A 238955-nucleotide genomic window follows, 5' to 3' on the forward strand; every position below is an offset into this window, starting at 1 on the left:
TTGGGCCTGCAGAACCCTTTCGGTGAGCTGTTGGGGCCTCCAGGTCCACCCTGTTGTGTCCCTGGGTTGTGGTGTGAGGCTCCTCCAGTGGTCAGCCTGGGCAGGCAGCTCTGTCTGTGCCTTGGGCCTGTGTTGAACCCTGGGCCATGAGGGTCACCCAAAGGAAATGTCAGAGAGGCCCAGCTGGAACTGGGTCTACCAGCCTCAGAGTGCTCACTGACCCTGCATCCCCGCCAGTCCTACCACTTGACCAACAGCAGACTTTTCGGCTCAGCGTTTGATTTCTTTAATTAAGAGAAAAACCATCACTCAAGAAAGGAAAGTCAGCCAAGAGAAACCCAGCTCACGCAGGCAGGGGGCAGCACTTCAAGTACAAACTCCCGGCTGAACTGCAGGCTCTGGAAGGGTGGGCTCTGCAGGGGCGGGGAGGGCAGCGGTCGCCTGTGGGGAGAGGGGCACGGAGGGCGGCCCTCACTGCTCGGCTAGGCTTGTGGGCACCCACCGGGGCAGAGGAAGCTCTGGGAAGCGATCAAAACCCACAGGCAGGGCAGGGGCCAGGGGCTGCCTGGGCAGGAGGAGGAGCCATGTGGAGCATGTGGGGCGGGGGCAGAGGCGGCCACCACGCTGGATTAGTAGAAAGGGTCTGGCCCACTTCTGCAGAACAAAGGTGGGTGCTCTCAGCTGCCCTCACAAGATTATATTTGTGGGAGGGGAGGACAATGCTTTTTGCTCATTCATTTTTTTGAAAGCCCTGACCCATGTCAAGATTCTTTATTAATTTCATTAGAGGTCTAGTCCTCAGCTGGAAGGTCTGGGGAGGGCTTGGGGCAGCTTCCTCTGGAGCCAGGGCCTGAAGAAGAGTGGTGCCTCCGCAAGGTAGGGCAGAGCCCGACCCCCACCGGCACTCCACCCCACGGGCGGGGACCAGAGGGGCAGGACCTGGCGAACAGCAGGCTTGGGGAGGCGAGGATGGGCACTGGGGTGTCCCTAGCCCAGTAAGCAGGAGATGGGCTCCTGGAATCCGAGGCCTGAGGGGTAGACACGGGACCCCCCGGGCTCCCCAGAGAGACTGGAAAATCCTTGCCAGAGGAGGGAGGGACAGATCAGACGCGCAGGCCCAGGAGAGGAGCTGCGGGGAGGCCGCGGGGCCTTCACGCCCCTATAAGCTTCTTGACCATGTAGCCGGGGAGGCTGTAGAGGAAGAGGGCCAGCATGAGCAGCCCCAGCAGTGCCAGCACGATCTTGATGATGAGCCACTTGTACCGCGTGCAGATGAGGTACTTGATGGACTTGAGGGGGTTGAGGAACCAGACGAAGGCGGTGTCGGGCCGGCTGGGGGAGGGGAGTTGCGGTCAGGCAGCGAGCATCTCCCAGGGCACCTCATCCCCTCGCCCCTCCTAGACCCCAAGAGACCCCGCCATGGGCCCAATCCCCAAAGTAGTGAGTGCTGGAGCCAGGGTGTGAGCCCGTTACTAAGCGCCAGGTTTGCTGCTTTCGTTCCCTGTCCTGTTTGCAGGACCCCAGCATCTCGATCTCCTCCCGAGGCCTAGATGGCGGTCCTGGCCGCTGGGCAGCCATCGGCCTCTACCTGAGCCCTGGCGGCCACGGCGGCTCGCTCCTTGAAGAGGAAGCTGCCACAGCGCAAGCGATTCTGATTGTTAGGGGGCTCTGGTTAGCCGTTCACTGCACGTGCTCCAGTCGCTGCTCCCTGGCACTGAGATCAGTCTCTCGACCTCTCCCTTTCTGATGAACATAAACGGACGAGGGTCTGAGGAGCCTGCCAGCCCGCATGGCCTGCCCACCGTCGGGGTGCGACGGCTGCTCTACCTTCCTCGTGGCTCTGTAAGCAAGGAGCGCTTGTCGAGCTTTACATTCTGTAAAGTATTGAATATGCTTTTCCGAACTCCTGCCCTGCTGTGCCGACTCCTGGAGGACAGAGACCTCAGCCCCCCACCCCCGCCCCCGAGCCGTGCTCAGTGTCAGTGGGGTGCCTGGTTTCCACGCCCAGCTGGGCCAGGCACATAGCACCTGTTTGAGCCTCAGTTTCCTCACGTTTATAATGGGTTAATGGTGGACCCTACCTCCGGGTTAGCGAAGGGGTAAAGTGAGGCAGTGAGGGGTGAAGCTCTCAGCACAGGGCCTGGCACCGAGCAGGTGCTTAGCAAATGTCGGCTATTAAGATGTTGGAACTGGATGAAGCTACTTATTGTCCTTCAGGGTGGGAAAACAGCTGTGGGTTAGGAGGTGGAGGCTGCGGGCGGTAAGTATTCAGGACTCGCTGGCCGGGCCTAGCCAGACCCCTTCCCCTTTCCCCTGTCCGTGTCTCAGCTCCTTCCTGCCGATGACATTGGGTCAGTCTGTCAGGAAGTCGCTGCGAGAGGAGGTGGTGGTGTGTGAGGAACGCTGGATTGGCACCTTGGAGACCTAGGCCGAGGTCTAGCTCTCCCCTAACCTGCTAGGGACGCCGAGGTAGGTTACTTCACCGGGCAGGCCCCATATGTAATCATGTAAAGTAGTCATTTCCAGTTTCGAGAGTCTGTGATGCTGTTTGAAAGCTTGAAAGTCGCTCTGTGGGAGCTGCGTGCACCGTGCGTGCACTGTGTGTGCACCGTGTGTGCCTGTGTGCGTGTTCCACATGCTGCCAAGCTCACGAGCCCCAGGTCCAGAGGAAGAAGGGAGGAGTACCAGACCCAGGAGGATGCCGGGCTCAGGCCCCAAGGATCTTCTTGGCTAGGTAGCCAGGCACAGAGTAGAGGAAAAGGGCAGGGAGGAGGAGCAGCAGCACCAGCAGCAGCAGTTTGAGGAGCAGCCGGCGATATGTGTGCCACAAGAGGTAGCGGGCAGACTTGAGAGGGTTCAAGAGCCAGAGGAAGCTCGTGTCGGGCCGGCTGGAGCAGCAGGTGGAGCCGAGGGAGCGCAGAGAAAGGACACAGAGGGTGAAGGCTCAGGGTGTGGCAAGAGGGCCTGGCCAAGAGGGGGCCGAGCCCAGGCTAAGTAGTTCCCAGGAAGAGGGAGAGGGAGCAGAAGTGCCCACAGAATGGGGACAAGAAGACCGGAAGGTTCTGGCCCCTCCCTCCTGTCCCAGAGTCCCTGGGACCCGCATGGCTGGGGCCCGGGCAGCCAGGGCACTCACTTGGGTTTCTCCAGGGGGTCAGGTTCGTTGCGGGCCAGGCCCACGGGATTCTTCTCCGCCTCCTCTGCTGTCAGTAGATGCAACTCTGCCTCCACCTTGCCCTGCAGAGAGGCAGAGAACTGTCCCTGTGGCTGGGCCGGCTGCCAGCCCCTCGGCGCCTCAGCCTGACCCAGCCCGGCCCAGCACCTGGGCGCCAGGGGTGGTGCCCACCGTGAGCTCAAACTCGTCATTCTCATTGCGGGCCAGGAGGGGCCACCAGCCTTTGACGCGCTTCTGCTTGAAGATAGAAACCAGAGGCACGTCCACCTCCCCCGTGGCCATCTCCATGGTGCACTGCTTGGCCGTCTTGGCGCCCCGCGGGAACCGGTTCAGGTCCAGCTCGATGGCCCCTGTGGCAACTTTGGAGTCAGTTCTGACAGACCAGTGGGCTCACCCTGTCCCTGCCTCTCCCCACGCACCCTCTGCATGCTGGGTCCCAGTCCCCCGCCCCAGCCCAGCTCTGCACCCAGGAAGTCATCGGCGGAGAAGTGGTCGGCGTCCCAGATCTGCAAAGTGAGCCGCGCTGGGATCTTGTATTCTGTCTCGTCCCAGGAGAACATGGACTCCTTCTTGGAGATGACGATCTTCTCCTCGGCAGCCAGGTAGTCGAAGGGGAAGAGGTAGCGCCAGTTGAAGTTGCCCTCGCCAGTCAGGGAGTGGTAGTGGACATCCGTGTCCTGCTTGTCCTCCTGCTGGCCCTTCAGCCACCTGCGGGGCACCACCCCCTCCACACCTGCAGCCACACAGGTGGGGCCTCTCCCCACCCCACAGCTCTCCTTGTCCTCTCTCCTCTCCTGCACCCCAGGAAGGTGGGCTCACCTAGCTCAGCCCCCTCCCAACCAAGGGACCCCTCACCCACCCCCGCACAAAAATGTCACTGGACTTCTCCCCAGTGAAGAAGTCATCGTCCTCCAGGACCACCTCATCCGTGTTCCACACGATGACCCGTAGCTCATACCTGGGCGGGGGGGAAAGGCTGATCAGCGGTCTGGGAGGTGGGAGTTATCCTAGGGCCTTGGGCAGGGGGCTGGAGATGAGCTGACCAAGAGAAGTCCTGAGGACTTGGGGTGAGGATGGCCTGGGCAGGTCAGGGCTGAGAGAGCAGAGGGGATGGAGAGATGTTGGGGCCCTTGGGGGTGTGACTGAGGGTCTGCCTGGCAGTGTGGCTGTTGTGAGGGGAGCCGCAGGGGAAGCCAGTATGGCTGGAACTCCGGGTCCCCGAGCATACGGCTGGACAGGGAGGCTGGCTCGGGGCAGGTAGGGGCAGGGCCCAGCTGCTGAGGGCGGCTGAGGCGAGGCCCAGGGAGTCGGGAGCGAGGTCTCCATCTTCAGAGGCCAGAGGCCCCATGCCGGTTCTGATAGAAATTTACGTTTCAGCCCAGCAGCTGCCAGTGAACACCTATGGAATCTAGTTTCCTTTATGTCCTTGCTGCCGATGAGGATTTTCCCCTTGATGTGTGACTGTCATTATAAATGAGGCAGTTACGTTCCAATCATTGGGAGTGCATTCGAGTTATCCACTAAACACTGAAGTGTGGCTCTATGTGGAGTTACGCACTGGACTACAAGACCCCGTTACACAGTGGGTTGGGGTGTCCCTGGAACAGCACATTTGTGGCCTCAGACCTGGGGTTGTTCCAGGCAGAATTGTCTGCGTAATGTGCCCGCCCAGGGCAAGATGGAAATGTGGGGCTCCAGGTTAAAAAAAAATCATTAAGAACTTGAAGATGCCATCTTGAAATAAGCATGGGCTCCTCTGAGCTCGAGTCCCTGTGCGGATTCCCATGCCTGTGAAAGCGGTTCCGGTGCCAGGCACCGAGGGCGTCAGAGTTGACAGTGACTCGATGAGCCTGTCACTTTACAGACGGGAAAACCGAGGACCAGGGAGGAAAAGTGACCTGGCCGGGGTCCATGAGAGGCAGCTGGCTTGGCTCCCGGTCCAGGGCTCTTTCCAGCGCTCTCCCCAGCCTCACTCCTGCTCATCTCCATGCCAGGTGGTTTAAATAGAACTGGGCAGAGCTTAATGACAGGCTGGCACGGGGGCTGTCGGAGAGCAGAGCTGGCTCTCAGGGGTTCTCTGTCTTGCGCGTGTGTACGTGATGAAAGTCCATGGTGGGTGTTCTCATGGCCCTCACCAACTGCACAGTGGGATTGTGGCTCCCTCCTCAGAAAAGGGGACCCGCCAAGGGCAAGCCCCACAACTCTCTTGATGAGTTGGTCTGTTACCATGGCAAGGTCACACGGAGGGTGCTGACTAAGAGGATCTGGACTGGGGGTGCGGGGGGTCGGGGGGTGGGCATGGAGGGGGTGGTGCTGGGTCCAAGCAGCTCACTTCTTGGGCTTCCTCGGGGAGATGTCCAGAGGTGTCCCGGGGGCTGGCATGTCCATGGGAAACATGTCCACCCACAGCTCCAGGCGGCCCTGAGAAAGGGGGGGGCATGGCAGGTCTCCCCGCAGACTTCTCCACTGCCCAGGGAGGCCAGCTCTCCTCTCCCTCCCAACCTTTGTCCTGTCAGGACCCATTTCATCAGTTTTCATCCTTGGGTGCCAGGAATTCCTATGACATCATCACTAGCCAATCACAGCTTCTGAGAGGAACATCCCAGGTCTCCACCCCCAGTTGATATGGTTCTAGGTCAAGGCAAAGACATGCACCACTGGAGTTACTATAGAGGGACGTGGTGGGAGGTGCCACGGGCTTTGGGGAATGCAGCCAAGAGCACGAGGCTCCATTCTCTGGACCCAGGCCTGGACTCCCTGATCTCAAATACCAAAGGGCCTCAGGCGAGTCACCTGCTCGATGCCGGGCTTGTCGGGGTTGAGCAGCGGCCGCGTCTCCACGTGTTCCGGCACCAGACGGCAGCCCACTCGGGGGATGTCCTCCCAGTGCCACAGGGCACACAGCGCCACGTGCTCCTCTGTGGGCCTCCTCTGACCTGCGGGTGGCAGAGTGTCAGCTGCCCAGCAGAACGGGACCTGTGCTGGCCTGAAACTCAGGAGCAGAGGGGCCCCTGAGCCACCACTGGTCTGTCCGTCTCTGTTTTATGGCTGGGGAAATTGAGGCTCAGGGGGACAAGTGTCTTGTCCAAGCTCTCGGCTGTCCCATAGGGCCCAGAGAGGTCTGTGTCCTTGCGTTTCCTTCGCCTGTGGGGCTGTGAGGTCAAGGAAGGCAGGAATCTGCTCCCTGTCCCAGCGCCCTGAAGGAAGCCAGCACAGGTCCTCCCGGTTCTCTGGGAAGGGTCGGACATGTGAAGGAGTTGGGGGAGTGCAGAGCTTGGGGCCACGTGGCCTTGGGCAAGTCGCTAAACTCTCTGGGTCTCCGTTTCCTCAGCTACAGAATGAGGAGACCCTCCCTCGTCCATAGAGATGCCGAGAGGGCCAGAGAAGGCAACGAGTGGGCGAGCGCGGTGTAGCCGGGGGAGGGCGGCAGGGGCTGGGCAGGCAGGAGTGGGCTCTGGGCTGTCGAGCAGAGGGCACTCAGCCCCGGCAGAGGAGTCGCCCAGTCTCGGCCTTGCGGTCCCCCTCAGGGAAGCACGGGCCCCTCCCTGGCCTCTGCCGCCCCCGGGGCTGCATCTGGCGCTCCATTACCATTCTCGTCTTCGATCTCGGAGGGCCCCGTGAAGACCCGGTTGGACACCTTCACTCTCCCAGGGGGCCCAAAGTGGGGGCCGTCCACTTTGCCGTCCTTGCAGAGGCGGGTCAGGATCTGGCTGGGCTTCATGGGGTCCCGCCAGATATTGTAGCCATGTCTGTGGGAGGCGCATACGGGCTTGGTGGGGCTCAGGTGGAGCTGGGCCATCCCCAGTCAGGAACTGGGCCCTGCCCTGGGCTCCAGGCTCAGCTGAGATGCTCTGGCTGCTGGAGCCTGGTCCCTCCTGCCCTGGGCTCTAGCCCCGTGTGCCCAGTGTCCCAAGGATGAGCATCCAGTCTCCTCCCGTGCAGCCCACTCCATTCCCCCACGGTGTCCCCTTCTCTGGAACCTCAAGGACTCCCACGAGGAAGCTGACGACCAGAGAGGTTAAGGGACACGCAGCCTGTCAGTGGCAGAGGCCAGCCAGATCCCCCAGGTGGACTCTTCCTATAGCACAGTGCCTCCCCTTCCAGCCCGCCTTTCTCTCCTGTCCCGCCTCCCCTGCCCTGGGACGCCCTGGCTCGCTCCTTGTCTTGGAATCTGCAGTCCTGGCCCCTGAAGGCTGTGCCCAGAGCCTGTAGCAGTGGAGGCTTGGCTTGGGACGGAAACTATAACATGTCTGTCTACTTTCCCAAACAACACACTCTGAATCTGGTTTTGGAGTCGAGGTGCGGTAGGCTCACCCCGCCCCCGACCCCCCAGCCCTGTCCGGCCCCACGCACGTGGAGTAGGTCTGGGTGATGCCGCAGGTGGCGCGGTGCTTGCTGTAGAATCGGTTCTCCAGGTCAATCTTGGTTTCCCCAATGAGGTCGTCAGTGCCCACCAGATCCCAGTCGTACACGGCCACCGTCAGCATGGACTCCATGGGGAAGGAGGCCTCGATGTCAAAGGATCTGTCAGGGTGGGGGTGGGGAGAGGGGTTGAGGGCGGGGTAGGGCGGGAGGTGGTCTGGGCTGGGAAAGTAGGGGCAGGGGTGGGAGGGCCACTAGGAGGACTCACTTCCCAAATACAGGGTTGAGCTGCTTGGAGATGTAGTTCTCCTTGTCACGGATGTCAGTCTTGCCCAGCCGGATGACGATGTAGGGGTCAGCTTTGCCATTGATGTCTGCGGGGTGCAGGTCCGTGGCCTGGGATTGGCGAGGGTGCTCCTGAGCAGGCTTCCTATACCCTCGTCTTCCAGCACCCCTGCCTTACTCTCTGAGGGTCCCAAGATGGTGAAGGGCGGGAGCACTGGACCCGAGGCAGGAGCCTTGCTGTGTGACCCTGGGCAAGTTACTGTCCTTCTCTCAGTCTTGGCTTCCTTCTCTACAAAAGATGGGAACTACACCTGATAGCCTTCCACGTGCCTCCCAGCAGGGGGCTTTCAGCCTGCAATTGCTTCGACCCCTCCTGGAGGGCTGGGAAACTCAGGGGAGGGGATGTGGGGGGACTCTCACCCGGACCACATAGACGCGGACTAGCACGTTGATGGGGTCATTGCTGGGGATGCCCTGGAACATGCCGTAGGTGGGGTCGTAGCCAGCTTCCCGGGACATGTCCTCTGGGTGCGGCACTTTGTACACGCAGAGGGAGCCCTGCAGCAAGGCAAGCGTGGGCTCCGGCTGACATGGGGGGCTCAGGGGCTGGGGCTCAGGGGCCGGGCCTCCCTCCTCGCCTGACCTTGAACCGGCCCACGATGCGCTCCTCCTCGGTAGAGCCGTCCTCATCATCTCCCGTCTTGCCTCGCAGCAGGTTGAAGGTATGCAGCCAGTCTTCGAAGTTGTCAAACTCTGACTCTAGCTCCTTGGGGTATACCTGAGCCAGGCCAGGCCGTCAGCGCAATGAGGCCTGTCCACTGCTCTATCTTGTCTCATCTTCCACTTACTTCATGGCCCTGAGTGAGGTCTGTTCCAGACTCTTACCTTAAGTTCATCGATCTTGGGTTTTTTCTTTTCAGAGGCCTCAGACCCCTGGCCAGGGCCTGGGCTCTGGGTTTTCTTCTTCTTCTCCTCCTTTGTGGCCTTTGCCTTCTCCTTGCCCTTCACCGGCCCCTTCAGGCCTGGCCAGAAACAGAAAAGGAGACCTTCTAGTCAGTTTGGGGCAGAAACGATGGAGCAGGAAAGCTTGGGCTGGACACCCAGTTCTGCCAGTGATTTACTTTGCTAATTTCACTTGGCAGGTCTCCGTGTACTCATCTGAAAAATGTACATGCCTGCCTCACATGGGTGCGGGACCCCAGTAAGATCATGGGAGGGTGTACAAAGACTGTTGTCGTGCTCCTTGACAGAGAGTGGCATGGAAGTTGCTCACTTTCTTCTCTGGACTCAGCCTACTTGTCTCATATAGTTCTATATCAACATTTTCTAAACTGCATTTAGTGAACACCAGATGTAGGTGTTCTTGAAATTCTTTAGAAGAAAGGGTATTGTGGTCAAATAACGGAGGGAAATATTTCATATTGTATCCTCCTTCTAGGGATTTATAACATTTGCAAATTAAAGGCACTGAAAAGTCCTGCACCAAAAGACCCCTTTCACCCATTGGACCACAGAACCCCCCCTTTCCCTCTCGAATATCCATTAGTATTATCCCACTAAAAAGTTCTGGAAAATGCTGGATGAGATGAGCTCCGAGGTCCCTTCCAGCACTGATGTTCTGTGGCTTGAAATGTCCATCAGTCACTGTGGTTGGTGAACCGGTCAGAGTAAAAGCCACTCTGGATAAGGGCCCAGGCTTGTCCGCTGGTGCCCAGGGATCCCTCACGGTATCTGCCCTTGGCCGCTGCACTTGTGCGGGCCCATGGGTGGGGGAAAGAGAAGCAGCGGGCGTGGCAGGCAGGGGAGCCTGCGTCTCGGGGCGAGGAGGGGGAGGCGGAGGTTCAGGGTGCGAGGGGCTCACCCTCAGTGTTGTCTGTCTCCTCCTTGTCCTCCAAGTCCATTCCTGAGGCCTCTTGCTGTCGAAGTTGCTGCCAAGAGATGTGAGGAGGAAAGGTGGGCTTCCTCAGGAGGACTCTGTTGGCCCCTGTGGTCTCAGACCAGTTTTCAATACACTAGGAACAGAAACTCTTTCCTACTGAGCTTAAAACCCATTACTCGTTCTGCTTAAGTGGATTTAAAAAAGTTTATGGTGTGTACAAATGACTGACTGTACTTAGGAGTTTATGATTCTTTAAATTGCGCATCGTTAAAAAATATAGTTCCCTTTAATGTTGCTTGTTAGTGGTATTATTACTTGTTAATGTCAAAAAAAGTATAACTTAGTAAGAAAATGTGCTTTATTTTCTTCACACTCTGTATCTCACTGCAAACTAAATCACCAGGTTTCAGCTGAAGTGCCACCGCCACCTAGTGGCAGCCTGTGCAAATTACAGGAGTAGAGATGAGACAATAGGCAGCCTCCGGGAGCTCTAGCTTGGCCAACTTCAATCCAGGAGGTGATGGTGGGAGAAGATACCACCGGGTGTTCCCCAATGGTCTGCTCGCCTATTCTTGAGAAGTGTTCTTTGGCACACAGTCACCTAGCTAAATATGATCTTTCTCCACCTCCCCCGCAGCGAAGTGTGGCTGTGGGACTAGATTCTGGCCAACGGGATGGAATGATATGTGCGACTTCTGGATTAGGCCCTTAAAGGAAGGGAGTATGCCCACTCTTCTCCTCTTTCCCCCTGTGCGCTGGTGTCAGGATGTGACGGCAAGCCATCTCTAACCATACAGAGAGCCGTCAGTCACAAGGTGGCAGGATCTTGGTCCCTGACACCATCAAACCACCATACAAGCCTTCTCCTCGTTCGCGCCAATCTAACTTGCTAGAGTGGCTTAGCCTGTGCTCTAACGCGGATGGCAGACACCGCACACGGCTTAGGTCACGGAAAGGGCCTGCCTGGGGAGAGAGCGTGGCTGGATGGGCTCAGATGAGAAAACACGACTGCAGGCACATGTCCCTCCTGGTCGGCCCGGAGCTGGGCAGGCAGTGTGGGGGAGGGACAAACGAAGAGGAGAATTGCACTTTCTGGAACTGGTCGTCTGGCTCAGCAGACAGAACCCGCGTGCACGCAACAGAAGAACGTTTCACAGCCACAGACTGAGATGTATAAAAGAAAACAGTATGAAGATGGGCAAATACCACTGGGAAGTCGTCGTTTGCTTTTGGCCTCTGAGCACATGTTTCTCCTCTTCCTCAAATGGCACCTCCTCTGTGAAGCCTTCCCTGACTCCCCCAGGCATTGATTTGCTTTTGCCTTCACACCGCACTGTATCTGTTTACATGCCCATTTTGCCCGGTACACAGAGGGCTCCTCGGGGCAGATATAGCATCTTCTCTTTTGGCTCCCATAGCACCTGGGATGGTGTCTGACTCATCATATATATTTAAGAGATGTTTGTGGAATAAATGAACGAGGACAAGAGAAAAGCAAGCCAGGGAAGGTAGACTGGACCTCCAGACTAGGAGAGGTGAGTCCTAAGCTTGAACTTCAAGGCCGTGAGACAAGGCTGTTCTTAACTCCTGGAGTGGAGGAGCCAGCTCTGGTGGGGAGCAGGACAGCAGTTGGACAGGAGGGCCTGATGTGGAGTTGGGGTTGCCTTCCCTAACCCGATTCCTCTTCAGCCCCCAGCCCGGGTCCAAGGACTCACCTCCTTCATGGTGTCAATGGAGGCAAAGTATTTGGACCACCAGTCCAGCATGCTCTCATCCGGCTCCTCCTCTTCTGGCTCTTCTGAGCTGCCTTTTTTCTTCTTTTTCTTCTTCTCCTTCTCCTCTTCAGCCTGGGAGGTTGGCCTAGGTCTGGAGACCTGCATACATCTCTGCACCCTGGCCATTCCCAGGGCTCTGGACAGTCCAGGGGTCCCCCATTCATTCTGACCATCTGCTTCCGGGGAGCCCTGGGCTCCAGGAGGCTCTGTGGGGCCACCACCGTCAAAGGGGAAGGGCCCTGTTTTGTGGAGGAGGATGCCATGGCCAGAGAGGGTTATAACCTGCCAATGTGAGCCAATGGCCAAGGCAGGATTGACATTCAGAGGCCCTGCTGCCCAAGCAGCTCTCTCCCTCTCCCTCTTTGCAGGGTGTGCTGGCCAGAGCATCCAGGGGCTGGGAGTAGCTCATGCCTTATGCTGAACCCCCTGGACTGACACTCTATGCCAGTGTAGGGTCCTCTCTCCCCAGAGTCCCCTGGATTGTCCCCACACTCACCACATCCACCTTGATGACTGCATCAGAAGTCTGCAGAGGGGTATCAAAGGGACAGGGACGGAATTAGCCCCCCAGGGCCTGGAGCGGAGGCAGAGGCCCAGTCAGGGTGCATGGAGGAGAGGGAGCTCATGCAGGGATGCCTGCTGTGAGCTGAGTCCCTGTGCACAGGGCCAACTCTGCGCTAATAGGAGCACACTGCTGGTGAGCCTGCCGAAGGCCTGCTCTGCAGATGTCTCCTCAGACCTTCTAGGACAGTGATTCTCAAGCCTGAGACAGTTGTGAACTCTCTAGGTGATATCACCGGGCGTCAGGGTTGGGAGGGGAGGCTGGCCACACACAGTAGGAATGCAGCAATGTTGGCTAGATGGAGTCAACTTCAACTCCACTTTTCCTCCCTTACCAGGGCAAGCGCCTTACACACATACACACACACACACACACACACACACACACACACACACACACACACTTGCATAGCTGAAGAGAACCCTGCTGAAAACACTCCAACAGAGCCCAGGGCCTGCGGGACGATGGGCAAGCTTAGGTACCGTCTTCTGACTTGTTTGCTGATGGCCTGAAACTAGGGGGCTGTTGGCCAGGCACTGGATCTCGTCTGCTCCACGTTCCCGAGAGCCATGTGCACATAACTCAGCTGGCTGGCCGGGACCCTCCAGAGTCAAGGATTATGGGCTAAGAGAAGGTGTTTCGGATTAAACTGAGACCTCAGAAGCTAGGACACACCCCCAGTTGTATGAAGTGGGCGAGGCTGGAAATGCGATCTGGAGAAAGTGGTAGGGAGGAAGCCCACTTCCAGCCCCTGTGTGCTGTCTGGACTCAGTCTCTTCCAGGCTGGCCTCATTCCTACCCTCTGTTGCAAAGGTCATCTCCAAATCCAGCCCCTGGGTCTCCCGCCGGCAGATAAACAGCCTTAGTCCCAAAGCCAGGAGGAACAGGAAACTTCCAGCTGGAAATCTTTCCTTAGCCCAGGTCTGGGGAGAGTTGTTTGTGAATGGCTAGGATGGGAGATCAGGAACCCTCTAGAACACTGGTGTACCCAACAAGGAATCCATTGCCTATGGTGTCATTTGTTGAAGTAAAAATAATTGCAGGCTATTACCTCACATGGTTACTGCTCTTTCTGTCTCTCGTGCTTGCACGCCGCACACTCGTGCACTTGCACGCACGCATACACAAACACAGGCAACACTGACAGTCTTGCATTCCAGGACAGTCTAGGATGTAGCCGTTCGCACGTGCGGTCAGGACGCTGAAGGAGGCAGCCAGGCTCGCAGGGAGTGTCACATGCAGTGCGTGCCCTTTGCCTGCGTGGGACTGACCCCACGCGCCTTACCGCGTCCAGCTTCACCATGGTCTCCAGCTTCTTGATGGGCACCTCTGGCTCCATGTTCACCACGACCTCCCCTGTAGGGTGAGAGGAGGGGCCCCCATTGCACAGTACATGGCAGCCCTGGAGGAGCCTGACTGGATAGAGGGATGGGCAGACAGGCAGACAGACAGGAAGGGCAGGGGTAACAGTGAGAATCAGGGATGGCAAGAAGGACCAGAAGCCTAAAGCTGATTCTGGAGCTTTCCTGAGGGGAGAGGGAGGGATGAAAAGTTAGGCATAAGGAAAGGGAGAAACTGAGCCAGAGAGAAGGGAGAGCTGCAGTGGAGGAAAATAGTGGAAGCCTGGCTGGGAAGAAGGCCGGGAGGGAGGCCGGGAGGGAGGCCGGGAGGGAGGCCGGGAGGGAGGCCGGGAGGGAGGCCAGGAGGGAGGCCGGAAGGAGGCCTGGCTCTTCTCCATAAACCAGCAGAGGAAGCCATCTGCCCTCAGACCCTCTCATGACATCTCCAGCTCTGGCTCTTTCTGGCTCGGGAGTGAAGAGCAGCCCTGGGCAGCCTTGGCCCCCAGGACGGGACCTCCCACCGGCTTCCCATGCTCCCATCCGGGGTATCCTGGAGGAGCCAAGTGGCGGCTGCATGGGCTGGACTATGAGCTGAAGCCCCTCCAGTGGACCGAGTGGAGCCAGGCCTGGGCTTCCAGGTGTGGCTGTACCTGTGGTGTTCCAGTTGGGGGCCGAGCGGTCTGGGGGCCGGTAGATGAAGCGCCGAAGGGAGCTGACGGCGTGGGAGCCCACCAGGGTGTAGCGGCCAAAGGCCCGGCAGTCCACCACGCGGATGTTCAAGGGCGGGTGCAGCAGTTCGTTCTCAGGGAGGTCCTGGGGTGTTGGCCAATGGAGCTGAGCTCAGAGAAGGGGGCAGAGGCACGGGGCCGTGTCCAGCCACACCAGCCGCACCCAGCTCTGCCCGGCCATTCCTGGGCCTGCACCCACCACTTCGAACCACTTGACGAGGGTGTTGAAGTTGGGGTTCTTTTTGTAATTGTGAATCAAGGATGACTGCACCCCCTTCCCCGCGCACTCGATGTCCACCCGCGGCCGGTCCACCTGGGCCAGGTTCACCCGCTTCAGGTCCCGCAGGCCCCAGAACAACACCTGGGTTGGGGGAGAAGAGAGCCCCTCAGACAAGGGAGCCAGCTGTGGGGGGGCTGGTCCCCCTGAGAAGGAACCGGAGGGTCGAGGCCAGAAGAGCTGTCGCGGGGTGGGACGTCCTCAGGGGGCTGTGGGGTGAGGGTGGGCGTGTGGCTGCAGATGGGAAGGCTGGGAAAGGTCCCAGCATGCAGCAGGCGACTCGGCGCAGACTGAGGTGGGCAGGGGCCTGTGTCTCCTGCTGCCTCCAGGTGTGACCTTGGACGAGTCGCTCCCCACCCCTTGTCCCCTCAATTTCCTTGTTTGAAAAATGGAGAGCAGCCTGAGGTTGTTGAAGCTGCCTGGAGTTTGATGCCAACAGTGTGGTATGTGCTCGGATCCTGGATTGGGTGAGAGAGTGGGGGGCAGGGGGCAGGGCCCGTCCAGGGCAGGCCCACGAGGGCGGGGCGGGGCTGGGGGAGCCCTCACGTACCTCGACTCGGTATTTGCTGAGCACGGGCCGGATGCCCACGGGCACCGGCATGATGGGACCTCGATCCACGTCCACCGGGCCATTGATGGGTGGCAGGTCGGCCTTCCCTGCCGGCCCGATCTGGGGAATGAGGACCACGGTGTCACAGTCTGGAGAGCCTGGAGAACAGGCCCCCCCTCCCCAGGAGGTATTTGCCATGTGATCTGGGGACACAGGGAAAGCCCAATGCCCTGGGCCTCCAAGGACCCCCCCAGCTCCAATCAGATTGGCCTCATAGTAGGATGGGGAGGGGCAGGGCCCACCTGCAGCAGCTCGAAGGCGGCCAGTAGGTCTCCGGCCGTGGCGTTGCCGCGGTAGATCTGATAGTACTCGAGCTGGGGTGGGAAGCGGGGTGGGCAGTACGCTTCATCAGCCATCTTCACCAGGGGCTTGGCGAAGGTCCGGCCCATGAAGTCAGTTTTGCCCTGATGGGACCAAACAACCAAGGGGGGCACTCGGTGCTTGAGTTAACTGAGCATCGGCACACCCAGGGTCTCACTCTGTCCTTGCCACAGCCCAGAGAGGTAAGGGGATAGGTGTGACCACCCTATTTCACTGATGGGGAAACCAAGTCTCACCACACACCCTTGAGGCTATGCCAGCAGTGAATGGCAGAGGCAGGGCGCAGGACTAGAAATAAGGCCCTCCTACCTCCAGTCCAAGACTCTCTCAGGTACCCTCGTAGTTGAGGCGGCTGGTGGTAAGTGGCTTTCCAGCTCTGGAGGGGTCACCTCAATCCTTTCATAGCCCCACCCTCCCCACCCCCACTCCAGAGGTTTCATGGAGAGCTGGGAGGCTGTTACTGACTGGTAGGTGTGGGCAGGGGTCAGGGGGCCACCAGGATGCGGGGAGGCTGGGGACAGCAAGACTCGCTGACACATCTCCTAAAGACTCCTGAATTCTTTCTATCTGTGCTGGGAGGTGGGGACGCCCTGGACCATCTCCTCCCTGTGATCCTGGAGACTCACATTACTGGAAAGGGGTCAGGCTACAGTGACTGAGCAGGAGCCACCTGGGGTCTCCTGCAGGGGCTGGTCAGCAGCGCAGACGCCCCGATTCCATTCAAGCACCCCAGCTGAGGGGCATTGGGGAGGTGCCTGTCAGTGCAGGTAGAGTACAGTGAGGAAGGAGTAGGTCCCTGGTGCCAGAGCCCACCCGTACCATGGTGTCCTGGTCATAGATTTCAATGACAATGATGGGGGGATCGTCTCGCAACTCATGAGCTTCGCCGTACAGCTCCAGGTTGTCAAAGACCAGCATCTGGTCCCAGGTGGGGCACAGGGTCTCATTCAGCACCTGCAGTATGGGGCAGGGTGAGGGGAGACAGGTACTAAGTGCTGGTGAGTAGGCAGATACCCAAGCGGGAGCCCCTCCAGTCACTGCAGCTCCCAGGGGACTCAGGGGCAGGAATGGCATGTTCCTCGACTCTTCTGGGAATCTTAAAATGAAGGCTAACGTGAGGTCTGCTCCTGCCTCTGTCCTCCCTGTCCCGTGTTGAATATAACCACAACTGAAGTCTTCACCAGTGTGGCCGGGGCCTGTGGTTATCCGCAAGGCTTCCCTCTAAGGATCCGGGGGTACTGGCTGACCTGTTTCTCCAGGTCTCACGAGATCCTAAGTCCCCATCCAAACACTCTCAAAGCCGGAGCCACTCCCTCCTCCCCAGACCCTTACCTCTGTGCACTGACTCTGGTTGATGAAGAAGACACGGGCGAAGGGGTCCGAGAGGCCGCTGCTGTCAGCGGCAAAGAGGCTGCGAGCCTGGTACATGTGGGCGCGGAGCTGGAACACCTGCTTCTCTGTGGGAAAGGGCGGGCTGCGGCTGGGGGGCAGGTGCTTCCCCGGCGCCCTCCCCGTCCCCCGGGGTGAGGGCTGGGAGCCAGGGGCCGCCCAGGCCCAGGAGTCCCCACTCACTCGTGTAGACCAGGCTGATGGGTGGGAAGGAGTGCAGGCCCAGGCCCTGGGCCGCCTTGACCTCCTCGAAGCCGCAGGGCAGGCCACACAGGAAGTCCTTGCGTTGCTTGCTGAGGCCCAGCCACAGGTAGAGCTCCAGCTTGGCCTGCACTGTCCAGCCCGCTGAGCCGAAGCCCCGTTTCCCTGGCAGCTGGGGGTGGGCTCCGGGTCAGCTGCTGGGGCCCATGGGGTGAGGAAGGGGCAGGGAGCTGGCAGAGGCCTTGGTCAGAGCTGCCCCTGCGCCTCCACAGCCAACCCGCGGGTCTGCCGGGTGAAGGTGGTCAACACAGCACTGAAGGGGGAGGGCAGGGGAGGGCTACGCTGCCCCCCCCCCCCCCCCCCCCCCCCCCCCCCCCCGCTTCTTATTGTCCTTCCAGCTCTTTCCTCTCTGAGCACCTGCTGACCTGCTGCTTGAGGCCTCAAACTCATTGGCTCAGGCTAGCCAGACTCAGGATAAGGGGCTGCTCCCTCCAAAGGGAGACCGACCCCTTGAAAGAAGCCAGACGTAGACCCCGGGCCCCAGCCTGCCCGCCCCGCCGCGCCACCGCCCGCAGTCGGGCTCCCCTTCCGGCACCTTGAGGAAGAGCGTCTTGACCTTGGCGCAGTCCTTGCCCCGCTCCTCCTCCACGATGGAGAAGAGCAGGTCTTTGGAGGGCACCCTGGCGTAGGCGATGCGCTTGTGGTTGCTCATCATCCAGACGAAGACGTCGGGGATGCTGTGCTGCGGCTGCGGCGGGTGGGGGGGGCGAGGGGGAGGGACCGTGTGATTGAACAGGGCCCGCCTCTCGGCGGGGCCCCCTGAGCCTCACTGGCTGCCAGGGCCTCTGCCTCAGGGCCCGGAGGGCCAGGCCTGGGCCCGGAGAGGGAAGGACCGCAGATGCTGGGTCTTTCTTCTCCCACCAGACGGAGCAGGAAGAACTCTCGACGGGATGAAGAGCTTGTTCTTTCCTGTGCCCCAACGACTATCAGAGCGGGATGGGGCTCCTAGGTGGTCCGGCCCAACCCCTTCCTGTGCGGCCCCCACTCTGGTCACTGACTGGGGCAGGGCACCCCCGGCGCCTGCCAGCAGGGGCGCACCTCATCTGCCAGGAAGCGCAGCTTCTGCAGGAAGTTCTGGCACAGCCTCAGCTTGTCCCGCACCGTGTGCCTCTTCACTTGTGCCCGCACGGTCTTCGCCTGCTGCCCCATGCTCTCCTGCAGGGGTGGGGGGGGCGTACGTGGGGTTCAGGCCGTGACGCATGGTGGAGGGGGCTGTCCCTGGCTTCTGGGACCTCAGAGACAGATACACTCCGTCCTCAGTTTCCCCTTTTCACCTCCGGACCTTCCCTCTATCCCCTGTGTCTTCCAGCTTTGGGGACCAGGGTGTCCTCACCAGCTCCCGCATGCACGATTTGAGACGCTCTCGGTCAAGCCTGGTCCGTGAAGAGTGGCCCTGGTCCTTGTCGGCGAGGGAGAGGAAGCGGCTGGGGGGCAAGGGGAGCAGGGCTTAGTGGAGCCCACCCGCAGCAGGAGGCCTGCAGGCACCTCCTTCTCTGCCCAGACGCCCCACTTCCAGCCCCCCACCCCACCACCCCTCCCTCTCACTGGCAGCCACAGCTGAGTTCCTCCAGGACGCCCCGCAGCCGACGCTCGGGGTAGGACTTCTCTGTTTTGATCATCTCCTGTACGTCGTTCAGGCCTTCTTCCTGTGAACCAGGAGTGGGGATGCATGCTGAGTCATAGCCGCTCCCCCCAGTCTCCTCAAATGTCTCCCCAATTCATCGGGGAGAATGAGGGGCTAGTGACCTCTCACTAGAGTCACCCCGCAGTGTCCACCATCACGAGGAAACCACCAACTTCCCAGGTTCTGTTTTCAGAGCCTGGGGACCTTCAGCTCCTGAAGGAAGAAGAAGCCACCTCTGCGCTCTGAGTCTGTGATCCTGGGCGATTCACAGGAGTGAGCAGGACTCGGGACTAGTTGGGCGGGGGAGGGGGATAGGTGTAGACCAGAGACAGAGGGGTTGCCCAGCCGCCTTCAGGGAGCCCCAGGACCGATGGGCCAGGAGTTCCAGACTCCCCTCTGGGTCGCCCTCAAGCCCTCGGCCCACTCCTGGGACGTGGGGGCGGGGTCACTCTGGGGGTGGAGCCACTCTGGGGGCGGAACCACTCTGGGGGCGGAGCCACTCCTGCGCTCTCCCGCCCCTCCACCAGCCCAGCACAGTAAGCTGCTGGGCGGACAGGCCTCCCGCGCTGCAGGGGAGGCTTTCCAGCTGGGCGAGCCCTTCGATGTCCCGCACCCGCCCCATCCTCTCCCGCCACGCCTGGCACTGACCAGCTTGTCTGCGATGTGGTCCATGATACTGGCGTTGTAGAGGCGGCGGCGCTGGTCCGGCCACCAGCTCTTGATGTAGATACAGGGTTTGCGCTCCAGGTAGGGCAGATGGAAGTAGTTCCTGGGGTGGGAAGGGGTGGGAGGTTGGTGACCGGGGGCCCAGGGAGGTGGGAGGGCCAGGCCTCCAGAGGGGGCCAGGCAGCGGGCAGGCCCTTCAGAACCCTCGGTGCCACCTGGCTCACCTGTCGGTGATCTGGGGCCGCATGGGTGGGGTGGACGAGACTGAGGCCAGGTCTCCACCCTCCTCGGTCTCATCATCACTCGAATTCTGGATCAGATCTACTTCCTCCTCGTCCCCGGGCTCCTTCCGAGGCCGAGGCCGCTGGGGTCGTGACAGGCCATCAACCTCATTCCCATAGTTGCCTGGAGGCAGGAGGGGGTGTCTGAGGGCCTGGAGTCGGGCCTGGCCCGACCCTGCTCTGTAATCCAGGAACTGCCTTAGGATTGTGGGAGAGTCAGGGAATGGGGAAGGGGGTACGGGTCGGTGCCCGCCTGGATGTGATAGAACACTCACCAGAGAACAGTCCCCTTGTCCCCCTTGTCTGCAAAGATCTTGCAAGGAGCTCTGATGACCAGAGAGCTCACCGGCCAGCCCAGGACGTGGCCATATTCCCACTCTCTCCTCCCCAGCCCCGTGAGGGCCTCACCCCCTCTGCAGGGATGGCTCCCGCATGCAGGCCGCTGTGGGGGCGGAGCGGCTCCCGCGGTCTCCCGCCCCCCACCAGCCCTGCACAACGAGCTGCTGTTGTGTCCCACACACAGCCTGGTGCTGTAGGCGGAACTCAGGTCCACACCCGGGGCGTGCGTGCACCACGGACGTGCACTGTGTGCCGTGTGTGTGCTTGAGCACACGCGGAGGAAAGTGGTCAAAGTTCCCCTCCCCCCAGGGCGGTGGTGCAGGGCTTAGCAGAGACCACCCAGCAGCTCTGAGGCCTGGAGACCCCTCTATGAGCCCAGCGCTCACCTATGGTGACCTCAAAGGTGATTGGCTTGTCTCCGTTTTTCCGGTCAATCATCGAGGCCTCCAGGAAGGCTCCAAATAGAAAGAACTCTTCCATTTTCCCCGTGCAGCTCTGTGGGGAAGGTGGTCTAAGTCATCCGTAAACCTTAGCAGGGAAGCTAGGCCTGGGGCCGGCCCTCCTCCTACCATCTCACAGACGGGCCTTTGGGCTGATGGTGGAGAGATCCCACTCGGGTGTGGAGCTGGGCAGCCCAGACCGTGAAGGACCGAGGGCCGAGTGCCTTTTGCCCTCCAGCCTGAGTGTCCCTGAAGCAGGGGCTGGCTCCAAACACCACAGGGACAGGCCTGGCTGGGAACGGGGGAAGTGATGAGGCTCCAACACTTCCGGGCAGAACACGGGCACAGGCAGGGCAAGGGGCCAGAGGTGCCGTCGGGGGCAGATGGGGGGACTCCTGCTTCCTGGGGAGGCAGGCCTCGCTCTGGGGTCTGGACCCTGAGGCAGACTGAGCAGCCACAGGCAGAGCCAGGCCCCGGCCACCATGGCGGGCAGAGGGCTGAGCCTGTGAGGGCCCTAGAGGACAGCGACCCCCTGGGGCCTCACCTCTGAGACAGGGGTGGCCTGCTCCACCTGCACCTCCGTGGAGCTGGTGAGCTCAGGGTTGGAGGTGTCCAGGATCTCCACAGCCAGGCCCAGCATGAGGCGGGCGCGGAAGGACACGCCCTCACCCAGGCCCTCGTTCAGGTCCTGGTGCTCGTCCAGTAGGGTGTAGTTGCGTGTGGAGCCGTACATGTTCACCCAGGCTGGGCCCAGAGTGGGCAGGAAGCCTGAAGGCCAGGGAGAAAGAGGAGAGACCTATGTCACACCCCAGGGCCCATGAGGGGCAGAGGGACCTCTTTGGGGGGCTCCCAGCCTGCACTTGCTAATTGCTGAGCTGAGGACCCCTTGCCTTGCCTGGTGAGATGTCTGAGGCAGGAGAAGGCCTGTGGGGCAGCGTGAGGCTCACAAGAGGTTGCAGGGAGAGCTCGTGGCCGCTGCGCATGGCAGGTGTGGGCCCCTTTCTTGGGTCATGCTCCCCGCCTCCTGGTACTGGAGCAGGGGCTGCCTGCAGTCTCTTTGATAGACAGATGCCAGCTCCTCCCACTCCTCCGCGTGGCCTTCCAGCCCTCTGCCTTCTGTGCAGGCCCCTCCCCTCTTCTCCAGCTGTCCTCCCTGTTCGACACGCTTCCTCCACGAAGCCTTCCCAGTTCCCAGTCCCAGCTAACTTCTCGCATCTTTGGGATTTGTCGTGTCTCACGTGTAGCAGATCTAATTCTGCCTAGAATTTGTTTGTTTTGTTTTTATTCTGCCTAGGTAAAAAATCTTATTGCATTTTTAAAATGAAGATACACTTCACATAACATGAAATTCACCATATTAAAGCATGCCTTTCAGTGGTTTTTAGTATATTCATTATGTTATACAATCACCACCTAATTCCAGAATATTTCCATTCCCCTAAAAAAAAATGGTACCTATTAGCAGTTAGTCCCAATCCTGCCTCCCCCACTCCCTGGCAACCACTAATCTACTTTCTGTCTCTATGGGTTGACCTATTCTGGACATTTTATATAAATGGAATCATACGATATGTGGCCTTTTGCCTTAGGTTTTGGGCATTTGGTAGCACATCCGTCTCCTAATCCCCAGCGAGTGCCGTGAGGACAGGCATGGATTTTTCTCTTGCCCTGGATCCCCGGTACCCAGCATCGTGCTAGGGTCCTGGGAGGGCTCTGTCACCATAACGAGTCTGTGGATAGGTGCTCCGTCAACCGTATACACATGCATGTAATACGCATGTATGCACACATACCTAATTACTATTTTCATTTTACAGATGAAAAGACATATACAAAGGTCACACAGGTACCAGTTGTCAGAGCTGGGGTTCAAGTCCGTACAGCGTGGCTCGGGCAAGCCCAGTTAGCCCTGTGCAGACCAGAGGCATGACTTTCCCCCTGTTCCTCGAGGCGGGAGCTGCTGACGAAGCCCTCACTGTGCCCAGGGCCTTTCAGCTAAGGTGAGGGATGGCCGGGGTGGTGTGAGGGGGGTCTCATCTACACTTCCCTTTCAGGCCCCCCACCCAGTCCTACTGCTGACCTTTGTCTCCGTCATTGGAAATCTTGCGCAGGTCAATGAAGTGGGTGCCGATGGCCACATCGTTGACCTTGTCCGAGTCCCGGATTTGCACCTTCATGCGCTTGCAGAGTGGCGGGAACAGGTCAGTAAAGACGACCTGCTCATTCCAGAGTGGCTCGTAGCTGCTTTTCTGCACTGAAGTCTTGCCCTGGCGGGAGAAAGTGAACGGCAGGGTTCGTGTACGTGCACGTGTGTGAGCATGTGTGTGTTCACTCAGGTGTATGTGCGTGTGGTGTGTGTATGTGAGTGTGCATGTTTGCATTGAGTGTGTGTGAGCATGTGTGCATGTGTCGATTCCTGTGTGTGTGTGGTGCGTGTGCATGTGTGCACACCTGTGTGGTTTGCGTGTATGTGTGTATCTCCTCCACTCTTTCCTACCTGAGCCTCTCAGACTCTCCTCCCATTTGGCGGTCCCCCCTCAGCTCTTGGTCTCTAGGACCCAGAGGCAGGGAGGACACCCCAAGCAAGGCCTGTCCACACTGAGACACGCCCAGCCTGGCCTCACCCTCAGCCCTTCTCAGCCAGAGCTCCCTCATCGCTCACTCTCCTCCCTTTACCAATGCACCAAGGTGATCTCAGGCCAGTCTCCTGCCTTCCAATTTTGCCTCATGTCTGCTTCCAGGCCCCTACGTGCATCTGGTGCTTGTCACCCCAGCCCCAGCCTCTGCAGCCTGTACCCCAGTACCTTCTGGCCAGCAAAGAAGACTTGCACATAGGGGTCGACCAGGTCCCTGTTCTCCCCGATGAAAGCCTTCTTCACGTTGGCCATGAGGCTCGTGTTCATCCGCGGCAGCCCCTCTGCTCGGTAGATTTTCACGTAGAACCGAGCCCACTGGCGCTCGGGGGGCACCCCCTCAGGAAGCAGCAAGTTCCTGCTGGCACAGACAGCTAGGGCACCAGGCCTGGGCACCCTGACTCCTGCCTGAGCACCTACATGCTTCCGGGGCCTAAGACAATGTCCGCAAACCCCTGCTCTGCCTCAGTCCTTGTCTCTCCTGTGAGGAGGAGAGCCGGTGGACACCGAGGACAGCCTTGGTCCTTCTAGAAAGAGCTGAGCTGTCCAGGGGTGGGTGAGAACAAGGATATGGGAGATGGAAGGTACCATCTCTGGGCCAAGTTTACCCAGGGGCTCCCTTCGGGGGAAAGGAAGGGTTGGGTCAGGTCAAGAAAGGTTAAGGAGATGGGGACCTCACCCTTCAATGTCATCCTCGTCTGTCTCGTTGGCCTTGTGGGGTGTCTTGATGTTGTCCCCCTTGCCTACCACGGCGACATCGCACTTCACATAGCCCTTCAGCCCAGCGGAGATGTCATCGGGGTCGGACAGGATGGCCCACTTGTGGTGAAACTGGTGCTCTGTGGTGGCGAGGATCAGGGACTGCACCTGCTGCCCCCACTCCAGGCGGCACTCTGCCCTCAGGGCAGGCCGAGAAGCTGCAAAGCTGGGAGCCTTCTTAGCCCCTGGAGCTCAGGCCATGAGCTCTCCTGGACCTAGGGGCCACAGCTCTGCCTGTGTCTGGGCCAGAGGGACAGAGGTCCCTGACTGGGGACTGCTGGGGCAAGGCCCTACATCCAGGTGTGTGGTGTGACTTCGAAGTGAGGAGCCTCCTAACTGGTTTCTCTGCCTGCAGCCCCCCACTGGACCCCTGCACTCACCTGCACACAGCTGCCAGAAGAGCCTTCCGAGAGGCCCCCTCCCTCTCACTCTGGGCTCCCCAGTGCTTGGGATAAAGACCACCGACTATAGCACCGTCCGTGGGGCCTCCTGAGACAAATCTCCCAGCTCACTCTGCTCACTCCACCTGGCCCCCGTGCTCCTGCCAGGCAAACCTGCTTACCCCCTTTGAATCATTCACATCTCTATTCCTTATCTCCATGCCTGTGTGGCTGCTGGTCTCTGAGCTTGGAATGCCCTCATCCCTGATCTTCCTCTGCCCCCACCCTCTTCCTCCCTGGTCAACTTGTCCTCCTTTTGCTCAAGTGTTTCCTCTTCCATGTAGTCTTCCCTGACTTCCTCGGAAGTGCTGATCCTGGCTCCTTGGGTGTTCTTGGTATTCCATTGGCACACCTTCTATCATCTACTTATTGTCTCCAATTTCAGACTGAAAACCTCCTAAAAATAGAGATTGGTAGTGTCACCCCAGGATTCTCAAGACCTAGGATGGTGTGGAGGAAACGGAAAGTGTCCGGGGAGGAGGCCGCTCCAGGAAGGGCCTGCCCTTCGGGTTTACTTCGAAGCTGTTTGCAGGCAGAGGGAAGCCTTGGCTTTGATGCATGAGGGGCACATGTTCTTATTCTGGGTTTGTTTGGGCACTTACACCTCCAGGGACTCAGAACGTCCTTACTCTCCTCCCTCACCTACACCATTCGCCATAGCTCAGACCTGTCCCCAACAAGGCTCTGTCCCCAGTGGGCTCCGTGGGCACAGAAATCAGCCTGTCTGGGATTCGGCCAGCCCAACTGTGTTGTTACAGGAGAGATAATGACATAGTAGAGTCTAAAGAGAGGGACCAGGATGGGGAGAGGGAAGGAACTGGGTGGTGAAAAGTTGCTGGAGGCCGTCAGCGGAACTGGCGCATCTCAGGAGGAGGGGGCCACGTCCTAGGCAGCCCCAGAGCTTTGAGGTCTTTCCAGAGCACATGTTTGTGGGCTGGATACTGAGCCGATAGCTAGATGGCTGGATGGGGAGATGCACGGAGGATGCATCTATGCACAGAGGATGGGCTGCCTAGCTGGCGTAAAGGTAGGTGAAGGGATGGATGGATGAGTAGACAGTGGATGGATAAATAGAAGGATGGGTTAATGTACGGATGGGTGGATGGATACATGGGTGGGTGCGTGGATTCGTGGCCGGGTGGTTGGATGAATGGATAGAGGGGTAGATGGATAGCCGTGTGCATTGGGGAAATTTAGCAAGGAAAGAGAATAAGAGTCAGGAGGGACATGAAAATTGCCCTCAAATTTAAAGGCTCTTTGAAGAGGAAATGGATTTAGTCTTTCTGGCTGTGAAAGGCGGACCTGTGAACATGGGTGAAGGTCACAGGGTGACAGAGTTTGATGTGACGTAAACAAACGGAGATATCTAAAATAGGAGATAGTGCTCATTTCTGGGAGGTCTAAGCAGAGGCTAGGTGACCAATTAGGGATACTTTCTGAAGGACCCTATGCTGGGTGAACACTGGGCTGATAACCTCTGAGACCATTCCGGTCCTAAGGCTGTCAGATCCCGCCGCCCTGGTACTGTCACTGTCAAAGGGCCAGAGCTGCAGGACATCATGAGCCCCTGGGCCATACAATTACCAGCCTGAAACGTCATTTCCCTGCCTCAGGCCTGCCTCCGCCTCCTGCCGGTTGGGCGGGGGAGGTTGCTAGCATCTACGGTAGGATGGGTGGAGCCTTGTCGGACCCCTCCTCGTCTCCAGCAGATAATAGCAATGAGTGAACAGTTTCCTACTGTTCACTCATTGGATGAATGGATAGAGGGGTAGATGAATAGACGTGTGCATTTCCTACTGTTGCCTCTGACAGGTGTGGTCCTGCTAGGCTGAGAACAGACTGTGGCCTCCCAGGAATCCCTTCCAGCTCCATGAGATGTTGACACAGCTACTCACCGGGCTGGGAGTACACGGTCCCCACGTCCATTTTGAAGGACCCCACCAGGGTGCCGCTGCGCAGCAGGTTCTTGGAGTGAATCACCTTCCGGGCAGAACCACCAGCCCTAGTCAGGCTGGGCAGGGCCAAAGCTTTCCAGGGGTAGGGGTGGGGCCGGCCGATGGTGGCTCCACCTTAGTCTTTCTGGGGACCCAAACTTCTTGGCGAAGTGGGAGGGCATTTGGTGGGGCGGGGGGGCAGCTTGCTGAGAGCATCGGCCCCTCCCGCCCTGGCCTGATTTTGCTGGCTGCCAGGTATGGGTGAGAAGGTTGTACACTATACAGAGGCGCCCAGCTAAAGAGGAGAGAAGGGCTCAAACGCAGCCTGTGCCCTTGCCCGCCCATGTGTCTGGGCGCAGGACTGCCTTGTTCTGGTTGGTCCACCGAGAAGGGGCACCCTTTTCAAGTTTGCACAAAGGTGCAGTGTGAGCTAATGTCCCTGCATGCCAGAGGCTGCTCCCCACTCACCGAGATCTTGATGATCTTGTCAAACATGACATCCGGAGAGACGTGGAAATCGAAGACGAAGTACTGGAGGGGGGAAGGACCCAGACCTGCTGTCACCGGTGGGCGCTGGGCGGCGGCTAACGGCCCCGGGACAGTGCCAGGCCCCGCCCCCCGGCAGTGCCTGTCTGCACCTCGCCATTTCCCCTGAGCCCGGAGGAGGTTCGGATGACAAGCAGTGGCAACCATAGGTCCTCCCTGACCCTGGGGGCAGGTGGGAGGTTGGATCTCAACAGGAGGGCAAGGCCTCAACCCCTGGGCAGGGCCAGTACCAGCAACTATGGGCAGGGGAAGGAAATGGGAACAGTCGATGGAATGGTCCATGCTGATTTTCTGTGCTTCGAAGGGTCCTGGGCTGGGGAGCTGGGAAACTAAGGTTCTAGTCCTGATTTTACCCCTTTCTAGCTGTGTGGCCCTGGGCGACACATTTTCTGAACCTCAGTTTTCTGAGTTGTAAAATGAGCGTAATGACACCCAACTCGGAGTCCTGTTCTGAGGCTTGATGAGACACTACGACATATCCCACGGAATCCAAGATGCCACTGACTGTAAGCTACACTGCGACTACACGAACCACGTAGACACCGCCACTGAACTTCAGTGTTCCATGTCTAGAAGTGTGGCCCAATTTCAGGAAGGACACAACGTAAGATAAGGCGAACTTTAGAGCTAATGGACTGTGGTGCACGGAGGCGCTTCGTCGGCCGGAAGTATAAAACGCGGCAGGTGTGAACTGCCCTCTCAAGCCGGGAGCTGCCGCTGCCCGTTGTAACACCACCCCTTTCTCCGGCCTTGGTGTGCAGGGCACTGAGCAGAGGCGCTCCTGCTTTGGTGACCTCGTGGGCAGGGAGAAGGACGAAACGTTCTTGGGATAAGTGTCTGAGGAGAATCTCTCCGCTGCTGGAGTTTCACACAGACCACTCTGGGTAAAAGTGCTGGCTTTAGAGCCAGACGGACTGAGTTTTTACTGTTGGACCGCTCGCTTCCTTTCCTGAGCTTCGGTTTACCCCTCTCTGATGTGGAGAGAATGATTCGGGGCCTCCATGGTGAACCGCTCCAGGGGGAAGGAGCTGGGAGGCATGGCTGTACACTCTGAATGAGATGACCTCCGTCAAGCATGCAATCAGGTGTGCATGTGGTCAGTGCACAACAAACACCAGCTGCTACATGTCGTAGCGATATGTCCAGGTGGTGCTGGCCGCGGGGGAGCAGAAGCACTGGAAAGACAGGTGGACATCCAGACACGCACATGGCAACTGATGCCTTGGGACTGGGGAGATGCCCAAGGAGCACGTAGGAGGGGAGCAGGTCCAGGGCTGGACTCCAAGAAGAGCATTTCAGCAGTAAGCAGAGCAAGTGAGGCCAAAAAAGGCAGTGAGGGGAGAAGCTAGAGAGAAGGGGAAAGCAGGAGAGGGCCCCAAAGGTCCCCAGGGAAGGAGCCAGCAAGGGGGCGGAAGGAGCCAGGCAGTCAAGGGTGGACGTCGCACTTAGGGACAGCAAGGCCCTTGGTGCATTGAAGGATGGCCAGTTCTAGCGAAGCCACGGGGCAGAAACAACTCTGTGTAGAGACTGAGGCACGACTGAGAGGTGAGGAAGTGGGGACAACTGATGTGGTCGGACTGAATGGGAGGAGCGAGGTGGCCACTAGGAGGTGTGCGGGATCGAAGCAAGGCGGAGCCAGATGGATGGATGGATAGTTGCATGGGCGGATAGATGACAGGTAGATGATAGACAGTTGATAGACAGGTAGATGATAGACAGACAGATGGACAGACAGATAGATAGATGATAGAGGATAGATAGACGAACTTCTAGAGCGTATGTGGTTGTCCATAGTTGTACTTAGAAGAGAACACGTGAGAGTAGAACACCTTAGAGATGAAGGAGGAGCCAAAAAAAATAAAGAAAAGAAAGCAGAGTTGGCGACCTCGGGTGGTTGAGGTAACGCCAGATTTGTTGGGACGTAGAAAGAGGAGAATGCAGGGCGAAGGAGAGGGGTGGTTTAGACAGGAGGAAGATGCCAGTGGCCGGGACCAGATGCACCCATAGGCAAGGGGTCTTGGCCTGGTCAGGTTATTCTGGGAGGGTGATGGTTGTGAGCCTCCCTTCACACAAGAGAGGTCCAGAGCCAGGCGGGAGAACCAAGGCTGGGCCAGGTGCCTCAGAGATGTGTTAACCCCGGGAGAGCGAGCTAGCAAAGCTACAGCTAGAATTTTGCGCTCCTCGAGCTGCCCATGGTCATATTCCTCGTATCTCCTGAGCATAGTCCCTTTCGTCATCACTTAGGAACCTGCTAAGTCATGTTGAGCATTCTCACTTCCCTCTACTGTGATTACTGGGGCCAAAGGAAGGTTCCCACTAACTCAGAATTAGCCAGAGCAGTAAACCCCTGGGTGGAGATTTGTCAGTGAATAGGGATGCGGCATAGGAAGAGAAGAAAGGGGAAAAAAAGTCCAGCTTTTCAGCTGGGAAGAGGCATGGGAAGATAGTATAGAGTAGTGGTTCTCAGAGTGTGTGTGTGTGTGTGTGTGTGTGTGTGTGTGAGAGAGAGAGAGAGAGAGAGGGAGAGAGGGAGAGAGGGAGAGAGGGAGAGAGAGAGAATGTTAACCCCTGGGGGCATTAGGCAATGGAAACATTTTTGGTTGCTACAGTTGGATGGCCGATTGCTATTGGCATCTAGTGGGTAGAAACCTGTGATGCTGCTCAACAAACAATGCGTGCGACAGTCCCCTACACCGAAAATTATCCAGTCGAAAATAGCTATAGTGCTGAGTTTGAGAAGTCCTGGTTGGTTTAGAGGAAATAAAAATTGAACATATCGGAGCTACTTGGGTTTGTGGAAAAGAACAAAAATGTGATCAAGAACAACTTTAAGATTCCTTTGACTGGAATGAATAGTCTTAGTGGATATAAATATGGAGTTTAGAAAATGGTTTCTAGGCTGGAACCAGGAGATAGCCTTCTAGGGCAGAAAGTGTCGGCTCTGCAGCCCCTGAGTTGGCAGGCACGGGCCTGGCCCACAACAGAGGCTCAGCGAAGGTTTGTTTCTTCCTTCGGGTGAGCCTCCGTCCAGCAGAGATCTCCTGAACCTCTCCAGGTACGTGCCATGCTCTGGGCTGGGCTGCAGCGATGCAGGAGACCGGGAGCCTCTAGGCTGCCGAGGAGACAGAGACGTGAAGGGCCAACCACAATTCAGAGACGCCAGTGTCACAAAGAGAGAAGTGCCCTGACCTCTGACCCAGAGAGTGCAGGGAAGGCTGCTCAGTGACAAGGACATTTGAGCTGGGCCCTGCAGGCAAGTAGGAGTTTGCTGGGCAACCTCAGAGTGGGGAGAGAAGCTATTTCCTTGGGAAGGAGAGAGTAATTGAATGAAACATGAGGTTCGTGGGCCTGGTGCAAGGTGAGCCCTCGCCTCAGTCCAGTGGGGCTTTGCTGCCATCAGATAACCACGGACGGCCTTGGGCTCCTGTCTCCATGTCTCTTAGGAAAAAGTAGACCCTTATCTAAGCTGGAGGCTTTTCCAGTCAGGGACGTGTCCTGCTGTAAGGTCAGAGATGTCGAGCCTGAGTTTCCTGACTCCTGGGAAGGTTGCCACGTGGGGCTAGTGGGAATGTCCTGAGCACTGAGGCTCCAGCCCTGTGGGCCAGTGGGAAACCAGCTGTGAGAACGGGGGCCATTTGTGGTCACACAGACGATTTCAGCCAGGCCCCAGCCCTGGCCTGGGCCCCTGCGACGGGCAGAAGTGTGCCCAGGTTTTTTAACTGAAGATGCATTGGCGGGGGGTGGGGGTGGGGCGGCACTCCCATAGCTTCCCAAGAGATGCCCTCCCCTAGTTACAGGTGGCACCCTCAACCCTTGAGACTCCTCGGGACGGATGCCAAGACACGGATACTTTACTTGGGTCAGCATGGCACCCTCATTGCCTGGAGCCACTGGGATAAGCAGTCTGGATGTCCCCTCCAGGAAAAAGAGGTCCAGGGACCCCAGGCCAGTGGCTTCTGGGTCAGTCTGATGTGTGCTCAGGCATCTGCGGGGGGCCTGGGCATCCCTCACCAAAGCTGATTAAATTGGGCTTCCCTCTGGAGCCTAGAGTCAAGATGATGTGTCTGGGTGGCCATCTAAGGTGGCAGACAGAGCATTGGGCTGAGGCATGACAGTCTGAGCCTTTCTCTGTCAACAGTACTTTGGGATCTTGGCCCCTTCCCATATTGAGGCCTCAGTCTCCTCTTCTGTAAGTTGGGGAGATTGAACTAGAAGGTCTGTGAGTTCCTTTGACCACAATGTCACCTCAAACAGCTGCAAAGACTAGGAATGGGTACTCGGCTTTTTTTTTTCCTCACACCCCAAGAGTCGAGTCCTCTGGAAGGAGCCCCACAGAGGTTCAGACACCCACAAAGGCAGCCCAGCAGAGAGGGCGAGCACGCAGGGCCGACTCCGGCATTTAGCACCTGGGCAAGGTCTTTCTCCAGGAACTTCAATATCCCCTGGTGTACAATGGGATTGATGGTTGACGACCTCTGATGGTGGTTGTGGGTGTCAGAAGGGATGATGCACCTGAAGCATTTAGCAGCGTGCCTGGCACAGGGCACGTGCTCATCAACGTGCGGCGCCACCATGGCGGGGGCTGGAACGAGGCGGCACTGCCCAGGGCCCTGGCCTGGGAAACGGCTGGGCCCAGGCCTTTGGGGGCCTGAGGTTCATGGAGACACTACTGAGAGCCGAACGGGAGTGACTGGGCAGTGTTCCTTTCAAAGGGTGACCTCTGGCCAGGCTGGGATCTCGATTGGGGACTCAGAGGATGTGGCACTGCATGGCAGTGTGCTGGGGGCCGTCACAGGCTGGGCCACTCCTGTTGGGTCTGGGTGGGGGTAAGGCCCAGCCTCCTGCCACATTTCGGGAGGCTTTCCCCACCTGGACACTGACCTCATTGTAATAGGGACAGTTAGTGGACTCCTTCATGGATGTGTACTTCTTGTCATCGCCCACCTCCACGCACACCACGGGGTCCATGTTCAAGCCCACCAGCTGCCGAGCCTCGATCACTGTGATGCTGACCTGCAGGCAAGAGAGACGGGGGCCAGAGGGGAAGCTGTGTGAGCCCTGGAGCTGGCCTTGGCAGAATCGGGGCCCTTGCAGGAGGCTGGACGGTGCAGGGAGCAGTGCTGAACTTGGGGTCCAATCCGAGCACCCTCTCTAATCCGTGGGTGATGCTATGTTATTTCCCTGCTAAGCCTGTCCTCATTCATAAAGGAGGGTCATGAGCTGGACAACCTCTAGGTCAGTGTGCACTAGAATTCCTGGGGGAAGGGCGGTGGTTAAAAACCCTGATTCCTAGGCCACGTTCCAGACCAACCTCAATTCAGTCTGGGCAGGGAAGGTAGAAGTGGGGTAGGGGGACGGTATCAATATTTTTAAATATCCCAGGTGATTCCAAGTGCTGTAGTTCTGCCTCACTGAGGGCTGCAAACCCCCTTCTCAGGTTTCAGGCACTCAAGAATTAAAGATTTCTATGTCTCTGTTCACATGTGCTGAATTTCCTGCTCTAGCATTTCTCATTTTAAGCCTGCAGGCCTTGCTACCTCTTTATCTTTCTGTAATTAGTCCCCCTTTCCACATTTCTGGTTTAATTTCTTTGTTCGAATACCCAGAGAGGCTCTGGTACCCACCTGAGCCACCTTTTCTGCCTTGGTGGTTGTATGCTGTGAGCACTCTGTCTTTTCAGTGGTGCCCAGCTCCCCAGAATCTGACTTCTATACTAGGAAGCACTTTTCAGTTGTTTATTCATTCAACAAATATTTACTGGACACCTACCAGGGGCCAGGAACAATCAATTGAAACAAACTCCTTTCCCTTGTGGAGCTTACTGTAAATGATTACTGGTTCATAGATTTTAAGCTGAGAAAAAGAAATTGTGTGTGTGTGTGTGTGTGTGTGTGTGTGTGTGAGCGCGCACACACGCACACACACACACACAAAGAGAGAGAGAAAGAGATGTTTGTGTGTGTGCTTCCCCTGGACCCTCATTGTGAGCCATCGGCTCTGGCTTGGGGTTTGGAGGTATTAGTCCCCATTAGGGTGGCCATGATAGCATAGAAAGAAGCACAGATTTGGGGCTGCTGGATTGGCACTGAGCCCCAGACCTGACGCATTACCAGGTGTGACAGGAGGTGGCCATGGAGGCTCAGTGAGCCTCAGTTTTCTCAGCCAGAAGTGGAGACATCACCGATCCATAAGGTTGTGTGGGAGTTAAATGAGACAATGTGTGTCAAAGTGCTTCATAAACAGTAGAAAGCTCTAGAAAATGTGAAATATTGTTACAAATGGCTTCTCCAAGAGCATCTACCTTCAGTTAGGTGGTTGGTCTCTCAAGTAGGTAGAGTCATGTATGATGCTTACAAGTGCTTCAGTCGACTCTCTTAAACTTGCATTTTAACAAAATAGCTTCTGCTAAGCTAGAATTAGCATTTACTTCAGCACATTTTTTCTAATGAAACTGTATGGGTTGCTTTTCTTGCTTCTCATTTTGGAGATTTGGTATTTTAATTGCCGTGCTTTGATGCAACTTCTAAATATGATTTTACTCAAGAGGATTGTTCTCCCTTTCCATAAAAAAAAAAAAAACCATGAAAATTATCATCCACTGTGTCCATCAAAGTCTTATAAATATTCTAAAGGCCAAGAAAAATCCACACATCAAAACTAAAGATGATAAGAAAAATAGAAAATGTTGCCAGGAAAGTACATAGAAATGGAAACTGAACATTTACTAACTGAAGTAACACTTGAACTAAGAAAGCGAGCATTTCTATCTGGAATTTGGAGTGGCAAAAGAAATGGAGTTTACAATCTGGAGCTTTGAAGAAGTTCATTTCCTCAGGGAACTAAAACAGAAATAGAGCTAAGTAACTTAGCTCTGAGAGTTTACTGTAAAGAGAGCAAATAGACACTAGAAGTCCTTCCAGAATAGTCTTTACATAGTTGTTTATAGAGCTTTAACCTCTATTAAACTTTTTACACCAAATCTCCTCCTCCTCCTCCTCCTCTTCTTCTTCTCATTATTTATGCCTACAGCACTTGGTTTTCCTTGGGTCACCCATCTGAGTACTAACAAGGCCCGACCTTGCTTAGCTTCCGAGATCAGACATCGGGCTTGTTCAGGGTGGCGTGGCCACAGACCATGAACTATGGCTGCACTGGGGTGTGGACCCAGAACCTTCTGCGTGTAACGCAGACAATGCTAACTGCTACACTATGGAACCACATCGAGATTAACCTTCTTAATGTGAGCAGTTGCTTGGTTTTTACGTTTTTCAAAAAGAGGCCCAGCCACGATGACAGCCTTTTGCCCTCTACTCCTTTTCGGGACCCAAAGTTTCTACTTCCTCCTTCGAGCAGGGTCAACAATGGCAGACAAACTCTGGTTGGAAGCTCTGACATAAGAGGTTGGAGGTGGAGAAGGGAGGAGGGCAGAAAGTTTAATGGAGCAAAGTAGGGGAGGGGCGGAGAAAGGCTCCAGAGGGTGCTCTCTGCTGGCTCAGCTGAGGCCTGGAGGGAGATCCTGAGGGTGTGAGACCGAGGTCACTGGGTGGTGTTGGTGGGGGAGGGGAATGCCCTTCTTGCCGGCCTTCTCCCCACCTGGGGCTTTGGGGAGGGGAAATGTATCACTTGCACTTGGAATTCAAAAAGAAAAAAATTCTAAAGGAGGGGCTGGCCATCCTTCCTTCCCATTCTCTATCATCCACAGAGGCTTGATTTTTCCAGGATGGAAGATGAGGAGCTAAATAGAGCCATAAAGAGACCAACTGACCAGCTGACAAGGGAGACTCTTTTGGTAATTGACTATTCCACTCTCTCCCTCCAGGATAAAGGACATAATCCCCAGGTGACTTCATGAAAGCCATTGTGAAGAACAATGCCGAATGTAAATCTATATTTGTATACTCTGTCCTGGGAGAACCCAAGAGTCATGGTGCTTCCTGACCTGTTTCTGAGCTATCTGATCGTGCTGCAAGAACTTCAGCTGGGAGCTGGAGATGAGAGGTGGTGGGTCCTTTAGTATTGCTCTTCTGAAACATCCTTTGCCTTTCTTCGTCTCCCAGTGGCAGGGATGTGACATGACTAGCTCTGCATTTTGAGAAGATCATAGAGGATGAAGGGGAGGAGGCAATCTGAGCGCAGGGAGACCAGACAGGAAGTGAGGGTAATATTGCAGTTGAGGCTTGGGGTCTAGGGTCAGTGGCAAGGAAGGTGACATGGAGACAAAAACTAGAGAGATGTTTGGAGGTGAAAATGTATTAGGTCTTGGTGCCAGGAAGCGAGAGCAGAGAACACATTCAAGACTCCATGACCCACAGAAAACATCTCTGCCAAGTGCTGAGCTTTGCTCCCTCTGATGGGGAAATTGCACATTCACGAGGAGGAGACTGTGGCTTCTCGCTTTTGAGATGCCAATAATCAAGAAGGGGTTTGCGCATTACATGCATTCTAAACAGAAGAAACAAGGAGTATGGGTACGCCATGGTTTTTTCCGCCATTCTGAGCCCTCAGGATACCTCCTGGGTCTGAGTTCAGCTAAGTCTCTCCCCGTTTACCATCCGGGTGCCCTTTCTGAGGTCTAACTCAGCAAAGCCAAGTTCTCCAAGAGAGTAAAGGCCCTTCTGCTAGGTTTTCTTGCTTTATATGTTGTATTTATCGGAAGTAAGAATAATACCACATTTGCATCCTCATAGCTCTCTCAATATGTATTAATACTTGCAGTTGAGATGTGAGTGAAGCAGCTGGGAAATACTGTGTTACCAAGTTAAATACAACTGTTTTGTATAAATCAGAATGTTTATGAAGTCTTTGGAGGGAGAATGTCTGGTATACTTAATAAAAGTCTCTGGCAGGAAGCAGTTTGAAAGAGCTTTGGAAAACAAACAGTGGATACTATGCCGAAGGTGAGCAGAGACCAGAGAGAGCGACTGTCTAAAAGGCTTAATTAGAGAGAAATTAGTCCCTCTGACCAACACGCTTGGGTTTGAATCCTGGCTCTAGCTGTGACCTAGGCAAGCTCCTTACCCTCCTAGGGCCTCAGTTTCTCACCTACAAAATATAATGATAGCTATATTTGGAGGATTGTAAGAACAACATTAACTTAAATGGAAAACACATACACAGCCTCTAGTGTAGTGTCTAGCACATAGTAAACCTTCAAAAAAAAGAACAGTTTCATCAATAGCAACAGTGAAAACTCCATTTTCTATGTGCCAGGCTGACTATGGGGTCTTTGTTCTTTGGAATTTTCCTGTTCTCAGCACACAGAGGAGTAAAGCTCTGAGCCCAGACCCCTGGAAAAGCCTGCTCCGGAGCCTTAGGACACTCTGTGCTTGGGTTTTGGCAGACAGGTGAGGGGACGACATTCTCAAACCTTCAAGGAGCCCAGTGGCTTGAGGTTGTCTAAAACCACAGGGACAGGGCCACTTGACACTGCCTGGGGCTATTTTTTAAGCACTTGGGAAGATGGTCACAGACTGGATGAGAACAAACTGAAGCAAAGATTAAGGGACACAGGTGTGTCCAGAGAAAACGAGACCCGATGTACCCAATACAAAGAAAGGTGGCATCTAGTCCATTATATCATACCTGAGTGAGGTGAGGTGTGGCTGTCTTTAAAGGAGGGGTAGTATCCATGGGGTCTGAGAAATGCGCATAAAAGATAAGCTCTATTCTGGGAGAGGCGCTCACACTGATTCTGGGGCCTGGCACTGGTATAGAGGGCAGGAAGTGTAGTGGTAGCCAGGTGGGGTCTCCTGTAGGCTCTGTCCACCCTGACCAGCCAGCATACTTAACTAATGCTAGGAATACCCCCCACAGTCTTCTGACCTATTGCTGGGTCTCATTAGTCCCCAAGGGAGGATCTAGAGCAATGGATGGTCCCTGGGCCCTTTCTGTTTCCGGTTTTTAAATGGGTACTAGGTACTTCTAGCTTGTACATTAGTCTATTGTGAGTTGTGTTCATGTAACTCAGTCTCTCAGGCTCCGATCAACTCTGGGAGAGGAGACAAAATTAAAGGTGTGGCCCTGCAAAGCTGAGGATCAGGTCGCAGGCTGAGAGGGCTGCATTGGGGTCCAGTGGCTTTGTACGGCCCTGTCCCAGCAGAGACCATTTATGCCCATGACCCATCCTGCTTGCATGTGGCCACGTTAACAATCCTACAGCTGCAAATCTCTCCATATCTCAGCCATTTTGCCTCCAGTTTTAGAAACATACAAACAAAAATGAAATTGTCAATTTCAGAAAAATACAGAGAAGCAAAAAGAAGAAAAAAGAACCACCCACATTCTCACCATCTATAGATAACCAGGATTGACATTACTTCAGCATTAAAATAATACAAAACAACAATTTAAAAAATACTCCAAAATACCTTTCTTCAGAGGCTCTTATTTTAACTGTTGGGACTTTTGGGTGAGGGTTGCTCCTTGGTCTCTTTATAATTTTTCCAGGTCCCTCTTACTTTATGAAGTCCAGTGCTGGACACAAAATCCTGGTAGGGCTTTGACCAGCATCAACAGAGTTCTTAAGCTCTATTTTGGGTTTGTACATCTCTCCTTATGATACTTCTATGCGTGACTCCAGGAATAACCTTATTTTTTTAAAACTTATATTCAGCTTATGGTACTCTATGACCCCCAGATCCATGCCTCCACAGAGTCTATGATGCACATAGGCCAGAGCACCCCCACCCCGGCCCCCAGCCCACCACTAGAGCAGTCTGAAAGGCATGAGGCCTCTAGTTGCCCCACCTACCTGGTAATCCATGGGCCGCCCAGCACTTGGCTCCATCTTAATATCTGGCTTGGACCTGAGTAGAAGAATGTACTGTCAGGCCTGGTGTAAGGGAGATTGTTTGTAGGAGAGGAGGAGGGCACCGGCAATAGTTAGACTTTGGAGAAGACAGAAGGACAGCATCGTGGTCTTCAAACACTCTAGAACTGCCAGACAGAATGGGGATTTATTGTTCTCAGGGGCCCCAACAGAAAAGTAACAGGGAAATAGATATTAGGTCAACAGGTTCCAATATGGGTTGGGCAGCTCTGTGATTTCCCTGGGCCTGGCGGTGTTCAGTGATTTGGGAACAACAGGTCGGCAACTGCTGCACTCTGCATTTGCAGGGAGAGAGGAGAGAGAGTCATCCAGGAAAAGAAGAAAGGGACAGGGTTAGGATGAAGCTGTTTACGGGTGCAGGCAGTTGGGGATGTGGAGCTTCTACCCACTCACCGCTTGTTGGAGACATTGGTGGTGAGAGCTGTGACAGAGGCTAGAGACACGGAGTCGGGATCCAGCCCATCCCCCAGTCTAATGGCCAGGCGGTCCAGGTCCTCCATCTCCAGCACTGCTGGTTCATCTGGGGAAGAAGAAAGGCTGATTAGGTGGGCTGGACCGTAGGATAGTGACGATCTTTCCCTTTTTTCTTTGGCATCCTGGAAGCCAAATGTTTACCTGGTAGCATCTGCTAAGAATGTTTTGGCCTGTATATGTACAGTGTTTCCTACCTAATCTTGATCTTTGATTTTAATTATATCTGGTCTTGCTTTTTAAATTTTAATTGGATATAACTCTTCTATTGTACATTACATTAGCACTGAATATCATTTGTGGAAATAGGTAGGGGATAAAAAAATGCATACTTATGTACTTCTTGTAACAATAGCTACCGTTTATTAAATGGCTACTACATGTCAAACACAATACCAGGTTCTTTGTACACATATCTCTAGTCCTCATAGACACGCCCTGCCAATATAGGCACTATTTTTATGTCACAGATGGGAAAACTGAGGCTTAGGAAGAAACTTATCCATGTAAAATAGCTGATGGAATTCAGAACCTAATGCTGTATAAAAATAGGCACTATTTTTATGTCACAGATGGGAAAACTGAGGCTTAGGAAGAAACTTATCCATGTAAAATAGCTGATGGAATTCAGAACCTAATGCTGTATTAATCCAATGAGATGAAAAAAGAACAGTTCTGAGAAGCTACCCAAAGTTGGTGGGTTTGGGCCTCAGCCAGCTGCTGGATCCTCCCCAATCTAAGGTGGAGAAGGGTACAGCTGGAATTGGCATGGGGGCGAGAGGGAGGGAGAGAGATTCCAAGGCCAGCGGGCTACACGGTGGATACTGGGGAGGGCACCCAAGAGCCCTGAGGGTAGGCACGGTGATCAGTGCGACCTGGGTCAGAAAGCTACACGCATCTCCCTTATCCGTTCCATTTTCTCCTGTCTTCCTCGTCCTCCCTGACCTCTTGTTAACAACTGTCTTGTCCCCTCCCCAGCCCGCTGCTCCAAAGGGACCAGTGACACAGGCCACTCCAGCCTCCCACGGTCCACCCTGCCTTTCCTCCCCCTCCCCCCACCTTCCCTGCAGCGGGCGAGACGGCTTAGGGAAAAGCATTGTCGAGCCTCAGATTTTCCCCCAGAAATAAGGAATTGGCCAAACAAGTTTCCATCTTTGTTACTCCCTTGTCTAATTAAAATTCTCTAGGCTTCTCTATGGAGAAAAAAAAGAATGGGAGCAAAGAGGGCAGGAGGAGCCTGTTATAAACAGGCCTGCTGGGCTGGAGGCTCAGCTCTAGGCAGCTTCCACCTGCAATCCTCCCAGCGCCTCCTCCCCAAGGGCCTCTCAGGGCCAGGCTCCGCCGCCAGCCAATGGGAGGCCGCGCTCCGCCAAGGCGGCTCCATCAGCCAATCGCAGGAGAGCCTGTTGGGGCGCCGCGGGCGGAGGGGAGGGCTTTGGTCCCTGTCAGGTGCGGAGAGGTAGCCCAGGAGCCCCCGAGGAGGGGTCGCGCCGGACCGTGAGCAGGGGCGCACGTTCGTACCTTGTCTTTGGGGTTCCTCCTTGTGCGGCCGGTGCTTGCCGAGCTTCATCGCGGAAAACACACTCCTCCCGGCTCTGTGAGAGGGGCCGCCAGAATAAGCAGGTGGAGGGCGATGGATCCAAGGAGGAAAACACACACACAAAAGACCAAAACCCGAGAGGGAAAGGGAGATCCAAACCCCAGCCCTTCATCTACTGGCCTCAAGATAGATTGGGGGCCAAACTTCCCACACCCGGAGCCACGAGGCGGGATTAGGGTAGCGTAAATCCCACATTTTGTCCTTCCCCATGCCTTCACACCACTGAGGAGCAGGTCAGGACCCCGGCCACCAGGAAAGTGGTGGCCTTCCGCTGGAAAGAACCATTTGAACCGGAGCCCCTGGGGTGGCGGGGGGAGGTCTGGGCTGATCTCAGCTCTGCTCCAGTCCAGTCTTAGAGCTCCAAACTTTGCCAATGCTCCCCGCCCCCCACCACCACCCCAAGCTCTTCCTCCCTGTTTCTGACCCTGCTTCAGCTGAGTGGAAGGAAAGCCAGCTACCGGAGACAAAGCATCAGAACGGAATGTCGGGGAACAGGACACAGAGGGGCAGAGGCCAAGGAGGGGCTGGGGAATGTCGTTGAAACTAGCTGCTCAGTTCTCAGGTGGCCCTGGTGCTCAAAGCCTGTCCTGTCGTTCCCAACCTCTCTGTGCCCTGGGGTTCTCCTTGGTCTCCAGTGAAAAGGAGGAAATAGGCTTTTTCTCTTCTATCTTGGGTCTTAGTTTTGAAAAAGCCCCTTCTGCGGGTTCCCTCTCACTGCAGAATCCCCCCTTCACCAACCCCCAGGAACGTATGGTGGACTCCATAGTTCCTACCTCTTCTTCTGGTTTGGTGTGGCTTTGTGCCCTCAAGTGAAGGGCCCTTCAGTCAGGGGAGTTGAGAGAAAGGGGCAGGGCTCCTCACTGTCCCTTCAGTGATGTCCCCGCAGCTGAGCCTGTAATCCCTTGTTCCAGGACGGACCAGGAGTAGGATCGGCAGGGGGTAAAGTGCAGTATTCCATTACCCCGTTAATATTGCATGTGCTGGATACCTGACTCCCTCTACTTCCTGTTATCCCTCCTCCTGGGTGTGGCCCTGTCATCCTGTAGGCATAAGTGGGACGAGGTGCAGGCTCCGACCTTGAGCTCACGACAGCAGAGCGTACCCATCTTTGGGTCATGCATATCCCTGTGGAGGCTTGACTATGGTGCCCAAGACCCTTGTCCTTTATGCTGGGTAATGTGAGATTAGAAGAAACCTTTCTGTCCTTGTAGAGATAGCCTAGAAAGCTTAAGCCCCTCTACTCGGGGTCGGGGAGCCATCTCATCCCCCCAAACCTGTCCCTATCCTACCTAGCACTGGGCCTTTTCTTTGCTCTTCATATGCTGGGCAAGACATGGAGGGCTGTGTGTCCATATCCCAATGAAAGAGCAACCAAGAACCATCTCTCTCATGTGACACCAGCTCAGTTTAAGAAGCACTGGCACGTTCATGATTTTCTAAGAAGGCATGAGGTGGGTGAAAAAAGGCTCAGATGATACTGATCTGTCTGCACTATCCAGCTTCATGGTGTCTGAGATGTAATCATGGGAAGAGGGAAAAGAAAGATGCTCTAAAAAATGAAAATGGATGCCTTTGGAATTATTTTTAAGTTTCTCCCTTCTAATAAGGGGATATATCGTATAAAAAACAGCAAAAAAAAAAAAAAAAAAAAAAAGAGAGAGACAGAGAGAGATTATATAATCTTTCTTGAGCAACTATTGTGGGCCAAAGACTTTTCCAGATGTTTGCTCATTTCCTCTTCATAGCAATCCTGGAAGGGACATATGTTTCTCATTCAGTCTATAAAAACCTGAGGCTCAGAGAGCTGGGATTGAAGCACAAAGTGCCCGTCTCCAAGGCCAACAGTGCTTCCCTGGCGGCCTCGATGCTGTGACATTGCACTTCTCTTGAGTGTGAATCCCATTGACCATTTGGAATTTTGGCAAAAAGTCCCCTGGGCCTGCACTGGTACATATAGGTGTGTGTGCCATCTGTTAGCACAATTTGTGTGCAGAAATGTCATCTGCAAAGAGTCCCACAGACTGTGCTCCTGTTTACAAAAAAGGGGCTCATTCAAAAATAATCTAAGCATCTACACATATTTTGGAACAGACTACTATAAATATTAAATTATTGATGACATAACATTGAACAGATCAATGAACTCATTAGAAACAATTGTGTGATGGTGAGAAGGGACCATCCTGCCTGGATTACACTGAACCATCCAGTGGGATTTCTCCCTGCCTAGTGACCTTAAAAGTAGAGGTGCCACTAGTGTGACACTCTTCTTCCTGTCTCAGTGTTGAGATTCCTTTCCTCCCTGCCTTGCTGCTCTCCTGGATTACTCAGGAGTTTCCTGGAGGGTCCTGTGCTTGACTTTGTACAGTCACTTCTCAGCCATTCCTGAGCCGTGCCATCCTTAGAGTCCCCAGCCCCACTCCATGTGTGACCTACACGACACCATCACATGCAGCTTGCCCCAGCCACACAGCTCCTCATCCCCTGCCTGCTCTTTCTCTCATGCCCCACTGGAAGGTGCTCTGAGACAAGTCGGGTCAGAACCAGGCCCTGCTTGGAGAAACAAGCTGCTCAACATCCTGTGATGGGATCTGGCCATGCAGCTGGATGTCCAGAGGTGCGGGGAACAGAGAATCGTGGCTCTCTGACAATGGAAAAGGGCCTGGGCTTACCTTGGGTATCTATGGCCCTCGAATTTAAAAGTCACTTTATTCCTTAAAATGAACATATTTGGAAGTAAAGATTGATAAATAAACTATACTTATGTAACCAGTCTAACCAGTCTCTACTATACCCTGAAGCAATTCAAAGATGAAACCGATCTCCCCAGATCCTGCATAATTTTAACCACCTCAAGTGGGCAGGTTCACTGGAGGTATTCCTGGCTCCTGGGAACATCTCGAAACGATGATTTGTCCCTTTATGACAAATGCAGCATGTGTAGGGCGAATGTCATTTCCAGAATTCTTACTATAGGCTCCGTGCCTGTTTGTTTCTCCTAAACTTGCTCTTCGATTCGTCTGAGCTGTGGGCAATAGAGCACGATGCCATCCCCTGTCGCTGCCCTCTGTCATTTTCTGATCGATGACACATCAGGAGTTCACTATAGAAGAAGCCTCTTTGGCCTGCCGCAGCGCCAGTTCCCAGAAAAGCAGCATGCTTGCTTCTTTTGACAAAGGACAAAGGTTATTTATTTTTTTTGACATAAATGTTAACTTAATCAGGAAAATTTGGAGATTATCCACTTGTATCGAAGACTTAGATTTTAAAAATGTAAATTGTGGATTAGGTTACTGGTAACCTGAGGGTTTTTTTTTTTCTTTTTTTTTAAATAAAATTCTGCATTTGGTTTAGTTGGGTTCTCCAGTTACTAAAGGTATAATATATAGTGAGAAACAGACAAAGAAAACAAGACAATAATTAGCTCGTTAAAAAACGACTTTGCAACCAAGTGGCTCCTCATTCATGGCTGCAAGAAAGCAGGAGAAGCAGGGGCCTCTAGGACCCTCTGAGCATTTATGGTCACATTTGGGCTTCCCCATTCCCGGATTCATCAAAGTCAGAATTCTACGTACCTAGAGTTCAGACAGCAATTTCTCACTAAAGAAAAGATTTTAAACTCAGTTCACTCATTGTAAACTCTTTTTGCATTTGTATCTTTGCTTTTTCCATGGCTCAGATTTAGAAGGATGTCACGGTGTTTGGGCAATGCACTTGGGGTCTTAGGGGAGAGCTTGGTATTCTCAATGACTGGGGACATTGGCCAGACTAAATGTCATGAGCCGGGTCTCTCTAGTTTGGTCTCTGTATTAGTCTGACTATCGTGACTTAGAAGGGCGTGACTTAAAGTGAATAGCCGGCCATGGCTGCCCAGGGCTTCTGCCCTTGACTGCCTTCAGTGGGACTGTCTAGGCTCATTAGCTCGGACCTCAGGTGATCAGGAGAAACAGACTTCTGCCTAACAGAAATAGGACCTGGCGCTCTTCTCTGCATTGTTTAAATGGCCAAATGTTCAAAGCTTGGGGAAAATATTCCCCAAGTGCCCCTTAATGGGCTTATTTCTCTTATTTTTCCGTGCCTCAAGTACAAGTAATTGAATAATTATAGTCTTTACAATAGTCTTTCAAAGTGTGCTAATTTCAGTTAGTTTCTAATACTTCCCACACCTGGGCAGGGCAGGTTGACCCTTCACACAAGAACCTATCTTCAAACTGGCCTGTTTGCACATGCACCTTGCAGTACCAGCACTCTGGGGGGCCCTGTGTACTGATCCCCACATTTGCCAGGGGAGCTGGATCCTCAGCTCTCCCTAGTGGTCCAACCCCTTGCAAATCTCAAGCAAACAACATCATGGAAACAGATTTCGCATCTCCCGAACCAGCCTATCCCAGAATCTCATGCACTCACAGGGGGCAAGAGTCCCTGCATGGCTCCATTCTTAAGTTTTCTCTGCTGCAACTTATATCTATTTCCACTTATTTCTCCTTAGTGGAGATAGAAACTAACCAGTTCTGCTACACAATAACCTTGCAGAGATTTAAAACCAGTTTCTACACCATTCCTACTCTAGGCTAAACAGTTTCAATTTGTTGAATCTCCTCTTAAAAATCCCATTTCGATTGTCGCAATGCTCTACACATTAGATTAGAATAATAAATGCCAGTCTACTTTATCTCGTATGTTAATTGGAGATGGCAAGAGATTAGGATGCAGTGCTCGGGAACCAGCATTTACTGTGGTTCTACTGCACGCTTCACTGTGGGGCGCTTCTTAGTCCCACTGGGGCCAGTCAAGGGATGAAGCCAGTATGAATCCCAAGGGGCCCAGGACACTGGAGAGCTGGAAATGAAGAAGGGCCTTAAAGAGCATCACATCTCTCAGACAGGGAGCCTGGGGGATGGACAAGTCATTTGAGTCTCGTGGGTCTTTTATGTCTAAGCGTCCATACAGAAACCCAACTCCCTAAACCCTCTCTCTAAAAAGGGAACCTCGGCTCAATGTCTGCCATTGTCTCCCACATCTGGAGTCCCCTCCTGCTCTCCTCTCCCAGACAGTGCCTGATCTTTCCCTCACCCAGGAAGACTTCCAGGGAACGAAGATGGTGAGGACCACCAGAGAGTGGTCATCCCTCCTGAGCTTCCTGGGACTTTTGTTCCAGCCGCTCGGCGTCCTCTTTGGGCCTCCAGGGATGCATGTCTATCTGTTCGGACCTGCCTTGAATCTCTGGGGATGGGGGAGATGGTGGTCGTTGGCTTCCTCGGCCTCCCCAACTCCTTTGACTTCAGTCACACCCTCCCTCACAGGGACCCCTGAGGGCCTGACCCACAAGAGTGGGGAGCGAAACAGGGAAGTGGAGGAAGAGTCGAGACACTGAAAGGAGGGAGGAGGGAGTGGAAATCGTAAGGCTCAGCCACCTGCTCACGCCCCTAACACCTCCCTGTCCCTCACCCCCCACATGGAGAGACCTCCACTGCCCTGCAATCCCATGGTGCTGGCTTCACCAGGACAGCCCGCCCCTGAGCCCTCTGACACGGGCCATCCCAACATCTGCACCCTGTGGTGAGGACTCTTCGAGCCCATGGGCTCCGCCCTGGCCTGGGACACCTACTTGTGCTCGCCATCTCTGCCTCCCTTGGTCTTCTCTCTGCCTTTGCTGAGTAGGAGGAAGAAACGAGGAGACAAGGGGATGTATGTGAGAGGGTGTGGACGAGAGATGCTTGCAGACTTAGCCCCTGGCCCTGCAGACCCCCCACGCTCCCAGGGGCCTCCTTGTCCCAAGGATTCCTCACCCCACAGCTTCTCACTTCAGCATGCCTAAGCCAGCAGGAGGGGACCCATAGACCTGGGCAAGGGGGGTGGGGCTATGGTCCGTCTCTTGGGGAGGGGCTCAGGCGTGGGCTGGATGACCACTATCTCAGCCCCAAGCCCAGGAGAACCCAGAGCTCTGCTGAGGGAGGAGGCCTCAGGGTATCAGTCACTCTCCACACCCAGGCCGGGGTCTGCTAATTCCCAAATGTGGGTCACAAGTACCTTGGGAAGGACTCAAGGTTAGATGAACCTGGCCATCCTCCAGGCAGGGACTACCCTACGCTTCCCCACCTCCCCCCTCAATCCTCTCCAATGGAGGAGGGGCGGGGGGCCTCCCAGGCTTTGAGGGATTCTGAGAACAAAGGTGGGCCAGGGAGGTTCCGAGCATGCAAAAGTCAGTGGGCTACTGCTCCAGGGCTTAGCAAAGAGCCAGAACAGTACTCTTTTCCCTCTTTAGGGAGGTGTTCAGAAAACCCTTCTGGAATATTCTCTCAATGCTTCCCTGATGCTGTGGCCATGAGGATGAAGAGAAGAAAATGGATAACAATCCGCAATTTTTTTCCTCCTCACACTCTGTCCTGGCACAGAACTTGCCCGGGTAGACATGACTCCATGTCCCAACAATTCAGCACCCAAAGTCCTAGAGAGGTGACAGCTGAAGTCCAGCTATGGTCAGTCATCCTGGTCACTCTGTAATTCTTTGCCAACAAGTTAACATTAGCCAGGTCTCTGACTGCCGAAATTGGCTGAAACCACCAACTAGAGAATAGAGAAGGGGAGAGACTGTCTCAGTAGCTTTGCTCTGGCCCCGGACCCAGCTGGTCCTGGTGCTGGTCGGTGTGGTCTCCCACTGGGACCCCGAGAGCTGTGTGGGACTTACTTCAGTGGAGCTGGGGCTCCAATGAGCTTTTGAGAATGGGGCCAAATAGGAGATTTACTGGCTGTAGCCTCATGTTAATCCAGGCAGGGCTGACTCTCTGGATTATCGATCCAGGTTTTGAAGGAAGTTTGTTTATTTGTTCATTGTTTGTAAAGAATGCTGTGACCCTAAAGAGTTTGAGAATGTTTGCAGTAGAGGAATCAGAAGGCGGAGTGTTATCACCTGGCAGTGGGCAAGGGTGGGGTGGGAAGGTGGGCTTTGTGAAGCTGAAGGATAAAATGTGACCGTTTTTCTCTTTCCCTTTGGGTTTTGCTTTGAAATCACAGAGAGGTGTCAGGCTGGCCCAGTGGGGTGCTTCTCAGGCACACAGCGGGCCAGGGCCCAGAGTGTACCCACAATCTGGACACACGGCACACGCCGCCTCCAATACATCTGCCTGTCCTCTTCTCAAACAATCTAGCCTTCTGGGCTGACAAAGGGGCCCTACCCAGGTGCAGGCCCTGAGTGTGGAAATGGAAAAGGGAAGAGGACTCTCTGTGAAAAAATAATATTCTCATGATCTCACTACCACCACTATTGTGATTACAACTAACATTAGCAATAATGACTGCAGGGCCCTGTGCCGAGCACTCCGACATGCTTTGACATATCGAATCCATCCATCTCATGAGCTCGAAATTATTATTACCCTATTTTCCAAACGAGGGAGCCGAGGCTCAGCCTGCCCGCAGTCACTCAGCCGCAAGCACTGGGGGTGGGATTTGACCTCATGGCAGTCCTTGTTGCTAGGGGGCCTCTCCATGAGGCCCTGCGCGGGCCTGGCTTTCCTCCTAGAGTCCACACTGTGTTTTTAGTGTCTCGGTCTGGCCAGGTAAGTTCTGTCCCTCAGGCAGTGTTCCCTCCCTGTGAGCCCCAGTGTCTTGGCCTCGGTTTCACGCCCCCCCTCCCTCATGCTCCCATCCCCGCAGCTCCGTGTGCACCGTTGGGGGCAGCCACCGGATCGGTATGGCGGCTTCTGGGGAACTCTAGGGTTTGCCGGGAGGATGCAAGTGCTTCACAGTGCCAAGCCTCCTTGAGCACTCAGTCCTAGGTGGGGGGTAGGGGTGGGTAGGGGGACTGCAACCTCAGGTGAAGTGGCTGGGTTTGGGGGAGTCTCCTGAGCACCGCTTCACACCGAGTCACAGCATGACTTTGACCTTGGCTCCTCTGGGCTGCTGGGGAGCCATGACCGTCTGGAGCTCAGTCTGGTGAAGGGTGCAGGGGGGCATGAGGGGGACATGGGAACTGGTAAAGCATCACTCTAGGGGTGAGGCTGGATGTGCTGAGCCCATATACCCATGTCTACGTTCACCCCAGGGCACATACTCCATGATCGTCGGTCAGAGCCCCCAGCCATGCACACCTGCCCGGCTGTGCCCCGGCCCCCACAAAGGAGGGAGGTACCTGGCTTCCACGGGTCTCCACTGGAGTGGAAGAATGATCCTTAAGCAGAATAAGAAAAGTGTCTCCCCACTCATCCCCCAAGATGAGGCCTAGCAGAGAGGAGCCCAGCGGGAGCCCCCACACACCCAGGGACACCAGGAGGGTTGGGCGGAAGGAGGTGGGCCATGGAGGGCGGGAGGGCCAGGCAGGTGGAGAGAATGTGAAGGAGAGTCTGAGGATACAGGGAGTTCGCAGGGGAGCCCCGAGTCTCTGGAGTGCAGCTGCAAGAGGAAAGTGGGGCTCTTTTCTTTGTCCTTTCTAAGGTGTGGCTCCTAGAGTCACATCAGCAGCAGAACCCAGAACCCAGCCTCACATTCACACAGAGGGATCATAGATGCGTATGTGAGTGTGTGCAGACACATGAGCACTTGTGCGTGTATGTGCACGTGTGTTCTGAGTCTCTCTTTGGAGACTAAGGCAGATGTATACTGACATGCAAGGGCCCAGAGCCCCGATTTTGTGCTTCTGAGAGCAAAGCACCCATGGGTTGGCGACTCCTTCCTTCTCTGCAACACTGGCAGCGGGGGGTGGGGGCGGGTATGGGGAACCCTGAGAGTAAGTGGCACCCACCCTGGCCCCGGGATGCCATGAAGCTCCAGCTTCGTGTGGGTGAGTGGCCAGAGCTGAGAAGGAGCTTCATCCACATCCTGGCCCACTCTTGTGGGCCTGGGAGAGGAACTGGCTCAGCACTACCTGAGCCACGGCTGCCCTCTTGGCTACCCAGAGCTCCCAGAGAGTTGTTTCCCATGGGTGCTACCCACAGGATCCAGATGACCCCTGGCTCCCTCGGGATGTCAGAGCTGGAGGGGAGCCAGGACGGTCAACCCATTCCTGGTACTGACCCTGAGGGGTTCGTGACTTGCCCAAAGTCACTCATCTAGTTTAGTTAGTGGTAGTCAGGATGAGACTCAATGGAACTTAGCTCTCCTGGTCAGAGCCAGCGCTGCTTTTCCTGCAATTGGTGGCCCACATGTGGCTTCCAACCTTGTCCCCAGAAAGCTCTTTCTCGGAGTCCCCCTGCAGTCTCAGACAGCCCCTGCCAAGCTCTTTTCCACAAGGGACAGAGGACAGGGACGGTTCCTTTCATGTAGCATCCTGGGCTCCCCACCTGGTCCCTGCTCCTCACCTCACCATTTCCAGCCAGATCCTTTTGCATCATCCAGTTGCCGAGACCCGTTTGCCAACAGCCCTTATATACGGTAGCACTCGGCACCCCCGTTACAACCTGTGCCTCCATTATCACTTTGGCTCTCGCAGCAACAGGTTCTCATTGTTCTGGGCCCCATTTGACAGGTTAGGGGAGACGGTAAAGAGGGTTTGAGACTGACTGCACAAGGGTCACGGGCTGGTAAGAGGCAGAGCTGGGACTCAGACCTGGGTCTCCTGAGGCCAAATTGCATGTCCTTTCCACCCCACCTAGTCTGGAGTCTGAGGAGGACAGACTCAAAGCTGGCCTGGGCGATGCTGCTCTACCTCACAGCCTAAAGTCAAAGGTCCGGCCATATTTGCCAAGGGCGTGGTACCTTTGACCTTATTACTCAGACTCCCCAGCAGGCTTCCCAGGTCCCTTAAGCTTGTATCTGCGTGTGTGTCTGTGATGTGCGTGTGTGTGTTTGGGGGGGGGGGGGGAGGTGGTTCAAGAGCAAAGAAAGAAAACATATTTGTTCAATAAAAGTATCAAATTCAGTTTCACTAATTTAGAATCTGTGTTTCTAGGGAACAAGAACTGAATAAATTTTTCTTGGAAAGGAAAAGGCGGAAGCAGGTCGGAGGGAGATGGTTGCAATGGGAGGGGAACATCTCCTTCTCTCCAACCGCACCACGTTCTTAGACGCATCGTCAACTTACCTGCGTTTTACACGTTATCCCCACTGACCTAGGAACCTACAGACAGCATTTCACTAGCCCAGATTCTGTCTCTCTGGACTCTAAGAGGAATACCATTGTGTTTCCTTTTTTTGTAAAAATGGCATATTTGGAAAGCACAGGTCTGGACACAGCTTCCTGTGACCCGTGTGGCAAGACATTTGCAGGTGTGAATCCTGGACACTGAGGACGCCAGGATGCGTTTTTCTCAACAGAAGAGATGCTGGGTCCTAACCAGGACCGCTGGCTTCTCTCTGGCAGGAAGAGGCTGTCCTCACTTGGGCCTTCAATTGGGCCAGGGCAGAGGCCAGGCTACCTGGGGCTAGTCTGGGTCTTGGACCAGAGAGATCAGGGCCTCTGCCTGTCTGCTTCTCCTATTCTCTGAGGAAGCAGGAGGCCTAGCCTCTTCTCACGTTAGAGGTCAGCCTCCTGGAACTTGCCTCTCTCAGGTTAGGGAGCAGTCTGGATCCTCAGGCAAATCCCAGCTTCCCTGCTGCCTCCTCAGTGAGTTTTGGAGTGGGGGTGGCTGCAGAAACACCTTCTTGCCTCTCATATGTCTCTCCAGTATCTCAGCCCCCTACTCTGAACCCAGTCAGGCCTAGAGGGGCCTTCCAGAGGGACCGGACATTGGCCCTATGTCTTGGGGGGGGGGGCAGTGGGCACCCAGAGAATCCAGCTTGTTACCTCCGGAAGCTCTTCTCCCCCGGTGGCCGGGAGCTGGGGCGGGAGGTGGGGAGCAGCCCATCTGTCTCCTGGCTTTCCTTCTCTTCCTCTTGAAGGGACTCATCCCCCAGGAAGTCCCCATCGTCCCAGGAGCCCACGGTGCCATCTGTGGCCTGATACCGGACCTCCACACACAGGCTGGTCTGGAGGGAGAGAGACAGGTTGGTGAGCAGCTGGGACTGCAGTAGCAATCATAATCCCACACAGTCCTCTGCTTTGTGATGTCTGCAAAGTGCTTTGCCACCCTTGACTCATTGGAGGAAGGCAAGCTGGGTATTATGCTCCCTCAACTCTCTTATTTTGCAGATGAGAAAACAGGCTCAGACAGATGGACGTACACAGACTCAGTCAACTTAACGGCTCTTATTTTGGGTTCTGTTCCTCCAAGGTGGGGACCTGCCTTGGACAGCTGAGCCTGGACTAGGGGCGGACTCTCTGAGTCCTCTGTATACATAATCGAGAGTATCATTCAGTGTCCACAGTGGGTATGTCATGCCCTCTCCCTCAGAGCCAGGGTTGCCTGCAGAGATGAGGGATGGAATGCTCCTGAAATCGGCTGACCCCCTCACTCCTGATGTTTGTTGGAGAGGTGATGACCTGAGCTGAGGGTGCCCTTCAAGAGAGGAGCCCAGGCCCTGGGCGCCTTCCAAAGACGTGGGGTCAGCACTTCTTCCTGCTCATCCAACACCCACCCTTCTACCCTGGAAATGAAGGGACCTGGGGGCACCCTGGGATTTTTCCTCATGGAAAGTGAAGCCCCAAGCCTGGGCCCAGGCTGGGCACTTAAGAATACTGACAGGGCTCCTCACTCTATGTCCTTGGGCCACTTACCTCCTTTTGGCTCTCATCTCTCCCCAGTGTGCAGGGAAAACTCATTCTAGTCACTTCCTCAATTCACACAGGTACTGAGAGTGCCCCCCCCCACACTCACACTTGCCCTTCCTTCCAGGTCTGGGGGGTGACTTGCTTTTGAGACCCACACGGCCCACCTTCGCTAAGTGGGTGGACCTCTGAAGGCCCAGGCTCAGATTTCCCAAGGGAAGGAAAAGGTGCACGCATGTCTGAACATTGTGCTAACATTCATCTGATCTCGACACTTTAACAGAGAGGTTAAATTACTCGCTCAAAGTCACACAGCCAGGAAGTGCTGGAGCTGGGATTCGAGCTTAGCCTGCCTGCCTTCAAGGCTCACATCCTTCCCACTGAACCAATGTGGCCCCTTTGCTGTGACCAAGTATGTTGTGGTGGGAAAATGGCGGCCTAGAGTTGGAAGCCTGGGGTCCTGGTGCTCGCTCTGCTGTTGGCCAGCTATCTGACCTTGACCAAACCCATTCTCCATCCAGGATGCCAGGGTTCCATCCGTACGATGGATAGCGAGTGGGCGGTAGGTGGGCTAGATGACCTGTAAGTCCTTTTTCCTCAGCTGAATCCCTAGTTTGATTCTAGAAATACAGAGCATGGGTTGGCAGGCTATTCTTTGCCCACTTCCCAAGTTCTCTCTCACCTCACTTCCCACACTCTTCCTCCGGGCATCTAGTTCTCTTCCAAGTCCTCTGTTCACACTGGTGTGTAGCTTGCTCTGCATCGCCTCTCCCCTCACTGGGGTGACTGAGACCCCAGCGCCCTGACTTCAAGAAGCTCCCCCACCCCCTGCCTGTACCTACTTACCCATGGAAAGAACTACCTGGCTGGGGCTAAGCTGAGAAGCCTCAAATGCTCTCCTTGTTCTCAGTGAGGAAATGTCTTGAGACATCAAGGCATCATGGGAATTTCTGTCCTGCCCTTGACACTCCTCAGAGAGGATTCCTTCCATTCTGGCTCCCTGTGGCCTCAATCTTGCCTTCTGAGGCTATTCTGCTGGCTACTATATAAGGCCAGATGCAGAACTCTGGTGGGGGAACCATGGTATAGTTCCATGTTACACTGGGTAAAACCGAGGTCGGGGAACAGTAGCTCACTATTATTTTACATATTTATCGAGCACTTACTATGGCCTTAACTATTCTAAGCACTTCCCGTGCATTCTTTTAATCCCGCGAAGTAAATACTATAATTTTGCTGACTTTGCAGATGACATGTAACCTGCCCAAGTCACATAATTAGTAAGTAGCCTAATTAAGGTTCGCACCCAGGAGCCATGCTTCTCACCACTGTGCCAAACCGCCCATGAAGGGACACGAATGAGCCCCAGGGGACAGATGCGTCAGAGCAGAGCTGGAGTCTGGGCGCCCAGATTGGTTTATTTCCTCTCTCTGCTAGAACGTGTTTTAAATGCCCACAGACTGTGCATTCTTAGAGCATGTGCGCTCTTATTCAAAGTGCTGGGATGCCGTGTGATGAACGGAATAGAAAGTGAGGTCCCTGCCCTCACAGAACGGCTAGTCTTCAAGAGGAGCCGAGACAGGTGTGCAGAGTGAAGGCCATGCCTGGAGCGGGCAGCAGGGCTCAGCCTGCCCTTGGGATGACTGGAGAACTCTTCAGTGAGTCCATATGGGGTCTTCGGTGGAGAAGGGAGGGCATCTCCCGTTGCCCTTCTCGAGCCCTCTCACTGCAAGAAGGACTGCGATGTCCACCTTGGGACAGCGGACCCTGCCGTGCCCGAAGGGCTCTGGCTGCAGCGACCAGGCAGAGGGCCTCTGGCAGAGTCTGACTTGAGTCGCCTCCTCCAGCCTCATCTCTCCATTTCTGATGAGCATCCCCCAGATCACACGGTGGGTAGGGGAAGGGAGGTGAAGCAGACCCCCAAGTGACCCCACAATAGGCAAGTCCAGGGACTCTCTGGGGCACACCCACCTTGATGATAGCATTATTGTCATCAATCAGTGTGTCAGTCACCTCCACATGGTTCTCCTCCACCACCTTCTGCAGCACCATGCGGAAGGTCCCAATGAGCCTGTGAATGGCAGGGGGACATCGTGGAGTCAGACAAAGAGGCCAGAGTGAGGAGTCCAGGAGTCTGTGAGTGGCTGGGAAGGAGGTGAATGAGCTGAAGAGAGGGAGGATTTGCTCAGGCTCCAGGCTGGGGTGGGAGTAGGTGGCCCCGAAGCCAGGTGGCATGTCCAAGAGCGTACATGACCCCTAACAACTAGGAGTTTGACTTGAGGGCAGTGAGCACCAATTGGGGGAAATGTTCAGACTGGGGAACAGGACGATAGTGGAGCCTTTTGCTTCTCAGGTATGTGGATTGGGGTTCAGCTGAGCCCCTAAAGAGCAGAATAGAGGCTGTTGGGCAGGACCAGAGGTTCCTGGACACACCAGTAGCTCCTCCCGCTCCCACATCCCTAACCATGATCAAGGTCTCTACCCCACACTGACTCATTCTTCCATTCTGTTTTCTGTTTGAGGGCGCAGAACTATCTGATCGCAGGATCCTCATAGTCCCAGCTGCATGGCAAGGGAGAGGCAGTGCAGTGCTGTGGAGAGCGGTCTTAAAGTTACACTCAGACTTGAACCCAGCCCTGACACTTACCAGCAAGTCACCTGCTTCTCAGGTGATTTGCTTATGCTCTCTGAGTTCCAGATATCCCCCAAGAGGAGCTAAGAACCCCTACTTGACAGTCGTTGTTTATGGGACTAACAGATCCTCTGTGCCAAGTTCTTATCAGAATGCCTAGCAAATAGTCAGTACCCTAACAGCAGTCCGGATGTTATTGAGGGGGTGCCCAATACCGTGAGCCTCTTTAGGGCAGGGACTGTTTCTTCTTTGATATTTTGTTTGATGTTTCTGGCACACAAAAGATCTCGATACCTGCTGGCTGAATTAATGAACAACGGTGGGTGCCCCATGAATGCTGACCGAGTTGACTTGAACCCCATTCCACCCTGTGGTTTGAAGGTCGTTGCTCCAGAGAGAACAGGGATTCAGAGAGATGTTCTCACAGGGTGACACCACATGGGGTAAATTAAAACACACACACCATTTCTGACTAACGGGGCAGAAGCTGAGGGGGACAGCCACAGTGCGTGAGCACTGGAGGGACTCGGGGCCCTCTCACGCTGTCCTTCATTTATGGAGAAGGAAGACGAGGCCGAGAAAACAGGCTGAGACACAGCTAATTAATGGCAAATTCAGGTGAGATGAGGTGTCAGGTGAATTATGACGTTAACAGACATGTTTGATCTCAGACCATCCTGAGTGCCATAAAGGATAAACATTGTTTTGTTTTGTTTTGTTTTGTTTTTTTAAAAAGCCTCACATCTGTGTGTGTGTGGGGGGGGGGGTGGCGGGGTGGAGTGGCAGGAGCAGGCATATTGGATGAATAGGAAAGGCTTCCTGCAGGAGCCTCACCTGCCAGCCCACCCTCCCTACCTGAGGGCAGAACCGCTCACAGCATTCCTCTACTCCACAGCCTGAGTAGGCTTCTAGGAGCTTCTCAGACCTGGCCCTTCTTCAGCCTCACCTCTTTTGGTTCTAAATCAGTGGTTCTCAAACATCAGCACAAACAGAATCATCTGGAAGGCCCGTTAAAACACAAATGATGGGGACCCACCCACCCCAGTTGCACTGGCAAATGTTTAATGACTGGCTAGGGGAGGGGAAGGGCAGACCTGACCGGAAGCTTCTGTGACTTCCACGTGGTCCTCCTACCTCCATGGCCAATTTCAGGATACCCGTGTTAAGTCATTGAACTCAGAACTGGGAGTGACTTGTAGCATCTTCCCTCTGAAGCTGGTAGGATCCAGCTCCAGCCCACCACTGGCCCAGCTCCGGGGAGTCTGATCCAGGGTGGGGCCTGAGGAAGTGTTTCTGACACGTTTCCTGGTGATGCTGGTGATGCTGGCCCGGGAGCACACTCAGAATCCTCTGTTCTGCCACTGCCCTTTGCCAGCTGGAACTCTGGCCTGCTTTAGTTTCTACTCGGAGCCACTGAGCACCTGCTGGGTGCTGGGTGCTTGGGAACATGGGGACATCTTTCTCTAGATGTCCTAAGAGGCCTAGGAAGGAAGGCCTGAGCAGATAAGCAGAGATGCTGCAATGCGACAAGACACCCCCAGGGGGCAGGATGGGGCTATTTCCCCCACTTACCTCCTCACCCCTGCAAGTGCTCAGAGAAACCTCCAGCGCCTTCCAGGCTTAAAAGTCAGAGTAAAGATCTCTGGACTTGAGAGGGGCCTGAGAGGGGAGCTCGTCCAGCATTCCATGAAAAAGGGGTCCCTTACACATCCTGCCTAATGCCTTGTGATGGGATCCCGCTACCCCATTGCTCCTCTTACTGCTCGTCCATTTTGCCACTGCTTAAGCCACACAGTAAGCTGTCTGCCTCTGAAAAATCCCCGACTCCTCACACCCTGACCCATGTCCCATCCACATAAGGACTGAACGCCATCCCTAAGAGGAGGCAGTGTAGACAGTGGAAAGAGCCTGGGCTCTGGAGTCAGACAGAGGTAGGTTCACCTGGCAGGGTCTAAGGGGGATTCTGTTACCTGGCGGCTGTGTGACTTTGGCTAGTTCTCCAACCTCTCTGAACTTGGTTTTTTACCCCCATCTCCCCAAAGGAGGTGATGCCACCGGATTCAGTGTGCGGTGGCGAGAACACTGGACTGAAACACCAAGGTATTCAGGTGTCGGCTGTGTGGAGGGCCGAGGCAAGGCTGTCTCCTTTACAGGATGGGCTCCAGGTGCAGATGCTTAGCTTCACAGAGCTGAGGCCCAGCTGAGGCCCAGAGGGTGGGGCTGGAACCTTGGGAGCGGCTTGGCCAGAGGAATCAGCTTGTCACTCCCCTGTGTGATGGCTTGGGGGCTTTCACATCTAATGGTTCCCCCCAACCTCCCAAATAGAAATGAAAAATAGTATTCTTTGAAGTAGACAATTGATATACCTTAGTCTTGTGTAAAATAGGAAGATTTTTATTTTGTTATAAAATTTGTATAAAACTTTGCTTTCTCTACAGGTCTATAATGTACTATCTAAGCAAAAACAGTGCTTGCTATGAAAATAAGCTTCAGAACAAGTGCTATAATGCTGCTTCCAACATTATGCTGCCCCTCAGCCACCTCTGTGGACAGGAAGGAAGCCCTGGCTCTGGAGTGCGTGATGACTCCCCAACCAACCCCTCCCACCCCTGCCGCTCTCTGCAAACTCAGTGGGGTCTGCCTACTGCTCCTGCGTCTCTGGGTGGGTCAGCATGGAGCGGCCGTCCAGGGCCACTGAGGAGGGATGGCTCACATGCCCCTTGGACAGCGGGGTCCTTCCCTGGAAATGGAGGTACTAGGCCCTTCGTTCTGGGGAAGGAGGTTTGGCCCTGCCCTGAGGCTACTGTGTGACCCTGGGTATGGGCTTCTTTGGGAGTCAGTTTCCCCCAGGCAATTAGGTGAAGATGTTGGAACCTAATCCACTGTCTTCTGACAATCTTCCTCATGCGGCCCATTCAGATTACTCATTGAAAAGAGACAGTACTCCCCATGGGGCCCACAGCCACCCAGGAGGCTGTGCTGGCCCCCAAGGAAGATTCCCAGGTGATTAGCTACCAGGGAGGGGGCCTCGGGCACAGACCAGCCACAGAATGACCACAATAGAGCTGCAGCCAGGCACCAGGACCTGTCAATAATTCATTGCTTTCCCCTGGGAGCCGGTGTCAAGTGCCCAAAGGGGCTAGGCCCCCACTGCTCTCCTGGCTCCTGAATTATTCAGGAGCCCCAGGAGACCGGCACCTGAGTCAGGCCCTCCCCCATCAAGGGTCCTGGTCAGGCAGAAGGAGACTCATAAGATCCTCTGGGCCCAACACCTCGTCCTCAAAGGGAAGTGCTGAAGGAGGGCCTGGTTCAGAGCAGACCTGAGGATCTCCTAGTCTCTGATGAGGACGCTTTCTTCCCCCACATCAAATTTCCTCCTCCTCCCAGCGATCCCCGGAACCATGGGGTCAGGGGCCAGTTTCCAAGAAGCTCTCCACGCCCAGGACAAGTCCCTTTCTCTGAGACGGGTAGTGACGAGATTAGGCCCATAGGTCCCATTTCTCACACCAGCCTCCTTTACCTCAGTTTCCCCAAAAGCATCATCAGTCATGTGATTGGCTCTGTGCGTTCCTCTGGTTCCTCTGACGGCTACTCCTTCCCCCACCCCAGCTCTGACATTCTTCAGGCATCCTAGGAAGTGGCAGGGCCCCCTTTCACCAGGCGCAGCCACCCCCCACCCCTTGTGGGGTATCCCGCCTTCTCTTGGGTGGAGGCAGGGAGGGCAGGGAGAGGGAAAGAAGAGAATTAGAATAAGACACCCCTCTGTCTGTCTCCCTCTTGTTGGCATTTTAGAACAAGTAATTATAGCCTTAAACGTCGGCATATCCATTGTTACGATAGTCAGTTTCCCAAACAATTTACCAAATACTTCTGATTTGTTTATAGCAGGAGTTTTGATGTTTTCAAAGGTTTCTAGCATTTCCATGGTTGGCCCAGCAGTTTATATCGTAAACGATTTCCCAGTCCTTCCCATTCTTGGCTTCCACCATAACTGCTCACATACCCTGGTTTCTTGGAGTTTGAGGATTAAGAAGGGGCTCTATTATCGACTCGTGTGGCCTCAGTATCCTCTCTGAGGCTCAGTTTCCCCATCTGCATAGCGAGGATTGCACCGGCTGAGCTCTGAGGCTCCTGGATGTTCTGCCGCCTACCCATGGGTCCCCACTGGGGTGCCCGGATGCCCTTCCTGTCCCTCAGCTTTTGATTCTGCTTTTTCCTCCGCGTCTACATTGTTGTGTACATGGGCCCTTCTCCTGTTCCTATTTCTCCTGTCCTCACAGGTCACCTGACCTCTCACCTCAGGCAAGAAGGCCATGCTTCATTTTGGGGGCCCCAGTGAGTGTCTCATGAACCTTTCTTGTGGGTTCCAGAGACAGCTAGCTGCCTGAATGGTGTGACATCCTGAGAGGCCAAGTAGGAAGGCCCCTTTGCCTTAATCACCTTCACAGTGTCCCTGCCAGCAGGCCTGAAATGCCCACACCCCATACTCAACTCAGATCTGCAGGTTCCCAAGGAAAACCACAGAATCCGGGCAGCGCCCCCTGGTTCAGCCCTTTCTGATTCAGAAACCCCTCGAAAACGTCGTGGCCCGCTCTCTGCCAACCCTCCCCCATCACAGCTGTCTTCCCACAATGCAGCCTGGTCCTGGTCCTGCTTCCAGAAACACATCTCTTTCCTCTTCCTCATGGCAGAAAACCTTCTTAGGGGACAGGCACGGTGCCTTAAACCAGGTTCTTAGTTCCTCCGGTGTCTAGCACAGAGTCTGCCTGGTACAGAGTATTTGCTTAGTAAATGTTTGACGAGTGACTGAAAGACTGGCAGGATAGATGGATGGATGGATGGATGGATGGATGGATAACATGTCCTCTGTGACTTTCTCCTCCAGGCTCTCATTCCCTTGTTATAAAATAAGATTTAGTCCCTTCCCCCCGGCGTCCACAAGCCGGTGCCTACTGGTATTGTCTCTAACTGGCATGAGAACAGTGGAAGCTTGGCTCCTGCTCTGATCCTTCTGCTTCTGTGAATACCACCTAGCATCAAGCCAGCTTTCCTCTTGCTCGTAGTCTCTCCTAGGGCTGCATTGTACCGAGCTCTCAGGGAATAAGACCCCTGCGCCTTTTCGGACATGCTGCTGTGCAGGCGCGATGCCCTCCAGCTTGTATGAGCGCAACTGGGTTTTGAACCCAAGGTAGAAATTGACATGTATGATATTTCGTCACCATTCCAGGCTGTTCGAATCATTCTGAATTCTGCTTGTCGCCCACAGAGAGGGCTGGGAACTACCTCTAGCGGTGACAGTGCTCACGTGGGAGCTGCCCTTCGTCGCAGAGTCTAAGCTCCGTGAGTATAGATGGCTCACAGTCAGCGCCTGGTTCTGTGCCTGACGCATATTAGGCGCTTAGTAAACACACGGGGAATGAGTTAATGAACAGACATCTGTCTCACTTAATTCTCACAGCTTACCCTTGAGGTAAACACTTATCCTTTTTCCAGGTAAGTATACTGAATTCGAAGAGGTTATGTAACTTGTCCAGGGTCACACGGTAGATGGCTGGGCTGGGACCTGAGATCAAGCTTGCCTGACTCCCGAATTCATCATGCCAAACTTCCCCAGAGCTCTTGTCAGCCGCAGGTGTGACAGGGTTGCCCTCAAGGCTATAGATGGAGGATGTCATCAGCCATTATGTTAGCTTCTCTAATGGGTAACTGTTGTCCAGCCTGCTGTAAAGGGAAGGCTTAAAAAAGGGGACAGGAAGCTGCGATGGGACTGGGGAGAGAAGGAGGAGAGTGGGGTATGCTTGGCCGACAATGCTTGAGAGGGCTGGGGGACTTCGAGGATGACAGGAGGAAGCAGGTGGGAGGGTCTTTGAAGGTCTACCCCAGGGCAAGTTACAGGTGCGGGTCTCCTTTTGAACCCAAAGGAGAGGGCAGCTCGAGGAGCAAGGCTGGCCCCCAGGCCCTCCGCCCCGCCTCTCTGCCCCTACCCCGTGCTTACTTGTTGCTGAAGACTTTGCTATAGTTGAAGATCTGAATCTCAAGCATCTCGTTGTTGTCGATGCTGCTGGCCACTGGCCACCGGAAGGTCTGGGGAGAGAGGGACAGCTGTGGTCTTGGGTGGAAATGACAGGAAGGGGTGTGGGGACTGGGAGGGGATCCCTGGTAAGATGCCCCCTCACGTCACCCCAGGGCTGCCCAGTGACAAAGTTCAGACCGGGAGCCTCATTGAATTCTGACTACCACCTGGTGGCAAGGGTGGTGTGGCTCATTCTTCTTTCAAAGATGGCGCTGGGAGGGTTTTGGTGACCTGCCCAAGGTCATATGGCAAGTATGAGAACCTAACACTGACCGGGACTTCGGACTCTCAGCCCAGTGCCCTTTCCACTGCCTCCCAACTGCTGGGCTGAACTCGAGAGTAGGTAGTGCAACCCGGAGCCAATCCCGGGCAACAGCAAGCGCCGTGTGCTGTGCGCTTGGTTTTGGCTGTGTCGTTCTGAATCAGAATCATTCTGACCTGTCCAAGCTCTGCCTGGAGCGTGAGGTGTGTGCTTTCAGGTCAAACCACCCTTCACACTAGCAATGTGAACCTTGGGGACAGATTTTAGCTGTTTACCTGTATTAGGGTCAGGACCTCAGAGGAGGGATAGCCTGTCTCTAACTCGCTGTTTCTAGATTAACCCTCACCACTTCTATCCTGGCTTCATTACTAAATCAATAACAATGATGAACAGGAAGTTGAGTGGAATTTTTCCCGATGCCCTAGAAGTGGCAGTGAAGGCCCAAAACAGAGGCCAAAATGTCCTACGGACCCATCCTCTAAAGAGAGCTTTAAAAAAGCAGAGCCAGGCACCTCCCTCAGGGCTTCCTTAAAGGCCTGCCACCCCCAGCCATCGCCCAGCCCTCCTCCTCCCTAGGACGTGAAAGAAGACAGGAAGGGAAAGGTAGAAAGAGTAGCCTCCTGCACGGGGTGTTTTGGTGGCTCAGAGAGGTTGAAGCACCCGCAGGAAGAGGAACCTGGCATGCAAGTTCCCAGCGACATCTGCCCAGGCAGTGGACTGACTGGTCTGTCCCCTGAGCCTCTCGGGAGACCCACAGAGCACCGCAGGGCCAGGGAGGCAGCCAGGAAGGAGCCTGGTGTGCCACCGTTGGGTGCCAATAGGTGGTTTACATTCTGTGGGCCAAGTGGATGCTGTGAAGGGGGGTCTCTGATGCTCCACCCCAGGCTGCCTGCCAGGAGAGAGGTCCTCAGCTTGGATGAGGCTGCGACGTTACCCCTCTGGTGGCAGGAGCTGCGGTGGGGTGGAGCCAGGTCTCCTAGGTGGGGAATCAGTCCTGTGTGGCAGGTCACTCAGGTCTCCCACAGAGGCCACCCACACCATGTCCTATAAGACAGCCTGAGTTTGTAGGCCTGCCACGTTGACAGCTTCCAGAGCTAGCTGGAGCTCATCAGAGAGGTGGTCACACCACAAAGAAGGGTCACGTCCATGGCAGAGAGCAAGAATCAGACCATGCACCCCCACTCCCGGCTGGAGCGGGAGGAGATGTGGAGGGCCTGGGCCGGCATCCCTATCCCGCCCTGCGTCTTGAGCCACAAGCCTGAGAAAAGGGAGAAGACCAGGTATAAAGAGGATAACAGGTAGACTAGTCAGCCCTTCTGAACTCAACTTTAAATAACTGACAATGATCAGAAAGCCCTGAGGTCTGCTCAGACTGCCACTAAGGGATGGTGTTAAGGGGGATTTTGACCGCAGGTAGAAGGCAGTGACTTTCACATTTTGTTTCATTTTTATACCCCACCAAATTCAGATTGCTCAATAGGCTAGAAATAAATAATAATGATAGTAATGGTAACAATAGTTGCCATTTATAGAGAACTTTTCATCATGCAGGGGTCTGAATGCTTTAGATGCATTAATTCATTTAGTCTTTACTACAACCCAAGAGACGGATAAAGTGTTCTGTTTTATAGGCAGAGAAACCCACGCTCAGAGAAGTAACGTGATTCAGAGAACCTGGTTCTTAGTAGTTGAACAGGCCCTGGGGAGGCTTCTAAGAGCCAACCTTGCAACTGTGCCATATCAAAGCTGTGCTCCCTTCTCCCAGAATGGGGACTGGGGGATGGCGGCGGGCGGGGCACGAGGCCAGCCTGGAAGGTCACTCCTAGTGTGGGCAGGGCCTGTCTCAGGAAAATGGGCTTAATGTTCCCTTTCTTCAGGACTGGCCAAGTCCCAGGGAGGCCCCTGACACCACTGATGTTTCAGCTGGAGCAGGCAGGAGAGGGCGGAAGCAGCAGGGAAGGGAGAGGACCCAGGGGGGGCAGGGAGGGGGCTCTGGGCAGGGCCTTGGAGCAGGAGCAGCCTGGCCTGGCCCGCAGGCCTCGTTAAGCAGCTTCTGCTCCCGCCGTCTGGATGCTTCCGGCTCAGCCGAGTATGCAGTTTTCTTAATGAAGTTGCTTTACTGGGCTATAGGGAAATAAACCAGCTCACGAAAACCCGACCCATGTGCCATAGTGCTGAGCGGGAGAGGGCTAGGGGAGCCACCAAGATTTCGGTTTTCTTGGAATAAAGGGGGCAGGACTGTTTGATTCATCTGAAGGTCTGTGGGCGGGATTTTGGCTTTAGAAGGAGAGAGAGATTAAGAGAAAAAGGAAAAGACTGTGAAAATGGCACTAACAGGATGCAGGGAACAGTGACGTTACCTCGGTCCTCACAGGAACAGCTGAAGTCATTTCGAAGGAAAGGGACCCAGAGAAGGAAAGTGCTTGTGACTTTTGTTCGCTCATCACCAAGCACTGACTGACTTGCCTCGTGATGGGGGTGCAGTGTGTTGGGTCAAAGGGCCCGTAGGAATGAAATGTTGGTGGTCGTGGGCCAGTTTGCTGAGTGGAGAGGAGGAGGCCAGGGAGGGTTGGGGACGGGTGCCCCAGGGAGCCTTGCCTGGGATCCAACTCCAGAGGAAGCAGACCTGGGAATGGGGCTGAGCGAGGCCTTTCGGGGAATTTTTGCAGGAAGGAGTCTCAGGAGGAGAGCACAGGAGGAAGTAAATGCTGGAGCAGGGCTGAGCCCTTCCCAGAGAAAGGCAAGGCCCGAGTGAGTCTCGTGAGCTTCTTTTTTTAAAAAAATAATTTTGCTTTGGATAAAGTGTTTTTTTCCAGTTACAGTTGACATTCAAGTCCCATAAGCTTCGTTCCTCTCTGAAGGAGTATTCTTCCCTTTCCTCACGTTTCTGTCTCCTCATTTTCCACCCACACCACGCTTTTCCTTCGTTTCTCCATTTCCCTTCTCTCCTGTTTGCTCCTCACGTCCATTTTAATCTTATATTAGTTTCTCTCTCTGTCTCTCTCTCTCTGTTTTTTCTCTCTATCTCTATCTCTGTCTCTAACTCTCTGTCTCTCTATCTCTATCTCTCTTTCTCTTAGTGGTTCTCAAGCCTGTCCGCACATTAGAATCATTTCTAGAAGCTTTAGAAAATCTCCAGGCCTGACCTGCATTTGATTAGTGTGGACTGATTAAACCAGCATCCCTGTGCAGAGTCCAGGTGTGGTAAGAGCTCCCAGGTGATTCCCCGTGGGGCCAAGTTTGAGGACCACTGCTCAGGGGAAAGACCTTCCCGATGAAATCAAAGATCAGCTCCCTCCCATCCCCTACTTCTCCACCCTCTCCCACTGCAGGTTGGAACAGGTGGGGCTTTGCAACCTGTAACCAGCCTCCCAGCTCAAGGGAAGTGATTTAAAGATGGGACTCTGAACCCGGGGGTCTCTTTGCCACTCCCGTTTGGCCTCCTTAGAAGCAGAGGCATGGGCTTCGGTTTGGTTTGAATTTTCCTTGGCTGTTTCCTCTGTTTTCCCCTCTCCTTTGTCTAAGGGGTCTCGGGGCCCCTGGGAGTGTGGAGCTGTGACCCAGTTTGTCAGCTCTAGGCTTGGCTGCAACCTGGCTGGTGCTGGCCAGGGCGGAAGAGTCCTTCGTCCTATCAACCTCAATGATCTAGGCCTCCTGGAGAGGTTTCCCTGATGCAGAGTAGAGAATGACCTGGATTATCCTGGCCTTGTAAACCAGGTCTGGAACCAATCTAAATCAGCAATACAATATCCTTAAAGGGACAGTCCTCTAGGTTTTTTGGGGGTGGGGTAGAGGGAGACATCTTAGGGTGTGTTGCAAAGCTTTAGGGTACAATGGAAAACCCAAGACTCAAATTGGGTTCATTCTTTTGTTCATTCTTTCACTTGGCAATATTCCCTGAGCCCTGTGCTGGGTGCCAAGCCAATGATGAGCCAGCAGGTACATTCCTGGCCCCACAGAGCTCACAGCCCAGGTAACAGCAAAGTGAGCAGATGAGATCAGGTCTCCTTGATCCTCTAATCACCAGGCTGGTGACTTCCTTCTTTGGGCTCTAAAGGCCCATTGTCCATCTTTGTTCTGGGTCCATCTCCCCGCCCCCCTGGACTGAGCCCCTTGAGTGCAAGACTAAGCCTTGTCCTCTTTGCCAAGTGGCCATAGGCTCTGGAGTCAGATGGGCTTGGGTTCAAATACTGGCACGCCTACTTTCCACCCGAGATGATACCAGCCCACTGAGTTGCCATAAGTTATAGTGCTGTGTAGAACTCTCAGCCCATCCTGCCACACGCTAAATGCTCAGCAAATAGCAGCTGGTCTTCTTACTAGTCCCATAGGTAGTATTGTTATTCTGGCCTCTCCTCTGGGGTGTGGGCCACATGGGGCCTGGCCGAGAGCCAAACCAATATGACTTGAGGTGGGTCTGGTGTGGCCATTCCACTTCCCCCAGGGCAGGAGTTTTTGCTGGCTGCTGGCCTGGCACCAAGCCTCTCTCTCTCTCTCTCTCTCTCTCTCTCATTCTCGCTCTCGTTCTCTCGCTCTCTCTCTCTTCTCTGGAGTTGTGGGTTAAATGCAGGATCTCAGGTTCCAGCCTCTGGGAAAGGAGACACCTCGTCCAGGCCTGTTTCCACTCGCTGTCCAGAGCATTGTCTTTCTTCCATTGCCTCCTCGTCCCCGCTCGGGTTCCTCAGCCCAGCCTGCAGCAGCCCCTCTTATCCTTCCTTGTCTGAGCAGAGGAGGGAGAGCCATTTGTTTTCTTGTCTTTTATTTCATTTTTTCCCAGCTGCGAAACAGTCCTGCAAGGCAGGCAGAGCAAGGAGTATATCCCCCATTTTACCAAAAGGGAATCTGAGGCTCGGAGAGACTGGGTGGCCAGCCCAAAGGCACAGAAGACTCTAGCCCAGGTCTCATGACCCCCAGGCTAGTGTGTTTTGTACCTCACTGAGCTGGTTTCCAAAAGGCCCTAGATACAGTAAGGCTGAGAAAAGAGACTTTCTGGAAAGAGGCCTTCGAAGGTTTTGCAAGGGCAGCTGAGGTTACTTTTTCAAGCTTGCTCTGGACCAACTGACAGGAAGTTTCCTTCAAGGGCCAGCAAGGGAAGTTTGGGACTTGTCCGCCCCCAGATTCTGTGGAGACAGGTGTAAGCATGGGTGTAATTCCAGGCTTTCTTTGGCAAGACCCAGGCAGGGGGCGTGGAGAGACCCCAGCAAGGTCCTGCGGGGGCGGTGAGGGTCAGGCCCGGGAGCAGCTTTCTACTGCTGAACCCGGAGAGCGCTTAGAATTCAATCTAAGCCCAAACTTAGAAACCTGGCTTTGCTATACTTACAGCTCTGTCACCTTGGGAAGGAAACATGTTCCGAGCCCAGGTTCCATCCCCTATAGGCTGCTGTGGAGATTGGATGGAAGGGGACTTGCTCAGGAAGCAGCACAGTGTCATGATCTTCCGATGGGGCTGCTGGGGGGAGGGGGTGGGTAGGACCCGCAGGTCTCGCTAGTGTGGGAGGGCCTGAGCACCACAAATCATTTAGCAGCCTTGCCCCCATTCCACTAAGTGCCAGTGGGTTCCCCATTGTGACAACCAAAACTTCCTGTCCACTCATGGGCTGGTAGAATTTTCCCCAGGTGAGAACCCTCCTCCCTCTCTCAGGGCTGCTGTCTGACATGGCTGTGTGCTTTTGCTTATAACTCCCTGGCTTCTCGCCTCCTCCATCTCTCCGCACTGACCTGGGGCTCCCCCATGCCCAAGTGCCTGCTCACATCCTCCTGTGCTGTTGAGCCTGCTTTTTCCTCTGGGGTATCTTTAGCCCAAGGCGTGGCACACATCAGGTGCTCAGAATGTGGTCCCGTGCTTGGGGGCAGCAGGAACTGATTCCACCTGCCCTGGGCTGGGTAGTGTTGGGAAGAGGAAAGACACGGTGATTAACTTTGAATGTCATGTATACCTGTGGCTCAGGTGTCCCAGGGTGCAGTTAATGGAAAGGAGTGGAGGTACTTTTGAAATGAGCATCAGGTTGCTTGAGGCCTGGACATGTCCCCTAGGAGTCTTGGTGAGAAGGAGGGAGTCAGATGTTTTGCCTGGGCAAGTTGGAGCAGAGGCCCAGGGAGGCAGGACTGTGAGAGACTGGGCCGGGCTGTCCACATCTTCATCTAACCAGCCCCTGCCTCTCGGGGCCCTGACTGAGGAAATAAGCAGAGGAAGGGAATGGGCAGATTCTGTACTGAGGTAAGACTGAGGCCAAGACAGCTGGCTTAGAATCCAGCGATGGTTCACTGTCACGATAATCCCTCATTTTGTTCCTCATTTTACAATGGGACTTTATACCCATCGGCAGCTCCATTTGACAAAAGTGGTAAGTAAGGCTCAGAAACCGAGATAGAAATTCACACAGCCAGGAGAGGGACACGTCCAAAAAATAAGTCTCCTTGGAGAGGGCATAGCCTAGGGGACGTGAGGACCAATGGTCGCTCCTCTGTGTCTGCAGCTCTGGGCCTATGGACCACAACTGCACCAGTCGGGATGAGCCCAGGGTGAGGAGGAAATGGAGGTTCTGAGTGGCCCCCCAGTCTGATGGCTGCTCAGATAAATGCCAGCCTCTACGGGAACAGTCTGCCATGGAGCCCTTCCCAGCCCAAACAGAGCCAGATATAAGAGGCAAAATCTAGGAAAGAAGAAGTAAGCTATTCTGGGGGGGTCACAGCAGAGCTTCTTCTTTGTGCCAAGATGGTAACTTTAGACTATTGATTCTCATCCCCAAGTCAACCCTGGAGAAGCTACAGAAGCAAGAGGGAAATATGAATTCCAGGAAGTAAAAAACGAATGGACAAACAGACATGAGAAACCCAGGGAGACCAAAGGCTGTTTGGGCTGATACGTGTGTATGGAAGATGGAGGCCGCCCAGTTGGGCCGGGGTGAGCGGAGAGCTGGTCAGAGGAAGTCCTTATATGTTCTGCTCTTTCCTCTGCCTGGTATTACTTGGGGGCAATTGGTGCCTGTTCTTTAACTAAGGAAAACTGTGACGACAGCCCTGGTGGGATGAGGATTGATGGAAATAAGTGTCGATAGACGACCTGTTCCTACTTTCTCAGTGAACTCCCAAAGCTAGTTTCTTATAAATTCAGAACTGCCTTCTGTCAACCTTGTTTCTCTTTAAAGGCTCAGAGATGAGATCCTGACTCTGTTTCTCTGGTGATTAGGGCCCTCCCCGGTACTCATGCCCACCATATGACCCCTAGGGACCAACATAGCCAGCCTTCCATGCTTCCCCAATACTTGTTACAAGACAGAATAGCTCATACCAGCGGTACTTGAACAGGGTAATGTAAAGAGACACTTGGAGAGGACCCTCCTATAAAAGAAAGACAGCACACTAAACAGTATGTACCAACTGGAGCAGGATCATGAGAACAAATGGACCATAAAGAAATATATTAGCAATAAAAAAAGAACAGATTAGTAAATTTGGAAGATCAATTTGAAGAAGTCCCTCGGAAGACATCAGAAAAAGATTTATAGATAGTAAGTAAGTAAGTAAGTAAGTAAGTAAGTAAGTAAGTAAATAAATAAATAAATAAATAAAAATAAAAGCTAAGAAACGGCAGCTAGAAGTAGAAATACTGATATCTGATAATTGGAGTTGCAGAGGAGAGACCACTATAAAAACCGAATGGAAAGACTATTTTTAAAAAGTAATAGAGATAGAATTTTCTATAATAAATGAAAGATGAAAGGCTTTTGGTTTGAAAGGGCTCAGAAAATAGTGCATACCGGGAGAGATAAGGAAACCTACAATATATGCATTATACTAATTTAAGAGTATCAAAGATCAAAGAAATACACTTTTTTCCCCTCAGAGGGAAAGAAAAGGTCATCTATAGAGTTACAAGAATGATATTTTTGCAGTTGCGAAGGAGTTTTATATCTAGTGCAACTCTTATTCGAATGAGAAGAAATAAGAAAAATACTCTTAGATTTACGAAGCTTGTTACACAAAAGCGCAAATTAAAACGCTTTTGGAGGAAGGACTCACATGGGAAGAAAAACAATTCCAAGAGATGCTTTGAGAGCTATGAGAAGTAAAGGTGGTCAAATATCTTGGTAAAGACTATTGTTATCGTAAAAAAAAGAAAGAAAGAAAGAAAGAAAGAAAGAAAGAAAGAAAGAAAGAAAGAAAGAAAGAAAGAAAGAAAGAAAGAAAGCTAGAACCAATAAAAGAAAATGAGAACACACATCCATAAGGACCTTGAATTAAAATTCTAATCTAGATAATATCAGCCTGAGGGTGTGGGCTGAGGTAGGGAAGTCAAAAAGGTATGAGAGAATATTAAAGTACTTGTCATGTTAAGGGAAATTATAATTATTGTTTTGTTTAAGCTATTGATAGAGATACATAAACACGATAAGGGTAACTACCTTGAAAACAAAAATAGAATGTATCACTTTTCAACTAACAGAAAACCTGATCCATCCAATGGAGAGCTAGTAATGAGAAAAAAGCAAGTAAACAAAAAGTACAATAAGTGGAAATATAAATTAAGGTGGTGGAGGAAACAAGCCTTATAAATATAATTAAGATGGTGGTAGCAAAGATAATGCATATAAATAGTGAAACTACTTAATTAAAACACAAAGGCTCACATATAAGGTAAGGAAATAAAACCTAATAATGCATGCCCTAAGAAGGCACACTTAAATTTAAAAACACAGAAATATTAAAAATAAAAAGATAGAAAAAATACCAAGAAAATAAAAGGTTGAAAAAGATACATCGGGCGAATGAATCAAAATAAGCTGAGATAGCAATCTTAATATCTGACAAAATAGAAACTAATGAAAAAAAAATCATCATAAGAGACAAAAAAAGATATTAATTACTGGTAAAAGGAAAATAGACAAGAAAGTACAGTCATCCTGAGTATATAGGTAACTCTTAATTCAGTTTCAAAATACATCAAGCAATAACTGACAGAGCTGTAGGGAGATATAAATCAACAATTGTAGTAGTAGATTTTATTACAGTCATTTTTTTTGAAACTGATAAGCAGAGAAAAAGAAGCAGAAGATTGAATAATATAACTAATAAGCTTATGGAAAATAATATAAGCTTGAGCGTATATTGCACTATATATAGAAACCTACATGGAATATATTCCTTTTAAATAGAGGAAACATTTGTGACTGTGAATTAGGCCATAATAGAAGTCTCAACGAATTCCATAGGATCAATATCTTATTACTATGTTCTTTGATTGTAATGCAATAAAAATAGAAGTGAATAAAATAAGGAGCTGTAATGTCATATATATTTGGAAAATAAATAACATATTATTATATAACTCTTGGGTTTAAGAGGAAATCAGAAAGGAATGTTAGAAATATTTTAATAATAATGAAAACACTACATGTAAAATTTTATAAGATACAGGTAAAATTATAGCTTAAAATAAATTTATTAAGAAACAAGAAAAGTTAAAAATAACAGGTTTACTATTCAAAAAGTTGGGAAAAGAGTCACAGAACAAAAGAAAATAGAAGGGAAATAATTAAGGAAAGGGCAAAAATCAATGAAATGGAAAATAACAACAGGAAAGATGAATGAATCCAAAGCTGGTTCTTTATAAAGATAAACAGATCTTTAGCAGGACTGATGAAGAAAATCAGAGAGATTATATAAGAATGAAACATGGAAAAAAGAGAAGGAAATACCTATAGGCACAAAAAAAATTTTAAACATTTTTAAAACATTATATCAAATATATGCTAATAAATTTGAAAACCTAATGACATATAAAAATCCAAAATTGGTGCAAGAAAACATGGAGAAATTGAAAAGGAAGACAAAGGGCTTCCTTCCCCAAACTGTTCAGACTTAGATGTTTTTACATTTGATTTTTCTAAAATGTCAAGGAAAAGCAGATTCCTATCTTATGTGTGTTGTTCCCGAAAATTCTAAGCATTAATGAATTATAAAAGTTTTATGGACATAGCCGGAAGAATCCTAAATAAAAATATTAGCCAACTGAATTTACTATGTATTAAAAATAATATATTATGAATATACTAGAAGAGCAAATTATGATTGTCTCAAGTAATGCAGAAAAAGCTTTTGATACAGTTCAACAACATGTGAACTTTTTATAATAATGTTTTTATAATAAACACTCTTAAACTAGGAAGACAAGATCCTGTTACAATAATTATACTTAATGACAAAACTTAAATTCTTTTATTTCCTTTAATATGAAAAACACAGAAAGACTATCTACCATCTCCATTACTGTTTAACATAGAACTAGAGATCATAGCCAATACTCTATGGAAAGATAAAGAAGTTAAAAGGTCAGAATGGAAAGGAAGAGACAAAACACTTCTTTTTGTTGATAATATTATCACATACACAAGAAAAACAGAGTCCATAGACAACCTATTAAAACAAATAAGAAAGTTCAGCAAATTGCCAGATAAAAGAGAAACTTATAAAGTAAGGAAAGCATTTCTCTATGCCAGCAATAATAAACTAAATAATGCCATTAAAGGTACCATTCATGATCACAACCAAACTATAAAGCATCTATCAAATAATTAAAAATGCATAAGACTTCTATGTAGAAAAATTTAAAATCCTGGTAAAGGATGGTAGGTAATTTAATAGATGATTTAATATTATAAAAAATTGATGTCTTCCTAACTTAATTTTTAAATTCAGTGAAATTTAATCAAAATTCCAGCTGATTTTTGGAAGGATTTGATAAACTTCCTTTAAGATTTATCTGGAATGATAAAGTTCCACAAATAGGTCAACTTTAAAAAAGAGTAAAGATATTGAGACATACAAAAAAGCCATATTAATTAATGCAATGTGGTAAAGTTCAAGAATAGACAAATAGGGATAGAATAGAAGGCTCAGAGATAGACCTTAACATAAAATAAACGGAGGCAAGATAATTGCTTAGTAAGCTAATGTTAGGAAAAATGACTCTTTGTATGGAAGAAAAACTGGACCCCCACCGAAAACCACATCCAAGGTAAAATATACAATCATAAAATCAGAAAATATAGAAAATGTATTTAACCTAGAGGCGTGTAAAGACTTCTTCAGCAAAACTTGAAAACATACCAAGATTAAAGATTTCCAGTCAATAAGGGGCACCAGGGACAGAGTTAATAGCTTAGATGGCAATCGTGGAAGGATATTTTCAATATCTAAACCAATAAGGGGTTACTATCTAAAACGTACAAAGAGCTCTTGTAAATCAATAAGAAAAAGATAGCTATACCGATAGGGGGAAAAAAAAGGGCCGAGAATATGAACAGGCAATTTACAAGCAAAAACTTTAAAGGTATCATTAAGACCAAAATGAGGTATCAGTTAGACTGGTGAACATCAGAAAGCTGGGTAACACCAGGTGTAGATAAGGATGTAAGAAACAGGAATCCACGTGCACCGGTGGTGGGAGTGTAGACCATGGCATGGCGGTGCTGGGTCAGATTAAGTGTATCTATCGCGCAGGTCCGAAGGGGGCATGCATAAGAATAGTCATCGCATTTCTGGTCGTGGGGAGCGGGAGGCAAGCTGGGGGTTCCTCACTGGGGGCGTGAGTAGGTCAGATGTGTACGGTGACCATCCCACCCCAGTTTGACCAGGACTTTTCCGCTTTGCGTCTGTGTCTCAGGAGGCCCCTCAGTCTTAGGTAAACCAAGATGGTTGGTCACCCCAATATATGTTGGATGTGTTCCACGGAGCATCACACAGCAGGTAAGAAGCAACAGGTTAGAATAGCAAGAGTGATGGAACTTACGAGTCATGGTCAGTACAACAAAATGATATATATAACACGATTTCACTTAAGTAAACATAAATTATATGCTCTCAAGACAATAAAAATTTTGCAAGAACACACGGGACCAAAAGATACACGTTAAACACATTAGAATGGTCGTATGTGGAGGGAAAGAATATGAGAATAAAAGGCAATACACACATACACAAATACAAACATACATAAAAACGAGAGCGGGCCTTTTAGGGATTCATGAGATAATGTGTCATACACTGAGGCAAAACTCAGCCCTGTGAGCCTGAGATTCAAAAGCGGGCAGTAGGGGGTGGGGGGAGGCTTCTGGGGAGACATAGTAGGGGGCACCTCACTAGCTTTTAGAGAGAAAGAGGTGAGGCCCCTGTGAGACTGGCTTTGCTGGACTCCAGGTGGGCTTAGACTGGGCCCTCTTCCTGCCCAGGGAAACACCGGAAAGGAGCCCCTCCCCAAAGCCTGCTGGGCCCTCAGCTGGGGGCCCTTTCTCCAGAGAGAATGAAAAGCCCTGGGCAGCCGGCCATTGGTGGGGCCTGGACTGCCACCGCGTTAGCTGCTCTCCTATGCAGAGGCCCCTGACAGGAGTCTGGGTGGGTGGGGAGAGGGAGGCTCCCTCCCAGGAAGCAAACCAGAGGCGAGGAGCCCTGAGCAAGCCAGCTTCCCAGGATTTGGGCCCACTGTGCCCCCAGGAGGCAGGGGAGTGCTTGTTTTCCTCTGGGCCCAGGGCTTGCGCTGTCCGGAAGGGCATCCTACCTACCTCATCGAAGTCAGCCACGTCTTCGCAGTTCTCTAGGACCCGGGAGTGGAAGGATTGCCCTGGGTGGGGAAAGAGGAAATTTCAGAGTCAGGTCTCCCTGGACCATGAGCTTGGGGTCACACCTCTTGATCTGATAGCTGTCGTGTATAGCATTCGAGTTCACTTGCTATCATCACGGGACCCCGTGCCTTGTGCGGCGCTCTCTAGGATGAGGCGAGTTCCCACAGTGTCTTATCTGACCCTCTGAGCAGCCCCATGAGACAGGCAGATCGAAGGCCATTAGTTCCATTTTACAAATGGGGATACTGGAGGGGGCACCAGGCTGGCGAGAGACCGACGTGGGAATGGCACCTCGGCCTCTTTTGTCCGCCTCGCTGCCTTCCCAGCGGCTTTCTCGGCCGCCTTTCGTGGTCCCCTCAGCTCTGCTGGCTTTCCCTGGCCTGCAGCTGCCCTGAGCAGAAGCCTGGCCCTGAGGACAGTGGGCACACCGCTAAGTGACAGCTCCCTTCCATGAGCGTGTCCATGGCCAGGCCGGGGAGCTCCAGCCCAAGCCGGGCCCCGGGACAGCCAGGCACACCCAGACCTTCTTCCCCCCACAGCCAAGGGCCTTCAGCTTCCTCCACTCTCTCAAACTAACAGATGGGAAAGCCTCAGTGGCTTCTCCCATACCCTGTCCCTTTTTCCCCACTGGCACAGCTAATAGGGAGGGTGATAGGGACACACATTTCCCCAGACCCTACCATCACCCTACATCCTCACGTCACCCGTCGGGGCGGGAGCAGAGCCGCTCTCTTTGCCAGCCCACCCAGTCAGGACTGGCCCAGTATGGTTGCATGAAGAACCATAATCAGGAGAGGGTAAGGGCAGGTTTGGGGAGAGGGCGGGCAATGTGCGGGAGACACAGGCCAGTTCGGGTCACTCTGAGAAATAATCGGTGGTGTTCGCCATGCAACAGGCCGTGTTCGTCCCTGGGTAGAGGGACGGAGAAGGTATGCAGCCTCCCTGCTCTCAGGCGGCTGACGGTCTAGCAGGAGAGAGCAGGGAACCGGAACAGGTGGCCAGCTCGACACCGCACGGTACACAGCCCGCGGCACAATTTTACTCGAGACGGAGGAGTGGTACAGAGAGAAAAGGATCAATGTTGTTTTGGGGGGACAGGGGTTGGGGAGGAAAGAGAACGAACACATGAGCAGGGCTTGTAATTTCTGTGATGAGTGAGAAGGGGAGTGAGAACGTATCGAGAGCAACACATTTTGACTTTTTACTGTGTACGTTTGAGTTCGATATTTTCTCAGTGACCGTGCTTTACTTTTGTAATTAAAAGAAAAAAAAAAAAATGAATCCCTGCCAACCTAAACCAGCAGACCGTTTCGCTGAAGGGCTAGCTCCAGGTTGAACTCAGTCCCGTCCTGAGGGTTAGTTTGGGTTGTCACTGATGGGAAAGCTGAGGACCCAGGAGAGGACTCGCAGGACACGCAGTGCTCTCTTCCAACAGAAAACCCAGGGGACCAGGCATGACGTGCACCAGGCCAGGGGAGGGTGGAGGTGAGCCCCTCTGACCCTCTGCTGGGTGGGGCTGGGGATAGAGGAATCAGCTTCTCTCCTCTGGCCTCAGCTGCCCCACCTGTCTCGTAGCGGGGCTGGTACAGAGACCTCTAAGGCCTGCCTGGTTTCTATGACTCAATGAGTCCTAGCTCCATATAGGCTAGCTACCCCTTGACAGGGAGGACAGTGGGTGGATGTCAGAGGCAGGTGGATGGTCTGAAGAAGGGTGTGTGTGTGTGTGTGTGTGTGTGGGCATGTGGGGAGTGGCTGCATCTGAGATAACGAAGGAAAAAGCTATAAAGCAGAAGCTATATACACAGAAAATAGATGTAAGTAGACAGATGGGAAAAGAAGATTCTTTAGCACTAGCTGGGGACAAAACAAAACAAAACAAAACACCGAAAAGCAAAACCCCGGCGACAAACCGCAGGACAGTGGGAGAGTGGAGGGGGATGTGAGGGCTGGAGCCTGAGCTGCTTTTCATTTTTCTCGCAGGTAACACACGATATGAACTGAGAATCAGGAGAGCAGTCTGCGCATTGGGGCTTCCCCAGGGACCTGCACTCCGAATAATCAAAGGCCTTTTCATTCTAGAAGATCATAACGAGCCTTGGATATGGCTGTGCTCAAGGGTGTCCTGGAGGGAAAATTAAGCAACTCAGTGGGTGGGGGCGGGGGACTGTCATGGACGGTGTCAGGGTTCCAGCAGGCATGAAGCCGCCCAGCTGCCGAATTTCCTACAGCCTTGTTACGGAGATGCAGTGAAATTAGCCATTGCAGAACTTCCACTGTTAGGGCTGTTTTTGAAATGCGGTAAAACCTCATTGCCTGAGGCCCTGGGGATTTAAATGTGAATATTGTCAAACCAGATGAGTTCAATTTTACCTCTAGATACTCGGAAAAAAAAAAAAAAGGAGAGGGGATTGCGGAAACAAATCAAACGGTACAGAAACAGTGGAAAGGGAAATTTATTAAGAAAACAGCATATCCTTAAGCATTTCTGAAAAGACGCTGTTTAGGAGGGTTTGCACAAATAGTGGCAGGGATCATGCCCGTGATCCTTTTCTGTTCATTAGGACAGATGTGGGGGACCTCTGCTGTCCCCTCCAAGTTAGCAGCGGGGATTGCTAACCCCCTCTCTCTTTTCAAGTTCGTCTCTGCTCAATACCAGTCCTGTTGAAATTTTGGCTCCATTTTAAATGACTTCCAGACAGAATCATTTAAAATCCCAATATCCAATCACCTTTCTTGCCACAGAGAAGAATGAGAACAAGGCTTGAGAGAAAGAAAATAGCCCTCCTCTGCAGTGGAGAGGCTTTCGTGGTTAGAGTGAGGAGATTAGATGGGGAAAGCGAACAGGATCCTTCTTCCTGCGTGTTCATGAGCTGTTTGGTTTGAAATAAACTCCTCTTCGAGTCAATAAATGACTCTGAGTAGTCGACTCTGGCCTTGCAACTGTGATAAATGCCATGACATCGGATATGCCCAAGTGGAGGGGCTCAGGAGTCCAAAGCTTAATAGAAGTGACTTGTATGTCATTTGCCATTTTAAAATATCTGGACTGCAGCCACCCTCTGGAATGAAGGTGAACGCAGCTCTTGTTTCCTATGCAGGGTGGAATGCTAGCCTTTCATGGGATGTGACTTAAGGGTACAAAACATCTCGTCTCCATCAAACGGCTCTGTCTTTCGTACAGTTTACCTTGCTAGAGCTGGACCCTGAACAAAGGCAGGCACATAAGGACTGAGCTATTAGCCCGTGAGCATCCATTCATTCCCACATGCGAGAGGGTCCTAGGCTCAGCACGGCCACTGGGCTCTGGAGGGGGTGGGGGCTGTACCAAGACAATTCAAATCGGGATGCTGCCTGAAGAAGGGGGATAGGTTAGACATTTATGAGGCAAAATTTGGTCCTTGGCACACAGAAAGTGTAAATAAAGTGAGAACACAGGAAGAGGAGAAAGGTCCTCGACTTAGCAGATCAAGGAAACTGTTGAAGAGGCATCGGCATGCACACTGGAAGGTTGAAGGGTCTAGCTTTGCGGAGAGCTTGGGAAGGAGGGCGGGAGAAAGGACATCAGGGCAGTGGAGTGCGACACAGGACAGGTGAGTTCTGATGCCGAAAGGAAAAATGAAAGCAGTCTCCCCTCAGGGAGACCTTGGGGGTGGTCCTGGTGTCCTGCCGGAGCATGGGGTGGGGAGCATCTAAAGGGGAAGGAGATGGTTCTGAAGACAAGCTCAGGGACATCAGGGTTTCGCCCAGAACCTAGCCCTGTGGCCGACATCAGTCCCATCGCTCCTGGCGTGAGCTAGAAATAGAGTGAAACACTCTGCTTGCGACTCGGACCTGTCAGTCACTATTATTCCCTTTTGTTATTTAAAATCATCAAAACCTCGCCGCCCTACACTGTATGAAGGGGTGGCTCAGGCCAGCACCCCATTCCTAGATGCGATGCCGTGGCATCCCCAAATCTGCTTGTCTTCCGTTCTTCCCCAGCAGCCCAGGGGTGGTGGCCCTGCTGCGTTTTCATTCCCCCCAGTTCAGATCAGCCTGTCCCTTCTGGAAAGCCAGCTGCTCCCACCAGGGCCAGCAAGTGGGACCCAGGCATCCCTGTGTACAGAAAAAGAGCCAGGCCTAGACAGGTGTGGCGCCCGGTGCTGCAGCTCGGGGCTGGGAGGCCTGGAGCTGGCTGTTGGATCCGTCAGGGTTTCAGAGTCATCTGTAAGCAGGGACAACTATCCTGAATCAGACTGCATCCTAGAACCACAGTGAGGGTCAGCAAGAGACTATTTCTGTGAAAGTCTGAGTGAAGCATCAAGCCCCTCACAAGCACAAGGGACCATCAGGTAGTGGTAAGACCCACGGGCCAGACCACCTGAGTTCAAACCCCGGCTCTACCACTTGCCGGCCATGAGCCCTCGAAGAAGTTAACTTCTTTTTTGCCTTAATTTCCTCACCCATAAAATGGAGGAAACGCTAGCGTTTATACATCTGGTGCATCGTTCATCACCCAATAAGAAATGGCTGTGATTCTACTGAGTCCTTTAGATAGTTACGTCTGAAACATAAAAATGATCTCCTCTACTATGAATCACATTTTGCAGCACATTTTTAGTAGTATATAAAAAGAAACGATTTTCTTCCCCATCTTATATAAGAAGTTTTAAGTATTTTAGAAGTGATAAGCTCTTTTTTTTTTTAAACTAGGTAAAATTTATATACATCAATCTTAAGTGCACATCTCAATGAGTTTTGATAAATGTGTCAAAACTGTCATCACTACACAATCAAGGTGTTGTTTCCAATCCAATCAAGTAGTGTGATTCTTCTAACTTTCTTCTCCATTTTCAAAGTTGCTTTGACTTTTCTAGCTCCTTTGCATGTCCATATAAATTTTAAAACAATTTTTAATTTCTATAAAATAGTCTGTTGTGTCTTTTATTAGGATTGTGTTCAGTCCATAGATAGACTTGTGGAGAACTGGTATTTTAGCAATTATGAGACTTCCAATCCATCAACATAATATATTTTCTATATATTTGGGTTTCTTCGATTTTTCTCAGCATTTTTTTCTTTTAGGGCAGTCTTTCGTGTCTTTAGTCAAATTTATTTCTAAATATTTTATGATTTTATGCTACTGTAAAAGTAATCGCTTTTTTCCAATTGGTTTTATTTCTATAGAAATAGGTGTTTTTTTGTATATTAAGCTTATATCTTGAAACCTTGTTAAATTCACTCAATAATTGTGGGAGCTTTTGTATCAATTCCCTAGAACTTTCTATATAACCAATTAGGGGTTTTTTGGTGTGTGTAGAAAAAGGTAAGTTCTTTCTTTCTAGCCCTTGGCAACTCATTCATCTTTGTGTCTTTATGGATTTGTCTGTTCTGGACATTTCATATGAAATCATACAATATACGGTCTGTTGTGTCTGGCTGACTTCACTTAGCATAATGTTTTCAAGAATTGGGTTTCATTCGCTCTTCTTTTAGTAGCTTCTTAAGGCAGAAATCTAGATAATTAATTTCAGACTTTTTTCTTTTCTGTTGTATTTAAAACTATAAATGTTACATTGTGTTTTCATTATCATTCAGCTAGAAATATTTCATAATTTCCTTTTGTTTTCTTCTTTGACCGCAAATTATTTAGAAGGGTATTGTTTAATTTTCAAATATTTGGAGCTTTTTTAAATTGCTTATTTTTATTAATTTCTAGTTGAGTTTCAGTGTGGTCAGAGAACATAGTTTGTAAGATGTTAGTCTCTTGACATGTATTGAGATTTGTTTAATTACGTCAGCATATGGTCTATCTTGATGAGTGTTCCATGTGCATTTGAGAAGAATATGAGTTTTTCGGCTTTGGGGTATAGTGTTACAGAAACACCAGTTCGGTCAAGGTGTTTGATGGTGTTGTCAGACCTTCTCTGTCCCTAATAATTTTCTCATCTAGTTGTTTGTAATTGTCTCCTGTCATAACAGTCTCTTCTGCCCTGAGGAACACATACTCAATTTTATAATGACAGTTGACGGCATAGTAGAATGGAGAAATTTAATTCAAAAAGAGTCGTCTAGGAAAGCAGCTATTTCTGAAGTTCCTTAAACAGTGTGTCCTCTGAACATCACCAGCATTTGCAGCGCTTTCCCCGTTTCTCAGCTAGAAGGAGGCCCCATCTACCTCTAACTCTTTGTTTCCCAATAATCTTATTCAAATCCCATTCTACCTCCACTTACGTATTTCCCCTCCCACACCCTGTCATAGGCAGGTACACACAACAGAGACTTAGGCTTGGGTCAGGGGTTCGTCTGAGAGGCAGGGACAGGGCAGGGATTATAAACCTTACTTCTCTGGCTCAGCTCAAACCTGTTCTTATTTCCAGATGCTCGTTCAAGCTCTATAATGAACTGAGAGCTCCGGTTCCCATTTTTTAGACCCAGGCACTAAGGGGGAGAGAGACAGAGAGAGAGAGAGAGAAAGAGAGAGAGAGAGAGAGAGGAGACAGAGAAATAGAGAGAGAGAGAGAGAGTAGTATTTCCTTTTGAGCCTAAGGCCGTACTAGCTACACACGCAGCAACTCCCCGGTCCTAGGTTTGTTCTCCCATTACTGTGGAGGAGCTTGTGGTCCCAGTGACCCACAGTCTGGGCAGGGTACCTGCTCTGTGCCAGGCACTGGGAATATAATGAGGCATGATGAGAAAAAGACTCTTTCTGAATCCTAAATGGGGTAAAAACATTGTTAAAACTGCAGTCCTGATTTTATCGTAAATTTCGGCTTAAAAAAAAAGCTAGTGAGTGAAAACTGACCCCTGACTAAGTCAACGAGCCCTTCTGCTTTGAAAAAATAGAATAGAATAGAAACAAAGGCTGTTGGGCCAGCGCGTGGGGGTGGATCAGTCCGAGCAGGAAGCAGACAAAGGGCCGAAGGTAAAAATGATCACGTGATATGTTCTGCCTCAAAAAACCTTTCTGGAACTGTCAGCGTGAGACGCAGATCGCTGCCTGATGCTGCCTGGATCGGGGGCTGCAGAGAAGCCCCTGTTACTGACTGTGCAGCTGCTCCTGCCGCACCTGCAGGTCGCGCTCCTTCCTGGCACTTCTGTTTCAGGTGTGCTCTGTGCCAGGCATTGCCCTGACCCTGAGGTGGCTGCCCTGGAAGAGTCCCCCCTGGACGATGAGGGCTCTAGGTGTTTTCACCCATCATCGCCATGTCTGGCAGAATTCGGGGTGTTAGCAACTGGCAGGAGTCCAGAGGAGGATCAACTAAGGTCTCCCACTCCCGGCACCTGCAAATCCCTGGATGCATAGGGTCTCCAGGGTCACAATCTCCTCTATTCCTGTCTCTCTAAAAGGTCGAAGCATGAGGAGTCCGGGGGTAATTAGCATAATCCTTACATCGACACAGCACTTTATAGTTTGCAGATCCTTTAGTGTATATCACCTTTCTCATTTGATCCCAAAGCAGCCCTGTAAGAACTTGAACTCAGGTATATCTCATCCTCTCCTAGACCTTCAGTTACCACCTGGACTCCCAATTATTGGGCTCCGACCATTTTCCTGGGCACTCACTGGACAGAGCCAGATTTCTGATCCTAGGGTTTTCACTGGAAGGACCCACAGGCAAGACCATCCTCCCTGCGCTCCACCCAAACCTGCTCTTCCTTGCATGCTGCCCAGATCTGCCGGTGGCCTCACTGTTCACCCAAGTACCCAAATATGAAATCCAGAGGCACCCTCATCCTGCCCTCTCACTCCCAATCTCAGAGCTGCTGTCCCTCTCGGAACCCATGTCGCCCCTTCTCTCCAAACTCACAGCCCCACCCCCACCCCTGTCTCAGCCGCGATGAAGCTCAGCCCTCTGCCTGCACCAAGGCCCCGGCTTCTGCCTGGTCTCCAGTCCTGACCTCCAGAGTGTTGTTTCTAAAACCGGATCTTCCCATCCCATTCTCTGGCTGACAGCTTCGGAGACTCCCGTCCACTAGCAAAGCAAAGTTCAAACTCCAGTGAGACACCGAAGACCGTCTGTGTTTGGGCCCCAGCCTCTCTTCCATCCCATTTCCACCCCAACCCCAGCAAGCACTCCCCAAACCCTTGACGTTTCCGTACGCCTCTGCACTTGAACTATTAGCCCCTCTGCCTGGAATGGGGCCTCTTGGGGGTTTTGTCCCTGCCAAAATGCTATCCTCTCTCAAGGGCCAGTTTCAATGTCAGCCCATCCCCTTGCTCAGTAAAATGTCCCTGGGCATCGTGAACTTTTCCAGCTTCATCTGCTTGGCTCCAGGGTGGCTGACTTTGAAGGGCGCCAGGGCTGGTGGCCTGCTCCCACCTCCCTCCGCATGCGCTCTTCTGCCATAGCTTCCTAAAGAACCCCAACTCGCCTCCTCAGGCAGCTTCCGAACCTCCTGGTCCATGGGCTTCCCTTGCCTCCTGCTGTCTTACATCTGTCCTACCCCTTCCAGAAAACTCATCACATTCACGGTGACTCGTGCAATGACTATCTTTCCCTTGAGGACAGGGACCTCGTCTGTCTCATTTATTGCTGTCATCCTGGTGCCTAGAATAGCACCTGGCACATAGCTAGCCCTCAATGAATATTGTTGCCTGGATGAATGAAAGGATGGGTGAATGAACGATTTAATACTTGACTTATAAAACACATTAAAACCTAGCTTTTAATGAATGGGAAAACATTTTTTGACATGGTCGAGATAGTTAGAATTTTGATCACTGACTGCATATCTGATAGTATTAAGGAATTACTAATTTTTTTAGGACTTATAAAGTATGTGGGATTTTCTTTTGAGGCATTATCTTTTATAGCTATGTACTGAATATTTATAGATGAAATGGTATGGTGTTCGCTATTTGCTTCCAGATAATTTGGGGTGTGGGAGTAGGAAAGGTGGGTAAGATAACCAGGGCTTTGCAATTCAGGGAAATGATTTGCAAGTCTGTTCTTGAGCACATTTCCAGCTGCACAGAAGATGGTTTTCTGGTCATTTCCATATCACGAAAACACATTCATCTCATCAAAGCAGGAGAAGCCTGGGGAATTTTCAGCAGCTCTGCCTGCTCTCCCAGCTCGAGCCGGAGTGGGAGGGGGACATTCATCACCTGGGGCTTCAGGCAGAGAGGATGCCCTGGGTGGTGAGGGGCCTGTGTGAGCTGCAAAGAGGAGGAAGCAGGGCGCAGCCCTCGGCTGGACAGCAAAAGCATGGAGCTGTGTCCACAGGCAGCTGGGGGCTGCAGAGGCTGGCTATCCTAACGGTCCCCTCTACCTGCCGCCTTCAGCGTGGCCAACACTCACCCTCCATCCTCACAGAGAGGAGGCGCCGGGCTGGGCCAAGTACACACACAGCCCCAGGCATCCCAGGAGCATCTCAGGGCTGGGGGCACTGGGATACTCTGCCTCCTTCACCAGGGATGGCAGAGACATCTTCAGATAGAAGTTATATTGTCATCGAGAGGGAGAGCTCCTCCATTCTAATGGAGAAAATAAACCCAATTTCAAGTCTGGGGTGGTCCTCACAGCCAGCAGTAGTGGGAATCTTGCCTCAGTGCCCAGGCTGGGGCCCAACCCCTTCCCAGCACACAGTCTTCCCCAACCCCACCCCATGCTCCTTTCCTAGCTCATCTCCCTCCCTACCCACTTCCTGAATGAAGCCTCTGCTCCAGCCAAACCTAGTAGCTTCCTTGTCATTGTGCTTAACTGGGATCGCCTTCCCCTGGCCTCCGGCCTTGTCAGTCCCTCGCCCAGATGACCTCATCCCTCCTTCTGCATCTCCACGTGTGCAGCAGTTATTCAAGGCCCAGCTTACGTTCATCTTCCTCCCCTCCTCTTCCTCTTCCCCTGCCCCTTTACTGAAGCCTTTGCTGATCTCTGTCGCAGAAGTAAGTGGCCATTCACTGAACACGTGTGTCCTACCCCTAAGCACACCTTGGCCCTCCCGGTTCCAAAAATGTTTCTCCATTAGGTCTGCACATGTTTTTTTTTTTTTTTTTTTTTTTTTTTTCCCCTATCAGTTTCTGAGTCCCTGGTTTGCATTTTAAGCTCCATCCTGTACCCTGTGTTGTACTTAGCAATGCTCAGAAAGCGCCCATTCAGTGACGGTGTGGGGCCACGGGCAGCCCCTCTTGCTTCTGGCCTGTGCTAGAGGATGAGGTCAGCCTCCCTCTGTGGTCCTGGAAGATCCCCTGGTCTGGGAGGTCAATGGAAGAAGTAAAGGCCAGAGTTCTGATTCTTAGCTCTCGAGGCCTCTTCTGATCCCTGATGCCCCTTGGGTAGAAATGGGGTGGGTGGGGTTTACAGTTGGGAAACTGAGCCAAATAGTGGCAGTGCCACAGCAGCAGAAAAATTTAAACTCACTAATGAGTGTCTGTCTCCAAGACAGAAACCGTTTGGTATTCATTTTGATGATCAGGTCCCGTGCTCAGCAGGGGCCCCGTTAGGATGGCTGAAATGGAACCGGTCTTGAGGGCGCTTGCATGGTAGTGCAGCATGCAGAACGGGGGCAGTTTCTAAAGCACAAAGCGCCCTAGCTGAGCTGTGGGAGGAGCATGTACACAGCCCTGCAAGGGAGGGGCCTTGAAGGATGGACAGAATTGATAGGAGTAGTTCTCAGGGTGGAGGGTGGAGGGATGTCTCAAGGCCCGGAGCTCTACAGGGCTTGGCGGTCTTTGGGAGAACGGCGGGAAGTTCGATCATGTCGTGAGAACACAGTGGGGTGTGGTGGGGTGGGAAGAAGAGGATGGAGGAAAAGTCCGCCAGGCTGAGGGGGAAACCTTGATGAAGGGGATCGTTGTGCCAATTCCCAGTTCTGGAGAATTAAGTGGAGACCAGATCCAGCCTCTGGGCATCACCCATCTCACACAGCAAATCCCTAGACCCAGTATTTTGGTGAGAAGGCTCAGGGATGGAGAGTAAGGGGAGATCACAGAGCTGGCCCAGACGGTCTGTCATGGGCTCCCCTGACAGCCCTGTGCACCCCTCAGGTTTAGATAGGGCCGAACACTGCACATGAATTGGACTAGAGGAACTAGAGACCCTCCCCGCCCTGCAGTCTGTGGCTCTGATTGATATTGAGAAGTGTTTTAGGAGTTAAAAAGGACAAATCCTAAGCTAATACCACCTCCCTTTGAATAGTAATCTGTAGTTAAAATGGCTCCTTCTCAGATAGGTCTCTCCTGATTCTGGCTACAGGTCTCTGCATTAAACAGGAACCATTGTCTCATCTTGTTCATGGGAAGCAGAGACCCTGAGGTTCTGTGACCTGCGTGTGTGAGAGGGACTGCGGACCAGGCTTTCTGGTGTCTCTTGTCTGACCCTCCAGGGCAGAAGCTGTGTTCACTTCATTCCCAGGGTCTTAGGCCTTCTAAAAGTATTAGCACATTCGATGAATGAATGAATGACTGAATGAGGGCAGGACCAGGTTAAGAGTGGCCGTTTGGAGACGGAGCTGGGTAGTATGCGCTGAGCAGCCTGAGAATGGTGCAGCCGACTGACCTGGGGCAGCAGGAGAAGAGGGGTGGCCATGGGACAATGCTGGTGCATGCCCAGCCCCCATGAGGACGGGGGTCTCGGGCGGTCTGCCCCAAGGAGAACTGGTGCCGCCACCCCACAAACACGCCAGTTATTTCAGTGTTCTTTCCTCCATATCTATTGTTCCACTAGAGCAAACTGGTGAGGTGGGAATTATCATCATGTCCATGTTACAGATGAGGAAACTGAGGGTCAGAGAGGCAAAGTGGGTTGCAGAACCCAAGTAGGGCCCAGTGCTTCTGGTCCCATACCTAGAGCCTAGAGCTTTTTCTATCACAGCCCCATAGGGCTCCTTCCTAAGTGTCCTGGGTGGTACAACACAGAGTCGAGCTGCATTTCAACCAACTCGTCCAGTCTACCTGGGCCACTGCCCACAGGCCCAGCTCACCCAGGGCTCCCTCCCCCAATCTGGAATGAGTTTCCCTCATGAGATTAGGGGAACCCCTGACCATTCATCATATTCTCGTTTCTCCCTGCAGCATATTTGCTTGGGCCCCAGTGGTTGTGTGTGCCAGAGGACTTGGAACCTTCTAGAAGGGTTGGTTCCTTCTAAATTATTGTGAGGGTTGGTCTATTGCTGTCCGTGGCTGCCTGCAGCAGGTGAGTGGCTGAGGCATCTCTGGTTGTTATAAAGGAGTCTTTCTGGAAACTTTCTTGCCACCTGCCCAGCGCCCTTCCCTTGGCTCTGCCCATGGCCACCTGTGCAGACACAGAGCTTAGAAGTGGGTTTCTCCACTCAGTCCAGAGGACACAGATTGCAAAGAGACTGACTAATCCTCATGTGGTCATTTGAGGCTGGAGGGCAAGCCCCACTGCTCAAAGGAAACGTGGGCGTCAGGTAGGTGGGGCGCTCGCCCCAGCTGACCAGGAGGAGATAAAGGGTCTTGCGGGGACTGAGCCGCCAGGGCGAGGTCCTCTGAGCTCAGCGCCTCCACTAATGCCATGTAGATCTCTTTATGACTGACCTTGGTTTCTCTGCCTGCGAAATGGGCTGGTTTGTGCTGTCTGGGACTGTCTTATTACAGGTGCAGCAACATAGCTAGCTACCTGTTGCTAACCAACCAAATACTACGCTGTCTGTCCAACACAGGGACACATTTCACAGAAGAAAGTGCACACTTGCTTTTTCTAAAGCCAGCTGAGCCGACAGGTGGCATGCGGAGGATCCAGGGTGCTTCAGAGAAAGCAGCCATCAGGCTGGTGTGGAAAACAGCAGGCAGCCTTCCTCCCCTCCTGTCCCCACTGCCAGCAGGGACACAGCAACCCCCCACCACGGCTGTCCCTATGCACAACAGGCCAGGGTGTAGACCACCCAGGGCCTCCTGCTCAGAGCTGGCAGCTGAGGGGGTGACGTGGTGCCCAGAGGTGCTGCTGGAAGTTCCCGGGAAGGCTGCACCATGGCCTCACCTCTCCTTCCTGACACAGATGGGGATGTGTGTCTGGCCAGGGCCCCCTCTCAGCTCCTCCCCCAGCCCCCCCACCCCCACCCCACCCTCAGACCCATCTGTGGGGTGAAAAGGCCGTGTCTAAAGGGTACGCTAGCCTTTGGTCAAAGGTTGCCCGAGATGCCCCCTTGCCCAGAGGGCTGGGCTGTGGTGAGGAAGAGGCAGAGGTGAGTAAAAAGCAGAGGTCAACCTGGCCTGGCCCACCACCTGGGGGTAAAGGCAGCCGTGCCTCCTTGGCTCTGCCTGTCTCTCCCACCTCAGTTTCTGCACCCACTCTGGGCTCCTGCCTCACGGAACTTCTGTGCGTTCCCACATTTCAGCTCCTTTTCCAGACGCGGGCATCCTGTTCCTCCTGCCTGTTCTGTCTTCACCTCCTCACCTTGCTCCCTCCTGCTGGTTTCTCGGGTTTCAGCTGAGGTATCGCCTCTTCCTGGAAGCCTTCCCTGACCACTAGCCTGGGTCAGGATGCTGCTTCCGTAGTGTGCATGCTGCACTTGTCCCCATGCTTTTCGTATCACGCACCTGTCGTATTGGTCTGCCTACTGGTCCTCCTGTCCCAGTGGATATGGGCTCCTTGAGGGCAGGGCCTGAGTCATGCTCGGCGCCCAGCCTTGGAACACAGATCATAGTAAATGGTCGCTGGACGCATAAGTGGGAAGGAGGGCAGGCAGAGACCCGACAGAAGGGAGACTAGTGGGTTTGGGATCCCTGCCCACGGATAGATCCACGGGAAGCCAGTATCTCCATCATGATGGGGCCTAGAGAGCTACTGGCTGCCTGGCTTCTAAGAGCCACCCTGGGACTTCCAGGCTGCAGATCCCATCCCTGCCCCATGCCCAAGGAAACCAAACTTTGGAAGGGAGAGGGAAAGGGAGTAGGGGCCCAGGGAGGTTCCAAAGGTGGGCCCCTTAGCCCTGGGAACCCCTGAGCCCAGGGGGCAGTCCTCACTTCTGCCTCCCCAGGACCCCTTGCAGGCACAGGGCTCTGCACTGCACCTGGGCACTGGCACATTGGCAAATGCAGGACGAGACGGCGATGTGGACATGGAACACAGGGGTCCCTGATCTTCAAGAAATCACAGTGGCAAGTCAGGCCAGGGGCAGATGGCTGCCCATGAAAAGCCCCTTTGCTCCAACCCAGCTAGAACTTTTCCCATCCAACCTCCTTGCCTTGCCCTAACCCCAGAGCTGGGGTCCCCCTAAAAGAGGGGCTTCCCTACCTCGGAAAGTCACTTTGGCGATCCGGTCACCCCTGCCCCGCAGCTCCGAGACTGTCTTGAGGTGGACGAGCAGGGCCATGCTGATGTGCAGAGCCCGGGCACTGCCAGGCAGGAGCAGCTGGGAAGGAGCGAGCCCAGCAATGTGGCTCGCACGCCTCCCTCCTCTCTGCTGCTGCCTCCTCCTTCTGAGCCCCCTCCGGTGCTGCCCACAGAGACCAAGGCAACCGAGTGGAGCTGCTTCTTCCAGCGACTCACGGAGACTCACAGCCCTGCCAGCTCCCACCCCTCCGAGTTATCAGCCCAGCGTGTATCCCTGCGTGTGTGTGTGTGTGTGTGTGTGTGTGTGTGTTGTGCACCCAGTGTGCAGCCTGGGAGTGCAGACATAGAGTCGGAATTCATTATTCAGCAGCCGCCTGCTCCCGGATAAAGCCCTGCCCAGCTTCAGGTGTCTTCTAGTTTCAGGAACACAGCCGCCTGCCCACCTCATAGCAGGGGCCCCCCGCCCCCTGTTAGGGAAGCTCTTCTGCTACAGGAGTGGGCAGGTAGGGGTGGGCATGAGTGTGGAAAGGGGTGGGCCCGTGGCTGGGAGCATCCCCTCCCATGGGAAAGAAGGAACTTCAATGATCTGTGTGCACAGGATACTGAACTGTTACACTAGTGTTTCTGGGTGATGCATGCCACCCCTCCCCCACAGTCAAGTTGGCCACCCAGGGCTGCTGGTGCCCACAAGACTTGAGTGGGTCAGGCATGGCTGCTCTGGATGGGTCACACTATGCCATGTAGAAATCCTAACCCAGGGCCTCCCAGCCGGAAAATCAGCAGCTACCAGATAACATCCGAGTCGTGCCTGGAGCCAGTCCCTCAGAAATGAGAGCCCTAAGAGAAGGGAATGTACTACCCACAAGAAGCCGAGTCCTGCCCCCTTGCCTTGGGATCGCTGGATCCGGGAAGGTGGAGGCGCTGCAGGGGAGGGGCTCAGAAGCCAGGCCGAGCATGACTGGAGCTGCATGACTGTGAATGCTTCAGAAGCTTATGCTCTGCTAAGGACGACGCTTGAGGTCCAAGGCGCTGACCTAGCCATCCTAGGACCCAGGGATGAAGAAGGCTGGGGATGGCAAGACAGGCCAGAGCGGCTGCTACGGGATGCCGGTGGCAGAATTTCCAAGGAGCCCAGGAGAGCTGCCCCCTTCTTTCCTCCAGCAACACTTCCCAGGAGGGCTCATAGGGCGAGGGACCCCGGGGGCTGTGACTCTCTGATGTGGAGGCTTTGCAGAGCCAGCCGCGCCCTGGCTCTTACTGTTTGCTCTGCACGAAATGCCCCTGTCCCACCCTGCCATCTTGGACCTCAAGCAGGAGAGGTGGGGGGACTAAAACACAGACCAGTAGACACGGTGTGATGGGTCAGAGGCAGAAGCAGCTCAGAAGCCAGGAATGGGGGGACAGAGTGGGCACTCAACCTTATCTGGGAGCGGGGGAGGTCATTAGAAATGCCTTCCCGGAGTAGGGCACGCCTGAACTGAGGGCTGTTCTTTTACAGCTTTTGCAAAGGTTCCTATTCTTGTAGCCCATTCTCTGCACACAGAGTTTAGAAACATGCAGCTACGACTGCATTTCGAAGGACAGGCGAGGGTTCTTCCCGCCTCGTCTGCAATCACGCGCTCCCCTTCAGTTCCTTTTTCTCCCCAGGCCTCGGTTTCGCTGCTTCTTGAGCCTCGTGGAAGCCCGTGGCTCCTCGCCATTCCATCATTATCTGTCGGAGAAAGCCTTTTGAGAATTCTGGTTGCAACGCCAGCCCGTGAGCTCATTAGTGTCTGTTGTCTTCCCCGGCTGCCATTTAGAGTCAAACTGTGAAGAACGATACTTCTCATCTGACAGAGAAACGAGACTGTGCAAGGACGAGGGTAAACTGCAGGCTCTTTCGCGGGGGAACCAGGACTCTTCTGGGGTGGCTGAGAAGGCAGGTCTGGATCCGAGTCACAAACAGCACGGTGCTCTGGAGGCTGTCACCACACCCTCACCCCCCCCAGTTAAAGGCCTAAGGCCCTGCCCTCACCCACACATAGTCCAGAGCTTGTGTGAGGGTCACCAGAGAAACCTGAATGTAGGGTACCAAGCAGTTACAGGATGGAGGCGTTATTACAAAGGAACCCTCACCCGGACCTTCCCAAGGTTTGCGCTTTGGGCAAACACACCAACTCTGTAGATTTAGGTGGGACTGAACTGCGGAATTGGGGACAAATATAAATCACACACCCTGACATTTTCACTATCTGCATTTTGCCCCTTACTTATAAACCACTCTCGAAGAGTAGTGTTGGGGCAAGACAAGGTGGGAAGTCCCAGGGAGAGAAGGGAGATTAGTGAAAAGCTATCCCCTTGCGGAACTGGGGTGCAGCGGGCAGCCTTGGGGAGCGATGACTCCTGGGCCCCGTTCAGGCTATGGCAGCCGAGCCTTGATGAAGCTGCTGCTTTCTGCCTCGGGAGGGCGTTTCAAGCCGGGGCCGCCTGGAGTCCTGCAGCTGACAGAAGGCCGAGGCGCATCCCGCCTGGCCTCCTCCTTGTCTAGTATCCACTCCATCCCGCATCTGAGCGACAGGACACCCAGCAGCAGAGCCTAGAGATCAGCCTATTCCTAAAAGTGAACGCTGAGCTTGGGTGGAGGTGTTGGTTTGCGGAGAGGGGGGGGAGTGGTCCTCCAGGAGAGCACGTGAAGAAGGGAACATCTTCAGAGCACCCCAGCAGGCCGCTCCAGGAACCGGACTGCGAGGGGGGCACAGGGCCCCCGGAACGCGGCGGCTGGGCGGCTCCATTGCCGTCTCCAGGCGCGCCGTTGCCTGGCGACCCGGGCTGTTGACCGTCTGGCCGGGAGCGCCAGAACGCAGGGCTCGCTGCGCGCTCGCCGCACCCACCATGGCCTCCCGCAGCGCGGGCACCCTACTGACCGAGTTCAATGCCGCCTACGTGCCCCCTGCCCTCATGCCCGGGTAAGACTGCTGACTGCCGCGCGCCCAGGCTGAACCTTCCTGTCGGAGCCCTCGGGGTGCCACTCCCTTCCCCCTCTTCCAGAACCCTCCTGGGTCCTCGAAATTCCGCCCCTGCGCCTTTGGGATTTGAAGGAACCTGAAGTGCCAGTTTTTCACCTAGCTTAGTGGTCTTCCTGGAATTTGCGCCCTCAGAGCAGGCAGTGGCTGGGTGCTGGAGGGGGGCTCTCCAGATCCCCTTTGGTAAAAAGTTGGTCCCTAGTGAGCGAAGAATACACCCAGCCAGGGATAAGGGCACCTCCAGTGGATGGGGGCTGGGTAAGGGGGAGGAGGCAGACACCCTGCGGAGCTGGAGTTTGGAGACACCCAGGCAGGAGCAAGACGGTGTGGAGTCACCAAGAAGGGAGTAAGTTCTTCGGTCCCCAGCACAGCGTAGGGCACCCAGGATTCGCGCAACATTAGTATATGTCTGTTCGAAGAAGTGAAGGAAACTGGGTGGGCGCCTGGGGACGAGGCTCGAAGAATCTGGCAAGACAGGACGGGCAGCAGTGTTCAGTAGCGTGCACTACCCCGGGGCTTGCCTTCGGTTCTCCCACAGAACGCTGGCTTTGAAAGCTTCCCAAGCTGCTTTGCCTCTAGCATTTTCAGAGGCAGAGTCAAACCGACCATTTTTTTCCCCTCCTCTGAATGTTTTCCAACTCCAACATCCAAGACGCATGTCTGATTGTTTCTTTCCTGCCCTTTCTCCGAAAGTGTCTTGAGATTTCCACTCCCAACCTCCTCTTCTGGGATGTAAGATCTTATCTCTCCTTCCCGAACGCGAGCATGGAGGGCAGGGGCTGGATCCTGAGAAGCAACCCGCACGGTATAAGCACATCTGTTTAAAAAAAAAATGAATCAATGAATGCATGAGCGAAAAAATGAAATTAATGTCTTGAGAGTTCTGTAGGCAAGTCTTCCGGGGGGGGGGGTAAAAAAAAAAACAGAAAAACCCCACATGCTCTTCTTTGCGAACTAAACAGACTGTAAAATGAAGACAAGACCTCACAGTATATGTTGTATTGAGTTTGAATTGTTTCGAAGCAGGATAAGCAAGACATTGAGGAGCTGTGGTATTAACATCATTTCTGCCCACAGGAGTAGTGCGCAGTAACCTAGAGGCTAGTGCTGCATTTTTGATTCAGCCCACTTGTAGGCAGGACCTTGGAGAGCTCAAAAGTTACTTAGGTTCCCATCAGCCAAAGCTGACTTACCAAGTCACAGTTTCCTATAATTCTTTCATGTATTTAGGCATTCATTTGATAAAAACATGTTGAGCACTTGGGATGTGCCAGGTGTTGTGTTAAGACAAAAGCGGAGGTGAGGGGGGCTGCCTTTGAAGGGTTCCCAATCTGATTTAGTTCAAATCTGTCTTCCTGGCCTTGGATAGTGTTTACACAGGTCACATTCTGGGGGGGTGTCATGAGATTTGATTTTATACCTTGATACGTTTTTTCCTTAAGCCCCCCACAGCCTTCAGTTAGGACTTAACCCACCCCAGTGGGTTCCCCTACTCTGTTTAAATATGTGGGTGAGCGGGGGGATTTTTTCAGAAGCATCTCAGACGCTTCTGTATCCATGCCACTTGTCTGCAGTTCCCTTGAGCAACGTGTCCTGTGACTGATCTAGAAATTGTGATAACAAGTGAATCAAAAACAAGGCGGAGCCTGGATTTGCTGCTTTCTCGGCTGGAACTTTCTGGAAAGGCGTTTGCTCTCCCTAAAGATCCCCATCAATGAGGGATGAATTGAATTGTCTTATGTTTCTAAATGCTACCTCATCGGCAATTTCGTTAACTGAATGAAAGAATCCAAGCGTCCCTGCCACACTTGGATAATTATTATTTTTATGTGTCTTTTCAAACATTAATCACAGGATTTTCAGCATAGCCTGTCTCTCCCGACACTTATATCATCTCCCTTCCCAGTTTTATTCGTTGAGGCAGAGAATATTCATTGTAGGAAGGACCTAGGGGATTAAGTAACCCAGCCCGTCCCATCACAGACGCAGTCTCTGAGGTCTGGAGAGGACCTGCTAGAGCCGCTTGCTAGCTTGCGATAGAAGAGCTATGCTGGAACCAGGTTCCTGATGTTCCATGGTAGTACTGTGAGCCCTGCCCCCCACCATGAGCACCTACTATGTGCCGGGTGCTGTTCTGGACTTTTACCAACTTAAAAATAAGCCTGTACCATACTCCGGATGAGAAATGAGCCGCTGGGCCGAGGTCATTCGGCAAGTTGCCCTGTCGGGTCTTTGTGATTTCAACACCCTGCTCTCCCCTGTCTCCAATTGTTAGTTCTTCTCCTTAGTTAGATCTCTGCAGCATTCAAGGCCTGACCGTAGGTACAAGGGAAACAGGAAGCTGGTCTGAAGACCAGCTGGCCAGGGTGCTCCCTCTGGTCCCTTGCTGCTGTCGTTGGCACCTTGCCACTCTCTGGCCTGTGTACCATCCCTGCAGTGAGCAGAGACCTCTTAGGTCAGAATCACTGAGACAGTAAAGCCTTTTTAAGGGATGAGACTGGTCTTAGTGAGACTCTGTGCCTCCTGCTTGTAGGTTGGATCTGGGTGGTATCCAACCCCTTGCTCCCTGTCTCCCTCACCTCCCTGGGCTCCCAGCGCAAGCACTTGACCTGCTGTTGTGCACTTATGCCCAGATCGCTACTGCCCCTGAGGCTCACGGGTCCTGCCTGGCGGCTCTCACCAGGAGGCAGGGCAGGGGAACTTGCATCCAGCCCCTCCCTCCACCTGTCTGGAGTGGCAGCTTTGCCTGCATCAGCCGCTGAGCTGAGCTTGGACCTCGGGGCTTCAGGGACCTAAAATTGGTGCATTCCACACATGCCATTGTTAAGAGGGTGGACCCACCCTCTGTGTCCCCTTCAACAGCCATGCGGCACCCAGTGGTGTGCTGGTAAACGTTTAACAACCCACTCTCTGGAGCCTTAATTCGTAGCTTTCACTCATATCTGTGCTATAAATAAATACTCCCACCACAGCCGATTCCAAGGTATCCACATGACTTCACTGAATGGAGATTTGGGAAGAGATACAGAGCAGCGCGGCACCATACAATAATTCCGCCATGCAGATACGATAGAAGAAAATTACCTCAAGAACACAGACAATAGTGAAATGCATAAATAATTAGGAAGTGATGAGTTTGGAGTATTTATTATCTTTGTTCTTAATAACATCTCTTTAATCGTAACTTTATTTAATTTTTAATACCGGCTTGTTTAACAACAGGCTTACAAAAATCCTGAAAATTTAGCAATCTGCTCTCTTGAGACTGTATGGGCTGATATCAACTGCCCCTAGCACACCTCCGCCTGCTCCTGCCAACTTCTTCGTGCCTGAGACCTCTCCTCTCGTGGTGAGAGAGGTGCAGGTGAGGGGAAGGGAGGGTTTGGCAGCTGCATCTCTGAAGCCCCTTCCATTTCAGCCCAGACTCTGGCACTAGAGGTGCAGCCCCGAAGACAGGTCAGTGCATCCTGGGGTCTGAAGCAAAGACCATCTTCCCAGGAGGAGGGAGGAGACTCTGTGTGCCCAGATAGGTAACCCATGCCTCTCACACAACCCCGAGGGCCTTCCTAAAAACAGGGGGTCAGCGCTCCTGGAGATCTGCGTTTTGTAACAGGGACCGTCCTTCTCTCTAGAAGAATCATCAGCCCTTAAAAATGTGCTCCATGTGTCAGTTCAATTTGACGCATATTTACAGAGCATCTACTGAGTGTCAGGAATTCCGGGAATAAAGATATGGGTAGAACACAGCTCTGTGTTGCCAGAGAGATTATAATTCAGAGAGAAAGAATATACTAGGGGCCCAAGTAGTTACAACACAGCAGAATGTGACCTGAGATGTAGCAGAGGCACAGAGAGCAAAGACAGGTCAGTGGAGGGGACAGGCATGGTCAGGGAGGCTCCCCAGAGAGAGGGTATTTGCAGTATTCCTTGAAGAATGGATAAGGTCGCAGCGAGGACAGAGGAGAGCAGCGTCTCCTGGACGGAGGGACGGCCTGAGGACAGCTTGGGGTGGAGGCACCGGCAAGACGTATTTCCACAGCATAAATGGCCTGTTTGCCTTGAGTGGAAAAGCTGTGCTCGAAAGTGGAGAAGACCGGGAAGACGTCCCGCACAGAGAGGCCTGTGTCAAGCAGGGCCTTGAGGGCAGGGCTGGTTCGTTCTTAATATCATAGTCAGCGGGAGCCCTGGAGGGTGTCTGCCCAGGGGAAGAATCTGATCAGAGATGTGCTGCTCAGCACCAAGTGTTGCGAGAAGATGCATGTGGAATGAGTTGTGAAATAGTCGCAACTTAATCAGTTAATAGAGCTGCTCGTGGGACCCCCGAAAGCTCGGGGTGATTTATTTTCATGTTGGCTGTGGGCCCCACCAGTGCTGTGAAGAGGCAGGGAGAGACTGTTCCCTCCACACACGGTAACCGCGACAGGCTTCAGGGCGTCCTTGTGATCACTGCCCAGGGCCTGGCTGAGCGCCATCTCCTTGCTTGTGTGGCGTGCAGGTGGGTTAAGGGCGCAGAGCATCGGAAGGGCCACGGAGGAGGTGAGGTGGTGGCGCAGGGACTGCTCGATGCCCCCTCACGGGACCTGCCATTCCCCTCTGTCCCTCTCCACCTTCGCCGGTCACACAACCAACAAGACGGGCCTTCGGGAGGCTCTACCCTGGGACGGCGTGTGGTCGTGCTCAAGGCCCACAAAGGCACGTGCACACAAAAAACACAGACCTTGCTCGCCAAGGCATGCCCGCTGAGTGCTAAATAAGCGTGAACGTTTGCACGTGCACGCTCGCACGCACGCCCTTCTCTGAGCAGCAAGTTCTGAACGAATCTGGGATCTAGGCAGAACCTTAGAGGACTGCGGAGGAGACGGCTTCTCGTCTATTGGAATGCAAATACCTTGGCATTCAGAGCAGGTGGAAAGGCGGGGAGCAGAGGAGGAGTATGGCAGAGAGCATGGGGGTGGCGAAGAGAATCACAAGGACACGTCACATTTCTATAGCTACTTTCTTCGGAGATGCGCAACCGCCCCTGTGGGTGGGATGCTTTGAGACAATGCCAAGTCCCTTTGAAGACGGCGTTCCAGGACCTGGTGCCCCCGGGTTTCTGGACCCCTGCCTCCTCCAGTGAACACTTATGGAGCCCTTGTCATGTGTCAGGTGTTGTGTAGGTGCCGGGGAGAAAGGAGAACACAGGTTAGCAGAGGAAATGAACTAACGCGCATCTGTGCGGATGACGGGTGCGGATGACGGGTGATAATATCACTGTGAAGTGGAGATTCTGGTAGAGGGCATAGGGCCAGGGCAGGCAGCAGGGAGCTCTGGCGTTGTGAGTGATTGGGAAGTGCCCTGAGGGGCAGGCAGAGGTGTGGCATTCCAGGCGAGGAAATGCGTGTGAAGGCTTCGAGGCACCAGAGCTTGTGGGGCCCCAGGGCATAGAGCACCTGCGGGGGAATGAGAAGAGGTGACCTAAGGTGTGTTTGGGAAAGATTGCTCTGGCACCGGTGTGGACGGCAGGCTGGAAGCAACAAAACTTGGTCTAGGACACAAGCTTGGTCTAGGACACAAGCTTGGTCTAGGACACAAGCTTGGTCTAGGTCAGTAGCTTGGTCTAGGTCAGTAGCTTGGTCTAGGACACAAACTTGGTCTAGGATGCAAACTTGGTCGAGACTGTCCAGGTGAGCGGAGAGGGAGGCTTGCAGCAGTGGGACAGTGAAGAACAGTGCACAAGTCACTAATGAGGGAGGGAGAGGCTGGATGTGGAGGACAGCAGGGCGAGCCCTGGTGTTCCGGTGGATTCTGGTGGAATCTGCTAGATGGGGGTGGCGTTAACCAGGGCAGGGCTATCCGGAAGCAGGAGCGGGCCAGTTTCATTTATGCTCGGGGACGCATCTGGCCGAGTGCTGTGTGGCGGGCTGGGTGTGCAGATTGGGAGCCAGGAGAAGGATCGGGGCCAAAGACAGAGCGCGGTGTCCTCGGTGTTGGAAGTCTAACATGGACGAGCTCCCCCAGAGGAAGGGCTGTCCCTGAGAAGAGAAGAGGAAACACCAGACCTGGAAGATGAGCAGGGGAAGGGAGCCAGACCCCAGTCAGCCCCCCTCCGCGGTGAGGTCCCCCTCAAAGCCTCCCCGACTGGAAACCTCTTTATGGAGCTGCACCAACAGCACCACGCCTTAGGGGAATGAGCCTGTGCCTCTTCCCCTAAATAGCATTAGAGGCGTGGCCACCTGCACGGCCCCTGCACACGCACCCCCGTGACTGGACATCTACCGCATTAAGTCACTGGGAAGTGCAGGTCTTTGCAATTCCTGACACCTAGTATTGTCCCAGCACATAGTAGGTTCCCAATAAAATAACTTTTAATGCCATCTGACGCTGTTTTTTTTTTTTAAAAAAAGATCCATGTATAAAGAGAAAGTGAGATACCACCCCAATCCAAACACCTAGAATTAAGTGGGGTTAGCATTTCATGAACTTTATCCCAGGTTTCTCTTTATGCGTATATTCAGATAAAAGATGAGGTGGATGAGTGATGGATGGAGAGAAAGAGAGACAAAGCAATTTTACAGAAATAGGATCATACCGTATTTGTTATTTTAACATAAAATGAAAAGCATGGAATTTAATCTTCAGTTAAGTAAGAGAGAGAGAGTAAAGTAAAATGGAAAAATAGCTAGACTTTAGATAAATGCTAATTCATCACAGGGCATATTAGTTCGTAAAAGATCCCTTTAAAGGAGAGAGAGAGAGAGAGAATATAAAAACCATTAAGGAGTTAGAGTCATTATTTTTTTTTAATGGCATGTTTCGATTTTAGATGCCACAGACTGACCCTGCTTTAGAAATTCTTAGTAAGTGCACACCATCTCCCCTCCACCACGCCCCAATTTTTGTTGTTTAAACTATTTTGCACTCTGACAGGTTGTGTAACATTTACATTCTGTCCTGCAACCAGCCTTCACCTAGTTCTGTGCTTAAACGGATTTGACCTCCTGCCAGAGGTCCTGCATTACCGTCGTTTGAATCGTTTCTAAGTCGGCAGGATTTCGTCACACTGCTTTCAAGAGGCGAGGGGTGCTGTATTTCCTGAGTTCTCTCATGCCGAGAAAGGGCTGGCAGCTGCCCTGAGCCCGAACGACCCGTGGCCAGCAGGCGCCTCGCCATACGGAACACTACCGATAGCCTTTCTTTGGTTTTCATTCCGTCGCTGTATTATCTTTTTATTGGGGTTTGGCAGCACCTGACGACCGGCACCTCTTTCATTCCTTATGTTCTGAACCGCTTGAGAAATAAGATAAAGGAGTGAGAGCTGGTATCCGGAATGAGGCTGACACTGACTGAACTTCAGAACGAGGGCAAGGCTGCCCTGCGGCCGAGCGAGTCCGCCCAAAACGTGGCGTGGAGGAGCCCTGTGTGCTTCCTTGCTTCTGAGGAAGAGGGCGAGGCGGGGAGGCTTCCACGAGCCTCGTGTTTTTCCCCTTCGACCCACCAGTCGGATGTTCCTCCATCTCCCGTGTGGGGGATGGAGGCGCTTCTGCGCGGAGCCCTCCTCATGGATGGACTGGTCAGCAGAACGGAGGGGGAGCCCCCGTACCCACTGCTTGCTTTGATTCCTGGATTGACCGAACTCATATTTTTGTTAAGTCACAAACACAGCACATGGAACTCTCAGGAACTCTGCTGTTGCTTCTCAGGTTATCTCTCTCTCAAACGCGTTTCTTCATCAGTGCAAATGCTACAGAGACCGCGTGAGCAATTGGATGACCTTATGTGGCTTGAGTGAAAAAGTGCGGGTTTCTCATTTTGGTGGTGAGTTGGAAGTCAGACTGAGGGACGTCACGGAAAGAGTGGGAGTGGAAGAAATAAAGGAGAAGGTACAGAGGATTCCTTAGAGAAATGCAGGAATGGAGGAAGAGAAGGGTGGTAATGAGAAAGAAGCAAGGCTTACTACAGAATTTTGCAGTCTGGGAAAAAATACACACACAAAAAAAGTCCATGTGTATAGGTTGAAGGGGAGAAGCCGAGAGAAAGGGAGAGATTACAGATGGCCCGGAGGAAGGATGGAGGCCGAGAGAAACAGTGAGGGATGAACTGGGGCAGAGAAGCTGTTGGTGAGGTGGGGGTGGCGGAAGGTGGGTCTTGCCAGACCCAGGACAGGGCAAGCCATGACAAAGAGGAGGACTCTGTCCCGGAAGTGGCCAAGGCGACCCCACAGGCTCACAGGCACTCACCAGCCCCACCGTCTTTCCAGGGCGGGAGACAAAATACCACCAGCAGGGAACTCGAGAGGAGCCCGCAGAAGGGTAGAAGCAGGTGCGAGAGGCCTAGGGCCAGGGTCAGTATCAGGAGCAGAGACGCCAGGGGACAGGAGGGTGAGGCTGCAGGAGGGCCTGAGTCTGGCGGAGGGGCTCTCCCCTCCACCGCCTGCTGGCTTAGGCTACCCCAAGGGCTGTAGGATTCTAGAAAGGCACAGTTGCTGAGGGCAGGTGGGACCAGGCAGCAGGGAGGGACTCGGCATGTTTCGCCTGCAGCAGAGAGCATTCGGAAGGTTCATGCGTAATCACTGTGCTTAGGTTTCTGGCAGTGCACCTGAAGATGAAAAGAAGGAAATCATGCACCACTATGACTTCTAGGCCAACACTCACTCTCTTGGTGAGGAGACTGAGACCTCACAGGAAGCAGTGACTTCGAACACCTCCGTGTTCTCTAGCCCAGGATGGTGCGGTGGCCGGAAGCTCCCCGCACTTCCTGGCGCTTTCCTGGGAGCGTCTTGAATGTGGTGCGGAAACTCAGCTGAGAGAAGAAAGTAAGATTGTCAAGCATCACAGCAGGGCGATCTTAAGAGGTGTACTGGAGGTCGCTGGAGCATGGCGCCTGGTCTCGGCTGTCTGTGTGTGTAGGTCCAACCGTAAACATCACTGGTACCGTGGGCCCGTCAGCCATTCACTCTTTTCTTTGTTTAATAAACATAACCCACCCACATACCACGTGCCAGACCCGGTACTGAGAACAGGGGATCCAAGGATGAGTGAGACGTGATCAAACTCTGCCCTCAAGGAACTTCCGGTCCAGCAGAGGAGACAGAGCTGTGAGGAGATGAAGCAGCACCTAGGGAGGTGTGGCCGGAGGTGTGGCCAGAGGAGACCCGCCTGGACCTCGAAGAGCTGGCAAGGAAAGGCTTCTTCAAAGAAGTGATATGTGGGCAGGTCTTAAAGGACCATTTAGTGCTGGGAGGCAAGGAGCAGGGCCTTGGGGGTGTGGACAGGTTTTGCTTTCCCAATGGCAGAAGGCAGGAACCCACCGGGTGGACAGAGAGAATGGGGGAGGAAGGAGAGAGGGACAAGGCGGTTACACACAGAGGACCACAAATGGCTCCTTCCCACCGGGACGGAGGGTAGCCGATGACGCCGGAGAGGGAGGCAAGGGTTGGATCACAGATGGCCTTGACCTCCATGCTAAGGACTTGACTTTGGAAAGTTCAGTCCAGTTGAAATCTGGAAATGGACGGGAGGTTTGAGCACAGTTTGGAAGCTGTTGCCAAGGTCCAGGTGCGAGGCCACGTGGCCTGAGCTCAGGTGGGGCAGGTGGAGCTGATCGGATGTGGGGGACGCAGCTGAGGGAGGTGGGTGCCCAAGTTTCTGGCTCGCACACCTGGGAGGTGGTCTTCAACAAGATGGACTAGACTGTTGCGGAAAGTAGGGGTGGGGGTTGGTGCCCAGGGAGCACCCGAGGGAGATGTCTCGTGTCTACAGGAGTCTGAAGCTTGGAGGGACCTGCTGGACTGGAGATGTAGATCAGGGGTCATCTGCACACAGGCGAAGGTTAAGGCCCCAGCACGGATGCCCCATCTCGGGGAGACTAAGGGGTCCAGCAGACATGGGCGGAGGAGGCGCATCATGAGGAGGAGACTAAGAAGGAACACTGAGAGATATAGGTGGAAACCAACAGAAAAAATGAGGTAACAGTTCGATAAATACCAAGAGGGAAGTTTCGAGGAGAGAGAGGTTGGTCGACCAAGTCCAGTGCTGTCGGAAGGCCACTGTCAAGAGCCATTTCGATGGTATCATGAGGGGCACAGCCAGCTTTCAGGGGGTGGGGAGCAAAGGGAAGCCCTTGGGCTGCGCTGACGGGAAAAGCTTTGATCTCTGTCGGATGCTCGTGCTCGCCAAAGTCGAGACTTTTCCCTTGCTTTGCCTCGACAAGTCTGTGGCGCAATGTGTGGTCCCACTGAACCGGGGGCCTTGAGAATACTGTGTCTGCTTGTGCGCTCTGTGTCTCCAAGAGTCCCCGCTTGCCAGTCTCCTGCCCCTCTTACTGGCCGCCTTGGTTACAGAGGGCACTGGCGCTCCAGACCCTGGTCAAGCCCTGCAGGCCGTCTGGGTGGTGCCTCGGACACTCGCCTCGTGCCACTGCTGAGCGTCCGCCGCCCTCTCGGACTCTCTCTGCCTTTTCATGAAATAACTGCAGAAGCTCGGAGCTGCAGGAGGCCTCTGCGCCTTCAGGCCAACCCCTGAGTAAATGGGGGGCCATCGAGGGAGAGTGATTTGCTTACAGCCTTGCTGAGGGGGTCAGGCCCGAACCCTGGTGTTCTGGCCCCTGCGAAAGCCTCTGGTCTGGAGACGTGACCATCTGAGAGGCCAGGGGAGGAAGACGCCCAGAATCTCCTTCATTCGTCTTTTACCAGAGACCAGAGCTGGGCGGTGCGCCTTAGGAGGCCTCTCAAGGCCCAGAGGTGACCCGCGGGGCCCACTGACCGCGCCCCCAGGTTCTAAGGGCCTCCAGTGGGACTGACCGGGAGCCCTCCCCTCCCCCACTGCCGTCGCAGGTACCGAGGCCATGTTCCTGGTGTGGCTTTCTCCTTCGGCTCCTCGTATGGCACCGCCACCCTCAAGTACTTCCAGGACCACCGCAACGCAGTCCTGGAGAGGAGCCGCACTCCCCTCAGCAGGGGCGGCCACTTCCCGACCATCTTCTCCCCGAACCCCAACCTCGTGCTCAGCGACCGCACCAGGGACCGCTGGCTACACGCCCCCAGCTACACCCGCTTCAACCTGGACAATGGCCGCTCTACCGACTTCTCCCGCTTATACCAGGTGGGCTCCCCTCCTCCGACCATGGGGAGGGCTGGCGGCTGGGGCCAGGGGAGACCTCTTACCCTCCAGAGCGCCTCCATTTGCTCATGCGGAGCCCCTGAGCCAGCAGGGCACCCGGTGAGTTTGGCTAGAGGCGGTGCGGGGAGGGCTCAGGATTCTGCTTCCCTAATCTCCCCTCAGCAAGGGCTCCGGTGACTCGTCCCTGCTCCCCGCACTGCGGGGAGAGCTGGAGCCTTTTTGGGGAGTGTTCTCACCCTGGCCTCTGCCCTACGGCCTCTTGGCCCTGTGGACCTTTGCTTCCCCTCTGCCCGAGTAAAAGGCCGAAGCTTCAGGCCCACGATCAACCGCACATGCGCAAAAGGCCCGCTAGGCTCCCACCTGGCTCCCACCCCAAGTCTGCTCTCAACTGTACTCATTCACCTGGAGCCAGGTGGGCCACCTGACACTTCCTGCTCCATAGGCCTCTGAGAATGGGCCCCAAGTCGACCTCAGCTTCAGACAGGACCCTAACAGCCCTTGAGAGCAGAGGCAAATGGAGCGGGACCTGCCCACAGCCCAGGGTTCTGGTCCTGTTCCTCTGGCTCTGATTCAGACATGTCCCAGTGGGACACGGGCACACAGGTACTCAGCTACCTTAGAGGGGGCAGGAGCCCATTCTTTGCTTGTTCCTAGAAACCTCACTCTCTCCCTCACCTCCCTTGCAAACATCCTTCCCGCCTGATTTCAAGGATGCAGGTGCCTCCTGGTCCCCAGGGCAGAGAACTGTGTGAGAATGCATCCTCCCCAGGGTGAGGACCAAGTTGATGCTTTTGGACCCCAGGGGGCTGTGGCACTGTCTCAGTGGGCCTGGGAAGGCCTTTGTCCTTCATTTTGGCTCTAACACAGGGCATCCTCAGTCTAGGAGTGAGCAAAATGAGAAGAAAGCCCAGAGAGCTTACCTGCGCCACCCGCTGAGCTGGGGCCTCACTTACCTTTTCTGGTCCCTTGTGTCATTTACTCTCCATAGCAAAACTGGTGTGGTGGGTGTCATTATCCCATTAGGCGGAGGAGAAGTCGGCCTCAGAGAGGACACCCAGCTGGGGACCTCCTCCAGGGGCATTAGGGGAGACAGCCCCCGCCCCCTGCCCAGGTACAGCCGGGCAGGGACTGCAGGCGCCCGAGGTCACTGCTGCACACTAAGGACCTGTCACCTCTTCTTTGGTCAAACTATAGATGGCACAGCAGCATCGGAATTACTACCGAGACAAGACAGGCTTGGTGCCTCAGGTCCCCTACTTCGTGCTGCCCGTGAAGGAGTGGGAACGGTACCCCATCCCCACTGACCTGTGAGTGCCTGCCCCCCCTTCATTCACACATTCAACAAACCTATGTCCACCAGGCATCTGTCCTCGGCCAGGCATGCAGGCACCCACTCGGAGGAGAGCCTACAGTGCAGAGGGTGACAGTCACAGAGCAAGGGGGTCGGGGTTCCCGCAGCCTCAGGATGCCAGGAACCTGAATGGGCGGTATCAGGAAGAGCGTTTTCCTGGCCGGATGCACTGGGAGTTTGGGAGCAAACCCCGTAAGCCTTGCTGGCCTGACTGAATCCGCAGGCTTCTTCCCCTGCAATGGGCAGCTTGGCAGCTACACTCGTCCAAATGCAAGCGCAGCTGTTCTGAGCAGCAAGGAGTTGCTGCCCTCTGGCGGACGCAGTAGGCACTATACAGAGCAGGGACTCGATCTCCCCAACCCTGTCCAGACTGGAAAATGTTCTCTTAGGGACTTGAAAATATCCACCTGTCCGCCTAACAAAATATGACGATTTCTCAATGCCTGCACCTTGCTGATTTTATCTGGGAGAACTTCTTTTCCCAGGGAAGGCCAGCTCTGCCCTGAGAGATAATCTGGGCACATGATTTCCTTGCTCTCCTTCCTGATATCCAGGCAAGGAGATTGGAAGTCTATGCCATCAAAGTTCCATGTGGGTGAGGGGGAACCAGTAGGTCAGTGGACAGATCTTGGGTTTCCAACCCCATGCCAAACCTTTACTAGCCTCAAGAGCCCCGAGCCTTGCCGTCATCATTATTGATAAAGCAGCAACCTTTTCCATAGAGTTTAATGGTTTTTAAAGAAATGGAGGTAATTACCTCTATAGGTTCCTTTCTGCAAGATAGATGAGCCCATTTTATAAACAGGAAAACTGATGTTTAGCGATGCCCTTGGGAACTGGTACTGGGTGGTAAGTTTGGTGGGAGGTAGAACCTGGAGGAACTCAGGTCTCCCGATGACAACTCCGGGACTCTGGGTTGGCCATCTCCACCCCCTGAGGTGACTCTGAGTCAACCTGAACCTGGAGACAGTGTAGGACCTTTTCCGGGGACAGATCTCGAGACTACTGCTCCGGGCAGGACCTCCATTTTCCACAGCTGCATGGAGTCTGGGACACCCTGGCTCCATCGCTTCTCCAAACCGCCTGGCAGCCTTTGCTGCTGCTGCTGGCTTCACACAGAGGGCCAGTCAACCGGGTGGTTGGGAGTAAGTTGATTGCCTCTGTGGCCGGGGGCAAGTCCCCGCCCTTCCCTGAGTCTCATCGCCATCACCATCATCACCATCATCATTTCTTATAACATTTGTCTGAGAGTTTGCTCCTCGTCCAGCATTATTGTTAAGTGCTTCATATGCATTACCTGATTGATTCCTCAAAACAAAGCTAAGAGGGAGGTCCCACCATTAGTGCATTTTACATGTGTGCACTTCTAACAGGAGGTGGGCCAGCATCTATTCCGGGTCTGTCTGACCCTCACGTCCTTGCTCCTAACCGCTATACTATTGTGCAAATACAAGTTATTCTTACGTCAACTGCAGGGTGACTTAACAGGTGTTAACATGGTGCGCAGCCGGCAGGGTCAGTGTCAGCATGGCTGGGACATGGGCGGGTGGAGCTGTGGTTGGTCATTTTCCACCCTCCTTCCCTGGCACAGTGCATAACGCTGGCTCCATCCTCACCCTCAGGCCTCCTCTGAGCCCGAAGGAGAAGTGGCACCTTTTAAGAGTATCCCCTGAGAACCTGAAGACCTACCAGATGTTCCCATCAGGGAAGAGGGTCTCCCCACAGGAGCGGCAGAAGAGAGACTCCTACTTTGAGTTCAGAGCATGACACCATGGCCCTGACCACGTTGGCTCCTTGGAATAAAATCTGTAGCCATGACCATCCCATGCTCCTCTCCTCTGAGCTCGAAGAGCATTCGGCTACATCAGGACTACCCCTGAGGGTGGCACCATACTGTGTCTTAAGGGCTGTGAAAAGCTCACCGCAAGGGGTTCAAGCCAAGATAAAGCAGTATCCAGCGACTCATTGGGCTCGCCTACCTCCCTCGAGGTGGCAGAGGTAGAAGGGAGGACCGTAGGGCTCCCGAGTCTTGGTGGCAGATCACCCAGGTACAGAGATAACCTTCCATCTGCTTCCACTGGTATAATTGAGGAAGCCCTATTATCCTGCATCTGAGAATGAGGGCAAAGGGACCCCAGAACAGTTGCACCGCACGTCACATGCAGAGGAATTCCCATTCGTGCTCTGGCTCAGCATGATTCAGTCCACACACGAAGCTATAACAGAAGTGGTGTTGTTGGTAAAGTCTCCGAGGCTCACGGACGTTGAGAAAGTTGCTTAAGCTCGCACGGTCAGGATTTGAACCCAGGTCTTCCTGCCCGGTGGGACAAGGGACAGGATGCTGGGGACAGCTCCTCAGTGAACAGGATCTTTATCAACAACACCACTTTCGTTACAGCTTAGGGACGGGGACCCTAGGGCAGGTGTACATTTACACCACAGGAGTTCTCCAGCATTCAGTGCCTCCTGGATTTGATCAAGGGACTCCATCCAGCAACAGGACCTTCATTACCCCCAAAAAGCAAGGGGACCACTGCAGGTTCAAGTACACATGAGGACGAAACAGCCTTTCCCCTGTGAGCCAGCATTTAGACCCCTCCCCATGCACGCACACCCCCGCCCCCACCCTGGGACAATGTAAGTAAGAAAAACCATGTGCCCATCACATAGGCATCTGACAGCTCTCAGGGACCTCCATAAGGGGCTTCTCCTATGCCCCAGAGTCTCTGACCAGCTGGATCCGTAAGGGTCCCTGTGGGGGCCAAATTCATTCCAGGGCTTAACTAAACAACCAAGCAAATAAATTCTGATTGCTGGCCATACACTGTCACATCCCGAGGGCCTGGTGGTGCCAAGTGGGGACAAAAATGTCTAGGGCTAGGAAGCCAGGCGCCAAATGGAATGACCGCTACAAACACCCCTCTGTACAGGCAGGCGCACTGGGAGATGCGAGGAGAGGGGCCGGGGGCGGCGGTGCAGGCCCCGGCGAAGGGCGGGAAGAACGTATATTTTCCCACTGAACCTCATCCCTTCGGCCTGATCCCTGCTGTGATGTGGTTTGGAATTTGAACCCTGCTCTTGAAAAGACCGGCCATTCCAGCATGCTCGATGTCATTGGCAAACTTAAGCCCCGGAATGAGCAGTTCTAATTAATAATAATAATAATAATAATAATAATAATAATAATAATAAAAATGCTTCTATGGGCCCCTGCATTCAAAATACGATGAGCCGATGGAGCAAAGAAGAGGCTTTTCTTTTGCTTTATTGAGAAAACAATGTTCTAGAAGTGAGGGAGGCACAGAGACAAAGTCATACTTCTAATCACAGTCCCCTAGTGCCCGGATGGGATTGGAGTCCAAGCTCCAGGGGTCCCCGTGAGGTCGCCAGGTCAGGTGTTTGTGGCCACGTCAACATCCCCAGAAGTGAATCCGGAAGGAGCTGAAAGAAAGTCCACGAGCCACCTCGAGCCTGCAAGTCTCCAGCGCCCTCTGACTTCCGGCCCTCGCCCACCTATCCCTGGCCCCTTGTCCACCTCTCATGCCCCTTTCTCTGAGTAATGACCAATTTGCACCTCTCCCACGCTAACCCACAGCCTTCTTTAAGCAGCTTTGGGCATCACTAGAATGTAAAGGGTAGTAGAACCTTGTGGTGCTGGAACTTATGGAAAGAAATATGAGACATTCAGAGAAAAAGTCAAGGCGGACAGGATTCTGGCCTCAGTTATGCGCTGGGCTATTACGGAAGAAGGGGAATTACCCTTGGTGGAGGCGGTCCCGGGTGTGGACCCTGTTACAGAGAGTCTGCCTCAGCCACAGCCCCCTGGAGGCCTTGTTGGAGTGGAGAACCCTCTCCCTCATCCAGGTGTTTGGAAGGGGGGTAGACACCTGACCCAGGCTGGGCCAATCAGATTTTCTCTCTGCAAATTTGAAGTCAGAGCTGAAGGACATTACTTAGGAGTCCCTGACTGAGGGTCATTCAGAGCCAAGAAGAAGAAAACTTGACCACTGTGGGGCGGCCACCTATGGCCCCATGTCCGACAAAGCATGGATTGCTGATTTGCACACAGAGTTACGTACGGAGCTGCTGAGGAGAGAGGCAGAGACTCTGGGCCCTGAGCTATCCTGGGTTCCCAACCGGGTGCTCTCTGAGGTCTAGGTGCCTTTGTTTGTTTGTTTGTTTGTTTTTTTGATTGGTTGGTTAAATCGTTTTGAATGGCATTCTTTGAATTGCCATCAAAACTGCGTAGACTATGAGACCGAGGGCAGGCTAGGTCCCAGGAGTAGCAGACACATGCAAAAAGACGCCAGCTCATCAGCACAGAGGTGCCCTAACAGGGCTACTGGGTTGTGACACGGGCTGCCTCCAGGCGTGGGGCAGCCCCATAACTGGAAGGCTCCAAATGAGACTGTTAAACACATCAGGGGACGATGGAGGTGCCCATCATCATCTCAAGGGTGTTTGGACCAGATAAGATCATTAAGGCCTCTCTCTGCCGGAAGCGAGGTTTGGAAATGATGGAGTTCTTCTCTGAGCTCAGCCACCAGCATCTTCACGCTTCTCATCCCCCAGGCAAATCTGCATCTCCTAATAACACCCGAGGCTGTCGGGGGGAGGGGAGGGGACTAGCAGAGGCAAAGGCAACTCCCTGGGTCTGGGCATTGGGGGCAGCACAGGTGGGCTGGCTGGAGAGGGGCAGCACCCGCAGTTTGGACCACCCACATCGCGTGCAAAGCCTGGAATGCAATCCTGCTCTCCCTTTTAAAGCCCTACTCCTGGCTTCTTTCTAGGTTACCTAATTTCCCAGAAGCTCCAGTTTTGCTGATTCTGAAAGAATCTGCAAAGCGTCCTGGAAACTCATGGGACCCCCTTGGGAAGACCAATGTGCCCCATTGGCCAAGCAGAGACTGGGGAGCCCTTCCTGCCCCCTACTATGCTGGGCACACGCCCTATCCCACCTGCCCCTCCTCCAGAACACCTTACTTCATGAAGTCTGGAGCCTTGGCCATCGCGTGTTCGAACTCGGAGAAAGAAAGCATGTTGTCGTTGTCCAGATCCAGCTCGTTCAGGACCTGGCCAGGATGCAGGACCGACAGAAGAGCAAGGCGTCGGGCGTGAGAAAGGGAGAGGGGGGTCAGGGGACGGGGAGAAGCACCCCACGCCGAGCGCTGCCGTAGGCCAGGCTCGCTCCCCAGCCCCCCATGGGGCAGGTGCTCCCCTCCTACTGCTGCTGCCGCCCCAGACAAGGACACCGAGGTGCAGAGAGATGAGGTCACGTGTGCTCAGGTCTGGGCCTTGTGGGTCTGTCTCATTTTGGGAAGAGTCTCCTTGGTGCCTCAGACACAAACGTGGCAGCGAGAACAGGTGCAGGGTGAACAGGGCGACGTCCCCTACCTGTTCATGTCACCTGGTCGCAAGCAGGGGCTCTGCACTGCAGGGGCCCAGTCAGGTGGAGGAGGCAGCGCTGACCCCCCACGGTTTTAGCTTTGCTTCTGGTTCCCACCCAGACCAGAAACCCTCAAAGGTTTTCATGGTCTTAGAACAAACGGATCCATGCCCCGCTGGGTTCACAAGGCTGTTTCCGTGCCCTGCGACACTTCGGACTGTCACTCCAAGACATCTGGCCACTGTGTTGTGCTGGGGTAATGTGGGAAAGGGGACGTTGTGACATGTCCCTCTGATGCCAAGCTGCTATCAGGCCGCCTGCCTGCAGCGTGGGTGGGAGGGACTTGGTGGGTGGCTTGGGCGCACTGCTGTGGGACCCTGAAAGGGAGTCACAGAAGCAAGTCCTGATCTGGAGGAAAGACAGACAAGAGGGACGTCGTTGCTTCCTTCTGGCCATGTGCCCATCCCTCGGGGCACCTCGCCCTGCCTGCCATCCTGGTGTTTGGGTGACGGCCTGACCCACCCCAACCTGTACAGCTCCAGGTACTCACGTGGCTCGTGAGGTCGCTCAGCAGGTCCTCGGACACGTCATCGCTGTTGAGCAGTCGGAGGACAATCCTCTGCAGGTCCTCCTCATCAATGAAGCCGTTCTCATTAAAATCTGCAGAGAAGAGGCACCAGCCAGGACCCCACAGACTCCCGTTAGCTTCTGGGATGGCCTGTAGAACCCAGCTGTCCCAGGTGGGCTTAGAACTGGCAGTCAGGAAGACCTGGGCAGGCCCGAGGAGTGGGGAGCAGAGCAGGCTGCCAACGAAGGTGGCGCTTAGTAACGTGATAAATAACAGCAACAAGCGGCATTGGCCGAGTGTGCACTCCCAGTTCAAATGTGTCCTGAGAGTTTCCCCTTGTTTTAAGTCACTGAATCTTCACAATCGATCTTCTATTAGTCTCATTTTTTCAAAGGGAAACTGAGGCACAGAGGTACTATGGTTGTCCACACTGCCAGTAAGTGGGAAGGTGGGGATTCACACCCGGCTAGGCTGGTCCCCGAGCTCTGTGTCAACCTCGGTACTCTGGAAATGTCAGTAGGTCTTCCAGTGGCCAGGAGCTGGTCAGCACGGAAGAGCAGAAGGACGGCTGGGTTTGGAGCCGGAAGACCTAGGTGCAAGAACCTGCCCCCATCATCCTGCAGGTACAGAGATGTGCCGGGCTGGTTCCTGCCCACAGGGAGCTCCCGGGCTACGGGCGAAGGGGAGACTGACTGTCTGGCACCCAAGCAGCTTGGCTCCAGGAAGAGAGGAACAGTCACCTCAAGGACTCCAAGGATTTTCAGATGGGCAAGTTCACGTCTGGCTGGGGTGCAAGCGAGGGAGGCTTCCTGAGGGCGGAGGCATCAGAGAAGCACTAAAGAGCCTGCAGGGATGGTGACTGGAAGAGGTGCCAGGGTCTCTAGGGCCAGTGGCAGAGGAGCAGCAGCACTGGAGTGATCAGTCCCGAGGTGGCTCAATCTTCGAAGGGCCTTAAATGCCTGAATAGGCAGCCCTCCCTAGGACACCCAAACACAGATGCACCAGGCCATGGTCTAAGCGCTTTATGTTTCAATGCCTTTAATCCCCATAGCACAGATGAAGAAACTGAGGCACACGGAGATTAAATAACCATATTTCCTTAATCTCATTGCAACCCCTTGCCTTTAAATGTCCCCAAATTTATACCCCCAGCCTGGGCTTCGCTGTGAACGCCAGGTGCATACATCCACCTGCCTTCCTGCCCTCTTCATATGGTCTAATAGGCCCTTCAAATTCGACTTGTCCAAAGCGAACTTTCCCTGTGCCCCCCTTCGCCTGGCTCCCACACCTGCTGCGCCCATGGCTGTGCCCTTGGCCAATGGGTAACTCCGCCCTTCCAATCTCTCTGCCAAGAAATATGGAGTCATCTTCCCCTCACTCCCCAAAGCTCACTTAGCAAATCTTCCCTGCTCCACTTTCGAGGGACAGTAAACCCATCCCGGTGACTTCTCCCCAACCACACTGCCTCCCTCCTGCAGCCACTATCAACAGCCATCACTGCCGCAGCCCCCTAACCAGTTTCTCTAAACCCGCTCGGGCCCCTTCAGTCCGTCCTCAACTCAGCGGCCAGCGACCCTGTTAATCTTTCTTCATTCCTCCCTCAGCATCTCTTCTCGACGCTTCCGGCTCAGCCAGAGGAAAGCCTAGGCCCTGACAGTGGGCCCCAAGGGCTGCCCCGCTCTCGCTCTGCCTCCTTGCCATCCCCCCCCCCCCGCCCCGCCCCGTCAGCCCAGGCTTGCTCCTGCCTCAGGGCCTCTGTACTGTGGTCCCCCTCCCTGGAACACTGTCACCCAGAGAGCCTCTGCATCTCCATTCAAATGCCAGCTTCTCGCCAGGGCTCTGCCCGGAGCCTGTCTAAAACTGCACGTTCTTCCCCTTTCCCTGCTGCGTTTTCCTCCCAGCACTGAACATCACCTAACACACGACATGGGTCGTGTATTAGCTCGTTTGTTTCCCTCCGCCAGAATGTCAGTTCCACAAGGTAGAAAGTTATATCTTTTGGGTCACTAATATATCCCCAGCTCCTAGACCAGTGCCTAGAATAGAATAGGTGCCCGATGAATATTTGTTGAGCAAGTGAATGAATGAACTACCCAAGGTCACACATTGGTAAGCGATGGAAACAAGGCTAAACCCAGGCAGTCCGACCCTATGGGTAGTCTATGCTCTTAACCACTCATTGTAATAAAGTACCCAATTTTTAGCTGAGCATATGACCATCTACGACGAGCACTACATTTCCCAGCTCCTTTTGCTGCTAGATGTGGCCATGTGACTGAGTTCTGGCCAATGAGATGCACGCAGAAGAGGAGCATGCAACTTCTGAGAACGTCTTTAAAGGCAAGGTGTAGCCCTTGTGACAATGAGGTGACCTTGAGAATGGAGGATAAAGCAATAAAAATAGGAGGGACCTGAGTCCCTAACACTGCACAACCACCGTGGGCAACTGCCTCTGGAACTCTCCACGTTAGAGAAAAAGCATGTAGCTGCCAGCAGCAGTCTTGGGAGCTGTCTTGCATAAGCCACTTAAGGGTTCCTGTCATTGCCACCAGATTTAATCCTAATTCATTGTCTGAGCCTCAGTTTCCTCATCTGTAAAATGAGTAATAGCAGTACCTCCACAAAGCCAGTGTGAAGGTTAAGTAAGAAAATACATGGAAGTCAGCTGGTGTCGGAATATAGAAGATGCTTATTAGGTATCGTAGAGGCTCAATGCTCTATCACTTGATGATTGTTAAATACAAAAAAATTGCAAACTTTAGAAACTGTGTAATATTCTGCTTTGAAGAATGAGAGCTAGAGCTATATTGGGCCCTGAGTGGAGAAGAGACTTTGCTGATGCCACAAGCTCTACAATAGTAGAGCCAAGCCTCTTGTCTCTGTTCCCCAGGGCAGGATATGGGTGTGTAAGGTGACACTAACCACCTCCCTCCTTAAGCGGGTGGCTCTCCCCGGGCTGACTGTTTATCAGCCCCAGGGACCGGAGGCTAAGGCCCAAGATCTTTGTCCAGTCTCTCCCCGCACAGCTCTGTTCTCACACGCCACAGGGAATGGCTGAGAGCAGGGGGAGGGGGCTGGAGGGACCGGAACTGGGACCGGAGGCAGTGGGCAGCCTCTGTGACATTGTGCTGCTGGCGAAAAGCTCTGCAGCCTCTCCCAGAGACCCCGCCAGTGTCCCCAGGCGTCCTGCTGGCCCAGCTCCCATACCAGAGACTGCAACAAAGTGACATGGCTTTGGTCCTATGCCATCTGGAAACAGAATCATTTGCTGGAGTAAAATGTAGTCTTGGACAGTTCTCCTCCTTGGGGGTCCAAGGGCAGAGCAGCCTGGGAAAGGGCTGGGGGCTGGGAGCTCTGGGCCTCCGGCCAGCCCCTGGGGCCTCAGCAGTCTCAGGACCTGCAGCCTGGGGCCACTCTAGGGAGTGGGGAGCTTTGTTCTTGCTATTTCCCAATGACAAGGGAGATTAGAGAGCTGGTGGGGTCAGGGCTCAGCCTTCGGGTCCCCCCAGAACATTCTTACCATCACCATCCCAACCTCTCTGTCATCGCAATTTATGAAGTACTTTCACAAAGTTGAGCCCATTTGATGGAGCGAGGCAGGGCACACTTTCCCTGCTTTATCCCCATGAGAACTGAGGCCGCCTCCCTGGCCTCTCCACTAACATCCGTGTTACTGTGTCAGACCTGGGGAAGGCGTGGAAGGTCTGCCTTTGGTGCCCTGGCACCTGCCTGCGGGCCGTTCCCGTCTGGCGGAAGCCGTGTGATGACAGGCGCAGGGAGGCCGTGCTGGGATGTCGCTCTCTGACAGGTAGAAAATCTCCTCGGAAGGCCGAGTGGGGGGAATCGATCAGTTGGAGGCTAGGAGTGTCCCTCAAAGCAGACCCTGGGAGGTACCTCCCAGGTAGGTGAGCCTGGCCCTGCCGATTCTTGTCCAAGAGCCATTCACTCCCTCCTTCCTGCTAATAGAACTGCAGCCCTTGCTCAGGATGACATCATGTTCACCTTAGAATGCTCCATTCCGGTCTCCTGTGCAGTGACATAGTTCTGGCCAATGAAATATAAAGTGGGGCGCCCGAGACAGTTGCTGTAGGATGGACTTAATCTGCGCCTTTGAATGTGCATTTTGTCCGTATCCCTTCTTTCATCCCTTCTTTTTCTGGGAATGAAGATGAGATGCCTATAGGTACAGAAACCATCTTGTGACTGTGAGGACAACAGTCCTGAATTAAAGATGGCAGATTGGGAGGCTCGAAGGGGCCGGGCTCTCGGTTACTTCTGGAGTCACTTCCCTGGCTCTTGGCTCTGGACTGCCTGGCTCCAGGTTTTTATTTTTCAACCCGGATTTTCTTACATGCAATCTTGACGGACACAGTAGGTCACAATAGTAGTTCTCAAATTCTGCTGCACTTTAGAATTGCCCAGGGAGCTTTCAGAAAGCTCAGCAACACCCGTACCCAGCACCATCATCGCATCTCTGCAGCATGGTCCCAAGCACCCAGAGGTCTTAAAAACTCTTCGGGGGACCCCAGTGTGCCCCCAGGCCTGCAAACCAGTGGGTTAGAGCGTCTTACACTTCACGATGCAGAGGAACCCCTTGATTCAGCACGCAGTGGGGCCCGAGAGCCTGCATTTTTAACACACGTCCTGGCAATGTTGATGCCGCTGGTGCATGGGCCGCACTTGGAGTAAAGAGAGGTTGGAGCCCTGAGCTGGGTCTTTGGACTTTGACTCAGAATGATCGCCACGGCCATTACCGCCGCTGCCTTCTTTGTGTCTCCTTCTCTTTGTCTGTCTTTTTCTTCCCCCCTCCTGTTCCTCCTTCACTGCCATCACCACCACCCTGATGTACTGAGCAGCCACCACGTGCCCGGCACCGCGGTCAGAGAGGCGCACGTGCCATCTCTGATCCTGCCGACAGCATTCAGGTTTGTCTGGGTGTACCCGACGAAGCCTTAGACTTTACGAGTCCCTAGGCATCTATGTGCAGAGCTGATTTGCGTAACCTTTTGTTTTTGTACTTGAGCTCAAGGAGGAAGGAGACCATTCAAGGGGACCTGGAGAGAGGGTGTGGAGGAAGATACAAGGACAGCACGGGCGACAGGCGGTGTCCAGTCCTTCATCGGAACTGGGGCATTCCGTCTTGCCTTTGGGGAATGAGGGCATTCTCCCCACTTGTGAGCTGAACACAATTTCGCTACTGTGCTTTGAAGCCTGACGAGAACCTGCTGCTCTTCTAGTTCCCCGAAGGTTTGGGTGTTTTTGTTTGTTTAGCTCTGGGAACATCCTTTGGGACATCTGCCCAGCCTGTACTTCGCCGACGCCGAGAAGTGTCCCCAACCCCAGCAGTGGACCTCTTCGGTCATGTTTGTTTCTGTGACTCTGCTTCGTCTTTGCTGTGACTGATTGGACAAGGCTGATCACCCAACCAGGGGCAGCTAGATCACTGGTTTGGCTGGGTCAGTGAGCATCTCCTGAGAAAACGGAAGCAAGAAACAGAAATGCTTGTGGCTCGTCAGAGTGAAGCCCACAGGCCATGCTGGGGGGCAGGGCAGTCATTTGGGGCCCACAGGCACAGAAGCATCCAAATCAGATCTGCAGAAAGAGGAGGAGCATGGAGAGAAGCAGAGATGAGAGACCGGGCAGCCACGGAGAGAAGAGGAGAAAGAGAGAAAGTGTCTGTCTCGCTTCCTTGACCACCTGCCAGCTGCATTCTGGTCCCTCGGAAGGCTTGCTTCAGTCTTGCCATGGGTGCCAGACTGCTTGCGAGGACAAACCAGAGCCCTCCTCCCTCTACGATCTGCACCTCTATGTGTTCACGTTTTTGTATAATCCGCACACCCCCTTTAGTGTGGGCGGGAACTGTGACTATTTCTAGCAAGAGTGATGGGCAGTCGCTTCCGTGATTACAATATATAAGACTCTATCTTGCTGGCACATTGGCTCAAGAAACTCCCTGGCTGCCTTTGAAGAAGCGGTGGCCATGTTGAGGGGTTCGTGTGGTAAGGAACACAGATCAGCCTCTGGAACCTGACTGCATCCTCCAGCCAAGAACTAGCAAGAAGCCAGGGCTTTAGGCTCTATAAACAGGAGGAAATGAATTCTGCCAACCGGAGTGACCTTGTAAGTGTATTCCTCCCCAGTTAAGCATTCTCTGGTTGAGAACGTTTGATTGCAGCCCAGCCAGAACCTTGATTGCAGCCTCGTGAAACCCTAACGAGAGGACCTGACTAAGCCGTATCTAGACTCTTAACCCACAGAAATTGTGAGACTACGGTGTGTGTCATCTAAAGCCGCTAAGTTTGTGGTAATTTATTGTGCAGCAATGGAAAACTGATTTACTGCTGTTCTTCATCAGTTGCCTTTGACACAGGTAAATTCCTGTGACTTGCAACACGAAGGCCCTTGGCTAGGTCGAGAGCACCCATCCCGGGCCAGCATTCTCCATCCAGGAGAACCGTCCCATCCAGAAATGTACTGACGGAACATGGAAGAAACTAGAGACAGCACAGCAAGTGGTGGAAGACCTGACCGAGAGTAGCAGCGGCTACTCTGGAAGCTTCCAGGGGCCCCCCAGAAGGACTCGGAGTAAGGAGGGAGGAAGGCTAGTGGATGGGAGGGCAGCGATGGGAATCCTAAGCCACCCAAATTGGGATATGTGACTTCATTTGTGCTTAGCCTACCTGAAGTTCACTGTAAATGTGTCTCTCTCAAATTCAGGACACTCGGGGCCCTTATTTCTTCAACCATCTTTTCCGCCCTGTTCTTTCTCTCATCTCCTTTTGAGACTCTACCTGAATATACGTCAGACCTTTCTGTTGTCCTACATGTCCCGGAGGCTCTGTTATTTTTCCTTTTGATACGTTTCTCTCTGTTCTTCAGATTAGATTTTGGAACCATTGATCTAGCTTCAAGTTTTCTGACTCTTTCCTCTGTCGTCTTGATTCTCCAGCTAAGTCCATCCAGTGATTTTTATTTCGAATTTTATTTTTCAGTCCTATATTTTCATTTGATTCTTTCATATAGTTTCTATTTATCTGCTGAGAATTTTTGTCTTTTTATTCATCGTAAGCATAGCTCCTTTGTATGTCGTTGGGCATGGTTATCATAGCTGTTTTGGATTGTTTCTCAGACATCGTAAGTAGTTGGTTGTGGTAATTCTAGATTCTGTTATATTCCTCCAAAAAGTGCTGAAGTTTTGGTTTTAGCAGACAATTGGTGGGACTTAACACTGCAAACCCTGTCCCATAGGGACCTCGTTAAAATGCAGTGGCAGCTCAAATCACAGTCCAGTTCTTTTATTCTTACTTGAGCTGTTTTGAGTCTGCCTTTACATATATGGTTTAAAGGCCAGAAAGAGATTTCGGCATGGTTCATACGTAAAATTTGGCACCATTTCTCTGGCTTTCTTCTCTCACAGACTCTCTCCTTTTCATTTTTTCAGGGGAAAAGTGCCCCTCAAACTCTCCAATTCTTCAAGTCAGAAAGAGTGCAGAGCTTCTGTCAGACCTGCATGATGTCACTCACTGAAGCCCATCTCCAGGCTAAAGATGTTAAACGAACAAACAACGAACGTGGAGGGAAGGGACCGTGCAACACCACTTCCTTCTTCCAAGTGTCAGCTGTCTCTAGCACCTATCTGGTTTCGGTAGCTTTCCGGTGCCATCAAGAAATTGCTTATTACATTTCACTTAGGGTTTATGATCGCTATCTGTGGACGTGACAGTGTGATACGAGCTTACTTAGCCATGCTCAGCTGAGAAATCTGTGATTTCATTTGCGTTTCCTGGATTTTGAGCCTGAGGATACGTGGAATGCAAAAATATCATTAAGCCCTTTTTATAGATGAGAAAACTGAGTCCTCACCGGTCCATTTGGCCTAAAACTCTTCCACTCCATCCTATCCTAGTCTCTTGGGTGAAGCAAGAATAAGATGATGTCTATGGTGTGGAGAAAGGGGAAAAGCTGGCAGGAAGGGAAGGCAGGTGAGATTCTGAAATATATAAGCCTAAATGAACAAGTCCTTTGGGGTTCAGGAATCATCACAATGAGCATAAAGGTGTGCACGTGGTCTGTTTGAAGACTTTCCAAGATTTCTCTTTCTTTTCCTCTTGATTCTCTTTGAAAATTCCAGGCACCCCCAGCTTTGCTAAGAATGTGGGTTAGTTTTGCAGAGCCTTATGGCTACCCGAGACAAAATCAGAGACCAAAAAATGTCATAGGACCTCAGAGATAATCTCTCTCAACCCCTCTCATTTAGAAAAGTGAAACGATTTGCCCAAGATTGCTCAGCCATTTAATGGCTGAGTTAGCTTCAGTGTTCAAGCTCTTAAATTCTGTGAAACAAGCATAACTTCTTTATACTCATAATGTAGTCTCTATCTATCCGCTCATCTTTCTCCCTCCCGCCTGCCCACACGACCATGAAATATCAATACCAATGACTCCATTTGCCTCTGATGACGTGGAAGAGAATGTATCAACCTATTGGAATAGTAGTTCTCAATCCTTTTCTAAAAAATCTACAGTCCTTGAGAAATATGATAATACCTTTAAATACCCAAGTAAACCCCAATTAATACTCTCCCACCAGTGCATTAATGTGGATGGGTTCCAGATGTGGCATTCACTCTATGGCACTTCCGCCCTCATCACTCAGCCTCCCCCAGCACCCACCATAGATGCGAAAGGCGTACTCGATCTTCAGGCTGGGGCAGGCCTGCTCGCTGAACACAGACGCCATGCCCAGCACGTCCTCGAAGGAGAACACATCGTTGTGGGAGAACACTCTGCAGATTCGGTCTCTGAAAGGGTTGACCTGTGGGTAGGGAAGAGGGGGAGGAAGAAGTTTCAATGTCAGGTTCGTGCCTCCCTGGGCCTCCGTCATCTTCCCAAAGTACAGTGTTCTGAGTCTGAGAAGAAAATAACCTAAATCCTGGAGTTGATGCTACGTCAGCGAGCCAGGGCCCTGGGTGTGACGGACGGTACCTGGGACCTTGGATGAGGAGTCATGCTTAGGATCCCTCTCCCACCTCAGCTCCTCCCGCACACACCTTCCAAAGGCTCATTTTTGGTTGTGTTATTCTCTTTTATGGCTACTAATTTTTCTCCACTTTATGTGTAAAACTTGGAGAACACAAAAACTTGTGTAAAGAATGGGATGAAAAATTTTCATCCTCTGTTCCGTAGTGTTAACCACTGTCGACATACTGATTTGGGGGTTAGACATACCTGGGTTTAAGTCCTAGCTTCACTATTTGCTAGTAAGTGACCTTAGTTTTGACAAATTACATAATCTCCCAGAGGTTAAGCTTTCTCATCTACGAAGTAGGATGGGATAATGCTATACCTACCTAATCCGTTTGTTGTGAGGTAAACGGGATAGTTTTAAAGCTGATAAATACCTCTTAACAAATGGTAGCTATTAGTCGTTACCTAACTACTCTAGATAATAACAATTTTCACTTTTAAACTAAACTGTTTCTCAAATTAGAGCCCCATATAAAGAAGGGTCATGTGATTTTAGGGACCCCCAGTTTCCCAAACTTAGGCTTGGCCAGGGTTATGCATGAGAGGACCCTTCTGACATTGGCACCACAAAGTTCTGAGCAATCACCCCAGCCACTTCCCTTCCAGCTCAGAGGCACCTTGCTAATGCTGCCTTGCTACTGTCCTCCAGCCCTGGGCGGGCTGTGGGGTGGAGGAGATGGGCAGATCTCACGAGAGTTAAAAGGGAAACAGCACAGAACAAGCTTAAAAAGCTTTAAAAGTAGCACGTTCATCTTTGGCACCCTCCTCCTCCCCTGTTCTGTGCCCCTAATCTACCATGTCTTTCCCAGCCCCCAGTTGCTCAGGGTCCCAGCCATTGCCTGATGTCAGACCTTATCAGACTTTAACTTTGCTCTACTGTTCTAAAATGACCCTATCCCTCCCTCACCCCCAACCAAAATTCCCTTCCCTTCAATGCACTTCAGCTAATAAAGGTATTTGATTCCGTGAAATCACAGAGATGATCTAATGGCCAATAGTTCCTCAACCTTCCAAATTTTTAATTAGATGAAACAGATCTCTGGTTGATCTCTCTAGTCCCCTTTTCACAGACAAGGTATCTCTTCAGGCTTTGTGCGAAAGGGTCAGCTCCTCGGCTCCAAGCACGCAATGGCTCTATCGCCTCCCTCATGGATATTTGAACTCCAGCCCCAGCCTCTAAGGACCTATATTCCCTTATCTAACACTCCTTGGGATTGCCCCAGCATCAGCCAAAGTTTAGCTTTCTGGTTCTGATTTCTTCATTTTGGGCACGTGAAAATTTATCTTTCCTTTCTCTTAAACTGAGCTACATATTAAAATCTATGGTTTAATTTTATTTGGTATCCCTATGCATTTGAGGTAGGAAAGAGAACATTCTCTGTCACCTAACATAGCCATGTAGCTCTCAAACTTTAATGAGCATACAAGTTACCTGAGGGTCTTGTTTAAAACAACATGAATTGTAAACTCCCACCCTCGGAGATCCTGTTTTAGAAGGTCCGGGGTAAAATTTGGACACAGAGACACATACACACAAGGAAAACAGCATATGAAGAGGAAAGCAGAGATCGGGGTAATGCTTCTGCAAGACAGATATCGGGGTGATGCTTAGGAATGCCAAAGATTGCTGGAAATCCACCAGAAGCTCGGAGAGATGCGAGGAACGGATTCTCCCTCACGGCCTCAGAAGGAACCAATCCTGCGGATGCCTTGATCTCGAATTTCTGGCCTCCAGAACTGGGAGACAATACATTTCTGTTGTTTAAGTCACATAGCTGTGGTACTTTGTTAGGCAGCCTTAGCGAACTAATACACCCAGGAATCTGCGCTGTAAATAAGATCCCCAGGTGACAGGGTCAAGCTCGTATATGTACGTGTATATATAGGAGTGGCCAGGGTCCAGCAGAATCCGGGCTGCCCTGCTCGAACCTCCAAACAAGCTCCTGCTCTCCCTGGTTCCTCCATCTTTTCACCCCCGTCTCCTCCTGCCCAGAAATGCTGGGTTTGACTGTCTCAAATGAATGCTAATAAGAGTTATCTACCGTGATGTGTTCCAGGTCACATGTACCTAGCTAAGTGGCTTCACAGATTACTTTGTCAAATTTTAACTCAATTAACTCTCACAAATGGATAGGTGGCTTAACAAGATTGCTGCAAGGAAACCGCAACGGGAAATAATGCCTAAAATGCAAATGCAAGTGAACAACAAGAAAGTGTCAGGGTAGATCTCTCTCCTACTTGAAACACAAGTTCTTTTCTATGAGGTAGAAACCATTGAGAATCCAGTCAGACATAACAAGTACCAGCTTCAATTTTCTTGTCCTATACTCAGACAAGTACAAGGCAGATCACCAAGCTCACTGCCTAAGAACACAGCCAACCAGGGGGTGAGGCATCAATCTTCCCTTCCCTGGGGACCACCCCCATTACTTGGTTTTGCTGGTAGTGAGGTGGGTGGGGGGATGATTGCCAAGAAGCCAATCCACCCACTTCACTTAGACCCATGTCACACTGACTCTTATCTCTACACACACACACACACACACACACACACACACACACACACACACACACACATCTTGTCTTATAGAATTAGGGAAGGGGGTAGCTGGTGTGGTAGCTGCTGGGAACAGCATGGTAACCAAAGATACTGTTAGAAGATGTGTAGAACATATTGCTGAGGATGTAGAGGAATAAGCATTAGGACAAATTTCACACTGTTAAAGGTTTGCTAAATAGTTGAAAAAAAAATACAGATGATTCCAACACGATTTTCCTAGATTCTATTTCAGTAATGAAACACACGAAGAACCACATTTCTGGGAGGCACTAAGGGAAAGAGGTGATAGGAACCAAACAGTACATTACTTCTTTAATACAAACATCATTTATGGGGAAAATCGTCTGAGTGCAATCACCGGTGGGGTGGCTGCTCCATGGTGAAAGGGTAGGGTGTGGGGACGTGAAACCATAAAACCAGTTCCCTGTGAAATTTCCTGCAGACTGCTACTGTCAAGAATTAAACCCGGAAGTACACAGAGTACTGCAGGGTGCACTGACATGGCCAGTTTTTCCTTTTCTCTCTCTTTTTTTTTTTATTTGAGTTTAAAATATAGTACTACTTATATAATGATTTGTAATCAGAGGGAAGTAACTATGAAAATCTTTTGAACCACCTGAGGTTTGCTTGGTTCTGTCTCGGCAGAGCACATAAAACAACCATCCAACTTCAAGAGGAGCTATACGCGTTTCTTGTGCAAAAAAAGATGAGTGTTCCAAATTTGCTGAGCATTTTATGATGACAAGTGGCGGTGGGCAGTTGGCTGCCTAGTGGCTAGCCGCCAAAAGAAAAAAAGAACTCAAATTCTTCTGACTCTTCAAGGTAAAGGTGATTCATTTCAACAATGAGTAAGAAAGTCCTTTCTTTTCCAAAGAAACTCCTGCTTTGGAGAGAATATTTTGAAAATGAGACTTATGTTGTTGAAAACATGTGATGTTCCTATAAAAATGCTTACAGTTGTCTACCTGAAAATATTCTAAACATATTTTTCTAATCCGTTTGAAAAATCATCCAAATGAAGAGAGTTGGTGGATTTTGAGTCCATTTGTTAAAAATATAAAATGCAATGTTTTCCATTTAGCTTGTAAAGAGCTCCTGACTGACAAAAGGGAAAATGAACATCTACCATCTTAATTTCAATAAAAAGCCTTTAATTGGTGGATAGGACTGATAATGAGTACCATAATTTAATACAGCTAATGATACATCTCTTCTCTTTGGATCAGCTATGACAGCCATTAAAACCAGACCTCTAAATGGCTCTATCTCAAAGTGTGAAAGCAAGATTCAAAGAATAGTGAAGTACATCTAATCACATTGCTTTCCCTTAAACTGTTGTTATCAATTATAAGCAAACAATAAAATTGTGAGAGGAGGAAATTTTGTTATGTATATAAAAAAAGAAATTTATTCTTAAAATATTTTTATAATCTTTATCTTTAAAGTTTTTGTTTTGCATGTTTATATGTTCCCATCTTGGTATTGTAGTAAAGGAACATACTTTATGAATAAATATGTGTATATTATGGGTACACGTCCCACAATTTTTATTGCTGGGGATACATGATTAAAAGTGTCTGGCTACCTCTGACCTAGACTAACCCCCTCAGATCACAGATATGAAAATGTGGCCCTGGGGAAGGAGGGTGACTTGTCCAAGGTCACTCCACCTTAGACCCAGATCTCCTAAGTCTACCTAGCCCTGTTTTCGCCACGGTGACTTGTGGCAAATAAGCATCAAAGAAAAAGGTGGTAATGAAGACAGAACATGTGGCCATTAAAATGGGGGAAACTTTGGAAATGGAACCCTCTTAAAATTCTTATTTTAATACAAAAAAATTTTTTTTGACACAAAATACAAAACAGAGCCTTGATTTAAGTCAAAAGAAGCGGTTCCCCTCTATGAGAGCTCTGTGTCCGGTGGGTAGTGACTGTTGATACAAATGTGAGAAACACTGGGGGAGGATCGAAGCAAATGCTGGGGGAGGGAGAAGCCAAGAGACAAGGTCAAGGCCACCTGGAGCCATTGCACTGGGGGAACTGGCAGAGTGAGGGGTGGGGGACTCTGTTCCTGAGAGGGCCAGGTCACCAGAGCTGTTTCCGTGCCTTAGGCCCAGGGGTGCCTGGTGCACTTCTCTGTGAGGCCTGGAGGGCACCTGCCAGGAGAGCGTCCAGGGTCTGTTTGTGTGCCCGCAATGGCAGCTTCCTTCTCCCCAGGCTCCCTGCTTCATCACTTCGGGGACAGAGATCCCAGGGCAAAGACTTGCCCTGTGATGAGACTTCGTTTGCACAGGTGCAGCTCCATGCAAAGACAGCCCAGCTGTGCCACAGGGAGAGTTTCTAAGGGGCTAGGAGATGCTGCCTCCTTGCCTTGCCATGCTCTCTATCCTGAGCTAACTTAGTGCCAGCTCATCCGGTGTCCCCGGCTCCAGTCCAGCCACCAGCAGACAGAACAGCTGGGAAGAGGCAGGGGAGGGAGCGAGGCTCATCAGTGATCACAGTTCCAGTTTACTAGATTCCAGATTTTTGTGACTATTAATTTAACGATCTGAAATCTGAACCAATAAATTTTGGGACCTAGCCAGGAAGCTATAATCTGCATTAAATTTCACACTCATTTAGAAGTCTTCAATCTTCCAGAGCAGGAAGAAGATGACAATTGACAAAGCAACGTTTTCCTTTGAAGAATAACATGTACCCTAGTGTGAAGGCTTTCTGAACAAGAGAATATAAACATGTCAGTGTAGAAATTTATACAGGTAACTCAGTAGTGCAATCTCCATCTACACATGCTAAAACTAAAGAAGATGAAAATAAACTCAAATGCTGGGGATTTTTTTTTTTTTTTTTGGAAACAGAAACCACAGTTTGTTGACAATAAAAAAATTGCAGTCCCTGCCAAAAAACTGAGTTTTTTTTAAGATCTTCTCAAAGTTATTGAACAAGAGATTTGATTTGAAGATGAAAGTCAGAAAGAAAATATTTGGACTTAGCTTAAAAATATCTCCTCGCCATTTATCCAACTAGCGCATAGTCAAAAAGAGCTTTTTACAGTTGCTGGAAAAAATTCACACAAAAATACGCTAGTGACTCAGTAATGACATCATTGACGCACTTTGATTTTTAAGATCTCATTTTGTTAAAAAAGATCAAACGGTCCTATTTCATTTAAAATTTCTTGTTGCTAATGATGCTTTCTTAACTTTTAGTGTTTGTTATTTTTGAATAATGCTTTATTTTTGTTCATTTTGTCTTCTATGAACTCTTTTTTAAATGATACGATTAATGTTTATATTGTAAACTTTTTTAACAGATGGAAAGCACCTGTCAAGGGAAGGAGTGGATGGAGTTGTCTATGCGAGGGGCACTTAAGAGGCCAGCCCCTCCTAGGTCCTGAATGGAGGCCTTAGGTTACTGGTTACTGGGTTAGACTCTCACGGAGGGAAGTGCTGTCTGAAAGACCCCCCCATAGTCTTGCAAGGTTGGGTGAGCAGATCCCTCGTTTTGAGAGAAGGATGTAACAAATCTTTTGTGTTTTAGCGGCTTTAAAATTTTCCCTCAGATATACCATATTTATAAATGAGAAAGTTCAACACTTTTTAGATGTTGATGCTTCCTAAATTGCTCTGCAGAGTTAATATCGTTCTAGTTAAAACCTTCTAGCCGATGTTTTTTTGTGTGTGTGTGGAAATTGACAAGCTGATATGAAAATATAAAGGGCCAAGAACAGCCAAGGTAATCCAGAGAAAAACAAGGCTGAAGTACTTACACTACTAGATCAAGAACTATGCTAAAGCATTAGCAATCAATACAGCGTGATATTGGTGCAAAGACAAACAGACCAATGTCCATAATAGAAATTCTAGAAACAGACCCGCACATATATGGCTACCTGATTTAAGACATAGATCACATTGCAATGGAGTGGGGGAAAGGAGGGCTTGTTTAATAGGTGGTAGTAGATTTAGTAGATATGCACATGGGATGTGCTACAAACATACCCGGCTAGTGTTCTCCCTAAAATTATGACAGGTCGTCATGGAGAAACTCTCACGGATTAGAGGACACTAGGGATGTGAAGACCGAGCGCAATGTGGGATCCCGGAGTGGATGCTGGAACGATAAAGGGCGTAAGTGAGAGAATTGATGAGATCCAAACGAAGTTTGTAGTTTAGTTAGTAGTGTTCCACCAATTTTAATTTATCGTTAGTTTTGACAAATGTACCATGGTTATATAAGAAAGGCATATAATACTTACCTTAATAAATCTTGAAAGCAAGCCTTAAAAAGATTTAAACTCATTTCAAGCACCAAAACCACATCCAAGAATAAAACTCAATAACATTTAAACGAATCTAACAAAACTAAGCACCTAAAAATATCAAATTCACAATGTTTCGCAGCCAATAAAAAATTACCGGTCGCGTAAAAAGTAGGAAAATAATTTTAAAAAAACTAGTAGAAAAGTCAATTAATAGGAACAGACACAAAAATGACACAAATGATAGGATAAGCAGGCATGAATATTGAAACAACAATTATAAATACACTGTATATGTTTAAGAAAGTAGAGAAAAGCATGATGAGAAAAAACTATAAATCCATAGATTCAAGAAGCTCAACAAAATCCAAACAGAAGAAATTTGGAGACAACCACTCCATGGCACAGCAATAATCGAATTGCTGTAAATCAGTAGTAAAAAGAAAATACTTTCCAGAAGTGAGAAGAGGTGAGGCCACACATACATATAGAGCCATGAAGACAAAAATGACACTGGATTTCTTGTCAGAAACTAAGCGAGCCGAAAGACAATGGAGCAATGTGTTTAACTCTCTGAAATACTATAAGCTCGCATCCTATTTTCTATACCCAGCAAAAATATCTTTCAAACCTAAAGGCAAAAGACTTTTTCTCCCCCAGGCAAACAAAAGCTGAGTAAATTCATTAGCAGCAGACCAGAGCTACAAAAAAATATTAAAAGAAATTCTTCAGGGAGAAAGAAAATACCAGAAGGAAACTTAGATCTACACAAAATAATGAAGAATATCAGAAATGATAAATATGTGAGAAATATAAAAAGATCTCTTTTTCTTATTTTAAATCCTTTCAAAGAGACAAATCCATATACACAGCTGGAGATTTCAACATCCCTCTGTCAATAATTGATATGAGTAAACCAAAAAATATTTTAGAGATATAGAAGACAAAAAGACTATCAACCGACTTGACATTTTATTGAATACTCTACCCAACACAGTAATATGCACATTTTTTTCAAGTGCCCCTGGAACAGTTACCAAGACAGACTACCTGCTGGGTTATGAAGCAGGTCTCAGTAAATTTAAGAGGATTTAAATCACCCAAAGTACATGCTCTGGCCTCAACCAAATTAAATTAGGAGTCAATAACAGAAAGATATCTTGAAAACCCTCAAAGTCAAAGAAATCACAAGGAAATTAGAAACTAACGAACTAAATGAAAATGAAAACAGAACATATCGAAATGTGTGGTATTCAGTGAAAGCAGTGTGTCCTACAGGGGAAGCATTGAGTTGATGGGAGTTGGTCACTGGGGCGAAAGAGGGTCATGAAATCAGGTCTCCCAGTGGGTGGCAATGTCCATTCCAACTCTGTGCTCCCGGGCTACTTGCATTTAGAAAGTGGCTGTCCCTGAGGACATGAAAGACCTTGTCGCCAGGGGCAGTGGCTTGGAAGCCAGAGTTGTATGGAGCTTCCGGGCTGAACAGAGAATGGATGAGAGTGATGGCCCTTTAGGGAAGGCTTCCCTTCCTTCAACCCCATTGCTCAGGAGTCATCCCTCATTCTCAGACTGGACCCACCCTTCGACACTGGAGTAACTCGACCAGAAGGTGGCAGTGTTGAGTTGAAGTCATTCAGTCAGTTCTCCAACCCAACAGAACTGAGCACCTACTGTGTGCAAGGCATTGGGTTAGGCTACCACAGGATGGATACTCCCATGCTGTTTTGAAAAGAGAGGAAACTAAAGCCCAACGAAGGAGGATGCAAACTCCTAAGTCAGTGTTTTGTATACATTGCTCTTTTGACTCCATCGGATATTAGTTTTTTTCCAAGAAAATGTCTTAAAATCATAGGGTTTGAAGCATTAGTACCCTGTGTCCCATGCCCCTGCCAGTTGGCTGCTGCTCAGAGGACAATCAGCAGAGCTGAAAGATGTGGCTTCTTCAGCCAGAGATGAAAGACACGCTCATAACCTGAACTTCAAATCCTTGTAGCAAATGCATAAGGCAAGTTACTGTGTGCCTGACACTGAACGAGGTCCTGGAGCCCCCAAATGATGGAGACATCACCTCTGCCCTCCGTGTATACTTGGCCTGGGCACTGACAGAAGTGTCTTCAGACACAGGCAGAGGAGGAGTCTCCGAATTAAGTACAAGCAAAATGGAATGACAAGAGCTAGGACAGGGTAATGTTACTGGAAGGGAGGACCGACAAAGTGCCCAGATGGAGAAACCAACCAGGGAACAGAGAAAGGGCAGAGCCAAGGGCAGATCAGGCAGGTAGCATGAGGGATAAGATATTCACTTAGGTGAAGGCGCTCACTCCCTCAATTGGCCAGGCCCCAGAGGCATCCTTCCCACCAGTTGTTTATAAGAAAGGAACAGTCTCTGTCTTTCAGATGTTCAACCTTCCTGAAGTCTAAAAACAGAGAGGCCCGTGTAGGAGCTGTCTTCTAGTGACAGATGGGTTGGCAGGGACAGGCTGAGGATGTGTCCTGCCGGCAGCTGAAGGCGGATCGCTAATGGAACAAGTAGAAAAGAAAGGCAATAAAAATGTTAAATATTATTAAACATCCATGGGACCATGCGGCCTGAACCTGGCTCAGACCCACCAAAGCAATCTCTCCTCGGACTCTAGGCCTGTGGGTACCTGGTGTTGCCCTGATGAATCTTCCAGAAGAGCTACCTGTTAGTACAGAGAAGCTCAGAGGACTGCATGCCTGAGTTTCCAGGGGTGGCCCAGGAGCCCAGCATTGTGCTTAGGGGTGCTGGTGGTGGGCAGTGGAAGGAACAGAGACTCTGAAGTCAGGCTGACTCTGAAAAGTTAGTATAATAAGTTTTTATTTGACATCTGCAAGATTTTGGTATCTTGCAGCTTTTGAGATTTAGACAGTCTCAATTTTTCAGTAGTACAATTTCCCCAAACAAAAAAGAAATAGAAGAAAAAAAGGAACCAAAATGACCAATTGTCCCCTCACTTGTTTATCGACTCTATCACAAAAGAAACAAAATTTACTCATGTTATAGATAAGTGTATTTGCATTTATATATTATCAGTTTTAACAGCTCGGGATCAATTCCACAGTGTCTGAGAGCACTTGAAACAATATTATATTCCCAGGTAACAAGAGTAACCACAAAAGAAAGCTGTGTGTGGCCCTGGGTATATTGTTGAGCCTCTTCTTTTTCTCATCTATAAAATAGGCAGAGTCATCACTTTGCTCATGGGCGTTTATGGGGATTGTAAGAGATCATATTTGCAAAACCCCTGGCACTGGCAGGCCCTCAAGCAACATAGCTACTACCATTAGTGATCCCACACCTTAAATTCACTGTCTTCCCATCAGTATCACCAGCAACCCAGGCACCGGCAGAGCAATAAACGGAGCTCCCAAGTAGAGTTGTTACCTGGGCAAACATGTTGCCAAGAGCTACCCCGCCTGCCAGCAGACAGCAGAAATGCCGGTCTGGCTCCAGTGGGTACCTGTAGCCCAGCATTTCCTCAGGGTCAGCTGCTGAGTGTGGCCAGAGGCACCACCTCCCTGTGAAAACTGCAGGGGACTCCCAGGAAAGCGGTTCTGGTGAGAAGAGCGTGTGAAGGGGGCTGACCTGTGAGTATGTAACGTAGCCTCGTAGCCTCGTTTTGCACCTGAGGACAGTGAATCACGAAGAAGCTAACACATCAGCTATGTGTGTCTGAGTCCCAAAGGGACCTTTAATCAAAATTCACTTAACCTCATCCTGGGCTTTCTGAGCAGCACCTCGAGGGGCGGGGCCCAAGAATCTGTATCCGTAGCAAGCTGCCCAGGTGGTATTTATGGAGCCAAACCTTAGACGACACAAAGTGGCCTAGTCAAAGTCACAATGCTAACAAATGGCAGAGACGTGACATCGGATGCTGCACACACACGCACTCACTGTCCCTCCAGGTCACAGCCTCCTACCCAGCAAAGACATGGGGTGGGGACGGGGGCTGTGCAGGAGGAGAGGGCGTGCAGCACGGGCGCCTTCCAGCCTCACCCCAGGGCAAACGCCCGACCGGAAAACACTGGCTTCAAACAGACACATCGCAAAGCTCCCTTCTGCTCCCCCAGCTCCCCTCCTCCGTGCATCCCCCCAATCCCACAGCCTAGGGCCAGGCCCCGCAGAGGCAGGCGGGTTACCTCACCCTAGCCCGCGTGGGGCCCTCCCTCTTTTCTCTCTGTCATTGCCCACAGTCAGTTTTCCGCCTGTGACAAACTGTCGCTCCTACAAACATGTCCTTCCACTGCCTCCCCTCTCGCTTCCCGCTTCCAATTTCTGTCAGATTTATTTAGGAAATGTTCCCACTGACCGCACTAGCCAGTCTGATGAAAACCGCTTCTCCCGGAGCACTGAATAAAGTGCTGCTGCTGAATGAATGACTCTAGTTCAATCCTGTAGCTTTGTTGTTTTATCGAATGACTAGGAGAATGAGAAAGGAAAAAAAAAAAACCCTTGCATCTGGGGAAGTGGGTCTTACGAGCGAGTGGAAAGACTCCTCTGTTCCCACTCGGGGCGGGGGGAGAAGTGGGGGCCCCTGAAGCTCTCCCAGGAGATGGAGGCAAATGTTCCAAGATGGGATTCTTCCTGAGACCCACCTACCCCCAACCTAACCTTCAGCAGAGCCGACCCAAGTGCATATGGGGTTTGGCATGAGTGGAGTTTTACAGAAATCAGTGAAGAGGTCAAGGGTTTGGTTCAGGTTCTTAGGAAGTGAGGCAGACATGCAGGAGAAGAGGCAGAAGGGACGCAGGGAGACGTAAGAGCCCCTCTTCCTTGTCCCTCACAGGCTCCCTGCCCCACTCCTGCCCAAAATAAAAGAACAGGAGAATGAGGGAGGGCTCTGTGCTCTCACGGGCCACAGAATCAGAGGGAAGGCAGTTCACAGCTATTTCGACTTAATTTTTCGGGGCAAGAAGTTCCCCAGATGCATTTAGTTCTCCCCGAGCATTGCTTTCTCCATTTTAATGCTGTTGCCCCATGAGCCGCATCTACTCGTGGCTCAGGCTGGGAGCCTAACAACAGTTTATACACGTCTTCTGTGGAAAAAGCAAACAGCGTTCCGAACAGCCCATATAAAAACTGTTAAAACACAGCCTGTACCTGTACTTTAAAGGCAGTTTGTGCAAAGCAGGAAACTGTGACTAACGTGATGAGGTCACCCAGGGCAGCCCAAGCATGGGACGGCTTAGGGAACTGGCCAGGACCGAGCTCCTCCGCTTCTCACGGGAGCAGCAGGGCCTCCCGTTTCCAGCCTGCTGTTTATAAGCCGCTTTCCTGTCGGAAAGCAGGAGGGCTTCTCAGGCGGTGTCGGGGCTGCTTTGCAGCTGTTTGGGGACACCCACCCTAGGGCATCCTGGGAACATGTTCTCCTGTGAACTCTGTAGGATGTATATCTTTGCCTCAAGACAACAATTTCTCTCTTATCGGCACATCTAAGCAACAACAGTTGATCTATTTCTCCCCTCACTTTGCATCAACTGATATAAATTGAAATGCGCTCACACCACAACTCCTCAATCACCGAGAGCACATGCTCGTGCACGCTCTCTCTCCCCCTCTCTCTCCCTCTCTCTCCCTCTCTCTCTCCCTCTCTCTCTCGCCCAGTGACTCTTCAAACACTACAAAGTCCAAAGTGTTTCAGTCCCCAACATTTTATATTATTGAACTTTCGAAACCCCCCTCCCCACCCCCGCAATTCCTAGTCTTGTCTTTCCTCTATATCCTGAAAACACAACACCGACCTCATCAGGCTGCCCTTGACTGCTGAGGGCCCCACCAGCCAGCCGTGATTCATCATTACCTAGGCATTCAGTAAGTGCCTACTGCTGGCCCAGACCGCTTAGGCGCCACACCTGATTCATATGTGTGCTTTCCCTTGGGCCCGAGGGGGATAGGCAGGAAGGAGAGAAACTAGTGCTTGCTAAACACTTACTATGGATCGGGTACTGTGCCAGCCACGGTCACTCGTGTTATCACCATTCACGCTGTACGTCGACCCAAAAGGTAGATTTCAGTAAGTTCGTTGTATAAAGAAAACTGAGGGGATCAGAGGTTAAATGACGAAAGAAGACCGAGCGCAGGAACGTGATCCCAGGTCTGTCTGATCCTCAGACATGAGCTCTTTGCTTAAGAGTATGTTCCAGGAAGATGCTGCATCAACATGGAAGAAAAAAAAAAAAAAAAAAGGCACCCGGAGGTGTCAGGCTCCGGGGTGTGCAGGCGGGTCTAGGCTGAGTGCCAAGGAACGTGCTATGACTGGTGCCGATGCCAGCTCAAGGAGAACCAAGGGGAGGAGTGGAAAGTGTCCTGTGATTCCCGGCATTTGCGGGGACAGCAGGGGTTGGGATGGGAGGGGGTGGTGGCAGAATGAGCCAACGCTGGGTCCCAGGAGTGATGTAGAGTTCTGTACGCAGGTCCACAGCAGCTCCCTCCAGGGATGGTACCAAATGAATGGCAGGTCGGGAGGAGGAGGCCCGGGGCTGGAGCTGGCCACAAAGTCAGCGGGAGAAGCTGGGAGAGGCTGATGCAGCCCAGGGCTTCTGGCGCCAGCAACGAACGCTACAGCCCCTGCAAATCAGGCACAGCACACGCGGGCGTCTACTGAAAAACCGCACGCGCGGTGACCTTTACGCATCTATGTCGGCTCAAAGAAAGGTCTCGAGTGACGCGTCGCATGGCCCTATCTTTTATCATTGACTTGGACTAAAGATATTTAAGAGCCCAGGTTTTTTTGTGTGTGCTTTTTTCCCCCTCCTCAGGACAAAAATGTTTTTCTATGTTGCTATATAGTCAGTATTATTGTCATTTTAATGGTTACATAGTTCAAAACGTGGATGGCCCTGTCTTTCTCATGCCTCCGAGGAGAACCTGGCAATCTAAACTAAGAAAATAATTTTTTAAAAAATGAAGAAAATAAGATGTAAAGATGTTTATTGCAAAACTATTTATAGCAACAAAATAAGAAATTCCAAAACTGGAAACAGCGTTAATGTCCGGCATTGAGAGAGTAGTTTAGTAAATCAGAACACGATGCAATTACGCGACCATTAAAAAGATAATTACACAGAGTATGTAGCAGCGCGAAAAAACATTTACGCCTAATGGGGAAGAAGCACAAAATAAAATTATGTTTTTCTGTCTACAGTGATATAAAATAAAATGTTCATAGGGGAAAAACGTGGCAAAAGAAAATAGCGAAGTGACAACTTCTGTTAGGGTGGCTGGATGCTAAGGAATTACTTTTGGAAAATGTATTTTAATGCTGACGTGCTATTTTAACAATAAATAAAAAGCAAGTAAAAAAAGAACGTACGCTCCAGAGACGATTTGCTAAGCAAGCAAACAAGCTTTCGTTCCTGGTGAGTGGGAAGCAAGAGTTTTTGCATCTCTTTTCTGCTTTGCAATCTGCAGAGCAGGGGCTGGGCCCCAGGCAGAGCTGGACTCGGCTCCCAGACCCAGTGAGATTCTGGGGGCTGCACTTCTCCTGCAAGGCCTGGCAGCAGGAAATGCTCGATGTGGATGGAAGTCAGTGAAAAAAGGCCTCGGTTCATCTCATGGTCTATGTCTGTACCTTTCCAGATACATTCAAGGGACATAGCCACAGAGGCTGGTAACTAGCAGCCAGTGAGCATTTTCCTGATAATTCTACCGGGTTTTTAAAGCATCATCAGCTTCCTGATGCTGCTGTCCTACCCTCTTGGTTTGCGTGACTGCCGGGAGACACAGGGGTGCTCATGCAGGACAGGGCAACTTTCCCCAAGTGACGGGGAGACCAAGCCCTGTACCAAGAGAAGTAGAAGGTCTTTTGGCGGAGCGTGAAGAAAGAATTCCGCACGCATGCCAAAGTTAGAGTCAAAGGGAAAGTTTATTAGAAAAGGGGCCACACTCCACAGACAGAGTGTGGTCTCCTCTCAGAGGCAGAGAGTGAGAGAGACAGTAAAGGCTCTGAGCGGAGCCCTGAGTGTTCGGGGAGTTCAGTTTATACATCGTTATTCAGTTCTTGTGAGCTATTGTTTGAAAGACTTTGTTAACCCATTTCCTTTGTTATAGACACACAGTGAGGAAAGGAAAGGGTATGTAGCTGAAAAGGTAAGAATATGTAAAGTACCAGGCCTGCTGGCAGTTCCAGCCTTCAATCCAGAGGTTCTTGGTGGTTTTAGCCACAGGGAGTGACTCTTGGTGCCTGTGGGGAATGGGCTGCTGGCAATCCCGCAGAAATCTTCCTTTGCTCTGCAGGTGTCCTCCCGGCCTGGCTGCAGGGCCGATCAGCCTATTGCAGTCTCTAAATGTGGCTTGATGAACATTTTTAATTCTCTTGCCTCCTCCCTACTTTAGTCCCAGCCTCTCTTTCTCCCCAGGGTCCCTGCTGGCTCAGAGGTCTCTCTGAGAAGGATGGCACCTGAGGATGGAGGCCGGGCCACCTCAATTGCCTGGCCCTGTTGGGCGGCCTCCCTTCTCCTGGCGATTCTCCCTATTCCCAGAGGTCATTTTCCCAGGAGAGACAGCAGAGCAGCCGGCCCGCGTGCAGAGGAGGAACCAACCGGTCTGTGATTCAGAGCTGCCTGCCAGCTGCTCCGTGACTAGCCTCCTAAAAGGGGGCCTCTTGAGTCCTGGGGGCATTTACGGGGTACAGGACAAGAGAGGGACTCTGGGTGAACAGGGGCCAGAGGTCAGGATGAAATAAATAGGTGCTCCACCCATGGCCGAAAAGAACGCATTTCTGGTCATTGCCTTTTCTGCTGCTTGAGAGGTGGCGTCTTGGTCAGGACACTTGTCAGTCCCCCTTGATACTGGGTTGGCCCGCTGGGGGAACATCCTCTGGCACTTGACCTCAGGCAGAAAGAGGCAGGAGGGTGACCCCTCTCCCAGAGTCTGGCTGAGTCTCAGGACACAGGGACTTCCAGCAGATGGAGGGACATCGATCACCTCTGCCCCTAATTCCCGTGCAAGTGGGCCCTCGCCCCCGAAGCCTGACACTCCTGTGCGTCCTTCAGCCCGGCTCATGCTGGGGAGCCTCGGGGACAAGGAGCTTGCTCTCTGAATGCCGGCCTAGTCTTGCTTCCAAGACTGCTTAACCTGGGGGCCAACTGAAACGAACCCCAGTGTTACCTTCTCTGGCTCGCCTTAGTGCTACCCTTGGGCCAAATAAAATTTCTCTTCCACCCACCAGCAAACCTGTAAAGAGGGTTTTGTCCTCCCAGTCGTTGCCTGAGGCAGAACTGCCTCATTTCTTAGCTGCCTTCTCTGTGCTGCCGCTTGGGGTCCCTCCAGTAGCCTGGGGGCTAGCTGGGTACCCTGCCTACTTCTGGACGCAGCCACCCCCCCCACCCCCATGCTACTACTATGTGAATGCTGCCTGAAATCCCATTCTTCTTCCTGGAGCATTTTAGCTTTTCCTCATCCATCTCCTCATCCAGCCTTCAGAAAAACCCTCTGAGGTAGGCGGGGCTGCTATCATTAAGTCCATTTTTTCAACAGAGAAAACTGAGGTCATATACAAACTGCAAATTCCAGTCTAGGACTTCCAACCACAAGCCTAATGAGCGTGAGAGACTGGCGGGGCTGAGTTCTGGAGAACTCATCCATGTCCAGTGCACAGAGGGGCCTGTCACTCCATTCGGTCTGAGGCCAGGACTAAGAGAAGGGGACGGTCCCGCGCAGGCCCCTCTGTGGCCGGGCCTGTGCTGAGCTTGGCCTAGCCTTTTGGGCTTGGGTGAATGTGTCCCCGCACCCCAGCCGCCTGGAGCCCCAGCGGCCTACAGCTCCGGGCAGGCAGCACACTACCCCTGGCCCCCAACCCCCTCCCACCAGGCTTTTGGGAAGCCCTTCAAAGCTGCAGAGCGTATGGTCCCCGCGGAGGGGGCAGCATGCCAGAGCCTGCAGAGGGTCGAAAATCCTGGGAACAGAGCCCCGACCAGACCGGCCAGCACCTCGTTAGGAGGCCTAAAGGCGGGAGGGGGCACTTCAGGAACAATGTTGTTTATTTCTCTATTTTTAAACAAGTCCGAGGTCTCTAGGGGCACAGATGAAGTTATCAGAAAAGACATGAGTGGAATAAAGCCTCGAGCCAGCAGGCCGAGGAGGGCCCTGGGGACTGGGACTCTTGAAAATCTGAGATGGGGTTTGTTTATCTTGTACTCTGAGAGCGCAGGGCTGGGACCAGGGTGCTGGACAAGCATGTCCCCAAGCCCTCTGCAGCCCGTTCCCTCGGAGCCGCTGGGGAATTCGGGTGTGAGCAGTACCCGTCAGTGTCATCTGCAGCAGGGGGAGGAGGCACCGCCTCTGGAAGGAAGCCCGGGTTCACTTCTCACCTCTGCAGCACAGAGCGGTTCCCAGCGGGCAGACCCCAGTGGGGCCGGGGCACTGCGGGAACCCAGCCTTGTCGCTGCTGGCTCTGCTGCCAGACAACCCCTCCGCCTGCTGGAGCCTCCACTTCCTCGGCCGGCACTGGGGCCAGCCCTTCTTGCCTTGAGCCCCTGGTCCTTCTCACAGGGAAGAGCGATGACATGGTGTGTGCACCGAGAGAGGGCTGGGACACACGTCTCACTGAATCCTGACGCAGCTCTGTAAAGGGGACTTGTCATTCCCGTGAGAAGGGTGAGGAAGCCGAGGCCAAGGAACCGAGTGACCCATCCCGAAGCGTTCTGACTCAGGCCCGTCTGGCTCTAGAGCCTACTCTCCTTTCGCGGCAATCTGCCTCTCCTGCGCTCCAAGTAAGGGTAATATATTGCACTCTGGGGAGCTTTCAGAGAAATCATGAATCATTGACAGGATCAATCAAAGGCCTGGGTAGGTTTGGCTGGATGAGAAATACTTCCCAGGAAGTAGAGGTTCGTCAAGGGGCAAGGGGAGCTGGACTTGTGGTCAATGGTCCTGGCTGGATTCTGGCCCTTCCCGGGAATCAGCTGAGAGACTGCAGGCAGGTGGCCTGAATGTTCCCCTGCGTGAATGTCCTCCTGTACGAACCGAAGGCAATAACAGAGCAAGATTGATGAGAGGGTCGATAAGGCGTAGCATGTGAGGTGGCGGGAGAATGCTCAAGCTCTGTACAAATGAAAACAAAACACCTCTCCAGCTTCTGCCCCGAGACAACAATGCGAAATGTGGGTTGAGCAAATTGCACCCAGGCGAGTAGTCGGGAGGCCCATGCATCATCCCTTTCTAGGTGTACCGCGCATAGGCGGCCACGGCGGGGTACAGAATCTCCCACCCAGGGTGCACTGGGGAAAGGGGGCGGCCCTTGGCCATCCCCACACACTCCCTCCTCACCCATCACCCCAGCTCAGAGCCACAGGTCATCTGTGCCTTGTCCTGGGGTCCAGGTAGAAAATCGAGGCCAAGAGAAAGAAAAGAATTGGCCCAAGTCCAATCATCCGGAGGAGGGAAAAGCTAAAACCGGAACCCAGAGCTCTCACCCACCTTTCGGTCTTTCCTAACTACCTGTGTGGGAGACACCCGTTGGGAATATGAGGAGACTGAGGCCCAGAGAAAAGCCGTGATGTGCTCAAGGCTGCTGGTGTCAGTAGCTCGGCCAAGGCTAGAGGCCATGGTCCCATCTTTTTGCCGCTCAGAGCAGAGACTGCGTCCTACACCACTGAGCTTTATCTGAAACCAACCACTTCTTAATTCTTTGGCTGAATGTCTAAATAAGGATTTTTGCCAATTCTGAGCCCTGCTAACTGATGAAGTTGTCAGAAAAAGCTCTAATGATGCTAGAAAATGCAGGGAGCCAGCTGCCAAATTGCCCTCCCAGCTCTGACTCTGCATCAGGGAATCAGGACCCTCCCACTGGGGGGCGGGGGTGGGGGAGGGGTGCTGCTAGAGGTTGAGACTCTGCTGCTTTTCATCAGCTGTGTGATGTGGACAAGCTCCCCAGCTGTGAGTGAGGCTAACGACTCCCTCCTCATTGGGTTACTTTGAGGATTAAATGAGATGATGTGTGTGCAACATCCCAGCACAGTGCCAGGCACAGCACGGATTGCGGGGCAGGCCGGGAGTGTGGGGCAGGAAGGCCAGCTGGCCTAACTCTGCTGAGCTGACCGAGGTGGCCACGCCTGCGGCCCTGGGTGAGTGGGAGCTGAAGTTACCAGCTGCATGAGGGGAGGCGCCGGGTCAGCCCAACTATTTATTTTGGGAGCGGGGCTGGGGCTCTGATGGGATGAAAGGCTCAGAGCACCCTCAGGCCCTGTGAGGTGGGGCCTTGGGGTGGGATCCTGGAAGGCTGGGCAGGCCTTGCCCTTTGTTCTCTCTTCCTTTCTCAGTGGAACTTTTGTCCCACTCAGGAGTCTGGGCACTAGGGGTGGGTCCTGGCTTGGGGACTTGGGAATCAGATAATCGCCAGGTCAGGCTCTGAGAGGGGCCCTCCCATATTGAGCTGGACCTAAGTACAGGCCTCCCCAAAACACACACATGTTATCAGCCCCAGGACTGGGCTCGGGTGGGCATCCTAGCTAAAGATGGGAAAAGCCATTCCCTCTCAGTCACCAACTGCCCAGGCCACAGCTTCTTCCCATCCTTCTTCCTCCCCCTGTTTCATACATGTACACACAAGTAGGCAGGTACACACACACGTCACCTGCTTAGTGACCTTTCGTCTTTCCCAGAAGATGGAAAAGTATGGGGAAGAATGAACAGGTCTTGGGTGCAAATGTATTTTTGCCATTCTGTGGCTTCGCATAGAGCTTTTAACTTCTCACATACTCAGTTTCCTCGTCTATAGAACTGGGAAATACCACTGTGCTTTACAGACCTGCCGTGAGAGTCAAACGAGGCAGAGCATGAACAGGGCCTTGCAACCACAAAGCACATGACTAATGGCAGTGGATATTTGGGGCTGGAAAGTAGAATTGCTATAACCATGCAATCTGCTTCTATTTTTAGCAAGCCAGGGAGAGAGTGAGTGTGAGGGAGGGGACCAGACAGTGGCCTAAATACAGCATGAGGATTATCACTGGGTCCAGCTGTCCTGGTCTGGGCTATGGGCGATCAAAAGGATCCCCCTCCCAGGATGCTGCTTTCCTTTCGTGCTCAATTCTCTGCCCTCCAGCTACATACAGCGGGCTCAGAGGAGTGCTCCAAGCTCATGGCAGCCAAGAGGCGAATGTTAGGAGTGGGTAGACTGGCTCCTCCCCAGGGATCAAACCTCAAATGGAGTTTTCTCAGGATGTGGTAGAAATGGATACAGCTTAGGCTGGAGTGGGAGACACCCCGGTTCCGCCTCTGATGGGCCCTGTGACTTTATACAGTCATGTCCTCTTTGGGCCTCGGTTTCTTCATCTGTAAAGGTCTGTCCACCCTTGGGAGTGAGGTGGTGGCCATGAAAAGGCTCTGATCAAGTTGATCAAAAAATGTACGGGACGGTCCTCAGAGCCCAGGTACTGCCTCCCTTCCCAACCCAACCTCTTCTCAGATGGACTGGCAGATTCGGAGTCTCTTTAGGTGTGACATCACCCATGTAAAAGGGGTTCAGGAGCCCAAAGGCCTCTGGGACCCCTTCCAGCCCAGGACTCTGCAAGACGAAGCAGGACAAGCATTTGTAATAGTGAGGTTTTCACTGGACTGATCACTTATCCCCTTTGACCTTCTGCCTCCCCAGCTGTCAACGTGGATAATAACTCAGCCAGCTGAGGGCTGCCATGAATTAGGGCAAGTGTCAGAGGGCTGAGTGCTGTCCTGGCCCAGCCTCAGGACAGCACTAGAGAGGTCCTTCTGGGGCCCTTAAGGAGGGGCGCTGTGCCCAGACCGCCCTAGCTGTCCCAGAAGCCACTCAGCATCCTAAGAAATGGGGAGGCATTGCTGATAGAGTATGACCAAGGTGTCTTGGGCTGGGTCTCTCTAGGAAGGACTGTGTCCACCAGGTAGCCTGGGCGATCCTCTCTGGGCCCCAGCATTTGGCCGGGTCAAGAATCTGAACTCTGAAAAACTCCAAGTTTTGTGATTCTCCCGTTTGTTCTTAACCTTGAATTTCCCGAGAAAAGGCTTCATAAGGCCCCAAGACCTCATTCAGTTCACACTGCATAGGAAACTCACAGTAACTACTTATGGGGTGAATGAATGAGTACCAGGTGTGAGGATCCCTATTCCTCAGACTCCAAAAAAAATGTCTTTTATGCATGGGAATTTCCCTCCAATAATCAATAGGACAAGAAGCGATATCTCCCAGGGATCCTTGGGGAAGGAGGAGATGCCTAGAGAGCAGTCTGGCAGGGCTGAAGCGTGGCGTGGGGACAGGAAAGCAAGGGGACAAGACTCTGAGGTCCCCAGCCAAATGGAGCATTTTGGAAGTTGGGAGTGGAGAGGAGAAGAGAAAAGCCCAGGGCGGAGAGGGGCGAGCGAGTAGCTGCTGTCTGTCAGACGATTCTGAGACGCAGCAAGGAGAGAGAGTGGTTTTGAGATGTTTTCCTGGGCATCAGGGATACAGCTCTCATTCCTCACCAAAGACGGCAGGTTGCATATTTGCCTCTTTTCTCCTTCCCTTCTGACACCCAGTGAAAGTGACGTAAAGTGAAGGGGGTCTCTGGAGGCATGACCTACAAAAACAGAGAGAACACAAGAGAACCGTGACGTGCGTGGGAAGCAGATGAATGCATGGCGAGTGACCCCGCAGACACAAGGGAGCAGGACCCTGAACCTGCGGCGGGAAAAGTTGATGCAACCTGTGCTGCACCCCAGAACCTTCTGAAAGCTCTGGAACTGGAAGCACCAGGTTACACTGGAAATAGAGGTCGGCTAAAAAGAGGATGGGTTGAAAGTCTTGAAAAGTAGTTGGAGTTCTAGACCTCTCCCCGCTCAATGCTGAGGGGCGATTGCCCCTCCCCAACCCCTGCAGAAGATTAGAACGCCGTTCTCTGGGAAGAATATAACAGAGGCTTTCAGCTCTGGGGACCTCAGCCACGTTTGACAACTAGAGAATCAATAAATACACGCATGCTGAAGCCTGAGACTCTGCCGGCCCTCTTTCCCGACTCAGCTCGAGTACTGGCAGCCAGGATGCTACTCCTGTCTCCTCTAGAGTGTCCTCAAGAAATGGCCCCTTCAGCTCACCCTCTAGGAAAGAGCTCCAGTTGATAAACCCCACCCAGGGACTCGAGCTTCGAAACAGCTTTTTAGCAGCTCCCCCCTCACACACGCACACACTCTTAATGATGAGCAGACAATTACCAGATATTCAAGGAAGCCCACGGACAGGAAAGATGGAGATCCAAACAAGCTAGTGCAGAAAAGCACCTTGGAGAAAAGATCAGAGGAGCCATTGAATCCGGGAAAAAGTAGAGGATACTATTTTTTAAAAAGGAATAAACGGAGAATAAAAATGAGCTCTTGGAAATCAAAAGCATGATGGCAGAAGTGAAAAACTAAGGAAGAGCAAAGAGATGAACATGCAAAGTAGGAGAGAAGAGATGAAAAGTAAAGGACCAACCCCGGATGTGCATCAGGGTATTAGAGTCCCAGAAGGAGAGAATAAAGAAGAGGGGAGAAATTGTCAAAGAAATAATTCATCGAACTGTTCTTGAGCTGAAGGACACTTTCCACTAAATGGGTCCAATGTTTGCCCAGTACGTGGAGAAAAGGACCCACACCAATTCACACCCTTGAAAATTTCAGAATACGGGGGGTCAAAGAGAAGAGTTTACAAGTTTTTTTTTTTTTTTTTTTTAAAAAAAAGGGGGAAAACGAAACAAAACAAAAAAACAGGTCACCAAAAAGACCAGGAAACAGAAAGGCTTTGGACTTCTCAATAACAGCAGCGAAGGTTAAAATGCAATAGAGTGATGCTGTCCAAATTCTGAAGAAAGTTGATGTCCAAATGTCCAACCTATAATTCAATTCCATCCAAACTCTCGATTAAGTGTGAGGGGAGAATAATGCAATTTTCAGATATGTAAGGTGTCAAAACATTTACCTCCACATACCCTTAATCAGGAAGCTACAAGAGGATGTGCTCCACCAAAACAAGGGAGTAAACAGAGAGAGAGGAAGACGGTAAATAGCAGATCCAAGGGGGAGGTGAAAAGAAATCTGGATGATTTTGAAAGGAGATCCCAGAAAGGCAACGTGTACCAGGCTCAGAGGGCAAGTGGCCTTGATTAGGACAAGTTAGTAGGCTCCAAGAGAAAACTTTCATTGAAAATCGAATGTATAGGAAATATCTCACTTCTGAATGCCTTTAGAGGAGATTTAGAGAATCGGCAGAGGTTTGTGTCGACTTAACACAGAAAACCAAGCAAAAACGATGATTAGACCAGGAAAGACAACATAACCATAGTTATAACCAAAGGAAAACATGACCATAGTCTATCTCATGGCTCAGCTCTGAACATCATATGCAGCCACGACAATGTAACAACCCGAATTATCATACAACTACACTGGGAGGGCTGGAGGCGGGAGCAATGCCCAGGATGGGCCTAAGGTGTGGGGAGAGCTAAGCTTCTTCTCCAGGGGGAAGTTCAAGGCTGAGATGTCATGAAGGGGGCAATACAAGTGCGCTCTTGAGCGATACGGAGGCAAAGAACCAGAATCAGCTAAGAGCTGAAAAGGGTAGCTCCCTCCGAAGAAAGGAAATGAGAGTAATCCTCACAAGGCAACGTGACTCTTGGCATGCTTGACTCATTTTGACTTAAAAACTAACTAACTACATAAATAATTAAAAAATACACTCCCATCCCTGCCCCTCCTACTTTGGAGATTTCTCGAAAGGCTGAATAAACATGAGGACCTCTCGTGCCGAAAGCCTTGGGGGTCGGTTCTTGGCAAGCCGCTCTAAGCAGATAGGCCCAGCCTCTAAGCAGGCCTCAGAAAGGCTCAGAAAAATTGGGGATAGATGGAAAACGAGATGGAGTTGAAACTTCAGGAGCCACAGCTGGAGGGCCTCCTGACACCCCTGGCAGGTTTCCAAACCTTTTTGTGCTTGTACGGAGCTGACGCTGAGACAGTTTGCAGGAAGGGCTGGGCTGCGCACAGAGCACCTGTCATCAGGAACCCCAGAGTGGACCGTGGAAAGAGGCCAGAGGAGCGTGGCGGCCCCATGCACTGTGCAAATGTCCACCAGACCTGCTCTGAGACCCTGAGATCTTCCCTCAGGTCCTGCCACCCGCCGTCCTGGGCCCAGAAATTAGAAACTGGGGCCACACCACGCCACCACTCATCCGTGTTTACAGAAAGCAGGATTGTTATTTACAAGAACAGAGACACTGAGCTAATTCACTTTTAAAGACATCAAACAGAGCAGCAGACAAAAAGAAAACAGAAACCTTCTGAGTGGAAAAGGCAGGGCATCCTTGTCAGCAAGCTTTTCCTGCTACCCTCTATTGCCCAGGTTGCTCTCTCTCTCTCCTGGCTCTCTGCTGACGGGCAGACCCTTTTCCCAATACTAACCAACCCACTTTTTCCCCGAGTGAAACCAGTCTAAGAAAACAGAACACTCTTCCCAGACCACTCAAGACCCTGAGCCAAGTTGCTGCAGTGCCCGGAGCTCCCTGGGGCCCCATTCTCAAAGCCTTTTCCACAGATGTGTTCTGGGCAGTGTGAGTCACGCAGCTTCCGTCCTTGGGGCTGTAGAGGGCACAGGGACACTCAGGCCCCCACCTCCCAGCAAACCTCTCCTTGCTCATTTTGGGAAACAAGTTTTCTGTTTCGTCCAGGATCGGAAAGACACAGAGAGGAAATCTTAGTGCTAAATCTAAATCCCCAGAAGTTAGTCTGAGGACCAGTGATAGTGACAAGGTCCTTGACAACCAATAACAAAGGCGGAAAAAATAAGGACAGAAAGAGTTGTGGATGGAAAGAACTGTTCTTGCTTCTGGATTAGGTCCTTCTTACGTTTTTGTTCTAAAATGAACATTTAAAAAAAAAATGATCGTGATTGTGGTTGACATATTTTTTAATGTCCTTACTTGGCAAAATTGGAAAGCTGGCTTCTCTAGCTAGTCCTTCCTCAAAAAAAGAAATTAAAAAAAAAAATTATGGGACTATGAAAGTCTAAAGTCTGGGACATACTTTGGTAGATGATACAAAAGGAAGTAAACCAAGCTCCAGGGGCAGAACCGCAGACTCGGAGGGTAAGGAGGGCGCCAACGCAAGCAGTCAGGTCTCATCTTGACACCCAGGTGTGTGCTGCGAGACACCTCGGTTAAACGCTCGCCCGGCCCCGCTCGCTGCCCATTCTCTCTGCACACAGTTCTGACGATTAGAAAGTGCTTCCTCGTCTTGTCAAGAAACCGTGGTCCTGACCCAGGCCTAAGGCTGGGAGCACCTAGGCCCAGGCCTGCCCTCTCTCAAGGAAGACGGTTCCGTGCCCACAGCCCTCCCACCCAGGCTGCTTTGGTTGGGATCGATTGGCTTCCCTAACCGCCAATCATTCCTCTTGTGAAGTGACTTGCCTAAGATCGCATGGCTAGCAAGTTAGTTCAAACCCAGCGCTTCTGTGGCGGGCCCCGTACCCTGTTCCCCCCCTCTCCTCCCCGCCCCCCCCCCCATTCTCTAGATGTGGCAATGGCTCAGCGTCCTTAATTCACGAGACGATTCTGGTTGTTCGGAACTAGTTGGAAAAGCAACAAAGAAACAAACAAAACACATACAAAAAAGTAAATGTGACCCAAATGAACACTTACATATCTGCATAGAAAAAAGTATGGAAGGAAATAAGGCAAAACGGTCATGACAGTCATTCCCTGAGGTGGGCTGCCTGATGATTTTTATTGTATTTTTGCTTTTCTGTGTTTTCCAGTTTATTTTACAGTGACCTGGTTTTTACTTACATGATAAAATAAAATAATGACCATTTAGAAAGATGAGATAAGAAAAATAAAATTAAAGTAATTTCGTCCCAAGACCCTGCCTCAATTCCCAGCCGCTGTCCAGTGAACAAGCTCTTGGGGGGTCCGGTGCTCCAGAAATGGCCCAGACAGCCATTGGACCTGTGGGCGTGGCCTGCCCGCAGACCCTCCCTCCACAGCTCTCCATCACTGTGCTTTACAGCAGCCTGACCCCCCCCCCCCCCCCACTGCATCCACCCCCTAGCCTGGCTTCCGGGTGGTGAGCCCGCAGCTAAGACGACCGCACACCACCCAGGGTCATCGCCAGGGTGCTCCTGCACATCTGCCCCTCCTCCGTTCTTCTCCAGCCTTGCCGCCTTCCTCATCCACCGCCCCTAGCTCCCGCCCCCTAAGGCGGAAGAGAGGAGTGGGGGTGGTGGATGCTGAGGACCATGGCTCACCCCTGTGCTGTCTGTTACACACAACACAGGGTGCCCAATTGTTTTTACAGACATGAGGCTAAATGCTCAAAGGGGAAATGTGTCGTATGTGGAGTGTGATAGAGCTGAGTCTGATCCTAGGCCATTGTTTGTCCTCTGGGCTCAGAGCAGAGACCTCAGGCCCTGCTGGGGTGTGCTGGGTCCGTACAGGGCACTGGGCCACAGATCACCTGACACCCTCCATGCCAGCCCTCCTCATTGCTCCTCTGTGTTCCCAGGGTGCCTGGCAGACTCAGGCACATGGTCAATGCTGAGCTCAGCCCTAATTAGAAATAGAGGGCCCAGCCCGGGGGACCCAGTTTTGACCGATAGCCCAGCCTCTGCCACCAGGTGGCCCTGGGCAAGACTTTCCCTTCTCAGGACCTCAATTTTCCAATGGGTAAAACCACGATGAAGGGCCTTTGACAGGGATTAGACTGGGTGGTCTCTGAGTTTTTTTCCAGGGTTAACATTCAGATATTCAGGGACTGACCAGTGACGTCACCCCCCACCCATTGAGCCTTGCTTCTCCGGGCTGCCCGTCGGGTCCCTGAGTGTATAGTCTCGGTTCCAGAGAAGTTTTAGCCACCGCACGTAGGTGTGTTTGAGCACATGCGCATGCGTTGCTTTGGAGGGGTGTGGATGTGAGAAGAAGGTACCAGAAGGAAAGGTTCTCCCTTTTGTACCTGGCACAGGTACATTCTCCAATTATTTCGCCTTTTTGGGGACTCTGCTCCCTTCTTCTCCAGAGCCCCAGCCATCGCCACACCCTTCCACACCTCTTCTCATTCTTTTGTCTTTTTCATTCCTGCCTCTGTCTCAACCCTCAGCTCTGTGTTCTTTCTCTGTCATTTCATAGCCTCCCCCACCCCCGCCATGTGATCGCTCCCTCAGGATGCCTTCCCCCCAGGTCCCTCTTCCAAGAGGTGCCCACAGCTCTCAGGGTGCATCGTGTTCCAGACAGAAATGAAGATGGGTTCTATTGCACAATGACAAATTCAAAGCATTTTTTTTTTGCCGAGATCCGAATGAAAAATCAGGAAGTCTGACACCGTTATGATTTGTTAAGCCAACATTGCCTCTCTACGCATTGAACAAATTTTAATTAAAATCTCAGAAGTGATTAGGGAGCTCCTTTTATTGAGTACCTCTAGGCCCTTCCGGGCACCCTGGGGGGAGGGCAGGGCCTTTTCACAGCAGGGGCCAAGATTCAAGAATGGTCCCTAAAAGACTGGGACTGGGGGATGCTGACAGCTCAGGCAAGCACAGCCTGTTGGAGTGCACGGAGCCGTAGGGAGCACATGGAATCTCTGGGCCACCCTCACCCCCCCCCCCGCCCACTTCACAGGTGAGGAGACGGAGGCCAGCACTGTCGCCCCTCAGCAGATTCTAGGGACACCACCCCCACCCCTCCCACCATCCTGGACTCACCCTCAGGGCCGGCAGGGAGCTGACCTGGTCCATGGTCAGCGTCGCCTCCTTGTAGTACTTTCCAGGGGGGCAGAGCTTCAGGAAGGTGTCGTGGATGCTAAGAAGAGAGGTGTGATGAACTGGGGTGTGGGGGCCGCCCAGGCCCCTCCCTGCTGGGCTGTCTTTGGAGGAAGGGAACCCAGGATAGAACAACACCAAAAAGACTGTAATAAATCATTCCACCCTTCTAGACACATCCCCGAGGCTCCAGTGCGCCCAGCACGCTGGGGGATGGGCAGTGCAAAAAACGAGCCCGGTGTGAAGGAAGGTGCCTGGAACGTACTCTACAAGTGTCAGTCAGAGGGAGGCAGAGCCGGAAGGGACTTCTGTTGCCACTCAGTCCAGTCCCTCCTTCACAGATGGGGAAACCAGTAGGACCTTGCTTGGGAAAGCCAGCATGCCGCCCCAGGCCATGTGCCCAGGCCCACCTTCAGCGCAGAGAAAAGAGGTCACTCGGTGAGTGTGACCAAGTCAGGATTAGCACCCAGCCTCCTGCAGCCGGCAAACCACATGGCTGCCTTAGGCCCAGCAAGCTGGTTCTGCTGACTCTGAGGAATGGGTAGGGGGAGAAATTCTCCAGGAAAGTTGTGCAGGGAACTGAAGGACAACAAGGAGAAGAAAGTCATTGTTGCTGGAGTGGGGGCGGGGAGAGCCGTCTGTCCCAGCCTGAAGGAGTATTTTATCACCGTCACTGTTAGAATTATTGGTGAGAGGTGATAATAAAAAGCAGATTGACCTTCAGTAAACGTTTAATTTTTAAGAATTCCCTGAGGCCATGGACCTATAGTGCTGGTGCCCAGGGCAGACTGCTCCCCGCCGTCTGCCACCGGGGTTCATCGCTGGGAGTGCCTGCTGCAAGCTGCTAATTCTCACAGAAATGTTTCCTATGACCTGCAGGACAATCCTGCAAGAATGAGACCATTATCTCCAGTTTACGGACAAGGAAACTAAGGCTCAGGGAGGTAAAATACCGTGCCTGAGGTCACACAGCGGTCAGTGTGAAAGCCGGAGCTGGAGACACCCCAGCTCTTTCCTCGGGAGCCCAGAGAAGGGATGTGTCAGGAAGGGAAAGGAACCCCGCTTGCTGCTGCCACCTCTCTTCTCATTTACCAAGCTCTGTGAGCCCAGCGAGCTCAGGCACATTGTCTCATTGAGTCTTCCCATCCACCCCTGGGAGAGGCATTAGGGGCGATCATTTCTGTACATGGATAAATGGAGGCTCAGACAGTTTAAGGGGTGTGCCCAAGGTCAAACCACTTAGAGGAGATGGAGTGGAGTCTGAACCCTAAACCAAGTTCTTCAGGCTGTGCTGCCTACCCCTAAAGTGCTCACCTCTACCCAGGTGGGAGACCCGTAGCCCCAAACCTCTGGAGAGCCTTGTGGGGGAGGGGTGCGATGGGGAGGGCCCCGTCTGGACTTCCCAGGCTGCGGAGCGGGTGGGCTGCCTCTCAGCTGCCACAAAATGTTCTCCTCCTCCAAATATGGATCAGCCAGCTCTAAGTGGAGCTCTGAATTAATCACTAATGGACTCAAAGTCAAAGCCATTTGAAAAACTCACACACTCAGCCTGCCAGAAATCATGCAGCCCAGGCTGTGGCTTCCTCCCGCACCTCGCCAGACTTGGGGGGGCTGTCTGCTCCCCTGCTGCTCGCACTCGGTGAGACCTTGTACCTGCCATGTCCCCTCAGGTCCCCTCTCCGCTGCTCACAGCTGGTTGGGCCTCGGACCTGCCACGCCCCCTCTCAGGCCTCACTTTCCCTTCTGGAAGGTGAGTCTCCGTGCTCCCCGGGCTCCGTGCAGTTCGGGCATCCTGCGGCTGTTTCCGTACCTCTCTCTGGCATCCCGTCCATGCCCTGCCTCCGAGGCTCCCTGATTCAGTGGTTTTCATCTGGGTCCCACATTAGAATCATGTGGAAAGCTAGTGAAAGGATCCGAATCCACCCCTAGAGATTTTCATTTAAGGCCAGGATAGAGCCCAGGCGCCTGTAGGTTCTACGAGCTTCCATGTTTCTATGGTGTAGTCAGGACTAAGAACGCAGCTCCAGTGCAGACCTCGATCTCCAGCCTGGGCTTAAGGACCTGGGCCCTGGGGTCAATAGTCCTTTGCCCTGTGGTACAGCCTGCAGGTATTTTATAAATAACCCTATCTTTAGCTTGCCAATGTGGCTTTTAGTGCCATTGTCTGCTACCTCCAAGCTGTGTGACTTGGGCAAATCACCTCATTTCTCATTTGCAAAAAGGAAATGATAATACCATGAACATAGCAGCTACCGCACACTCAGCACTGACCCCTGCGCCAGGCGCCTCTCGAACTCCTAACATGGATTCGATCATCTAATTGTCCTGATAACGACCATGCGAGGTTAAGTTCCGTCACTCCATATCACACTTTATAAGTGTGGAAACTGAGGATCAGCGAAAGTAAGAAACTTACCCACAGTCACACTGCTAGGAAGTGGCCAAGCTGAGCCTCGAACCCAGGCCTATAACCACTCCACCTGCTGACCTTCCGTTTTTCCAAGAGGACCAGGAGCTAACGGCCAGGACAGGGCCTTGAGACTGAGAAGTCTCCAATTATATCGCACAAAATTTCTCCTCTAGATTTATTCTCACCTATTGGATAAGCTCTTTGTACACAAATGTTTAATATAACATGATTGGTAAAGCTAAAAATCATAAACAGCTTAAGTATACATTATAGGGGGTTGGTAAAATGAATTACGGTTCTTCCATAGGAGAGAATGCTCCATAACCATTAAAAAAGAATAAAACGTTTAAAAAAAAAGAAAGTCTAGAACAGTACGAATGCTATACTATGAATGGGTAAATGCTACAACATGAATTGGATCAAATTTTTGAAGGCTGTATGCGGTCTGTCTATTAGGGATTCTTCTGGAAAGCTAACTGAGAAACTGACAGAATGGTGGCTACCTTTGGGGAGAAGGCCTGCGAAAAGGAAAGGGAAGCATTTACTTTTCATTTAGAACTTCCTATGCTATTTGAATTTTCAGGCCCACGTATTATGTTTTAAAATTCTATTTTATTTTTATTCACAAGTTACTTTTTAGAAAATCTCAATAGGGTAGTAGGATGTGAATCATTTGGAGTTTCGTCATATTTTTGTATATCTTTTTAAGAGTGAATGAATTTTAATGTTAAAAGGGAAATAATGTGGCACCGTGACTCCCTGTATTCTGGCCACCCCTCAGTCTCATTTGCGCCTGGGGAGTCTCATACCTGTGGCAAAGTCATTGCCTTGTCTGAGACGGAGAGTGGGAAGTGTGGCGTTTAAGCTGAACATCAGGCCTCGGGAGGGTGAGTCCAAGCAGAGAAAATGAGGGGAGAGGGTCCCAGTCCTGAGGGCATAAGAGCCGTCTCCTCACTCTAACCTCACCTCACCCCCTGCCTTAGTAAGCTCAGTTACTCATCTAACAAGTTTTTGCTGAGCACCTGGCTTCATGCCTTTCACTCCCTCTGCAGCCCCATGAGGGGTTATCCTGAAGGATGTCGTTGACCTGGAGCCTTCCCTACTGGACAGTCACCTGCATGAGAACAGGGACTGTGCATTGCTCACGGTTCTACTCCCGGTGTCATCACAGTGTCTGCCACAAACCAGACACCAAAGAGAGGCTTGGAGAGGGAGGGAGGGCTGAGAGAGATTCCGTAGCGCATCAAGGTTACTCGACCAGTGAATGGCCCAAACGGGCTTCAGATCTGCTTCCCGAGGCTTTCCTCCTTTTCCTCATTGTCCCAAGGAGGCCCTGTCCACTGCTGTAATTCTATGAAGAACCCTCACCCCGCCGCCTTGGATCTCAAAGCAGCCTAAAGCCTGATATTTTACTCGACTCTAGTCAGCCTGGGAATCGTGACCTTGGACCCTCAGAACTGGAGTCCGTCTCTGCTTCCCTGTGCAGCCTCATTGCCAGGGCTCTGTGGCTTTGAGCAGGGATCACACTCAGGGACCAGAGTGAAGCTGTACCCAAGGCAAGGCCCCAGCTCAAAGGGAGAGAAAGGGGGCCCCTCTACTCACCACAGGATTTCGTTTCTGGTCAAAAAGGTCAGGGCCTACAACAAACCACAGAGAGATGATGGCCCACTCTGTTCAGCCCTGCCCCGGCCCCCCTGGGGAAGTGAGAGCTTTGGAGGCTGAGGCAGAATAGCTCATGCTCTTATCCCACAGCCAGGGAAGTGGAGGCTCCCCGGCCCTCTGCAGTGAATGCCCAAGGTGGTGGCAGAGGAGGAAACGGTGCCCCTCCCTCCTCCCCAGTCTCCGATGGCTTTGGGAAGGAGTGTATAGGCACAGACCTGGAGAGAAAATCAGAGACAAAACTACAGCCAGGCTCTGGAGCAGGTGACAGATGCGGAGGGATCTCTAAGGGCTGGTCTGGGCCACATGGATGTAAGTTTAGCAAAGGCGAGACCACCACTACTCGGACTGGCAAACTCTAGATCTTCGGGCAAGAGTTTTCCCACTCACCCCACCTGCCTCAGAAAGCCCCCACCTCTGCCCGGAATCTCCTGCCTGATCTACCCACCTGGTATTCTTCCAGGTCCTCCCAGTGTATCTGGTACCTCAAACACTGTCCCATGCCAAGCCCACCTTTCTCTCTGCTGTCAGCAGAACCTCAGCCCCACAAGTTCACCAGTTTGTGTGGCCAGGTGATCTGATTGCCATGGTGATCTGCATTCCATCCTCTGCATTCTACCTGAGCCCCTGAGTGGGCAAAGAAATAGGTTCTTTTGGTCTTCAAAGCTAATAGACATCACCTCGCCCCCACCCCCAGCCAAACAACAAACAAAAAGGCAGCCCAATAGCAAGCTGAGTATCATATTGTTGGCTCGGGAATCGCACTGCCTGGGTTCGAATCCCAGATCTGCCCATGCTGACAAGACATGTGACCTTGGGCAAGTGATTCACCCTCTCTGTGTCTTAATTTCCTCATCTATAAAATGGGGATGATAAGCATGGGATTGTTGTGAGGATTATTTAAGTTAATATAGGTAGCAATGCCTGGCACATAGTAAGTGCTCAATAAAGGCTAACGATTAGAACCAGATCCCAAGCACTGTGCTAGGCACAGGGACTCAAGATGCATAAGCATAGACCCTGACCTCAAAGAGCACAGAAAAGGGCATTGCACCCCATTAGTGAGGGTCTCTGCAGGAGCAGAGGGCACATTCGAATTAAAATAATTTAAAGAGGGTCTAATAAAGGGACTTTATGGAACTCTCCACAAAGCCAAAGTCGGGGTTTGGGGAAACCAGCCAGGATAGTGCAGCATCCTGGGGTTAGTAACCACAGAGCTGCTACTAGTCCTGTCTGTCCCATGTGCATGTAATAAATACCCCAGCATGACTCTCTTCTCTTCCTCTGATCTCCTGAGGGGACAAGAGAGCAGGGCAGAGGGTGAATCTGGAAGGACAGAGAAGTCCAGCTCAGCACCAGCGTCACAGGCCAGGAGAGGCCTCCTGAGGCCATCTCCCCACTCCTGCCTCTGGGGTAGTCTGCACACTCACCCACAATGTGCTGTTGTGGATTTCCTGGTTTTACCTTGCTCCTTCCACGCGCTTTCCTAAGTAAACATCCAAGGGCTTTCTGTGGAAGCTCATTTATATTTCTGGAAATGCAACTGCTCATGTTTCTTCATCTGTCCTCCCTTGAGATAGAGCCTGGCAGAGGAAACTCAGGAGACCTCAGTCTTCCACTGACTTGGCAGACACAGGTGGAGCACCTACAGTGTGCCAGGAACCCGGCTTGACCCTGGGGAGAGATGAGCGAATGTGGTCTCAGCCCTCAAGAAACAGATACTTGCCATACATGCTCCCCAAGGGAGATTGAGCAGATGTCATCAGAGGCATAATAGTACAGTTATGAATATTTAGAACGAGTCATAAAACTACTTACTCTGAGCCTCAGCCTGCTGCCTTTAAAATGGGAATAATAAATCTCCACATTATAAGATGAATGCTAATGTAAGGATTAATTAAAACGTTATATGTATTTAGCTCTTATTTAGCAAGGTACCTGGCACGTGATGAGTTCTCAATAAAGGGTAAATTATATTACTTTTTACAGTTGGGCCTGGAAACAAGAGAGGATTCTAGCAGGCAAAGTCAGTAATTAAATCCCATCGTCTGCTAAGCCCTTTGAGTTTCTACCATCATTTATTGAGCAGTTTCTCTCTCCCAGGGGTGTCCCTATAAGCTGTCGTCCATCATGGACACACGTGAGGTCAGCAGGCTATCGCCCTTTGAAGCTGGTGATGCCGTAGGGTCCCACAGCTGGTGGGTGGGCAGGGGAGGATACAATCCCCAGCCGGGATGCAGGTGCGGGCCTGGGGATTCCCACGGCATGGGGTGGGGGCCAGGTGAGCTGTGTGTCACACCCTAGGGGCTTGCTTCCTTCTCAAGAGTCACTCACTTTTCCTGTTACATAGAGGGGGAATGGCGGGTGGCAGGGCTGGTGGGTGCCTTTAACACCCAGCCGACACTTGCTAAAAGGAGAACGAAAACAAACTAGAGAACATCCCTGAGGCTCAGAGCTTTTAGCTATTTTATTCAACAACTATTTATTGAGGTAGGCAGTGGAGATAGAGAGAAAGAGACAGACAAGGTCCTGCCCTTAAGGAGCTAGACACAATCGGAAAAGCAACATCTCTTAGACAGTGATTAAAACGCCATGAAAGAAATCAAGGATGGAGAAGATGTGGGGCTGGAGAGGCTTCCTGAGGAGGCACCATTTGAGTAGAGACCTGAGGGCGCCCGGCTGAAAAGTCAGGAGAGTTTTCCAGGCCCAGAAGGTAACGGCATCCAGCTAGAATCTAATAACACTGGTTTTCACTGTATTTGTTTATGTGGCTTCTTCCATTTTGGAGGTGATGCGGGTTTGCCATTTATAACTGTGATATAAAGTTTCCTTTATAAATATGTCTAATAAATGAAAAGAAATAGGAGCCCAACTACATAATAATATCAAGTAAATAGTTATACAGGAAGTAAACGAATATGCCAGAAATCACAAACATGTTTCTCTCTCTTTCTCGATCTCACCTCACAGGTTACCAAGGCTTACGAACTCTACTACTCTCCTCTCTCTTTTAGTTTTCATCCCCCTACATCCTCCCCAAACCCTGCTCACCATGCCACCCCCTAAACACAGGCTCTGTGATTTCATCCTAGAGAGGGTTTTCATTGCTTCTCGCAAATAACAATAGTAGCAATAAGAATATCACCTTACATTTGCATATCCCTTTGTAATTCCAAAATGCTTTCTGTATGCACTATCTCATTTGCCCAAGAAATAAAAGCCTATGCTCCCTCCTCAAAAGAAAAGAAAAGAAGAGAAAGCCCCCCTCCGGTATGATTCTGCTTTCAATTTGCATCCCCACCTGCCTCGTCCTATTAAATCTCTCACACTCCTCTTCAGCAGAGATTTTGAAAGGGGTGTAATTGAGCAGCGGCCCTGACAGTTCTGCATCCTTCCTCTCTAGAGTCCTTGCCTGCATGAGAACCCTCTTGTGTGGGATGAAATGTATTCTTTGCAAGGTTTCTGTCACCTTGCAATGAACCCTACCAATTGTTTAAACTGCAATTCCTACTCTGACCTTGATTTAGATGTCTCTTAAAATTCGAAAAGGGAGGGGAAAAAACTCTCATCCAGAATACATAAAGAACTCTTACAACTCGATCCTAAAAAGACAAATAGCCCAACTGAAAAATGGGCAAAGGATTTGAATAGACATTTCTCCAAAGAAGATATATAAATGGCCAATGAGCACATGAAAAGAAGCTCATCTTCTTTAGCCATCAGGGAGATGCAAATCAAAACTACAGTAAGGTACTACTGCACACCCACTCGGATGGCCAAAGTTAAAAACACAATAAGCGTTGGTGAGGACGCAGAGAAATTGGACCCCTCATACACTGTGGTAGGACTGTTAAATGGTGTAGCCACTTTAGAAAGAGTTTGGCAGTTCCTCAAGATGTTAAGCTGAGTTACCATATGTTAAAAACAAAACAACGGGCACAAAATGGAGTTACTCATGCTAAGCCCCAGATCACCAAACCAAGATTTAATTTAACTATAGTTTTGGCTCTTGCAGAAATGGAACCTTAAACGAGCCAATCAGGAACTACCCAACCAGCACTAGTGAGGTCATCTGCCTGGTAGACCCCTGCCATCCGCTGCACCTTGCCACAACCAATCTGATTTTTGCTAGTACAACCTCCTTGTTCCCACTCCATTCTGCCAATGAAAGTCTTTTATTTTGTACAGCTCCTTGGAGCTCCTTTCTATATGGTAGACTAGATGGATGCTGTCCAATTTTTGAATTGTTGAATAAAGCTAATGAGATCTTTAAAATTTACTCGGATAATTTTTTTTAACACATATGACCCTGCAATTCCACTCCTGGGTATATACCCAAGAGAAATGAAAACATTCGTTCTCACACACACACACACACACACACACACACACACACACACAACTTGTACATGAATGTTCATAGCAAGATTATTCATAATAGCCAAAAAGTAGAGACAGCCTAAATGATCATCAACTGATGAATGTATAAATAAAATGTGGCATATCCAATATAATAGAGCATTATTCTGCAATAAAAATAAATGAAGTATTGATACATAGTACGACATGAATGAAGCTTGCAAACATTATACGAAATTAAGGGAGCTAATCATAGAAGGCCACATATTATAGCATTCCATTTATAGGAAATATCCAGAGTAGACAAATCCATAGAGACGGAAAGTAGATTGGTGGTTGCCAGGAGTGAGGGGAGGGGAGATCGGGAGATTACTGCTAATGGATATGGGGTTTCCTTTGGGGGTGATGAAATAGTCTAAAATTAGATGGTGGAGATGGTTGTACAACTCTGCGAATATACTAAAAAATATCAAGTTGTGCATTTGAAGAGTGAATTGTAGTGTGTCAATACTTCTTAATAAAGCTGTTATTAAAAACAATTTCGAGGACCATGTATGTCCTAACTTTGTGCCCAGCACATAGTAGGACCACCTTAAATATGATTAAAGGAACATGTAAATGAGATATTATATTTTGAAATAGTTTCCGATCTATTTCTTCAGCCCAGGAGCCTTGTAGTTGGGAAATCCACCCGCTGCAGTTACTCGGTGCCGAGGGCAAGGGTCGATCCTGTTGGGGCAAGTTGCTGCCCACCTCCGAACGCCACCTAGGTTGTGTTTGAGTTCCCAGCAGCTGAGCAGCCTGGAAAGCTACGCTTTGTCTGAAGAAAGGATTTTCTGAACTCCTTTAGTGTAGCAAGAGACAGACCTAGGGGTGCAGACTGTGGCATCTTTGGGGACATCCTGGTGGGCAGGAAGGAAAAGGGTGGAAGGCCTGCCCTTCTGGTCTTGGGGACCAGGGATGAAGAAGACAACAAGGATGCCAGACTGTCATGAGCTCACTACCCAAGGATGGAGGCACAGGGGTATTAGAACATCCCTGGGTGCTGTGAATCTCAGCGACAGAGTCGCGGTTCCTCGAGCTCCCTGGTTGGGGAGCGGGGGGTTGGGTGACTGCGCACCTCTAGAAATTGACCTCATGCTCTTGGCCACCTCCAGGATGTTGCAGAGTAAAGGTGCCCCAGCAGCAGAGGAAGCATGATCAAGGCAGGGTTCCTGGCTTCCCTGGCCATGCAGGGGACCCAGAAGTCCCATATGCTCAGGTAGAGAGAATCAGAGGGACAGAGAGCACAAGCAAAGGCCTGAAGAGCCCACGAAGGCATTTTCCCAGGGACAAATGGGACAACACAGACTCCCATGGTGCTTGTTGGCACGTTGCCAAGAAAGCCAAGTGTGATCATCATGCCTTGTTGGATCCCAGCAAAAATGCACAGAACAAGTACAGATCCAAGGACAACACCCCCATGGCCTGCGGAGCCCCCTCGCATAGCCGGATACTGACTTGGGGTAGAGAATGTGGTACAAACCCGAAACACCGACTATTTACGTAAAGGGATTGGCTCATCCAAAGAGACTGTTTAAACCAGTTCTTTAGTTTTCCATTTACATTGCCTAGAGGAGAGTAGGATTGTTATGGCAGGAGCTGGAAACAGAGAGTAAATCTTCGAATAGACGGAACATTTAAATGGGAAAGAAATTATTCAACTTGGAAGACACTGGAGCATTATTAATGGCAAGTCTAAGGAATGGAAGCTAGGAAAGAATTGCTGAGCAGTTTTAGAGAATAAGCTCTGTTTTCTTTGCACACACCAACGGAAGACTCCATGACTAGGCCAGGGGGAGAACGCTGAAGTAAGAGTAGCCAGAGGGCTGATCCGCCTGGCCCTGGTGACCCTCGCCAGCTAGACGAGCAGGCTGGAATCTGGACACGGACAGTGGGGGAAGGAAGGAAGAGTAGGAATCTAGCTAGGCACGCCCCGTACCGACCGGTGCCTTCAAGCAAGACGGCTGCTCACCACGCCACGTGCCCTCTTCCCCCAGTTGTACTTGGCTCACCCAGGCTCAACTCAAAGGTAGTTTTCCTGCCTCTGCATCTGGCTTCTGGGACGAGTGGAGATGGGCCTACGTTTGGAAGAGACTGAGCCTTCTGACAGGTGAGCGTGGCTCCCCTGGCAGTGGTGCGGAGCAAGTAAATCTTGTTAAAAAGCAAGGCTGATGCTAAATACCTGGAGTTCATGAAGACTCACAGGTTAAAGGCATAGTACTCCACAAGACTCCCCAAATTTCTGACACCAGCCACGAGTTCTGAGGTTCCCAGGACACCTGCACTTCTGACCAAGTGGCCACCATCCCTCCAGGTTTGATAATTCACTAGAACAACTCACAGAACTCAGGAAAGTACTACACTTATAACTATCGTTTTATTATAAAGGGTCCAAATCTGGACCAGACAAACAGTGTGTCACGTAGCATGAGGTCACAGAGGGTCTCACATGTGAAGCTTTTGTGTCCTCGGGATGTGTCACCTTCCTGAACCATCGATGTATAACACTCACTCGGAAGAGCTCACCCAAACAAACACTGGTGTCTAGAGTTTTTATTGGGGTTTCATTATGTAAACATTATCGACTGAATTGGCCATGTGATTGAAGCCCCCTCCCTTCCCCAGAGATTGGGCTGATATCTGGCTCAAAAACCCAGTCCTTTAACCACATGGTTGGCCCCCACCCTGAGTCATCTCATTAGCATGAACTCAGACAGGGTCTGAGCAGCCTACCGTGAATAACGAAGACATTCCTATCACTAAGGAAATACCAAGGATTTAGAGGTCACCTCCCATGAACTGGGGACATAAGCCACCCAAATTCATTATACAGCACTAGGAAATCTGGCGTGGGGGTGGGGTAGAGTTAGAGAAACAGAGACCTAGATCCAAACTGTTGAGAAGGAGTTAAATACCTTCCTTTCCAGAAGAGAGTGAAATTCATTTGAGGTCTAAAAGATTTACCCAGAGGAAGAACATGGATAGGTAATATCTTAAAATTTAAATCTTTGTTTTTTTCCACCTTCTCATAAGAGACTTTTTTTTTTTCTTTAGTCTCTCATTCACACTGCCTGGGGGGAAAGTAGAATTGTTATAGCAAAAGAAAAAAGCTAGAAGCCGCCAATATTCCTCTTTTTAAAAAAAAAAAAAATTAACGAATCAGACTGGCGAGAATCTAAAGGCAAGGCTGATGGAAGCAGGGTCCAGAGTTTATAAAAGAAGGACAGCGAAGAAGCACTATGCCACCAGAGAGGTAGGGCGAGGGTCTCCTGACCCGGAGCACTGGCTGGCTGGGGAGCCCAAGCCCGCAGACCGACTCCTCGTCAGCCTTTGGGGGCGGGGCCACATGAACGACCCGCTTCCTCATTTGGGGCGACTGCTCCACCACAAATCCAGCTCAGCTTTCACTCCAGGTCGGCCCCCCAGAATGACGGTTTGTTTCCCAAGGCTCTGCTGAGCTTCCTCTGAATTGCCCAGGTAGACAGACACCCCCACCCCACCCCATTTTCAGTGGCCCAGGACACCAAAAAGCTCCACAGAAAAGCAGGATGGGGAGCCTCAAAACTCAGAGGGCAGAGGACTGGTGCAGTGTAGGAGGACAGCTCCAGTACCCGCTGTTGCATGGGGCTGCACTGTGATGCCCCTGCCCCTTTGTGACTTGTATCAGATGCCCTGGTGGCCCAGGTCCCACCGTGACTTCAGGCATGGCTGTGGGGACAGGTCTAAATGAGCTTGGTCCAGCTCAGCATGTTGCTTCAAGGGTTCTCGTTGGATTGTCTGCCCCCCGGCCTTCTTTACCAAGAAGCTGCCTCAGTCTGTGGGTGAGCACAGCCCAGAAGGTGATGACGACAATTCTGGAGGTGACTGTCACCAGTGGGGGTGGGAGCTGGTGAGAAAGGCTCCCACTCCTGCACTTCTGGGTGACAGCTCTGGGAGAGGTTCTGTGGCTTCTCAGCAGGACTCGGTGGGGTCACAGCTCTTAGAGACGAAAGTGACTGGACACCCTGACCTGCTGAGCTTCTCCTCTTACCCCTCCTGTCTCCTCAGCCCCTCACTCCTGCTCCCTGGGACCAGCTCTCAAACAAGCCGCCTACACAAAAGTCCTGGTGTCCATTCTGCTTTCATGTGACGCCTGTCTGGGGCACCCACGGTGTGGCTAGGAGCCTCTGGGGTGCTACCCCACTACAGGGCTTTCTGATTGGAGCAGTCCTGGATTTTCAGTTCTAAATTTCCGCAGACAACCCGTAAAGACCATCTCGCTGGACTTCTTCATTTTGCAGATGAGTAGAGTTGGAGCCAGAGGAGAAACTAACCTGAGGTCACATTCAGGGAGGTGTCATCAGAGATGGGTCTGGACCCACTCATTCCCTGGTCTCCTCCCTCCCAATAGCCCTCTTAAAGCTGTTCAACAGAGGTCACCACGCCAGTTTAATGAGATCCTATCTGTGGAAATGCCTTGTAAACTGGGAAGCATTATAAAAATGCTATTAGTCATGACTTGTGCCAGACCTGGGACTAGAACCCAGATCTGCTGACTCCCCGGCCAGTGCATTAAACCCGGCAATAAGAAGTCTTCATTAGACAGCAATTTAGAACTCCTTATTTTTATAGTCACACTCTCAGACATTTGCTAACTAGAAACCGCATCCCAGCTGCCCTCTCTCTGCTGAGCCGTGTCGGGTGGCTGGGACTGGGTTCGCTTTGCTAAAACTAGGGATATAGTGGTGACCAAGACAAACACAGCCCCTGGCCTCAAGGAAATTAGAGTCTAGTAGGGGAGAAATGTATTCAATAACCACTTGATTAACTATATAATTTCAACATGCTGAGTGCTGTGAGCAGAGGGCAGGATGCAATGACAGCGCGTCTACAGGAGCGCCTCACCAGTTCTGCGGGTTAGAAAAACTCCTTTGAGGAGGGGACATTCAGCTGAGAGCCGAAAGATGAATAGGAGAGAGGCACACAGGAGAGAGGAAGGGCATTTCCTGGCAAAAAAAAAAAAAAAAAAAAAAGCGCATGCGAAGGCCTGGGAGCCGAAAGGATCTCAAAATGCTGGCAGAATCTGGAGGGCCCTAAGGATGGATTGTGTGTCAAGGGCAAGAGTCAGGCAAGCCGAGACTGGGAGGGGCTTGGGCTCCTTGACGGTTTATCTTCAAAGCTTTCTTAAAAGCTGTGGGACATCACTGAAGAGTGTTACGCAGAGAAATGACATAATTAGATTTTTGTTTTCCAGGGGCATCCTGCTCGCAGGGTGGCTGGCGAATGTGTTGGGAACAGGCCAGCCTGGCTTTGGGGAGAATGTGAGGAGACTACCAAGCAAGCTGGGGGCGGGGGTTGGTCTCCGGGATAGGCCCGCAGCGGTGAGGAGGGAACTGGATGAGTTCATACGACACGGGTGGAATCGGCAGCACGGGGAGGTCGGATATGGGAGGGGAAGGAGAGGGAATTGTCACTGGTGACCCTTGGGCTTCTGACATAAGGAGCAGGATAAATGGAGAAGATGGAGGCCCGGTGAGGGACAGATGTGGGGGGGTGGGGATGAAGAGCAAGGGTTTGGATGTGTCGCGTCTGCAACAGTCGTGTGGCGATGACAAGGGGGCAGTTAGACATGTGCAGCGAAGAGCTCAGAACAGAGCTCTGGGCTGCGGACAGACGTCTGGAAACGTCCAGCCGTAGGTGATCTTTAAAGGCGTGGAGGAGCCCAGCCAGGGATCACAGTGGCGATGGAGACAGGGTCCGTGCCTTTCAGGGAGCTTACGTCCTGACAGAGGGGATAGAGGGGGGCCACTTCCAGTCAGGTCGGAACAGCTCGTTAGGGACCAGTCCTCTCACTAAGAATGAGCTGGACAAAATCCTAAAGCCATCTCTGTTTGCAGGCAGCCAGAATTTGAGAAGTCAGGATCCCAGAGAGACGGGGAGCATATGGAGGTGACATTTGGTGCTATTCTTCCCCTCAAAGCATTGCTGATTCGTGGGTAGCATGGGGCCAAGAGGCTAAGAACCAAGCGAGGTGGTGGATAAGAAGCTGAGAACGTGAGCTAGATGCTTTGTGTGGTGATCTCCTGGAGTAGAAGACAAATTTGGAGTATAAAATACCCAGGCAAGAAGGACCTGAGGGCCCAGACGCCTGGAAGAGAAGCACATGAGGTTCGTTGAAAATTCTGGGGTCCTTTTCCCTAAGGTATCTGCTGATTCACAAGCAGCACTCCGCAAAGCAGCGAAGGGCTGAGCAGAAAGCGCAGCCGAGAGAGCCGGAAGCTGAGCAGAGGCTTTGGAAATCAGATGGGGCTGAGGAAACGAAACTTGGACTCAAAGACCCACCTAAGAGAACAGGCCCTAGAAAACAACCCAGATCTCACTGAGAATCCCAGGAGGGAGAGATGCTAGGAGCAAGGATGAGCAGGAAACAGCAGCCTTCACCACGTCTGACGGCCAGCTTCAAGCGAGCTCAGTCCCAGACTGCATGAGGATGGCTTTCGATACTCCAACGGCCTTCCAGAAAGCCAAAATAAATCCCCTCTGATGTAAAACGACATCAGTCAGAGCCAAAAAAAAAAAGTACCTCCATAATCAAAACAGACCCATAGGTGATCCAGATATTGAAGTTATCTGATAAAGATATTTAAATAAGCGTGATTCATATGGTCGAGAAAGTAGATAGCAAGATGGAGAATTTCACCAGAGAACTGGAATCTCTATGCAAAAGAATCAAATGAAAATTATAGTGGAATGGATAGAATTTGGAAATTAACATCCTTGAAGAACAGCTAACATTTTTCCATGCAGCCAAATGGAAGGGGTCCCTGGGGGGTAAACGCACAAAGTAAATGCACCAGGAAGCCCCACAAGTGGCAGCCCCCACAGCTGGCAGCTGGCAAGCAGGCTGCAGGGCCGGGCATGGGGCTGGCAAGGTGACAGCTGGAGGGTCCAGTGGAGGAAATTCATGGAAGGCCAGTTAGAACCATATTACGTTGGAATTTGCATGTTGGGTGAAGAAATTGGAGTTCTGTTCTTCAGAGTGAACAGTAGTTATGTTTGTCTGTGTCTCTGTTTGGGTTTAGCTTGCTTAGGGGTCAATTTAGAAAAAGTGAAAAGTGACAGTTTGTATTTTTTTGTTATTATTATTATTATTCTTTTTTCAAACATTAGGAATATCTGTACCAGTCCTTAAAACATTTTAAATTACTTCTTTATCCCTGAAGAGTTTCATCTTTTTGGCTATTTCTATAAAACCATATAACAAGCCTATATTACAGTTGCAGACTGTAACATTGAACTTTTAAACAAATTTTGGTATTGAGCAAGACCTTTTTCAGTTGGTTTATTCTGTCCTTCCTTTGCTGACCTTGCAAACTACTTAATTGCGAAATATGGCTTGTCTCAGAGTGCCTCTTAACATTGTATTCTTTAAAATCGAGATTTTTCCATTGCATGGGAGACCACGTCTTCAACACACACACGCAAAGCAGGGCTCCTCGTCTCACTTACTTGGAGACATATGGTTTTCATCAGCCACTTCTCTCTTCTTGGCAGAAATCATGGCAAGGGTTTAAATTTTATTTAGCAAATAGCCCAGCCCTTCGCACCGAGCCCCTACTTGCTGCTCTCCCTCTGCCTCCGTCCCGCAGGACCCCACTTCTATCTCTATTCCTGAGAGTGCCCCCTGTCTGCTGCCAGGCAAAGCCAACGGATCGCGCGGCCCCAGCTGCCAGACCTGGCCCGGAGAGCCCTGAAACCAACCCAAAGGCCTCTGGGAGTTGGAGCACAGCAAGCTGAGTATGCACCATCTCTCAGAAGAGAGGGTTCCTGAAATTAGATGGGCCGGCCAGCTGGGAGCTGTCCCTCACTGCTGCAGAGAATGGGCAGCTAATGAAGATGATTCAGGGACTAGAGACCACTGACATTTGGGGTGTCTTGCCCCCACACTGATCCAGTGGGGGGAACCAAGTGCCGCCAGGGGCTCCCCCACTTTCTGTTTTCACCAGTTCTTACCCTTCCTGGTGTCATTCTGAGGGAGACAGGAGACCCTTACCTCAGTCACCTTCTACACTGGCAGCGAAGTTCGGGTGAGCCCTCCATCCCCCTGACCGTCCCTCCCCTGGAGGCTAGCTGAGCCCCGCTGAGGTATCAGTGGCCAGGAAGAAGTACCTGAGTGCTAGTAAGTGTGGTCCTACATCCCGTGCCGAGGAAGCGGGCCGCCCGGCCTCGTCACCGTCACTGCACTTATTGTGGCAAACGCCCCCGAACGTACCCTGAATCCACGCAGTTTCTCCACCTCTGCGGCTTTACCCTGATCTCGGACCCCCTCCTCTCTTGCCCGAACCACGCACTAGCCTCCCAGCACTTCCCTCGATCCCACTCGGCCTCCCCTTAGTTCGCTCTCCCCACGGAGGCAGAGTGATCTGTTACAAATACATCAGATCAGGCCAGGTCCCCCCTGGATGTCCACTGACCTTAGAGTGAAATACTGACTCTTCGCCATGGCCCTCCAGGCCCTGCCCATCTTTCCAGCCTCATCCTGAGTGACTCTCCTTCCCCCCTTCAGAACTCCAGCATCCAGGACCTCCAAGGCCAGCAGCCCGCATAACCTCAGCCCCTCCAAGCTGAGGGCTATATGGCCTCTGCTGCACAGATGGGCCTGGCTCCAGGCGCCCTAATGAGCTCCTGCCTGAAGGTAAGATTGTCTCTACCCAGGACTAGGCTCCACATCTAGTCCACCCCCTCAGTTTTCCTATGAGGAGACAGAGGCCCACATAGGGGCAGGGGTTGAAATGAGTTTGTGGTAGAACTGGCCCGGAGGCTGTGTCTTGACTCTCGAGGCAGTGCTCTTCTCTCCTTCCCAGGCTCCTCCTCCTCCTCAGGGACCACTGGGGGCACCCCAAGGAGTAGAGAAGAGCCAGTCTGCAGTTTGGGCTGCACTAGTATGGCTGCTCCCCTACAGGGCCCGGGGTGCAACGGGGCTGATTTAGACAGATGGGCAGTTCTTGGTGCTTCACATCAGCTGGATGTGCCCAGTGTGCACTGGAGACTTGCCAGGGCTGACCATTCTTTGACCATGGAGGGCTTAGGGTCCCTGGATATGAATCACACACTGTGAGACCCCCAGCTACATAGAGACAGTGGCCCCAGGCAAGTAGCAGGATTCCTAAGATCTCTCTGGAAAAGGGAGAAGAGACCGGCCAATGGTTCAAGGTACCTGGTGCCTGGTGCTCCAACCTGGGGGCAGCAAGAACCAGGAAATAAGGGCTTGGGCTATTTCCAGAAAGCTCTTTTATGGGGAGGTAGGACGGAGCTAGGGAAGTGCTGTCAAGAGAGGAGTGAAAGCTGAGGGAACAGATACATCAGCCTAGGCAGGTGGGGCCGTGGAAACATCTCTGGGCTGTAGTTAGGCTTGGCCAGCAAGAAAGAAAAAGTTGCAATGTAAACAACCAAAAAAAGTGTTCTAGCACTTTTGCCCTCCAAGGGGGCATTGTAATTCGTATCAAAGGAGCAAGGAGACTTTATGAGCCTGTAGAGACCACTGGGAGAGGAAGGAGTTAAGATGAGTAATTTAATATGTTAAACCGGGAGTCCCCAACCCCAAACCACTGACCAGTATCAGTCTGGTCCTTGGCTTGTTAGGGACTGGGGCCGCACAGCCGGAGGCGAGTAGGGGGCGAGAGATTGAAGCTTTATTAATTTGCAGCCGCTCCCCAGCACTAGCATCACCGCCTCAGCTCCACCTCGGATCATCAGGTATTAGATTCTCATAGGTGCCAAAAGGCTAGGGACTGCTGTGTTAAAGAAAAAAGTGATTTCAAAGTTGGTGCGTCATGTTTTTGGCCCAGTGGTGGTTTGGGGCAGGGGGTGGGAATGAGCTGCTCCACGAGAGAGAAATGGATGCTAAGGGAGGTTGACTGAGGGCTGGAGGGAAGGGAGCTGGGGAGGGTTGGGCCTCAGTGAGAAAAGGCGGCTAGCGGAGGGTGAGTGGCCAAGGGGAATATCTGATATTCGTCTTCAAGGTATTCTCTGTACTAAGAATATAACTCTCTCAATTACATGTAGAAAATGTGTTACATACGCCCTATACTAGGGCTACTTTGGAGAACTCGAGGAAAAGGGTCTGTGTTCTACGCTTGTCTTGATGCAAGGCAGAGAGAGGAAAACAGCCTCAGGGGGCAAAAAGTAAAATGAAAGAGAGGGAACCCAAAGTAAGGGAGAGAGGGAGGGAAAAAAGGGAGGGAGGAAATAAGGAAGGAAGGAAGGAGCTTCAACAGAAACGGAGTAAGAGGGAGTTGGGGACAAATTCCCAGAAGTATTGCAGGAAACCTTGGGTCTCCCTCTGCTGTGGGTTGAGAGTTTGGTCCATTTTCTCTTGAATATTAAAAAGCAAAGTAACTCCATAGGCTATAGGACTTGGAAACACCCAGAATGGTAGACACTGGGATTTTAATCTGGAGTGTAACTCACTAAGTGATCAGGAAGACAAGAGAGCGAAATGTGAGGTTCAGAGCAGTCTACAAGGGCGCTGGAGGAGATTCATCGTTCAGGAGTCTAAACCCAGGCCTGTTCCGTTGAAGGCAGGTCCTCGGCTTGCCTTAACCAAGGAGATCCTAAAACCCTTGTAGGATCCAGAAGGAAGCGGGCTCACTGTTTTCTTACACACACACACACACACACACACACACACACACACCCTCAGATTGTGATAAGGACGGGTCTAACCTGACTGCCTCCTCACCCCCTTCCTCTTGCCGTTTCTTAAAGCCATCTTTAAATTATGGATTGGCTTATTAAGGGCCAGTTAAGATGACTGAGTAGTTTCATCTACATTTCTGGATTTTGGAGTCCAGAAACAGGACACGCTCCTTTCTACTTTCCCTTCCATGTAAAAACTAAATTTGTTCAAACTACCAGCCTCTGAGTGCTCCCCATGGTGGAGTCAAGTTGCTCCGTTCTTTATAGAAACATAGATACCTCAAATCACATATTGCCATGACTGTGGTTCTTCCCAAAAGGCCTCCCCAGCACCTGCTCCACAGGTATCAACTCATATCTCTATTGTTTCAAAGAATCCCTCATGTACTTGAGTGTGATACCATTCTTAGAGAGAAGGTCCCTCAGGGACACCAATGTGGACACTTCCATCCAGAAGAGGATGACCATCTAGAAATCATCTCAAATGTTAAATGAAATTGGGAATATTAAGTCTAGGGAAGAGAAAATCAGAGAGAACACACAACTGTTAGTGAGAACTCATAAGTAAAACAAAGGCAATAAATTAGATAATTGGCTCATATAAAAGAGAGGATGGATTAAGCTTCAGGAATGACTGGATCCAGTAGCTCGACAATGTCCTTGCCAGTCTCTCTGTCTCTCTCCTCCAACTACCTTTCGACCTGCTGCCTATCATAACCCATGGCTGAATCCTGTGCCTCAAACTACAGCTTGGGGGCTCTGTTTCACATCATCTCTCAAATATTTTCTCTCCATGTGGCGGGAAGCCTTCTTGGCCACCAGGAGCCGTAGATTTATATCTTAACAGTTTAGAAACTCCACCTGAAAAAGAAGACCTTTCCTAACAGGTGTCACAAAAGACTTGGGCTTGATTCTCAGCCCAACCTAGAATCACAGGCCCATTTCTAAACCAGTACCTGGGGCCAGGAAGTCAAGTGCGCCTGTTGGCCAGGCCTGAGTCACAGACACACTCTCTGTTTTTGAGATGATTGAAATCAACTCAACCCAAATCACATAGAATAGGTGCCCACAGGAAAGAGGGATTCTGTTAGTGCAGGAGCATAAAAAAAGCTGCTAGCCAAAGACGGCAGATGTCTACCACAGCTGTCTACGATTTATGAGATATTCTGAGTTGTTTCTCTTTATACATAATGTAAGTTTGATCACATCACCACCTTACTTAATACCTTCGGTGGCTCCCCAGGGCCTACAAGATAAAGTCCAGTCCTTCCTTGCAAAGCCCTCCGTGCACTGGCCCTGGCTCCCTGCTCGCTTTGCCTCCTCCTGCGCTCTGCCCAGCTCTCTCACCCACTGCACCCAGAGTCAGGCAGGCTGCGGGCCCTCCTCCCAAAGCATGGGCCAGGTTCTCTGAGAATTCTCTACACCACAGCCAGAGACGACTTAACGACATTGCCTGAAATCTTCAGGAGAAAAAGGAAGCACATACTTGAAAGTACCCCTGAAACTGTTCTTAAGAAGGGGCTCTGCTGAAAATCCACAGCCCCAGGTTAACTTCAAAGTTCTTCACAAGCCCACTGCCCACCTTACCCGCCAACTGCCCCATGTGGTCAGGGAAGAATCTCCTCCCACCACCAGGAGTAGAGCAATTATTCCTCTTCCTTGGAGTCCAGGTATAAGCGACGCCTCCACCCCCATCCCAGCACCCCGAAGTAGTTTTTCCTTCTTGCCCACATCTAAGATCTGTCTCCTAAGCCCCCCTATCCTGCCTCTTACATACAATGCATTACTGACAATAGGGATATTAAAACAAAATACATGTTAGGACATCTCCTGAAAGTTGGGATGTTCAGGTTAAAATGAAACCTCATGTGGGACACCAGCCCCCAGGTCCAGGTTGGGCCGTGCCAGGCCCGGTGTGGATCATTTGCGTGGTTTTTTTCTACAGTCTAAGCCAAAGAAATGAGCCTTTCTCTTTCACGTTCTTCTGCACTCCAGCCCTTATCTTGTGCAAACGACTCATCCAGTAACACACACCACTTTGACAAAACACACCCTTTTCAGGGATACGTAGTCTGATTACAAATTAGGAGTTGGTGGTACTCTAAATAAAATAATGCTCAAAGACAGAATCCTGCAAATTCATTCAATGCATATTACTAAAGGGCGTTAACATTTCAGGCTAAGAAATCCCCGATCGGGCCCCATCGGTGCTTTACACATACTCACCAAGAAGGACTGGCATGTCCTTGCTTCACGTTAGCATAGCTGAAGGGACCGACTCCAGTGGTACGTTTCAAAACAAGGGAATATCATCCACAAAGCAAATTTTAGTCTCCACCCTAAAAGGTGGAGAGCTTGGAATCCTAAATGACATTTTCTCCCAGTTTTAGAAAAACCGACTTATTATAAACTCATCAAAAAGTAATTTCATAATTCTAGGAAAAAGGACAGTAAGGAGAGCAACTGAGTGACGGCTGATTTCACGGTTTTGTCATAGGAAACCCCTTGATACATTTAATCGAACCCCAAAACTAATCAGAAGTAGGAATTTTCCAAACAGTAAAATTTTACAAATTCTTAAAAATTTTGTTTTGAAACATGGCTAAACTCAAAAACAAGAAAAAGAAAATTTACAAGCACCAGAAATGAAACTGACATCTATACCCATAGAGAGTCAAAAGGAGCGAGCCCCAAAAAGAGTAGGAAAGGACAATCGTAAAATTGCCCCACGAGAGACCTTAACAACTCAGAGCAGTGATAGGACTCTTGTGAAAAATAACCCTTACTGAAGATGAGCTCACAGACAAAAATTATAAAATATGTGGGGAACTCCAATGCCAAGACAGACATTCTACGGGCCCAGCAAATGGGATCATTCACACCAGAGGAACAAGAGACTGAAAAATTATCTGAAAAGGACCCTAAGTTTGATTAAGAGTTCAAAGAGATAAAGAAAGGCCTATGCAACAAGAGTGGAAAGCTATGAAAGAAGAAAAAGAGAATTTCCAGTCTCTGACTATAATTATAGATTTGTCTATTTCTCTTTGCAATTCTGTTTCACTTCATGCATTTTGAAGCTTTCTTATTATCTGCATATACATTTAAGATTACTATGTTCTCTTGATGAACTGATCCTTGTATCACTATGAAATGACCTTCTTTATCTTTGGACATATTCTTTGCTCTGAAATCTACTTTATATAGTATTAATCTAGCCGCTCCAGAATTTTTTTGATTAGTATTAGCATGGTATATCTTTATCCATTTAATCAAACCCCAAAACTAATCACTTTTAACTTATTAGTGACTATATTTAAAGTGGGTTTCTTGTAAGCCATACATAGTTGGATGATGCTTTTAAAGAAAAATTCAATCTCGTGATTTATGCCTTTTAATTGAGATGTTTAAACCACTTACATTTAATGTGACTGTTGATATGGTTAAGTTTAAATCTACCATTTTGCTATTTGTGTTCTGTATTCTTTGTTCTCAATTTCCTCTTTTTTGAGTTCTCTAATGTGTTTTACAATTTCTTTTTATCATAAGTCTACTTTATTCATGAGATCATATGATATTCATTTAATTTTAGCTCGACCTCATTCTTTTTAACCCCAGTCTAATATTCCATAGTACGGATGTTTCATAGCTTACTTATCTATCAATAGAAATTTAAATATTTTTTTCAATTTTTAAATATTTCAAAAAAGACTGAAATGAACATCTTTATGCATGCTTCTTTGTGCCTCCGTAAGTATTTCTGTAGGATCGAGTCTCAGAAGTAAAATTTCTGTGTCAAAGGATACGTACTTTTTCGTTTTGATAGAGTCTGCCAAGTTTCCTCCAAAAAAGCTGTTACCAATTCGTTCCATTAAGAAATGGCAGATTCCTAATCCTTGCCAATCCCACATAGAATCAATCTTCGTTTATAATTTTTTATTATTCTATTGGGGAGATTGTCAGTTATTGTTTTTAATTTACACGTCTCTGGTTTTGATGATATTATATGTGTTGACGTATTTATTGGCCATTTGTACTTCTATAAATTTTCTATCGTTATCGGCTGAATTGCGTTCCCCCAAATTTATATGTTGAAATCTTAACCCCCAACATTTCAGATGTGACTATATTTGGAGATAGGGCATTTAAATAAGGTAAAAATGAGGTCACATGGTGGGCCGTAATTCAATGTGACTTTTGTCCTTCTAAGAATAGATTAGGATGCAGATTTGTGCATGCAGAGAAAAAAAGACCATGCGAGGACATGGTGAAAAGTCAGGCATCTGCAGGGTGAGGAAAACCACCTCAGAAGAAACCAAGCCTGTCGCCATCTTGATCTTGGACTTCTAGTCTTCATGACTGTGAGAAAATAAATTTTGTTGTTTAAGTAGCCCAGTATGTGGTATTTTCTTATGGCAGTCCTAGAAAACTAATACGCATATTCATATATATTGCCCATTATCCTCCTGTGTAGTTTATTTTTTTATTGCTTTATAGAAGTTCATTATATCTTATCGATAATAATCTTTAGTGTAGAGTGACCATATAATTTATCATTCAGACCAAGACACTTTTGAGAATGGCAAATACTAAACCAGATGGGCCACCAGGACCACGGGCATAAACTAGAATGTATGGTCACCATAATATTGTCTGTTATATTTGCTGCCCAATTTTTCACCAAGTATATTAATTACTTTAAAAATTTTAATGAACTTTATTTTTAGAGCAGTTTTATGTTTTTAGAAAAATTGGGCAGAAAGTTCCCTTATTATTAACATCTCCCATTAGCTTGGTAATTTGCTACAATTGATGAACCTATATCGATACAGTATTATTAACTAAGGTCCATAGTCTATATTAGGGTTGGCTCTCTGTGTTGTACAGTTCTATGGGTTTTGACAAATGCATAATGTCATGTATCCACCGTTATAGTGTCATGTAGAATAACTACAGTGTTCCATCTATTCATCCCCTCCATCCCCAAAACCCCTGGCAACCACTGATTTGTTTTCAACTGCCTCTATAGTTTTTCTCTTTCCAGAATATCACGTAGCTGAAATCCTACAGTATGTGGACTTTTCAGACTGACTTCTCTCACTTAATAATATGCATTTAAGCTTCCTCCAGACCCTTTCATAGCTTGATAGCTCCTTTTTCATCACTAAAAAATATTCAATTGTATGGATTACCGTCATTTGTTTATCCATTCACCTGCTGAAGGATATCATAGTTGCTTCCAATTGTTGGCAATTACAAACAAAGCTACTATAAATATTTGTCTAAAGATTTTGCATAGACGAAGTTTTCAGTTCATTTGGGAAAATACCTACGTGCAGATTGCTGGTAGGTCTGCGTTTAGTTTTGAAAGAAACTGCCAAACTGTCTTCCAAAGTGGCTGTACCATTTGCATTTCAACCAGCAACGAATGAGAGTTCCTGTTTCTCCACATCCTTGTCAGCATTTTAGGATTTTAGCCATTCTAACAGATGTGTGGTAGTATCTCATTGTTTTAATTTGTGATTCCCTGACGATGTACAATGTTAAATATCTTCTCATTTGCTTATTTTCCATCTGTACGTCTTCCTTGTGTCTGTTCAGATTTTTTGCTCATTTTTAAATTGGGTTGGTGGTTTTCTTATCGTTGAGTTTTAAGAGTTCTTTGTATGTTCTGGATACAAGTATTTTATGAGATATGTCTTTTGCAGAGATTTTCTCCCAACCTGTGGCTTGTCATCTCATTCTCTTAACAGTGTCCTTCACAGAGCAGAAGTTTTTAATTTAGTGAAGTCCAGCTTAGCGGTTTTTTCTTTCATGGATTGGTGGTGTATCTCAAAAACTCATTGCCAAACCCAAGATCACATAGATTTTTCTCCTATGTTATCTTTTGGAAATTTTTTAATTTTGTATTTTCTTTTTAAGTCTATGGTCCATTTTAAGTTAATTTTTATAAAGAGTATAAGGTCTGTGTTGAAAGTTTTTACGAGTGTGTGTCCAATGATTTCAGTACTACTTGTTGAAAAAACTATTCTTTCTCTATTGTATTGCCTTTGCTCCTTTGTCAAAGTCGGTTTGATTATATTCGTATGGGTCTATTTGTTGTCTCATTATTCTATTCCATTGATGTATTTATTCTTTCATCAATACCATGCTGTCTTGATCACAGCTTTATAGTGGGTGTTGAAGTAGTGTAGTATCAGTCCTCTAACTTTGTTCTTCTTCAGTTTTGTGTTGGCTATTCTGGGTCTTTTACCTTTCCATATAAACTTTTAAATCAGTTTGTTGATATCCACAAAATAATTTGCTGCGATTTTGATTGGAATTGCATTGCATCTATATATCAAGTTGGAAAGAACTAACATCTTAACCATTTTGAGTCTTTCTATTCATGAACATGGAATATTTCTCCGCTTATTTATATATTCTTTGATTTCTTTCATCAGAGTTTTGTAGTCTTCGTATATATCCTGCACACATTTTTTAGATTTATACCTGTGCTTTCTCTTTCTTTCCTCTTATGTTTGTTTGTTCGTTTGTTTGTTTGTTTGTTTCTTTCTTTCTTTCTTTCTTTCTTTCTTTCTTTCTTTCTTTCTTTTCTTTCTCCTCTTTTCTGTCCTTTCCTTTTTTTTTTTTCTTTTGTGCTAATGTAAACAGTGTTTTGTTTCAAATTCTAATGATTCATTGCTGGTATACAGGAAATTATTAACTCTCGTATATTAACCTTATATCTGCAAACTTGCTACAATCACTTATTAGTTCCAGGGGTATTTTGTTGATTCTTTGTGACATTCTACATGGACAATGATGTTATCTGGAAACAAAGAAGACAGTTTTATTTCTTTCTTCCTATTCTGTACATCTTTTCTTTTCTTTTCTTTTCTTTTCTTTCCTTTTCTTTCCTTTTCTTGTCCTGTTGCTTCATTTAGATATTTTACCACAGTGTTGAATAGGACTGGTGAGAGGGGACATCTTTATCTTATTCTCAATCTTAGTGGAAATGCAGCTGGTTCCTCCCCTTTAAGTATGTTGGTGTTCATCACTTTTTAAACATGGAAATAGATAAAAACGTTTAAAATATGTCCCAATGTTTTCTAGATTTTTGTGTTCTGCTTAAAAAGGCCTTCTCTATTCAAAAGTTTAAAAAACATGTCCCTATATTTTCTTTATTTCCTTCTAATTCTTGTGTAAGTTTGTTTTTTACCTGTCTCTTTAATCCATCTGAAATTTATTTTTTATATGGCGTGAAGTAGTGATTTGTAGTAAATAGACACTATAGATTGGCTGGATCAAAATTCACATCAATCCCTTTCTGATGTGTCTCTCTACATTTCAGAGACTCCTTTTAAGCTAAGATTCTAGATGTAATGGGGATTCCCCAGTCGGATGCCTTCAGGACCTGCCACGGTTTGAGGCCAATGACGGAGTGTGGAGAGGAGCATGACTATTTCTTCCCCACATACAGGGATGCCTCTATGTACTGGTCAAGGCTTTCTCAAAGCTGTAGCACAGCCTGAGGCTTTTCTACCTAATCTTCCTTCCTTCTTCCTTTCCTTTCACAGGCGTCAAACCTGTATCACAGTCTGAAGGCTTTCTCTGCTACTCCTGCTCCTTCTCCACTTTATCTCTCACAGGTATTGTCCTAACAGATCTCCTGCCCTTCATACTCCATGTCTGCTTTCTAGAATACCTAAGCAGATACAACTTACATGAAGCTTTGAGCTACATGGAGAAAAAGATAGCACAGCCTGCATTTTTACTAGCACAGATCCTGGCAGAGGTGGTACGGTGGCAGAATAGGACCCATGGCAAAACGTCCTACTACCTGGCAGCTTCCACAGTGTCCCAATGACATCTCCTTCGGCGGCTCAGTTCTGCACTGTGACTTTGGAAGTTTTTCTGGTAAGCTCAACCTCACATCTCTCTCCAATGCTCCCTACAATTCTGGCAGCTCTACATACTTTCCTCCCATGAATTCCTTTCCGATTAAAATAGCTAGAATAAATTCTCTTTTCAGGAAATAAAACCATCACCAATATAATATCTAACTTTTTTTCCCAAGTGGGTAATCTACTGTCCTTAAACCATTCTTGTTCATTTCCTAGCGATTTAAAGTGCCCTTTTAGCATACACTAGGTTTCCATGCATTTGTTTCTTTAGTCCATTGTTTGGATTATCTGTTCTTACACCAATATCACTCTGTAATGACCACCTTATAGTAAATATTTATATGTGGTAGAGCTATTTTCTCCACATTGTGCAAACTGTATCAAAATTCCCCTGGCTATTCTTGTGCATTTTTTCTTCTAGACGACTTTTAGAATTAGCTCGTAAAGTTCTATTTTTAAAACTCTTATTTAAGTGTTTATTGGGATTTCATTGAATTTGTAGATTAATTTGGGGAGAATTTATGTCTCTAAATTATTGGATCTTCACCAGAACCCATCCGTATTAGAGACAGGCTAAATGGTTTGGGCGTGGCCCAGAAACTAGAAGGTACGGGGCTGTATCAGGCTAATAAATTTGACAAAGAGTAACTTATTGATGTCTTAGAGAAAACAAGGGAAGTTTTACAAAATGGTGGGGACACAAGCCAGGCCACCTGGAGTAAAGGAGTAGTTTGATGATGATACTTGGAAGGATAAATAACCATCTTACATGTACAAGGAAATACGTTAGGCCATACACTGTGGCTAAGGAGGGTATGCTGGAGTCATAAACTCTCCCACAAGGAGGCTATCTCCATGTGATGATGTGAACCAAAAGGACCCCAAATTCTGGTGGCATCAAGGTGGGACTGAAGAGGAAATAACACTGAAGCCTCCAGAGAACTTCGAGTCAGGAGAGGATGAAAGAAAAGGTCTGGTTTCTGGTTCCTTGGAGACCAAGGTAATTGAGGGAGAACATGGCAGATGCTAGAGGAGAACAAGTTAGGACTAGGTAGGGACGCCAGTCCTTTCGGAGAGTCAGGAAAAGAGGAGCCAGCCTAGAAAAAGACTAAGTGTGGGCTGGAACAAGACATCTCTATGCAAGATTCACCTGCAACGGTGACCACAGATTAGTTCTGTGTCCAATTGGCAAGGTTCCCTTCATCAATCCTCCCCCTTACAGGAAGAAGTCTCAGTTCCTCTCGATAACACAGGCTTGGATATATAGGTATTGCTGACTTATTGCAAGTTGGGAGTGATTGGCTGATAGCAGAAGTGGCAGAGAAGTCAAGGAGCTACCCCGGCTCCTACTCGAAGCTCTCATACTGGAATGCTCTCCAGAGCTCTTCCGGACTGACCCAAGGTCTTCTGGAGCCATGTGAGTCCCTGCCGCCACTGCTGGGCTCCAGACTGGATATTTTGTCTTCTATTTTTTATTTAAAAAAAAAAAAAATCTGGATAGCACTTTAGAGTTCATATTCATTATCTCATTTGACCTCCTACAAACACTATGATTTAGGTGCGGCTATAATTACTGATGGGGAAACTGAGGCTCAGAGAGATAATTTGACTCACCGAAAGTTACAAAGTCTCAGAGCCATTTATTCATTCAGTAAATGTTTCCTGAGGGCCTACTGTGTGCCCAACACTCTGGAAACCCAAGGCTGAAAGAGGACCTGTTCACGGTCATCAGGGTTCTCCCAGGCTAGTGGGCAGGTGGCTCAGAAACAGACAGTTCCAAAGCAAGGCTGTTATTGCCTCGGAGGTGGTCCCTACCAGTCGGGAGGTTACCCGGGAGAAAGCCCCCAGGATGGCCTAGGGGAGTCTTCGCAGACAAAGAAGCGGCATTTGAATGAGACTTGAAGAATGATGAAAAGTTTCCAGGGATAACGATGGGGGGATTGTGTTCCAGGAAGGACCAGCATGGACAGAGGTACCCAGCATGCATTCGTTCGGAATCACTGAATCACACAGCGGTGAGAGTGGGGGAGGCAGGGCGCAGACAGAAACTGACTAGGCTGGAGCGGCATTCACACGATGGTCGACGTGTGTGCCGGACTCTATGCTAAGTACATGGTAACCCCTGGAATCTCCTCTTGTGTAGGGTGGGACCCTTCCAAGCATAACTTGCACTCCGGAGCCCCTGCAGGAGCAGGCCGAGGCTGCCCTCTGTGGGCTTTGTCTGCGCCCTAGCTTGGCCTCCGCTTTTCCTGTCTGCTTCTCCTCCTCTCTGGAATGCACTCCCTGGGAGGACTTCTGTAACAAATCCTCATCTCAAGGACTGCTCCTGGGGAACCCACCCCAAACACCTGCTTTATTATTTCCAGCCACTTACAACTACTTGACACCACGCTGTTATTATTTATTCACTGTTCCCTTCCACTAGACTATAAGCTCCAGGAGGACAAAGACTTGACCTATTTTATTCCCTTGTGACTTCTAATGTTTGAAACAGTGTCTAGCACATAATACGTGCCCAAAAGGTATTTTGCTGAATAAATGATCTCAATTAATTCTCACAATGACCCTGTGAGGTAAACATTATCATTCCATTTTACAATTGAAGAAACAGTTTCAAAGAAGTTTACTAACTTGCCTAAGCTGACGCAGGTAATGCATGGCACAGCCAGGGTTCCAAACTCTGCCTGTATGACTCTGAAAGAAAGCTGAGACTGTCAACCCAAGCCCATGTTTGCAGTTTCCAGAACATTCTATACTATTTCACGCCTCCTCAGTATTTCTTAAACTGCTTCTTTTGCAAAGAAATATTTTTCCTACTCTCCATCCCACCCCTACTGACCCCCACAGTGCCCTGCGAGCCCCTCTGTCATTGGACAGATTCCTGGTGGCTCTTGCTCGTGTTTATTTCCTCTCTCTTCTGTGAAATCCTTTAGGATAAAACTTTACCTTGTTCATTTTTCTTCGCTAGCACCAGGTTGGCACCTGGCAGAAGGCTAGCAATCTGTGAATGTTAATTGAATGGAAGAAAGGAAGGAATTGTTGCTCATTTCTGGGGTGTAAATACTTCCCCTATGGCCCACAGCAAGCTAACCAACCTCACGTTCCTGCATGTGGAATTGGAAAGAAATGTGCTGGTATGGCCGTGAGGAGCCGGAATGAGCTGGCTCCAGTGCATATCGCATCTTATCTAAGAGAAAACTGAGTTTCAGAAACTTGTCCAAATTCACACAGTCAGTGCTAGCGGGGGCAGGATTAAAATCCAGGCCTAATTGCCTGAGAGCTCGATACCCCTTCCTCTGGGACACACAAACGCTCTCTGCTGTGGTTGGGGGGGTCAGAGGCGAGGGCTGTCTGTGCTCATGGAAAAAGACCGAACCTAAAATTAGAAGAGGTAGGTTTGGAGCCTGGCTCCAGCACTTTCCAGCCGTGAGACTTTGGTTGCAACACTTAGCTTCTCTTAATCTAAGGCCTCGGTCTCTTCATCTATTAAATGGGAGCAAGTGCACAGCAGATAGTTTCTCTGTGGCTTCAGTGAACACCGTGGGCAGTGCTTTGAGACAGAAAATTCAGTCTCTGAGCAAAAGCAACCAGCCCCACAGGGGAACAAGGGAGAGTTGCTGCTGGCCCCGGAAGCCTGTCTGCTCTGAGGACGCTGCCTCCCACAGGCCTTGGGGCTCCCATCCTGCCTCCTCTTGCCTTTGGGTCTCTAGCCAAAGGCAGGTGGAAGCGCCCTCCACACCTGCTTCAGTCCTAGTACTAGGATAGGCTCCGCCCGCTCGACCTCCTAACTCCTACCATTCCAGCATAGGCCGCTCCCCCGCCCCTCTCCTGGGAACTCAAGTGGCAGAAACTAGAACCCTTCCTGGAGCTGCTGGAGCCCTGCCCCCCATAAATCAGGATGCATCCTGAGCGGTGGGACCAAAAGAATGCTCTGGAAAAGCGAGCGGATCTCCCGATGATTGTTTCGATGATTGTTTCCAAACATCGCCCCACACTTCACAGAGCTCAGACCCATCTCCAGGGTTAAGCCGCCTTCCACCCCCCGTCCCCCACCCCCGCGCCGCGCCCTGCCCTGTTAGGATATTTGAGCTCTAGCCTCCTGTACTCAAGCAGCATGGGACGGAAAGGCCTCATGGAGGGTCTCAGGCTCTGGAAGCCGTGCCCTGCTCTAGGGTGTGACCAGGAGTTGGGCTGCCACCAGGAGTTGGGGTGCTTTCTCGGGACCTGTACTCGCTGACTTTAGAGGAAGAAAGCAGAAGGCATTTCTGCACCTTTGGACAAGGGAAACATTGTTCTCTCTCTGGGACCAAGCCTATCCCCAGGCCGTGTGAATTCACACGCGCGCACACACACGCACACACACTCCTCTCTATACCCACCCTGCAGTGTCCTCGGATTTCTGAGATGCACTTTGTGATGTTGACTCTGGGCCTCAGAAGAGGCAAGAAAGAGATGTCCAGGTGCCGTGAATCCCTGGGAGCGTGTAGGGATGCAGAGGGGAAAGGGCACGGACTGGAAAAAATGAGGGAAAAGAAACAGGAGAAGGGAATTCCTGAGTGACAGGGATCCTGGAACTGCCCTCGGGAGCTAACCCACTGGCAGCAGCAGTGGGTCTGACCTGGCATTGAGGGGCTGACTTAGGACCTGAGACAGGAACCATTCCTCTGAGTGACTGGGAGAGCTCAGGGAAAGGGCTCTGGCCTGAGACAGAAGGATAGAAGGAGAGAAGGGTAGGCCAGGACGAGGACCAGAAACCCCTCTCCAATGGGCTGGTCAAGCAACTGGCCAGAGTGAGCATGTGGGCCAGGGTTGTCCTCGGCCTGGTTTGTGTGCAGTGCGATTCCAATGCTTTCCAGTAAGTGTTTGCCTGAGGGGTAGTCTGGACAGAGATAGGCTGGGGACAGCAGAGTTCAAAAGCAGCAAAGGCCTTGGGTCAAGATTTGTCACATCTTCTTGGCATCCAGGAGAGAGGTGAAAGGCATTGAGAGAGAGTTTCTCTTTGGGAACCTGAGCCAAGAAGTGATTAATGGGAGTGTGGGTCCAGTAGGCCAAGTAGCATCTACTAAAGGATCTCGCAGGTGGCATTGTCCTGGCGAATTGACCATTATCCCAGACCAGGCCTCATCAGGGTCTCAGAATGGAGCCAATCCATGGGGCCAACTTGCCAATCAAATTCTCAAGAGTTGGAAACCTACAAACCAGCCTTGGCCAATGAGTTTAACCCTAATGAGGGCCTGGTATTGTCCCCCCGCCCCCAGATGGCTGAGGCTGTGAGTATGGGATCTGTGCAAAGTCTGAGGGCCACTCTATCCTGGCCTAGTGAGGCCCGTGGACCTTCCCAGCCCACGTCAGGGCAGGAGTCCTGGTCCCTGGAGGGTTTCTAGGTTCAGGGATTTTCCCCAAAATGGTGTTGGACAAACACTGCCCCCGTGGCTCAGGGCTCCAGGTCCATCAGCCCTGTCTGCTCTTCAGCAAACCTCAGTGGGCACTGAGAGCCATAAGGCCTGCATTAGAACCACTCAGCCAACTTCCTGGAACCCCGAGGGAATGTAGGTATCTCCACCACGGGCACGCTAGGGCTGGTGAGCACACTGCAGATCTCCCTGTCCACCTCACACACTATACAGACAAGGGCCTTGAGGACCAGATTGAGCACACGGCTACTCCTGAGTCACAGAGACAGGTTCAGGGCAGACTGGAGCTGAGCCTGAGCCCCCCACTCCCCACCTTTTCTAGTGCAGCTCACTCGATTGCTGCTCAGCTATTGAGACACAGGAGCTTTCCTGAGCCTGGGCAAGGACCCTACACCCTTCTCCACTTTCCCATGGTGAGCGTTGGTAAGGGCCAAGGTTAACTCTGGCCAGGGCAGGAAAATGCTGTCTAAACAGGCAGCAGGGCCTACGTGTCTGGATCTGCTGTCTGTCACCCGAGCCAGGTGGGCCTCTGACACACAGCAGGAATTTTCCATTTGCGCATCATCCTCTGGCTGGTAGGAATCCAAGGCATTTTTAAACTGTTTTTTTTTTTTTTTTCCTTTTCATTCCAGTTGTCTCCCCTGCCCCATGAAGATATATCCTGGGGTCCAGAGGATTGGGTCCCTCAATTCTCAGGGAGGCTTCAGGGACCCCCACCCAGGAGCTACCTATTAGTGCCTAAAATACAGAATTCTAGAACTTTGGAGCAGGAAAAATGCTTTTAAAAAAACCTACACAGACAATGAAATTGAAGAGAGAAGGAGGACAGGCCCAAGGTCATTCCACAAGATCAAACACAGGTTTGTCTAACCCTGACGTTACTATATTTCCACTATACCTATTTCCCAAGGTCAAGAGCCAAGGTCACTGAGAGATGCCATAAGCCACATGAAGGAGTTCCACAGATAAAGCTGTAAGTGGGTGCTGAGCCATCCTGTGGGGAAACTTCCAGACTCCAGAATGTTCCAGAATGGACAACTGAGTTGCCAAAGACACATACTTCCTCATGTTCTCATGTTCCTTGTCTCAGCCTAGAGGCAGCAGTTCCAATAGCTCCTTCCCAAAAGCAAGGCCAGTAGGTGGTGGCCCCACCTTCCAAGGCCTGTGACCTCTCGTCCTGCACCACAGTTGTGGAATGTTTCCTGGGTTAGGGCAGACTTGACCTTGGGGCATTCCTTGGGTAAGGGTTGTAATAATGGCCTTTACCTGGTGAACATGTGTGGAACTCTGGTCAAGGGAGCCTGGGCTCATGCATCGGAGACCAGCTGGGCTGGAGCCTGAATCTTGAGTGATCTTTGTCAAACTGTGCAAGAGGCTGCAGTGGGCAGTGACAGCCAAAAGGTTTATCCCCAAGACAATCTTCAAACATATTGCAAATTTCTTGCATATTTCCTAGAGTGGTGGTTCTCAGCCAGGGGTGAATTGATCCTCCAGGGGACATTTGGCTATGTATTTAGACATTTTTAATTGTCATAATTGGAGGGGTGCTCCTGACATCTAGTAGGTAGAGGCCTGGAAGCTGCTAAACATCCTACAATGCACAGGACAGCCCCATGGCAAAGAAATTTGGCCCAAAATGTCAACAGTGCTGAGACTGAGAAACCCTGTAGCAGTGCAAATTCCCAAGGGAAGTGTCTACGGTGCGCAGTGAGAAAACAGTTGTCACTCTTTGGGGCCACTGAGCATCTGCTCTCCCTTCCTACGTGTGAGATTTCCCCTGTGTTGTGGAGCAGTGGCTGCCTCCCAGTATTCCAGTTAAAAGTGGCTCGTTCACATTGTCCCAGCCTCTCTTGAGCTAGGGTGCAGGCATACGACCTCATTCTGCCAACCAGGTGCATTTCTCTAGGCTTTGAACTCCAAACTTGTGATGCAAAGCAGCAAGGACTACGCAGAACCCATTCTGGTAAGGATGGTGGCGGCAACAGTGGCAGCAGCTACAGTCTGTTTCTAGAAGCTACACTGGTGACAATTCTAGAGGCAATGCCCAGTACTCGTGGGGCCGGTGGCACAAGCTTAAGCGTCTGTGTCCAGTGGTGGCAGCAGTGGGATCTCCCTGGGGCCAGTCCTACAATATGGTTTTGGGCATTGTTCCTGGCTGCTTTGCCTCTGACCGCGGTTTTCTGACACTGCAGGAGATGCAGTGAGCTACCCAAGGTCCATAGAATAAATCCCTCTTAGGCATGAAGTCAGTATAGTTGGCCTCTGATGCTTGCAAACAACAACTAACTGTGAGTGATACTCGGAGTTTCCCAAATGCATTTGAGCACAGGATTCTTTCTTTGGCAGAAAGGAACCTTCATTCATGAACATACCTAGAGGAACACTGGCCAAATTGACAAATAGAGATTCTCATAACCTCTGCTCCAGCTGGGACCAGACACGGCAGTGGTCCACCTCTCCCTGAGGCCACTGAGGATGCTCAGCAGCTCACTCCTGGTCCTCACTGAGTCAGGGTTAGCCCACAACTACCCTCCTCCTCAGTGCCCAGAATAACCGCAGCTGGCTGCAGCTTCAAGAACAGAACATAATCAAAGTGTGGAAACGTTTGAGCTTGTCAGAAGAAGGTGGAGGGAACTGAAATGTGGATACGAACTCTGTGGCTTGATTGGGCTGATGACGTCGGCAGGTCAGAGATGCATTTGAAAAAGCAACTTGAGGTTTCGAGAATCTGTGGCTTCCGGAGGGGAAAGGGGGAAGATTTAGAGGTCATCTATCCACCCAGAGAAGAGTGAAGTTATTTTAGGGAATTCTATGCCCCAATTTCACGGAAGTTGCTGAGGCTGGTCTCAGGTGTGGTTAAAGAGAGTAATTTTAGACGCCACTCATTCATTTACTCTACGAGTATATTTAGATCCCCAGTCATTGAGCAGATCTGGGGAGATAGTGTTGAGCCAAATAGACACACCAACCTATTCCCTCCATCCTGGTGCTCGTGATCTAGTGGGAGAGACAGACATCCAATTTTTGAGATGCAACTGGTCTTTTCCTTATGATGGTGTTTCATCACTGGGGAGGCAGAGGACCAGAGGTCCACAGAATAAGGAGAACCTAACCATTCTGGGTCAAGAAGGAATGCCCTAGGGGAGGGACTGTCAGAGGAGCAGGCATGAGCCAGGTGTAGACAGGAAGTGTGCCTGGGCTGAGGTAGAGATCACGTGGGGTCTGACGTGGATGGAGCACGGTGGATTTGGAGACCTGAACAAAGTCTCCAATGCCCAGAGAGGCAGGGCAAGTGGACCTCGGAGCCAGGCTGGAGGGGTAGAGGGAGCAGATCTGCAAGGGCCCCGCAGGCCGCGCCAAGGGCCCAGGTCTTCATCCTGACGTTGTGTTTATAGAAGAGCTGAAATAACCATGAAAGCAGCCCTGCCCCCACACAGAGCCAGAATGCATGCTTCCCCCGCCAGGCCGGAAGACTCTCAGAACCGAGCAGAGCTCTTGAGAAGCAGGGGTTGAGAGAGGGAGAGGGAAATAAGCAAGGGAGACTGGCCCCAGCAGCTCCAGGAGTGGGCTGGGAAGGAATCAGAAGTGGCTGGTCCGACCATCCCCTTTACAGATGAGCAAACAAAGGTCCAGGATTCAATGGCAGAGTTGGAACTAAAGCCCAGGTTCCTCTGCTGCTCCTTCTGCTGCTCCACGTGTGCGTGTGAGTGTGTGTGTGTGTGTGTGTGTCCATGTGTGTATGCACACGTGTGCATGTGCGACTGAGATAAGGCCATCCATCTCTCCATCCACCCATAATCCAGGCTGGCCATGTCATTGGCATGAATTAAGATGTTTATAGAAATTTAAAAAATGCTTAGGAAAGAAGTTAATCTCTATATCGAGTGTGTCCGGTTTCACAAGGTTAGTATCTTGGTTTTTAAAAAATCCCTATCTGTTTTTCAAAGAGGATTTGGTGTTCTCAGTCCCAGCTGGGAGCTTAAGAAAGCAGAACGGCACTTCTCTACCTGCAGCCGTGCCCGCAGCGCGAGGCCTCCTGCCGGACCTGGGGACGGGGATGCCCGGATCCGGGCCTCGGCTCGGGTCGACGCTATGCTTCAGTTTCCCTCTCTGCGCAGAGGCGTGGGGCTTCCCTTTTTGCATCCCTCTCTCCACTCTTGGGAAGGTTGGCCTGGCCCGCGAGCGAAAGGGCTCTGCCACGGGAGATGAGAAGTGGGACTTACATTAAAGGAATTCAGGGGACCTGGCCTGACAGCTGAGAAGAACCATGAACCCTGAGGGAGGCTCTGAAGGTATGTGCAGGGAGAGGAGAAAGGGGCACGAACTGCAGTGTGTTGTGGGGAACAACCCAGGAGTCCCATCTCCCTCCTTCACTGCATGGGTGAAGCCTGGGGCCATCCTTTCTCCCTGGAAAAATGGAGGTTACAGTGGAACCACCTGTGTACCGGATGTGCCCTTAAAACTGGGTTCCAGGGCAAATAAGAGAGTTTATTTCTGGGGTCACCATTGATGGTGGTCAGAGGCCTTGGTGTGGCCATTTGTGTTCCCTCCGGAGATCAGCTACCTCCTGGAGTCCCAGCCCACCAGACCCCACAACTCCTTGGCCCAAAACTCCCAAGAGAGAACCGCCTACTCTGCAGAAGGTTGGGCCCCCACGGGGAAGCAGGAGTTGAACTGGAGCCCCACCCAGGGCTAATTGGGTTCTAGCAATTTTGACAAAAGAAGGTTCCAGTTCCTCTTGAGTCTGGTGTCCTGCCCATTGCCTGGGACCCCAACAGCTCCTTCCTAAGCAGGGTTTCTGCCTATTAGGAAGCTCAGCAGAGGATTCGAATTCAATCAAGACCCAAGTGCCATCACCGAGGTGCATGCCCTTGACCCTCCCTTCTCTGGGCTTCTGTTTCCTCGCCTGTTAAGTGGGAATTTAGACCAGATGATCTCTCCCCACCCCACCCCACCACACACACACACACACACACACACACACACACGCACACACACACACACCCAAGTTCCCTTCAGAACTCATTTCAAGATTCTAAATTTTCAGTGAGTCTCTGCCTCTAATCAGCTCAGTCCACCCACACCCCCTCCCACCACCACCTCAGACCAGACCTTGGAAGCCCCTTTCCTGGGAAGATCTTTTAAGCCTCAGGGCTGGCTTCACAGGGATGGGTTCCCCGCAGGGCTTATCCAAGAGGGAGGAAACAAAGGGAAAGGAAGAAGGTATCTCCAGCCAGTCCTGCCCTAAGGACCAGTGCTCCTACATCTCACTTAATCCTCCCAACCCCCGTCTCAGGAAGGTCAGTTAAACAGCCGGGCAGGACCCACCCGGGAGTGCCTGCCCTAGAATCTGTGCTCTTTCCTCTGCCTCTCGGTTTCCTCCTTGGATCCACTTGGCTGAAATGGGACAGAGTTCTCTGGTCAGGAAGTCAGTTCACCAAGTCTGTATTAACAGACCAAATGGTTTGCTCAGCAAGGTATAGGGGGCAGAAAACGTCCATGGAGCCTATGGGGTGATTCCCGTTTGGCCTCTAGGCTGGGGCTCGGTCCCTCCCCCAGGACAGTGTCAGGCCATCATCAGACACCCCTGGGTTTCTGGCAGCCGTTTTCTCATTTGTGCTTTTGGATCCAGCAAGCTTCAGCTCATTCCTTTGGCCACATTGTTCTTTAACGACATCACTGTTTCCATCTCCCTGACGGCTCAGTGCCCTCTGCCTGAGCACTGCCTCCCAGCTGATCTCCATCATCCTGACATGCTGTGAGTTTCATGGATCACAAGACTGCATGCCATCTGTGGGTCATTTGAGATCTGTTCAGCACAGAGCCCAGGTACCACCTGTGCCTCTCCATGGTGACCCAACCCCATGACCAACCCTCGTCCATGTGGTTGGATGGTCCTGTCCCCATCAGATCACTTGGTGCCCTGAAGATACTGCCTTTCTCCCAAACATCCAGCTCAAAGACATCCTTCAATCTGTGCATGGTGGTGGAGACCCTTCTGAGTCCCTCCTGGGCTGAGAACCTGGGCGCCACGCTAGGACTGGGTCGTGGACAACTTGGCCTCCTCATCTCCACCTCAGATCCATCACCGAGTCCAGCTGGTTCATGAACAGTCCTGTCTCTGGCCCCTTTGCAAGCTGGAGTCACTCAGCCTCCCCTACAGTTCTTCTCTGTTTCCCACGCAGAGTCAAGCAGCTGTCTCTCCTGGGGCCAACCCAGGTGCTGGGTTCAGGTCACTCCTACAGCCATGCTCTCTTAGCTGCTCATTTATTCACACAGCCGCTAGTTTTTAAGCTCTAACTGTGCCAGGCCCTGTTGATCGCACCTTCTGTTCTATTCCCTTATTGCCGCCCAGCTCTGCTCTCAATCATTTCTGAGCGGGAGCGTGATAGGAGTGAAAACACAGACTTTGGAGTCAAACCAATCCGGGTTTGAATCCTGGATCTGTCATCTATTAGACAAATGGCTCCACTGTGAGCCTCAGTTTACTCCTCTGTAAAATGGGAATGCTGCTATTTCAAGGGCTATTGGGAGCACATATAAGTGCAATCATCTATGTTTCCGGTATAATGAAGCATTTTTGGCAAAAAGACAAGAAAGAGCCTGGAGCATCTGGAGGAACTGCAAAGGACAAAGATGGGCTGCTGAAAAGACCCCTAAGTAGAACAAGAGGGATGAGGCAAGAGAGATGGGCCAAGCAGAACACGCAAAATAGGAGACTGTGCCCAGGAACACAGGCTTGGTTCTGAGGGCCGGGAGCTCGCTGTGGACCGGCCCTGCCCAAGCACCCTCCACGTCCTTCCGCTGACTCTAAGAAGCAGTGCAGATTGCTTAGGCTGGCGCTCCAGGCTTTCCCAAAACCTCCCGATCCAGCCTGCCCTCCTTCAGCTCCCAGAATAATATAGTGAATAAAGCGGATGCCCTTGCAAAGCGACTGGTTGTCAGTCAGCACCAGGACTCCTTGAGGTCAGGTAAGGCTTTTGTCTAATTACATGAGCACCAGTCATCCGAGATCACCAAGGCCAGGGAGAGCTGGAAGTCAGGTGCCCCCCGCCCCCAAGTCTGCTCCAGCAAGGCCACCCTGCTCTCAAAGCTACAGCCATGAAAATCAGAACACAGGGAAAGGCTGGGTTGGAGAGAAAGACCTTGGTCCCAGCTGTTAATAACAATCTGACCTTTTTTAAAATTTTTTTATTGAAGTATAATTGACATAGTTTCAGGTGTACAATGTAATCATTTGATATGTGTATATACTGTGAAATGATTACCACAATAAATTTAGTTAACATCCCTCATCACAAATAGTAACAATTTTTTTCTTATTATAAGAAGTTTTAAGGTCTACTTCCTTCGGGAACTTTTAAATATGCAATACAGTATTGTTAACTTTTGCCTCCATGCTGTACATTAGACCCTCAGGATGTATTTATCTGAAAGTTTGTACCTTTTGACTACCTTTACCCATTTTGCCCCAACCCACCCATGCCGCCTCTGACAAACACCAATCTGTTGTTCTCGGTATCCATGAGTTCAGTTTTCTTTTCTAGATTCCACACATATGTGAGTTCATACAGTATTTGTCCTCTCTGTCTGACTTATTTCACTTAACATAATGCCCTCAAGGTTCATCCATGTTGTTGCAACGGTAAGATTTCCTTCTTTTGTGGCTGAATAATATTTCATTGTATATATGTACTACATTTTCTTTATTTACCAATCAATAGACACAAGTTGTTTCCATGTCTTAGCTTTTGTAAATGATGCTGCAATGAACATGGAAGTGCAGATATCTTTTCAAGATAATGATTTTGTTTCCTTCGGATACATACCTAGAAGAGGGATTGCTGGATCATATGGTAATGCTATTTAAAAAAATTTTAAGGAACCTCCACATCATTTTCCATAGTGGCTGTATCACCTTACATTCTCATCAACAGTGCACGAGGGTTCCCTTTTCTCCACATCCTTGCCAATACTTGTTATCTCTTGCCTTTTTGATGATAGCTGTTCTCACAGGTGTGAGGTGATATGTCACTGTGGTTTTGAATTGCATTTCCCTGATTAGTGATGTCGACCACCTTTTCATGTACCTGTTGGCCATTTGTATGTCTTTTTATTCACATCCTCTGTTCATCTTATATTTGAATTGTTTGGGGTTTTTTTCTGTATTGTGTTGCATGTGTTCTTTGTATATTTTAAATATTAACCCTCGTGAGATATGATTTGCAAATATTTTCTCCTATTCCTAATGGTTTCCTTTGCTGTACAGAAGGCTTTTAGTTTACAATCTCATCTTTTAATAGATTAATTAGCCTTAGTTTCACATCCATCATCTTACTCGGAGTTGCCCAACCACTGTGTGAATGAGGCCACGTGGAGACTGCTCTCCTCGCTTTCTCGTGGTATAGAGGAGGAAATGAAGGCGCAGAGATGGGTGATGCTTTGCCCGGTTCTTAGCTGGTCACAAGAGAGGTCTTCTGGTTTCTGGTCCCCTCCACTAGGCTGCTAGTCTGGAGAGTTTGGGTTACACCAGTTGCTTAGTACTGACCCAGAATCCTTGAATTGCAGCTTTGGAAGGGAATGATGTTAAAAATCCCTCCTCAGCATCCTGACAGTGTCCAAAAATCTTTCAAGAGGAGGGGAGCCAGCACTGGGGGAAGGGGCACCGTCATGGCCCAGGGTCCCATCTGTCTCCATCTTGCTCATCACCCCCTCATTTCCAGGGTCCTCGCTCATTTCTTTCCACTCTAACATGACCCAACTTCCTCGAAGGATCGAGGACTCAGGATCATGGTCAAACAAATCATGGCTGTTTTTTTTGGGAAAACACATTTTATTAAATTTCTAGAGGAAAAAAAATGCCAAGAAGACATCTATATTTTTTAAAAATATATGTTTTCAGTTATTTTTTAAAACATTAAATTAGGTCCTGCACCATGTATTGTCCATGTTTGAGGATTTCAGATAGTTTCTTCTCTAGCTGCTCAGTTCATTTTAGCCTGGACTAGAATCCAACCCAGATGGACTAGATAGAGTTGCGTTTCTGTTTGTGTTTTTTTTTTTTAACCACTATATTGAGACATGATTGACATACAAAAAGCTGTACATAATGTATACAACACGAGTTTGAAGATAAGTATACATCCATGAAACCGTCACCAAAATCCATGCCATAAACATATCCATCACCTCTAAACGTTCCTTCTCCCCTCTTTATTATTATTGGTTTATTTTTATAAGAACACTTAGCATAAACTCTTTCCTCTTAGAAAAATTTTAAGTATGCAATACATTATTGAGATGCACTGGAGTGTCTGACTTGGAATGGATCCTCTCTGGTCCATCTTACTCATTTGACAGACAGGGAAACGGAGGCTCGGGTCAAAGGAGTGCTCTCCCCAGCGAAATTAGTGGCGAAGCTGAGTCTCCACCCGGGTCTCTGAGTCTCCAGTCAGTGTCGCTTCACTGGTGCTCCAGGCCCACTGCGGCCTGAGACCTGGGCAGCCTGGGGGAGGGGCCAGGGGACCACTTTCTGAGCAGCCCCTGGCCTCAGACTTGCCTGCCCAGGTCTGAGCCCCAGGCTGTTTTGATGCTCCTACTCCCGCATGTGTCTGGCTCAAACGGCTGTCCCTTTGGACTGCTGCAAGGGGCTGATTAGATGTAATTGCTTTGCCTAGAGCGAGCTATCTGCTTAATAGAATCAGCTCCCAGTAATTAGCCTGCCAGAGGCCCATTTCCTTTGCTGGAGTCCTCCAGCCTCCAGGCCCTTACTCCGACCTGTGAGAGTTGGGCCTCTGCAGGCAGCAGGGTGTTGGGGAAAAGGGGGTGGGGGGTGCTTTGGGCAGGATGTGGGAAGAGGGAGAGGTGAGAGAAAGCAGTGCCGTGAATACTCAGCAAGGATTCCAGGTGCAGCCCTCCCTGGGGCCAGGGGATTGCAGAATTTCCCGGTTGGAGGAACATAGAGCCTGGCACAGAGGGACTGCTCCATAAATGTTAAACCGAGCCCAGCTGAACCACAAAGGGTATCTAGTCCAGCCCCAAACCCAGTACATTTAGCAATCAAATCCAAAGGCATTTTGCAGACCTACTCTGTGCCAAGAACTGCACTAGCTCCTTGGATCCTTCTAAAATGGCCTCAACCCAAGGGATCAGTCATTCTGTGCTTGCATACCTCTATTTTTCAGGAGCTCATTGCATCCTGGGCAACCCATTCTTTTCCCGGAAGCATAGAGAAAGTTCCATCTACTTTGAGCTGAAAGTTCTCACCGTAGCATCTCCTCACAGATTACCGGATGCTCCTAGGTCGCCCAGAGCAAAGCTAATCAATCCCTCCTGCATGCGGCAGCTAACATGTCCCTTGTATCTTTTCTATAGGCGGAATATCCCAAGTCCCTTTGATTGTGCCATATATATCACGCTGGCGAGAACCCTCGTGAGTCTGGTTGGAAGGCCTAGAACCTGATTCTGTTGTCAATTCCTCTCTCCCAGCACGGCCAGGAGCCCAGCAGTGGGGACTAGGCGGGTCAGGATTTCTCTCCCAGGAGAAAGAAGTGTGACCTTAGCCATAACAGGACGCTCCACACGGAGTGGCATGATGGAGACAAAGCCCCTCCACTAAAGGAAAGACACCTAAAACGCGTTCATTGGGAGTAAAGTCGTCCCTCTTGCCCTCGCCCCTACTCAGACCCAGACACAGATAGAGTACACATACACACACACACACACACACACACACACACACACACACACACACTGCCGTGCACACTCACAGGCACCACTCAATACTCACTGGCTGACTAATCATTGCAAGTGCTATTATGATTATTGTATTTGGTGCTGAGAAAAGGCTGCCTCTGCTTGCTTCTTAAAAGCCATAAACGTGCAAAGAAGAATTTCAAGATTTGTGAGGCTGTTGACTGGACCTCCAGGCTCACATGTTTGTCAGGGAACACAGGCCATGGCTGTTTCAGAATCTCTGCAGAGGACAGGTTTAAGGGCCTTAACTTCTGCAACAGGAAGGGGGGCAAGTTCAGGGAACTTATCTTGTAGCTAAGGTTTGGAAGTCACAATAGCTGGGCTCAAGTCCCAGCTCTGGCCCAGCAAGCTGAGAAGCCTGGACAGGCAGTGGGCATAAGCACTGTGACACTTCTGGGTATGTGTCCCAATAAAAATTCCCTGCTGGTTCTTAAAGACACAAATGCAAGGATGCTCATCTCAGCATAGTATTCAGAATCAGAGCTGGAGGCGGCGGGGAGAACCTTTCTAAGGGCAGGGGTCCATCAAATGTGGTGGATGCCGACTTTGGACTAAGGCTTTCTGCTAAGGAATGGAGCAAGCCTGAGCCCCACAACAGCTCCGTGAAGACCAGCTGCTTCCTATTTTCACTAGTAGGAGACCCAAGCCTGCTTCCCAAGCTGGTTGCACTGCTCATCTGGGGCAGGGCTGAGAACAGAGCCAGGTGTCCACCTCCCAGCATGGTGCTGTCTCCCTAGCAGCTCCCAGAGCCTCTCCTTTATGAACAGCTGACTTTTGTGTTTGGTTTGGGCTTGAGATGTTAAACAAATAGTGTCTCTTGACAAATGCAAGCCGGCTGCACTGGGACCAGTTATGCTCTGTAAATCCTGATTAATCCTCCATGCCTCTCCCCATAGAGACACACCAAGAAACACCTCGGCCATACACTAACCACCCTGATTTCATCAACTGGCTGTTGGAAGCCACACTCCCTGGTGCAGCTGTCTGTGTCAGCCACTCCCCTGATTTTCTATTGCAGGTCCTGGGCTCACCAGGTGTGCCCCTGGCTTGATATTGAGATGGCTCTGGACATTCCTTCCAACAGTGAACCGTGGACCCCAGGCCATGACAACCTACCTGGCACAGCCAGACCTACAGGAACAGACCGAGGAGTGTTTATAGAGTGCCTCAGAGTCAGGTGCTTTATGAAGGACTGTGGGGCACAGAGATGAGTAAGACCCTCTTCCTGCCCTGTCGGAGCTTATGGTTTGGTCTAGACAGGATGGACCAGAATTTTATGTGAGGCTCCAATCCAGCTAGTGATTGATAGAGTCAGGATTTGAACCTGGCTTATCGGATTCAGGGTCAGCTCTTTCACTCCTTACCTCTCTCCCCACTGCCCTTACCCTCTGACCAAATAAAGGGAGACTTAAAAGTAGTGGACAGAGAGGGCTCTGAGTCCTTTATCCTTCAGACCATATTCTTGGCCATTACAGAATGAGAATTGCTGGTCACAGGGCCAGGTCTGTCATTAACTTCACAGAATGTCAGAGCAGGAAGGGATCTTTTGAGGTAGTCAACTCTTTCTTCTGTAGCAAAGGACAAGAGCCCCAGAGAGGCCATGCAAGTCTTTCAAGTGCCCCCAGTTAGTTGGTAGTTGGTGACAGCACTGGGACCAAGCACCAGGTATCTGGACTCCTGGTTCAATGCCTTCTCCGCACACTTCTTTGGGCCTTCCGACACTCACATCTGTCTTCATCCTCTTCTCCTACATCAAGCAGGGCTTGCTCCACCTTTAGAAGTCTCTGTCTGCAAAGAGTCACAGAAGCAGATTGCTAGGTTTTTCTGCCTGTCTGTGCCCCTCTCCCTGCTGACATGCTGGTCTCTAACCCAGCAAATATAGGATGCTTTAAGCCCTTCACTGTGTACTGAGTACACAAGAAAACATGCGGAGCAACTCCGATGTGCAAAAGACTGTGCTCCCCACTGAGGAAGGCGTAGAGTGAGTGAGACAGTTCTCCACCATGGAGACGATAAGGAGCCTGGGGGGAGACAAATATGAAAGAGCCAACTAATCTTCTAGGCAGGAGGAATATCTACCGAATTGACGCTTAGACAAGGTGTCTTGGAAGCACAAAGGAACCAGAAGTTTTGCCTTGCGGTAACTGAGGAATGCTTCATGGAGGGAGTGGACTTTGAGCTGGGTCTTGACGCCTGAGAAGGAGTTCGACAGATAGAAAGTGGAGGGGCCAGCATCTCAGCTTAGGGAGCCATGTGCGCCAGGAGTGAAGCATGAAAGTACTAGGATGTGTCTAGAGCTTAGAGAGAAATGGGGTAGAAGATAGAGCTGAAAAATAATACGTGCATAATGTTTAATGCATAATAATATGTAACGACTAATGATAATTAGATTCGGTATCGTTTATCCTAACTCTAATTGCGTCCTTTTCCTCATAAACTAAAGTCTTAAAAGCAGTGGCCGGACCTCTTTTCACCCGATTCTTAGAAGAACTAGGGAGGCGAAAGCGGGCCAGGAAGGTCATAGGATATTATAAACAAAGGGATCATAGATATGTTCTCATCCAAACCTTCCATTTATGGATGTGCAAACCAAGGCCCAAGGAGGAGTGACTGGTCCCAAGTCCCACACCAAGCAGGTAGCAGACCCAGCCCAGATTTCTTGTCTCTCTACCTTGTGTCCTCTATACTGAACAGGATTTCCAAAAATCACACAGAAGGCTGATCAGTATCATGATTTGAGAGATGTAAAAAAAAAAAAAAAAATCTTTTAACTGGCCCAAAGCTTTCTTCACTAAGTCATCAATGAATTGGGGGGGTGGGGGGGGGTTGGAAATAGAAGAACATGGAGAAGCCACAGCTGGGCAGTCCTCCTGTATAACAGGTGAGATTGATAGAGATGCTTCCTGACACTGGGCCCTGGGCAGAGAGTGGGGCATCCCTGTCAGGTGCAGGCAGATCTCCTGGATGGAAGGGAGTGGGGTAGGCTGTGAAGTCTTTTGCACAATCCCACCCAGGTCAAAGGTGAGCCAATAGGACTCTTGCCTGAAGGTCTCAGGGGCTACTTAGAAGTCTCAGCTGGCACCAGCTTGAATCCCCGGACCAGCCCTCCCTTCTTAAGAGAAAGGAGGGAGGAGGGGCAGGAAGAGGAGGCCCAGGCTGCCCTCTTGGGCTCCAGGAGCACTGTGGATGTGCTATGCTCTCCCTACTGGCAAGTGTGCTGATCTCATACATAATGGGGGCTACAGGAAAGACCCCAACAATAGTGCATGAGTCCTGAGTCCCCCTCCCCCACTGTGTGACCTTGGGCAACTCCCTTCCTATTCTCTGAGCCTTGGTTTCCTCATCTGTAACATAAGAGTGTTGGTCTAGGTGATCTCTAAAGGTCCTTTCAATTTTGAAGTGCTGTGAGGACAAGCTTTATCATAACTAATAATAAATGCCCTGCCCCTAAAGACAGCTTTTTCTCTTTTCCAAACCTCTTTCATTCATAATATCACCTTTCATCTACACAGCAGACTGGCAGCCAGAAGCAAGCAGACCCTCAACACACAAGCTTTCACACTGAAAAACCAGGTCTGCCGAGCCCCCCGCTCATCCAGAACAACTTTGGGAAAATTAGCTTCTGAGGGAGGGGGTTTGTGTCCAGGAGCACAGGACCCAACTTCTACTCCAACCCCAGGGAAGCCAGGGAAGGTTGCACTTTTATTCCAGAGAACCAGACGATTCCAAGGTAGAAAGCCTGCAATAAGCTGAGTTCATGGCCAGAAAGTTCGCGTCTCTAAAGAATCAAAGGCATTTGGGGGATGGGATCAGGGGAGGAAATGTGCCACGAATCTGAGACCTCCCCACCCAGCTCTGGCCAGAGACCTGACTATTCAGGGAAAATAAGATGTTATAGAACCTAGAGCCTCATATTGTCTGATTTGCACACATGTGTTCTCCTTTGACCCTTCACAACAATCTGTTCAAGAGCTAGCTTAATTAGCTATCCTATTCACAAACTTGAAAAACTGAGGCTTGAGGAGTTATGATGGAGGAGAGCATGGAAGGCAGACTGAAGTCTCTCTTCTCAGCTGAATGACCTTGGGTGAATCTCTGTACTGCATTTAGCCTCAGTTTTCCCATCTATAATGAATGTAACATGCCTACCCTGACACACAGCAGATGCTTGATATATACTTGGTGCATGAATAGTTGAAGGAAGCAATGGGTTGGTGGCACTCCTGGGAGAAAAAGCAGTGCAATGTCCAGCAGTGATAGGCCAGCCCAGGATGCTGGCAGACAGTGTTCTCACTTCTGGCTGGCTGCCTCCTGAGCCTATCCTCAGTCAGGGGTCTTGGGGCTTCTTCCATGTCTCTCCTCATGGCCCATGCCAGCGTCCCGTGAAAGACTTTTTGACCTTCCTTGGCAGTGGGATTTGCATTCCAATCATTCTGCTCACTCAGCCCATCCAAGTCTGGAGTTGTTTGGCGCTAAAGTAAGGCCTGTGGGATCATCTGCCATGGCACCTCATCCAAAAGATAAGGAAGCAAGACTCTGAGAGGGGCAGTGACGCCTCGTCTGAGGTCTCACAGCCTGCCCTTCCTCACCACCACTGACATCATGTTGACAAATAAAGAAACTGAGCCATAGGGAAGCCTCCTGGTTCTTCCAGTCTGTCAGCAAGCCTTTCAATCTGGGGCCCACCTGCCCTATTTCAGCTAGATCCTAGGTCTGCTGGGATGCCCCAAGGTGGTGTCCAGTGCTGTTTCTGGCAGCTCAGCCCATTCCCAGATTGGTCTGGTCATGTAGGACTGGGGCCATGGATGTCAAGACAGCCCAATAGCCCCTCAAGAGTAAAGCAGAAGCCCTTGGGACTGGGTGCTACTGGCCTAGCGTAGGCTACTAGCCTGTGCTTTCTCAGCCAGTTCCAGGAACCATGCTGACCTGGGAAGGGACACATTTTACGAGAGCACAGCTTTCCCTCGGGTGATAGCCCATGTGTACCCAGGTCCACAGCTGTGTCCTCCTGTTTCTAAGACAGCCTGCAGCCTGGTCCAGAGAAGGGGAGTGGCCTGGGAGGAGGGAAAGCTTGGCTGAATCTCAGTGCTGACACTAACTCATTGTGTGCCCTTGCATGTCACTCCACCTCTCTGTGCCTCAGTTTCCTCATCCACCTAATAAAGGGCAGGACAGCAAGGCCAAAGGTCCCTTCCGGCTATAGCATACTGTGACTTAGGTGGGGGGATGAGGATGGGGTGGGAGTTCGCTCTGCCTCTTCCTTTCCCTTTCCTTGCTTTTCTGTTTCTGTTATCGGTTTATCTCCAGGTATCCAGGTCTCCCTGTCATGGTCTGCTGCTCTCTGCCTCTCGAGCTCTGTATTTTCCTGCGTGCCTCTTCTTTTTCTGTGTCTATGAATCTATCTCTGGTTTTATCTCACGGTCTGTCACACACCCCTCTGCCTCTTTTTCTGTCTCTTCCTCTAGTTATATGCGTTTCTCTGTCTAGTTATCTCTTTCCCTGGTCTCTCTCTCTCTCTCTCTCTCTCTCTCTCTCTCTCTCTCTCTGTCCTGCCCGCTTTCCCTGCGGCTCTCCCGCTCGCTCCCCGGCCCCTCCCCCTCCGCCAGCCCCCCTCCTCCCTCCCTCGGCGCGTCTCCCCAGTCCTTATTTGGCTGGGCGGGAGGGCTGGCGGGAGGCGGCGGCCTGCGGGCGGGGGGCGGGGGGCGGGAGCGGGGCCAGGCGGAGGAGGGCGGTGGGTGGTGCTGAAGGGACAGCTCCACGGCGGCGGCGGCGGCAGCGGCGGCGTTGGCGGCGGCGGCCCCGGGGCGCAGAGCGGGTGCCCGGCGCGGGGAGCGGCGAGCGCAGCCATGCCCCAGGCCGTCTCCGGGGCAGCAGCAGCGGCGGCCGAGGCCGGGACGCGGGCCGGGGGCGCCGGGGGGCCGGCGGCGGCCCGGGCGGGACGATGAAGCGGCAGAACGTGCGCACGTTGGCGCTCATCGTGTGCACCTTCACCTACCTGCTGGTGGGCGCCGCGGTCTTCGACGCGCTCGAGTCGGAGCCCGAGATGATCGAGCGGCAGCGGCTGGAGCTGCGGCAGCAGGAACTGCGGGCGCGCTACAACCTCAGCCAGGGCGGCTACGAGGAGCTCGAGCGCGTCGTGCTGCGCCTCAAGCCGCACAAGGCCGGCGTGCAGTGGCGCTTCGCCGGCTCCTTCTATTTCGCCATCACCGTCATCACCACGATCGGTAACTACTCGCCGGGCGGGGAGGGGAGGGGGGCGTGGGGACCCGGGGGCTGGTAGTCTAGCGCCGGCTGGGGCAGAGAGGTTCCCCGGGAGAGGGTCTAGGCGCCGAACCCCGCGCTCCCAGGAACCCGAGTTCAGCCAGGCGTGTCTGCTCCAAGGGGACAGGACTCGGGGGAGGCGTCGATTCCTGGCTCCGGATCTGACTCTCCGGCCAGGCCAGCCCTAACTTGTCCCTGCTAGGCTGCGCGGGGCCCCAAGGGACTCCGAAGTGTGTGAGAGGGGGCAGGAACCACTGGCGGAGGCTGGGAAGGAGGGGTGTGGCCCGGCCAGGCCCTGGAGCAAGGCGCTGAGTGTAGGTGGCGGGGAGCGCGCTACTCCTCCGTGCCCCTGCAGATGGACTTGTGCGCACGGCGAGTCTACACCGGCTGGGGCTCTAGGGAGACGTTTCGATTCAGGTGCTCGGCACTCCGTGGCACTCCGGGCTACTCTGATACTCTGAGCGCCTGAAACACCCTATAACTGCAGCTGTGTGTGTGTGTGTGTGTGTGTGTGTCCCCAGTTCCCTGAGTTTATGCACCAGCAGCCCTTGCCTTTAATTTTCTTAGGGCTGCAGATCTGGTACTGGAAGACAGATCCAGCCCTGTCCGCCTTCCCCTCTGCTGTCCCAGTCACCTCATAAGAACGGCCTCAGTTCTCTTCTACAAGCCGAGGCCAACCACAGGGTAGGAAGCCACACACACACACACACGTATGCACACGCACGCACACGCAGGGCACACAAGTGGATGTCCAGGACAGAAATCTCCAGGGAGGCCCTTGATGTGTTGTTCAAAAGAGTCTAGACAGTCGTAAACACCTTATCCGCTCTTAAGACCATGATTCCAGCCCAGCTCCATCACTTCTCCCACTGTATGACCTTGGGCAAGTCCTTTCCCCTGCCTGGGTCTCAGGCTCACCTCCAGACGACACCAGGAGTTGGCCGAAATGATCTCGAGGGCTCCTCTAAACCCTGGCGTGCCCCCACCCCGCCTTCCCCCAAAGCCCACGGGGACGCCCCCAGGAGCTGTTTCCTCCATCTTTTCCATTCTCTCTCCTCCCTCTGGTCTCCTTCTTGCCTTGGCTGAGCTCCCAGGGGCTCACTGCCACTTGGCATAGCCCATGACAAGATGGCAGTGTTTTCCTGGGAGTCAACAGGAGTCGAGAGGGTCAAAGGCAGGACTGGATACTGTCCCTGCAATCTATCCACTGCAGGACTCTACGCTGAGACTCCACAGCTCTCTGGGGACCACAGGGAGCTATGCCAAGTGGTTTCTGGATTCTTCTCTTGGAAAAGGAAGAAAAGGGCCCCAGGAGTGGATGTGGCCCAAGTGGGGCACCTCTGGGTCATGCTGATCCTGTGACTTTAGGGCAGGATCATCAGACTCGGGCCAGCCCAAAGAGCACCCTGCTTCCCCCGGAAGGACCAGACCACATTTGGTCTGCAGTCTCCTCCCCTTTTCAATCTCCCTGCCACCTGCCAGGGTTTCAGGAGCACTGAACATCCTCTGGCCTTCCCTCTCCCTCGCTCTACTCATCATGCCCTTGGCTACATGCCCCTTTTCTTTCTCAGTCACATGGTCCCTTGCTCCTCAGCTCCTCAGTAACCTCCCAACTGATTTCCTTGCCTCCAGCCTCATTCCCTTATGGGGCAAGTTCTCCTGGACAATGCTGCCAGAAAGACTCTCCCCAAAGCACAGCTCTGACCATACCAATAGCCTTCTCGGAAGCCCCACTTGCTCTCCCTGACCATGGAATCTGGTCCATGCTCCTTATCTGAAATTTTAAGGACTTCCATACCTGGCTGCAGTGTATATGTCTAACTTCATTTCTCACTTCTTACTGACATGTAAGGGGCAGCCAAACTGTCCCCTGAGAATCCTTAAGTGTGCCTGTCTGGAACACCTGTTCTTTGTCTTCTATTTGTCTTGTCTAAGTGAACCTTCCAGGTCCAGCTCAAACCCTACTTCCTCTTTAAAGTCTCCCAGAACATCCCAAGCCACTGCTCTGGACAACTGCAGGGCTTATAGTCAGGATGACCTGGGTGACCATGGAGGCTCTTCTCACGGTTATTTACATTTTAAGGGATGTGCTTTGTTTCTTTAACCACACTATAATTAACCTCCACATGGGCAGGGCTCTGTGGTTCTCATCTCTGTGCTCCCTGTGCGGGCACAGTGTCCGGCGGCACATGTGAGCTGTCAGAGAAGGCTACTGATGATGGGCTTAAGGTGTCCCAAAATGAAAGGACATCATCTTTCCCCTCCATCCCTGCCATTTCCCAAAGTGCTTGTAGTTCTCACCAAGACAGATGCTAAAACCTGGGGGTAGAGGCAGACAGAGTGTGGTTCTGGTGATTATTTATTTATAAAGCTCTGGGCAAGAGGAAAGAAAGACAGCATCAGAGCACCACCTTAGTTCTGTGGGGACCCCAGACCAGCATGGTCCACTTCCTGCCTCACCCAACTGTCCCTGGGTTTCTGTCACCTCTCACTCTGGCTGTGCTACCTGGCTGGAAGCTGTCCACAGGCTCTCTGCTCTAAAAAAAAAAAAAAAAAAAAAAAAAAAAAAAAAAAAAAAGCCTGTCTGGGCTGTGATCAGATGGCTGGAAGGGGCCCTATATCAGACTGATCTTGACCCAAAACCCAAAGGCAGCAGCCTCTGTCTACTTGAGCCCTTTGGGGACCCAAATGGGCCTCCTGAGACACACCAGGAATCCCATTGGGATAGAATAATGACAGAACCTCTTATTTATTCAGTACCTTAATGATCACAATGCACTTACATCTCATCTCTTAAGTCCCAGCCTTCATAGCTCAGGAGTTACCAGAGCAGGTATTGCTAGCTCCATGGCACAGACAAAGGCATGAAGGTTCAGGGAGGGGAAAAGACTCTCCCAAAATAATGCCACTGATGAACAGCACAGAGCAAGAAACTGGATCTTCTGACTCCAAGCCCAGTGCTCTTTCACCTTGCCGGTCTCTTCCCTGCTTCCTCTGCCTCCATATGCTTTGAAGCCCAGAGCCAGCCAGGATTGGCATGACCAAGATGTGCTCAGTGATGCCAGCTTGCAGGGCACCCACGGGCAGCCTTCATTGGTGGAGGGTCAGCAGGATCTGTGTTAGTCATTCACCTGGTTAGTCACAGTCTCAGCTGGCTGCAAGGATTTCTCCAGCTCTCTATCTCTGGCTTCCCAGCCAGGAAACCCTTCCTTTGTTGGGCCCTAAGTTCATCAAATGCAAACGGAAACTCTTTTCTGGGAAGCTTAAACTCTCTAGCTGTTGAGTCATTAAACTCCTCCGGGCCCCAGCCCCATCTATTCATAGCCTGGAGGCTTTCAGAGCAGGAAGGAGCTTTGAGATTCACTGGTGCCAACCCTCCTCTCAGGAGGGGCATGGGAGTCACATAGCCAGAGGGCAGCGAAGCCCAATCCCTCCACTTGTTCAGGATGCCTCTTTATTTATTATTATTATTATTAACAGCAGCAACAGCAATGATACTAATAGCAGCCCCTGTTTAATATCTACTCTTTGGTAGTCTTTACCTAAGACACTTCATCTGAACCCCCTCGCTTCATTCCCTTACCTACCCGCCAAGATGGACATTATTGTCTACATTTTTCAGCAGAGGAAACTTTGAATATAAATGACTCACCCATGGCCTTGTGACTAAAAGGAGGCACCTGCCCAGATTCACCTGAGCCCTGCTGACTCCCATGCCCTGGCTCTTTTGTCAGGTCTTTCCTCACTTCAAGAACCCAGCCCGGACCCTCGTTTCTTGAGGGCACCAGGTAGCTACAGCTTGTCTTCCCCCTAACAATGCCGTGCCCAGTGCACTACAGCCAGCCTGCTGCTCCCCTGCACCCTGGCCCCTGACCAACACAGACCATGTGGCAGGGACTGCCACAGGCTCACAGGTGCCCATTCTCCCACAGCAGGTCCCCAGAATCCTTGTGACTCTAAGGCAACAAGAGACCAGGCGATCGATGAGCTGAGGGAGCTGGAACAGAAAAGCTTCTATTCTCTTTAGTCAGCTCCCAGCCTGTTCTCAGCCAAGCACCGGCTCCCATCGACCGCCACATGGCCGGGGACTCTCAGATTGTGAATTCAGGCCAGAAACTCATGAAGGAAGCTAGACTTCTTACAACTTTCCAAAAAAGAGGAAAGTGCGGAAGTGACCTGCCACTCCCCAAACCCGAGAGTCCTCAAATAAAAGAGTGAAAGGAGACATTAGCAATCATCTAAACACCCGGAGAGGTGAGTGACCTGCCCGAAGTCACGCAGTAAGTTGCAGGTACAACCCTGATTAGAACCTAGGCCTTTGGGTGATCAGACGAGTTCTCTCCGTCACTCCTCATGACCCACCATCTCCCTTAGCACCAGAGCCTCAGCTGCTTATCACTCCGCTGATCCCAGTCCTCTGCTGACTTCCTGCAGGGATGGAGGGGCAGCTCAGCCTGGAACAGTCCCATGGCTCACTCTGGGTCAGCGTCTCTTTCCTCCCTGCCCGCAGGCCACCCCTCTGCTTCCACCGCACAAGCCTTCTCTGAGGGTGATGCAGGAACGCAGGTACCGGCTTAGACCACAGGCCCTGGGTTTATCTCTTAACCCACCTTCCCACTCACAGCCCCAACCCGCACCCCCAGCTATATGACCTTGGACAAGTTACTTAGTCTCTCTGAGTTTGTTTTGTCATTTACAAAATGAAAGGATAATAGCTGCCTCTCCCACTCCAGGATTAAATGAGATAACGTAAAGAAAGTACCTGCTACAGAATAGGCTCTTAATAAACAGTTTCTCCAGTTATTGGTGTTATTAATATTATTGTTCATGTATTTTCACCTCCCCCACAGGAGGAAACTGCTGTTTCCCAAAAATTACTGTAACCATAGCTACCTCTGCTCCTTCCCAACAGGTCAGACAGTGGGACTGGAGACCAGAGGCTGCCACACCTTTCCTTTAATCCTTCTAATCCCAGTGCCACATCCCAGACTCACCAGATGCTCACCTATGCCTGGAGTCTGCCTGACATCCAGGCTCAGGGGCACTGCTCCCTTCTCTGAGCAGGTAGACCCCTGCAGAAAACAAGTCAGGGAGAGAGAGGTGCACAGTGGTAGGCGAACCTACCTGGATTGGAGAAGGAGGCAAAAGCTCCAGTTCCACTTAGTTCAGTCGCTGGTCCTGTATGACCATCAGTTTACTCATCTACACAGTGGGTGTATTTAATCCGAGGTCCTTCTGACTGCCATGCCTCTTGCCTACACATCCAGTTCCCACACATCACAGTTGGGGGCTAGACGCATGGAAGAAAAGGGGACAGGAATAGGACAGAAATCGAAGACACATGCCTGGCCACAGTGGAGACAGGACAAACACAATAAGTATTTTCAAAGAAAACGTAAACAAGCACAGATGAATGTAGTGCAAATCGCCACTATAAACAGCTTTCAGCTGGCAGCGCAAACGGTGAATTTGTGAGTTGATTTTGTAATTTAAAAAATGTAAAAATGATTTCCCTGCAGTCGGCCAGCAGCAAGGGAAGACACCCAGCTCTCATTATCAGTTTGGGCAAACCTCAGCCTAGACCCAGGATGGGCGCGCCCTCACCCTTGGACAAGCTCCTTCATCTCTGCCCCAGACACAGGGGGCCACCATGTGTCTCTAACATGTCCAAGACATTTCTTACCACCTGTGTTCCCACAACAGCCCTGGGAGGGCAGGCATTATCATCCTATTACAGTCAAGGAAAAGGAAGATCAGAGAGGTTCAGAAATTGACCCGGGGCTCTACAAATATAAAATGCCTGTGCCAGGACTGACACCCAGGGAGTATCTTTTCACAGAGCTATGCAGCCCTCCACGCCCTCCCACCCCTCCATGGATCCTCCGCCGTCCCTTCTATGTAAATGTCACAAACGATGGAGGATGGGTACCAGGGCCCACGCGGGGCACTCAGCTGTGGCCTCAGCTTCAGGATCACTTGCCCTCGGGCTATGGATAAAGCATTTAGCCCTAAGAGAAATCAGAATTTTAGCTCCACCCCTCTCATCTGACAGTGTGGAAACTAAAATTCAGACTGGAGAAGGGACTTACTAAAGGTCACACTTACACTTGTCCTCAGAGCTGGCCTTGGAGCCCTGTTTACTGACAGCTCAATCCATGCTCCTAGGCCTCCCACAGGTTTTGAGAGATGAGATCAAGCTGCCAGCAGGCCTGTTCTGCTTGCCCTGGGCCTCCTCTGGACACTTCTGTTAGCCTCTGGTCCTCAGAGAGCCATGTGACAAAATGCCTTTTGTGGTCATTGAAGGAGCAGTCAATGGGCAAGCTGATGCCACTGCCTCTCTGTCCACACTTGCGCGTTGTTTAGAAACTACCATTGTTCGGGCAGCTCCCAGGTGGCTCCTGGAGACCAGCTCCTCTCCTGGAGCCACCCCGCCCCAAGTTACTGCCACAAATCACACCTTCACTTTCCTATTTGCTGTAGCCAGCCTCAGCTACTGCCTAGAGCAAACAGCTCGTGGCCTCCTGGGATCCCTGCCAAGCTGGGCCAGCCTCCCACCCCTGCTTTCCCCTCCTGCTTCCTCCAGTGACACCCAAGGACCCCTTTGTGAGTGACGCACTGACTGCAGTGAATACAAGGCAAGAGTCTGGCCTGGGAGTTGGAAACTGTGTTCTTTCTCTCCCCTGAGAGAGGCCTTAGACAAATTGTTCCAGCCCTCTCTCTCCCCCATTCATTCTCATTCTCTCTCTCTCTCTCTCTCTCTCTCTCTCTCTCTCTCTCTCTCTCTCCTGTGTCTGTACTCATGGAAGGAACAGATACTTCCATGGGGTGCCTCAATCTTCCAGTCTGTATAAAGGAGGTGTTTCACAGGGGGAACTTAAGTAGGCTAGCTCAGCAATGCAGAATTTTCTACATTAATGCTTCTCAAACAGTCGTATGCAGGGGAATGACTTCGTTGATCTTGTTTAAATGCAAATTCTGAATCCGTAGGTCTAGGGTAGAGCCTGAGACTCTACATTTATAATAAGGCCCCAAGGGACCCTGATGCTATCAATTCATGGTCCACACTTTGAGTAGCAAGAATCTAAATAACCTGGAGACCTGACTTCTGGGAATAGACATGTGGACTGTGGTCTTAAGCACAAGAAGATTTAGAGCTGGAAAAATCCTTAGGAATCTGGCCGTGGAATGTTAGAGCTGGTAGACCCTTCTTTGAGGCTTGGAGCAGGGCTGTGGCATGCCCCGTGGGAGCCAGCCACGGAGCCTGGGTGGGACCATGAGCTGCACCGTCACTGTGGGTGGAGGAAGAGGAAGCGGAGAGGGTGGATGGAAAGGGAGAAGAGTGGAGAAGGGCTCGTCCCATGGGGAAGCCTGCAAACAAGAATCCGCTGATCCTCAGCTGTCCTCTCCTCCCCTGTCTGCCAAGGAAATGCCTTAGATCCATGGAGAACGGGTGCCCCAGAGAGTGAATGTCAAAGCGAGAAACCGGCTCCCCTCTCATGTCATCTTCCCCAAGTCCCTGGGGCCGTTCGACCTCCAGCCCCCATTAGAAGAAGAGGCTAAAGCTCGTTTTTTCTTTCATGGGTTGGGATCCAGAAAGCAAAGGCCCGTGGAGGTTACCAGGCCTAATGGCCACCAGATACACTCACCCTGTTGCTGGCTACAGTGTGGAATGCAGGTAGCAAGGCAAGGCCCACTCTTTCTAGACTTGTCAGGCCACATGTGCCTGCAAATTTTAGGAGGGACATCGACAACTCGGGGAACATTCAGAGGAGGGGAGCAGCATGTCCCTTTGGCGGAGGCAGGCCTGCAGAGCATGAGTTCGCCTTTGAATATCTGCTCAACTAGTGACAGGTAAAACCAACCTTGGGTTGCTTGGGCCTGAGGAGTTGAACCAGCATCACTGGGTAGAGTCCATAGAAAGATTTCTTTAAGTCCAATATAAGGCAGGACTTGTTAGAGTTGAAGCTGACCAAAGACGGATTGTGCTGCTTTGAGCAGTGGTGAGCTCCCCATCAAAGGAAACATACAAACGACACTGGATAGGCATGCTGTAGAAGTCATTCGTACCAGTCAGAATTCAACCAGAGAAGCAAAGCTAGTAGGAAATGTGTATTAAGAGATATATTACAAAGAATTAGCTTATGTGAAACTAGCAGTTGAGTAGGCAATTTTGAAATCCATAGAGCAGGCTATCAGGAAAAACAGGCTGGAACTTTTTTCCACATGGGCTGAGGCTCTGTCTACTAGCAGAACCTCTTCAGGGAAGCCTCAGCTCAGCTCTTAACGCCGTTCAACTGATTGAATCAGGCCCATGAAGATGATCTAGGATAATCTCCCCTACTTAAAGACAACTGATTATAGACTTTAATCACATCTAAAAATGCCTTCATAGCAACTCTTAGATTAATATTAGATGAAATAACTAGGGGCTTTAGACTCACCAAAGTGACAGATCAAAAAGATCACACCACTCGTATATCAGGCTGGAGGCTGCTATAAAAAAGTTGGAATTCTTCCCAACTTTGAGATGCTTTGATTTCTTGATCTTCAAGCGGGTAGCCTGGAGTTAGAGTACTCAGAGTGAGACTCAGGAATGTCCTGGGGCGAGGGGGACCCAGACTCTCTGGGTCATCCTTTAAGTAGAAGCAACTTTAGCCTTCATTTCAATTCAGTTAACCAAAAGCCACTGAGTTCTCCTGAACACCAGGCACTATACTAGACACAGAGACACTAGAAAACTAAAACCCAGACCCTTCCCCAAGGAGCCTCTGGTCCAGTGGTATCCTGAAACCACACGTCGAATGTTATATATGCTAAATCCCAATGGGATGACTGAAATAGGGATCTGGGAAGGCTTCCTGATGCAGATGATACTTGAAGAAGGCTTGAACGGAGAATGAGGACTTTAGTAGGTGAAAATGGCTTTGAGAGTTTTCTAGGGTGATGGAACAGCATGAGACAGACTGAAGGGCATGAATGTGTCCAAACAAAGGTGGTTAGGAGCAGACCCTGGAGGGGGCTGAGTGCTAGACTCTGGCAGATGGACTTGATTTGACAGGCACTAGAGGAAGGACGGGACAGACCCAACCTGCGTCCTCCTGCCTGTATCCTAACTAGTGGATGCTCCTATGACCCTGGTGGAACTAGCGGATACCCCCATGACTCCAGGCGAACCAGAGGGTCATGACAACCTGTATCCTGATTGCCTCCCTTCGCCCTCTGCTGGTGACCAGGCGGCCTCGACCAGCCCCTCGGGGGGTGCTTTCGCCCCCCCCCCCCCCCCGCTACTTCCTTTTCTGTACCAAAGGTCCACTCCAGGGCTCAGACCAAGCCCAGTGTTATGGGTGGTGTGCAGGAGCCCCCGGCACAGCGCTGAACTGAAAGAGATGATACTCTGTATACTCCAGGTCCCTGCTCTCGGACCCCCTTCATCTCTGCTGGAGGCTCCATGGCTTGGTGTGGACTCAGTTCCCTCTTTAGGAAGGCAAAAGGCCTCTCCTGATCACAGCTCTGATGCAGAAATAACCATCTCGGAAACATCCAGAGAGGTACATTCCAGCCTGCTGGTTACAGGAGAGTCTGGGGGTTCTCTGCAGAGGCCCCAAGTGTCAGGCCCCAGTGGAGCAGCCCAGAGAGAGTGACACCAGGCTCTCAGACAGGAGGTGGCCTCTTTTCCGAGACAGGTCCAGTCCTCCTGCTGGAGCAGGAAAGTGCCGCGGCCCTGGGGACAGGCGGGGACAGGCAGGGGCAGGCCTCAGATCTACACAACAGAGGAGTCTTTCCTGGGCTGCTCCACCCAGGTCTCAGACCCAACATGGAGCAGCCATTTCCCACAGAGCCTGTCTCAGTTTCCACAGTCATGGACCATTCACTGGGAGGTTTCTCTAGGCTGAACTCATTATGAGTATTACCTCATCGAATCCTCATGGCCACCGATAAATGAGGCACTACAGTAATCCCCATTTTACAGGTGAGGACCCTGAGGCTCAGAGGGGTGACGGAATGCTCCCAAAGTCACACTGCTGACAAGTGGCAGGACAAAGATGTATAAAGCATGAACAGAGTTTATAAAGCATTTGGTCCTATAATATATCTTCCAAGCCTAACAACGACCCAGAAGTGTGGGTATCATTATTCCTACGAGGACACTGGACTTGAGAACATAAGGTCACTTCCTGCAACCCAGAGCCAGTAACTATGGGAACGGGAGTCAAATCTAGACCTTCTAACTCTAAAACCCAGTTCCTCCCCGGAACACGCGAGCTGAAGGTGGGTCATTCCCACTGAATGGGTTGCAGAAGCACAAGTCAGACTACGGAGGGCAAAGGGCAATGTTGATGGCGGCAGTTGTCACAGAGTGGCCTTGGTTCCATACATTCGTCAACACCATCCTTCTGAACAGGACCTGAAACTAGAAATGGGAACAGAGTGACAGTTCTTAAGAGCAATGAGTAAGTGAGAGAGGGGGCTTGTCGGGGGTGACAAGCAGCTCACCAGCTCACGAGTGCATGGCTGGGGTGGGGGTCTGTGGGGCTAAGCAAGATGGCTCCTGTGTTCTGAGTAGGAAACTTGCCCTAGTAGTATCAGTTGTTTGGGCCAGAGCTATGAGCGTCGGAGCCCGGCCTTTAAGAGTTAATTCATTAGACCTGAGCTAAGCTCAAGAGGGTATAAGTTTTAAACACTCCCCAGGTGAATTAATCTGCAGCCAGGAATGGGACGCACAGGAGAGAAGAGAGCCTTCTGCAGTTGGGTTGGGCCACTTGCTAACCAGCAGCTAGCATTTTCTTTCTGGGTTTCCTTGATATTTAAGAAACATTCAAGGGGCATCTGAGGAAGAATCTTCAGAGTTCACAAGCCAAAATGCTTGGAGCGAGCCAGGTGGCAGAGACATCAGGAGTCAGCAGGTGGCCCTAGGAGAAGGGCAGGTCTCCCCACAGAGGAGAAAGGGACCGAGTCTCAGTAGGAGTCCTGAGGACAGGCTGTGTCTCCCTTCATGGCTTTGGCTCTTGAGCCTGCTCTCAAGCTACCGCAGGGAAGAGGGTTAGTTTAAGGGGCGGAGGCACTTGGCTGTGTGAGCATCACTCACCTGGGCACAAACCGGGGGCTTTGGCCAGGCTGAGGTAGTGCGATGCTCTCTTCAGCATGGCCTGCGTCATGAGTTTTCCATCATGAGGGTCAGACAGAGCAAGACCCACTGAAGCTGCTCTTGGTCCATGGTCCACCTCCAGGTGGGGCCAGAGAGAAAGATACCTGGACCCAAACTCAACCAGTGGTAGCCTCCTTCCCTCTGATGTCATGCTCAGCTCAATGTCCCAGAGTCCTAAGTACTCTCATCTTCCTGGGACACCAAAGAGGCCCTGATGTCTCCTGCCTGCCCCTCAAGATTGTCGAGTGGATTCACGAGAGGTGACCTACATATCCTTTCCCAGAGTTGTGACTGGTGATGTAGCACAGCTGAACTGAGGAGAGAGGGAGACATGGTCCCCTCCGCTGTTTCTCTGCTCCTACCTGACTGTGAGACCTACGGCAAGTCACATGCCACCCTAGGCTTATCTGCAAGGGATCGAGCTGGTGGAGTCTGAGCCCCTTACAGCTCAGACGGCCTCTGTTGGACCTTCTCCTGGCCTCTGCCTCTTCCAGCCCTTCCTGAAGCACACTACCCAGGGTTACACTCTTGTCCCCACTTCACCCCATGCTGGCTGAGGCCGGAGGGACTTCCTCTGTGTCCAATCCCAGGAAAGGAGCTCTGTCCAGGACCTCCAAGTCACCCCTTCTGACTGTGGCCGAGGCCCCGTTATCAGCAGAGCAAGTCCACGGCCCCAGCCCCTGGGACAGCTGGAATGCAGGAGCCTCCCGCCCGGAAAGGGCGGCAGGCGGCTCCCACAGCAGTCCATGGGCGGGGTGTGGGAGGGAGCTGTGGTGCTGAGAGCAGGCTGACCCCAGCCAGCGCCTTCTGACAGGGAGGGGTGGGGGAGGGGCGGCAGATAGTCCCATCTCCCGATTTTTCCTGGGCCTGAGCTGGCCCAGCGTGAGCGCACTAGTGGCCAGTCCTGCAATCCGAGTCCTAGGCTAGCTCTCAGGCTTCCAGGGCCTGGGAGCTAAGGTCCTGCTCATGGATCATCCTTCCACATCCCACCTAGGCCCGTGACCAGCTAGACCTCTGAGGGACCAGGGTTAGCCTTGTAGTTCTTCACGATGGTTTGGTATCTCAACATGTTCATGAGATATCATATGATCACCCATTGCAGAGCATACTCAGGCCAAATGAAGGTTACAGCAAGCATCTTCCTCAGCCTGTGGCTGGAATTGGTCGGTTCAGGGCGCAGACACCTGCGTGCTCACGTAGAATAGGGCTCAGCTTAGCATTGGATGTCTTTACGGCAATGCCTGGGGTCCTTCGGATTCCTGGAGAATCTAACCCTTCTCTCTTCCAGATTAAGAGCCAGTCCTCAAACCCAGGCCTCTTGACTCTGCTCCCTCAGACGCCCACACAGTCATGCCTCCATTCCCTTTGTTTTTCTGAGCATCTTGCATGTGTCAGAGACCATTCTAGGCCCCAACGACTCAGCCCCTGGCCTCATAGTGCCTACATTTCAGAGGAAGCACATAGTCAATAAACGAAATTATGTGATCACAAATACAAACATCATTTCAGTGGTAGTAAGTACCAGGAGTCAGTAAAACGAGAAGGGGTAGAGCGTGATGGAGAGGAGGGATGGGCAATCTAGGAGCGCCTATGGCGAAGGCGGGGTGGCGTGTGATGCAAAGATCAGAAAAGAGCCTTCCATGGGGCAAATGCAGAGGTCCCAGTAGGCCAGAATAGGAGCAGAGAGAGCACTGTGGCAGCAGCATGCCGAGCAAAGAGGGGGAGCCATGGGAGGGCGGGGGTCTTGCAGGGCCATGGAGGCCAGGGTCAAGAGTTTCCATTTTATTCCAGGTGTGATGGAACTCACTGGAAGGTCTCAAGCAGGGTTGTGGTGTGATATGACTTAAATTTTTACCAGATCCCTCTGGCTACTCTGCAGAGGTCGGATGGTTGGAGAATAAAAGGAAAGCTGGGAGACCAGCCAGGCTGCAGTTTAGCGGCTTGAAAGAGAGCATGATGGAGGCTTGGAGCCGGTGGAGACTGTGGAGGGAGAGAGCAGGGCGGATTGACTGTGTGCTTGCAAGGCAGACTTGGCCCCACCTGCTGATGGAGAGGATGCATGTGCTGGAGATGGAGGCGGGAGAGGGCAGCGGGGGTCAGGAAAAGAGGATAATCAAGGATGGTCTTTGACCTAAGTGACTGGCCAGAGGGTAAGCATTTTCTGAGATGGGAAATAAAACCTGGAGAATAACAGGTTTAGTAAAGAGGTGAGAGTCGTGACTTCTGTTGTAGACACACAGGTTAATTATGAGACGCTTAGAAAGCCAGTTAGAAAGATGAGTCTGCAGCTCAAGAGAGAGGTCAAAGCTGAGATATAAAGTAGGGAGTTATCTGATGGAAATAATATTTAAAGTCATGCGGCTAAATGAGATCAGCTGGAGAGAGGGGAGAGTGGGTGAGAAGAGCCAAGGGCCAGCCCCTTCTCCAGCACCAGGGGGTTGAGCAAGGAAGGGAGCCGCCAGGAGACTGGAGGAGACCTGGGGAGTGAGGTGTCCGGAGGCCAAGACGAGTGTTTCAGGAGGGAGGGAGCCATCTACTGCCAGCTGCTGCTGGGCGATCAGGTCAGATGACCACAGAGAAACAACCAATGGGTTTGGCAACTCGCTGGCCATTGGAGACGTTGACCATGAAAACAGTGTAACATTTAACAGCTTGTTCCAGAAGCAGGGGAAGGTGAGAGTGGTAGGGGCAGCTTTTGTATTAGTCTAGCTGAGGTGGCACAGAAGAGCCAGATGCCAGGAGAGGCAGGGGAGAGAACAAACAAGATCGCAGCTCCCGCCTCCAGGCCATTTTTATAAACGCTTCACAAACCAGCTCCCGCAGAGGCCCATGAGGTAGTTATCATTATGTTCATTATGCAAACGAGGCCCAAAGCCCAGCAAGGTTATCAGTTCAGGGCCCCTGGCCAGGACCAGAGACCAGGCCTGTCCGATCCCAAAGCCCCTGCTCCCACTCCCCAAATGCCAGCCCTGCCAGCCTCTCCTCTGCCTCTCCTGGAAGCTCCTTCCCACATCCCCTCCCACCTCCCCATGCATCCTTGTCCTTTGATCATCTGTCAGCTTCCAGCAGTCTTGGCCTCTGCCTCCCTCCTCTAGGAAGGATCTGCTTTTTCTCTTTGATCCTGCATGTCTGTCCTTGCTGGCTGAGTCCTGAGCTGGGCCCCTGTCCCCACCCCACCCCACCTCCAGTCCTTGCAGGATGTTGTTCTCACACCGAGGCAGGGGTGGCCTGCGAGAGTTTCTGAGAGCCTTGGGGGAGCCTGGGCCTGTGGAATGGGAGTGTAGCTTCTGCCTCCTTGACTGTCATTTGTAAAGAAACTAGGAGACCTTCAGGTCTGGGCGGCCTGCAGCCCAGTCCCTGCTCAGGACCGAGGGTCCAGAGACATGAGCTCACCGGCCAGGGATGCCTGCAGAGGCATCCAGGAGCAGGAAGCCGTGCATTCTTACCCTGATGGAGCAAGATGGGCCTCAGAGTTCTCCTCAAGGGAATGGTACACATGAAAGAGGTGTCTAGGAGTCCTAAACAGGGAGATGTCAGGGGCAAAACTGGCCACCTGGCTGCTACTACCACCAAATGCACTTCAGACAACAGAGGGACGCTCAGGACCTCAGAGTTCCTTTTGGAGCTAGAGTGATTCCAGTGGGAAGTCATGGGTGAAGCCCAGAGACAAGTGTGGTAGAGATGCCCTAGCAGGAGCTAGGCCACCGAGCTCTCTGCCCGGCCTGGGTGTTCCTCTCCCTCCCCAGCCTCCTCTTTCTGGTCATGATGGAGTTGGCTGCCCAGGATGCCCAGAGCCACCTCTTCCCTAGGAGTCTGAAGCCCTGTCTGTCCCCAGCTGCTCTGGGAGGGCCTGGTACCCGGCTCCCAACTAGAGGAGCGGAGGGGACCCAATACACAGACACCTCTGGCCTGGTGGTACTCCCCAAAGACCTGACAGGGGGTGCAGAAATAATCAGTTTCTTACACATGCCCCGGGGTTATTTTTAAGACTCTCATTCTTTCCTGGTTTATTTTTAAAGTATCACTGGCACGTGGCTGGCCAGCTGCCCTTCCCAGGTGCTGGTGCCAATTTAGGCCAGGAGTGATGCTCCCTGTTCCCAGGGCTCCCACTGAGTGTCAGAGTTAACCAGCCCCTCACTGGACAGTCGGGGAGGTTCCTGCTATGCCAAGAGCCTGGGTCCAGCCTGGGGCAAGTGAGTAGGTGGGCAGCAGGAAATCCACAAGAAATTCCGGCATCTCTGTCCTTGACCAAGTCACCTCCCCCGCCAAGCCTCAGCTTCCTCACTCCTCGGTGGGGTCCGAGTGATGATGACGCCTGCCTCGCTGACTGTCAGACACTCGAACGTGAGCCATAAACTAAACGTTGTGCCAATGAAGTAGAATGTTGGAACTAACTCCCCCTACAAGCATGCTGTCCCTATTGTCACGCTAACCCGCCTCCAAGCCAGGCCCTCCTCCCCAGGTAGGTGGCTCCCAGTCTGAGAGACTCCTCTGCTCCCCTACCCCTTGCCCACTTGCCCCGAGGCCTGCCTTGCACATTTCCAGTCTGGCTGAACTTGAATCCAGGCCGCCTGGGTGAAGGGCAGCTGTCGGGCTGCTGCGGACCAGTAAAGGGCTTCGGCTTGAGATGAGGGGACAAGAACCACCCGACCCCAGCACCTCACCCCACCCACCTCCTCCCGAGAACTTAGGTACTGAAAGGCAGTTTGAAAGTTTAGACTTGTTTCTCTGTAGCCAATGGGGAGTCATGGCAGCTTTTTAGGCCCAAGAGTGACATGTGCAGAGTGGAGTGTGATCTGGAAGGAGGTGTGGGTAAGATTAGGGGCGAGGGAACTGGAAGCTGCTGTGAGATGAGAGTTAGGAACTGCTGCCCACGTCCTGGCTGGAGAGGGCGAGAGCCCAGACTATGGCGGTGGCCGAAGGAGCAGAAAGGGCAGGGCTAGGGAAGGAGGAACGGCTGGGACTAGGTATGGGGGAAGAAGAGAAGGCAAAGGGAAGGCGTTCGCTGATCGACTGAGGAATGAGGACGTTATGAGAAAGCAGGGAGCACAGAGAGGACCAGCGTCGTGGGGGTGAGTGGGAATGACGCGTTCAGGCGGCCAACCCAAGCTGAGGGTCGTGGTTCAGCTAGGTGGCGAATGGAAATACGGAGCAGAACTGGAGGCAAGTCCTCGGTGGTCTCCCTGCAGCCGGCATCAGAGCATCCCAGGCCAAGTCTTGGCTCATTCTTACAGTCATGGTGCAGAATAAAGCAGAGGCATCAAGAGAGACTGCAAAGGACCAGGAGGAAGCAGGAGGGTAGAGCTTCCAGAGACGAGGAAGGTTGGCCATCAGGGCTGAGCACGGCCAGGACATGAGGGGAACGAGGGTGCCTCCATGCGTGATTGTCCAGGCTGCGCACTGTCCCAAAGAGTCCAGCTGAGAGGGGAGGGGTTTGCTGGAGTCCCGCCTGCTCACCCGGCTATGCACTGCCAGCGGTTGTGCACTTTTTTCTAATCTGCCCTAGAGTGCCATGGAGCTAGGGCAACCCTGCCCACAGGGCCCTGGGTCTGAAGCTCAGCAGGTTCCTGACGCTCTTGGGGAGAGCAGTCTTCGTGGGTGAAGTGAGGCTGATGGGGGTGGGGGGAGCAAGACCTAGAGGGCACGGTGGGCCCGCTTCCCTTCCTCCCTCCTCATCTCCCTCTCTTCTCTTATTTTAAAGATTCGAGGCCAGTAATGAGAAGACAGCAGAGGATGGTTTGGAAATATCTTCGAATGGGGGTCTTCAGGAGCGAAGCCAGGAGAAAGCACAGGGTCGGGGCAGAGTGCAGTCAGGGGGTTAGTCTTGGTAGGGGAGGCCTCACCTCCTCTGAGATGGCAGAGGGGCAGGGAGCAAAGTGCGCAGAAAGCAGGAGAAGTTGTGTGAGGCGGGCCTGGCTCTGCCCCGTACTTGCTGTATGACCTTGAGCAAGTCAACCTCTCTCTGGGGCTTTAAATGGGGATAATAATAGTACCCACTGAATAGAATTGTTTGAGGATTAACTCACCTAGAGCAGTGTGGCACTTAGTAAGTGCTATATAAAGGTCTGCTGGTATTGTTTTGAATTGGGAAGGAGGGAGCAATGACAGAGGCATTTAGTCATTTGAATAAAGTCGAGTACAGAGGAAGCCAGCTTGCCCAGCTTTCACGTTAGGGTTGGTGAGGAGGGAAGGGGAGGCATAACAGAACCGTAAGCAATAGGTGGTGAGACCTCAGTCCTAGGGAGACTGCCTGGGACCTGCTGTCTTCTCACTGTTGGCCTCAAATCTTTAAGACTGGGGACGTTGCCCAGCTTGGAGCTCTTGGCACCACAAAAAGCAAACTCAGGACACCAATGCATAAATAGGCAGCCTCTACAGGCCATAGGAGCCATGAAGTCATTCTCTTATTATACCCTTGCCCAGCCAGTCTCTCATCCGATTCTGGACTGTGAACGGCAGTGCGGATGGAGGGCTTGGAAGGCGGGTGGAGTGGCAGAGATAATTGAAAGGGCCAGGAAATCAGAGGTCAGAAAAGAGGTGGCAAGCCCAGGGTGAGTCAGGCGGCAGAGGCAGGCAGGGGGATGAGCGTCTGCCTCCATGTCTCCCTGTGAAGGGCAGTGTCCCCAAGGTTGGGGGCAGCTGCTTGCTGTCTCCACTGAAGAGAGGCTGAACAAGAATGGCCTGAGCCTCGGTCATTTCTTTTTGCCTGAGGAGCATTTCCGACAGACGGGAAGTAGAGTTGAGTGAAGTGTGTTTCCATGGAGAGTGGTGGATCTTAGACTCTGAGACAAATCTCTCAGATCCATTGGGCCTGGCAGGGGAAGGGGCTGGATTTGGTGGCTTTTTAAGATCCCTAATGGAGTGGAGCTTGAAGGAACAGCAGGGCCCAGAGGCCAGGTCCTGTTGTGGGGGGTCCTGTCCCTTTACTGAGGTGCGGACTGTCTTGCTTCCCCGGATGCATCTCATCTTGTTCTTACACTCCCTGCCCTGGATGGTGGATGAAGTCATGCCAAGAGGCCACCGTGGGGCGTTTGTGGGGTGTTTGAGTGAGCATGTATGGTGGGGAGGGGGGACACCACACCTGCAGGCTGGCTCAGAGAGAAAGAAGGTCCCGGCAGCTGCCTCCAGGATGAAGTCCCTGTTGCCTGGAGTCCCTCTCCTGCTGGGCACGATGCCAACCTACACCATCTGAGCTCCTGAGCCCTGGGGAGGGTACTGAGCCTAAGAAAAGCCTCCTTCACATCTCCTGGCATCTGCTGCCAAATTGCCTGCCAGCTCAGAGCTGTCTGGGCCACTAGCCATGACCAGAAAGGAGAGGGGGGGAAGTAGGTGATGGAGACAGGGCCCACAGGGACCGCACAAGCTCCAAGGCCTGCCCACCAAAACCAACCCATTCATCAAGACTGGCTTCGTGCATCTGCTAGAAATCCACCATGGATACTGGGCAGGGTAGGCCAGTGGATGAGAGAGCCACCTCCGTGCAAAGCCTAACACCTGGCAGAGAGTGGCAAGGGCAGAATGTGCTATTCTTCCAGCCAGGAGACAGGGGAAGATGTGCCAGAGGAGGCAGCCCCGAAGCTTTCCTGGGAGGGCGGAAGAGGTGAAGGAGGGAACTCCAGGCAGCCCCAACGGCATGAGGAAGTGCTCAGAGGTGAGGCAGGTGCACAGAACCCTTGGAACAGAGGGGACCAAAAGCGTTGGAGGAGTCAGGAGAGAGAAGGTCAGGTAAGGGGCGGGGCGGGCTGTGTGCTGGCCTATGTGCTGAACCAGGAAACTCCCAGACTGTACTGTGTACATGTGGGTAACTAAGGAAGGCTTCCGTGTGGTGAGTGGCAGCTCAGTGCCGTGCTTAAACAGATAACGAAATTAATTACAGCTCCTATTTCCTGAGACCTTCCACGTACCAGGTCTTATACTAGGTACTTTACGCGCTGTATTTCTAACCCCAGAGCCACCTAGCTACCTAGTTAGATGTGAGATCAGAAAAACAGTGTGGGTTATGGGAGAAGCAGCAGAACTGAAATCAAGATACCTGGGTTCCAGGTCCAGTTCTGGAGCTACAACCTTGGGTGAGATACCAACATTTCCAGGCTCCACTGCCCCCACATGTCGAAGGGAGACCACCACCTCCTAGTGGACTACAAGGCTGCTGAGAGGATCAACAGGAATGTCCTAAACACTGTAGAGTGCAGCGTCCACATGAACTCCCCGAAACCAGCCAGGGCCCCTCTGCTGTGCCGCTCACCTTGTGGGCACACCTAAAATGCAGTGCCGGGAATCCAGCACCTCCACCTAGAGTAGCTGGAGTTTAGCTGGGGTGATGTCCCCTTAGACAAGTGCAAGTAAAAGGGACTTTGGAAAAGAAATGGCACCACTTAGCCAGTGTCAAAAGCCAGCAGTAGGAAGCCCAGGCCACTCCCTTGTTCCCTCTCAGTCCACACCAGTCCTGTCTCTGCTGTTGTCAATCTCTCTGGCTTCTCTTCCCTCATAACGCTGACTTGCATGTGACTTTGGCTCACCCTGGACCCAGCTAGGACCTGACTCTTTGTAACCCTGCAGCTCAGTTCCCCAAAGCTGACCGGCTTCTCAGCCCCTGGGAGAGACAACCTGATTGGCTCAGGGCAGGCGATAGCCTGGATCCTCTTAGATCAGGCAACCCACCCTGGTCCTCTGTGGCCCTGGCCAGGGTCCCAGGTACAAAGGGGCTGCCTAGGCCTACCCTTAACTAGGGTCATTGCAGGAAGGACAGCTCCAAAGAGGAAGGGAGAAGGCAGGCACCCTAGACACGTTCGCCACAGACAACGGCCTCCCTCAGGGCCCTGAGCCCCTGCCCTCCAGCTTCCCTCTTCTCACCTGCTCTGTCTGGCTCAGGGCCATATTTACACATCCCAGGAATCTTCACAGAGACCTCCAGGGAGCTGCTCCCTGAGACAGAAAGCATGGGCCATCAACCTCTGGGTTCCGTCAGCCTGGCGGAATGCAGAGGAGGGGCTCAGAGAGAGGGTTTTTAAAGGGACACCATCAGGACACCATCTCCTCATATAGTCTGAACATCTACTATATGCGGAACACCAAGACTCTAGAACCCAGATCCTGCCCTAGAGGCTTACAGTGGTCCTAAGATGATGGCCTACTGGACGCCATGCTCTATTAACAAAGAGTATAGTCCTAGGGGGACCTGAAAGCACCTGGACTCGAAGATCAAAAGATCTAGGTTGAATCTTTGCTTTGTCAATTTTCATTGGTCTGACCTCGGGCAAGCAGTCTCTGTTTCCTCATCAACATTCAGCTAATAATGCCCACCTCGAAGGTCATGATGAGGATTAGAGAAAATTGATGCAAAGGTCTCTGGATTCCCTGATACTGTCGCCATTATGAGTAGAGACACTAAGAGCAGAGAGAGCACAGTCTCTCTTCTGGCCTGTGAGTGCCTCCCTTTCTCTCCCCTTCCTTCTTCTTACGCCCTAGCCCCTCCCCATTCCCTCCAGCCACCCTAGGCCCAGCGGCACAGAGAGGAGATCAGGAGGCAAGTCCCCACCCAGGAGACTAGGTCTGGGACCGGACCACCTCCCAAAAGCCTTGTCCAGTGTCCAGTGTCACCCCAGACCAGCCAGCCCCCTGCCCCATTCTGCGCAAGGCCGGCTTGACTAAAAGGAGCTTTGCTTACAGAGGCATCGCCGCGCGTAAGGAGATGGGTAAATGTGCCAGGCAGCGTCTGCCAAGAGAGGCCGAGCGAGTGGCAGAGATGGATGCTGTGTGGAGAGCTGCGAGATGGGGAAGCTGGAGGGGCCAGAGCAGGAGGAAGTCTTCTTGGGAGAAGGCAGTAGGGATGGCGGCAGGAAGGCAGCAACCAGCAATCCATCAACGTAGGGGAAGCAATGAGTGTTTGAGAAAAGGAAGGAAGGTCTTCACGATAATTCTGTAAACCTAAAATTGTTCTAAAATAAAAAAGTTTACTTAAAAAAATAGTAAATGGTTAAAAAGAAGAAGAAAGGGAAAAGAGAGTATGGCCTTAGCCAGTGACCTTAATCCAATTTCTGGTGCCAGGCAGCCCTGCGCACCAGCCAGGTGTTCACATCCACTCTGAACAATGCTCCAGGTACCTAGGGCCATCTTTGGAGGCCATCGGGGCAGAGGATGCCATGCTCCCAGCCACAGGAACATTGGCAAGGTTGCTACGCCCTCCGACTCCCTCTGTTTTCTGGGTGCCCACAGTCCCATTGTCAAGAAATGGCCCCTTGGACACACCCAGCACATCCGGGGGCAAGGCTTTACTTAAGGGACAGTCTTCTCTCACCTGCCCGCTCGCTTGTCTCTTTTCCGAAGGGCGCGACTGAGCCATCCTTGTCTCTGCATCCTCTCCCAGCACTTAGTCAAGTGCCTGGCACAAAGCAGTAGGTGCTTAAGAAATGTTTGCTCAATTAGTTAATTAAGACAAGCTCAGAGGGAATGAAGTCATTTTCATTTTGTCGATATTCCAGTCAATATTCTTGAGACCGCCCAAATACCACAGCCTCCCTGGGACCCCTGCTGCCCCCTCAGCCTCCTGGATGCCACACCCCCTCTTCCAGGGCTGGCTCAGGCCAGTGGAGGGCGTCTTCTGTGGAGACACAGTACACTGTCAGGCCAAGATTTTGGGGAGAACAGCCTGGGTGGGAAGGGGGAAGAATCTTAGCTACAGAAGTCACTTGCTTTGACAGACAGAGGACAAGCTGCCTACCTGCCTCTCCGCACCACAACTTTCCCAGAGCAGACTTAAAAAGAGCAATTCATGAAGGTCCCACTCAGATGGGCCATGGACCCCGACCCCTGAACCCGGTCTAGAGGTCCTGGAGGCCACTGAGAAGTGGTGAAAAGAAAGCATGACTCTCCCTAGGAAGGACCGGCTCTGCCATATACCTGTACGGCCTTGTCCAAGTCACCCAGCCACTTGGCTCAGTCTCCTCAGCTGGAAAACCAGGGCACCTGCCGTCCAGGATGTGGCATCTAATCAACTAACACTGGTTAGGCCTCACAAAGCGACGGGCCTGCCTTTGTACCTGGCTCAGCCACTCGCTAGCTGTGCAGTCTTGAATGAGTACGGAAACTTTCCGTGCCTCAGTTTTCTCATCTGTAAAATGGAGATAATATCTATCTCAAAGTTTTTGTGAAGAGTAAATGAAATAATGTATCTAAAGCACATAACACAATGCCTAGCATACAAATGTCCGATAAATGTGAGCTTTATTATTTACTACTATCACTATTATTACCACATTACTACCACTGCCACCATTACTATCAGCTACTGCATGTCAGGCCCTGAGCTACTGAGAGGACAGGACACCATTCCTTTCCTCAGAGCCCAGAAGGAGACTCGGAGGACAAAATGAGACAAGAAAGAAGAGGGGGAGAGGAAGCGAGAAGGACCAGGGAAGGAAGAAGTAGATTAAAAGGCAAAGACTCAGTGTCCCAGGAGACGGGTCTCCAGGGCTAGATGGGAGTAAGGGGTGGAATCAGGGGCCCCTCAGGGCTCAGCAGTCAGCAGGGAGAACCTGGGGACCAATAAGACTTCTTGAATGCCCTGGCCTATCTTGGCCCTGGAAGACTCAGGTGGGGACCAGCAGCCATCTCCTCCTTGACTCCATGTGGCTTCTGTGCTAGGAGGCTGTTTGGGAGTAGGGTAGAGGGAACATGATTTTAAGTCTCTGAAGAGCTGACTCTGGCTGCCCATCTGCTTCATCTGGGGGGGATGTTACTCAGAGCAGTGCTAACCAGGCCAGCCCAGCTCCAGCCCCCACCTCCCAGGACGCCCAAGGGTTCTCACCCCATCCACAGCATCTGTTCAGTGCCAACTAGGACGGCTCTACAAAGACTCATGGGCCTCAGCAGCTGTGGGCCTAATGTGCACCCAAAGGCCATTGCTTTGGGGACCCAGCAGTCCCAGTGAAACTACTGCTTTCTCCCCTGTTTGTGGGTTAGGGAACATGGCCCCTCTGAACACCCAGAACCATAGAACCAGGGTCCCCAGTTCCTGGGCCTCAGGCCTGTACCGGTCTGTGGCCTGTTAGGAAGCAGCCCGCACAGCAGGAGGTGAGTGGTAAGAGCGAGCGAAGCTTCATCTGTATTTGCAGCCGCTCCCCAGTGCTAGCATCACCGCCTCAGCTCCACCTCAGATCATCAGGCATTAGCTTCTCATAGAAACACCGGTCCCCGGTGCCAAAAAAGTTGGGGACCACTGGCATGGAACATCACAGGGCTTAAAGAATATCTCCTCCAGCCTCTTCATTTCCCAAAGGAGGAACTCCAGGCCCAGAGAAGGCCAGGGTCTTGCCTATGATCGCAGTGACACAGGTAGACCAAGCCCAAACCCCAGTCTCTGACTCCCGTCCCTGTGGAAGACTGTGGTGGAAAGAGAATTGCCGTGGAATTTCAAGTTTGCTTCTAGCATTTACGGCCCGAGATAAAACACTTTACATCTCCAAGCCTCAGTCTCCACATCTGTAAAATAATAATAATAATTAATAATAATAACACCTCTTCTACAGGATTGCTGTGTAAGCTCAAACAATACAATATATAGAATAGAAACTGCTTAGCAAATGACAAAGCCCTACACAAGTGAAATACAAGAATTTTTATTATTATTCTAGAACTTAAAGCATTGAACATGTTAGGGACTCAAATACAAATGCTAGCTGAGTGGATTAATGTTTGAAGCGTGGTGAGTGATGGGCAAAGGGCTCCAGGAGCACTGATTATTTAGGCGGGTAGATCAGGGAAGGCTTCACGGCAAGGGTGATTTTTGAGATGGGCTTTGATGAAGGTGTAGAAGCCCATCGAGAGGAGGAGGAAAGCATGAGTGGTGTCCAGAAACATGGAAATGCAGCCCTGGCTCTCCAAAGAGCTGTGGATACCAACGCCACATGCAGCTTTGGGCTCCAGACCCTGCTTAAAACTCCCCCTTTCCTTCCGGGCTTGGGCATGGTACATGGAACAGGAACTAGTGATTTATTAAATCCTAAAATATAACTTGTCAGAAAAGAAATAACTCTCTAGTTTAACTTTCCATTTGATAAGTAAGAAAAACTGAGGCTCAGGGAGCTGACATGCCTTAACAGAGGCCCTAGAGTAGGCTCAGCAAACTAGGGCCCATGGACCAAATTTGGCCCACCACCTGTTTTTATAAATATAGTTTTACTGGAGCACAACCATGTTCATTTATTTGCATATCGTCCATGGCTGCTTTCTTGATAGAATGTCAAAGTTGAATAGTTGCAAGAAACCAAATGGACTATGAAAAACCAAAGATATTTACTATCTGGTCCTTTATAGAAAGAAGTTTGCCACCTCTTCTCCTACAGCAAGGTAGTGGCAGGGCTGGGATGGGAGCCACGTCTCCAACTCCCGGTCAGGTGCACTTTAACTCTGTGCAGCCTTGTCCCTCTGGGACCCGCCCCTCCCTTATAACACCACCCACAGGGTGAGATTTCAGGCAGCCAGGCTCTGGGCATGCTCAGCTCAAGGACTCCTGATATAGACAACAGGGAACACCTAAACTGCCCCACTGTTGCCTCCACCACCCAACAGGGCCTCTTGCAGCCCTTTTGGGGGGAGTCTGACAAGGGGATACCAACATCCACTCACTTCTCCATGGGCAAAACAGGAAGCGCCAGAAAGCATAAGTGTAGGACTCAGATCAGCAAGATGTCAAAGTTTCAGACGCAGCCTTTCAAGAAGCAAACGGAGGAAGAAGACTGGGTATCTCTGGCGATCTGCTGAGATGCCCAAGTCCACTTTAAAGTGTTCTGTAGAATTCTTTCCTCACTGCCACCTGTCCCTGGTGGATTCATGTAATTCAAACCCCACCAGATCCAATCTGTTAGAAGTTCTGAACTCACACATGTCCTATCCAGTTGTTCATAAGGATGCAGGCAGGCCACGGGCCTGGGCCATGGCCACCTGGTACAGTGGCTAGTCTAGAACAGAATCCATAGGCCCCAAGTCTGTTCCCTGGCCAAGCCACCTGGGTTGCTGCCTTGTTCTGTGACACTACCTGCCCTGGGCCTCACGCTCTGTCCATCTTCCCTGTCTCCATCCCTTTCAACCCTCAGGCTCATCTTTGATGCCTCCCCTCTTTAATTCACTCATTCGACATAGATTTATCAAACGCCAGCGATGTGCCAAGCTATCTTCTAGGTATGGGAAATAGAGCAGTAACAAAAAAGACAAAATTCCCTGCCCTCATGGAGATTCAGTTTAAACCCACAAAGGCAAGAACATCTTACACATTGTGCATCTACTCTTTTCTCCCTCCCCTCTCCTCTGTTCCTCCCCTTCCGCCCCCCTCCCTGAACTCAGTACACTACTGAGCACTTGACAATAGATCATGCAGAGGCCTCCTAATGAATCCTCCTGCCCCATCTCCCACCACCAAGACCCTCACAGGCATGCCAGGGAAGTCCTGCTCGACACCTCTTTGGTATGTCTGTCCCCTACTCAGGAGCCACCAGTGGCTCCTCATTGCCCTCAAGATTTGAATTCCTGCGCCTACCCTTCACATTTTAACCCTTGCCCACCTTATCTACCTTCACTACCCTAGTGAACTTTCAGCTCCAAGAAGACCAGAATTTTTGTTGTTGTTAGTGTTATAATGTTCATCACTTTCTACTTATAAAAAATGAACTGATTTTGGTAGAAAATATAAAATATATAAAAGAAAATTAAAATTAATTATGAGCCCATAATTCAAAGATAAACCCCATGAGCTTTTTTAGTATATTTCCTTCCAGCTTCTCTTTCTGCATGTGTGTACAGATACATTTTTTTTATACTTATATGTTGAGTGTGGGACTTCATTATACATAAATAAATTCTATCCTACCTTTTTTACTTAACATTCTATGGTGGTTTTCTATGTAATTAAGAGACTCCTTAAAAACAGCACTTTAATGGCTGCACAATATTCCAACACATAAATATACCTTAATATGTTTAACCCAACCCTATCAGTGAGCATTTGGATTGCTTACAATTTTTCACAATGAAAATGCTGCAATGAACATTCGTGTTCGTAAATCTTTGTTCCAATCTCTGGTTATTTTCCCAGCAGAGATTTCTACCAGTGGCATTGCAGGGTCAGCGGGTAGACACATATCTAAGGTTCCTGATGCGTATCGTGAAGCTGCCTGCATGAGAAAGCGTGCCGGTCGCCCCTGCTCCCCTTCTGTGAGAATGCCCACCAGTCTCAGGCAGGTCGATTTTCTCCGCCCTTAACACTCCATGTATCTTCCTAGCATTGTGTCTTTGCTTCAGTGGCTCCTCTCTATCAGAACCTTGCATTTCCCAACCATCCTTCAGAGCTCAGGTTCAGGCTACCTCCTCCGTGAAGCCCTTCCTGATACCTCAGCTGAGGTTCTCCACCTCTAGCCTAACTACAGCCCCTGTCTTAAATTCTTCCTAAAACATTTCCCACTGTTGCCATTGACTTACATAATTTGTGTAATAATGACCTCTTCTTTGTACGCATTGATGTTTTTCAAAATGCTTTCACTGAGAAGTTTCATCTGATTCACTTTCGGAAGGAAAGTATTTTGAGGTCAAGGACCAAGGTTGATCATCTGGGTCTACTTACTCTGGCCCCATCACCAGCCTCAAGTCTAGCCCAACCTCAAGCTAGCCCTTGATTTAATGGAAGTTTATAACAGCCTTCACCATTCCTTGGCCTTCCAGAACAGATTTTAGGATGCCCCCTTCTGCAGGGAGGACAGAGCAAAGACAGAGGGCCTTGGATTCCAGTCTGGGCTCTGTCACTGATTCGCTATGACCTGGGGCTGGTCCTGCCCACTTCTGGGCCTCAGTGTACCCATCTATAAAATGAGCAAGTTGAACTATATAGTCTCCCACACTCCAGAATTGATTGCCCCTGCAGCCCCTGGTCCCATGCACCCAGAGCAGCCCTGGGGTGCCTTTGAGGGCCCCTGTGCAAAGCCAGCCTCTGGGATAGGCTGGAGGGAGCTGGCCAGAGAGAGGCAGTCCTGGCTCCAGGCCAGGCTGTGTCTGCAAACACTGACCTTGGCTGCCGCAGGGATTTTCCATGACACCAGCACCCTCCCCCTCAGCTCCCCCTGATCCCGAGGGCCTGTGGAAGGTGGGGGATGGGAGTGGTGGGGGCTGTCCTATACTAGAGGACCCTGAATCCAAGTAATAGGGGCACCTGTAGATGGTAGAGAGCTCAAAGAAAGAGAAAGCAGTGGGCCTACACTGCAAAGGCTGGGAGGAAAGCAGGGGTAAAGAGAGAACCTGCGGGTAGGGAGTGGAAGAAGAATTGAAAGAGGAGCCAGGAAAATGGGAAGAGAGGCCTTGGAAAGGGGCAGGGTGGAGGGAGGGAGGGCGCTATGCTTCAGAGCTGTCCTTCCCAGGAGCTCTGGCCTGGAAGGGACAAACTCCAGACCCAGTTCTGTGTACTGGTCCCTCCCCCAGCCCAGGTCCATGAGGCCATGATGGTTTCCCAGGGCTGGCATGGGCCTTAGCCAGGCCCCGGGCAGAGGGGATTCCTTCTGAGGCCCTGAAGCTGACCTCCTTTTGCAGGGTCGCAGGGAGGGCAGGAGATATGAGTCACTAAAGGCCCTCTCCCAAGGCCTCCCCTTCCCTTGCTGGGGTATAAGGGAAGGTTTCTCCTCTCTGCACCCTGGATATCAGGACTGTCTGGGTTGAGCAGCATTTTCTGAGCCGCTGCTCCCACCATGCCTTGTGCAGGATACTGAGGGGACTTGCCGGCCCTCCAGGAGCTCAGAGCCCAGTAAAATTCTGCAAGTGTGAGTGCGCGAGTACCAAGCCTTTGAGCCAGGCAGAGGGAGAAGCCCCTCCAGCTCTGAGAAGGATCCCAGAAGGAATTCTTCTTGGAAAAGGTGGTATCTGAACCGAACTCTACAGGAGGGAGGGGAAGGCCTGCGCTTCTCCCCAAGTCCACCGAGCCAGGCAGGCTCGCCCCTCCCTCCCCAAGGTCTGGGCACTGCTGCCAGCTTCCTTCCACCTCATCTCCTTTAACACACCAATTAGGCTCCTGCGAGCCTCCTGTCTCACTTCCTGGCTCCACACTGCTGCCATCTCCAGACCAAAGGGGCTGTTCCCTCTCTGTGAGGAGGCAGGGTCATTATTGGGCCTCTCTGAGTGGCCCTGAGCCTCAGGTCCAGCAGGAGAACCCGGACCCCTCTGGGGCACCTGTGTCTTGCAGGCAGCCCCCTGGGGCTGCCTCTGTCTCCCTTGAGCTCCTCCTCCTCTCTGGCTGCCCCACCAGGCCCAGGCAACACCCTGAGGTCAGGCCCCACCCTATGTCCAGCTTTGTATGAGCCCAGCTTGGCCCAGACTTCACAGCCTTTGGGCACCGGTCACTCATCCATCTTCCCTCAGGGCAAACATTAGCCCAGCCAGTACCCATATTTACATTAGATAACTAGGTCTACAGGGAACCGGGAAACAGATCGCAGCCAGGCATTGCCAAAGGTTGTGTGTTTCTAACCTACAGGAGGGCTAAACCAACCAGAGACAGGACATCAGAGAATCCCAAAGTCTTGGAAGACAAACCTTAGAGTTCTCAAAACGCTACAGAGGAACATTTCCCAAACTAGGCTCCAGAAAACACTTGTCCAGCAACATGCACTGGGAAAAAAGCATTGGAAGGTCAAACGAATGAGTAAACAGCACATTCTCCCAACTTTGACTTTGCACGTTAACACGTGTATGGCTCTGAAAAAATGACACTGAAATCAAATGATAACGAATCTTGTGAAATTCAGCCTTCCTCCAATTTAATTTAACCAAGCAACCCTTTTCTCATCCAACAGTTATTAACAGTCCGTGGAACTGATATTCCAGGAAATTAACTTTGGGAAACACTGATCATAGAATGGCGATGCCAAAAGGAACATTAAAGACCATCTAATCTAGATGTTTCCCCCAAAATATTCATACTAATGATTAATAGTTATTGATCTCAAGGTCCTAAGCATTCTAAGTCTACTAGCTCACCAAATCCCCCACAGCGCCTCTGTGAGGTAAGTACATGACTATTCTCATTTTATAGATGAAGAAACTGAGGCACTTGGAAGATTAAGTAATTTGGCCAGAGTTAAAAGCTCTTTGGCTCCAGTGGCTGTGCACTCTCATCCATGTCACTAAACTGCAGAAGTTTCCCTGCAGAAAATAGAAACATCTATTTTCAGTGTTTTAAAAGCTAACGGTAACTTAATTCAGTCTCATAGAATCAGTTATCCCGTGCTCATCAGAAGTTGTGATTGGCAGATGTGTTCTTAATTAATTTTGATGGGAAAATAATTAATCATTGCTGACATAATTCTCTCTTCAGTTCCTGTCCTGTGTAATAGCTACATTGCATTGATCAACACATTGTACTTCGGAAGTAAAATCTTTCAAAATTTAGGCTCCATGAATGGGTGGGTAAAGGGGAGAGAAAAAAAAAAAAAAGTCATCCCTAGCAAGGAAAAAAAGGTAGGAACCTTTTATCTTGCCCTATCCTCCCATGTCGCATATGAGGAAAATTGATGATGCCCAGAGAGGGAAAAGGACTTCCCCAAGGCACAAAGCAAGTTAGGGTCAGGGCCAAGTGAGGCACTTAGAAGATTAAAGAATTTGGCCGAAGTTGAAAGCTCTTCGGCTCCAGTGGCTGTGCTCCCCCGATCTCCTGCCTCCATCCAAGGCTGTGGCCAGCGTTCTGGCTTTGTGGCCAGCCAGACCAGGGATACAAGGTCAAGCACTCAGGCTGGTGAGCACGTGAAGTCAGTGGGAAACAGGCCACTGAGCCCGGTCCTGCCAAGGCCGTTACCAAGGGCTAAGACTTGTGCTTTGACTAGAATAAGCCACAAGGAGAGAAAGTCCAGTAAGAGATACGGCTGGACCCCCAACTCTCTGCATCTCCCTGGAAGGCAGAGTTTCAGCCAATTTCTTAGCTCCTTAGTGATGTCAAGAGGAGAATAGAAGAAATGACACCCAAGGGTTCTCGACTCACCTCGTATTTTTCCTGTTGCCTCAAAATATTTATAATTAATTTTTACGTCCAACCACCTGGCTTCCTCGGGTGAATCCAATGCATCCGGCCAGGTTCTAAGGCCTCCTCTTAGCTCAGTTGCTCCCATGCAGGAAGGCTGAGTGAACAGGGCAACCTTTGTCATAATGAGCCAGAGGGCAGAGAAAAGAGCATTGAGTTTGGAACTGAGTATCCATAGTTACAGTCCTGGGTCTGCTATTCACTAGCTGTGTGACCTTGAGAAGGTCACTTTCCCTCTCTGGGCCTCCATTTTCTCATCTGAACAACATAAGCCATATGATCGCTAAGGGCCTGTCTGGCTCTGAGAACTTTTAAGTCTCTGGTGGATTCAGGCAGGGCCGTTGGGAGAGGAGGGGCGGGCACAGCGCTGGTCAGTGCTCTGAGAAGCAGCAGCTAGAGTCTCATGGTCAGGGCATGAGTTCCGGCTGGTGAGTCCCTCGGATCCTGTGAAGGAGTGTCCTCAGAGAATCAGTCAGGGCACAGCCTCATGTGTATCAGTGACGCACAAGGACAGGTGGAGCCCCTCACCCAGAGACCCGGTGCTAGAGAGAGGGAGAAGACGAGGACCACCTTTTGCCTTTCCTTCCCTCATAAACTCCGGCCTGACGTGGGCAAGGACCAGGCAGGCAGCGGGCCTGCTGGCAGGCAGAAAGGACTTGCCAAACTCCCAATTACTTCCCAGAAGTTCCGCGGTCCCCCGGGAGGGCTCCACCCCAGCTGGCGCCCCTCCAAGCTGGGCGCCCACGTCAGCAGGTCCTCGTAGCTCCCTTGTCCTTTCACCTAGTGACAATGGAATGGGCGAAGGGGCAGGCACACGCTGACCCTGGGCCCAATCCTTGGAGAAGCATCTGATTCCCTGGGCATTGCACTCCTAACGCCAGTTCTGCCAAGTACAGCTCAGGGCGGTGCCTAAGAACAAGGCTCCAAGTGGAATGCTCCCCTCTCGGGGCCTCAGTTTCCCATCCTGGTCACCCTTCCTGGGTGATAAATGGGCTCGGAGACATCAGAATTAGCAATGAGTCAGAAAGTCCTAGTGGCCTTGGCCAACTCACGAGGTCTCTCTAGCCTTTATTGCTCCAAATATAAAATGGAGAGAGTCATAATGATGACCTCGTAGAAAGATGTTGAGAGTTAAAGTTAAAAATATACCTGAAGGATAAGCCTCAGCCTGTGGTAGGACGTGAGGGTGGGCCCTAGGGGGCATCTGACACCAAGGGTAAGGCATGTCCAGGCTGGGGCCACCCTGGAAAGGACAGTAGCTATAGTGGAGCATGAGGCTCTGGCCTGATAAGAGCCTTTGATTAAACCTGGATATATCACTTGTTTGAAAACCACTAAATTCAACAGGAGGTGGGGAAGGAAAGGAGATTTCACTTCTGGCTGGGAGACAGGGAAAGCATGAGGGCACTTAGGACCTGGGCAGGCAGAGGCAGGGAGGAGGACGCTGTGAGGAACGTACTGGGAAAGCTGGGACGTGGGCTGTATTCAGATTGGGGAGAGCCCCCCTGAAACTGGAGGGCTTCGCAGGCAGTCCACAATGGGCAGTGAGGCTTCTGGGCGGGTGGGCACTGGGTCTTCCTAAAGGATGGTGGGCCAGGAGAAGTCGCATCCCATGAACAATAACAGGGGGAGGTAGTGATGGTGACGAGAGGGAGTCCTTTTCCCTCATGGAGGGATATGGCTACCTGAGCCCGCAGAGATGGCTCTCGCCCCCAGGAGTGCAATGTCAGGCCAACTTTCCCCTGAGAGATCCCATCACGGCTGTTCTGTCACCGCTGCTTCGGTCACAAACTGCATAGGTTCTGAAGTACTTTCATCTTTTACCCCTGATGGCAGGTGTGGCTGGCAGTCAGGTGGGATTAACAGCTGTAATTCAATGCCTCCAGAGGCAAGAAAAGTCCAGAGAAGGGGATAGATTTGCCCAAGGTCACACAGCCAGCATGTGTGAACCTGGGGAGGGAGGGGCTGGGCTCAGGCCCAAGTTACCTAATCCTTGTTTAGCCCTATCCACAGTGCCATGCCCTCCCCGACATCCTGTGTAGTGCTGGTTTGGGGGACAGGGAAGGACAGAATGAGAAGCAACTCTGGCTCGGGGCCTGCCCAGCTGTCGAGGTGAGTTGTGGTCTGGCTGCTATGGCTGAGCTGGCGGGCACAATCTGTTCTCACCCTGCCGAGGCATGGACGGGCCAGGCAGGGTGGCTCACCAGCTCAGCTGTCCAGACGCCTGGCACAGTCACCAGCTAGCTGCTGTGGCGGGAGCCAGGGAAGCCCATTCTAAGGGCAGCCCATAGCCTCACACACTCTAAGCAGCTGTCCCCAGACTTCTCTGAGCTTTAAGAATCAAATGGCCTTAGGCTGACAGAGATGCCAACTTTACTGGAACTGAACTGCCCCCCAGCCCGGCTGCTCTCTTGGAAATGTGAGTGCAATCGGGTACTTCATTAATTACTCATCATAGTGAGCTGTTACTGAGCACTTGATATGTACCAAGCTGTAGGCTAAGTGCATTAAATGTATGATCTCATTTATTTCTCCCCAAAAGCCCTGTGAGGCAGGTGCTACTTATTAACCCCATTTTACAGATGTGCAAACTAAGGCTCAGAGAGTCCATGGCAGAGTCGGTATTTGAATTCAGACACCAAAGCACACAGTACCTTGCTCTGCCATTCAGTCATCAAACGTGTTTTGGGTATACCCCACAGCATGGCTGGCAATGAGGCGGGGGTAACTAGAAAGGAAGATGACGAGGTCTAGCAGTGCCTACCCTACTACCCCAACCTTGTGTTTATCTGTACATACGTAGTTGGGAGTCCTGGGGGACAGAGCTGGGGGACAGGGGTAACATTGGCCCTAGAGTCCAAAGCTAAACATTCTCAGTACCACACAAAGCAGAGATCACTTCCAGCTGTGAAGAATCCAGGACAATTACATGGAAGAAGTAACATTTGCTTAAGTTTTGATAAGGCTTAGAAAGGAGGAAAACTCGGAAAGACAGCCAGCATTATTTTATCATAAGAATCCTATTAATGAAAGTAATAAATATCTTAACAGCCCAGTGAAGGAAGCAGGGCAAGGACCAGTAGGCCCCATTGTACAAATGAGGAAACATGCTCAGAGACGGGGAGTGATTTGTCCAAGGCCACGCAGCCACTAGTGATACTGCCAGAACTTGTGCCTAGGGCTTCTGAGTTCCCATCCAGGGTCCTTTCCCCTCCTGGTCTCCAGGCAGAACTCGCGACTTAAGGCCGTCTGATGGTTGGCGCAGACGGAGGCTTTGCCTCTGCCTGACTCCTGGCTTGGGGCAGCAGGGAGCAGGGGGAGACAGGGGTTGGGATCGTCTGGCTGGTGATAGTAACACCTGGAAGGATACCCAGGGCTGTTGTTTAACAAGGTCAATGCCACCTCCCCATGAGGACAGACCCTACTTTGGGGCCAGACACAGAGGATAACCCTGAGGTCCAGACTAATGAGGACCCTGGGGTACCAATTTGTCCAGCGGGGCAGGGGGTGCCATCTCCTTTCTCTTTCTCTGACACTAGTAGGCCAGCTGCCTCAGGGAGAGTGGTGGGCCCCATCTGCTTTGGCTGGCAACAGGGAAGTCATCAAGGAGCCATCAATGCCTCAGTTTCCCCCCCTCCACACTGAATGACAGAATGTCAGAGCCCATTCAGTCGAACCTTCTCCCTTAGAATCGAGGAAACTGAGACCCAGAGAGGACAAGGAACAGTTCCAAAGCTCATAAGCACTGAACTAGAACCCAGGTACCCCAACTGACTTGCCAGTACCCTCCACACCATCCTTCTGCCTCTGGACAAAGTTCCCCACAGCCCCACGAGTCAGCCCCCTCTCTAGGTAGAGGAAACAGGTCAAGTTTCTGAAGCAAACGGTTCAAATACAGGTTGCTGTGCTTCCAGACGGCATGACCTTGAGAAAGTCACGTAACCCTCCCTGTTTCCTCCTGCTTTCCTGCCTATCCTATTGAGTCACCACGAGAGTAAAGGACAAAGCTTCAGGAAGGAACTAGCACAGTGGGTGGGGACAAGGATATGCTCACAACTGTGTGTTGTCTTCTCTTCAGCTAGAATGAAGGAGAGGCCAGCCTCTACAAGGTGAAGAGCAGAGAAGGGGGAGGGGAGGAGGGTTTCCGGAAGGGCAAGCCCACAGCGTGTGCTCTCTTCCCTCCACCTCCCCCCAGGCTATGGCCATGCAGCGCCCAGCACAGATGGCGGCAAGGTGTTTTGCATGTTCTACGCGCTGCTGGGCATCCCGCTCACGCTGGTCATGTTCCAGAGCCTGGGCGAGCGCATCAACACCTTCGTGAAGTACCTGCTGCACCGCGCCAAGAGGGGGCTGGGCATGCGGCGCGCCGATGTGTCCATGGCCAACATGGTGCTCATCGGCTTCTTCTCGTGCATCAGCACACTGTGCGTCGGCGCCGCAGCCTTCTCCTACTACGAGCACTGGACCTTCTTCCAGGCCTACTACTACTGCTTCATCACGCTCACCACCATCGGCTTCGGCGACTACGTGGCGCTGCAGAAGGACCAAGCGCTGCAGACGCAGCCTCAGTACGTGGCCTTCAGCTTCGTCTACATCCTCACAGGGCTCACGGTCATCGGCGCCTTCCTCAACCTCGTGGTGCTGCGCTTCATGACCATGAACGCGGAGGACGAGAAGCGCGACGCCGAGCACCGCGCGCTGCTCACGCGCAACGGGCAGGCGGGCGGCGGCGGCGGCAGCGGCGGCGGCGGCGGCGGCGGCAGCGCGCACACCACCGACACGGCCTCGTCCACCCCGGCGGGCGGCGGCGGCGGCGGCGGCGGCGGCGGCGGCGGCTTCCGCAACGTGTACGCCGAGGTGCTGCACTTCCAGTCCATGTGCTCGTGCCTCTGGTACAAGAGCCGCGAGAAGCTGCAGTACTCCATCCCCATGATCATCCCGCGGGACCTCTCCACGTCCGACACGTGCGTCGAGCAGAGCCACTCGTCGCCGGGAGGGGGCGGCCGCTACAGCGACACTCCCTCGCACCGCTGCCTGTGCAGCGGGGCGCAGCGCTCCGCCATCAGCTCCGTGTCCACGGGCCTGCACAGCCTGTCCGCCTTCCGCGGCCTCATGAAGCGCAGGAGCTCCGTGTGAACGCCCCGCGGGGCCTGGAGCACCTGGGAGCGCGCGCGGGGCGGGGCTCCTGCCCCGAGGAGCTGCCGGGGTTGTCGAGGGGCTCGCCCCAGCCGCCTTTAGCCCGTGGGGCGCCCCACACACCCCTCACCACCCTTCCCCAGCCTCCCCATCTCCGACTGTGCCTGCTCGCACCAGCCGGCAGGAGCGGGGCTCTGAGGACCCCTGGAGCCCCCATCTGCGCCCTGCAAATTCCGAGAAATGTGAAACTTGGGGCGGAGGGTAGCAGGGAGGGAAGGCAGAAGCCGGGAGCCTCCCATCCCTTAGGAAATCTAAGGAGCTTCCCAGTCCTCAGAGGCCCAATTGGTACCCAGACCCCCAACCCCTATCCAGAGGGGACTTCGTGTTCCGTGTACGTTTGCATCTCTATTTATACCTCCGTCCTACCAGGTCTCCCACCTTCCCTTGGCTTCAAAAGCCAGGGTGTCTTTGTCCAGGTCACCCCCACTCAGTCCACTCCCCTTCCTTATCCCCAGCTGTGTCTCCCAACCTCCCAGGACCTTCTGTGTTGTTTTGCATGGCTTTGCAGTTATGGAGAAAGTGGAAACCCAGCAGTCCCTAAAGCTAGTCCCCTGAGGGTGGGCAGACAGAGGCAGGACAGACAGGCTGTAGGAGGGGCAGAGAAGGGCGGGAGAAGGCAGTGGCCCTCCAGTCTGCTGGCAGGTGAGAGCTAACCGGCCTCCAGTCACATTCTCAGAGGGGTCAGACGGAGTCCAGCCTTCCAGACACTGCCCTTGGAATCAACAGAAAACTTCATACTTGTCACCTCAGCTGCCGCTGACAATGACCAACTCTGACAACTATGGAATGGGTTTTAGCCTCTGGAAACCCTTTCCTGACTACTCGTCATTTGATTCTCACAACACTCCAGTTAGGTCGCCAGGGCAGGAGCTCTCATCCCCAGTGTACAAATGACAAGGAGACCCAGACAGGTGACTTGACTTGCCCAAAGTGACACAGATAGCAAAGGCAAAGGGGAACAATAACCCAGGTTGCTTGCTCCCAGCCTGGGTGCTCTTTCCTTCCGACTCTTCTGCCTGCTCTTGAAAGCAAAGCTCCTGCCTTGTACTGGCATCATGTGAGCATCTGGGACCTCACCAGACCCAGAGCCCAGGACTGAGCCAATGCTGGGACTCAGCCTCTACTCCACATGGCCCAAAGGCAGGGCTCTGAATGCACCCCTGAGACAGGATAGGACCCTGCTTCCAAACAGGGAAGTCCTCTGATCAAAGCGAGCAGGGCAGAGTCTCGTGGACAAAGGCCAGGAGCTAAGACTCTAGAAGTTGGAGAATTGGGCAGAGCAGCCTGGAGAGATGGCAGGCATACCCTACTGGGACATTAACCCTGACCCCACAGCCATCGTTGGTGCCTGTGTCCCATGCGCATCAAGGAACACCCCTCCCAGGTGGGGGGCTTGGACCTGGCGTGCCCACTGCCTACCCCACCTGCCACCCAGACGCCCAATGGAGAGCAGCAGGTGGACACGAGACCTTAGGCTACACTGTGGAGCAAAGAGCTAGAGCTGGTACCATGACTCAAGACAGCATCAAGGGGTAGGTGAGGGGCCATTCACCTCTCAATATTGTCCTCCCATGCTGTTCCCGTTTCAGCTCCTTAGCACTGCTGAGCATGGCCAACCCTGGCATTCAGGAAAGCTGCAGTGAGGGGCGGGGGTGCACAGGATGATCAACCTTGGCCCGACCCCAACTATATGCTTGGCCTCTGGGAACCCCTGGAAGGGGAGAATTCTGGCCTGGTATGTGTGTAAACCCTGTCTCAGTGTGGAGGTACTGGCTGCCCATGTGCCAAGGAGAGCAGGGCCCAGGACCCAGGGCTGCTGTCTATGTTCATGTCAGGGTGGGGGGTAGTGCTGGCTGCCTCTGTCCTGTGTGTGACCCTGCCCTCGAAGGGTCCTGTCCTGTCAGTCCCGAGGGAGCCACAACCAAAGTCACAGGGAGATGGTGGGGAAGGAGGCTGAATGGCCCTGAGCCGAGTGTGGCAGACCGCTCGGTTTCTGGCCGGGTCTTTCCCAGGGTACCGGAAGGCCAGTGTTGCTTCCCCTCACCCCTTCCACTGCAGGCAGCCTTTCTGCTTCCCCAATGCCTTATGCCTGGGCACACTGCCACAGAATATGCAATATGTGTGGGTGACATGCCCCCACGCCCACACCCCCACCCCGGGCAGCCCCTGGACCCCAAAGGCTGCGGCTGCCACGGCCTCCCTTCTGTCCCTCCTACCTATCTGTCTTCACACTGAGAATGGCGCCTAATAAATGCTGTCCATGGAGACCAGGCTCAGGCTCAGTTGCCTCTGTCATTGTTCACCCTGGGCGCTGCCAGGGATCAGCCATCTCCCCACTGGGGTCTGCAGACACAGCTGGTGCACCTTGGGCTGACTAGACACTTTGCTTCCAGGGACCTCAGGGAGGAGAAGCCTGAGGGCGCCACTGCTTTCCTTTTGTGCGTTCTTCCAAGATGCAGATTTTCTCAGTGTCACCCTGGAACAATCATAAGGACAAGACCTTAGAAAAGAAATCACCTGGTCCAAGCCCCCCATTGTACATGAGTAAGCTGATACCCGGAGAGGGCAAGTCGTTTGTCCTGAGTTACTGAGCAATGAGTCGCAGATCAGGATTAGATCCAGAACTGGGGATTCCAAGTCCCGTGCTCCCCCTCCTCACAAAGCCTGCAGAATCCACCTGGACACACCCCAGCTGACAGTGACACTCCCCATCAGCCAGGATTTGGGGTGCCCTTCTCCTCCAGCAGGCCCGATTGACACAAAAATGTCTTTTTCAAAGGGAGACACATCACAAGCACCTTTCTTCAAGGTACATTTTTCTCTGGGTGTGGAGGGACAACTCACCCAGGGAATGGACCCCAGAGCCCAGGACAGACCCAGGGAGCAGGTGCACCCTGACCAGCAGGTGCGAGCCCCCAGAATCGGCTAGCCAGTGGCTTCCAGACATCACTGAGTACAATCCACAGTAATGCCTTTTACACTGCAACCCCACATCTATCTATATGCCCATCCATCTATCCTTCTTTCATGAAGCAATACTTAACCCCTACTACAGCCAAAGCATTCTACTACTGTCTGTTAGTTCATGTTATGAAATGCTGGTCACGATGCACTAAATTGATTTCTCTCCCCACTGATGGTTTGCTCCCTGCAGATTGAAATACACTGGAGAAATAAAGGGAATAGGGGTAGGGGCACTCTCTCCCAGCCCTCCCACCTACCCGCATAGGTCAACTGAAAGATATAGAGAGATCTATTTATTTGGGGATTCAGAAATCAAAGAAAGAAGTGGTGGCACCTGCATCGCCACCTCCCCAGGAGGCAGGGCACAGTGTGACAGAGCTCCCGGATGCTCCTTGCAGCTGCAGGCGGGCTTCTGGGACATGCTTCTCATTGGCATGTAGCCCTTGGGATAGCCCAAGCTTCTGTTGGTTCACCCGCATCCGAGACCACCTCATCAAAAGCCTCAGCTTCCTGCCCATGGCCCAGTGCCTCTGTCTTTCTTAGTGCAACAACAGCAGAAATGATGTCACTTCTGAGGTCAGCAGTGAGCAGTACGAGGTTGCTTTTACTTTCTTAAACAGTTCTTGTAGGACATAACCATGCTGACGCTTGCCCTCCTTTCTTCGTCACTCGGAATGAAATTATCAGAGCTCTAAGGAATTTCCAAGGGGCTGCATTCATTTCAGTCTTCTGAGAGGTGATTGGAATCATGGCCGCAGTGAACTGCACCCCAGCCCTTGCCCACAGCTCCTCAGAACTGCCCGTGGTCCTAGTGTGAGCTCTTTATCTCCAAACGATGCCTTCCCCGCCCCCCTCACTTCCACACAGCATCTGAGGCAACCTGCACTAAAAAATACGTGCACAACAAAACGAAAATAGAAAACCAACACCGCAGAGTGGGGGTGGGGTATAAAGATACCAAGATCCTGGCAGATGTGGTTACTCCGTGTGAGCATCGGACGGCGAAAGAAGCCTCCCAGGAGCCAAGAGAGAAAGAGGCCTTCGACGGCAACTCTTCCCAAAACATGTCCCGTGGTGTGGCTTGTGGGAAAAAGGTTCTTTGGTCAAGTGAATCTGGGGAAACACTGCACATGTCACTCACCCATATTGCTTCACAGAGCATCTCAGCTTAGCAAAAGTTCTAAAACGCCCTGCCGTGAACACAGCTGCCCACTTTTGCTTACCCCCGTGCCTTGCCCAAACTCACGCCCAACACTAGACCCTCTGTGTGGCACCTCTTCACACCCTGTGTTCAACAGAGCATGCTTTGGGTGCTGATCTATCAAAATCTCGTTGTCCGATGAAGAGAGAAGGACAATCACCCCCTCAATAAATTCTGAAAAGAGTTGTTTGTAAGTCCTTTCATAATTGAAGGCCATGACATTACCAAATACATACTTTATTCTCAATTATGTGTCAGCTGCACCCAAGGCTCAGAGCAGCTCACTTGCCAAGACCAGGCAGTGGGTTGGTGGCAGAGCTGGGATTTGAGCCCAGGTTCGATGGCTCCGAAACACTCATTCTCACCCACCTCACTGTATCATGTTCTCAAGCTCGTCCATGTCTTCAGCAAAGGTTTGGCAGAATCGCAGAGCTGTTTAGGACGTGTCATTTCTTATTCAGAACCTTGGTAAAAGGGGAGGCTGTAACCTAAAATGTCATCCTTGAAAGATGACAGATTCTGATGGAACTAAGAAATCCCGTTTCTCCCAGTTCCTCCCACACGCAAGTGTAAGACTATTTAGCTCTTTCTACTGGCTCAGTGTTGCCTCCAAGCCCAATGGCAACCCACAACTCATCTCAAGGAGCCAGGGACCCATAGGGCTGTCCAGGGCTAGGGGAGGACTTCTTCAGGACAGATATATTGCCAGAGGAAGGAGCAACTGCCCACATTGACCATGCCAGCCTCCCCACCCCAGGGTACACCTCGCCATCTTCACTGAGGAGCATGCAGCTGATGCTCCTTCTCATTCCCAAAGCCAGTTTAGACTCTGATTCCTGAAGGGCCACTGAAGAGCCCAGGACTAGAGCCCTAAACGGGACACCAGTCCCTCCTCTTGCCCAGGTGGAAATGATACTGGAACAGCAGCCTCAAGCACCGTCGCCACCTCTGTCGAAGATTGCACAAAGAAACACATGTACACATACTCCTCTAGACCATTGGCCCAGCTCCTCTTTGTCAAAAGAAAGGATTATCGTTCACAGAGAGGAAGCAAGATGCTCAAGGCCATGAAGCCAGATAATGGGGCAGCCAGGACTAGTACCCAGATAGCCTAACTTTCCACCCTCCCCCGCCCACCACCACCACACACACAGAGTGGGGGCCCAGGCTTCTCTGACTCTGATTTCAGATGAAGGCTGCTAATCTCTAGAGTTGAGTCATTCTCATGCTGGAAATTTCCCACATCCACACCTAGACAGATAGGAAACCCACATCCCCACCCGCTCAGTCTCCTAGCTGCAGGGGTGGGCCTTCTGGGTGGTGCCATGCCCTGAGCAGGGGCTGTGAAGGAATTGACCTCCGTAACCTTTTCTGACCGTGAACTCCTCAAGAATCCACACTCACAGCACATTGCATTTGCAAGGCTCTCTCACTTCAGTCTCTCATTTCATCATTTCAACTCTGTAACAGGTGAGGACCAATACCCCTATTTTGCAAACAACAGCACTAAAACTCAGAAAGACACAGGGGCCCCGGGGGCAGGGACTGTTTCACCTTCACCTGCATATCTGAGCGCTGAGCAGACCACCAGGCATTTCCTTGGCTACTGACGTGCTGGACCAAGGCTGCGGCCCAGCCCAGTAACTCTAGGCCAACGAGTGTCTTGCAAAGCTTACTGGGCCGGTTCCCATGGGTTGGGGAGCCACAGACCCCATTAGCAAAAGGAGACAAGGAGTTACGAACATTTTACCCACTTCACCGTGTGCCATGGACAAACTCTGCCCAGAACCCTGGACTTTGGATCAAGGGCAGCCAACAACCCCTGCCCTTCAGCCGGAGGGGCTAACGGTTCCTGGGGAAAAAGTCATGGCTTTACCCCAGGCCAACTCTCCAGGTCAACACTCTTCCACAGTTCTGGTCCCCAGAAGAGGGAGTATGTGACCAGGTCATCCCCGACTATGAAATATTCTTGTCTGACTACTGAATTAGAGTGGCAGGAAGAAGGTCCACATCCCTGGGCTTGTTCCGGCCCCAGCATCGGGGTGTGAGAGGCACTGTCCTAGACTTCACAGGCCCAACCTGGGAAAGCAGGTGCTGCTGAGGCAGGGAGGCTAGCCGGGGCTGCGTTGTGCTCTACCCTCATCTTTAGAGTAAAAATTCTCACTCTGCCCTCATCCCAGGTCAGAAAAAGCTCTAAGAAAACTTTTGGCTCCGGCAGATACTGTACAGCTGGCGGCACCTTCTCTCTGAAGGTAAAGGCATGCCAGAAAATTAAGGGTCCCTACCACAGATTTCACAGCCACCCTGCAAGGTAAGTACGCTTATCTTCATTTAGGTAGATGAGAAAAGTGAGACTCACAGAGGTTAAGTGACTTGCCCAAGGTCACACGGCTGGTAAATGACAAGGCCCCACTCAGGACCCTCTGACTCTAAAGCTTAGGCACCTTGCATTGCACATCCATGCCTGGAACGCATCTATTTCTGGCTGTTCCACAGTCAGGCTGGAGAAGAGGGGCTAGAAAGACAATGCAAGCCCTCTGTGCGGCCTGACTGCAAGTGCTGGCTGTCCAGGGCCACACGCGGGGTTTCAGAACCCATACAGGAGCCTCCTCACTGCCCTGTTCCACAGAAGGGCCGTCCAATGTCCCCACAGCCACAGCTCCAGCCCTTGGAGGCCCCCCCCCCCCGCCGCCCCCCGTCTAGCCTCCTCTGGCCCCACAGCCAACCCTCTTGGGTGGAACACTGTAAAAATCCGAAGGTGGCCCTGTCACATCCCAACGTCCACTTATCCCGCAGGACATTCGCACATCCTGACCATGCCAGACAGTGGGAGCGCAGACAGCCCGCCATGACCCCGCCACCTCTTCCCAGTGCCCTTTACCCTCGTTCAAACAGGCATTGGGAGGAACGAGTTCATTTGTAAAGCAGACATCCAAAGTGGCAAGAAGATGCCACATCTCCTTCTTGTAGTTTCTATGAGCGATTCCGGGGAGCCCACTGCCCCAACCTGGCCGGGGTTGAGAGAGTGGGTCAGAGCCATAGCATTCTTCCTGCAGACTGACGGCTCACAATGACAGTGAGCCTCCTTCCTCTCTCTGATCTCCTGCTCATTTATCCAGGCCGGGGAGGATTGAGGACATCCCTTCATCCTCAGGTGTGCATTCTGGTGGTAAATTCCAGAGAAAGAGAGAAAGTTAGTGCCTGATACGCCGCTCTGGAGCCAGGCCCCTCCGGTGCTGAAGCTGAGCAGTTGCTCTTGTTAACGTCAGTGCAACCTCTCCTCGACAGCGCTGCTGGGTCTCCTCTGGGTGGTTCCAGGCTTTTGATGATGTTCCAGGTGTTGAAGCTGCTTCCACTCTTAAATCTATCCTGCTCTCTCCCAGCTCCATGTCACCCACGGATTAGATAATCCAGTTTTCTGTGCCATTATTCAAGCCTTTGATGAAAATATCAAAGAGAACAGGCCCTACCTAACAGAGGACCCTTAATTCAGGGTGACATTTATTATTCCAGCTTGCTCTCGGCGCACTGTTACTGGTCCCAGCTACTTACCACGTCTTTTTATCTGTGCTCTAAAATTGTCTGTTTAATCAAAGCTCACAGGTGGCTGGACTCCAGTCCACAGTTCCTTAGTCCCCCAGGACGTCAGTGACCCGGGCTGGGGGTTTGCTGAGAATAGCAGTTGCTTCCTCGCCTGGCTCAGCCTTCGTGCCCCACCACGCCTCGTTTGGGCTCCCTCATTTAACTCAGCGCTGCCCAGCCTGCATCCCGGCCCCTGCTCATGAGCTGAGCGCTGCCCTTCTCATCCCCTTCCCAGCTCAACCTTGACTCCTCCCTCAGACAACTGGTCTGTCCCTGAGGGGAGGAGATGGGAGAGCAGTCACTGGAACACTGAGGATGGCCCCAAGAGTCAAGATCTGCCACAGGAAACTGCTGATGTTCAGGGCCTTTGGGTCACTTGGGTCCGGGGTGGGAGGGGCAAAGAAAATTTATGAAGCAAGTGCCGGGAGCTGGGCTCAGCGTGTTGGTTGCTAGGTCCTCAGCGCAGCCCTGTGAAAGTAGGCACAGTTGTCTCCATCTCCTGGGTGAGGAAATTGGGTTCAGGGAGGTGACACCACTTGCCCGAAGTCATCTGACCAGTAAGCGGCAGAACCAGGTTTTGACCCCAAGGCCCCGTGCTCTGCCTTGCACTCCCAGCCGCCACACCCTCCGGCTCACTGTGCTACTGTTCTCTCAGCTTCCCAGGCTCCCCCTCAGGGCAACCGTTTCAGCGGCCTCTGGAAGGCAGGGTTAGCCTGAGCACAGCCCTTTCTGATCCCCTGACAGGGAGCAGCAGGTTGGCGGGGGGACATCAGGCTACAGAGAAAAATCACAGTGTTCCCAAGACCTGAGCGATCTGGGATTAATCTTACAGATCTGACACCACAGACGCCATCTGAACCTACTGCCATCCCGCCCCCTCCCGCCATCATTGTGAACAGATGGGCAGACCCCTCCCTGGGGTCTAAGTAGGGCACTGCTGAGGCTGCTGGGAGGCAGGGAGGGTGGCCAGTCAGCCAGGGAGGGATAGACTCAGCTCGCCCCACCCTGCCTGGGCCCCAGGGCATGTAGAATCAGAGGATCAGCTTTCTGCTACCAAGGTGGGTGGGGCTGCAGCACCCAGGCAGAGACACCTGTCCCTGGGGTACACAAGCAGAGCCCCAGACAAGCAGTGCAGGGGATTCATGGGCCAGCGAGGCAGTCCTTGCTAATTCCGAAGTCCTTAGCCTAAGGTCACTGGAGCTGATGAGCAACAAAGACTTCCTCCTCGGGGCTCCAGAGTGAGGCCTGGGCAATGCAATGCCCAGAGCACCCTGGCCTGACAGGCCCAGCCCCCACTGTCACTATAAGTGCAGTGGGATGGGGTGGGACGTGGAGTGCTGGAACTATGTGGGAACACAGACAGCTGACTGTCAGAGCTGGAGGGACCTGAGGAACCATGAGTCCGCTGCTTTTTGTTTGAGAAGCGGACACTGAGACTCAGAGAGGGGAGGCGC

At 51.5% G+C, this 238955-nt stretch overlaps 4 protein-coding genes and 2 long non-coding RNA genes across 12 annotated transcripts; 4 read left to right on the forward strand and 2 right to left on the reverse strand.

Moving 5' to 3' along the window:
- Positions 1-1100: 1100 nt before the first annotated feature.
- On the reverse strand, positions 1101-87073 carry OTOF (otoferlin). 7 transcript variants are annotated; one of them, XM_036224702.1, is made up of 48 exons: positions 86871-86949; positions 72631-72689; positions 59731-59819; positions 53075-53174; positions 50243-50424; positions 45131-45175; positions 39444-39517; positions 37845-37971; positions 37374-37428; positions 31505-31636; positions 26546-26608; positions 26039-26123; positions 23624-23783; positions 23116-23302; positions 22392-22578; positions 20856-21079; positions 20258-20366; positions 19476-19656; positions 19234-19354; positions 18507-18607; positions 18295-18385; positions 18000-18116; positions 17497-17649; positions 16884-17073; positions 16644-16768; positions 16131-16265; positions 15233-15394; positions 14931-15050; positions 14303-14464; positions 14026-14188; positions 13321-13391; positions 11970-11999; positions 11414-11545; positions 9681-9747; positions 8705-8841; positions 8463-8597; positions 8240-8377; positions 7803-7930; positions 7526-7696; positions 6761-6921; positions 5966-6108; positions 5505-5593; positions 4032-4130; positions 3639-3880; positions 3344-3522; positions 3134-3234; positions 2686-2888; positions 1234-1332 (listed from the first exon to the last, which is right to left on the reverse strand). In XM_036224702.1, the coding sequence occupies exons 1-47, from the start codon at positions 86947-86949 to the stop codon at positions 2708-2710; spliced, it is 5982 nt and encodes a 1993-aa protein (XP_036080595.1). In that variant the 3' UTR covers positions 1234-1332; positions 2686-2707. The 7 variants fall into 7 exon arrangements, with proteins under 7 accessions (XP_036080597.1, XP_036080600.1, XP_036080595.1 ...); XM_036224704.1 differs by lacking the exon at positions 2686-2888 and having other exon boundaries at positions 1101-1332; XM_036224703.1 differs by lacking the exon at positions 1234-1332 and having other exon boundaries at positions 2691-2888; positions 86871-87073.
- A 2707-nt stretch (positions 87074-89780) lies between these two features.
- Positions 89781-104215, forward strand: FAM166C (family with sequence similarity 166 member C). The gene is made up of 4 exons (XM_016129006.2): positions 89781-89854; positions 100725-100992; positions 102205-102317; positions 103984-104215. Exons 1-4 carry the CDS (start codon positions 89781-89783, stop codon positions 104126-104128), a joined length of 600 nt encoding a protein of 199 aa, XP_015984492.2. The 3' UTR covers positions 104129-104215.
- Positions 104216-105608: 1393 nt separating this feature from the next.
- CIB4 (calcium and integrin binding family member 4) lies at positions 105609-190513 on the reverse strand. Its single transcript, XM_016129054.2, has 9 exons — positions 189833-190513; positions 150407-150650; positions 149425-149603; positions 148920-148954; positions 144851-144947; positions 116989-117130; positions 108298-108407; positions 107345-107433; positions 105609-105802 (listed from the first exon to the last, which is right to left on the reverse strand). Exons 3-9 carry the CDS (start codon positions 149476-149478, stop codon positions 105772-105774), a joined length of 558 nt encoding a protein of 185 aa, XP_015984540.2. The 5' UTR covers positions 149479-149603; positions 150407-150650; positions 189833-190513; the 3' UTR covers positions 105609-105771.
- LOC118605191 lies at positions 135992-139840 on the forward strand. Its single transcript, XR_004951971.1, has 2 exons — positions 135992-136250; positions 138673-139840. It is a non-coding gene; the product is annotated as an uncharacterized LOC118605191 (long non-coding RNA).
- Positions 190514-193898: 3385 nt separating the features above from the next.
- KCNK3 (potassium two pore domain channel subfamily K member 3) lies at positions 193899-232026 on the forward strand. Its single transcript, XM_016129052.2, has 2 exons — positions 193899-194330; positions 228754-232026. Exons 1-2 carry the CDS (start codon positions 194048-194050, stop codon positions 229692-229694), a joined length of 1224 nt encoding a protein of 407 aa, XP_015984538.2. The 5' UTR covers positions 193899-194047; the 3' UTR covers positions 229695-232026.
- Positions 194403-199439, forward strand: LOC118605192. The gene is made up of 2 exons (XR_004951972.1): positions 194403-198621; positions 199280-199439. It is a non-coding gene; the product is annotated as an uncharacterized LOC118605192 (long non-coding RNA).
- Positions 232027-238955: the final 6929 nt, after the last annotated feature.

This window comes from Rousettus aegyptiacus, unplaced genomic scaffold (assembly GCF_014176215.1).
Source record: "Rousettus aegyptiacus isolate mRouAeg1 unplaced genomic scaffold, mRouAeg1.p scaffold_m13_p_7, whole genome shotgun sequence".
NCBI classification, from domain to species: Eukaryota; Metazoa; Chordata; class Mammalia; order Chiroptera; family Pteropodidae; genus Rousettus; species Rousettus aegyptiacus.

What these genes read in the sequence shown, in the direction of transcription:
- OTOF (XM_036224704.1), bottom strand. Translation starts at nt 86,949, where the DNA reads ATGGCCCTGCTCGTCCACCTCAAGACAGTCTCGGAGCTGCGGGGCAGG. An exon ending in ACGTGGCTGACTTCGATGAG is followed by an intron (nt 59,820 to 72,630) that starts GTAGGTAGGATG and finishes CTCTCTCCCCAG; the next exon opens with ACCTTCCGGTGGCCAGTGGC. An exon ending in CTCCGCCGATGACTTCCTGG is followed by an intron (nt 3,523 to 3,638) that starts GTGCAGAGCTGG and finishes AAGTTGCCACAG; the next exon opens with GGGCCATCGAGCTGGACCTG.
- FAM166C (XM_016129006.2), top strand. Translation starts at nt 89,781, where the DNA reads ATGGCCTCCCGCAGCGCGGGCACCCTACTGACCGAGTTCAATGCCGCC. An exon ending in CCCCCTGCCCTCATGCCCGG is followed by an intron (nt 89,855 to 100,724) that starts GTAAGACTGCTG and finishes CTGCCGTCGCAG; the next exon opens with GTACCGAGGCCATGTTCCTG. An exon ending in ACTTCTCCCGCTTATACCAG is followed by an intron (nt 100,993 to 102,204) that starts GTGGGCTCCCCT and finishes GTCAAACTATAG; the next exon opens with ATGGCACAGCAGCATCGGAA.
- CIB4 (XM_016129054.2), bottom strand. Translation starts at nt 149,478, where the DNA reads ATGGGACAGTGTTTGAGGTACCAGATACACTGGGAGGACCTGGAAGAA. An exon ending in GTACGCCTTTCGCATCTATG is followed by an intron (nt 108,408 to 116,988) that starts GTGGGTGCTGGG and finishes TCTTCTCTGCAG; the next exon opens with ATTTTAATGAGAACGGCTTC. An exon ending in AAGGCTCCAGACTTCATGAA is followed by an intron (nt 105,803 to 107,344) that starts GTAAGGTGTTCT and finishes ACTTTCTTTCAG; the next exon opens with CTCCTTCCGGATTCACTTCT.
- KCNK3 (XM_016129052.2), top strand. Translation starts at nt 194,048, where the DNA reads ATGAAGCGGCAGAACGTGCGCACGTTGGCGCTCATCGTGTGCACCTTC. An exon ending in CACCGTCATCACCACGATCG is followed by an intron (nt 194,331 to 228,753) that starts GTAACTACTCGC and finishes ACCTCCCCCCAG; the next exon opens with GCTATGGCCATGCAGCGCCC.